The 259,231-nt window shown below is 42.5% G+C and overlaps 1 protein-coding gene, 3 long non-coding RNA genes and 1 pseudogene across 20 annotated transcripts; 2 read left to right on the top strand and 3 right to left on the bottom strand.

Annotated features, from left to right (window-relative positions):
• Positions 1 to 17,115: 17,115 nt before the first annotated feature.
• On the bottom strand, positions 17,116 to 141,407 carry LOC144308805 (uncharacterized). Its single transcript, XR_013375136.1, has 6 exons — positions 141,281 to 141,407; positions 113,415 to 113,541; positions 112,972 to 113,212; positions 81,210 to 81,255; positions 19,432 to 19,691; positions 17,116 to 18,719 (listed from the first exon to the last, which is right to left on the bottom strand). It is a non-coding gene; the product is annotated as an uncharacterized LOC144308805 (long non-coding RNA).
• On the top strand, positions 102,577 to 108,764 carry LOC144308216 (ATP synthase F(0) complex subunit f, mitochondrial pseudogene; annotated as a pseudogene).
• SLITRK2 (SLIT and NTRK like family member 2) lies at positions 136,708 to 144,709 on the top strand. 6 transcript variants are annotated; one of them, XM_077889847.1, is made up of 4 exons: positions 136,708 to 136,885; positions 138,998 to 139,069; positions 140,690 to 140,743; positions 141,265 to 144,709. In XM_077889847.1, exon 4 carries the CDS (start codon positions 141,308 to 141,310, stop codon positions 143,843 to 143,845), a length of 2,538 nt encoding a protein of 845 aa, XP_077745973.1. In that variant the 5' UTR covers positions 136,708 to 136,885; positions 138,998 to 139,069; positions 140,690 to 140,743; positions 141,265 to 141,307; the 3' UTR covers positions 143,846 to 144,709. The 6 variants fall into 6 exon arrangements, with proteins under 6 accessions (XP_077745973.1, XP_077745974.1, XP_077745976.1 ...); XM_077889848.1 differs by having other exon boundaries at positions 140,605 to 140,743; XM_077889850.1 differs by lacking the exon at positions 138,998 to 139,069.
• A 7,189-nt stretch (positions 144,710 to 151,898) lies between these two features.
• Positions 151,899 to 156,342, bottom strand: LOC144307550 (uncharacterized). Its single transcript, XR_013374396.1, has 4 exons — positions 156,273 to 156,342; positions 154,927 to 155,063; positions 153,536 to 153,746; positions 151,899 to 152,009 (listed from the first exon to the last, which is right to left on the bottom strand). It is a non-coding gene; the product is annotated as an uncharacterized LOC144307550 (long non-coding RNA).
• Positions 156,343 to 165,258: 8,916 nt separating this feature from the next.
• LOC144309147 (uncharacterized) lies at positions 165,259 to 256,258 on the bottom strand. Of its 12 annotated transcripts, XR_013375238.1 has the most exons (5): positions 244,098 to 244,261; positions 243,903 to 243,979; positions 238,703 to 238,877; positions 200,201 to 200,289; positions 193,751 to 194,730 (listed from the first exon to the last, which is right to left on the bottom strand). It is a non-coding gene; the product is annotated as an uncharacterized LOC144309147 (long non-coding RNA). The 12 variants fall into 12 exon arrangements; XR_013375234.1 differs by lacking the exons at positions 193,751 to 194,730; positions 200,201 to 200,289; positions 243,903 to 243,979; positions 244,098 to 244,261 and adding exons at positions 165,259 to 166,567; positions 181,765 to 181,924; positions 242,454 to 243,174; XR_013375241.1 differs by lacking the exons at positions 193,751 to 194,730; positions 243,903 to 243,979; positions 244,098 to 244,261 and adding exons at positions 165,259 to 166,567; positions 181,765 to 181,924 and having other exon boundaries at positions 238,703 to 242,068.
• Positions 256,259 to 259,231: the final 2,973 nt, after the last annotated feature.

Raw genomic sequence — 259,231 nt, 5'->3', positions numbered from 1 at the left:
CTTCTCCTCATCAAAGATAACTAATTATCTTAGGATCTTTAAAAAAAATCCCCAAATCTACATGCACTTTGCATATAACTTTAAAAAAATCTGTAGTAATAAAGCACCACAAATGGATACACATTTAAGTAGGAATTTATACACACTGGAAAGGACTTCAGAAGTTATGTTTAATGGCAATTTAAAATTCTCCACATAGTTTATGCCATTTTATTTTTTTATATTTTTTATTGAAGTTCGATTTGCCAACACATAGTTTAACATCCAGTGCTCATCCAGTCAAGTGCCCCCTCAGTCCCCGTCACCCAGTCACCCCATCCCCCCACCCACCTCCCCTTCCACTACCCCTTGTTCATTTCCCAGAGTCAGGAGTCTCTCATGCTTTGTCACCCTCTCTAAATTTTTCCACTCATTTTCCCCTCCTTTGCCCTATAATCCCTTTCACTATTTTATGCCATTTTAATTACCAGAGATTTTGAGGATAAGGATTTTAGTACCATGGTGAAATGTCACCCAAGAAAAAGTTAAAATAAATTGAATTCTGTCTTGCAATAGTGAGCCAAAGATGGACATGTCGATGTATAAGAACATGATTGGAGCTTAGTGCTGGGGAGCTTGCACTCATTTAGGAAAAGCATATAAACGTTATCCCATTGAATATGAGTATGTATGCAATAGATTTCTGTGTGCCTGGGCTGACCTAGAGGTTGCCTAGGATGAGGTGAAGTTTTAGAGATATCTCCCTGGTGCCTATTTTGCACCCCCCATTTAATGCTGTTCCCCCTAAATAGCTAGCTTGGTGCCTAGCACATAGTAGGTTCAATGATTTAATAATTATTTGTCAAGTAAGTGAATAAATTATAGCTATTGACATTTTTATTATTGGGTATAACAAATTCATTTCTTTCCATGGATTTAGAATAATTTAAGATTACGTATTTTGCTCTGAGTCAATGTGCCATCTCTAAATAAACATACACGAATACTGTTGAATGAACTTCTCTATTACTTTCCTATGGCTGAAGAAACATGTTACCTGGAAGTTAGTGACTTAAAACAACATAATTTCATTAACTTACAGTTCTAGGGGGCAGAAGTACCAAATGGGTATCAATGGGCTAAGATCAAGGTGTTGGTGATGCTGGATTCCCTCTGAAAGATCTAGGGGGAAATCCATTTGCTTGCTTTTTCTAGCTTCTAGAGACCACTGGCATTTTTTGGTTTATGGCCTTTTTATCTTCAAAGCCAGCAGGATATAATCTTCAAATCTCTCTCTTCGACTCTAACCTTCTGCTCCTCTTATAAGGACCCTTCTCATTACATTGGGCCTACCTAGACAATCCAGATAATCTCCTTAGATCAAAATCAGTTGATTAACAGCCTTGATTTCATATGAAACTTTAATTCTCTCTTGCCATATAATACAACCTGTTCACAAATTCTAGGGATTAAGACATGGACATTTTTAGGAGGGAGAACTATTCTTCCTATAATAACATCTCAATTCCTCTTCTTCTTCTTTTTAAAGATTCATCTACTTATTTATTTATTTACCATCATATAATGGTTTGTGGCATTGCTGAGACAAGAAGCTAGTTCTCTTGCCTTCCAGGGCAATGCTGTCTCCTCTGCACTGTAAAATGGTCAGGTAAAAATAATCATCAGTATAAGATCAATGTTATGTTTTAAACAAAAACTACCCATGTGTACTTAAATCACCAAGAAGCCAATAAAAATATTCTGAAGCAAGTTTATCTTATACTTAAAATTTGGCAGTTTTTTCAACTAAGGAATTTCTACTTCTCTCAAAAATATCCTTTAAAATGTGTCTTTCACAAGTTTCTTTTGTCAAGCAATTATTCCCTTCTTTGAAATGGCCTATTGGGTGTCTTACTCTCCCACTTCTAACCTGGAGCAGATGGCTCAATATCCCCCACTCCTGAGTGGATAAAGGGTAATTCCTGGCATTGTGGCAAGGCCCAGCAGTTTGCTTCCCAAGTCACTACCTACTTCCTAAGATGTTTATTTGATTCAGAGAAATGGCAGATTATTTACAATTTCCACTGTTTCAATAGTATTCTTAAAAACCTCAGTGTAGTGTTGTAAACTTTAAATGTCTTACAATTTTATTTGTCAACTATACTTCAGTAATGCTGAAAAAAACCTCAGTCTAGTATGCCTTCTCCATAGCCAGGGATTCTGAATGTCGAATGTGTAGGAGAACAAAAATACGTAGGAGTATAAGGAGGAAGAAAAAAATGTTGGTTTTACAATTGGTTTTGATGCACAGTGCAGTGAACCTTCTTTATACTAATCCAATGTATAGCAAGTATCCTAAAAGCCTCATATTGCCATGATTATCCACTGTATCTCTAGACTGGCTTTTCCTTTTTTTAAGATTTTATTTATTTACTCATGAGAGACACAGAGAAAGAGGCAGAGACATAGGCTCCCACGGGGAGCCAGATACAGGACTCGATCCCAGGACCCTAGGATCACTCCCTGAGCTGAAGGCGAACACTTAACCACTGAGCCACCCAGGCGTCCCTAGGTTGGCTTTTCTATAAGCACCACTTAGACTATGATGATAATCCAAATTCAAACCCAATGAAAATGTTATACAACCCTAGTAATTTACAAAAGTATGGGATGAAAATTTGATTTAGATCAGGTTCCTGCCCTGGAACAGTCTAATAGATAACACAGCCACACAAACCAATAACACAGTCTAATAGATAACACAGCCACACAAACCAATAAGACTAATTGCTAGTACATGTTCAAGTCTATAACTTGTGATATATGGGCCTAAATTTCTATCTGTAAAATGAGAGTTTTGGACTGGAAAAGTCGCTTTAAGACTGTTATGCAGATCCCTAGATATGTCTATTTGAAGTATGATGGGAGCCATGGAAAGTAGTTTGGAGAAATTGAGTCAATTGGGCTTTAATAGCTAGATGCAAGAACTCTATATGTATTCAGAACTATGGGAGCAGCAAAGATCAAAAGATCAATTCCAGATGTAGGTGTTTTTTTTTTAAGATTTTATTTATTCATTTGAGAGAGGGAGAGAGAATGGGGGAGAAGCAGAGGGAGACGTAAAAGCAGACTCCCTGCTGAGCAGGGAGCCTGATGCAGGGCTTGATCCTAGGATCCTGTGAAGGCAGACACTTAACCAACTGAGCCACCAAGACACCCCAGAGATGTAGGTATTTTTGAAGGCTTCATGCAGAAAGTATCATAGGAGTCTGGTCTTCCAAAAGGGGAATTTCAACTAAAAGAAATCGAGAAATAGAGCATTCCAAGCAAAAGGAATGGCATGAACAAAATTGAGGAGAAAGTATAGGCACATTTTGAGAATGTGAAGTTAGTCTTCTTTAAATAAATTGTAAGGGCATCAGGAACAGATACCAGGAAATGAGACTGGAAACATCAGGGACCAGGATGACCATACCTGGGTTTGGGAGATTATTTGAGAATCATTTCATCCAGACTCAAGGCTTTAGATTCCATCTAAATGCTTATGACTTAATGTATATCTCCAGTTCTACCCTCTTTCTTGACTTCTAGACTCATAGTCAACATAACCATCTTCATTAGATGTCTAGTAGGTTTCTCTAATTATAACATGTCCAAGCTCAAGAGCCTGTTCTTCCTTCAATCTTTCCTATCTTGGTAAATGGCACCTGTAAGTGCCATTGCTCAAGTAAAACACCTGAGTCATGTATGATTTCCTTAGCCCCTATATGGAATCATTTTTAACTCCTGTGAGTATTACCTTTAAATTATATCCTAAATCCATCCATTTCTCACCATTTTTACCACCACTTCCTGGTCCCAATGATCACCACCCCTCAATGCCCTCAATGGACTATATTGATAGCCTCGTACATTTCTGTGTTTCCAATCTTTCATCTTGCTTGGACTGGATTTTTGGCAAGAAACATTTTCACATCCATCCCCCTCAACTCCATAAGAAGCATGAACTTCTCCCACCCCATGTGACTTGTTTGGCCAATATGATATTAATGGATGAGACACAAGTAGAGGCTCAAAATACGTTTGTGTGTTTGATCTTGCCCTCTTTTGCTTCTGCCATTTATATGAAAGAGACATGACTTGAGTAAGCTGCTGGTTCAAAGAACATGAGAAACATGGGGCAGACCTGAATCCAGCCTATAGCCAATCCACCAATGCTTAAGGAAGATAAAATGCTAAATTTTGTGTGTCTCTGAGTTTTAGGGTAATTTTCTTCAGTATTATTGTGCCAGCAGCTGATTGATATACATCCCTACATCCTGTTAAATGCATAGCCATCTTTTAATGTGGATCAAATTATGGCACTGCCCTCAATTTTATAATAATTGCAATCATGCTTAAAATAAAATTCAATGCTTGTACCACCATCTCTAAGGTCCTACATGACTCTAGTTCCTGATGACCTCTTGCTTACTACATGGCAGGTACATGGTTTACACAAAGTAGGCTCCCACCTAAGGGAGTTACAGTTTCCTCTGTGTTGATCTCTTTTTTCCAGAGACATTTGCATCTCTTTAACTTTATTCAAATGTTGCCTCTTAAAAACACTTTATCTGAGTACCCAATCTAAGTATCCCTTAACTCACACTTCAAGGAACCACTCATCTATCCATTTACCCTGCTTCTTTTCTTTCTTCCTAGCGTTGGACATTGTTTTACGATATATGACGCAAGCAACAAAAGCAAAACTAAATAAACTGGACTGAAGAAATTTTGCATAGCAAAAGAAGTGATCAACAAAACAAAAATGCAACCTAAGGAATTGCAGAAAATATTTGGAAATCATATATCTGATAAGTGGCTAGTATCCAAAATATGTAAGGAACTCATACCATTCAATAGCAAAACCCAAATGATCTGATTAAAAATTGGACAGAGGAACTAAATAAAAAAATTTTCCAAAGAAGGCACGCGCACAAAGAGCCAACAGGTACACGGAAAGATGCACAACATCACTAATCATCAGGGAAAGGTAAACTAATATCACAATGAGATATCACCTCATACCTCTTAGAATGGCTATCGTCAAAAAGATAAGAGATAAGTGCTAGTGAAGATGTGGAGAAAAGGGAACTCTCACGCACTGTTGGTGGGAGTGTAAATTGGTATAGCTACTATAAAAATCAATATGGAGGTTCCTTGGGGTGCCTGGGTGGCTCAGTTGGTTAAGCATAGGCCTTTGGCTCAGGCTCAGGTCATGATCCCAGGGTTCTGGGATGGAGCCTTGCCTTGGGCTCCCTGCTTAGCAGAGAGTCTGCTTCTCCCTCTCCCTCTGCTCCTCCCCTCTTCCCGTGCTCTCTCTCTCTCTCTTCAATAAATAAATAAAATCTTTTTTAAAATATGGAGGTTTACCCCAAAAATTAAAAATAGAACTACCATATGATCCTGGAATCCTACTTCTGGGTATATATTCAAAGGAAAGAAAATCACTATTTTGAACAGATATAAGCACCCACATGTTCATTGCAGCATTATTTACAATAGCCAGGGCATGGAAACAATCTAAGTGTCCACTGACAGATGGATAAATTAAATTTGTGGTATAATATATACCCTGAAATATTATTCAGACATAAAAATAAGGAAACTCTGCCATTTGCAACAACATGAATAAAACTTTGGGGTGGCATTATGGTAAATGAAATAAGTCAGACAGAAAGATAAATACTGTATGATCTCACTTATACGTGGACCTAAAAAAAATGTACTTGTAGAAAGAGAATAGAATGTTAGTTGCCAGGGGTGGAAGAGTGGGAGAAATGGATAAGGTTGGTCAAATGGTATGAACTTCCAATTATAACATAAATAAGTTCTAGAGATCTAACATGCAGCATAGTGACTATAGTTAACAACCAAAAAGTGTGGATCCTTGGGTGGCTCAGTGGCTGAGCCTCTGCCTTTAGCCTAGGGCATGATCCTGGAGATCCAGGATCAAGTCCCGCATCAGGCTGCCTGCATGCAGCCTGCTTCTCCCTCTGCCTGTGTCTCTGCCTCTTTCTCTCTCTCTCTTTCATAAATAAATAAAATCTTAAAAAAAAACAAAAAGTATTTGGTAACTATGTGAAGTGAAGGATGTGCTAGCTAACCTTTTTGTGGTAATCATTTCACAATATATATATGTATGTCAAATCATCACATCTTACCTTAAACTTATCCAATGTTTATGTTAATTATGTCTCAATAAGGAGGGGAAAATAATATATATTTGAATATATATTTGACTGTTGATTACTTTTAGGTCTCTCCCAATAAAATGAAAACTCCTCAGGAAATTGTTTTGTCTTGTTTACTGTCATATTTCAGATGTCTAAAAAACTGCATGGCCAAGAGTAGTCACTCAGTGAACATCTGCTGAATAGGAGAGAAGGAAGGGGGCTTTTGTAGGATGTATTAGGGAGAAGAAATCATATTTAATCACAACATCTAAGAGGCCATCACAATAGTTTGGGTGACAGACTCTGGGTAAGGGAAGAGGGATTGGAAAGGAGGAGCCTCTGAGACATTTTAAAGGTGGAATCCATGATATTTTGTGGTTGATTGAATGTTATAATCACAGAACAGGGAGAAATCAACTATAGCTTCAAGGGGTCAAGCTAAGGAACCTGGAAGAGTAATCATGATACACATACATGAACTCATTTCAGCAAATATCAGCTCTGCGTCATATACCGTGCTAGGTCTTGGGAGCACAAAGATAAATCAGACACAGCCCATTCTAGAGGTTGTTAGCTGCTTATAGATTGTGACAGAATTTCAATAGAATGTGCTAAGTGCTATGATAGATATTTGCACAGGGGGGCAACACACTTCCACACATAAAAACGCAGATAGAAAGCACAGAAACAGAAGCAGGTTGGCAAGAAAATATGAGTATGGTTTTAATTAAGATGGGCTTGAGACTCAAAATGAAGGCAGCCAGCAGTTCACATGATCTGAAATCTGAAGGTGAGGAATAAAGTTAAAGAGATGCAAATGTCTCTGGAAAAAAGAGATCAACACAGAGGAAACTGTAACTCCCTTAGGTGGGAGCCTACTTTGTTTAACCATGTACCTGCCATGTAGTAAGCATACATGACTCTGTATGGAGTCATCAGAGCCATCAACAAGGAGCTGACTGGGTCAGAAGAGACCATCTCTGGAAGGCGTATAGAACAAAAGAATAGTGGCCAAGGAGCAGAACTCAGGGAGACTCAATAGTTAGGAGATGAGCAGAGGAAGAGAAGCCTATGAAGGGGACTAAATAAAAAAGATCAGATTTGGGAAATAGGAAAGTTTGGAAACAAAACAAGTAGTTTTAAATAGAAAGACATTGTTAAGATTGCAGGATATCTTCTAGGAGGTCACCCAAGTTTTAGTTGAACTAAGATAATTATATAGCTATCCATCCATCCATCCATCCATCCAGCAAGTATTTATTGAGCAGCTACTACTACGTGTCGAGCACTGTGCTCAGCACTGATGAACATACAGTTCTTTCCCTCAAACGGTCTTCAGTCTGGTTGGAGAGATACACATTAAACAAATAAAAATACATATATAATTACAAATTGTGATGATTTGCATAATGTAGAAAGCGCTATAAGAACCCTCCCCCCCCCCCCCCAAGAAGATAGAATACTAGCAAGTTTGTTAATCCTTCTGTCAGTGCATTTTGCTTTTGGCATTATAAACATGACTCTCTCTTCTGGCTCTGCCTCTGAGACACTGGGATAGTTTTCACAAGTACCCTGATCTCTAATAATTGTCGTGAGATATGGTTTTCTCTACCGTCAGTACTTGCATATTCTTACTTTTTTCCTTCTAGCTAGGCTTCTGACATTTCTCCTGCCCTCTTTGTACTTCCATCAGTTCAGTACTGATCCATGACTTCTTTTTTACTCTTGATCCTTAGCTCGTTGCTCGAGTTTTGTTTTATTATCATTTAAGCTCCACACAGTAGACTATGCAAACTGGAGTCCCACGAGATAGAAGCTGATGAATAGCAGATAAAGCAGCAGCAAAGTGTTGGAAAATCACCAAGCGCAAAGACAAGAGAAAGTTTGCTTAGACCATCTCTCCTTGTATCCAGATATGCAACTATAGTACCTAGAAATTCTCTGATGCTGTTAATATTTATTAAAAATCTGTATACAGGGGCACCTGGCTGGCTCAGTGAGTAGAGCATGCAACTCTTGATCTTGGGGTTGTAAGTTTAAGCCCTGCGGTGGGGGTAGAGTCTACTTAATAAATTTTTTTTAAGATTTTATTTATTTGTGATAGAGAGAGAGAGAGAGAGAGAGAGAGAGGTAGAGACACAGGCAGAGAGAGAGGCAGGCTCCATGCAGGGAGCCTGACGCGGGACTCGATCCCGGGGCTCCAGGATCGCACCCTGGGCCAAAGGCAGGCGCTAAACCACTGAGCCACCCAGGGATCCCCAATAAATTTTTTTTAAAAAAACTAAATATACATAACTTGACATCACATGGTGTTATGTTGAGTGAGATCTTTAGAGTTGAATGAGAAAGAGTTACTTGATTTCTGTAGTAGAGACTAGTCAGCTACGCACCAAAATATTTCTTCTTATTTCCACTTTTCTCTGCCTTTCATGGAGTTAAGTATAGTGATATGACTGAGCTTTAGTCAGTGGATTATCAGAGGAAGTCATATGCACTCCTTCCAGGACTGGTCCATAAAATTTTCCACAGTGGGAGTGCCTGAGTGGCTCGGTTGGTTGGGCATCCAACGTGATTTCAGCTCAGGTCATGAACTCAGGATCATGGGATTGGGCCAATCAGGCTCCACGCTGAGCATGGAGTCTTCTTGTCCCTCTCCCTCTGCTCCTCCTGGCACTGCCTTTCCATAGCGTTCTCTCTCATTCTCTCTCTCTCTCTCTCAAATAAATAAATAAATAAACAAATAAATAAATACTTTTTTAAAGATTTTATTTATTCATGAGAGACACGGGGCAGGGGGGGCGGCAGAGACACAGGCGGAACCAGGCTCCATACAGGGCGCCCAATGTGGGACTCGATCCAGGGTCTCCAGGATCAGGCTCTGGGCGGAAGGCAGGCTCTAAACCACTGAGCCACCCAGGGATCCCCAATAAATACTTTAAAATAAAATCTTCCACAGTGGATTCTTCAGATTCTTTCTTTCCTGGTGGAAGTATCATAGCCTGATGACCTTGAAAGTCATTTATTTTTTTTGAAAGTCATTTATTGAAGTTGGTGGATGCATGGGATAGAAGAATCCTAGTCCCTGAATCACTACCTGAAAAAGAACCACTTGCTAATCAGAAAGACCTGTTTTAGAATTTATGTGAGCAAGCTTCTATCAGGTTTGAGCCATTGTATATTTTGGGATATATTACAAGAACTAGTATCAATTTACTTCATAAGGTCACCAAAAACAATAGGTAATATTTGAGTCCCGAGTATAAAATTTAAAAAAATTAAAAAATAAAAATAAATTTAAAAACTTCAAAATAGGGGTGCCTGTGTGGCTCAGTCACTTAAGCATCTGCCTTCAGCTCACATCATGTGAGTCCTGGGATCGAGCCCTGCATCGAGCCCCACATCAAGCAGCACGTTGAGCCCTTAGTAGGGCTCTGCACTCAGTGGGAAGTCTGCTTCTCCCTCTCCCTCTGCATGCTCTCTCTCTCTCTCTTTCTCTCTCTCAAATAAATAAAATCTTTTTTTTTATTAAAAATAAAATAAATAAAAAGTGGTGATGGAAATTGCCCTGGCTGCTACAGCTAGTAAATAGGATAGGGATCGGGTTTCAATCCCTGATGTCTTTTCACTACACACTCACTGAAACATGCCTCCTGTAGTTTCAAAAGAGAGCACACTGTGTTTAGAACAAAAGACTGGGAATAAGAGGCCCAGGTGAATGACTTGGAAGACAAACAGTCTAAGAGACCATGAGAAAAGTTGGTTTGAGTCAGCTTTAAATCAATGTGATTTATGCCTGAGTCTGTCTCTCCCACTAATACAGAAGCCCTGTATTATTCACATTTGCATTCCCTCCTCCCCCAGTGACTTGTTCAGTATCTAGCATATAGTGAATGTCCACTGCATGACTTTACTAATGAATTGGTTCGAATACAAAGTACAAAGCTCAGGACTGCGGTAAATTGGTTTCATATCTCTGTTCCTCTCCAGATTCATCCTCCTGAAAATTGTCCTGTGTAGAAGCTCAAACCTAAAACTAGCTTTTAAGACATCTAAAAGACTTTTTAAAGTGACAGTTTGGTTTATAACACTTGTAGCTCTCTGTGCTTTTAAAACCAGATAACCATGTAAAGCTCTTAGTACAGTGTCTAGAACATGGAGAAAGTTCCCAATAAAACAGTAAGTAATATTATCATTAACCTCGAGTTTTATTGTGAGCTCTCTTTCACACTCTCCCTTGAAAGATTTTTCCTGCCTGGTGCTAGTATATTTTTTTAATTGGTGTATATTTGATATACAAAAAGTTACCATATTTAATGTACACATTTGGAAGAGTTTGGACATATGCATACACCTGTCATACCATTGCCATAAACAAGGTAATAAACATATCCAACCTTCTAGAAGATTTCATGTGGGGCAGCCCCCGGTGGCTTAGCAGCTTAGTGCCACCAGCCCAGGGCGTGATCCTGGAAACCTGGGATCGAGTCCCACATCAGGCTCCCTGCATGGAGCCTGCTTCTCACTCTGCCTGTGTCTCTACGCACCCCCCCCCTCTGTGTGTGTGTGTGTCTAATAAATAAATTAATAAAAATCTTTTTAAAAAAGATTTCACGTGTCTCCTTGGTCTTTTGTGTGTGGCAAGAACACAGTGCAAGATCTACCCTCTTGACAGGTTTCTAAGCATATAATACGGTACTGTTAACTACAGGCTTGATGTTATAGAACAGATCTCTAGAACTTACTCAACCTTGTAATGTCATACCCATTGATTAGCAATTCCTCATTTCCTCTCCCCTGGCCTCTGACAACCACCATTCTATCCTCTGTTTCTATATGTTTGACTGTTTTAGATATCTCACATAAGTGGCATCATGCAGTATTTGTCCTTCTGTGACTCACTTCATTTAACATCTTCCAGGCCCTTCCATGGATAAAGAAAATGCAGTATACCCATACAATGGGGTATTACTCAGCCTGTGCTGCTGCTTCTAATGCTATGACTGCTATTGTTTTTCTTATTATTTCTTATTTAATTCATTCACATGTTACAGATACTAGACACTATGCTAAGTACTCTACGTACATTCACTCATTATTCCTCACTTAAAATGGGGTGTTTTGTTTTGTTTACAAATGAGAAAGCCAGGACCCATAAGTTAATTACCTTGTCAAGGGTCACATATCTTCAAATGACGGAGCTGGAATTTAAAAGTGTGTCCAATATACCAGAAAGGGAGACAGAACATGAGAGACTCCTAACTCGGAAACGAACAAGGGGTGGTAGAAAGGGAGGTGGGCGGGGGGCTGGGGTGACTGGGTGATGGGCACTGAGGGGGGAACTTGATGGGATGAGCACTGGGTGTTATGCTATATGTTGGCAAATTGAACTCCAATAAAAAAAAAGAGAAAGAAAGAAAGAAAGAAAGAAAGAAAGAAAGAAAGAAAGAAGAAAGAAAGAAAGAAAGAAAGAAAGAAAGAAAGAAAGAAAGAAGAAATATGTGTCCAAAAAAAAAAAAAGTCTGTCCAAATACAGAGTTCAGGCCCTCTCCATAGCACGAATGACTGACTTTCATTTTCTTTAAAGAGGAGGTGCTACCATTATTAATTCACTAATTGCATAAAATGGAATATAGACATTTAAAGTTGGGAGGGATCTGGTCAGTCCTGAGCTGGAGCCAGTTTGTACTAACTTGAGAGAGTAGAGTGTGTGCATCACCTCTCCTCTCCACTCCACGTTCAGTGATATCACGTTGATAGCTTGAAAGGAGCCATGGTGGGTGGGATTATTTACGCCATGCAAATTGGCAAATGCTACAAACACTACAAATCAAACCTTTTTTTTTTCTTTTCACCAGCACACTATTGGACCTAGTAGTACACACTATTTGTTTTGTGTGTAAGGAAACCGAAGGCAAGAGGAGGCTAATAACTTATCTCAAGTAACAGCAAGTATGTGGCAGAGATGGAACCATAACCCAGGTTTTCTGACCTTTGATATAATGTTGAAATTGGTATCACTTCCCTTATTTAGATAGACGTGTGTGTGTGTGTGTACATGTGCATTTGTGTGAGAGAGAAAGAGACAGTGAGAATCACAAAGTGTGCAATGATAATACAAAACATTATAGACTACATTGGAAAGAGAGTTGAGCACCACCTAATCCAGTAACTTCCAACAGTAGCTGAACTTCAGAATTACCTAAGGCAATTGATAAAAATAACAATTTCGTGGATGAGGAAACCCATGGAACCTACTGAATGAGACACTCCAAGCGAATCTGCACTTCAAATATGAATCTCTGGGTGTTATGATGCAACCACAGACTGGCTTTCTGGAATTGCTCTATATAGCTCCATCTGACATCACATATGTGAAACCTCTCTACATAATGTATGCATTTATCCTTTATGGGTTTAACCTTAACCTCCAAGCTTTAAGCACTTCATTCTGTGTGTGTGTGTGTGTGTGTGTGTGTGTGTGAAGTTTTGGACATCACAATGTAGAACAAACTCCAAGAAACTAATTACTTATAGTTTGTTTTTTTTTTATGTAGCAAGTTGGTATAATAAAGAGTACTTTGCTCTTGGGGGCTTTATGTTCACTGTCTTCTTTGGGATACAGGAAAGGATTATCAGAAAATTGTGTGTGTGTGTGTATGTGTGTGTGTGTGTGTGTGCAGAATGCAAGAGGGGGTGGCCTCCAGAATGGCCTCATTTCAGGGCTCTGTGAGGAGCTTGGAGCACTCAGGGGATGCCCTGCTTTGGCACTCAGTGCAAAGGCATGGAATGTCCCACTGAAAGAAGCCAGTCGCAATCACTGGCAGGGAGAGCAATAAAAACAGAGACTTTGTTCTCAAAAGCTTGCTGAAAGCATAACATTGGGCTATTGAGACAGCTCAGTCTCTCACACACACTCCCACTCGGCTCTGCCAAGGTGCAGGACAGCCCTGCTCGGCCCAGTGCGCAGAGATTGCTTCCTCTGAAAGGAACCAAGTAACTCGCAGACAGCAATAAAGTTCTGGAAAGAATGTGCCAACGAAGTTTTCAGTCTTTAATTTGTTTACAACTAAGCCCAAGGTTTGTCTGCGAAGATGACTTGGAAGCATCAGGATTAAGGGCATTTTTTTTAAATCATGCAAGGCTCAAAGGCCATCAGCAGCTGCAAGAGCATACTTTTCTCTGGAATTCTTGTTTATTTTAAAAAGGCATCAATGGAAGAGATTAGGTTTATAAAAAAGTTGTGGCACATAGCCATGAAAGTAGGCTCCCAAAAGACTCCTGGTGGTTGGGGGGGCTATGCACACTGTTGTGGCCAACAGTACAAATGCTACTCTGGATGTCAAGGTTTCTAGATAGTCTAACACATGAATAAATAAATGGATGGTCTAACAAATGAATGGAAATCAGTCATCTACCTGTTGGTATTGCCTGAGAAACAAGCGAGGAGAAACAACACATCCCAAAATCCTCACATGAAGTAGGAAATATTGACTCATTCATTCATTCATCAAAACATTCATCAAAACCGGGTGCCTGGGTGGCTCAGTTGGTTACACATTTGCCTTCAGCTCAAGTCATGATCCCAGACTCCTGGGATAGAGCCAGTTGAGCTCCCTGCTTGGTGAAGAATCTGCTTCTCCCTCTCTCTGCCCTCCATTCCCCACCTCCACCTCCATCCCCTCCCCACTGCTTGTATGCTCTCTCATGCTCTCTCTCAAATAAATAAATAAAAATCTTAAAAATTTTACCGAGCACTTACTATGAGCTAGACCATGTAGACTACTAGAGATGCCTGTCTCAGTGGTTCTCAAACTTGGGCATGCATTAGAATTATTTGGATGGCTCATTTAAACACAGATTGCCAGGGGTGCCTGGGTCCCTCAGTTGGTGAAGCGTCTGTCTTCAGTTCAGGTCATGATCTCAGGGTTTTGGGATCGAGCCCTGTGTTAGGCTCCTTGCTCAGTGGGGAGTCTGCTTCTCCTTCTCCCTCTGCCTCTACCCCCAACTCATGCTTTCTCTCTCAAAATAAATAAATAAAATCTTTAAAATAGATAAATAAACACAGATTGCTGTGTATACCCTCAGAATCTCTGATTTCTTAGACCTGGAGTGAGACCCAAGAATATGCATTTCTAACAAGTTCCCAGGTAATGATGATGGTCCAGGGACCACATTTTGAGAACTACCCACTTAGTACATGAGACCAACAAGTAAATGAAAACACTGCACAGTGATAAGCAATAAGTGCCATGAAGGAGCCTGTGGGAGCACAGAAGAGGGATGCTTCATCTAGTCTTGGGATGAAGGGACAGGGGTATATATGGTCAGGAAAGGCTTTCCAGAAGTAGTAACATAGAATTGAATCTTAAAGGCCCAATGGGTTTTTCTTTTTTTTAAGATTTTATTTATTTATTCATGAGAGACACACAGAGAGAGGCAGAGACATAGGCTGAGGGAGAAGCAGGCTCCCTGTGGGGGGCCTGGTGCAGAACTTGGTCTCAGGACCCCGGGATCATGACCTGAGCTGAAGGCAGATCCCAGAATCATGACCTGAGCTGAAGGCAGACACTCAACCATTGAACCACCTAGATGCCCCCCCCCCCATGGACTTTTCTGTCAGGGGAAGAAGAATTGGAAAGGTATTATGGATGGAGAAAATAGCATGCGGGAAGGCAGAGAGGTGAGAGGTGAGAAATGGCATGGAGGTTTTAGGGAACTACAAGTGGTTTATGGCAAGAATCAGGTGGATGACAAGTATCTACACATAACATCTGGTTTGCCAGAGAAGAGTCACTCAATACATGGTTGTGTAGGCAGTACTCTTTGACATTGGCAGTAGCAACTTCTTACTAGATCTGTCTCCTGAGGTAAGGGAAACAAAAGCAAAAATAAACTATTGGGACTTCCTCAAAATATAAAGCTTCTGCACAGTGAAGGAAAGGATCAACAAAACCAAAAGGCAACCTATGGAATGAGAGAAGATATTAGTATATGACATTCTGATAAAGAGATAGTACCTGAAATATATAAAGAACTGATATAACCCAACACCCCAAAAAATGAATAATCCAGTTTAAAAATAGGCAGAAGACATGAATAGATATTCATCCAAAGAAGACACCCAGATGGCCAACAGACACATGAAAAGACACCCAACATCACTGATCATCAAGGAAACGCAAATCAAAACTACAGAGAGATATCACTCATACCAGTCAGAATGGCTAAAATTAACAAGACAGGAAACATGTGTTGGTGAGGATGTGGAGAAAGGGGAGCCCTCTTGCACTACTGGTGGGAATGCAAACTGGTGCAGCCACTGTGGGAAACACCCTGGAGCTTCCTCAAAAAGTTAAAAGTAGGACTACCCTACGATCCAGCAATTGCACTGCTGGGGATTTACCGAAAGGACACAACATTACAGATTTGAAGGGATACATGCACCCTGATGTTGACAGCAGCATTATCAGCAATAACCAAATTCTAGAAAGAGCTCAAATGTCCATTAAATGATGAATGGATAAAGAAGAGGTGGTAATGTGTACACACACACACACACACACACACACACACGCACACACTGGAATATTACTCAGCCATAAAAAAGAATGAAACCTTGCCATGTGCCAACAACATGGATGGAGCTAGAGAGTATTATGCTAAGTGAAATCAGTCAGAGAAAGATAAATACCATATAAGCTTAGTCATATGTGGAATTTTTAAAAAAGATTTTATTTATTTATTCATGAGAGACACAGAGGGAAAGAGAGGCAGAGACACAGGCCGAGGGAGAAGCAGGCTCCATGCAGGGAGCCCGACGTGGGACCCGATACCGCGACTCCAGGATCACGCCCTGGGCCGAAGGCAGGTGCTAAACCGCTGAGCTACCCAGGGATTCCCCATATGTGGAATTTAAGAAACAAAGCAAATGAACAGAGCAGAGGGGAAAAGAGTGGCCAACCAAGAAGCAGACTGGTAGCCATGGAGAGCAAACTGTTGGTTGCTGGAGGGGAGGTGGGTGAAGGTATGGGTTGGCTGGGTGATGGGTACCATGGAGGGCACTTGTGATGAGCCCTGGGTGTTTTATGTGGGTGGTGAATCACTGGATTCTACACCTGAAACTAGTATTGCACCGTATGTTAACTAGCTGGAATTTAAATAAAACCTTGGAGGAAAAAAAATGGTCCTGTAAATAAATGGAATTGCAGAGAACTAAACTAAGCGCCATGGGGGCTCTAGAAGGATACTATGTGGTCCTAGCCCCAGCCCTCCAAGAGCGGACAAAATTGTTTGGGAGACGAGGTGTGATGCATGCAACGGGAAGTGGCAATTCATGAGAGACCACGGGTCACTGTAGGGGACACCGACCAGTGAGGCTGCTCAGATCGCAGAGACCTCCTGTCTCCTCTGGACATGGCACACAGCCCCAGGTCCCGGGGGGGCGGGTCTACAGTGATTCTGCCCCGGTCCCTAGTCCCTACGAGATTTGTCTGCAGAGAGGCATCTGGAGCAAGCAGGCCAATTCAAGCACTCCTCTTGAATTATCTGAAGTGAACTTGAGGAGGGAACAGAAGTCATCCTCTGGTGGGAAGCCTGTGAGATGTGCAGCACAAGAACCGTTGGTCTCCGTGTTCCCCAGAATGTGGAAGAAGCTGAGAGAAAGAGAGTGTCATGCCCAGGGGCACAGGATGGGCAGCATTTGAGCCCCTGACTCCCAATGCCCCTAAGGCCCGCTGTCTTCCCACCTTTTCTTGGTCCATGAAATCCCTCAATAGCCTTCTTTATATATGTATATATGTTTTATTGGAGTTCGATTTGCCAACATATAGCATAACACCCAGTGCTCATCCCGTCAAGTGCCCCCACTCAGTGCCAGTCACCCAGTCACCCCCACCCCCCGCCCTCCTCCCCTTCCACCACCCCTAGTTCGTTTCCCAGAGTTAAGAGTCTCTCGTGTTCTGTCTCCCTCTCTGATATTTCCCACTCATTTTCTCTCCTTTCCCCTATAATCCCTTTACTATTTCTTATATTCCCTGTATGAGTGAGACCATATAATGTTTGTCCTTCTCCGATCGACTTACTTCATTCAGCATAATACCCTCCAGTTCCATCCACGTTGAAGCAAATGGTGGGTATTTGTCGTTTCTGATGGCTGAGGAATATTCCATTGTATACATAGACCACAGCTTCTTGATCCATCATCTTTCGATGGACACCGAGGCTCCTTCCACAGTGTGGCTATTGTGGACATTGCTGCTAGAAACTTCGGGGTGCAGGTGTCCCGGCGTTTCACTGCATCTGCATATTTGGGGTAAGACAGAGCTACTCCATAGGCTTCCAGGACATTTCTCTTTCCGCCTCAGCAAGGATCACGCTGAACCAGGCACTTGCTAGGAGACGGCGCTGCCTGCTGCCACCCGCTGCCCCTGAGGACCCCGGGGCGGACCGGACCCGAGTGGGGCTGCCGTGCACCTGGGCGGGGCTGCGTCACCGGAGGGACCAGTGGAGGGGAGTGCGGCGTTCCCGACCCGTGGTGGAGAAGACTCTGCTTTGGGTGACCGAGGGCCAAGCGTCAAGGATGGAGCAACTCGAATGAACCTCAGGGTCACTGGTGTGGACTTCCCGCTGGACGTCCTAGAGAACCACTGGGAAAAGAACCAGAGGAAATGGCTTTTTTTTTTTTTTAAGAGCCTCAGTCTCTTGACAGATTTTCTTTGCTTTCTCTGGTGACAGGTGTTTTTCCTTCACTCTCTGTCCCTTTCTTTTTCTTTCCAAGACCAGGTGTTTTGTTTTTTGTTTGTTTTTAAGATTGATTGATTGATTGATTGATTGATTCATGAGAGATACAGGGGGAGAGGGAGAGGGAGAGGGAGGGAGGGAGAGAGAGAGAGAAAGAGAGGCAGAGACCCAGGCAGAGGGAGAAGCAGGCTCCATGCAGGGAGCCAGCCGTGGGGCTCAATCCTAGGTCCCCAGGATCACGCCCTGAGCCAAAGGCAGACGCTCAACTGCTGAGCCACCCGGGCTGCCCCCTGGATCCCTTCTTAAAGCAGCTCCTTCTCCTTCGGGGGGTTGGGGTGCAGGGGGTGCTGCCTCACAATTGACAATATGCTTCCAGGAACCATTTGTCTCCCCCCTCCGCGTTTCTGGCATCTAGCATTCCTCCTGTTGCAGTCAGGAGGGCGCCCCGACTGCAAAGCCACGGAGCCCAGGCCTGACCCGGGAGCAGGGCCCACCTGTCCATTCCCGCCAGGACTTATGCAGAGAAGGAGCGGAAGGCTCCCAACCTCTCGAGTCCTCGGCAGTCCTTGTCAACTCCGTGATCTAGATTATGCCTCCAGGGAAGCACCTTGGAGACTCCGCTTCCTGTAACACAACGAGGCAGGAGGGCTCTCAAGTCCCAGGCTGGCTACAGCATCTCTAACTAATGGGGACGGGAGCCATCCCGTTGCTTCCACACTTCACCTCCTGAGGCCTTCTCCACGCCTCGGCATCGGCAAGGTTTCCGGCTCCCTCGTCCTTCTAAAGCTGTTCGGTGAAAGAAGAGGGATTTCAATTGTAAAGTAAAAAGGCGCTCTGTCACTTTTATCTTCACTGATTCAAGTCAGCACATGTCTAGAAACTTTTCTGTTATTGGGCCTGCATTTTAAATAGGATGATTCCGAAAAGTGCCCATTTTCCTAATTATTTCAGAATTATGTGGACAGTAATTACCATCTTCCATTAGCAGCACTAGTGGTGGTTAGGACAAATTTCAAATGCATCCAGCAAGTGCTTTACACTAATATGTCTGCTTCATTAACTTCAATCAAAAGACAGCAGTGGCTCCTCATAGCAATAAGTTTGCTTTGATACATTCTCATCAAATATTGATCTGAATAGTCTGTAGGAGTGCTTAGCTGGGCTGTGTGAAATTTATTTACTGAATACATTATTTCTATCCCCAAACTGCCAGTTGCTATCTCAGAAAATCTATTTTTTATGTTAAAACTTTATTAACATTTAGGGAATCACTGTATTTTTTGGCCATTAATCCATGTCTGTAAAAATGTTTTCACTGCAAAATCTTCAGCAGGAAAAAAAAAAAAAAAGAGGCTCCAAATTGCATCAGAGGATAGATTTTTCTTTTCTACTTGGTCTGAAAGAATCTCCCCCCCAACCCACCCCCAGAGAACCAAGTGTGCATAGGAGTGACTGGCAGGCCACCGCCCCTTCCCCCAAGCCCCCCAAGCAGGTTTACCTCAATGTGACTCATATGGCTCCAAGTTACACGCTTTGTTTAATAAGAAGCCCACTTGTCATTTTTTGGCAACTCTTTAATAGAGACACAGGCTTCCGGTATTTAAGACGTCACAGACTCAGGAAGGAGTGGATATTTCTCTTCGAAATGTGTCATGGAGCTCAGCTGCCTCTTCCACATGGGCTCTTGGGTCGCGGCTGTGAGGGTGGCTGAGCAGTGAACAGAATACAGAACAGGAGAAAGAGCCCGGCTGAGGAGTTCTGAAGGAGGACATAGGCGAGGTTTAGTAAATAGGTCCTGACAGTCCTGTAGAGCCAACAAGTGACAAAGCACGGGGCATGAAATGGGAATTAGGAGGCCATTTAGCAATCCAAAATGGCAACCTGAGAGTTGGCCAAGAAAGAAACATCTCGAAGATGCTTCCTACCTGTGTCCCTGGAGATTTGAAAGTGGGGTGGCAAGAGAGTTCAAAGGAAGGCTGTCCCTGCGGGTGGAGGGGGGTTTGGGGGTGGGAGAGGAGGAGACAAATGAGGAAAGTCATTTCCCCAGGGATGAGGCACAAGTGTCCCTTAAGCGCTGTGTGTAGTGACTGAATGGAGAATCAACAGACTCGAAGTCATGAGATGTGAAACTTGAGATGGCCCGGAATTCTCCACTGTTTACTGGTCACCTACCGTGACCACACCTACCATGTGCTAGGATTTGGTTGCCAGATGGTGATGATTGGAACGTGATTTCCAGATTGCCTCTGCTTTCCCTGAAAATTGGTGCGTTCAGCCCGGCTGCCTGTAACAGGCATCAGGAAGTCTGCCCCACGACCTTCCCCGCACCATGGCCAGTGCCCAGGAGGTCTTTTCCTGGACTCTTGGGTGAGATAGGCCTGGACACAGCCGGTAACCATGGCAAGTCGCCCCTCAAGAAACAGAATGGAGAAGCTTCATGCACACAGGACCAGAGGCTGTTGTCAGACTTTAAGTCTAAGACTGGCACAAGTATTCTCAGCCACACGCAGACAGGGCCTGCCTCTGAGATTGCTTCTCCAAAGGCAAAGGACACTACCAGGGTCTCACACCTTCATGTCCTATATACACGCAAAGAGCTTTACATACAACAACCCCTTTGCGTGTATTAGCACACCAAGTGTCGGGGGGTGGGGGGCTCATATGGCCCCCATCTTGCAGTCATAGAAACTCCAGCTCCGAAGGCTATGGGACTTTCCCAAGTTCATACAGCTAACAACGATCATAGTCAAGACTCAAACACTGATTTCCTGATTCCAAAACAGGCGCTCTTTCAATTATTCCATAGTTCACATCTGCCCAAATGTCCCTACTTTATAGTTTAGATGTGCACAATACATATAATGCTCACACTATTTGTTTGTGTCAATATGACTAATATGTCTATGTGGCTCTTGGGTGATTAATGGAATGCTTGCCCTTTACTGAGTGATCACTTTGCAGCAGGCACCATAGTAGGTATTTTAGAGCTTTAGTCTATTTAATCTTCAACAACTCGATGAGATATGTATTCTGAGTCTCATCTTACAAACAAGGAGACTGAGGCTCAGAGATTAGATGTTTGGTTCAAGGACACATAATGAATGTGCAAGTCTGCCCTTTCTATTATTAAAAAATGCCTCATTTCTCTCCCTCTCTGTTTCTCTCCCTTACTCTTTGTCCCTCTTTTTGTCTGAGTATGTGTGTCTTGCTCTCACTGCCATGTAGGCTGTACACTGTGCAATTTCACTGTCATCCAATAGAATATCAAATGTATAGGTGGTGGGATGTAGTAGACAGGCCAACAGAGGACAAGCAAAGGTAACGGTATCCTCTTTGGCCATTTTAGTGACTGAGCTGAAATCATCTTTCCTTGTTCACTCTTGGCAGTTCTGAAAGCAATCTTGAAGAAAAGAAAATTTGGGGAGGAGGCAAATATTTTGCCTGCCTGATAAAAGGTAGCTTCCTTCAGTGCAGCAGAGAACTATATTCAAAGTTGGGAAGACAAGCTAAAATTGACCATGGGAGCTATATATTTATCTAGAGAGGAGGGAATTTTTTTTAAAAGCATGCAAAACGGCTGTAATAAAAGAATACCAGTCATTCCATTTAGAATTGTGTTGTATGTTGTGGAAAATTAAATGGGAAACATTGCTTGTTACCTTGCTGTTACTTCAGAATTACACTGAGACTCTCTTGAAGGTTTATAATTATAAATCCAAAGGATCATTATCTTGCATTAGGGTGGATAATTACTGGCCTGATTTGGATCAAGGTGAATTCAGCTTCTTTTCATCAAAGTGTGATTATTCTTTATCTGAGCCCCTTCCAGGTCTAGATTCCCTTTGATAGAAGGGGAGAGCATGCATTCTTTCCAAAAAGTACATATATTTATTGAGTAGCACAGGTCCTTAATTGTAAACTGAATTTTTCTTTCCTGGGGTCACTGGAGGATTGCACTCCATAATTGAACAATGCCTTAATGAATGTAATTTCGTGGCTCCACTTGCTAATGTGACCAGTTCCTACTGTTTATTTCATTTCAAAATTGGACGCGATCAGATATGGAAACATAATTACACAGATTTCCAGACCTGACAAGAAGAAAGCTTGTGGGTATGTAATTAAGAGAGAGGGGGAAAAGTTGACCTACTTTTTCTGAGTTTCAGGGATCAACCTGTACATCCGACTGTGGATCAGTTCATCTCCTTGTCTATTCTTCTCCTAATAATCCTGACCCCATTTTCTATTGTTTGCACTAATGAATTAATTTGTAGTCTAATTCTGTTGATTTAGAAACCCAAATAAATGAGAGATTTGAAAGTGTCAATTAAGCAATCTGTGGAATTCCCATCACAAAGATTGCTTTGTTAGCCTCACTCTGCATCTAGTATGTGAAATTAATTTGGGGACAGGGGTAATGGGAGCAAACGGGTGCCAGTTACAGGGTCATTGAAAGGGATGATTCAACTTAGAAACTGTCAAATGCCACACTTGAAAACTGGAAGTCTTCTTTATTTTAAAGAACTGTCAATTTTGAGATTAATTATCTGGAAACAGTCAAAATTCTTGATGGCTCTCCTCTTCATAAAGAATACAAATGAAATTCCTTATCTCTGTGTTCAAGGCCCCAATCTAACTTCCAGGAAAGGAGCAGTTTGGTGGAAATAATGTGTCTGTGAGGCCTACGGGACATCCAAATGGAGGTGTCTGGTAGGCTCTTAGGAGCCTGAGGCCTCAGACAGATGTGTGGACTAGAGACCTGTCTGAAAGTCATTAGCATACAAAGCAACATTTTCTAACAGAACTCTCTGAAATGATAGAAATGTTCTGTATTTGCATTGGCTATGGCCATGTGTGGCTACGGAGCACTGGGAATATGGCTAGTGGGACTGACTTTTATTTCCTTTTAATTAATTTGTATTTCAATAGACACGTGGGGCTAGTGGCTACCCTAGAAGACAGCGCAACCACAGAGAGAGAGTGAAGGCCAGTGAACAAGGAAATTGCCAGGGTTTGTGCAGAAGAGAAAAGAGCACCTACAATACAATGGAGGAATAAGCAAGCATTTTGGGGATGTGCGTAGAAAGGGACCCCCAATGGGAGATAGCCGTAGAGCTGCAGTGGGAACACAGGAAGTCTGTAGACGGTGGGGAAGAGACTTGCAAACCAGAGAGACCAAGGTCAGATGCTGCTGAGAGGCCAGGCAGATTGAAGGTTTTATAAGGACCATGATTTATTCTTGCAATGGTTGCAAAGCAGGTACGCAAAGATACCCAGAAGCATGTCCTCCCCGAAGAGACGTAAAATGCTTTGGAAATTCTTGTTTGTTTTTCAAAGACGTCTCAGATTTTGTTTCTGAGAATCCTCTCCCGTTCCAGTTAAGACCCTGCTTGGTGACGGGATGCTAATGAGTAGTTTCAAAGTAACCACTTGTTTGATGAAATTTAACCATTTGGGGGTCTTTTCAAAGCAGTTTATGTGCTGTGTGGAGCTAGCTATAAACTTGTCTTGAGGATGGATGTGGAAACTGTATTCAGCAAAAAAGCCCAAAGCAATAACATGGATATTTTTTTGACCATCTATTGAAGTCCCCAAGGCCTAGGCTGTGCATCGCTGAAAGGAAAGCCCTTTGAAATCAATGCCCATGTCTTTCAAGCAGTGCCTGAACCCTCTTCGAGTTGTCCATCTGCCATTTCTTTCCTTGACTAGTTTGAACTCTTTACAACTCCACGTAAGATCCCCACGGTTCACTAACTTTTAAAGAGCAATATTTCTTCCCCACCTCATTTTGTGACGACTCACACAATGAAGCCACACAACTGAAATATCTTGTCTTGAGCTCCAGAGCTTTCAGTTGAGTAAAAAATAAGCCATATAGATCTCCCCTCAAAAGCATTCATTGTGCAACAGTCATTCAAGGGGAAACACGAATGCAGACGTTTTAATTCACTATCCAATCACTCCTAAGTGATATGTCCAGAGAGTTCTGTTTAGTAAGCACGGCTCAAAGATCTGTTTTCTCATTTCCCAAGTGTATGCACCCCAATAGCTTCCCCTGCCACTCATGGTCTTCCCTGGTGATTTATTCCAACTACTGTCTGACCCTGATGAATTCAGTCTACTGTCTTACAAACACCAGCTTCACAAAAGCACTGGGATTTGACAATTTGAAGCTCTTCTTTTAGCTGAAGTATTACCATGCCCTCTGCAGTGTAACAAACCAAAGCAAGATGTGTGAATCTTTCTGGAAAGTGGAACCTCACATTCACTTATTCCCTGGAGCCTTCCACAGCCATGCTAATGGATGTGGAAATTTAAAAATAAAAAGATGTTTCAGGGATGCCTGGGTGGCTCAGTCGGTTAAGGGTCTGCCTTTGGCTCAAGTCATGGTCCCAGGATCCTGGGATCGAGCCCTTTGGGTTCCCTGCTGAGCGGGGAGTCTGCTTCTCCCTCTCCCTCTGTCCCTCCTCCTGTTTGTTCTCTCTCTCTCTCTCTCTCTCTCTCATGAATAAATAAAATCTTATAAAAAAGATATTTCATCCCAAAGGTGCTAAAGGGACAGGACAGAAGGTCAACAAGAAGCTAACTAGTTCTTTGGAATATGCAGTGATAGAGCCATGCAAATAGTCATCTATCACTTAAGGTTTTTCAATGTTTCTCTGATGAGAATATGTCTAAAATAATATTATCAAGCTCAAGTGTAATTGGTATGAGTTTTCACCAGTGCACTTCAGGGCTAGTAACTTTTTCTTTGTTCTTTTTTAAATCAGGTAAATCTAACTTAGCCCCCATCTGTTACAACTGATAGGAAATTCAATCTCAGCAGTGCTTTGGGGGACTCCCTTTCCCATTGGGTTTAAACAGGAGACAAAAGTGTTATTCAGTCCAGAAAATGTAATGACGGGCCTCTGGTCTTTAGTCCATCGTGGACCAGCCTACTCATTCAGACACAAGTGGTTCTCTCCATTCCCTTTACATCAGGCCTAAGCATGGAAACTTGACCGTGCTTCCAAGCTGAAGCATCTATTGCCTGGCCTTCCCATCCACTCCACATAGCCATCTTCCCATTGGAGATTTGCACAGAAGCAGAGAACAAGTATCTTCCACTCAAGGAATTCATTACCAAAACTAAACCCCAAACCCACTTGCTATCCCTAGGGGAATTCACTGAGCATCACAGGACACGTCACTCATTTTTGGTCCAGGCAGCAATTTCCCTTTCCTCAAATCCAGCATGATCCCTTGAAGGATCTAACATTGAAACCTACAAAATCTGAATGCAGAGGGGAGTAGTAAGCCTAGACATCTGACATCAACCATATCAAATTTGTGTTCCCTTTTCTAAGAAATATTTTGTATTGCCCATTTTACTATGCTGAAATGAAAGTCACACATAATTAAATCTACATACTCACATACTTAAGATAAAAAAATAATGAGAGGGATCCCTGGGTGGCGCAGCGGTTTGGCGCCTGCCTTTGGCTCAGGGCGCGATCCTGGAGACCGGGGATCAAATCCCACGTCGGGCTCCTGGTGCATGGAGCCTGCTTCTCCCTCTGCCTGTGTCTCTGCCTCTCTCTCTCTCTCTCTCTCTCTCTGTGTGTGTGACTATCATAAATAAATAAAAATTAAAATATATATATAAAAAAATAATGAGAGAAATGTCTCATAAAACGGAAATTAAATAAAAGAAATTAATGAGTGAAAACAAGTTAGGATAAGTAATAACAATCTAGACAGATTCACGTATGATAAGAGAAAAAAGAGAAACCACCTTTATTGTAATGGGAGTAATATGCCAAACAAATCACACACTCCAAAGAGAAAAGGAGCAAGGATGCTCTTCTCACAAATGAGTTGGTCCTCATTTTTTTTTTTTTGGTCCTCATTTTTAAGGGTTATCAGATGGCACACTCCTACAGGGTAATGATGAAGTATCACTGAAAACACATTGTCTAATGTGAAATTCCATCACATTCCAAGGTCTATATTGTAGTCTCTCATACATGAAGAGACCTTAGAGAGCATGTCTTTCGGTAAACAACGCAGGGATAGAGAGAATACTTGAAAAGGAAGCTAATAGTGGGAATGCAAACTGGTGCAGCCACTTCCAGAAAACAGTATAGAGGGTCCTCAAAAAGTTAAAAATAGAACTACCTTATGAGCCAACGATTGCACTACTGGCTACTTACCAAAGGATACAAAAATACTGATTGAAAGGGATACATGCATCCCTATGTTTACAGCAGCATTATCAGCAACAGCCAAATTATGGAAAGACCCAAATATTTGTCGAATGATGAGTGGATAAAGAAGCTACAATGGAATATTGCTCGGCCATCTAAAAGAATGACATCTTGCCATTTGCAATGACGTGACTGGAGCTAGCAAGGATTATGCTGAGCGAAATAAGTCAGAAGAAGACAATTACCATATGATTTCACTCAGATGTGGAATATAAGAAACAAAACAGATGAACATAGGGGGCAAAATATAAGAGGCATACCAGGAAACAAACTCTTAATGATAGAGAACAAACTGATGGTTGCTGGAGGAGAGGTGGGTGGGGGATGGGCTAAATGAGTGATGAGTGTTAAGGGAGGGCACTTGTGATGAGCACTGGGTGTTGTATGTGATGAATCACTAAATGTTACACCTGAAAGGAATATTACATTGTATGCTAACTAGCTGGAATTTAAATAAAAACTTGGGGAAATAAAAGGAAGTCAAGGTGCCTGGGTGGCTCAGTCAGTGAGGTGTCCAACTCTTGCTTTCTGCTCACATCATGATCTCAAGGTTGTGAGATCAAGCCCTGCATCAGGCTTTGTGCTCAGTGGGGAGTCTGCTTGAGATACTCTCCCTCTCCCCTTTTTCCTGCTCTCGCTCACATGCTCTCTCTCTCACTTTCTCTCTCTCTCTCAAATAAATAATTTTTTAAAGGAAGCTAATAAAAGAAGCTTTAGAGAGGTTATGCTAGACCTCCAGGGACAAGATCAGAATGAGATTGAAAACCAATAGGCAACACCAATGTTAAAATTTCTATATGAAATGTTTACAACCAAGATATATGATTAGAATAATTATTGTATAGCCATAATAGTATTAATAACATACTTAAAACAACCTTTGTGGATGAAATTTAACGAAATCACTGCAATTCATATATCTACTATTTCCATTGAAAGGACTTAGAAGTAATATTGTCCTTTTACTGATTTCCGTATAGCAGTTACAATTGCAGATACTGATATATCAAATATGTCTAGCAGAATTCATATTACTATCTTACCTTGTGATGTGGTAAACGAATCTCGACAAGTTTCAAACAAAACTAAAGACAGGGTCTCCCATTTTTGTTATGGAATTTTGCATCTCTTTGAAATTTTAATGGTTATTAAAATATGAAACACACATTTTAGGTGTTTCTATACAACTGAGTTTAGTTCATCACCCTGATAAAGTTTTTACACCCACAATAATGTTCAGTGAGGACATTAGAAAATAGTGCAGAAAATAGCAAAATTTTTTGCAATGCCTGCTCTAGCTTTGCAGACATCTAGGCTGCCTGGCCGCCACTCACTGAAGGCTAGCACTGCTTCCTAATCTCCAACCAGAAGCACTCCAACCCACTTCCAAACCGCCTTCTGGTGGTGGCAGTGAGGTGGGGGAGGAGGGCTATACTACCCAGCTTAGAATAAGTGGCCTACATCTTAGAACACTAGGCTTGAGTGGGGGTGGGGCAAGATTACCTTTTGATTTTGCAAATTTCCTACAGCAAGAACAAGACAAAAATTAGTCTCTCAACACACCATGGATTGTCTCATTATACAGGTCATAGAAATAACGAAAGCAACAATACAAACACCCAGACCTTATGTCAAGTTTAGCATATCCAGGAAGAATTAAGCTGCCTTCTCTACTCCAGCTTATCTACCCATTTCCACATTCATACCATGGACTCTGTTATTACCTGAAACTGTGCTGCCACACAGAAAGCATTGATTCAAACATTCCATCCTTGAACCCTATCTCTAACTCTAAGCTGGCTTAAAGCATACCCATTGTGAGTTTTAAATTAGCCCCCACTCCTAATGTCATTCAGTCCATCAGCTTCTCTACTTTCTACCTATTGATCAGTCCTCTACTTTCTTCACTGCCCTCTTTATCCAGCTTAGATTCCACATTCTATCACATCAATAACACTACTGTCATTATCCTAATCTCCCTCGCCCATCTGTCTTTCACTGCACTTATCTGGCAAATCCCAACAAGAGCTAAATTCAAACATCCACCTTTTCTCTCCCTGCAATGAAGAATCCCAGGGCTGCAAGAGAAAATTTTAAAATAGTGCAGGTTCGTATAGCTATAAACTTATGATCACGAACCTTAAATAAATCAATCTTCAACACTGCCAAGCAGTCCTATTATATTTCTCTTCTCAACTGACTCTTCCACTCTCTCCAAGGTCTATTTCAAGCATGATCACCCTCTTCCAAAACACTGACCCCACCTCCTCTTTTCTTTCTGTAAGATGATCTTGTCTCTTCCTTCACAAAGGAAATAGAGTCCATCAGACAAAAAGTGCTTCACTTTTTGCCTATCAAATGTTACAAACTGACATGCCTCTGCACTAATCTCTGCCTTCTTCACTCTTGTTAGAGATCCCCTTCTTCTTTAGTCAAAAAAAAATCCATGCAAAAAGTGATCTCCCAATGTGCTTCCTCGGCTCCTTATCTGTATTTTCTCATGTAGGTTTACTCCTTAACCCATTCCAATCTGCCTCCCATTTGTACTACTCCACTCAAGTTATTTCTGTCCAAATCACCAATGTCCAGCCAGTAACGTTCTGGTGACATCACTTACTCTGAATGAATTAGTTAACCTGTAAGTTTTAGCTATTTCACTGATAGAATTAAAATATGATGTATCACCCAGAGTTCTTAGATTGAATGCTATAATATGAACGGACATTTTAGAGAAATATCTGGAACAGGGAATAAAAGCTCCTTAAACATCACCTACTGCTAGTAGTAGTAAGCAGCAGCAGCAGCAGTAGTAGTAGCAGCGGCACTGGTAGTAATATTAATAAATCCAATAAGCAATCATTACCTCTTCTCCTATGTGAATGCTCAGCCTCTTTGACTCAGTTAACCACACAAAATGCTGGCTTCCAGCTTTACTGATTTATAAGAGTGGCTTCATAATGCTATTATATTTTCTTTTTAGCCCAAATGATATATGCTTGCTCTGACAGACACATTCTATTTTATCTGTGTTCTCTGAGCACTGTGGGAACATAGAGGGTATCTTAAACCTTCCTTGGAAAAAGCTACGGTTCCTATTTGGGTCTTCCAGGAAACTAGATACTGAGCAGTGTCACAGTATTTGTTTGTTTGCTTGGCCCCACTGCACTCTGCATCCTCAACTCACCTTGAGCAGCTCAGAGACTTCAGGGTTTGATCATTTGATGCAAAAGACATGTGATCTGTGGATGATATATTGCAAGCTCCTTAAGGAGAGGAACCACGACTCATTCGTCTGTATGCCCCACGGCATGGGACACAGTGCTTGACATATACCAAGCCCCAATAAATGTGCTTTGAATCAAACTTAAATTGGAAAGAGCAGATTGAATATTCAACTTGACATTCGCTAACATACTTTCCATGCTTAAGATTTAAACTGATCTTTAGAAGGCCGTCTTCTGCTGATTAAGCATCCTATTTGCTAAAATGCTGTCTTTCCTTTTCTTGGAGCTAACATTGAGAGTGTTTCCCATCAGTCCTCTTTATAGAGCATCTATGCCCTGAAATAATTAGTATACTCATCAGTCTTATTTAGATGTTGCCATCCCCGGTTGGCAATTTTCATTTCGGGGCATCAGCAAAAGGCTTTAGATGCCATGACAGACTAAATAGATGTGGGGTTAGAAACTCCAAGATGCATCAAGTTCAGGCAATGGAGTAAAGGAACATATTTTTCCTTTGAGTGAGAATGAGGCACCGCTGGAAGCAGCACACCGCATAGCCTCTGAAGCCTTTCGTACGACTCTTGAATTGTCTCTACCGAGGACTCATGCACTAGAAGCAGTCAGTCTCTAAAACTTAAAATGACACCAACTCAGGCTGAGTGCAGCCATTGGACTAGGCCTGCATGTGCACATGCGCAGGTGCGTGTGTGTATATATAAATGTGAGTATGTGCAGAAAACATCTCTTACCAATGAAATATTACACAAAACCCCCAAAATATAAATCAGAAAATAGAGCTGGCCTTTACTGAAACCCAGCATAGGACCTGGAGTCTCATCAGCACAGCTATTTCCTTGATCCACCCCACAGTGGCCCCTGCAGCACCTTCACAGAAGCCAAGGACTCTGCAGACAGTTTGAAAGCTGTTGACCTTAGAGGATGAATTTTAAGAAATATGAGGTCGAATTTTTTTGTTGTTGTTGTTGGACTCCTACAATAAAAGCACTAAGGAATTCAGACTACAGTGATGCAAGATGCTCCACCTATTTATGACATCTGCTCTTACTATAAGAAGCAGCCAAACTGCAAAGACAGAGGTATCTTGAGCTTTGGGGTGAAAGTGGAGAAAAAGAATGCACCTGCCAAGAAGGCAGAGAAAGGGAATATATGAGATGAAGAAGGAAAACAAAGGAAGGGTTGTACTGAAAGAAGAAAAGAAAGAAAGAAAGAAAGAAAGAAAGAAAGAAAGAAAGAAAGAAAGAAAGAGAAAGAAGAAGAGTTGTATCATAAAAGCTTTTACTTTTTCTCAAAAAAAGAGGAATTGGTCAACAGGTTGAATGTTAATGAGAAGTCAAGTAAAAATGGATTTTCAAATATTTTTTAGATTTTTTTTTTTTTTTTTTTTTCATTTTTTTTTTTTATTGGTGTTCAATTTACTAACATACAGAATAACACCCAGTGCCCGTCACCCATTCACTCCCACCCCCCGCCCTCCTCCCCTTCCACCACCCCTAGTTCGTTTCCCAGAGTTAGCAGTCTTTATGTTCTGTCTCCCTATTTTTTAGATTTGGTAACAGAGCCCATTAATACCTTTAGCAAAAGCTGGTTTGTGACACAATGGGATGGCAGTTAGATTGTGTTGGGTTGAAGAGTGAATAGGAGGGGAGGAGGTGGAGGCAATGAGTATAAACAAACTATTTAGAAGTTTGGCTGTATTGGGGAAAAGACTGCTCAGTAAATGAGTGCTTATTTCATTTTCAATGAAAGGGAAGTAAGCATGTACAGAATCTGATAGAAATAGTCTATTTGAGGGGTGCCTGGATGGCTCAGTGGTTGAGCATCTGCCTTTGGCTCAGATCAGGATCCTGGGATCCTGAGATCAAGTCCTGCATTGGGCTCCCTGCAGGGAGCCAGCTTCTCCCATTGCCTATGTCTCTGCCTCTTTCTTTGTGTCTCTCATGAATAAACAAAGAAAATCTTTTTTAAAAATAGTCTATTTGAGAGGTTGAAAATAATAAAGAAAAAGGAGTAAACAATAATTTAAAGTTCCTGAATGTAAAGGTCCTGGGAAAATGGGAGTGATGAGATCTGAAGCTCAAGTTGACTGCCCAGCTTCAGATTCAAAGACACACAGGTCCTATATTACAACAAAATTGAAGGAAGATGAAATGGATGCAGTTCTGATATAGATCGCCCTGTATGTTTGATAGGGGAAATGCAGACATTCCCTTCTTGTACCTTCATTTTTCTTAGTAAGACAGGATAAAAGGTCATCTACAAAGAACGACTTGAGACAGGGTTCAAGTTTGAAGGAAAATTTTGAAATAATATTCATGAAGACAGAGGGAATAGATTGACCATAGAAATATAAGTTTCTTTCAGGAAGAATCAAGGGCCCACAGGAAGTTCATGATGATGAGTTCTTCTTAGAACTCACCTATTCTGTTGAATCACAGTTTTTGCAGTATTCAGCTGCCTATGGGCACAATCAGAGAAGGTGAACAGTTGGATTTATACAAGGTTGAGATTTTTCAGGTTGATGCAATGAAAAGACAATGTAAGGTGTTTGGAGTATTTACAAAGATGTTACTGAAGTGATCAATTATAAAACCAGGCTGATTAAAAAGGAAAGTGAAGAGAATGGAAAGTTGATTGGGAAAATAACAGAGGGGTTAGTGGTTTGGATGTCTTACAAAGGTAAAATAACAGTGATGACAGGTGCAAATCCAAAGCTGGAAGTAAAGGTGGTTGTGGTAATAAAATGAGATACTGGAATTAGAGCTGTGGAGGTGAAGCAGTTATGCATGATGACAAAATCCAGAGTGGTGCTATGGGGAAGGCTAAATGAGGAGGACTGGGGAAGGTCATTAGAACCAGGAGGCCAGCGTATTTGAATGGGTCATCTATGTAGGCACTGATGTCATCCTAGAATAACTGGGACTTAGAGTATAGAGGAAGACTGTGAACCAGGTGCCCAAATCTCAGATAAATGAGTAGACATATTGCCATCAATATGGAGATGGGGAGATTTCAGAGCTTAAATAATAGGACTTTCATGATAGCAAAGGGATTTAACTACAGCAGAAATGAATAATATTCTAGAAAAGGCCATGGAGAGCAATGGTGACACTATCATTCCATGTCCACAACTTGAGCAGTAACAGAGGAAGAGTAATTGATGCTCAAGTGGCAGTGTAAATGTTTGTGCCTTCCCTCCCTATTCCAAGCTAAGACTTGCCTAGGAAATAAGTTGATAGTGAAACTAGAGTATGTTTCATTATTCAATTTTTGAAAATGTCATTGATTTTAATAATCTAATTAAAATGGGCAGAAGATATGAACAGACACCTCTCCAAACAAGACATCCAGATGGCCAACAGACACATGAAAAGATGCTCAACATCACTCATCATCAGGGAAATTCAAATCAAAACCACAGTGAGATATCACCTCACACCTGTCAGAATGACTAAAATCAAAACCACAACAAACAAGTGTTGGCGAGGATGTAGAGAAAAAGGAACCCTCTTGCACTGTTGGTGGTAGTGCAAACAGGTGCGGCCACTCTGGAAAACAGTATGGAGTTTCATCAAAAAATTAAAAATAGAATTACCATATGATCCAGCAATACCACTAGTGCATATTTACCCAAAGAATACAAAAACACTAATTTGAAAAGACATAAGCACCCTTATATTTACCTCAGCATTATTTACAATAGCCAAATTATAGAAGCAACCCAAGTGTCCATTAATAAACGAATGGATATATATATATATATATATATATATATATATATATATATATATATATTCAGCCATAAAAAAATGAAATCTTGCTATTGACAACAACATAGATGGATATATAGGGTACAATGCTAAGTGAAATAACTCAGTCAAAGACAAGTACCATATGATTTCACTCATATGTGAAATTTAATAAATAAAACAACCTGTGATGAGCACTGGGTGTTGTATGTAAGTGATGAACCACTAAATTCTACATCTGCAACTAATATTACACTGCATATTAACTAACTGGAATTTAAAACGTTGAAAAAAATATGAGCAAAGAAAAAAGACAGAAAAAAAAAAGCAGGCTCTCAGCCACAGAGAACAAAATGATGGTTAGCAGAGGGGTAGTGGAGGGGGGGACAGGGAGTGACATAGATAAAGGCGATTGAGAGGACACTTATCCCAATGAGCACTGAGAAATGTGTAAAATTGTTGAATGACTATATTGTGCCCTGAAACTAATATAACATTTCATGTTAACTATAGTGGAATTAAATTTTTAAAACATTTCATTGATTTTAACTGAGTGCAAAATGGTAAAAAAAAAAAAAAAAGAAAGAAAAGAAAATTATTTGACCTATGTCTTTTTGCCATTCCCATAAACTGTATCTGGGAACATATGGTGTTTCCTTTATTTTGCCCTTTTCATTTGAGAGGGCCCGAGGAAAGTAGTGTCCTTAGGAAAGCCAGGTTTCCATCAAGACAAAGAGGTGGAGGAAGCGTTCAGAAAGAAGTCGAAGCTATAGCTAACTCATTATGGAAAAGCAAAAATCTGGACACCATCTCTTACTCTCAGGAAACCCCCACATCCAACAAAGCACCAAGTACTTTTAAATTTACTCCCTAAGTCAATCAGAGAAGGATAAACATTATATGGTCTCATTCATTTGGGGAATATAAATAATAGTGAAAGGGAATATAAGGGAAGGGAGAAGAAATGATTGGGAAATATCAGAAAGGGAGACAGAACATGAAGACTCCTAACTGTGGGAAACGAACTAGAGGTGGTGGAAGGGAAGGAGGGCGGGGGGTGGGGGTGACTGGGTGACGGGCACTGAGGGGGGCACTTGACGGGATGAGCACTGGGTGTTATTCTGTATGTTGGCAAATTGAACACCAATAAAAAATAAATTTATTATTAAAAAAAATTTTTAAATAAATTTACTCCCTAAATATAATTTTAATGAGTATATTTCATCACCCCCACTGCCACCATCCTTCTTTAAGCCACTAACCTCACTCACCTGGACTGTTGCAGTAGCCTTCCTACTAGGTTCTGTTTCTTTCTCTCTTTTTAAGATTTTATTTATTTATTCACGAGATACACAGAGAGAGGAAGAGAGAGGCAGAGACAGAAGCAGGCTCCATGCCGGGAGCCCGACGTGGGACTCGATCCCCAGTCTCCAGGATCACGCCCTGGGCCGAAGGTGGCGCAAAACCGCTGAGCCACCCGGGGATCCCCCTAGGTTCTGTTTCTATTCTAGTTTACCTGCAGTCCACTTTCCATTCTGCAGCCAGAGTGATTCTTCTGAGACAAAAGGCCGCTCCTCTCTCCCCAAAGGGTTCAGGGCAAAAGGCCTCGCCCTAGGACCCTTCCCACATACATGTGCCCCTCATGCCCCAACTGTGATGGACTACTTGCTCAAACATGCCAAATTTGTCTTATAACTGTGCTTAGATCCCTCTCTCTGCTTAGAATGCCTCTCTACAGTCCTTGCCTTCTGTGCTTGGCTACCTCATGCTCTCCTTAGAGACTCAACCAACCCCAGGTAGTCCCTCCCTCAGAAAGTCCTCCCTGGCACCTCCACTCCAAACACCAAATTAGAAGCACTAATCCTCTGTGCTTTGATAGAACCATGTGACTCCCCCTACCATAGCACTTATCAAACTCTATAATGATAATTTACTTGACTGTCTTTCCAACTAGAATGATGCTTTCCAAGTAGTAGGCACTTGACAGTTAATTGATGAATATAAAAGCATTGCAGGATCCATTTGGGCCAATTGCCGGAGATAACATTAAATACACCTAGGCTTCGTCTGAAACAATTACATGGATTTTAAATGTAGAAACGGGCTTGAAGAGAAGAAGCTACCAGTTTCAGATTCCAGTTGATAGTAACTGCATTGTTCCCCTTGGGAGAAGTGGAGCACTATAGCTTTTCCAATAGAGGATTATCCAATCATTGCATTGCCCCCAAGAGGGCTCTGTTTCTCTCCCATAGCTCTACTATGTGCAGATTATAGCTACTGGTGCATCGTCTATCACATAATGGTTAATGGCTATTAACAAAAATGTAATTTTCACAAGGTGATAAGAAGAACTTATCAAACTTACTGTGTTGCAGCAGTATAAGGAGAGAATTCGTAAAGAATGTTCTGAGGAATACACGCACACATGCGCGCGCACACACACACATTTCCTTTCAGGAATAAGGTTAGGTAGGAAAGCCATCAGTATATTTCAAAATCCTGCCTATTCAATTTTTTAAACCTTTTTAATCTGAACTAAATTTAGACATGCAGGAAAGTTGCAAAAATAGTATAGAGTTCCTTTATATCCCTTATCCAGATTTCCATGTTAACACCTTACATGGCCATAGCACAATGATCAAACCTGAGGAATTGCCATTGTTTAATTTTGAAATTACATTTTGAATTAGCTATCTCATTATCTGAAGCTTCTACTCTATTCGATTCTCTTCTGTTGGTAGGAGGGCAAAGTTTTGCAGCTCTAGTTGAAATAAGAGAGCATTGAAGTAGATGACCCTGCAGGAAAGTTCTGTCCTTCATGTTCAAAGATCAGACCTTGAACTACACTACACCTGCTTGGAAGAGGAAGAGCGAGAACACTTCCTGAAAGAAAACTAAATCTCAGCTAAAAAGAACAGAGATTTGGCTGAAATAATGCCAGGCTGGGGCGCAGGAGGCCTGTGTTCCAGGCTTGACTGGGACCATCAATTGGTTTTGTGAACTTGGTGAGTCTCAGTGCTTCCTCAGACCCCACTGAGCTCACTGAATTCTGACATCCTTCCCAACCCCAAAGTTTATGCCAGAGCATGATGTTGTTGAAAGAGAAAGATTTAAAGCCACTGTCACACTAATACCTAGAAGAAGCCCTGCACCGGAGTACACTGAACAGTAAAGTATGGAGGTCACTTGTGTATCTAATTGGAGCAGAATTGCCAGGGGGAATGACTGTATTTATTTTATGCCACTGAAGTACCATACTTCATGGTTCTCTGTTATCTTTCCTAGATATTGACTTCTGCTTTGATCTTTGCCTGGTACAGAAAAAAAAAAAAAAGATCCAAATTTCTAGTTAGGATCCACATAAAAGGCTATCCATGTAGGTCTCAATTTGGAGGCGGAGGACTGGGGAGGAAATAACCCTTAGTATTTTCAATAAAGGCAAACTGAGTTTTTTTTTTAATGAAAGAAGATGAAATGAAAGAGCTCACAAAAGTAGTCATTGCTTTACCTGATTTACTTTCATCCCCAGCAACCAATCTAATCTACAAGTGCAGTGTGGAAGACCTCCATTCTTGCAGACGGAAGCAGGGAAGGGATAGAGGGGTAGAGAGGAGAGATGACCTTAGTTGAAATCCATTCAATAGGGGCGCCTGGGTGGCTCAGCGGTTGAGCATCTGCCTTTGACTCAGGGTGTGATCCCGGGGTCCTGGGGTCGAGTCCTGCATCGGACTCCCTGCAAGGAGCCTGCTTCTCTCTCTGCCTCTCTCTGTGTCTCTCATGAATAAATGAACAAAATCTATATTAAAAAAATCCATTCAGCACATAGTACAGGTAATGGAGAAGCACTGTGCTGAAAGCAGTAGCATCTAGATGAAGGGAAAGAAGTCAGGCAAATAAATAGCCCATAATGACAACATGCCATTGAACAGTTGTCTTCCGTCGCCCGTTGGTAGCCCTCAACAGAAAAGAAGTGGGTTAGCTTGCTGGGGCTGCTGTAATTAATTTCCACGAATTGGGTGGCTTACAGCAACAGGAATCCATTGTCACACGGTTCTAGAGACTAAAGATCTGGAATCGAGGTGTCAGAAGAGCCAGGCTTTCTCTGAAGGCTTTAGGGGAGACGCTGTTCCGAGCCTTTCTCATAGTTTCTGGTGCTGCCAGCAACCCTTGGCACTTCTCGATGGCTACATGCATGGATCCCATCTCTGCCTCTGTCACCGACAGCATTCTCCCTGCGTGTCGTCTCTCCTCTTCATGGAAGGACGTCGGTCTTATTAGATTAAGACCTAGCCTATTGGGATCCCTGGGTGGCGCAGCAGTTTGGTGCCTGCCTTTGGCCCAGGGCGCGATCCTGGAGACCCAGGATCGAGTCCCACGTCAGGCTCCCGGTGCATGGAGCCTGCTTCTCCCTCTGCCTGTGTCTCTGCCTCTCTCTCTCTCTCTCTCTCTGTATGACTATCATAAATAAATAATGAAAAAAAAGACCTAGCCTATCGAGTATGAGCTCAGCCTAACTTGACTACACCTGTAAAGTCCTCTTTCCAAATCAGGTCACATTCACGGGCGTTGGGGAACAGGACTTCACCATATCTTTTTAGAGAACAGGATTCAACCCACAGCAAGAAGGTTCCAAATTTTTTTGGAGTGTGAGATCATCTTATCAACAGCTTCCTCCTCGGTTATAGTGATCTCCATGTGAGAGGCATTGTAATCTTAATGTTTGTTGATTGAAGAAAAAAATACATTTATTTTTTTTCTTTTTAAAATTTTATTATTTTAATTTTTTGGAATTTTTCCATTGAATTTTATTATAATATTAGAGATGCATTGCCATCTGAGTCATCAAATTTATTTTTTATAGGAAATGATAGATTTAACAACTTTTAATAGTTTCCTGTATTTGCTTTGGGCCTTTAACTTTTTGACTTTTAAAGAAATAAGAATATTCAGTTACACTGATTTTTATAGACTTCTTCCAGTTTAGCGATGCTTTCAAGTGCGTTTATATCTTTTATCATTTTTTTGTTAATAACAGTCCTTGCATGGAAGCCAGTCATACAATGGGGTGCGAGACAGCCCGAAGAGCTTTGGACCTGATGATCTCAAAGTCAATGACCCTGAGTCTTGACTCGGTTCCAAAGGTGCCATGTAACCATAGGCAGTTTCCTTAACCACTTTTCTGTAGGTCTTAGCTTCATCTACGCCTAAAAGAGGGCTGGATTGGTTGACCTTTAAAATGTCATCTCTGACATTCTCCTAAGTGTATATGAGAAGAAATGTTTTAGGCAAGAATGCTTCAGAGGTTGTGTTCTTGCCAGATAAGGTCATGTCCAATTTCGCAATCAAATTTCACCCCTTCTAAGATGACGGGTCAGCTTTAGGTCCTTGGTGATACGCGACAGTGCCTTTTAGAAATAACCCAATCAGGTAAATAGTTCAGGGCAGCAAATGCCTCGTATTCTTTTAAGGTTGTCCAACTGCAAAGTTACAAACCCAGACTGTCTGTAATTGATTTGTCAATAACATGGGCAGAACCGGCCAGGGACAGAGAATTAATGAATCCTCAGCTTATCGTTCTGTCTACGGTTAAGTCCTACAACTAGTGACTGCTTCAACTACAAACTTCCTGATGAACGACGGGAGTGAACATTAGCAAAAGAGCTGTCCTTTGTTGTTGTTCAGTTCCACAAGTTGGTACAATTGTATGTGTTTGGCATTTCTCACCAGAAATTTAGGCCGACTCAAAGATTTCAGATTCTGAATGCTCTAATGAAGACAGATGGCACCCTGAAACAATTACCTTCGTTGCATAAAACCTTTGAGGAGCTACCGAAAGGATCGCTAACTGCACAGACACTGGTTTCCCAAGGCATTGTGGGTAGTGGACAAAAAGTGTATCCCCACCAGATTCCTGGGCTCATCTTTGAGTCCCTCTTCTCCCCTTTCCATGCCCCATCCACTCAGTCACCAACACCAGCAGATGGGACCTCTTAATTAGTCCTCTAATGTTTCTCTCTTCTTGTACATCCTCACTATGACCCTGAAGTCCAGGCCATGGCCATTTATCATCGTCATTAATGCGAGGGTCTGGGACTCCCATCCGATGTCCTTGCTGTTCCTTGTTACACCCTCACCTCCACCACCTACGATCCATTCTCCACACACCAACCAGAACCATCGCCCTAACATAAAAAACATCTGATGGCACCATTACCATTCAATGGTTTCAATTGCTCGGAGTAAAAAATGAGTTCCCCAGCCAGGCACACGACACTCTGCATGACTGGACCCCCACCTCCCTCTCCAGCTTCATTTTCTGACCGTGCTCCTCTTCCTTCACCCAGTCACGTTCAGTCTCTTACAACCGCCCCCCCCACCCCATGCTAGTAGGCCCTTTTCTCTTTTGCCTCTAGGTTTACACTCATGATTCCTGCTTTGCTCGAAATACCTTCCTTCCTCTTTCCCCTTCTTGACTAGTTTCTATGTGAATAAGGTTCTGGCAATATCTTTCCCCTGTAGAGTTGGGCTTTTTTTTTTTTTTTAAGATTTTACTTATTTTTTCATGAGAGACACAGAGAGAGGCAGAGACATAGGCCGAGGGAGAAGCAGGCTCCCTGCAGGGAGCCTTATGCAGGACTCGATCCCAGGACCCTGGGATCACAACCTGCGGCAAAGGCAGATGCTCAGCTGCTGAACCCCCCACCCCAGTTGCCCCCATAGACTTGGCCCTCTTATAGAGAACCATCTGGAGGAGTTCGCAATGATTACTTTTCCCCTGCCGGATCCAGAAGCAATCTTTCTTGGTTCTTTTGTGTAATAACCTAGTGGGTTTCACCACAAAGGAGTGAGGCCCCACCTAAGACTGCTGCCCTGTAAGTGTCTCACTCTCAAGTTCATCTACTTTCAGCCTCTAACACTTGGCCATAATTCTCATTTAAGTCTGAGAAGCTGGCACAGTCAAGAGGAACCTAAGTAGGCATGACCAGTAAATATGATCCACTACTCTGCATAGGGTCCTGGGCTATAAAAAGAATCTGAAAGGAAACTGCAGAAAATTGAATGAAGTATGGAGTTTGGTTAATAATAATAATAATAATAATAATAATAATAATAATAATAATAAATTCATATTGGTTCATTAATTGTAACAGATGTACCATAAAAATATAAGATGTTAATAATAATAGGGGAAATTGAGTGCAGAATACATGGCAACTCTGTACCATCTTTTCAATTTTTCTGTAAACCTAGTACTAGTAGAATTTTTGTTGGCAAATTGAACGCCAATAAAAAAAAAATTTTTAAAGTAGAATTTTCTTTTTTTTCACTTTTTAAAAAGATTTTATTTATTTATGCATGAGAGACACAGAGAGCGAGGCAGACACACAGGCAGAGGGAGAAGCAGGCTCCCCGCGGGGAGCCCGATGCGGGATTCGATCCCGGGGCCTCGGGATCCCGCCCTGAGCAGAAGGCAGACGCTCAACCGCTGAGCCCCCCAGGCGCCCCCCAAGAGATAAATTTTAAAGTGGAAGTACCCTCAGGCAAAAACATCGTCCTGGCGCCGACACTAACACTTGCCAGCCCCTTGCGGGGCAGGGCCCCAGCGCCTGCCGCAGCTCATCGACGGGTCACAATCCTGGGCAGCCGTGCCAGTAACTCTGCGCTTTAGGGACGGAGCTAGAGCGGGTGAGAGGTCCCGCTCGTCGCCCAGGGGCCGCAGCTGCTCAGCTGTGGAGCACGATGGCCCGGAGTGCGACCTCAAGATCCAGATGGACCGGGTTCAAGGCTTAGCACCGGCACCTCTCACCCTGGTGACTTCGGACGCACCCCGGAGCATCTGGGAGCCCCTGTTGCTGGGTCACCCACCTGGCTGCTTTGCATGTGTCATCTAACCCTCAAAGTGCTCCAACCCTCGGGGCGCCTTCTAGCCCCAGGTGTGGGCCCTGTCCCCGCCTCCGGGTGCCCACCGCCAACCTGCCGGCCGCCCAGGCGTGCCTCCCCCTGGAGCCCACGGGCCGCCTCCACGGCAACGCTGATTCCAGAGTCGTTCTGAATAGAAATCATACGGATGTTTATTAATCAAAACTACTCGGGGTGCCCTGGGGGGCTCAGCCGTTGAGCGTCTGCCTTTGGCCCAGGGCCTGATCCCGGGGTCCTGGGATCGAGTCCCTCATTGAGCTCCCGACGTGAAGCCTGCTTCTCTCTCTCTCTCTCTCTCTCTCTCTCTCTCTCTCTCTCTCTCTCATTTTGTCTCTCTCTGGGTCTCTCACGACTAAATAAATAAAATCTTAAAAAGAAAAAAATCTACTCTTCTTCCTGGGATTTCTAAGAACAGACTGCCACGTCAGTCTCTCAGCTAATAAGAGCTACCAAGCCTACAGTGCTCCCTCTGTGTGGGGCGCTGGGTGAGGGTTGTGACTTTATATGTACAAATATATGTGATCCTCACAGTCTTGTGTAGCAAATGTTCATGCCTTCCCGTGTTGTAGTTGAGGAAACTGGATATGTCAAGCTGCCCAGGGTCATTACACAACAGGTATATGCCCATTAGGTTGCCTAGACAGCTGTTACTCTTGGCCACTATAATTTTTGAGGCTGGCTATTAGCCAAGTGATGCAACAAATTCATGGTATCGTCCTGTTATAAAGGGTCAAGAGATGCCCACCTGCATTGGCCTAAAATGGTCCCTGGGTCATTTATTTCTTCGCAGCAATGACCATCAGCTCAAGAGCCCTGTGGCACCCAAATCAAGTTCTTACACATCCAATTGCCTTAAATATGGCCCAGATGAGCATATTTGTACTGTATAGCACCCACCTACTTTGCGGAGTCTGTGAGACTAGCCTAACGTGTGCTGGCCAGAGACCTGACGAAGCTCGGGCCTCCAAAGACCCAGACCACTGCTGCCCTTCAGAGCTTTCTGACCCAGAGACTCTCCAAGTTGGTGCCGAGCAACGCCACCCAGACACCTAAGCTGTGCCCCCAATTCCCTCCCCGGGGAGTCTCTTGTTCTTTTCCTCTTCAGGGTGCAGGCCCATGCTGCTGGCTCTGGAAGGCCTCCTGCTGGGAAGGACCTCCCCCCCGCCCCCGCAGGCCTGCCCACGCACCGCCCAGGGACGCTCACGTGCCACTGCCTCCCACCGCCCTGTCTCTTCCTTGATCCGCCCAGAAAGACTCGAACTCACACTTCCCGGCAGGACTACCTCATAAGCCTTTCTTTTTTTTCTTTTTTTAAAAGATTTTATTTATTCATTTGAGGCAGAGAGATACCGAGAGAGAGAACATGAGCAGGGAGAGGGACAGAGGCAGAAGGCGAAGCACACTCCCTGCTCAGTGGGGCTCGATCCCAGGACCCCGGGATCATGCCCTGAGCCAAAGGCAGATGCTCCACCATCTGAGCCCCCCAGGGGGGCCTCAGAAGCCTTTAATAATTTACTTTATGCTTTAGACAGCTTTTCTGAGGTCCAATTTACCTACCAGGAAATGCACTCATTTTAAGTGTACAACTCAAGATTGTCGGTAGATTTTCAGCATCGCGTAACCATTACCACAATCCCGTTTCAGAACGTTCCAGAAAGAAACTCATGCCCGTTTGCAGCCACGCCTTGGTCCTTTCCCTAGCCCCAAGCAACCGCTAATCTACTCTGTGTCCCTATAGATTTGCCTGTTTATTTTCCATCACGTTGTATTTAGAAAATTAACTGAGTTGGAGCGAACGCCCGGTTAGTCATGCCTAAATGAGCTTTGAACAGGTTCACAAAGACTCAGTTGCCTGTAAGATACGTGTGCGTGCGCGTGCATCTCCTACATAACCCATAACCTCACCGAAAGAACGGGGCACTTCTGCATCCAGTCACCAACCTGAGCATAACAGTACTGCAAGGAAAGCAAAATGCTACGGTGGCGTGATTAGGGTAAGAGCTTTGCAATCAGAGCTCAAATCTGTTCAAGTTCCTTGACAACAGAGATTCTGTCCCTTATCTTCCCCCCTCTGCCCCCCAATACTCAGCAGAGTGCTTGGCACATAGTAGGTTCTCAGTGAACACTGGGACAGTAAAAGGAAGAGGAGGAGGAGGAGGAGGAGGAGGAGGAGGAGGAGGAGGAGGAGGGAACTCTAAGGCGCCACCGAGCTACATTGTGACCTTGGGAAGGGCAGTCCGGGTCACTGAAACACAGTCCCATCATCCACCATATGGGGTCAACGCCTGCCACCCCCCTCCCTGGAGCTGGGGGGATTGGCCGGGCGGTGCTCACTGCAGGACTGGCACACAGGGACAGTGCGGCTCAGCAAGGTTGAGCTGCTTGGCCGATGGTGCGATGGTGCGGGGCACCTTCGTTTTAGGGGGGCGGCTCAGAGCCGGGGCCCCCCTGCCAGAGGAAGCAAGCCACCCGCCCCCAGGATGCTTCCGGGGACAGCTTAAACAAGCCTGGGTACCCGGGCTCGTGTGCTGTGTTATTAAAGGCACAACAGTGGTGGAATTAAAAGCTGCTAAGGTGTCATTTCTCTTTTCAGTAATGGGGGGAGAGAGAAAAAAATCCCTGAGTGCCAGCGCCTGTCCCTTCAGAGCCCATCCTTTACAGGACACGCCCTGCCTCATCTATTACTTATCTACAGCCCGTTAAATGGTGTTTGATCACTTTAAATCCTCTTCTCTGCCTGGCTTTGATTGCAAAAAGTGGTCAGGTTAATTGGCACAATTAAGGTGCTCCTGGGGGATAATTACCCCTTTTACTTTCTGTGTGTGAAGAGGAAGCAGGATGGCTGGTCCCGAAAATGGGATGTCTGTGGCACCCTGGGAAGGAGAATGAAAAACACAGTGAGATGGAACTCCGAATGCATTTTCTCCTGTACTTAATATAATTAGCGATTAAAAGCATACGCTGTCTCCTGTCTCTCCGCGCCCCCCCTCCCCCATCTTAGAGGCTGCGGAAAGAAGTGATTCGGCATCGGAACCACAGGAAAGTCACGTCGGAGTCCAGGAGGCTGCGCTGGGGTGTCACCTGCCACCCGCCCTGCCCCCCCTTCCCACCTGCTCCCCACACACCGGGATGAGCACCAGGCCTCAACAACAGCCGCCCATGAGATCCCCTTTTTCTTTTAGGAAATCCGCCCAATGAGGTGTACCTAGCGGCAGGCTTGAAAGTCCACTCTGGAGAGTGGTGGAGTGCATCCTCATCTGCTTTAAAAGTCATGCACCGCAGTGTCTAGTAAATTGGATTAGGGGTGTGAAATTGGAAAACACTCTCTTCGCCCTCCAACTTGTGTAACAGGCACATTACGAAGCTGCCTCGTATTCAAGTTGAGTGACTCGGGCCTGATGTGACGTGCAGACAATTTAGGAGTCAAAGTGAATGGGGCCCATTTATACAATGGAGGCATTCCCCACAACCAGTCAATAATTGATGTTGCAAGTTAGGTGCAAGAACCATGTTGGGATTGGCAACCTTTAAAATGATATCCTGCTGTGTTATCAAGAGGAAAGAAAGCAGGGAGACTTCGCCAACGGAATGATAAGTAGATGGCTTACTGGCTTCTACCACGGCAAGCAAGAATCACCCGCCCACTGACTTCCCCAATTATGCTAAAATGCTTGGATGTAGACTGTCAAATCATGGAAGAGGTAGAGAAGCAATTGCATCTTTAAGGGTGCCTAAGTTGATGGTTAAAGAGGAAGAGGTGGAAAAGGTGGCCGAGGGCAAGTGGCTCTGGAAACAGTGTAGGGATGGCCTCTAGCGTGTGACCTTGAGAAGGCCACTTCATTCTGGAAACTTCAGTTTTCTCCACTATGAATGCAAGTGATCGGTCCTCCTCTTGAAAGTGATTATGAGGATTAAATGAGCCTCTGGTCATACAGCACCTAGGGAAGGCCTGTCTTCCATGAGGTGTGCACTGAACATCACTCCCGATGCCTGCCTCTGACAGGCCTTACCAGGATTGTTATGAAGGGCGTCATACATGGGAACTTTCCTAGAGAGAAGGTCTGTAACTTTTATCCAGTGCTCAGAGCTCCAAAAGGTTAAGACCCACCATGTTAGACCAAATCTGCAGAGTAGGAAAGCCCGGTATTCATTTCCGTATGCACAGGGCCACATTATTTTGAGGCGTGAATGGAGCATCCCTCCCGAAACCAGAGGTCAATTCACATATTGCAGAGCAGCCTGTTGGCGTGCTGATTTACGAGGGTTGATTTTGCCTCTGTTATGAGCTGTTCTGGGTGCAAATTATAGCAATGGCAGCAATAATAATAGCAGTGATAATAATAATAATAGTGTGACTAATAACAATCAATGTTTATGGAACTCCATATGTTCCAGGATTGAGCAAAGTAATTGCTAACCATTAATTTATGTAATCACCAATCTCAGGACGTGGCTGTCATTATTAGCATCTCCATGTTCCCACGTGAGGAATTGAGGAATGGAGATCATGAATCTTTCTTAGTGTTACCAACCGGCAGAACTGAGCTTTGATCTGAGCAGCCTGGTTCAGGACCTGCCCAGGCTATAAAGTTGAGAAACATCTCTATGCTGAAGGAGCTTACCACCACCTTGCTTGGATTTTTGAAATGGTAGGCTCTGGGAAATTTGCACCAGACACCAAGTGGTGTGGCCTTACGCAAGTCCTTAACATTCTCTAATTCCGTATATTCATATCTTTAAACACTCCAAGGGGAATGTAGAATTGTGCATGCCACATAGAAAACAGTGTGGCGGTTCCTCCAAAGTTAATCACAAAGTTGCCATGTAACCCAGAAGTTCCACTCCTGAATATATACTCAACAGAAATGAAAGCATATATCCACACAAAAACATGTACACTAATGTTTACAGCAGCATTATTTTATTTATGATAGCTAAAAAGTGGAAACGACCCAAATGCTCACCAACATCCATACAATGGAACATTATTCTGCAATAGACCAAAGGCAGGAGGGATGGATTATAAGGGTATGTAAGGAAAATTGTCTGGGTGATGGAAATGTTCACTATCTTTATATTTTAAAGATTTATTTATTTATTTGAGACACAGGGAGGAGGGAGAGGGGCAGAGGGAGAAAGAATCTCAAGCAGACTCCCCACAGAGTGCGGAGCCTGATATGGGGCTCCAAGCGGGGCTCGCCGTGCGACTCAACAAGGAGCTCAACCCCAGGGTCCTGAGATCATGAGCTGAGTCGAAATCAAGAGTCAGATGCTTAACAGATTGAGCCCCCCAGGTGCCCCACAAATGCCCACTATCTTGAATGTGGTCATGGTTTCACAGGTGTACACACATGTCAAAATATCAAACAGTACACCTTAAAATGTACAGCTCGTCATATGTCTCTTTGTCTCAATAAAGCTACTTTTAAAGAACGAGGATAATGCTACCTACATCCTAGGGCTGTTATGAGGCTTAAATGAGATCATCTTTGTCCAAGTGCCAAGCACAGTGCCTTTTGTAGTTGTGACTTACAAAATCATTAAAAGAAACTAACAAAAAAAAATTTTAACATACGAACAACACTGGAGAAAATAGGAGTTCTAACTTCATTTTAAAGAATGGGGAGCCATGATTTATTCTGGGTGAGAATCTCATTTAAGCCATTACAGCAGCCGCATTTTACTCCTTCCATGTGTGCCATAACAGTGAGCTAATGGTTAACTCAGTGTGCAAGTGTGTGTGTGTCTGGAGAGGGAGGGTGGGAGAGAAACAGAAAGAGAGATTATATATGGTATATACATGCGGAATATATATAAAATACATATAGTTTCTCTCTACATATATATGTACAGAGTACAGTATATAGAGTGTGTGTGTGTATATATAGTATACACAGACTGTATATATGTGTATACGGGCTCTGTGTATATAGTATAAAGTACAAATAAATATATATATAGATATTTAGAAACTGCCAAAAAGTTCTTTCTACATTATGCATTAGAAATGATCCACTTTTTCTCACTTATTTTTTTGAGGAATTTATTTATTTATTTGAGAGACAGAGAGAGAGAGAGAGAAAGCGAGCACGAGCAGGGCGAGGGGCAGAGGGAGAGAGAGAAGGAGAAAGAACCCAAAGCCGATTCCGCACTGAGCGTGGAGCCCGACGCGGGGCCCGATTCCCAAAACCACAAGATCATGACCTGAGCCGAAACCAAGAGTCGGGACGCTTAACCGACTGAGCCACCCAGGCACCCCAACGTCTTCTCAATTCGGTTGATTAAAGGATGACAAGGTTGTTTGGAATCTACATTTTTTTTTCCAATTTGCAACAAAAGTGGGAGCTTATTTCGTGGTATGCACTGGTCTATGTCCTTGATGTACATCACGCCATCTGTCCTGGGAAGAGCGAGTTATGAGCCCCGTTTCATAGATGGGGAAATGGAGGGTCACTAAGCTTAAATGACCTACTCAGAATCACACAGCTAGTAGTGGCAGGGTCAGTTCATATTCAGCACCATCTACCCGAAAATCCCATGCTATTTCAGCTCTGCCAGTCTTTCTTCCCAAATTGCTAAATCTAGTACGTGGGTACATTGCTAATACTTCCTCAGCATTCACATGTACTTACAAATTACTAAAATGAATTCAAACCTGGTCTCAAGATTAGTGTCACTTCAGCGTCGGTGAAACTAGGGCTCTGATGAAGAGAGGAAGTAGAAACAAATTCAGCAAGGCATAAAAAATAATCATTAAATGTATGATTCAAAGTGAAATTATAGATATTTTAAGTCCAAGCTTATATCCATGTGATAGGAATTAAAATGTTGAGACATTCAGAAATCTTAGAGCTATATACAGATTTCTGTATGCAGTCATTTTATTTTGAAATCTCATTTTTGTCAGTGTTCTCTGCTCTTAAACTCAAAATTTAATTTAAAGACATGCTAAAGAAGAGGTAGCTAAGTGTATCAAAGTAATTTATCAAGTGCTATAAATTGAACAGTTTAATCCTGAACAAGAAATTTTAATAATAGCGCCTTAATAAATCTTTAAGTGTATAAGGAAAAGTTACTTATAATCATTTTGCTTTAAAAGAGATTTTCATAGTCTTTTCTTTGAAGTCATAATAGACATAAGACCCCTAGGGAAATATAAAAATAAGGAATAGAAGGGTATTTTTTACAGTTATTGCTAATATTATAATAGTCTCACATCCGGTATGTTAGAGCGCGTGCTTTGAGCCCAGCCAGACTGAAGTTCGATTCCCAGCCCGGCCACTTACTGGATGCCCGGCTAGCACTAGGCAAGTGCTTACTCTCTCTGTGCCTCATTTTAGTGATCCATACCATGGTGCTGGTGACAGTGTCCACCTTTAGAGTTGTTCTGTGGATGACCTCAGGAACGATGCTCGGTGCATAGAAGTGCACTCAACACATAGGAGATGTTCTAGAATCATAATTTGGGCCCTACGGGAGTTTAACTTTTACTCTGATTCCCGGTCTTGGGCAACCAGCTCAGTGATCAGCGTATGCAGTGGCTTGAAGAAGGCATCTGGAACTGGGGGGGTGAGGGATCAGAGTCCCAGTTTTGGGTAAGCAATGCTGATTGCACCCCCTCCGGAGGCCCTTCCAGACCATCACCTTGACAATACAAAACACAGTGATGAGTCCACTTTAAAAACTCTTTGGGACACCTGGGTGGCTCAGTGGTTGAGCGTCTGCCTTTGGCTCGGGGCGTGATCCCAGGGTCCAGGGATCGAGTCCCACATTGGGCTCCCTGCATGGAGCCCGCTTCTCCCTCTGCCTGTGTCTCTGCCTGTCTCTCTGTGTGTCTCTCATGAATATATAAATAAGATCTTTAAAAAAAAAACTGCTCGGGTAACACCTCTACAATAACAATGCAAATTCACATTTTGATGGCTTCCTCCGTGCCAGGCCCCTGTGAAGCACTGCACGTGTGCTCTCACACTGCCTCCTCCAAAGTGGCCCTATGAAATAGAGACTGTGATTATCCTTAGGCCACACACGAAAAAAAACTGCGGTCTTGTCTGAAGGGAAGGTGCTGTTTTGGCCTCTCTGCTGCCATCTGCATCCCAAGAAACAAACGTGCACAAATCTAGGGATTGTTCTATGAAGAGTCCCCGATTGGGCCCTCCTCTACTTTGTGAATTTTGGCTTGTCTATGAAAGGACTGTCTTCAGCCACCCAGTGATGCCTTCTCCCCCAACCCCGTGGAAACAGCCTTTCCTTGTGAATTGACATAAGTTTGATATGAATCCTCAAACTGCGGTTTTGACAGGTAAGAAAAACAGATCAGGGCTATATTATACCCACTGCGCTGCAAAATAACCATCGTCTCACATAGAGCATCGTTGAATTTTTTCCCCGCCTTGACTTTAGCATTAGCATGCCAGCAAAGTGCCTGGCTGGTTGAGGTCAGTACTCTTTTCCCAAAGGGCAGGCCCACCATGGGGTGGCAATGCGTGGTATGACCAGCATGGTGCTGGTCAGCGGCCAGTAGGCATTCTTTTGTTGCACACAACGCTTCTCCTGGGCCTGGGAAGGTTGAGCAGTCTCTAACTCTTCAGGCACACCAGGCATGTCAAGTCCAGAAGGAGGTTCCAGGTTCTCCCCAACCTCGCCCCCACTTGAGCTTTGGCTCCTTATTTCATGAGACCAAAGATCGTGTGCCAAGCTTCCATAAGGAGGGAGATTTAGAAGTCCACGAGAATAAGAGAGAGGATGAAAGGAGCAAAAAAGGGGATCCTAGGAAGTTGGTATGCAGAGTGGACCCCAGGAATGTTTCCTAAATCAGGAACTCAACATTCCAGCTCTAAGAGGAATGGCCAAGGGTATCTTAAGGTCTAGACTGACCCAAAAGAGTAAAGCGATCACAGTTAGGTAGAGAAGGGACTAGAGCCTGGAGGTGGGTGCATGTGAATAAAGTCAGTGGAGACAGATACTGTAAAAGTAATTGTAAGGCAGGTTATAGTTGAAATGGAGAATGTCACGTGAACGTAAAACAGAGAATCCAAACCAGATAATACCACATGGTGATTGCAGCAGCAAGTATACAAATGAGGGGGAAGAAGAAGAAGGAGAAGGAGAAGGAGAAGGAGAAGAAGAAGAAGAAGAAGAAGAAGAAGAAGGAGGAGGAGGAGGAGGAGGAGGAGGAAGAAGAAGAAGAAGAAGAAGAAGAAGAAGAAGAAGAAGAAGAAGAAGGAGGAGGAGGAGGAGGAGGAGGAGAAAGAAGAAGAAGAAGAAGAAGAAGAAGAAGAAGAAGAAGAAGAAGAAGGAGGAGGAGGAGGAGGAGGAGAAGAAAGAAGAAGAAGAAGAAGAAGAAGAAGAAGAAGAAGAAGAAGAAGAAGAAGAAGAAGAAGAAGAAGGGAGGAGGAGGAGGAGAAGAAGAAGAAGAAGAAAGAAGAAGAAGAAGAAGAAGAAGAAGAAGAAGAAGAAGAAGAAGAAGAAGAAGAAGAAGAAGGAGGAGGAGGAGGAGGGGGAGGAGGAAGGGGAGGAGAAGAAGAAGAAGAAAGAAGAAGAAGAAGAAGAAGAAGAAGAAGAAGAAGAAGAAGAAGAAGAAGAAGGAGGAGGAGGAGGAGGAGGAGGAGGAGGAGGAGGAGGAGGAGGAGGAGGAGCTAGTGCCTAGGATTTAAAATGTATGTCAGGTTTGCTGATGTCCAGGCTTACTACGTGAATATAAGAAACTTCTGGAAGGGAACAAGGTGTCTGGCTTGCTCTGCTACGGGCAAAGAAGGGCCTTATTATGGAGAGAAGGCATCTTCTGAGCAACCTGTCTTTCATTGATGCCACAGACCCCCAGGGCACTTTTGATACAGGTCAGGACATTTCTTTGACACGAGAGGCCGGAGGGCTTGTCCTAAAACTGCCGTCTGAGGATGGCTTACAATTAAAACACCATGTGGATGTGAAATCAACTTGGCCCTTTTGGGAGAAACGTGGGAAGAGGGACCCTGGAGGAGGAGGCCCGTGGAGGGTTATGTTATTGTTCAAATATTCGCTGCCCATCCCTTGGGGGAGGTTACACATTCCTGCCCCTTCAGGCTTAGCCGCGCAACTCAGGCTGGCCAACTGAAAATGAGCAGAATTGGCCCTCGCCCCGTCAGGACAGCAGCCTTGAGAGCCATCATGCCCTTTCCCATTGCCTTTCTTTTCTTTCTGCCGTGAGATGAGCAGCGAGCACTGTCCTGGCTAGGGGCTGCTCTACCGGCACGGGGGAGAAGATGCGCAGCCAACCCACAGTAGGCCCGGGGTGCGAGCAAGAGCCCAATTAGCTACTTACCTAACAGAAGCCACTTAAAGTCAGGATTTTGTTGCTGTTGTTGCCACCGTCTAAACTGGTAAAAGTTTTTCTATGAGGAAACTATGGAGAGCTCAGTTTAGAAAAAAAAAATTCTCTTTTTTAAAGATTTTATTTATTTATTCATGAGACCCAGAGAGAGAGAGGCAGAGACACAGGCAGAGGGAGAAGCAGGCTCCCTGAGGGGAGCCCGATGCGGGACTCGATCTCAGGACCCCAGGATCACGCCCTGAGCCGAAGGCAGACGCTCAACCACTGAGCCACCCAGGTGCCCCTAGGGAAAAAAAAAATTCTATTGCTGTCCTGAGAACACATAATAATCGAGCACATATTTAGTCATGAGCTTCCACCAAAGCAAAACCGACAATCTGGCTCTGAGCCCGCTGATGGTTACCATCGCCTGCGTATGGCAAAGTTCCACTTAAAATAACAAGGAAGGGACGCCTGGGTGGCTCAGCGGTTGAGCGTCTGCCTTCGGCTCAGGGCGTGATCCTGGGGTCCCGGAATCGAATCCGGCATCGGGCTTCCCTCGGGGAGCCTGCTTCTCCCTCTGCCTGTGTGTCTGTGTCTCTCATGAATCAATAAATCAAATCTTTCAAAAAAAATAATAAGGAAAATGAAACTGTGCTGGTCACCATTATTTGGTTACTAGTGAGTGTCATGACAAAAAACTCCCGTGTTATCTAGCAACGAAGGAGGGCGGTTCGCTTGGCGGAGGAAACATAATGTACCCAGACAGAATCTGAATTCCCCCTAGACCTCTAAGAACGCCTCGCCTCCATCCCCTGCCTAATCACCCGGCCTAATGTCTTTATAAAGTTGGAAGTTTCAGAATAGTTTTTGTTAATGGTGACTATACAAAGGGATGAGATTTTTAAATATGAATGAAGCTGTCAGGAAGGGGGAAAAAAAGTTTCATGTACCCTGCGAGGTTCTTTTTTTTTTTTTTTTAATTTATTTTTTATTGGTGTTCAATTTACTAACATACAGAATAACACCCAGTGCCTGTCACCCATTCACTCCCACCCCCCGCCCTCCTCCCCTTCCACCACCCCTAGTTCGTTTCCCAGAGTTAGGAGTCTTTACGTTCTGTCTCCCTTTCTGATATTTCCCACACATTTCTTCTCCCTTCCCTTATATTCCCTTTCACTATTATTTATATTCCCCAAATGAATGAGAACATATAATGTTTGTCCTTCTCCGACTGACTTACTTCACTCAGCATAATACCCTCTAGTTCCATCACGTTGATGCAAATGGTGGGTATTTGTCATTTCTAATAGCTGAGTAATATTCCATTGTATACATAAACCACATCTTCTTTATCCATTCATCTTTCGTTGGACACTGAGGCTCCTTCCACAGTTTGGCTATCGTGGCCATTGCTGCTATAAACATCGGGGTGCAGGTGTCCCGGCGTTTCATTGCATTTGTATCTTTGGGGTAAATCCCCAACAGTGCAATTGCGGGGTCGTAGGGCAGGTATATTTTTAACTGTTTGAGGAACCTCCACACAGTTTTCCAGAGTGGCTGCACCAGTTCACATTCCCACCAACAGTGCAAGAGGGTTCCCTTTTCTCCGCATCCTCTCCAACATTTGTTGTTTCCTGCCTTGTTAATTTTCCCCATTCTCACTGGTGTGAGGTGGTATCTCATTGTGGTTTTGATTTGTATTTCCCTGATGGCAAGTGATGCAGAGCATTTTCTCATATGCATGTTGGCCATGTCTATGTCTTCCTCTGTGAGATTTCTGTTCATGTCTTTTGCCCATTTCATGATTGGATTGTTTGTTTCTTTGGTGTTGAGTTTAATAAGTTCTTTATAGATCTTGGAAACTAGCCCTTTATCTGATATGTCATTTCTTCTGGCTGGCCCAATAAGCAAATGGACGTGGGACGGATTAACAGGAGAAAACCAAATTCAACCAAATTCCATGAGGTACACACAGGGCCCCTAACAGTATGAGGCCCACCCACGAGCCGTCAGGCAGGTGAGGCTTCTGTGCCATCCTGCAGTAATGAGAAGTTTAGGGGTTTAGGGGTGTGGGGCTTCAAAGGGGGGTGGGGGGGAGACAGTTCACAGGGTGGGGGAAGAGCAAATGTTCGGGCAACAAATGTTTGCTCTGCCAAGCAGAGAATTCTTTCTTTTTTCCTTTTTTAAAATATTTTATTTATGTATTCATGAGAGACAGAGAGAGAGAGACAGAGAGAGAGGCAGAGACACAGGCAGAGGGAGAAGCAGGCTCCATGCAGGGAGCCCGACGTGGGACTCGATCCTGATCCCCGGGTCCTAGGATCAGGCCCTGGCCTGAAGGTGGGCGCCAAACCGCTGAGCCACCCGGGTGCCCCAGAGAATTCTTTCTAATGCAAAACAAAGTCATCTTCCGTGATGCCTCTTTTCCTAGTACAAGCTCCCCCACTAAATTTTTGGGGACAGTTGGGGGGAGGGGAGGTACAAAGAAAAAGCTCTTGAATTTTCTGTCTCTTAAAAATAATCAGCCTAAACTAATCCTCATGCCAAAGAGACACATTTTGGGGTGGCGAATTTTGCTCCTCTACAAAGCGGATGATAGGGGCCAAGGCAAACTTCTAAGGAAAGGCATTAGGATGTGAAATCCAACACACCACGTGTTCAAGGACCATATTAAGGTGCTGTTTCCAGACCCGGATTCTCAGAGCCATCAGCCTGCCACTCACATCTCCTCACCCCTTGGCCTATGCTGTTTAATCCCTTTGAGAGTTTTGGCACGATGGACAGCCACCCCAGAGCCCCTTCCTTTGGGAGAGTGTTGAAATCCTCGAATATGCTAGAAGTAAGGCTTCATTGACCCTTGAGGGGTTGGTGCGCTCTGGAGAGCGACAGCTATTGAGCCATGGACCTCTGACACAGGCGGGAATGACAGCACCGAGGACAAGCAAGGAAGGAAGAGCACTTTCCAGCTGCTGCTCAGCCCAGGATGGGGCTCGGTGAGAGGCCAAGGGGCCGAGGGGCCCTGCTCAGAAGGCCCTGGAGGGTGTTATGCTGAGTGAGCCGGAGAAGGACAAACATTATATGTTCTCATTCATTTGGGGAATATAAATAATAGTGAAAGGGAATAGAAGGGAAGGGAGAAGAAATGTGTGGGAAATATCAGATAGGGAGACAGAACATAAAGACTCCTAACTCTGGGAAACGAACTGGGGTGGTAGAAAGGGAGGCGGGCGGGGGGTGGGGGTGACTGGGTGACGGGCACTGAGGGGGGCACTTGACCCCGGATGAGCACTGGATGATATGCTATATGTTGGCAAATTGAACTCCAATAAAAAATAAAAAATAAATTAAAAAAAAATAAGGCCCTGAGCCTCAGCCGCTGAGCCACCCATGAGACACTCCTAACTCTGGGAAACAAATGAAGGGGTGCAGAAGGGGAGGGGGTGGGAGAGTTGGGGTGCCTGGGTGACGGGCGCTGAGGAGGGCTGTTGATGGGATGAGCACTGGGGGTTATGCTATATGTTGGGACATTGAATTTAAATGTTTAAAAATGTGGGGAAAAAAGGAGGCCCCGAGGCGTGGTGGGGGGTAGACGGAGCATCCAGTCTTCCTTCCCTAAATGGCACGGCCACATGCCAGGCTCTGGGGTGGGTGCTTCAGGGCCGTGGCGGCTAAAGCCCTGACCCACCTGCAGGGCCACCCCAGCCTGTGGCATTTCCCACGGGCCACGGCGAAGAGGCTGGGGTCCAGTCACCAGGTCTAAATGGGGGAAGACAGAAAGGGCAGCTTCTGCCTCTGAAAGCTCAGGGGAGCGGGAGCTGCCGGGAGGAAGGCGAGCCTCGGAGCGCTCTCCTTAGTTGACCAGTAAGTACCCAGCTGCTGAGGCTTTTTATAAGAATCCTGTGGGTGCGAGCAAGGGTGTGTGGGAGGCTCACGGCGCAGCGGAGGAGCAGAACTGACACAGGCCAGAAGCCCAGAAGCCAAGTCGGAAACATGGGCCGAGATCGGGGCAGAGAAACCAGAGCACCCCGTTGGCTACTGACCCCCGACACACTCACACTTCAAGGTGAGCGGATCCAGATGGAGTCAAGTATTCCCAAGGAGAGGCTCAGGAAGCTTCCGAGCTGCAGCACGGCTAGGAGTTAAGCAGTCGATGGAAAGGCCCCCTCGCAGGCGGCACTGGTGCAGGCCTGAAAATAGACCAGACAAGTTTTGCTTTCTAGGAGCATCCAGTGAGCAGAGACAACCAGAATGTGCAAAGGCACTTGCATACCGAATGGCTAAGAGTCGCAGGATGAAAATGCGCCATCAGCTTCCCTGGGGTGCCCTCGGGGCTTCAGATTCTCCTGGCTTCAGAAGCCCTGAGGTCCCTGAGGAGCTTTTCCTGATGGAGAAGCAAATGCTGTTGCCCTGTCTTGGGGTTTAGAAAACCAAGCTCTAACTTGGTGCCCTGACCATCCACGAGGTGGGCTGGAAGCCTGGTTCCAGGAGATGGGTGTGGGTCCCCAGACTGAGCCGAATGATCTTCTCAGCTAGACGGGCTGAGAGGGTCCCGGCAGCGGTGGCACTAAGATTCCAGAAGGGCCACCCTTAAATGCGCACACCAGGTCGGCAATATGGCCATCGACATTTATTTCCATTTTAGCTTTCACAGTTTAGAAGGTTTTATTTATTCCCAAACCGGAGTGACTCATTTTAAATTAAAGTGTTGCATACAATTAATTAATTGCCACCAGGAAGTTCTTCCCTAATCTCCAGAATCAGCAGGACTCCTTCAGGGGAATGCTTCTTAAGCACAGAATGAAATGGACTCTGACTTCCAAGCCACTGGGATGCTGTACGACGCAGTCCAGCTAGAGAGAGACCTCCTAATTATTATGGTTTCCAACAATGCTGCTTCCTTTAGGATTCTCACTCGAATCCTATGAAAGGAGCTATATAAATCACCAAGCGAACTATACTCAGCCTTGTCCCTCCTCCACACTCACACCCACATCATCACCAGATCAAAGGATCAAAGCCAACTCCCAAGTATCACCAGTATTTGCGGCACCAGAAAATTAGTTGTCAAAAAAATTTCACCGAGGGCCCTAGATAGTCACTAGATATTAACAGAGATTCCTCCTAAAAAAGCGAACGCTATTTGAAATGGTGGGTTTTGACAGAATTGAAGAGATTATGCAACTGTTGGGTGATACGCAGCCCTGTAACCTGATACGTCTAATATAATTTACACTTCATTAGCATAGGGGGTTATTTAAATATTGGAAATGTGAGGATGTCAGTACGACTTTGAATCATTAATTTTTGGTGTATCAAAAATAAGATTGGAAACTGACACTGTAGTAAGGGACTAGATTTCAAAACGAATTAAGACAGGATTCCCTACATTCTTGAAGGTTCTTTTTTTTAAAACCCAGTGATGCTGCAATTAACAAACCCTGGGAGAACAGAGCTCCTTTTATGACAAGCTCAGCTGTGGGAAAGCAACCAACAAAACACCACTTCTGAGAAAGGGGAAGCAATGTCAGGGGGTGTCATCTGCTGACGTTTGTTCCCACTCTTGCTCCCTCCCACTCACAGAACCAGGAATCTTCCTAGGCTCTGATCTCTGAACTCCAAAAACCAGGGCAGGCCCCGGTGGGGGCCGGGGCTGCCAAGAGTCCCAGGTCCCTGGAGCTCATCTGAGGAGGCTGGGCGCATGGGCTGCGGATTACACTTCCCTCCAGCACAGACGTTTGGGAGAAGGGACCTGCCTAAATCAGCGAGCCAGGCAGGGTGTCGGCGGGTGGGGGTTCTGAGACTGACATATGGACAACAGCAGAAGACACTGAGGGGGTGTGGCTGGGAGAAGACCCAAGTTGGAGGCTACCAAACACACGTCCTCAGATAAGGAGAGGGTTGTCGTGTCCGAAAGCACAGCATGTGAAGGTAGCGGCGCCGGAACGTGGCGCTGCATCTAGCCACCAGGCACCCGTCATCTGCGTGTCAGTTATCCCGGCCAATTCTGGAAAGAAGAGCTTCGTGCTAGGGATTCCAAGCACCAGCCGGCAGATGGGGGGGAAAGGGGTAGGCCAGCAAAGAACCCCTGAAGTCGCACTGCTTCCCCTGTTATTCGGAACCTCCTCACACCCCAAGTCCAGTCCCTGATTTTTCCTAAGCAAGATGAAAAAGCAGAAACAGGGGACACCTGGGTGGCTCAGCGGTTTAGCACCTGCCTTCGGCCCAGGGCGTGATCCCGGAGTCCCAGGATCGAGTCCCGCGTCGGGCTCCCTGCGTGGAGCCTGCTTCTCCCTCTGCCTGTGTCTCTGCCTCTCTCTGTGTGTCTCATGAATAAATAAAAAATAAAATCTTAAAAAAATAAAATAAAATCTTAAAAAAAGAAAAGAAAAAGCAGAAACAACACTGAACAAACAGAACTCTTAGCAGTTCATGTCACACACTTGAAGATGGGGATGGGGATGGGGATGGGGGGAGTCGTTTTGCAAGACGTGCCTGCACTGGTCAGTGTTTGGTTTGGAAGCAGAGATGCGAGCGTCTGCATCTCGCCCGGCGTTGGGGAGGGAGATCCGGTCATTCCATAGTCGGCCTCGAGCCTCGGGCCTAAAATCAACCTAATGTTACTCTGTCTCAAATAAATCATGTGTGTCTCACTTGCGGGTTTTGCAGCTAAAACCTTAATGAGCTCATACAGTTCTACTGGGAGAACTAGTCCTCGGAAGCCTAGACTCGCGGTTGCCTACACTGCGGAAAAAATAACTACCGCTTTACCTATTTTGTCTCCGATAATCCTCGGGACAATCCCCAAGCTCAGTGTTATCGCGGCTTTACAGATGAGGAAACAGAGGCTCGGCGGCCAACGACCCTGCCCGGTCACATGGATGATCAAGTACAAGGTCAACTGCAGAACAGCCACTGGGCCTGACACCACCTCCCCGCGTCCCACGGCCCCCATCCAGACTCAGGACGGTGGCATCGCCCCCAGATTACTTCGCCACAGCTGATAACAGATGGATGAAGAAAAGGGTCTGATGCCAAACACGCTGGGAAAACGGGTTTAAGGAAAACTAAACAGTTTTGTTTGTTTTACAACAGCATGTCTTCAGGTCATTAAGAGACAAAAAGACACAGGCCTAATTTTTGTCATTTGCTGTTCTTGAAGAGTGTCACCGAAGCCAGAGCAGGAAACACGCCCTGGGGAAAAAAAAAAAAACAACAAAAACAACAACAACAACAAAAAACAACAACAACAAAAAAAACCTCAAAGCGCTTTAACATCTCCCTGGTCAGCAAGCCCTGTCCCAGCGAGCAGGGGCCGGCCCTTCTGCAGCCAGGAAGCTCGGAGATGCCCTGCTTGTTTGCATCTTGGCCCCGGGCCCGAGGAGACGCAGCCTGCCCACGTCCTGCTGGGGGGGCGGGAGGGGGGGGCGAGGTAGCAGAGCTGACACCCACGAGGAGGTCCCGCTAGCAAATGCACTAAGAGCTCCGCTGCCTCTGGGACAATCGGTGACCTCCGAGACAGTAGGGCAGCTGAGCGTGATGAGGAAGGGCACTGTCTCTCTGATTCCCAAGGCCTGTCATTTCCCCGGGGCCAGGGGAGCCCAGGGATTGGAAGGCAAGAAGCCCAGCAGTAGTCTAAAGGGATGATACTGAATGGGTCCTGTGTGCTGCGCGGAGGGGAGGGGTAGCTCTCCTCGCTGGTCTCTGGCCGCTTGCCAAACCTGAAATAAGTCCTATATATGGTGAATCATTGTCAGTCCTGGCATTGCCAGATGCTGGGCAATGCATATAAAAGAGCCCGCGTTTGGAGACATCAATTTCCTCAACAGAGCTCGGCTCCCTCCTCTCCATTCCTGCCTCCGGCCTTGCCTCCCCCAACCCACTCTCCACGCAGATGTTCCAGAGAGCTTCCCGCAGCAGATATCTGGCTACGTCTTTCCTCTGTGCACAACTCCCCGGTGGCTCAGAAATGGGCGCTCGGAGAGGGTGGTTAACTCGTCCGAGGCCTCAGGGCTCCGAGGCCCCGGAATAGAGCCTTGGCCCAGATTTGGCCCATGCAAAAGCTGGTCCCGTTCACCACCACTGCTTTTACCTACAGCTGCGAGTCGGGTTCCCTTTAGCCCCGCTCTGGGACCCCGGGCTCAGAGGTACACTGCTGCTGGCATTACCCCAGCTCCAGAGATCTCTCAGCATTCCCTCCCCATCTTGCGCTCACCTTCCCCGTCTTACTCTCTCATTAGGCTGCAAGCTTGTTGAGCCAGGGACTAGATCTTACTGAGCTTGGGATCACACAGCCTGGCCTCTAGTAAATGTGTGCTGAATGGATCATATGAAACGTCCCAGGGCCCCTGTCCTGACCTCTCTGTCAAAGTCTACGCATTGGAATTCAAAGGTGCTTCACTTGGGCTAATCCAAAGCACTGCTTTCTAGCCTTTGTGGTTCTTAAGACCCATGCCAATAAAACAAAATTGATATCGAAACCAGAGCAGAAAAAGCAGGAAGGGGATTAAAATGCCTCCGAGTAGAGGTACAATATGGAATCCTCTGCCCGACTCCGAGATAAGCACGATGCAGTTTCCAGATAACAGCCTGCGTTCCACCGTACAAGGCTTTCCCACACGGTCCAGATGAAATCTGTTTTTCAGAAGATAGTGTTTTCTTCCCTCCTGTAGCGATCTTTAAAAATTGAACTTTCAGTTATTCACTATTGAGCTTCAAAGCAAGAACATTTTATTTATTTTTTTAAGATTTTTATTTATTTATGAGAGACACACAGAGAGAGAGGCAGAGACCCAGGCAGAGGGAGAAGCAGGCTCCCTGCGGGGAGCCCGACGCGGGACTCGATCCCGGGACCCCAGGATCACACCCTGGGCTGAAGGCGGCGCTAAACCGCTGAGCCACCCAGGGATTCCCAGCAAGAACGTTTTAAATATCCATTTACCTTGTTCTCTCTCTAAGTTTATGATCAGCTCTGCACTAATTATGAGCAGTCACCATAATAATGTACCAACAGACAAATACAACTGGACACACCTTTTCCTTTAAAAATGCACCTTCTATGGGGTGCCTGGCTGGCTCAGCAGTTGTGTGTCTGCCTTCGGCCCAGGTCATGATTGTGGGGTCCTGGGATCGAGTCCTGCATCAGGATCCCCACAGGAAGTCTGCTTCTCCCTCTGCCCATGTCTCCGCCTCTCTCTGTCTCTCAGGAATAAATACATAAAATCTTTTTAAAAAATAAATAAAAATAAAAATGCACCTTCTATGGGGTGCATGGTGGCTCAGTCGGTTAAGCATCTACCTTTGGCTCAGGTCATAATCCTGGGGTCCTGGGATTGGGCCCCACATTGGGCTCCCTGCTCAGTGGGGAGTCTGCTTCTCCCTCTCCCTCTGTCCCTCTGCTGCTTGTGCTCTCTCTCTCTCTCTCTCTCTCAAATAAATAAATAAAATCTTTTTTTTAAAATGTACTTTCTAATTCTCTGCTGATTCTGGTCCACACGGCTGAGGGTGAGGGAGACTGATGTTCACAAGTTTGCACAAGCAAGGCCATTGTTTTCTGAGGGCAGTAGTGCAGCCCCAGATTCTCAATGAATATGCCTGCTGTCCACTTAGATTCCTTGATTCCAGGAATGAAATGTTTCCAGTAAGAATCCCCTCCCATATAAAGGCTGAATTATTTGCCATTATCCACATGAACTGGCCAATTCCAAGGCAGGAAGGACTCAACCCAAAATCCTAGTAGTTCTGACTCATGACGGGGAGCAGAGTCTCTCTTGATTCCATCTTTCCTGGGAAGCACGTGCAGCTTGCAGCCACAGAGGAGGGACGTGGCCGGAGTCCTGGAGGGGACAGGTGCAGTGTCATTGTTTTCTCTAATCTTACGAACCGGTTAATACCCCTTCTATAGCGGACCATATTCGAACCTTGCCTCGCTTCTTTACTGTTACATCCCCAGCAACCAGCCCAGTGCTAACCACCCAGTAGGTCTCAGTAAAGATGTGGTGAATGAATAAATGCTGTTGAGTGACAGGGAACCTAGAGAAGGAGTTAACACTTGGAGAGCTAGTGTGTGTAGAAGGTAGGAGCTAGAACTCTGGAGCCAGACTTCCTAGGCTCCAATCCCAGCTCTACCCTTGACAAACTGTGTGTCTTCGGGGAAGCCCCCTAACTTGATCTGGGCTACTGTTTCCCCATCTGTAAATGATGATGTCAATCATGCCTACCTTAAAAGGTTGTTGTGAACACTTAGACTCTTAAAGACGCTTAGAACAGCGCCCTACTTATAGTGAGTGCTCAATAAGAATGCTACCAGCATTAATTCTTGCGAGGCAGTCATGGATACAGGGCAATGTGGACACCCACTGCGCACCAAAGTCTGGGCAGGCGCGTAGAATCTTCTTTTCTGTTGCTCCAGGAGCTGTGGCCTGCTTATCTCTGAATCTTTCGCTGAGTGGCTGACCAAGAGAAAGTTCTCAATAAATGAGGACTGTTGGAATGGACGGGTGCTTATTCAGCAGTCTGAGCTGATTGGCATTCTTACAAATCTATGCAATGCCACGGCTACTCTTTCCAGTTCAATAATCCTTCGAGACTCTGGCTTCAACCCTCCACTCGAAACCTCCTTGCTCTTTGCCAGTTCCCTTGGCATTGTGTTGGATTTGGAGTCACCATCTGCCTAGCCCCTTCGGCTCGATGGTTCAGTGGGACTGTCTGCCAATCTCATTTCTCCACAGGGTAGTATTTCTTAACACAAGAAACCTGCCTCCCTGGTCTCATAGACCATAGGCTAGGGACAAATGACAGCTCCTCCCAGGTTGCAGTGGTAACGGGCCCAAGCCATGTACCGTGCCCCCCTCTCCCCCTACTGCCCCGTGCCTGCTTTCCTTGGAAGGGAGATTCAGATACTAGAAGCATTATTCATAATAGTCATGGGCAAGGGCTTTATGGTCAGACCAACCAGGGTCATAGCCCCAGTCAGCCACCTTCTTGTTCTGTGACCTCAGGCATTTTTACCTCTATGACTCTGTTTCCTAATCTGTAAAATGAGAAGAATTATAGTAAACACCTCATAACTGGATGGGATAATACCTAGAACGGTGCCACATACAAAAAGTGTCAGTAAATGCTAGCTATACATTCAACCAACTCATAACACTGAATGCCAACTATATGCCAGGTCTCGTATTAGATATTAGGGATTTAGTGATGAACAAAACGTCTTGGCTACCCTCAAGAAAGTTTAAAGTCGGCTGTAGATAAAATCCAAGTAATGAACAAAACGTCTTGGCTACCCTCAAGAAAGTTTAAAGTCGGCTGTAGATAAAATCCAAGTAAACACACGGGTGCATGACTACATGAGAGATACAACATGGGGATGTTCCTATGAAAGAGAAACCTGGACCATGGACTCATATGGGCAGCTACCCAAAGATTTAAACAAGTTATGTTCATGTCTTTTGCCCATTTCATGATTGGATTATTTGTTTCTTTGCTGTTGAGTTTAATAAGTTCTTTATAGATCTTGGAAACTAGCCCTTGATCTGATATGTCATTTGCAAATATCTTCTCCCATTCTGTAGGTTGTCTTTGAGTTTTGCAGAAGACATAGACATGGCCAACAAGCACATGAGAAAATGCTCCGCATCACTGGTCATCAGGGAAATACAAATCAAAACCACCATGAGATACCCCGTCACACCAGTGACAATGGTGAATATTAACAAGACAGGAAACAACAAATGTTGGAGGGGATGTGGAGAAGGGGGAACCCTCTTGCACTGTTGGTGGGAATGTGAACTGGTGCAGCCACTCTGGAAAACTGTGTGGAGGTTCCTCAGAGTTAAAAATAGAACTGCTCTATGACCCAGCAATTGCACTGCTGGGGATTTACTCCAAAGATACAGATGCAGTGAAACGCCGGGACACCTGCACCCCGATGTGTATAGCAGCAATGTCCACAATAGCCAAACTGTGGAAGGAGACTCAGTGTCCATCGAAAGATGAATGGATAAAGAAGATGTGGTCTGTGTATACAATGGAATATTCCTCAGCCATTAGAAACGACAAATACCCACCATTTGCTTCAACGTGGATGGAACTGGAGGGTACTATGCTGAGTGAAGTAAGTCAATCGGAGAAGGACAAACATCATATGGTCTCACTCATACAGGGAATATAAGAAATAGTAAAGAGATTATAGGGGAAAGGAGAGAAAATGAGTGGGAAATATCAGAGAGGGAGACAGAACATGAGAGACTCCTAACTCTGGGAAATGAACAAGGGGTAGTGGAAGGGTAGGTGGGCGAGGGGTTGGAGTGACTGGGTGACAGGCACTGAGGGGGGCACTTGATGGGATGAGCACTGGGTGTTATGCTATATGTTGGCAAATTGAACTCCAATAAAAAAATAAAAAATTACAAAAATTAAACAAGTTATGTAAATGTGGCATATATAGATAAATCCTTATAAATTACAGATCAAGATAATAGCAAAGTCTCACTTACCAAAAGCAACGCCAAAAAAGAGTATAGACAAAGAGTTTTAAAAGTTGGTAGGCGCGGGGGGTGGGAGTGAATGGGTGACGGGTACTGGGGGTTATTCTGTATGTTGGTAAATTGAACACCAATAAAAAATAAATTAAAAAAAATAAAAAAAAGTTGGTAGGCATTTCTTTAGTCTATTTATTTATTTATTTAGAGCGGGAGAGAATGACCCCGGTGGGGGTGGTGGGCAGAGGGAGAGAGAGAGTCTGACTCTGGGGCTTTCACAACCCTGAGGTCATGACCTGAGCTGAAACCAAGAGTTGGACACTTAAATAACTGAGCCCCCCAGGCGTCCCAGTGTTCCTTTAGTCTTGATATGTGAGACCCATGTACTGGATCCATCAGTTAGGGCCCCCCTGTGGGACAGAGAGACCACAGGAACCATGCTAGGCTACTGTTGGTTGTCGCGCATGCCTTCCAAGCCAGCATTGTCCTCTGAAATGACATCTCTGCATATTTATGAATATGGTCTTAGGGGTGCAATCTGATCATCGTCTCTTACAGGCTGTGAGAAAGGTGTATCTAAGAGGGTCACCTCACACAGAGGTGGGGCAGGGAAGGAGCGGAACAAGAAACCTTTCCCTCAGCCTTAAAAGATGAGTAGAAGTGAGCCAGGGAAGAGCGTTAGGAAGGCCAGTCCAGCCAGAGGGGGCAGTCTGTGCCACGTTAGCTTAAATGGATGCATTCTGGGGTCAGGGTAATGGACAAGCCCTTAAAACTAGTGCCAGGAATCACTAAGATAATAAGGTGGGTAGCTTTCTGTCCATAGCCTAACTTCCATTCATTTGGGTAAGATTAAATCCAAGATGAAATCATAATCAGATGAGCTAGGAAAATATGGTTTATGCCAACCAAGCAATCTGCCATGGACAAATTTAACTAGTCTCAGAATTATTTATGTTTAACTGGCCTAATTTCACCTGTCACATTCCACCTTTGTGTAATATCGCCGCTGCATTGAGCTTTAGCCTATGAATCATGGAGCCCCAGAGAGCCATCTCTTCAGTGGGGTCTAATGAAGGCATAATCATAGGGCATATGAATAAGGTCTCCAGCAGCCCGAACATGCCAATTATCACCATTACTTTTGGATGTAATTTTATTTTTCCATTGGTTGTCTAGTCAGGTAATTGATGCTAAGCCTTTTTAATCCTCTTAGTGATTGATAATAAAACAACCAAGGATGTAATTTCTAGTGGGCTTTCCTTTCTATATATTTCCATCTTAACACTAAAGATTCAGTTAACATGGAAAAAACAAGAGGAGCAGAATCTTATTTTAGAAAACTTTTGGATACTTTCTTCAAGCTGAAAACAAAGAAAATGCTAGCAACAATCGCAACACATTTCCTACAATGATGATTCCATTTTCTTTTACCTCTGCCTCATTCTAGTGCCTGAGTAACTGCGTTTGAACCCATTAGAAATGTACACTAGTACACACTTCACTGCAGCTGAGTCACACCCTTACATCCCCAGAATTTTCTAACGTCTTGCCTTTAGGAGAAAGTAAGTGAACATGAGGTACTCATCTCAAAAAGCAGCTTCGCATGGATATACTGAGATGAATAGAGATATAATTGCTAATCTGTGACTCTTTCAATCATAGAGGTAAGCAATGAAAATTATGTTAACTAAGATGACCCTGAGTGCCTGGAAGGCATGAGGCACACAAAAGGTCTCTGCTGTAATCAAGGAGAAAATAGCACACACAGACCATGGTCCAAGTGATGGGGTGAGAGGCAGGTATCCAGTTGATCCTGTTCACCTCCTCTCTTGGATGGGAGCTAGGCAAAGGGTGAGTTTAGATGATCAATCCAATAGGGTTTTAAATGGGGTAAAAAGTACCTCTTGGGATGCCTGGGTGGCTCAGCGGTTGAGCGCTTGCCTTCGGCCCAGGCCATGATCCTGGAATCCCTGGGATCAAGTCCCACATGGGCTCCCTGCATGAGGCCTGCTTCTCTCTCTGCCTGTGTCTCTGCCTCTCCCCCACCCACCCACCCCCCGTCTGTCTCTCATGGATAAATAAATAAAATCTTTTCAAAAAATTAATAAATAAATGGGGTACAAGGTACCTCTTGCCCAGGGCTTCCTGGAGTCCAGCTAGGTTCAGATACTGAAATTCTTGCTCCAAAATGGTTTTGTATCAGGTTACAAGAATTCAAAATTACGCTGCTGATCCCCAGGGTGAAGTGGAGAGCAAGTGATAATACCCAGAGTCCAGATGCGAAGGTCCACAAAGAAGGATGGTCGAGAAAGTGTAATAAAAACAAGATGTAGACAGGTGGCCCGGATTCCCACTTGGGAGTCTTACTCATCTACAAATGGACTTCGGATAGTGGTAGGCCTTTACCTGCTACTGGCGTGACTTTGGTGGAATGATCCAGTCAATCACAACAAAATAAGGATTCAAGGCAATAAGAGACGGAAACACGGCAAGAGTGGTGAGAAGGGCCCCACCGAGACCATCAGACTGTGCTTTTTCACTTCGGTTTGCTTTCAACAAGTCGCATGCATGTATGTCTTCGAGACACAAACCGGAACCAGATGGCACAATGATGCGATCCACAAAAGGCAGCTCAATAAGGTAGAAAAGGGGATTGATGGGTTTTCCCATCAGGGTGAAGCAGAGACGATTTTTATCTCTAACCTTCAGTTAACTATAATGTAAACTCCATTGACTGCTCAACATTCAAGCTAGTTTAGATTCAATTCTAGTGCCACTATTTTATTCTGCTGCCTTAATTGAAAACTTCTGTTTATACACTTTACCAAGCAGAAATATTGATGCTTCCTGCAATAGCATTAGGTCCCTTGATCTGTTCTCTGTGTGAGTGCACACACCCGCCTATGTGCATGCCTGAATTTAGCTATTAAAACAGTTCAATTTGGAAAACCTGCACCATTGCATAAACGTAATTAATCCATGGGCATACCTCAGCACCTGACTATGGAGCTGAATATCAAGGACGCTGGCCAGGGATCTCAGAGTCGTCATACCACCTAGAAACAAAATCTCCTTAAAACCCACCCAAGGTAATTCAACTCCATTCTTGCCTTTTTGCCTTTGGTTAAAAAGACTTATTTTCAAGCAAACATAACATGGCACACAGGAAGCACAGAGTAGGGAGCAAAAGCAGGCTCCGGAGGAATACACATTGGCACCTGGAGCCCATATCTGCCTCTACCTGGCACAGGAGAGTCACGTGGCCACTCCCTGCACCAGGTTGTTGTTGTTGTTGTTGTTTTCTCACAGGGATCATGAGGATCCTAGGCACATCGACATGAGGATCTGGTGTGTACCAAGAGCCTGGGAGAGTACCAGGTGCACACACGTGAGTCCCCAGGAGATGTTCTTATTCTCTGTCCGAAGATTGAGGGCAGAGCTTTCTGCGATGATTCGCAGGGCTTGAAATCCGCAGGAACGGATAGTGGGATGTGAAAACCATTAGGAGGAAGGGGCGACTTCTCGTCCCCACCCCTCCGCTCTCCCGGCCATGAGCCCAGGGATGGATCGGATCACGGGTGGTGCGCCCTGGTCTCCCGTGCACTGAGGACGTGACTGCAGCGCGCAGGTGTGCAGGCTCCTCCTCTGCAGCTTACTTCTGCCCACCCAGGACTTAGAGAATCCTATTTCAGTACTTACCGCCCCGTCCGGGGCGCCCCCGGGTGGCTCAGAGGTTGAGCCTCTGCCTTCGGCCCAGGGCGTGATCCCGGGGTCTTGGGATCGAGTCCCGAATCAGGCTCCCTGCATGGAGCCTGCTTCTCCCTCTGCCTGTGTCTCTGCCTCTCTCTCTGTGTCTCTCAGGAATAAATAAATAAAATCTTTAGGGATCCCTGGGTGGCGCAGCGGTTTGGCGCCTGCCTTTGGCCCGGGGCGCGATCCTGGAGACCCGGGATCGAATCCCACATCGGGCTCCCAGCGTGGAGCCTGCTTCTCCCTCTGCCTGTGTCTCTGTCTCTCTGTCTCTCTCTGTGTGACTATCATGAATAAATAAATAAAATCTTTAAAAAAAATAAAAAAATAAAATCTTTAAAAACAGAAAAAAACAAGAAGTCCAGCAACAGAGCCTGCTCATAGGTACCCTGATGATCCTTTACAGTGGATATTTGCCAAATAAAAGATCCTTTACTATCGCTGTCCTCACCAGTCCTTTTCATACAGGAAATTGGCTAATAATTAAGATTGGGCTGAACGGGACAGGTTGGGGGGAGCCCCACGGACAGCCAGTGGTCCCACTATTCCACTACGAAATAGTCCTTAGTGTCAAGAACTATAGATGTCTGAGAAACTTCCATTGTGTTGGTCACCTTCCTTTTCCCTCGAGAACACCCTGTGTACTTATAGCCACCCAGGTGTCCCCAGGGACCACATGTTGAGTAGTACCTTTGAGTACTCACCACTTGACAGGCTCCTTCGGGATAAAGACCTGCCACATTGGAAACTCTATAAAATGTCGATGGGATTCAATGAAGAGACTTCCCAAATGTCATAAGAGCCGGGCTATTATTGCCCTACAGAATGCCTGGTTGTTGCAGGTTGCAGGTGTTACAGAAGGAGGGGAAAGAATGAGTGAGAGATTAAATTGCTGTCATGCTCTTGGTGAAGTCACACGAATACATTTATGTTTTTTTTTCCCCTTTAGAACTGATCTTTCCACTTTAAACAATCTTGAAGTGTGATCAAATGTTAACCGTATTGATTTTCAGTGATGTTTTTCTTCGTTTAGGCAAAGCCATCGGCTAATAAGAGATTGGAATGACAGCTTCCAAGTTGCATATTATTTCATGTCGCTTATCACTTAGTGGCACAGCGCAGCGTGATGAGCTTTAGTAAGAGGCCCAATGGAAAACGCAGCCATACATGTTCAGTGAATTCCAGGGTATCTGAGGACAGAAAATGCACATGTCCCCACCCACGGTGTCCTCACCCACTGTCGCAGGAGTTTGAGTCAAACAAAATCATAGTAAGTGGCTTAGGTTGAAATCGAACCTCAGCCTGAGCCACAAAGACTCACGTATGTTTTATGTAAGTGTGGAGACAGGAGAGGCAGGGCTAAACTGGCCGCATGCTCCTTCCTGTCTCAGTGGTTTGCTCTTTTGACTTAACAGGTCACACCTGCTGCTAGGGGGTGGGGGTCAGGGTGCGAGCATCTTGCCTGTCACGTGGCTCACGGTACACTCACTCCCTTTGGAGTATCTGAGTGCTCATCCTGCCCTCCTCTCCAAGGGAAACACAGAAAATACAGAGGATAGCTATCTTTCACTCCGTGTCCCAAGGAAGGTCACGAGCCCTGGGTTCAGGGACTTCTCCGGGGATGTAGCATTGTCAGCTTCCAACCTGGCAGCCCTGTTATGATGGACCAGAACCCAGGAGGCAGTGTGGTGGCCTGAGTCTAATCCTGCTTCTGCTTCTAAAAATTATTCCTGGGCAAGGAACTTGATGTCGCTGAATAGAAGTTACTCCAATGTGCCAGATGACAGCACTGGATTAGGAATTATTTTAAATGTCCCTCCCAGCTCTGATCTTGCAGAAACACATACTGTGCTTGGATTATCTTTCTTTTTCTTTCCTTCCTTCCTTCCTTCCTTCCTTTTTCTTTCTTTCTTTCTTTCTTTCTTTCTTTCTTTCTTTCTTTCTCTCTCTCTCTCTCTTTCTTTCTTTCTTGACTTCATTTATTTATTTGAGAGAGAGAGAGAGAACACACAGCAGGAGGGAGAGGGAGAAGTAGACTCCCTCACTGAGCAGGGAGGGCCAGCCTCCCCCTCCTTCTTGGTTTTTCCATTTAAATTCTCCTCAATCAAGTATTTGAAGGTGCATTTTAAACTAACCCATTTCAGGGGCACCTGGGTGGCTCAGTGGTTGAGCATCTATCTTCAGCTCAGGGCATGATCCTGGGGTCCCACATCGGGCTCCCCACTAGAAGCCTGCTTCTCCCCCTGCCTATGTCTCTGTCTCTCTCATGAATAAATAAATAAAATCTTTAAAAAAAAAAAACAAACTAACCTATTTCAAACATTAGATGGCCTACACAGATTAAGTAAGCAAAACAGCAAAAGCAATTAATATAAATATTCATTTGAGACTATTCATCATTATTGAAGTACCAGAAAAATATGGAGAAATAAAATGATAGATACTAAGAAAAAAGACACTCTGAGAGAAAGTGGTTCAGCCTCATGATGGTTGTTTTATCGTACTCTTTGCCTTCCTGCGGAACTCAGCACACAAATGTTATCTACCTACAGTTTCTTCAAGTTTAATATAGGAGAGGATTCAATATGCAAAGCCGTGATTTGTGACACCATAGCCATTCACACATTCATAACTTTAACTCCAAACCTACTGTCACACAGTAATAATGAATATCACAGCAGAGAATAATCGAGTCCTGATTTTGATCGTTAAAAGATAAGGGCATGATAATTTCTCCCTATTAGAATGTATGTAACTGTGGAAGATCTTAACATCCCTCCTGGAAGCCGAGTGTTTTATGGACTCAGAGAACAATATAGCTAAGTAAGATTAATTCAGAAAGAGGGGAGAAATTCAGTATTTGTGTACATTATAAGTAAAAGTTATACAGGGACGCCTGGCTGGCTCAATCGCTAGGGCATATGACGCTCGATCTTGGGGTCATGAGTTCAAGCCCCATGTTGGGAGCAGAGATTCCTTTAAAAAAAAGATTTTTTAGGAATGCCCGGGTGGTTCAGTCGGTTGGGCATCAGCCTTTGGCTTGGGTCGTGATCCCAGAGTCCTGGGATCGAGTCCCACATATGGCTCCCTGCTCAGCGGGGAGCCTGCTTCTCCCTCTCCCCACTCTGCCTGCCACTCCCCCCGGTGTGCTCTTGCTCTCTCTCTCTCTCTGACAAATAAATAAATAAAATTTTAGTGAAAAATTAAAAATAAAAAAATGAATTTTAGAAGAAGTTATATAAAGAAAATGTTTTAACCCAGCATATTTAACATAAAAGCATGCTGGATAAAGGATGTTTGTTTACTATGTGCTGGCACAAAGGTGGGTGGGGTGTACATTTTCTCTCGTTTACTCATCGCAACAGTGCCATGAGGTAAGTGTTGTCCCATTTTTCAGAGGTGACCGGCTGTGGCTTTTCCAACTTTACAGAGCAAGGAAGTGACAGAGATGAGACTCAAAATGATGCCTTTCTGATTCGAAATGAATGCTGTCTCTTTTATATAATGCACCCTTTTGAATGGCATAAATGTTGACAATGATGTTAATATACATCAGCTGAAGCCCACCATCCGCAGAGACTCTTTCCCACTGCTCTAACTACCTAGCCCCTTCCCCTGACATTCCCCCAAAGCTGCAAGGCAAAGATTATCTTCTTTCTGCAGGCAGGGGGTGGGGGTGGTGTGGAGAAAGGGTAAGTGGTTTTCAAACACACAAAAATAAGTCAGGCTGGAGTCAGGGACCAAACCTAAATGCTTGTCACAACAAGAGGGCTAGTTATCTGCACACCTGGATGCTCTTTAAAACCTCCTTCCCAAAAGCATCTTTGGGACTATTGTTTTGAATATACCCTTTATAAGGAAGCAGATGTTATCTGCATGGACCATCAAGCAGTAAATTGCCAATTATTAAGTGTAATTAAGTGTCCTCTAAAGTAACAGAGTTTGACAGTTTCCCAAACTTGTCTTGCTCCGACTCTCAGTCTCCTAACTCTGAAGAACTTTTCTGAACTCTCTACCAAAGCCAGAGTCAGTTGATAAATTCCTTGCGTCCATGTGGGGTCATACATGCCTCCACTTTTTTCAAGTATATGCATACTCAGTGAGCCAGAGAAAGGAAAGACAGATGTACCCTTCATCCAGGAGAGAGTTGGAGAAAGTAATTAAAAATAAAGCAAGAAATGGGGCGCCTGAGTGGCTCAGTTGGTTAAGCATCCGACTCTTGATTTCAGCTCAGGTCAGGATCTCAGAGCCGTGAGATGGAGCCCCACGCCAGGCTCTGGGCTCAGTGGGGAGTCTACTTGGGATCCTCTCCCTCTCCCTCTCTCTCTTCCTCTCCCCCTCACCCACTCTCGCTCTCTTTCTCAAGTAAATAAATAAACCTTTAAAAAATAAAGCCAGAAAAGTGCCATTGAAATATATTCCAGCCATATATTTTGGCAATCATTAAGGATGTTCACAAATATCCCAGTTTTCTGTCTCTTTCAGACAAAAGATAGGATTATACTTCCTTGCTCCCTCTGAATTAGGGATGGCCATGTGGCTCATTTTGGCCAATGAGATACAAGATGGAGTGAAGTGTAGTGGAAGTGGGGTGTACGGATGGCACTTCCACGCAGAATGTTCTCTAGACCCTGTTACAGTGATGTGGGAAGTACATGTTGAGATGAAGCCTCTCTCACCCCCGGGTCCTTGAGTGACCATGAGGAGTGAAACCACCTGCACAGATACATTCTGCACGTGGCATGAGTGAGGACTCAACTTTTGCTGTGTGACGGCACTGATATTTTTCTTAGTCACAGAATAACCTCGTCTAGCCTGACTAATCCATTTACTCATTAATCAAAGTGCTTAAATGGTTTGTGGAGAGGATCACCTTAGGAAGGAGTAAGCATGCTTATTCTCCTCAGACAAAGGGAAAAGATGGATGAGGACCTGGATAGGTTTGGAGATGCAGAGGAGAGGAGCGTTGAGGAAGCATCTGTGTGATGACCTCTATCTTTTTAATGGTGCTGGAGAGCTTGTGGGAAAAGGTCTTAAACTAACACCTGGTTCCTGCTGGGGTACAAGCTGGTGTGTGTGTTTCAGGAAGAACCAAAACTCGGGCCGGGGTGTGGATCTGGCCCTCGAGGTGCACACAGACTAAAGGAAATAGAGACATTAGAAGCTATGACACAAAGTTGAATATGATAAGAGCCATCCAGGAGGTATGCATGCAATTCGAGGGGAGGTCAGAAGAAGGGGAAGCCATAGGAGGCTGCCTGGAGGAAGGACCATTGAACTGGATCCAAAAAGTATCATTTGAAAAGAACAGAAATGAGGGGAAAGGCATCTGAATCACAGAAACAGCACAGCTAAAGTCAAAATGTTTGGGCTGTGGAATGTGTACGAGAAGCAGTAACTAGTTGAGCGCACATAAAGCAGAGGGCATGTGAAGAGGGGCCAAAGGAAAGGGGTTCTGAGTCAGATCCGGGGAGTCTAAAGGTCCAGTTGTCAAAAAAAAAACTCAGAAAAAAGACACAGATATTTAAAGTGAGTGTTTCTTAAACTTGCCTGCCCACAAAAACCACCCAGTCCGCCAATTAAACAAAAAATTTAGATTCGTGGACCACCCCCAGGCTTCTCTGCCTAATTATCTATATTTTTAGCAAGCACTCCAGGTGATTTTTATGATCAGGCAAGTTTAGGAAACATGGATCTAATTGAACACAGAGAAGACAACAGGCATGGTTGCATAAGAACCCAAAATTTGCATCCATGCCTCTGTTCTTTCATTCCAAAAACAAAATTTTCATTGAGTTTCTTGCATGCCTGGCACTTCGCTAGGAAATGCAAGAGTGAGCAAGACAAAGCACCTGCTCTCTCAAAATTTACATCCTACTAAGAGAGAGTGAAAGTAAGAATTATATAATTCTTTATAATTTATAAATTCTTTACAACTATGAGGATTGCTACTAGATGTTTTAGTGTCCCTGTGAAGGTGGATACTGGGGAGACCTGACCCCCCCTTGGGGGAGGCTGAAAGCTTACATGAGGAAATAAAATCTAAGCTGGTATTAAAATGATGAATAGGCATGAGCTAGGCAAAGAGCTAGAAAAGATCATTCCAGGCAAAGGGAAGATCACTGGCATCTGCCTGGACAGAGAGAGTCCAGAAGAATCTTAGAGAATTCCATTGAGACTTGGCTACAGAAAAGGAGTTAAACAGCCAACATGAGCTATAGCCCACACTGGTGACACAGTCGAAGTATGTGCCAACCAGACAGGACTCAGACCTTGGCATGAGTCCCAGATTACACTTCCGAACTTCCCCAGCCTTGTGACCTTTCCCATGAAACCGATATGCTTCAATACCAAGAGAACAATATTCTATTATCTTGCTCACATTTCTCATTTGAACATTTTAAGGCAGTGTAGCATTGTGGGAAAGTGTGTGGGCTTTTGAGCCAGCAGACAAATGAAATCCAGCCCTATCGCTCGCTAACTATGGTCTTAAGAAAGTCACTTCATCTTGTTGAACTTTAGTTTCTCCAACTGTAAAATGGGGTTCATGATCATCTCTGCCTCCTAGGATAGTGGCAGGATCCCCTGAGATAAGGCACATCTAGTATGGTGGATAAGAGACCTGTGTTCGACTACTGACTCCTGGGTGACACGGGGAATGTTGATTTACCTCTCTAAGGCTCATTTTCACCACCTGCAAAGTGATGATAACACGTACAAACAGGAGATGTCATGAGGAATACAGATCCAGCGTGAACACTGCCTCACTCAGTGCCAGCCACTTAGGCCGTACTCTCCAATGATTATTAATGATAGCCATCATTAATCCTTTTTGGATATCAATTCAGTGTTCTGTTTCTAATGAGTTTGGAATAAATTTTGGAGTATGATACGCAACAGATCTGAAACGAAAGCCAGGAGCCCTTGGGAAACTCACTTCCAACTCCGGATTTCAGTATCCACAGGGGTGGCTTGAGGGAGTTATGCTTCTCCAACTCTCTACAGTGAAAGACCATTTTATCTCAATTTATCAGAGACCGCCACTTCTGTAAAATACAAAAATCACACCCTCAGACCTCACTGCAATGCCAAATTGCTTCAAAAGTCCATAAATGCTTCCTCTCAGACTCTGTACTTGGTGCATTGTGGACAGATACCAGTCTGAGACCCAGGCCCAGTCCAGGGACAACATATTTTTTTAAAGATTTTATTTATTTATTTATTCATGAGAGACAGAGAGAGAGAGACAGACAGAGAGAGAGACAGACAGACAGAGAGAGAGAGAGGAGGAGGGAGAAGCAGGCTCCCTGCAGGAAGCCCAATGTGGGACTCGATCCCAAGACCCCAGGATCACACTCAACCAAAGGCAGACACTCAACCACTGAGCCACCCAGGTGTCCCCGGGGACCACATGTTGAGTAGTACCTTTGAGTATTCACCACTTGACAGGCTCCTTCGGGATAAGGACCTGCCACATTGGAAACTCTATAAAATGTTGATGGAATTCAATGAAGAGACTTCCCAAATGTCATAAGAGCCGGGCTATTATTGTCCTACATTGAATGCCTGGTTGTTGCAGGTTGCAGGTGTTGCAGAAGGAGGGGAAAGAATGAGTGAGAGAGATGGGTATAATGGCTCTGCGGACATCATATACTTGTCCTGAAAGCTTCTGAGAGCGCATGCGCTAGTGTCCTAAGCTGAGAGCACAGACCGAAGTTTTCCCATCTTGCCTTTTCATCAACAAATTATTTCTTGCCATTAGATTATAAGCTACGTCAATGCAGGAGCCCGCTGTAGGCTCAAGGGCCTAGAACAGGAGATAGTACATAGTACATAGTACATAGTAGTACATAGTAGTGCCTTGATAAATATTTGTTAAAAGGACAAATCCACAGAAAGCATTTAGCACAGTACCTGCACGTAGTAAATGGTCAGGAAATGTTAGCCACTGTTGTGATAATCATTAATGCCTTGTGTTTAGTAAGAGCTAAACAAATAGTTGAATCTTAAATTCTAAATTAGATGGTCGCCTATGCGCAGTGATTTTATGTGATCTTATTAGGAGGGCACCCCTGCTATTTTTTTGTCTTTTTAAATAAACTTTATTAAGGTTTAAATTACAGAAAATAAAATACATTCATTCTAAGTGACCAGTTCAATGTGTTTTGATATATACATGCATATACTGACCACCCAATGAAGATACAGAATATTATCCATTATCACAAAAAGTTCCAGATACCAAAATCTAAATCAAAATTAAGCAGTTTCTTTTATGGGCCTACTTTATTACTTTAGTGCCTTTAAAAAGACTGCATTTTGGGGGCACCTGGGTGGCTCATTTAAGTGTCCAACTCTTGATTTGGGCTCAGATCGTGATCTCAGGGTCATGAGATTGAGCCCTGCATTGGGCTCTGCACTCAGCGTGGAGTCTGCTTGAGATTCTCTCTCCCTCTCCCTCTGCCCCTCCTCCTGCTCACACTAGATAGATAGATAGATAGATAAATAGATAGATAAATAAAAGCTTTTTAAAAAAAACCTGCATTTTGAACAATGCCAAACCTACATAAAGGCAGCAAGAAAAAGTTGTAAAGAACTCCCATATGCCCCTTTTTCCAGAGACCCCATTCAAATTTGGCCAGTTGTCTCAGCATCTTTTCTAGCAAGAGAATATAATTCGGGACCATGAGTTGCACCCTGTTGATAGATCCTTCTAGTCCCTTAATCTAGAACCATTTCACAGTCTTTCCTTGATTTTCATGACCTTGACTTTTAAAGATTGTAGGTGTCATTTTGTAGAATATCCTTCATTATTGTCTAAGGTTTCCTCACAATTAGACCCAAGCTCTGCATTTGTGATTGAAATATCACAAGAGTGATGCTATGTTCCCATTCTGTCCTACATGGTGTTGATTTGTCAGTTTAGGGTGTTGTTAAATTTGGTCACTTGATTAATATCGTATCTGCCCTGTTTTGCTACTGTGCAGTAAAATTTTTCTTCTTCGTAAGGAGTAAGTGTTTTGGGGGGAGATATTTTGGAACTAGGTAAAATCCCATCTCTCATCCCATTTTTACTCACTAGTTTTAGCATCTGTCGTTTCTTACCTGAATTATTTCCCTTTTTAAAGTTTTTTTAAAGATTTTATTTATTTATTTATTTATTCATGAGAGACACAGAAAGAGAGAGAGGCAGAGACATAGGCAGAGGGAGAAGCAGGCTCCATGCAGGGAGCCCGACGTGGAACCTGATCCTGGGTCCCCAGGATCATGCCCTGGGCAGAAGGCAGCGCTAAACCGCTGAGCCACCCGGGCTGCCCCAAGCTTTTTTTATTTTTTTATTTTTAAATAAACTCTACACCCAACATAGGGTTCGAACTCACAACCCCAAGATCAAGAGCCACATGCTCCACCAACTAGGCCAGCCAGGTGCCCCATTTTACCTGAATTAATTATTTCTCTAATGGTTGCCAGCTGGTGATTTTCTTAGTGGGTTATAATCCACCACTATTATATATATTGATGGTGAAATTGTCCTAGATTTGGCCAATGGGATCCTCTTTAAGCTGGCATTTGTATCCTTTTTACAAATCCCCATCACTCTCAGAGAACATCCTTATCATGGGAATGATAAAAGGTTCCAGGTCCATCTGGTTCTTTTCTTGCCCAAATCCTCAATGCAGTCATTTGTCAAAGGAGCTCTGTTTTTTTCATTGGACTGTGAGTGGTATTTAGAAACCAACAGCTGGATAGTAAGTGTGCTTATTGCTACCACGGTATTACTGCTTCCAGAACTGCTCAATGAATGGAGGAAATATATGTGTGTGTGTGTGTAGGCGGGTATGTCTACACATACATATAAATACATACACACCTACATATAAATATATATTACACACATTTACATCTATTTTTTTCTACATTGTATTTACTGAATACTGACTTCACATCAATACCTCTAATCCCCACCCACCCAACATCTCAGGGTTCAGTCTAGCTTTACATATTTGTAATTCCCTTCTTGAACAGTTAAAACCAAGTGGCTCCTGTTGTTCCCAATATATTTACTTATTTTCCTCAAAATATTTACTTAGTTTATTGACTCATTTGCTTGATCTCCCTATACATATGAAATCTCCCAACCTTGCCAGGCTGCCGCACTACTTACACATCCTCCCAGAACAGGCATTCTAGCTACCACTAGACTTCTTTCCATTACATTCAGGTCTGCATAATTGCTTTCTGTCATAGAAGGTTCCATCTCCTTATGTGAAGTCACACGGCCAAGAAGGAGGAATCCTGTCCAGAATCAGTTCCTTGAGCTGCTTGGGGAACAGAAAGTCTCAGATGCATGCAGGGAAGATGAGAAGGAGCTACATTTCTGACAGCAAATGCTTGACTTTTCCACACATTGTAAGCTCCTCACTACTCAAGAAGCAGTATATCAGAGGAACTCTCTCTGAATCACAGTAATGTTAATCTTTAATATCTCTGGAAAATAGTGTGCCTGGGTTGGTGAAAAATCATGTAGGAGGCAAAAGGAAAAAAAAAAACTTAGACTTATATGGACTGATTCTTCTGGTTTTCTTCCAGAATACATAGGATAAATAAATATTGTAAATCTCTTCAGAGAAATTCTTTTTATCTTTAATGTGAAAGATTAAACGTATTCCCCATTGTGAAAAAAAATCAAAGAAGGAATGAGGATAAAAAAGAAAGGAAGGAAGAAATAGATAGGGATTTCACAAATGTAATTATAAAGTTACTTGAAAGAATCACAAAGCACAGTTACAATGAAATCACGTATCACTCAAGGACAAAGTTACAAAGTCAGTCTAAGGTGAAAGTCAAGTATAGTCAAAATCATCCTTGAAAATTTTTTAAGATGGTATCATCTTGGAGACCTAGATACCATCTCCAGCACAACCAGTTTTTACTCCAGTGTTGGAATATAGCTGTGTTTCTTTAGTTGGGCACCAGAATAGTTTGGCTTGAATGTAAGTGTTCTGTTGTCTAAAAATCACATACAGCATGGCCATATCCTCAGTCCATGTGCAAAGAATAGGAACTGCGACCAACTGAGAGTCCAGACTGCCAGTTCACACTTACTTCTGGGCATAAACTCATTAGGTGGAAACTGTGGATACGATTGTTCAAGCTATTCAGATTTTTTGGAAGATTTATCTCCCTACTTGAGAGAGAGTGTGTGTGTGTGAGAGAGAGCATGAGCAGAGGGAGGGGCAGAGGAAGAGGGAGAGAGAATCCTCCAGCAGACTCCCCGCTGAGTGTGGAACACAATGCTGGGCTCCATCCCAGGACCCTGAGATCAAGAATCCACTGCTTAACCAACTGAGCCACCCAGGAACCTCCATTCACATTTTTTCTTTATCAATCCCAGTTCTCCTGACTCCCAGTTATGGTTGTTTTAACTAATTATTCATTTACCAAACATTTGATCGGCTAATACTATGTGCCAGGCCATTTTCTAGGTGTGGGGGATATACATGTGAATAAAACAGACAAAAGTCCTTATCTACATGGAGCTTTCATTCCAGTAGAGGAGACAGACATCAGCAAACAAATTTACAGCGTGGAAGATGGTGATAAGTGCTCTGGAGAGAAATAAAGGTGATGTTATTGAGTGATTGGTTGGCTACTTTAAATTAGCTTTCCTCAATGGTGTCTCTGAGCAAGTGTCATGTTGCTCTGAAGTATGAATGACAAGATGGTGCCATTCACTTGAGAGCGATAGTGAAGAGTGCTGCAAGCAGAGGGAACAGAACAGCGAGTGTAAATTTTCTAAGGCAGGAAGGAGCTTGATGCATTCTAGAATAGGAAAAGAAACCAGTCAGGCAGAGGAGAAAGTGGTATGAGGTGATGGAGATGGGGTGGGAAGAGGTAAACACAAGAGCATCAGATGGTTGACAAGAAAATGGAAAGGGGACAAAATGCTGACTGTGCCCACTTCAATCATTCTACCTAGGGCCTGAGGCATCTGCTAAGGCAGTGGTTCTAGATGTTAGCATACATCAGATTGCCCTAGAGGGCCCGTCAAAGCACAGAATGCTGTGTTCCGACTCCAGTCTTTGATTCAGCAGGTCTAGGGTGGAGTCCATAAATATGCATTCCTAACAAGTTCCCAGTGATGTTGATGATGCCGGTCCAGGCACCACACTTTGGGAACCACTGGGCCAAGGTCTCACTCCTGAAACTGAGATGTATGGATACCTGGGGAGTCGTGGAGGACACAGGAAAAACTTGACAAAAATGTATCGCATGGCTCTTTGTATAAAGGATACTGTGTACTGTTTTCGACAATATTTGTGAGTACACTTTGATAAAAGACACAAGTGCTTTCTTCACATAGATTTTCCTCAGCCAGACCTCTATAAAAAAAAACACACAAAATAACATTAAATCATAGTGAAGGCATTCCTTTGGGGAGCTAAGATAATAGAGTCCAGATACGTTTTTCTTCTGATTATGTAAGATATGTAGTAAACAATCTACAGGACACATTTCTTGAAAAAAAAAATCAATATCCCTTGAGGACTTGAGGGAAAATCTTATTTTAAGTTAAAATAAAGATATATAATGAATAAGAATGCAAAATTTGCATAATGTTTTTAGGGAAAGTAGGAGACTTTAAAAACATTTTATGCTTGCATCAAGATGCTCCTGGCTCAGCTCCAATCCTTCTCTCTTCTTCCATTGGGGATATTTGAAAGAAGAAGTTTGAAAGGCACTGTTCTACGGCAACCCCTCTTAGACATCAGTCAATGGTGAATGCATGTTTATGGTTCAATGAAAGTACCAACTTTAGTTGATGGCAAGACCTCGAGCTGGGGTTGGTGACCGTGAACAGCGGTTGAGGAAATTCACCTCACCGGTCCTGTGAAGCAGAGGGGTGAATGGTAGACGATGCAGGCTGAGGGGCTTCTGAAACCATTGCCACCAGCCCAGGAGACGAGGAGGGGCCTGGGCCTGAGCGGTGGTGGCAGTGATGATGGACACCAGTAACTACTGCACAGCAGGAAATGCTAAGTGAAGACGAGAGACTGGGAAATGAGAGGAATAGGAAGTCGAAATTGGGGAGACATATTATTACTCAAGCAACAACAACTGCTCACTATTCTAGACAGAAAGGATGAGGCTTTGGTAGAGTGACAACTTGCAGAACTTGGTGGCTTCCATCAATACAAGTTGATTTCTCCTTCAAGCTATGTGTCCAATATATTTCACCAGGGGCGAGAACTGTACCTCTGCTCCTGGCAGTCACACCAAGAGCCATATGACAGAGGCCCCACCATATTCTAACTACTCTGTGTCAACATGAGATCTCAAGTGTTGCCACAGCCAAGGAAGAGGGCATGGAGAACCACGTGGCGCCTCTGAAATGCTTCCACATGAAAGTACCAGAACCAGAGATGTTGGTGCACCCAGGACACCCCCGGAATGCATCATCTCATTATCTGTGCCAAATCCCAGGATGGGCATTAGGTACAGAAATGAGAAAGGCCCAATCCCTAATCTTAAGGAACCCGGAGTCCATGGGAGAAGACAAGACAGGCCACATCGAGTCATGCGTATGCTAACCAAGGTAGCTTCTGTCCCCGAGCTTCAGACCAGCACGTATCAGCACCTGCACGGAGAAGCCAGAGACAATGAGGGTAAGTGTGGACGCACAGTCTAGCTCTACTAGGGGTGTGACCCTGAGCAAGTTAACCCCTACATGCCTCCGAGTCCTCATCTGTAAAAGGGAAACAAAGTTATTAGAGCTACCTCTTGGGAACCCGTGGGGATGACAAAAGATAATACATGTAAAGTGGACCACCTGGCACACAGCGAGCACCCAATGAATTGTGGCCTTTATGCAGCATCTTGACATAATTACCTTGAGCTCAAAAATTGTACTAATAATATATAATAATACACAATATACAACAGTATATCCAGTATATCATATGTAATGTTATATATAATATCGTTAGTGTAAACGATGTCATTACGTACACCATACAGTTGTAGATAGAACAATATATAATAATCCTCTCCAAACTGCTGCTTGTCCAGCCGTCTCTATTTCAACCGGTAGTGCCGTATGTTACTGTCCCCTTGCAAAGTTCACCATGCCACTTTACAGGACAAAGCCCAAATTCAAAGTCCATAAAATTTTGCCTCTTCCTAGCATCATACCTCTCTTTGCCCCTCTCCCCACATAATGCTTACGTTTCAGTCACATAGGATTAATGGAATTTCTTTGCATGTGGTATTTGTAACAAACACCAAGCGGTATCAGTCCAGGCCCTTTTCAATGTGAACTCTTTTCCCTATCCAAGGGTTCATGACCCAGCAATTCTGTTTCTGCTGCATGACCCTGACCCCTACATATAGCATACTGGTTTAGGGTTTACACACTGACCTTAGTAGGGCCAATCAAATTCTCTTTTTTCCAGGAAGTACTCTTTAAGTGAAGCTCTGAATTCAAATGGCCATATTTCACTATGGGTATGTTGAAATATTGACAGCTGGTTGAGAAAGAAAGAGATGGGCTGAGTGGCTCAGACACTTAAGAGTCTGCCTTTAGCTCAGGTCATGACCTTAGGGTCTCGGAATTGAGCCCTACATTGGGCTTCCTCACATTCTCATTCCCCACATTCTCTCTCCTTCTGCCCCCTCCTTGCACTTGTATACCCTCTCGCTGCCTCTCTAAAATAAATAAATAATTCTTTTTAAAAAGAATCCTTCTAGCATTTCAACCCTTGGTTTCAATTTCTTGTTCTTGGAATCCTTGAGACACCTTTTGAAATCTTTTAAAAAATATTTTTGTTTGGGGCACTTGGGTGGCCCAGTGGTTGAGCATCTGCCTTCGGCTCAGGATCACGAATGGGGTCTGGGGATCGAGGCTCACATCTGCTTCTCCCTCTGCCTATGCCTCTGCCTCTTTCTGTGTCTTTCCTGAATAAATAAATAAAATCTTTAAAAAATTTTTTTGCTTGCTTAAGTAAGATCAAGATCACCTCTTCAGAAAAGTCTTCCACAATTTCCCCAGGCAGACTGAGACACCTTTTTAAAATTATTTCACTACGGAGATATTTCCATTAGAGCAGCATCACACTGCAATACTTTGGGCTTTATGTTCATGTGTCTATCTTCCCTTCTGTACTGTAAGATACTTGAGAGCAAAGGTCTTGTTTTTTCATCTCTGCTTCACAGAGCGCCCAGCATACAGAGGGCACCCTAGAGGAGCATATGACTATCGCCAGAGGTCAAAGAAGACTTTCACAGTGGAGAATATTTCAACTAGATGAGGCTCTCATAGATGAGGACAGGTTTGCCAAGAAGGAAAGAGGAAGAGCCCTTATCTTCTTAAGGAAAGAAACTGGTTGCTTCTCCCCCTTGGGCATTTCTCTTGAGTGACTTATTATAATAGCGTTGCTTAATCACTTTGTATCTGACTTCTGTGGACTCTGCAGTGAGCCAGAGGGAAAGACACACATGTCCTCATATAGCATTCCTAATGTGCATGGTTTTCCCAGTTACTTATGCCACAGTTGGAGTAAATACGGGAGAAAGAAGGAGCTTGAATTAGGTATGCTCAGACCTTTGAAAGGATTTACAGAAAAGGGTGGTGTGAACATGATAGGCACCTCTAGCACTTAGTACCTACTCCCAGGAGAGGGAACAAATACGTGTTCTCTAAATATCCTGTGAACTATAATCGAGCCCCTCAGGGGAAATCTTTCAATTCCTCTTGATATTCTTCTTCATGAACACATTTGATCTGTCCTATGGCCTCACTCATCTGAAAGGTGATTCAAACTAACCTATGAGCCGGCAGCTTCATTTTCAATCACCCAGCGCTATCAAGCTGTTGCATCCCTGAATAAACATCTGGATTTAACCAATTTTACTAAACAGACCTTTACATTTCAGATTGCATTGTTTGAATTTCTCAGCAGGTTATGTGAACACAAGGAAAAAAAGATTTAGGTATTACTTTGGATAGAAAAGGTCACAGTTTGATAGAAAATATTTAAGATTGGTTGGCACTGATACATATTTTTATGTTATTGTGTTCATAAAAATGTTATGTTTGTGAGAATCAAAAAAGTCATTTGGTTTACAAAATCTCAAGCCAGCTGGGCTGGCATCAGGAAAGGAAAAAATATACTTGAAGGATTTATGCATGCAAATATGTTTTATTTTTCAATGAAAGGATTGAATGACTAAGGTCAGGACATTATGTTGATAATGTCACAGGCCATTCTTCATGACATTTTTCAGTTCTGCTGGGTCTTTTTCCATGTACTTATTCTTGTAAAATACCAAATCTTCTGTTGAGTTTTGTTGAGATTGTCCATCAGAATGTGATATTCTTGAAATGGGAAATGAGACTAAATTGATCATTTCTTAACAGCAGCTGGGGACTAGATAATCATTTTGACTGTTACCTTGGCCATGGATGTGCTCATAGTGGCCAAATATCCAACCCATGTGTTTCAGGCTAGGTCTCTGTGGGAAGCAGCAGCCACAGGTCTAGTTATTCTTTCTGATCACCATTACGGTCAAAATGTTCCACAGTCGTCCCTTTCTCCCAGAGAACAACTGGCTTGCCCATTTCTCAGCCAATCACACTGATTTGTTGCTGACTGACTCGAATAGTTTAGCATCTGAAGGGCATCAGTGAGAAAAAGCATAGCCTTTCAGCACAGGTAAAATACCAGGTATTGGGTAGGTCCAGGCAGCCTTCATTTTATTTACTCAAAACCCATTCACTGGGATGCCCGGGTGGCTTAGCAGTTGAGCATCTGCCTTCAGCCCAGGTCATGATCCTGGGGTCCTGGGATCAAGTTCCACATCGGGCTCCCCACAGGGAGCCTCCTTCTCCCTCTGCCGATGTCTCTGCCTCTCTCTGTCTCTCGTGAATAAATAAAATCTTTAAAAAACAAAACAAAAAGCCATTCACTGAATTATAGGCATTGGCTTTACACATGTCTCCAGCATTTCAGGCAGCCTAACAAGGAAGGCAGATGCATAAAGAGATCGTTTCAATACAACATTCCAAGTGCACTGAATATTTGGAAGCCCAAAGGGGAGGCTCCCAACCCTGAGTGGAGGGGCCTGGCTGAATGTGCTAATTCTAGCAGGTGGAGGTTAGCCTGATAACTCAGAGCTACTACTGCCTTGGAGAAGCCCAGTATTCATTCCACATTCAACAAACCTTTCTTATGAAACTTTATGTGCCACTATGCTGGGTGATGAAAATTGAGTGATAAATCAGACATAGTCTCTGCCCAGAAGGAAATTTTGGTCTGGAGAGAGGAGACAAATATATGAACAACTGTAATAGAAGTCAGAATGAAAAAAAAATACTATATTAGAAATGAATGCAGAGTGTTGTGGGAACGTAGCAAAAAATGTCATGAATCCTGCCCAAGAGGCACTGAGGAAGGTTTCATGAAGGAAGTAGCAATTAACCTGAGCCTGAAAAATTATAGGATTTTTGATAGGCTAAGAAGGAGGAATGTGTCCTGCAGGCAGAGGGGAAGAACATCCAAAGTTATAGTGCCTTGTAGTCCCTAGAATACTGAGAGGAAAGCGGTCAATGGGTTGACTTGGACAATGAATTGTCAAGGGTTATTAGATGGGAGATAATGATCTTAAGCAGGATAGGGTTAGCTTATGAAAATCTTTCAATGCCAAGGTTTAATTCTGTAAAGGGATCTGTGTTTCAGTAAGATGTGTGAGAGGCAGGTATGAGGTGGTATGAAAATCATGAGACTTGACCTTGCCACTGTCTAGCAGAAAGACCTAGAACAAGTTATCGAACCTCTCTGAACTTGCTTCTGCATGTATAGTATGAACTATTCCCAGTCCTCTGCTCAAACTCCCGCTGGAAGATTAAATGAACGAAAAAGGTGAAATACCTCAAACAGAGTGTGAAATGTGGAAAATGCTTGGTGCATGATATGAGAACAGGAACAGGTGGCCGAAGGGTGGATGCTAGATTCGGGAGGCAAGAGGACTAGTTAGGATGCTACTACAGTGGTTCTACTGAAAAATGCTGAGGCCCAAATGGGAACTGTGGCCATAGAAAGGAGGAAACACAAGTAGGCAACCCCGATCTTGGAAATGAATGGGGGGAGAAGCAGGGAAGAAGAAGGAATCTAAAATGCCTAAAATTGTTCACTTGGATGGATGGAAATAATGCACAAACCAAGACAGGGTAGGATAGGCACTGAGGAGGCATGGTGTGTGTGCCCGCACTTGGAGACATCTCCGATGGCTGCTCATGATATGATACCTCTGTATGCTCCTTTGGCCAGGCCCTAGAGTTAGAAGGTGACCTTATTATACCCCTGACCAACTCCTCTTTGGCAACATCTAGTCAGAGTGCTGTATTCTCTATTTCCCATGCTATGCCATCCCTTAGGTTCATCTTTAATTGTCACTTCTTGCCATCAAAAGGGTAAGGTCTTGAGAGTCTATACTGAGTGTGTGACAAAGTGGCCAAACATGGCCAGCGTTCAGTGTAGGATGAGGCCTGCCTTTAATTGAGGAAAAAGGAGGCTTCCAAAGATCACACACAGTTGTTTATAGGTCATCCTTCCTAGGGCTTGTTGGCTCTATGTAGCAAATATTTCTTAAGTGCTCTCTCTGTCAGGGCCTACACTATATATATAATCATTTTTATATAGTAAATATATATAAAATATATAAACTTATATTTTTATGGTAAATATATATGTAAAATCATTTTATATAGTAAATGTATAGAAACACACACACACACACACACACATATATATATATGTAATATTTATAATATCCCTGGAAAATAAGTACTCATAAAACCTTGGCACCTTGGCATGACTGATGATGAGTCTACAGAATTACAGATGTGGAAGAGAAAATAAAATGAGCATAGACAAGGGATATGAAGGGTTAAGAGCAAGTTGGAATGTGAGATAGATAGCCAAGGGAAGGCCTCACCAAGAAGGTGACATTCAAGGAAAGGAAGTAAAGAAGCAAGCCATGTACTATTGTAAGGAAGAGCGCTCTCAGGAGAGAAAAACACCAAGGGCAAGGCCTAAAGCCAGCCCTCCTTGGCCTGTTTGAGGAACAGCTAGAGTACCATCGTGACCCAGGTGGCACACTGGGAAGAGGCATAGAAGGTATTCCTCAGCCATTAGAAATGACGAGGGATCCCTGGGTGGCGCAACGGTTTGGCGCCTGCCTTTGGCCCAGGGCGCGATCCTGGAGACCCGGGATCGAGTCCCATGTCGGGCTCCCGGTGCGTGGAGCCTCCTTCTCCCTCTGCCTGTGTCTCTGCCTCTCTCTCTCTCTGTGTGACTATCATAAATAAATAAAAATTTAAAAAAAAAAAGAAATGATGAATACCCACCATTTGCTTCAATGTGGATGGAACTGGAGGGTATTATGCTGAGTGAAGTAAGTCAATCAGAGAAGGACAAATATATGGTTTCACTCATATGGGGAATATAAGAAATAGTGAAAGAGATTATAGGGGAAAGGAGGGAAATGAGTGGGAAAAATCAGAGAGGGTGACAACACATGAGAGACTCCTAACTCTGGGAAATGAACAAGGGTAATGGAAGGGGAGGTGGGCAGGGGGGATGGGGTGACTGGGTGACAGGCACTGAGAGGGGCACTTGATGGGGATGAGCACTGGGTGTCATACTATATGTTGGCAAATCGAATTTATATATATATATATATATATATTCTGTAAAGGGATCTGTGTGTGGTGGGAGCAGAGACAAAGGGCGGGAAAGGGGGGCCATAGGTTATATGTGATTTAAGGACGTTACCTTTCTCTCCGAGCAAGATGGGGGCCACTAGGAGTTTTTGCAAAGAGGAGCAACACAGCCTAATTTCAATGTTAATTCCCATGTTAACACGTTCATCGTGGCTGCCATATTCAAAATGCACTGGAGGAGGGGGTGAGGGGGAAAGCCAAAGGACCAAGTGCCACAAAGGTGGTGAAAGCCAAAACCCAGAGTGCCAGTTACCAATTCATTCCTTCTCAGGTCCAAATTCAGTGTTTTCTGTCTCTTGATTGGACCCTAGCCAATACACTAGGTTAAACTACATTAATTTGTTTGAAATACTAGGCCCTCTCTCCTTCCACCCACCTCCAGTCCTGAATATCCAGTCTTCTGGGGAAACCGGGAGTAACTGATGTTCAGCCCAAGATTCAGCCATCAGGGGCCCCATCCTTCCTTAATCACTTTCTATCTGGAGCTGAGCTATAGCCATTGCTTAAAGTGTTCTCCAGCTGAAACTAAATTAATTCACATTAACACATATTTAGATTAAGACATGATGGAGAAGATAACGTGGTGATAATAAAAAGTCGCTATAGAAAAATCAACTAAAATATTCATAAGTGCTAATTCCAGCTAACAGTACATAGATTTCTCTACTGCTTCTTTGGCAAAACTTCTTTCAGACCTAAGATTGTTACTCGATACGAAAATGAATGCTCATGAGAATAACTAAGAGTAATCATGTGCTTTACAAATACATAATTGAGAAAATAATAACAAAAAGGATGGAGAAAAAACATCAGTTTTGCTTTTAAAGGAAAATTCAAATGATGCTTCACGCAGCAATACTTACGTAATCAACACTTAATGAGCTGCAAAATGCAGTACTCTTCTTAATTTCCAGCAGGTATTATAAGCTCATAAAATCATGTTATTTTAAGCGAGGAAGAAACTCATAACTATTACAGAGAGGCAAACTCTGCGCTATTTTGCCATAATAAGTTTTTTCCCCTTCCTGACATTCTAAATGCCTATAATTTTAGTCACCAAGACCCTACATAAAGTTTTACTAGCAGAAAGCTGAAGTACCTTATTATCTTTTCTATTTATAGGGCACAGATTCACCTGATATCTGGGTCTCTGGCGTCCTTATTTTTAAAGCCGAGACCACAAATGCAAAGAGACAACACCCTATTTAATCAGAGTTGATAATTGACCTTTGATTGACTGAACAATGAAGCTGAATTAACTTACATCAAAATGGCTGTGTTAAAGTGAAGAAGGAAATTGCCACACAATAGGGGATAAAGCAAACTTATAATGGAAAGAATTTTAAAATGGTTAGAATTGCTGGGCAGAAATGTCCATAGGTTGCAGCTTTTAAAAAAAAATCTCACCCACAATAGATGTGGCTTGTTTCAGGTGTCTTTGAGGTGCTTACTGAAAGCCTAATGAGGAGAAGCATGTAGGGAAAGCTCAACGGATCTTACATTTAAAATTTTAAAAAAGATTTTATTTTATTTATTAATGAGAGACAGAGAGAGAGAGACATGGGCAGAGGGAGAAGCAGGCTCCCTGAGGGGAGCCCCACGCAGGTAGGACTTGATCCCAGGACCCTGGGATCATGATCTGAGCTGAAGGCCGATGCTCAACCCCTGAGCCACCCAGGTGCCTCTCAACAGATCTTAGATTAAATATGTCGTATCATAGGATAAATATATTATATGTTAAATGTGTCAACCAGGATGAGGCAGGAGTTAAGCATCAGGGTGTAACTACTATTTCCCATACCTTCGCCATTCTAGGACGCATACGGGCGATTTTCTACATCTCTGTATCACCCATATTCTTATTTACTTAACACTGTTCTTTTAAATGACCCACATTTTCCACTTCAAGAAATTGTGCTTCATCTTAGTTCATAAGACCCATGAAATTAGAGGTGTTCTTACACTGATTATTTTCGCCACACATGAAAATGAATGCATAACTTTAAAATCGAGAAGGTTCCTACACATACACCCCAAACCATCCCATACCTCACTTTTTTCTTTTTCTTTTTTAAATTTATTTATTTTTTTTTTCTTTTTTAAATTTAAATTCAATTAGCCAACATCTGGTATATCATTAGTTTCAGATGTAGAGTTCAGTGATTCTGGTCATGCCTCACTTTTAATTCTACCTCTGCCACTTCCTAGGCCTGTGACCTCAGGGAAGTTGCCTAATCTTTTGAGTTCCACCACAGAGCAAGGTGTCTTACGTGCAGGAAACGCCTCTTTCCCTTTGGGGCTACATGGTAGATGCTGGGAATGAATACAAATATGACATGGATATTGCCTTCATCGAGTTCACATTCTAGTTGGAGACTTCAACACATAAAAGCACTTGCATATACCAGTCTATAACACACAAATGGTATCTTGTTTCATTTTTTTAAGATTTTATTTATTTGAGAGACAGAGAGCGAGCTAGCACGAGGCAGGGGCAGGACAGAAGGAGAAGCAGGTCCTCCACCTCACTGAGCAGGGGGCCAGACATGGGGCTCGATCCCAGGACTTTGGGGTCATGACCTGAGTCACAGACAGAAGCTTAACCAACTGAGCCACCCAGGTGCCCTTGTTTTGTTTTGTTTTGTTTCAGTTTAGGGCTTAAGAGACAGTTTCCACCGTGAATTGAAATTTGGTCATAATATGCTACATCTCTCTATAGATCTGTTACTAAGAACTGGAACATTTTCTTCTGAGTTAGTTTATAATCGTGGCTCACATTTTTATTTTTTCAGGATTCAGTATTTGGACTACTTCCCAAAACATTAGAGACCAGGTTAGAAGCTTTAAAAAAATGCAAATCTGGACAATCAGGAGATTCAATGGAACAGGAACTATTTAGAGTCAGCAGAGACAGAAAATTCTATCGGGCAGCTGAGTCAAGTCAATGACCACAGTTTGGCAGTGAACCGGGTACCAAGATTTCTGGCAATGCAAGTCCAAAAAGGGGAAACACGGTGGATCTTTTCTGTAGTCATTGTTTGAAGAGAGAAAGCACATGGATTCGTCTACAGAAACAGGCTTTGTTGCCGCAGAGGACAAAAGTCTGATGATAATCACGTGCGTCCCTGCGTAAGAAGCACCAAGGCGCAGAGTGCACAACATTTCCCACCGTAAAGACACAGAGAACTACAAAAGACACAGAGGCACTGTTCACAAATAGGCCATGCTCGGCTAGAGCCTTTAAAGAGCCAGAGACTAGGACATTCCATCATAGCTGAAGGGAGGCACCTCTGCAGAGCACCTCTAACATTTGCTACCCCCAACCTTGCCCAGAGCCTCACGTTTGGGTCAGGCCACCAGGAAAGCTGTACGTCTCATCTCACTACTTCTCATCTCACTGACCCCAGACTCAGGCCCATAACTTGGTCTGGCCAAGGAACCGTGAACTAACGTATCAGGTGGCACATTCTAGAAGCTCTCAGGGCCATCACGGGGCATAGGATTCTTCTCTCTCACTTTGCCATCTGCCCCAAGGCTGGCAGGTCTCGGAAAGGGCCGGCTCCTTCAGCCTAGCTCTCAGAATGAAGGAGGTACGGAGCAGAAGTGCACTCGACCCGTAAAGGTTGTGAAGGGTGAGTATTTGTTGGAAGCTCCGGAGATGTGGAGGCCGTTACTGTAGGAGGACTTCACAGAAACTGTTGGAGAGGCCCAAATACACTGGAAAGAAGGCTGCTTTGCTTTCGTGGAGTCACTCTGAGCTGAGCGGGTGTTCCACCAGAACGTTCTGTGCTATCTTACGTGGAGAATGCAACTTCCATCTTACAGTTTTTAATTCAGGGAGAGCCAGTTGACTTCCTCAGTTTATGGAGCAAATAGTTTTACCAACTATCCCCGAGGAGCAGGTCAAGAATGAATGTTGTGGGCAGCCCGGGTGGCTCAGTGGATTAGCGCCGCCTTCAGGGTGTGATCTTGGAGACCCAGGATCGAGTTCCCGTCAGGCTTCCTGCATGGAGCCTGCTTCTCCCTCTGCCTGTGTCTGTCTGTCTGTCTCTCCTCTCTGTGTCTCTCATGAATAAATAAAATCTTAAAAAAAAAAAGAATGAATGTTGAGCTAGCTACAAAATGCCCAGAGGGATCCGTGGAGAAGAAAAAAGGAAGACTGACACATAGTATTTTTTTAATGCATTAGATGCTTTACATATATGATTTCATTGAATGCTCATGGGGACTCTCGTTTTGCTGCCGTCTTACAAATGCCATTCCGAGGGGCTGGAAAAAGTGGCCACAGTCGAAGAGGTACTTAGTGAGATAGCTGGGATTTGAGCCTGGATCTGACTGATTTCCAAAGTCTTCACTCCTTCCATTATCTTCTTCCTATTACAGGCTTCCCACTGCTCAAGTCAGGATGAATTGATGACACAGACACAAGGCATCATTCCAAGGACCACTAGAGAAGTCTTTGGAAGCCTAGTGTTGCATTACGTTTAAAGATAAAGGGGTCAGGTGGTAAAGGATCATCCGATATGTATATAGGCCTGTAATTTGGGTTTAAGATTAATTCCAGTATTAGCTATAGTTTAGTATTTTAATTATGAAGTAATAGCCATAGAGGATTTGGAAAATACAAAAATCACAAGTGAATATTTACCAACTCTCTTGAGGGTCAGGAATTTATAAACTTAAAAGCAGTGGGGAAATGTCAAAGCGAAAGACATATTTGACTATGTAAATGTTAAACAAATGCTGTATCTCAGGTATAGGCTCTATTCTTTTTTCCATGTATAGGCTTTAAATTGTGGCAGATACTACTTGTGACATATTCGATAGGATTCTTAGTGGGTAATCTGGTCTTTCTATTCGTTCTTGTGATAATATGGTTTTGTAGAATATATTCATTAATGTATGTTGATTGATATATGTTAATATTCATGAATATGCATTAGTAATATGGGCTATACCTCTTTCACATGTTTGGTTGTGAACTAGAACTAGAACCTTGGGGTGTGGAGCAGAGTAGACAGGGGGGGGGATACCCGAGAAAGCTAATATCAAGAGAGGTCATGACTACTGGCCTGACGTGGCACTGCAGAGAGGGCAGGCAGCATTGGGACCTAGCCATGCAGCGGGTGCACAGGGTCAAGGATGCGGGACGTTTCTCATGGACCAAATGTGACATGGGGCTGCTCTCCTGCTGTGGCGTGGAAATTTCTGATATTTGAAGAAACTAGATATCTGTGTGGCTTCCTCTTCCCTGTTCTCATAGTCTGTATTTGTCAGTGGATACTCTGTGTAGCTAATTCCCTTATCCTAATTGATAACAATAGAGAGAAAGTTTCAGTTCATATAATCAGGAAAGCTCCTTCTTAGCTTATCTAAAAGTGGCACAACTTTGGTCGGCTTCTGTAGTGTGAAGGTGAGGGTATCAGGTGGTGGTCACAGGAGCTTCACCAAGTCTCCGCTCTCCCTCCAGTCCTCTGCTTCCAGTTCTTGAGCCTAGAGGTGATGTGTACGGTGTTCTCTGACATGAAGTCTTTGCTCTTAGGCTTAAAGTGCATGGGGGCCGTGCATTCCTCCCAGCAGTAGTCGCTTCACTGCTAACCTATTTGGGCCTAGAAATGTTCCTCATCTGTAAATGTGATTTAAAACCTAAGCCATGAATATGTCTTATTAAAACAAAAGGTTTTAAAAAATGTGACGTGGGGGCCAGGTAGTAGGGCGAGCTATTCACCTGAAGCCTTTTCAAAAATCTTGCCAACGCAGACTGCCTACCAGGATAAGGTGATCCCAATAGAAGACCAAAATGCCGAATTCTCGGGACAAAAGGGAGGTACGTAGTGGGAATAGATGATCGCCATTGGGGGATCTCTAAAGAATACACATGTGTGCTCCCAAGGCAAAGAGTCAGACCTGACCATCCACCAAGCCCAAGGAAGGCCAGCTGTAGACATCTGCTGAAACCAGACACAGAAAGGGCAGATTCCTTAAGTTCTGGTCAGGATAGAACTTGCTGACCCCGGCCTCTTCTCCCAGCTGTCGTTTATCCTAGAGAGGTCAGAAACTGTAGCCACATGCTTGTGCGGAGAGGAGGGGTATGGGGAAAGGAGAAAAGGTATAATGGAGAGATGCACACATGGAGGCTAGAATTCCTCACTTTGAAGTTCGAAGTTTTGTTATTCTTACCCTAGACTACATCTATTCTCACAAAAATTGAACTATTAGAAATGAAAGCAACCAGTGGCCTTTATATCGACTGAGACTGAGTAGATAAGCTATGAAGAGTGTCTAAAATTTCATTCACAGGCTCAAAACGCTATATTCCACAAGACAGATTTAAAGTAGCAGTGGAGAAAAAGAAAAAAAAAACTTCTTATTGCTCAGTGTACTTTACACAATCGCTTTTGTCTTCCTCCATGATTTGAAAGGCAAGCACCCCCTTTTTGTACTAGGGTTCACTTAAGCATTCAGGTTTTTTTTTTGACACAGGTACTGAGCACCTACAATGTGCCAGGTTGTGTTCTAGGAACTCAGGAGATTGCAGTGAGGGACGCTCAGTGTTTGAGCATCTGCCTTCAGCTCAGGATGTGATCTCGGGGTCCAGGGATCGAGTCCCACATTGGGCTCCCCTCTCTCTGTGTCTCTCATGAATCAATACGTGAAATATTTTTAAAATAAATACATAATACATAAAATCTTTTTCAAAAAAGGAGATTGCAGTGAATAGAAGATGAAGCTTACATTCTGGGGGGGGGAGAGAAAACAAAAAAATTACTTACATATGAATAAAAATACAATATCTGATAAAGGTACTTGTATTGAAAGAGGATTAAAATACGGACATGTGGTCATGACTAAGGGGAGACTGCTGGTAAAATAAGAGTTTCAAAGGTGGTCTTGCGAGGAGGTAAGATGTAAACTGAGATCTGAAGTGAGAAGTAGACAGCTATGTACAGTTTTTGGAGAAGATTATTGGCAGAAGGAAGAACTAGAAGAGCCCCAAGGAAAGAGCTAGATTGGCTTGCTCAAGGGACAGAAAGAAGGCCTGTGACAGGAGCATACTGAGCTAAGCAGAAAGTGCTGGGGACTGATTGACGTTGGAGAGGCAGGTCCAGGTCATGTACAGTCTTGTTCTTAAGGCAGGGTAAACAGTGTGGATTGTATTCCAAGTAAAATGGCAAGCCACTGGAGGATTTTAAGCGTGGCAGTGACATGGTAAGAATTACATTTTAAAAATATCACTCTGGCTACTGTGAGTGAGGCCATGAGGAATTAGGAGCAGAGAGATAAGTTTGAAAGCCATTAAAGCCCAAGCAGGGGTGCCTGGGTGGTGCACTCAGTTAAGCAACCAACTCTTGGTTTCAACTCGGGTCGTGATCTCAGGGTCATGAGATCAAGCCCCGTGTCAGGCTCTGTGCTTGGCATGGAGTAGTCTGTTTGGGACTCTCTGCCCCTACCCCTTGCTCTCTCTCTTTCTCTCTCTAAAATAAATAAATAAATCTTTAAAAAATGTTGAAGCAGAATATAATGATGACTGAGACTAGAGTGGTGGTGGAAGAAATCAGAGGAAGTGGACATATTCAGAAGCTATTTTGGAAGGAGAGTTGAGAAGATATGTTGATGGATTGAATTCAGAAAACTGAGGAAATATCAAGGAGTATTCTGAAGTTTTTGGCTTTAGCAATTACATTAATGGTGCTACCGTTTGCTGACATCTAAAAAGACTTGGTCAGTAAATGACTACTTATTTCATTTTCAATGAAAGGGAATTGAGCATGTAAAAAAGTTGAAACAAATAGTCTATTTGAGGGACGCCGGTGTGGCTCAGTGGTTGAATGTCTGCCTTTGGCTCAAGGCGTGATCCCGGTATCCCAAGATCAAGTCCTAAAGTCCTACATCAGACTACCCATAGGAAGCCTGCTTCTCCCTCTGCCTATGTCTCTGCCTCTCTCTGTGTGTCTCATGAATAAATAAAATTTTAAAAAATAAAAATAAGAAGACTAGGAGAGCTTAGAGCGAAATCAAAAGGCCTGTTTTTCATATGCTGGATTGGAGATGCCTATTTGGCATAGGAAAAGATATTGTGTAGGATTTAATATGTCCTGATAAGTCAGAAGTAGTGATGTCACGGTAGGATACAGATTTGGGATCCTTTGAATATAGTTATTATTTAAAACCATGTAGCAAATGAAATCACTTGGGAAGTGAGTAGAGTAAGAAAAGAAAAAGTGGCCCAGGATCAAATTCTTGGGATACCATTTTCTAGAGGTCTAAGGGAAGAGAAGCCAAGAAAAGAGACTAAAAAGGATCAGCCATTGAAATTTAAGAAAAAACACTAGTGTGCAGGGTCGTGGAAGCAGATAGAAAATATTTCAACAAGAAAGGAATACTTGGGATCCCTGGGTGGCGCAGCGGTTTGGCGCCTGCCTTTGGCCCAGGGCGCGATCCTGGAGACCCGGGATTGAATCCCACATCAGGCTCCCGGTGCATGGAGCCTGCTTCTCCCTCTGCCTGTGTCTCTGCCTCTCTCTCTCTCTCTCTCTGTGACTATCATAAATAAATAAAAATTTAAAAAAAAAAAAAGAAAGGAATACTTATCCATGTGAAATGCTACTGAGCAATTAACTGAGAGGGAAATAATGAGGTGACCACAAGTCATCTCAATAGCAAAATAAGATATTTGACTTCCCTTTATGGACCTTATTAATGTCTTCTGTACTTGCAAACAGTCAACAAAAGTTATTGGAAAATGCAGTCATGTTTGTAGTTGTTTATCAACTTTGAAATTTGTTGTGCTTTCTTAGCCTAAATACATATTCACTTTCACACCTAAATTTGTTTTCTTTTTCATAAATGGGTCCCCCAAATTGTAAAAGCTTCTGGTGGCACAAATCCTGAATCTATACATGTTGAGGATAGAGATACACAAATGTACCATTTCTTTCAAACATATTCAGAAATGAATGAGAACTTGATATGTTAGCCTAATCTAAAATGTTTGACTCATACCTCTGCCGTATCGGCTCTGCAGTTGATAATCTACCCCTTTCTTCAATTTCGTATTTCGAAGACTTAGAGTAGTGATCTTGTTTCTTTATGGATGACTATTATTAGGTTAATCTGTTTGTTTCTTATTTTGGTGGACTGTAGAGACTTGACAACTAGGATTCTTTGTGACATTTAATATTTTTACCTGATGTGAATCTGTTTTTATTAATTTTTCCTAGAACCTGGTGAACACTCTTATTTTCTAAATTTAATGCCTTTCTTGAGATCAGACACATTTTTCCCATGTGTTTTCCTGCAATATTGTTTCTGTTTCATGTGTTCTCACCTGTCTTCCAGCTATCTTTATTTGTAGCCCATATCTATTGGACCCCTCCACCATATTTACTATCACCGCTTTCATTATTTTCATCTCTCCTTTCCTCTGGGTTCTAGAAGTTTCTCAGGGTTGGCTTCTTATTTACGAATTCAATTTTCTGAGGTGTCAATTCTACTCATTCCTTCCGCACAGTTATTTTTCCGCTGTGTTATTCATCTTTCAGTAATCTATCCTTTCTTTATATTTACAAAAATAGCAAGGGAAAATGTGATAGGAACTTGAATTTCATCACAAAAATATCACAGAGATGCTGGCACTGTACATTATATTCCTCCTCATCCCAATCTCCCCAAGCAGAGAGATCTTAAAAGTTATCTCTGGAATTCATTCTAGTGTTGATCATATACCAAGAAAGCACAGAAAGGGGGTACTTTTAGGAGAGTTGAGAATAGGTTTCTGACTGATGTTGCATGGAAATGTTAGGGCTAAAGAAAGACCCTGAGGCTTTGGCAGGCCTTGACACTCCATTGTTCATCTGCAAAGCCAGAGAAAAAGTTAATAGGGAGGAAGTCCAGGAAGAAGAGAGCTAAAAACATTACTTGATGCATGTTCACATTAGTACTTCAGCATTGCTTGAGAATGCAAGAAAGTTGAAGTCATCAGATCTGTTAAGTGACTCCAGCAGCAAACTGAAAGAGATGGATGTCACCAGAGAGCCCAAGAAACTTGGGACAGGTCGACTAGTGAAAGGCTTTGCCTGCTGAAGCCACTCCATAAAGACTGGATGAAGTACCTGCTTCCATAAATGCACAGACACTAACAAAAAGCCACAAGGATAATAATCAAGGAAATAGGACATTTCTAAAGGTGACTAATAAAACCCCAATTACCAGGGCACCTGGATGGTTCAGCAGTTGAGTATCTGCCTTCAGCTCAGGTTGTGATCCCGGGGTCCTGGGATAGAGTCCTGCATCAGGCTCCCTGCTCAGCAGGGAGTCTATTCTCCCCCTACCTATGTCTCTGCCTCTCTCCGTCTCTCTCATGAATAAATAAATAAAATCTTTTTTAAACCCTATCTATTGACACTAAAGAAATGGAGATCTATGAACTATGTGACAAAGAATTCAGAATAACCCTCTTAAAAAATTCAGTAAGGGGCTCTGGCCTGGCTCAGTCAGTGTAGCGTGCAACTCTTGATCTTGGGGTTCAAGCCCCATATTGGGTGTAGAGATTACTTATAATCTTTTTGAAAAAAAAAGACATCCAGTGAAGTACAAGAAAATACAGACAACTAAGTGGAATTAGGAAAACGCATGAACAAAATGAGAAATTCAACAATAAAATAGAAACGATTTTTAAAAACCCCAGAAATTCTAGGGTTAAAGAACACAATGAATGAACTGAGGAATTCAATAGAGAACTTCAACAACAGATTTCACCAGCAGAAGAAAGAATAAGTAATTGGGAAAACAGGTCATTGAAATCATCTAGTCAGAGGAGAAAAAAAAAAAGAGTAAAAAAAGTCTACATACATTACAGAATGCTCTTAACAGAAACAATCTGCATGTTATTGGAGTTTCCAGAAAGAGAAGAGAGGGAGAAAGAGGCAGGAAGCTTATTTAAAGAAATAATGGCTGACAACTTCTCAAACCTGGGGAGACATTTGGACGTCCAATTTCATGAAACTAATAGGTCATTCCAAAATTCCAACCAGAGAGGAGTTGGGTGGGGGGATGGGTGAAATAGACAAAAGGGACTGAGAGTACATTTGTCTTGATGAGCACTGAGATATGTATAGAATTGTTGCATCATTGTATTGTACACCTGAAACTAATATAACATTGTATGTTAATTATACTTTAATTTGAAAAATTCCAACAGAAAATGCTCTTCTCCAAGACACATTAAAATAAAACTATCTAAAGTCAAAAACAAAGAAAGAATTTTAAAAGAAGCAAAAGAAAACATTTTCTCACATGTAAGGGAACACCCATAAGGCTATCAGCATATTTCTTAGCAGAAATCTTGCAGGGCAGGAGAGAGTGGGATGATATATTCAAACTGCTGGAAAAACCCTGCTAACCAAGAATGCTTTACCAGGCAAAATTGTCTTTCAGAAATGAAGGCAAGATAAAGAGTTTCCCAAACAAACAAAAACTGAGGGAATTCACAACCACTAGACTTGCCTTACAAAAAGGAGTTCTTCAAGCAAAAACAAAAGAACAATGATTAGTAATATGAAAACATATGAAAAAATAAAATATACCAGCAAAGGTAAGTATATAGTCAAATTCAGAATATTCTAACACTGTAATATTGTGGTGTGTCAATCACTTAACTGACGTATAAAATATTAAGTACAAAAGAACTAAAAATAACTATATCTATGATGATTTGTTAAATTATATACAATATAAAAAGAGGTAAACTGTGACACACACAAAAAACATAAATATGGGGAGAAGTAGGAGGGTAGAATTTTTATGTGGGATCAAAGTTAAGTTATTATCAGTTTAAAAAAAGACTATTATCCATAAGATATTTTATGTATGCTCCATGGTAACCACAGAACAAAAGATTATAGCAGATACACAAAATATAAAGATAAGGGAATCAAATCATACTATTATGGAAAAGCATCAATTTACAAAGGAAGACATCAGAAAAGAAAGAAACATTGCAAAGCAGCCTGAAAACAATTAATAAGATGACATCAGTAAGTTCTTATCTGTCAATAATCACTTTAAATGCAAATGGATTACATTCTCCAATCAAAAGGCATAGAGTGACTAAAAAGGTTTTTTAAAAAGATGTAACTATATATTGCCTACGAGAGACTCACTTCAGATTTAAGGGCACCTACGTAGAAACCCAAAGTGAAGGAATAGGAAAAAAATATTCCATGAAAATAGAAACCAAAAGAGACCAAGGTAACTATGCTTCTATCAAAGCAGACTTTAAATCAAACCTGTCACAAGACAAAAGAAGGTGACTGTATAATGATAAAGGGGTCAGCTCATCAAAAGGATATAATGATTGTAAATATATGTACGCCCAACAATGGAGCACCTAAATAATATTAAGCAAATATTAACAGACCTGAAGAAAGAACTGACTGATGGATAAATAAAGAAAATGTGTGTGTGTGTGTGTGTGTGTGTGTGTGTGTGTGTGTGATGGAATATTATTCTGCCTTACAAAAGTAGGAAATCCTAGCAGCGGATTGTGCAGACATGGCCAAGATTAAGGCTCAAGACTTTCACAGCAAGAAGAAGGAACTGCTGGGCAGCACCGGTGGTGCAGCGGTTTGGCGCCGCCTGCAGCCTGGGGTGTGATCCTGGAGTCCCAGGATCGAGTCCCGTGTCAGGCTCCCTGCATGGAGCCTGCTTCTCCCTCTGCCTGTGTCTCCGCCTCTCTCTCTCTCTCTCTGTGTCTATGAATACATAAATAAAATCTTAAAACAAACTTTAAAAAAAAAAGAAGGAACTGCTTACACACCTGGAAGACCTGAATTTGGAGCTGTTCCAGCTGTGCGTCACCAAAGTGACAGGTGGCACGGCTTCCGAGTTCTCCAAGATCCATTGACCGTGTTCTCACCATCATCAACCAGACTCAGAAAGAGCAGCTCAGGAAATTGTACAGGTAAGAAAGCCAAGCCCCTGGATCTGCGGCCCCAGAAGACACGTGTCATGTGCCGCCAACTGAACAAGCGTGAGGAGAACCTGATGACCAAGAAGCAGCAGCAGATGCAGCGGCTGTACCCACTGTGGAAGTATGCAGTCCAGACCCGGGCTTCAGCATCAATAAAACAAAACAAAACAAAGTAGGATTTCTCCTTTTGCAACAGTGGGGATGGACTTTGAGGGCATCACACTAAGTGAAGTAAGGCAGATGGAGAAGAACGAACACTATGCTCTCACTCATGTGTGTTATCTAAAAAGGCCGGACTCATAGAAACAAGAAGTAGATTGGTGGCTGTCAGGGGTGGGGAGGGTGGAAATGGAGAGATGTGGATCAAAGGATACGGACCTCCAGCTATAAGATGAATAAGTTCTGGGATCTAACGTACAGCGTGGTGACCAGAACTCACAGTGCTCGGTCGTACACTTGCGAGCTGAAAGAGAGTAGACCTTAGCTGTCACCAAAAGACAATGGTAATTATGTGAGAGGATTGACCTGTTAACTAACCTTATGTGATCATCATTTCACTGTATATGTTAAATCTCTTCTCTACACACATTTCACTCTAATTATCACAATGGGCACCTAAAACTTCTATGTGCTATATTTCAATATGCCTCAGTAAAGCCGGAAAAAAGTGATAGCAAAGGAAATAGAAGTGATTCAGAGGACAGAAGAGGAGGAGGAGCAGGAAGAGAGGAAGAAAGGAAGGTGGAAGAGGAGGAGGAAGAGGAAGACGATAAGAAAAAGAGCTCCAGCAGGAGTAGCTATAGCCAGCATTTCCGTCCGTGAGGGGGCGGAAGTAGCAGCCCAAGAGCAAAGTGTTTTGCATCCACAAGAAAAAAAAAAAAAGCAAGAAGATGTTATGAAATAGGTATAATCAAAAAAAGTTCTTGAAACTTAAAAATATGGCCACTAAATGTAAAATGTAGTTAAAATATAATATGGACATCTCCTTCTAGGCAGAAGAGAACTGAAAGAAGAAGAAAACTACGAGGAAAAGTGTAAAAGAAATTCAATACAGGCTGCCTAACACCCAACAAACAGATGTTCTGGAAAGACAGAGCAGACAGGAGGAATTGAGAGAAGAAACAAAAGCAAACTTCCTGGAGCAAATGGACTTCAGTGGCCCGAGCGTAGGAGCCCAGTAGGTGCCCAGCCCAGATTCAAGGTGACAAGTTCCACATCCGGACACATCATTGTGACATTTCAGAACAGAAATTTAAAAATTAAAAAAAAAAAGGTATTTCAGGGACACCTGAGTGGCTCAGTTGGTCAACTGTCTGCCTTTGGCTCAGATCATGATCTTGGTGTCCTGGGATCGAGCCCCACATCCAGTTCCCTGCTCAGCAAGGAGTCTGCTTCTCCCTCTGCCCCTCCACCCTGCTTGTACGTGCACTCTCTCTCTCAAATAAATAAATGAAATCTTTCTTAAAAATTAAAAAATAGGGATCCCTGGGTGGCGCAGCGGTTTGGCGCCTGCCTTTGGCCCAGGGCGCGATCCTGGAGACCCGGGATTGAATCCCATATCGGGCTCCCGGTGCATGGAGCCTGCTTCTCCCTCTGCCTATGTCTCTGCCTCTCTCTCTCTCTCTCTCTCTCTGTGACTATCATAAATAAATAAAAATTAAAAAATAATAAAAAAATAATAATGAATAAATAAAAACCCCCACACAGCCAAAGTATTTCTCAATGTTGAGAAAAGGATAAGATGAATTTTCAAACGTGCTGAAATCCATGTTCCTCTCGGAAAGCTAACAGAATGTATAAGGGAGTAAGCAGACAAAGACATGCAGTCAGGAGGCAGTGTATCAACCTAAGCGAGCAGAGAAGACATGTCCCAAGCATCACAGCTGTGCGGCAGGCCCACCAAGCATCCTCTTACCACATGAGTCGTTCAGAAATACTGTCTGAAGTTGTTCGAAGGTAAGTTTGTTAATATATTACTTCGAGTTACAAAAGGAATCAACAGAGGAGCTTTTAAAAAAAAAAGCGAAAAAACCATCCTGGGAGAAGGTGGAGATGTACCATGTACAACACTAGTAAATCAAGGGACAGTGACATATATAGTTCTTTAGAAGCTTCTCAGTAACCAGAAGCAGGAGTTAAAAGAGCTAAAGGAACAGGGCTGATGGTTGAGAGACAAGGAGCAAGGGAACGTTGCTTTTCATTGTAAGCTGATGAAGCTGCTGATGAACGGAGTGGATCAGAGTCAAGGAGACCAGTCAGGGGCTACTGGAACTGTCTGGCCACGAAATGTGGAAGTCCCGAAGGAGAACACTGGCGGTGAGCACAGAAGAGAAACCTACTAGTGGGCGACCAGTGTATAGTTGAAGATGACTCCAGTGTTTCCAGATCGAGGGATTTGAGTTAAAAAGCTTTCTTAATTCAAAACAGTGTTGGGTTGTTTGCTTGGTGGTTTTTTTTTTTTTTTTCTGTTTACACACAGCCCTCTTTATGCAAATAGAAAAATTGCTACACCAGTGGAGGAGACCTCATTGGTCCATTTTCATTATTGATATTTTCCAATATATCCTTTACATGTAGTAGTGTCAGGCTGTATAACTCCAAAGTTTCAAGGGTACCCACAGCTCAATCACTCCGAGTGGAATGGGGAAATACAAAGAAAATGACTTTACAGAGTGTTGTAGAAAGAGACTTTTTTGATGGCGGGCAGAGTAGGGATTAAATCAGTGTGGCTTCATCTATATATCCAAAAATAATCACTATTGTAAGATAAAAGAGTGATTTTTTTTTCATGGGAGATTAAACTTGCCTTTAAAATCTCTCTGCTGGGGGCACCTGAGTGGCTCAGTGGTTGAATGTCTGCCTTTAGTTCAGGGCGTGATCCTGGGGTCCTGGGATCGAGTCCCGCATCAGGCTCCCCGCAGTGAGCCTGCCTCTCCCTCTGCCTGTGTGTCTCTGCCTCTCTCTGTGTGTCTCTCATGAATACATAAATAAAATCTTAAAAATAAGATAAACTAAAATCTCTCTGTTGACTTCTGTAACCAGGGATGTTCCACACCTCTGTGTTAACAGAGCAATAGTGAAGCAATGGTAGGAAAACTGAGGCTGGGGATGCCTGTGTGGCTCAGCGATTGAGCACCTGCCTTTGGCCCAGGGCATGATCCTAGAATCCCAGGATCGAGTCCTGCATCGGGCTCCCTGCATGAGCCTGCTTCTCCCTCTGCCTGTGTCTCTGCCTCTCTCTCTCTCTCTCTCTGTCTCTCATGAATAAATAAATAAAATCCTTAAAAAAAAACTGAGGCTGTTGTGACATTTTGTGGTCAAGTTCAACACCACAGCTTATCTCCGTAATTATGATATTTAGCAAGGACATCACCAAAAAGGGTGGGAACATAAACCAGCACAGGAACCTCTGGGATAGGTCTTGGGCATGAGTGAGAACAAAGTCCCCCAGAGCACCCACTGAGCTCCAAGAGAGGCTGACTGAAAGGCCACTAGCTCAGATGATGACTATGTAATCAGATAGATTAGCAGATAATCTGTGCAAAGTGCTTAGGAAGCTCCTTGAACTAGAATACTTAACAAGGTTGACTTCTTTCTGTCTGATTGATAAGGCATGAAGAACATTCCCCCTAATAGATGATTTCAAAAGGAGATAGAGACATCTGGGCTTGGAGTTTTAAAAGATGGATTGAGCACCCATCCGCCTGTCTTTCCTCTCGGGATCCTCTCGGAATTATCGAAAACGATTGCTGGGGCAGGGGGTGCGGTGGGAGAGAAAAGGCCGTTGGGGTGCCAGAGAAATCAGAAAGGCAGCGGGCAGGAGACTGAGATTTCTAAGGAATCCTGGATAGCGGGAAGATAGTAGAATGCCTGCGAGATGAAACCGAGGAAACCATGCAACACCCTAGCCCAACTAGCACAGGGCAAAGAGGTAGGAGCCATAAGGACAGTACTACAGGGACGCCTGGGGGGCTCAGCAGTTGAGCGTCTGCCTTGGGCTCAGGGCGGGATCCTGGGGTTCTGGGATCGAGTCCCACATCAGGCTCCCCGCACAGAGCTTGCTTCTCCCTCTGCCTATATCTCTGCCTCTGTGTGTGTGTGTGTGTGTCTCGTGAATAAATAAAATCTTTTTAAAAAGGGACAATTATTACAGATTCGAGGACATGTGGAATGGCTAAGCCAGCCCGCCACTGCGTCCCAGTCGCTGTCAGTCTGCCCAGCGTGGTGTCCAGGCCCCAGGGCTCAGAATCCCGACAACTGCAGACATAGGGGGTTCGCGTGGGTAGGGCCCTGGGTGCCAGTGTTAGGGACAGAGAAGGAGAGCGTGAGGTTACTCTGAATCTTTGTACAGAGCACTCCGGGACAAAAAGAAATGAAAAGACAAAACTACAGGACGTCTCGCTGGCTCAGTGGTTGAGCATCTGCCTTTGGCTCAAGTCATGATCCCAGGGTCCCGGGATCGAGTCCCGCATCGGGCTCCCCACAGGGAGCCTGCTTCTCCCTCTGACTATGTCTCTGCCTCTCTCTGTGTGTCTCTCATGCATAAATAAATACAATCTTAAAAAAAAAAGACAAAACCACATTATAAAGACCTCCGCTCAGAAGTGCAGTACACTAAGACACCCACCCCCTGCTTCCCCCAACACCCTCGGAGTGAGACCCCCTCCCTTCTTCAGACACTTGTGGCCATTCCATTTGTCAGCAGAGCCTTTGGGGGGGGGAAAGCAAGCAAAATAGATGGGTGGTTTTTTTTTTTTTTTTTTTATTGGTGTTCAATTTACTAACATAGAGAATAACACCCAGTGCCCGTCACCCATTCACTCCCACCCCCCGCCCTCCTCCCCTTCTACCACCCCTAGTTCGTTTCCCAGAGTTAGCAGTCTTTACGTTCTGTCTCCCTTTCTGATATTTCCCACACATTTCTTCTCCCTTCCCTTATTTTCCCTTTCACTATTATTTATATTCCCCAAATGAATGAGAACATATAATGTTTGTCCTTCTCTGACTGACTTACTTCACTCAGCATAATACCCTCCAGTTCCATCCACGTTGAAGCAAATGGTGGGTATTTGTCATTTCTAATAGCTGAGTAATATTCCATTGTATACATAAACCACATGGGTGGTTTTATTTTTTTTTATTATTTTTTTTAATTTATTTATGATAGGCACGCAGTGAGAGAGAGAGAGGCAGAGACACAGGCAGAGGGAGAAGCAGGCTCCATGCACCGGGAGCCCGACGCGGGATTCGATCCCGGGTCTCCAGGATCGCGCCCTGGGCCAAAGGCAAGCGCCAAACCGCTGCGCCACCCAGGGATCCCACATGGGTGTTTTTAAAAGTGCTGTAAGCATTGAGGCCCTGCAGAAAGTTCAGTGGGTAAGAGAGACCGTTGGCCACTTAACCAGCTAAGGGGAGGCTGCAAAATGGATAGGCCAGCTGAGGATTTGACGCAGAGACTCCATCACACATCACTTCTCAGTCCCGGATCCCACCCAGAACAAACAAGTATCCATTAACCTTTAGATGAGGAGGCCCCTTCTCCTTCTCTTTGCCATCCAGATGCTCAGGAGCATGGTTTTTTGTTTTGTTTTGTTTTGTTTTAAGATTTTGTTTATTCATTCATGAGAGACACAGAGAGAGAGAGAGGCAGAGATACAGGCAGAGGCAGCAGAAGCAGGCAGTCCGATGCAGGACTCGATCCCAGGAATCCAGAATCTCCAGGAGTGTGTTTTAAATGTGTGATGCTCTAAAGGAGAAATTATCATTCTTGCTCAAAAAGGTAGTTTGAAAAGCACCATGCTCAAGAATTCCTCTTACAGTCTTCTTCTGATGATGAATGTTGGCCCAGTGATCTTCCCCCCCCCTCCCCGAAGCACACTGTATTTCTGGAAATGCAGATAAAACGCAATGCAGGGAAACTCAATCCTAATTTTTTTCCCTTTAAGATAAGGAGTGCAGTAATCGGGAGCTACCTGTCATGGCACACGCAAACATTTGCAGCTTGGGGTGACAAGAGTCAGAGCAGCAAACCCCAAGGCTTTCTTCTCTCGTCTCTCTCGGCGTTCCTCTAGGGAGTGCACACTTCTCCGGGGAACACAGGGGCGGCTGGGTGTTGAGATTTGATAGATAGAAAGAGCTTGTGGTTATTTATAAAATCTACTTGTATAAAATAAGCTTCTGAAGGGTTCGAGTGTGTGCATTTCCTGTGAGTTTTGCTTCTGCAGCTGCGGCTTAGCACCCAGGCTGAACGTGAAGGTCAGCTAGCGATGATTAGCCCTGCTTCTTCTTAAGACTCTGCCCACAAATAATTAAGTGCCTTAGGAATAATGTGCAGAGCCAAGAGGGAAGTAGCACCCTGGCCATGACTGGGGACGGCTGTATGGGATGGGACTGGATTGAAACCACACCTTCCGCACTGAGCAAACTGCACTCTCCTAAACCTAGTAGGCAGCTGGAAATACCTACAGCATCCTGTATTCACAAGCATATTTGATACTCCCTGACCTTCATCCTTTGAAGGTAAATTGTCCGAAAAATCCAGATGCCATTAGAAGCAGAATTTGTTTTAAAAAGTTAATGATTAGCCTAGGTATACTCTGAGTCAAAAGCAGTATCTGGTGAGAAAAGAAGGCAATTCGTTTCAGCTGTTCCTGGAAAAGTAGTTGGGATGGGCGATTCCAAAGTGGAATGGTTCAGCCTCCCTAGAATCAATATGTGGTGTCCCCAAGGAAAACAACAGGAAGGATTGCGGGGGGGGGGGGGGGGAACGGTCCATCAGGTGCCACTCCTGAGAACAGAAATGTAGTCTAGTGCTTTATTGATCACCTGCGAGCTGGGGAGATGAACTCACCAGGGAGGAGGGCTGTGGGAATACTGGCAGGCAAGGTGGAACGTCCATGCAGCACTGGCCACAGGACAAGACTCACTCATCACAGATAAAATCCAAAAAGATTTACGGGAAACTTAGCACCATTATGAGCGGAGAATGAAGGTGGGTGAAAAAAATCAGGAAACAGTTGGGCAAAGTACAATTTCAACTACCATAAACATTAGACGTGGAAAGGCGTCTATACAGGTTTGAGAAAAAGAGATTGCCTACAAGGCTGCTGAATTTCATGAGTGCTCCCACAGTTGGACAAACTGGTGGTGGTCCCCAAATGCTTGAGAGGACTGGGCCAAAATCACTGTAATGCTAAGTGGGTGGGATCATGCACCAGAAGGAAGGGAGAAGACTGTACCCCAGAGCTAGGGAACGGAAGGCTTATACAGATGTCGCTGCCCATAAATGCCTGTGGGTATCAGGCTCTTCGGCCCTCCAATGCAGGAGAGGTGAGGTCTTTCCAGATTCTTTCAGTGGTTATTGAAATGTTCCCTCCTACCCTTAGTGAATCCTGGCGATGGAGGAAATTAAATAGATCAAGCTGTGGACATCTGGGATGAACGAAAAGCACAGAATGACAGTTCTAGTTTCTTGAATTAAAAAGTCTCATTATTGGGTTGTCATATCCAGAGAAGAAATGCCAAATGCTTAAGTGAACTTGCCTAGAGTTACACTGCAAGCCATTAAGAAGAAATTAAGTAGAGGTGCCCAGAAAATTTGCAGCTATTTTGGTTGATGTTCATTATTTTTAAATAGCACAAATACTAATGGAATTTTATTTTCAGTTCAATATTTAGAGTTTGAAAAAATGTCTTCAAATTAGATTCTCTTGATATCCACTCCTTTCTCCCTGGCTACTGTGGTAAACACTGTTGGCCTCCTACCCAATAGCCTGAACTTTCCCCTTCTTCCTTGCCAGCACAACCCAGGTTTTTGCTCAACCTCCTCTGAATTATCATTTCTTTTCCCATACTTGGGAGATGAGTTTTGATTGGACTTTCTAAACCAAACATTCCTCTCGGTAACCGTTTGGTTTGGCATGGGCAAGTGATATAATTCTGGCCAACCAGACTTTACAGGAAATCTGCTGGAGGCTTCTGGGAAGGTTTTCTTTGTTCTTAAAAAGGAGTATATGAGAGATGTACCCTCTTGTTTTGACAATTAACTGAGTGACCATCCATCGTTTAGAACATAGTCAATAATTGACTGGCACATAACAACTCAGTAATTCTTGGGTATCCATAGCGGACACCCAGGCCTCCAAGACGGTGTCATCTGTACCAGTGAATGGGAAGCAGCTCGTGGATGTGAAACTAGGAGAGCTCCCAAGCTGGATACCGATGCGGGATTTCACCCCGAAAGGCATTGCTGGTGCTTTTCAGAGAGGTCACTGTGGGTATTACAAGTATGTCAATGTGAAGAAAGGGGGCGTCGGTGGTGCTGGTGGCTTACGTGCTTTTCAACTACTGCCGTCATTACAAGGAACTCGATCATGAGAGGCTCCACCAATACCACTGAACAGGGCCCAGTGTGGACGCACATTCTGCATTCCTGACCATAACCTTAGCCTGGAACCCTGGAATCCTTTCCTATCCTAATTGAGAATTAACATCCAATCAAAGATGACTGTTAAAAAAATTGTTAGGGGGATCCCTGGGTGGCTCAGCAGTTTGGCGCCTGCCTTTGGCCCAGGGCACGATCCTGGAGTCCCGGGATCGAGTTCCACGTCAGGCTCCCGGCATGGAGCCTGCTTCTCCCTCCTCCTGTATGTCTGCCTCTCTCTGTCTATCATAAATAAATAAATAAATCTTTAAAAAAATTTGTTAGGTATTAGTGTTGTTTTCTCGCTGTTATTGTAAATGTGCAGCGTGCTGGAGTGGCCGTGATTCCTCCTAGATATGGGATTAGATGTGTACACTACATTTCTATCGATGTAGCTAAAACAAACACTAGCCCGCGATGGAGGCACATGGCCACAGAAAGTGTTTTGACAGTAGCTAGGAAAACAAAGCTTTTCAAGAATTTTTCAACTTTAGCATGCAGAAGCTGGCTCGGAGCTAACAGGACATAGATATGGAGCAGTAGTATTTATCCCACTGTAGCCATAGAGAGAGCTCAGATGCTCCCTCAGTAGGAAGAAGGAAAAATCTCATAGAACTTGTATTTATTTTTCTTCTCCATTCGCTACCTCACTCCAACCCCCCAAACCAAATCTTTCCACATCTATAATTTATGTATTATGTATTGGTCATATGGTAATAACAAGATTATGAGAGCTGAAATCACAAAATAATATATTCTGGAAAATGAAAACTTCAAATTTAATGAAGGAACATTTCAATTTCCAGATAATTTTTATTTTCATTCACTTATCTCTAATGCGAATACTAATGGAAAGGTTTAGAAATACTGGCATATACAGGACACAAATGCCATTTCCTTTTTGAACTCTTGGGCAAGACATTAAAGCATAGCAAGGATGAATATTAAATATTCTAGTTTTATATCTCATGCATATTTTTCAAAAATGCTACTTAATGTGAACAAAACTCATTAATGGGCAGAAAAAAAACTGTTTAGCACCATAAAATAAAATAATGCCATACTGGTCCATGACTGGAAAGATAAAACTTACATTAAAATACTAAGAAATTACGTATACATTTACCTTGGCATTTGTAAACTTGTACCTCCCTTCATTTTTTAACTAAAAAAAAAAAAATTTGACTTTTCATTAGAGCGATGGTAGGGGTGCTGTTAATGAGATTCCAATTTTCTGCCAAGTAGAAGTTTGGTCCAGATGATGCTAGGAAGGGTCTGAACTAATCCCAATTGCTATCTACATACTAAGTTTTAGAATACTGACGTGGCACTTTCTCTATAGTCTTGTGCAAGGCTTCCCCCATAACTGTGCCTCAGTTTCCACTTTTGTAAGATAAGATGCTAAACCTAAAAGTGGATCTAAGATCTGGAAACCCTCTTCACAAGACCACTACTATGTGCTCATCACACAATTTCACTGTTCTCCAGTGCCCACACGAAGACTACATCTTCTGGCCCACCCTTACATGTACGCGAGACCACACGACCCAGTTCTGGCCAAGGGAGTGTGGTGGAAGTGACACATACCACTTCCAGGCTGGCCCCTAAACTGCCCCCATGCAATTTCCCACATTATCCCTCTCTCTCCCATCTGCATGGGTGGGACTGAAGCAGTCCGAAATGATGGAAGAAGCCCAGTCCTCAAGTTCATGGCTGGTGGTAGGGCTGTCCAAGAGGGCTTCCGAAACAGAAACATCCACATCAGATTTTCTGCAAGTGTGAAATAAGCCCATAGTAAGTTAAGATATCACAAATTCCAGGTGGTATGCTCCCGCCAAAATGAGCATGAGCTTGACTAATACAAACACATATACACACAGAACACACAAAGTCAGATCTACTGTTACAGTGACAGCAAAAACCTGAACAAAAGTACCTCCTTTGGCAGGAATTGTAGATATTGTAAAGTCCAACAAGGCTCTGGGAAGAAATAAAAGCAAGGTGATAAGCACAAGTGGAAAACAGCATCTGGACACCTCATAATGGAGCTATCAAGAGATTTTTTTTAAAGCTTTCTACAAAAAAGAGAAAGAAAAAGAAAGAAAGAAAGAAAGAAAAAGAAAGAAAGAAAGAAAGAAAGAAAGAAAGAAAAGAAAAGAAAAGAAAGAAAAGAAAGGAAAGGAAAGGAAAGGAAAGGAAAGGAAAGGAAAGGAAAAGAAAAGAAAAGAAAAGAAAAGAAAAGAAAAGAAAAGAAAAGAAAAGAAAAGAAAAGAAAAGAAAAGAAAAGAGAAAAGGGGAACCTGAGTGGCTCAGTTGGTTAAACGTCTGCCTTCAGCTCAGGTCATGATCCCAGGGTCCTGAGATCAAGTCCTGTATCTGGCTTCCTGCTCAGTGGGGAGTCTGCTTCTCCCTCTACCCCTACTCCCTGATGGTGTTCTTGCTCTCTCATGCTTTCTCTCTCTCAAAGAAATAAATAAAATCCTTAAAAAAAATCTTTCTACATTGTGAATCTTAGAATTTTGAATGAAAATGCATACAATTAGAGTATTTTTGACTTTAAGACTATGTGTTCTTGGGTTTAATAATGTAGACTGTCAATGTCACAATATATATGTGCATCAGATCATCACTTTGTACATCTCAAACTTACATGACGTTGTATGCCAATTATATCTCAATAAAGTTGGGAAAATGTAATGTAGATTGTCTTAAAATATAAACTACAATCCAGACATGGGGTTTGTAAATAAGTTTCTAATAAACCATAGACTTTAAAATTGTAAGCCCTGGGGGATCACTGGATGGCTCAGCGGTTTAGTGCCTGCCTTCGGCCCAGGGCGTGATCCTGGAGTCCCGGGATCGAGTCCTACAACGGGCTCCCTGCATGGAGCCTGCTTCTCTCTCTGCCTATGCCTCTGCCTCTCTCTCTCTCTCTGTCTCTCATGAATAAATAAATAGAAGCTTTAAAAAATAAAATAAAATTGTAAGCTCTGAAAAATATTCCCTATAAATTTGTTTTCAGAGGTATTCTTTTGTACATGAGGATGTCACAATATTAGTTTTTTGTGTCCTTCCTACTTTTCATGGTTTTTAAATACGACATTCTGCCTTAAGGGTGTTTAGAAATACTACTTCATATCATTTATAACCACTATGAATATTAAATACAGTCTACAAAAATGTTTAAACAACTTCATAATCTCAAACTATAATGTTTATATAAGAAGAAATAGAAATAATTTAGAAATAAAGCTGACTAGCACTTATTGTAGGAAATAACATTTCAACCACTCACAGAATAACTTCAAAGGAACAAGGTCCAAGGAGTGCCTGGCTGGCTCAGTTGGTAGGGCATGTGACTCTTGATCTTGGGGTTGTGAGTTCAAGCCCCATGTTGGGCTTAGAGCTTGCTTTTAAAAAATGAACTGAGTCCAAAGCTCAGGGATGAGTAAATGGTGATTCATTATGTTTTCTCTCTATATATATTTTTGTACATATTTAAACATTTGGGGGGGGGATTTTTAAAGGGCATGGGGCAGAACATAGGTCCAGGTCCTAATTCCCAGATTCCATAAGTAGGTTGTATGGCAAAGGGAATTAAGGCTGCTGATCACCTGATCTTGAGATGAGAGCACTATCCTGCATGACCTGGGCAGATCCAATGTCAACACAAAGGTCCTAAGAAGTACAAGGCGGTAGGAGAGCAAGAGCCAAGGGAGGAGATGTGCTGCCAGAAGCAGGTTATAACACTTCAGCGTGAGAATGATTCAACCACATGTTGCTGGCTTTGCAGATGGAAGAAGGGGCCATGAGCCAAGGAACACAGATGGCCTCTAGAAGCTGGAAGAGGCAAGGAAATGGATGCTAGGCTAGCACCGCCAAAGGAATGCAGCCCTGCTGACTGACACCTTGATTTTAGCCCAGTGAAACCCATCTCAGACTTCTGACCTCCAGAACTCTAAGATAGTAACTCGGTGCTCTTTAAGCCACTAAGTTTGTTACAAATGCGCTACATCAGCAATGGAGAATGGATACAGGGAGAGCCAGTGCATCCTCCCTGCTTCCTCCCTCCCACCTGTGAAGGGGCCCTGTAACGGCCCTTGGAAGATGTCCACGTCCTAAGCCCCAGAAACTATGTTCTGTTACACAGCCAGGGGGAATTAAAGTTATTCAGTCAACTGACCTTGAGATGAGGCGATCATGCAGGATTATCTGGATGGGCCCAACGTCACTGTAAGAGTCCTCAAGGCGGAAGAGGGAGGCAGCCTCTAGAGAGGTCGTGCTGTGCTGGCTTCCAAAACGGAGCAAGGGGCCGTGAGCCAAGAAATACAGAAGTGGATCATCCCCTACGGCCATTAGAGGGAACACAGCCCAGCCGACACCTTGACTGCAGCCAGGGAGACCCATCTCGGACCTCTGACTTCCTGTAAGACATTAAACCTGTGCTGTTCCTATGTTATGGCAGCATTAGAAAACCATTACCAAAAAAAAAGAAAGAAAGAAAGAAAGAAAGAAAGAAAGAAAGAAAGAAAGAAAGAAAGAAAGAAAGAAAGAGAAAGAAAGAAAACTGATACCAAAAAAACCTCTTGTTGACCATCTGTCTGTTCTTAGCACTGTGACAGTCACCTGGAGAGATGCCAAGATGGTTCGGCCCCTGCCTTTGAGTTGTAATACAGCGGATACGGGCTCCTGGAATTCCGAGCACATAAACAGCCAACAATCCCTGGGCCTAGCTTGCCCCTGACGAGGAGATCTGTGGGTTCAGGAGGATGGCATTGGAGAGGGCTGACATCATTGGCCAATCTGTCATCGTACTGTGCCACAGGCCTCGCATGTCACCCACCCCTGGGCATCCAAAGGGAGCCGGAGGTGCTGGGTGGCTCGCATCTCCACACTGATACGCTGTCATATAGAAAAGAATCACTGAGCATGGCAGAAATAATCTATGAGCCCACCTTCCCCTGACCTCCTGAAGAAACCCTTTCAGCCCAAAAGCACCGCCTGCAGGATTCATCTCTACCACCACTCAATCCCTCCACGCAGCCCACCCCTCCTTATTTTCAAGCTGATACCCCATTCACCTTCTCCAAATCCCTGCAATTTGTTGCTGTGCGAGGGGACCTAGCGGTGGGAACTGGGGTTCCTAATCTGTAGGATGGGCGGGATAAGAGCAATATCCAGTAGGGTAGCTGACGGCGAGGATTAGCTAAGACGCTGTAAGCAAAGTGCTTAGGATGGTGACCGGTGAGTCCCCACTCAAAGCACAGTAACGTGATCCTCATTCGCTGGGGCCCAGGCGCCCCCTGATCATGAGTGGAACGATCGCACATCCAGTTTGCACAGGGCAGCCCAGGTCAAGCCTTGAGTGCCCAGGTTAGTTATTAATAGCACCTCCTTTTCATTCACCAAAATGTCCCCAAATGGCACCTTAATCATAAGGAACAAGGCAAGAAGCCACTTGTCAGAATCCAATGGTCAGATCAGCATCGGCAGAAAAGCTGGTTTGCAGCAAAACATCTGGCTCGGGCTTCTTCAGTCTTCCCTGGCTAAGCAACAGGCTTGGTGCTAGGACCAGAGATGACACGGCGTCCCTGGACCGGCCTAAGGCTATGGAAAAGGCTACGGACGGAAGACTTCAGAGAGACGTTCTATTTCTCTTCTCCTTGAACAATTTCTTCTTCATCCTCCCTTATCCGGGGAGAAAGCAGGGATTAGAAAGAGCCAACTCCGCTGCCATTTGATTATTTCAAGCAGGCATTTTTGTCTGTCTCCCTAGAAAGAACAAAGTCAAATCCTTTTGATATCGAATTGCCGCGATGCTTTAAAGCTCCGGAGCTGTGATTATGGTCTGAAAATAGCTCTTGACATAAAACAAAGATTAAAGATTCAGGTGAGTTTAAAGATGGTCTCTCCTTAGTTCTGAGGAGGCTAAAGCCAGGGTTAGACCAAACAACAATTTATTACAAGGATAGGATAAGGAGCTTGTATGCGAGCATTTCTTCTCTGCAATAGCTTATCCTTTAGAACGACCCCTTACGATCTTTACATTCATGATTTTGTATGGCTATGGATATATATAGTTAAATTTATATATAAACATACACACATGTGAATGTAATATGTGAAAGAGGACTGTCTGTAGGTATTGACACGGAGGAATGCCTATATCCATGCTGAATTGCAGAAAATAAGCATAAAATTTTAAAATAAAGGGGCACCTGGGTGGCTCAGTGGTTGAGCGTCTGTCTTTGGCTCAGGGTGTGATCCAGGGGTGTTAGGATCAAGTCCCGCGTCAGGCTCCCCACAGGAAGCCTGCTTCTCCCTCTGCCTATATCTCTGCCTCTCTCTCTGTGTCTCTCATGAATAAATAAAATCTTCAATAAATAAATAAAAATCAAAATATAGAATGTGCTTCTGTATATACTCAATAAAGAATCTGAAAGAATATTTCTGGGGAGTGAGAAAGGGGTGGTTGGTGGGAGGTGGGTCAATTTTACTCTGTAGTCAATGTGCTTCTCTCTTGTTTTACTTTTTTTAACTAGAGGCATGTGTTCCTTTTGTACTTAAAAAATGAATGCCCAACTTACCATTTTGATTTTTAAGTATAATTAGGTTTCAAAAGCATGAAAACATCCATTTTAAGACTATGCATTAATAGCCAAGATGGTAAGACCAGAAGGTCAAGGTTTCCTTTCTTTTTATTTCAGTGTAGTTGACACACAATGTTACATTAGTTTCAGGTGCACAACATAATGGTGCAACAAGTGTATACATTATGCTGAGCTCTCCTCAAGTGTAGCTACCATCTGTCACCATACAACCCTATCACAATACCACTGATTATATTCCCTATGCTCTGCCTTCCATCCCAATGACTTATTCATTCCAGAATTGGAAGCCTGTATCTCCCACTTCCTTTCACTCATCTCAGAAGGCCAAGGTTTTATTTATTTTTTTTAACATTTATTTATTCATTTGGGAGAGAGAGAGCGAGAGAGAGCAAGAGCAAGCACATGGGAGCAGGGGGAGGAGCAGAGGGGGAAGGAGAGAGACAAGCAAACTCTATGCTGAGCACGAAGCTTGATGTGGGGCTTGATGAGATCATGACCTAAGTTGAAACCAAGAGTCTGATGCTTAACCAACCGAGCCACCCAGGTGCCCAAGAAGACCAATGTTTTAATTGGACATTATGTCAACTGGAGACCAAATAACTGGAGAGGGAATAAACAGCCTATTGAAAGCATAACAGTCTCATCTTCCCACCTTGTAACTATCATAGTCAGAAAACCCACTCCTTTCTTAAAACATACAGAATTGTGGCAGATGGAATGCTAAAACACCCCTTTGGTGTATAAACCCTGCATAATCCTCCCCCCTTGAGTGTGGCCAGGACCTGTAAATAGGATGGGATTTCACTCATATGAATAGGAGTATGCTATGACATGGCAAACGTGAAGAAATTTTGCTGACGTTATTAAAGTCTCTATTCAGTTGCTTTTAAGTTAATCAAAAGGGAAGTTTTTCCTAGGTGGGCCTGACCTAATCAGTTGAGCCCTTTATAACTGGAACTAGAGGGGTGACTGGGTGGCTCAGTCTGTTGGGCATCAGATTCCTGGTTTTGGCTCCAGTTGTGGTGTCAGGGTGGCGGGATCCAGCCCCATGTCTGGCGCCATGCTCAGTGGGGAATCTGCTTGTCCCTCTCCCTCTGTTCTTTCCCTGCTCATGCACACGCACTCTCTCTCTCTCTCTCTCAAATAAATAAGTAAATAAAATCTTTGAAATAACTAATGAACTAAATACATAAATAAAACTGGGACTAGAGTTCAGAGCCCAGAGGGGCAGCAGCAGACACTCTCCAGCAAAGAAGCAAACTGCCATGTTACGTAGAGGGTTGTGTGGCAGGGAATGGAAGGCCGACTAAAAAGCAGGCCGACTGGGGCTGAGGACCTCAGTTCCAGAGCTTCAAGAAACTGAATTCTCCAATAACCAACAAGTCCGAAAGAGGATCTCAAGCCTCGGATGAGGCTGAAGTCCTGGCCAATACCTTGATTGCTCTCTGGTGACACTGCACAGAGGACTCAGCTAAGTCGTGCCTGGACTTCTGACCCATGTGGACTGTGAGTTGTTAATTTTGGCAGCTTGCTTCATAGCAATAGGAAACCAATATAGGGACTAAGCCCAGTTCCCTGCCTGGCATTCAAAACTCGCCTCCACTTTTTGCTTTTGTGAAACTTCTTCTAGTATTCTTTGCTGTAGCCCCAAACAATTTTCTGTGCAAGGGCTTAGGAGCATGTAATCACCCCCATGCTTATTTACATCATTACTGCAGCAAGGGATAGCACAAAGGAATGGTGAACTATATGGACAGTAGACCAGCGCTGTGCACCCAAAAGTTCTGTGATGATGGAAGTGTTCTATCTGTGTTACCCACTCTGGTAGCCCCCAGCTGCCTCTGGCTATTGAACACTTGAAATATGGTTAGTGCAACTGTGAAAGCGAAATTTGATTTGTTTAACTTTAATGCATTTAATTTGCAATAGTCGCCAGTGGCTACCAGATTGGCCAGTGCATTTCTATTTACTTTTAAAGATTTTCTTTCTTTCTTTATTTGACACAGAGAGAAAGTACAAACAATAGGGAGGGGGGTGTAGAGGGAGAGAGAGATGCAGGCTCCACTCCAGGACCCAGATATCATGACCTGAATGAAGGCAGACACTTAACTGACTGAGCCACCCAGGTGTCCCATTTATTTGTTAAACTCTGAAGATTTCCCCCTCCTACTCGAAACCCTTGGGGCAACTGTAAAACCACGCCATACTTATGGGCTGTCCAATTAATTTGGCACCTGCTTGTATATTGCCTTGAATTATTCTTGAAATATTTGTGGCTGTATTTTCCATCTTTTTCCAAGATGGAATGGTCCCCAATGGAAATTGCTATATCACATGTGCCTTTTTGTATCCCTTATAGTGTTGAATACACATCAAGGTTTTTTTTTTAATAGTTTATTTATTTATTCATGAGAGATACAGAGAGAGAGGGAGAGACATAGCCAGAGGGAGAAGCAGGCTCCTTGCAGGGAGCCCGACGTGGGACTCGATCCCAGGACCCCAGGATCACGCCCTGAGCCAAAGGCAGATGCTCAACCGCTGAGCCACCCAAGCGCCCGAATACATATCAGTTTCTCTAAAAGACACTCAATAACTCTTTGTTGACATTTGTAGAAGTCCTCGAATTCAAGATGGAGAAGGCAGAGACACTGACCAGAGATACTGGTAATGCATTTCTTATGTGGCTCAAGGGTCACAGGGCTCAAGTAACAGCATCTTAAAAAACATACTGCCAAAAAAGAAGAGCCCAACTGCCAAGATTCTAGCTGTCAAGATCTGAGAGAGAGGAGGAAGTTAGAATCCTGGGTAGAGAAGTTGGTAAAGGAGAGGATGGCAGTGATCCTGGGAGAAGCTCCCCCAGACCAAGTGCAGTCTGTACTTAACACATCCAGAGAGTGGACTATCATCACACGCAACGGGCACCGGGGGATCCCAAAGGAAAGAGGTCCAGCCTCCTTCGCTGAAGATTAGGTGCAGGAGGTCCAAAGAGGCTTTGACCCTTTCCATTCCAGGATGCTGACCGCTGCAAGCTCGGCAAGCAGCCACAATACTCACTAGAAACTAGTCGTGCTGAAATGTAGACCCTAATCCCAAAGTCCAACCCCCAGCCTGCTTCATTCCTGCCTTATGCACAGGCTGCCAGTCTCTGGTCTGCTGACCCTGCTCAGACTTACCCAGGGACTCTTGCCCTAATCTGCCAAATCATTTGAAACTGCTTGGCTTCCTGCCTAAGAACAAGATTTTGGTTTGATTTCGATCAGGACCCGTGCCCCTATTGGCTCTACATGTGACTGCACCTCCAGATTAAGCTCGGTCCACATTGACTCACCTTGTCTCGAGGCAGCCTGACTACCTCTCTCTCCCATTTGAATCCTCATCGACCTGACAGGCTGCAGTGTTGCCCTACACTGTACATACAACTTGGGGGGCTTCCTAAGAAACTATTTAATGGGGGGAGTGCCTGGGTGGCTCAGTCGGTTAAGTGTCTGCCTTCGGCTCAGGTCATGATCCCAGAGTCTTGGGATGGAGCCCCTTGTTGGGCTTCCTGCTCAGCAGAGAGCCTGCTTCTCCCTCTCCCTCTCCCTCTGCCCCTCACCCTGCTTATGCTCTCTCTCTCTCTCTCTGTGTCAAATAAATAAATAAAATCTTTAGAAAAAAAGAAACTATTTAATGGAGAGTTAGGAGGTAGTGATAAGGAGGAGCAGGAGAGTGATAAGAATACTATAGCATCCCTTTCTCAAATCATACCAAGTGATTAGCTCGATTCCATGCTACCATACATATGACAAAGTGACGAAAAGGTCCCTCAAGGAGCTTGTGTAAGCTCCCACTCTACTCTTTGTAGTCAACCAATTCTGTTTTTTGAATGGCTATAAATATTTCTCCTATTTTAAAAAAGGCCAATCGACTTTTACTGCCAGGCATTTCCACTTACACTTGAGTGCATTTCTGCATATAATCTTTAACCATCTAGTTGGTGAAAGAAGAAAAAAAAGGAGAAATATGTTAAGCCCTCCATAGTAAAACAGTAGTAAACCAGTAAAAAATATATATATATGTTTTAAGAAAAGCAACAGACTCAGCAACTGTAATACGGCTCACCATTAAGAGCTTCTCTGATTTTATTATCCATTGCTAACACAGCCTTTTATTTTATTTTTTGTAGCCTTTTACTTTTGCTGCATTTTTTCATTAGTAAATCTGCAGACAGTAAATCTGCAGCAACACTCGACTCATTGCAGAGCACGGCAATAACTTCGGAATCATGGAGCTCATTAGTAAATACCACTCACTTTTAGCCATTTAATACTAGAACATTAGACACAATAGTCTCATTCTTATTCTGCAGCTGATTCAAAACGAAGTACGGCTGACCCTTGACGAACATGGGTGCTGAGGTGTCAACACCCCCCAACCACAGTCGAAACTCCACATGTAACTTGTCTCTTCCACAAAACCTAATTAGCCCACTGCTGACCAGAGCCTTACTGATAACATAAATAGTTAACCCATATTTTGTATGTTAGATGTATTACATACTGTACTCTTAAGAGAAGGGAAGCTAGACAAAGAAAATGTTATTAAGAAAATCATATGAAAGAGGAAATGCATTTACAGTACTTTACTGTATTGATTGAAGAAAACTATGCAAGTCGTCATGCAGTTCAAATCCGTGTTGTTCGAGGGTCAACTGCATATGATCATAAAAAACTAAGTTTAGTTTAACTCCAAGCTGAAAAGACTCTTCCATTTCATACTTTTGGCATAATTATTTTTTAAAGACTCTGACATTGCAGAAATATTGCCATGTTCTTCCCAGAACTGAACCCTATTGATCAGCAATTCTGACAAAGTTGTGTTGTAATCTACCAAACTGTCACCAATTCATATGTACTGGAAGGAAGTGCAGTATGAACTAGTGAGAAAAGGTAAAGACAAATTTCCCTCAATATTTCTAAGCTTTTGCCTTTTCTGATAAAAAGAATACGCTACCTTTCAGGTGTTATGAGCAATAAACCAGATCATGTATATCAAGTGTCTTTTACTTAGGAACTGGCATAGAGTGGGCAGTGAAGAGAAAGAACAGCTGTATTATTGGGGAACCCTGGTGCCCCATTTTTTAGCCTTCCAGGAATCACCTTTCTTGAATATTTAAATAAAATAACTTGAGGTGTCAAGGTGCCTGGGTGGCTCAGTGGTTGAGTGTCTGCCTTTGGCTCAGGTCATGATCCCGGGATCAAATCCTGCATCAGGCTCCCCTTCTCCCTCTGCTTGTGTCTGTCTCTTTGACTCTCTCATGAATAAATAAATAACATCTTTAAAAAAAATAACTTGGGGGGATTCCTGGGTGGCTCAGCGGTTTAGCACCTGCCTTCCGGCCAGGGTGTGATCCTGGAGTCCCGGGATGGAGTCGCATGTCAGGCTCCTTGCATGGAGCCTGCTTCTCCCTCTGCCTGTGTCTCTGCCCGCCACCACCCCCTCCCCCCGCCGCCCCGTGTGTGTGTGTGTGTGTGTGTGTGTGTGTGTGTGTGTGTGTCTGTCTCTCATGAATAAATAAATAAAATCTTTAAAAAAGAATAACTTGAGGTGTCATCCTAGGTAACTGCTAGTTAATCCTCCCGTGTATTTCAGATGATTACTGGGGACTATCTATCTCTCCTGCTTGTTCCTTGTGACATATGGCTCCAAACTGCTGCTTCCTTCTTTGGACCATGCTGACTTTGGTCCATCTAGTTACCATTAACCCAAACCACTCCAGTTTACAAAAACCTCTGTTTGAGGGGTGCCTGCCTGGCTCAGTCGGAAGACCACATGACCCTCGATCTTGGGGTCTTGAGTTCAAGCCCCACGTTGGGTGTCGAGATTACTTAAATAAATGACTATATTAAAAACAACAACAATCATCACATGGTTTCTTTCACTCATGGAATATAAGAATATTAGTGGATATATAAGAAATATTAGTGGAATATAAGAAATAGTGAAAGGGATTATAAGGGAAAGGAGGAGGACTGAGTGGAAAAAATTAAGACAGGGAGACAAACCATGAGAGACTCCTCACTCTGGGAAATGAACAAGGGGTAGTGGAAGGGGAGGTGGGCGGGGGGATGGGGTAACTGGGTGACGGGCACTGAGGGGGGCACTTGATGGGATGAGCACTGGGGGTTATACTGTATGTTGGCAAGTTGAATTTAAATAAAAGCAAATGTAAAAAAAAAAACCTAAAAGAACAATAACATCCACAAACCTCTGTCTGAATACAGAAGCAGAGCCCTTTCCTCCTCTCCCTGAGGTAGCCTGCCCACACAAATGGAAACCCAAGTTGGAGTGGTTGATACATTGTGCTGGGAATGAGAATTTCATAAGATTCTTACAATGCAGAAAAGGAAATGAGCTCACTATCAGACATTGCTCCCCAAATCCAGAGGACACACCCTGATATGGAGGGTGATATGGTGATATGTGTGATATGTGTGATATGGTGTGTCTCCCAGGTCAGCTGCCAGGGTTTCTTCTCCCATCATCTCTCTCTCCCCTCGGTTCCCAGGTTCTGTTCCAGGGCATGCCAGAGGAAGTGGAAGTCCCCAGACACCCGTGAGGGTTTACAGTGCCATCCCTCCATCCTCCACCAAAAGTAAATGTTTGCATTATTAGAATAAGTTAGCATTCCACTCCAAAATTATTTACACTTAGATAACTTCCAATATCAGAGGACAGAGAGTAGTACTTGGCTTTTCTGCATGTCAGTAGGGCTCCCAATTAATCCCTTCCAGAACCAAGAGAAAGACCACCTACTCCAAATCCAAAGAGACATTCCTGCTTGTACTCTTCCAGCCCCAAGAAGCAATTCTTGCAATTTTTGAAAAGCAGCTTTATCCATGCTGCCAGTCTTTAGAAAATAAAAAATACTGAGGTTCAGTCAAAGGTAGTCAGTGGACCATCTCACTGCAATATGAACATTAAAAATATCTTGTCAGACTCTTTAAGGTTTTGTTTTTACGTAATCTCTACACCCAATGTGGGGCTCGAACTCACAACCCTGAGATCAAGAATTGTATGATCCACTGACTGAGCCAGCCAGGCACCCCCCTGTCAGACTGTTTCAGTAAACAGATTTTTAAAAATAATTTAAAGTTAGTACATTAACTGTTTCTATGCAAATAGGAAGCTGCCAACTTTCAATTAGAAAGCAGTTGGTTTCTAAAGTAAGCCGACAATTACCCTACAGATTTGTTTAGGGATTTTTTTTTTTTTTAGATAGTACAAAGATAAACTTCAGCCTAGCCTGCATTCAGACGATCAAAAAAAAAAAAATCCAATTAATGAGCTTTTGCCAAACTGTAAAGACAGGCTTCATTTCTTACTAATGCTAGCTTCACAATCCAGCACGATTGTATTTAGATACGGTCACAGGATTCTCTAGCAGACAAAGATCTTAGTCTTAAGCTTATCCTGTTGTTTTGTAGAGGAAAAAAATTTTGGTCCTGAAAGTCAGCTGCTCAGGTTTACACAGCTATTACGACATGGCCTGTACCAGGGGATCTAGATTTTTACTCTTAAATGGCAAGATTGTTAGGATGAAATTGCTTTCACTAGATATATCTGTTTGGATTCGGGTCACCTGACTCTAGAAGTTTAATTCTCACATTAAAAAAAAAAGCCCATAGATAAACAATTGAGGGCTGTTATGATGGTTGCACTTGGTCCGTAGGGACCGAAGTACCTTCTGGGAATCTGTTCCTCCACCCTAGAGAACCTTAGTTTTTATGGTCCATGGGGACTATAGGAACACAATCAAAATGTAGAGGTGCTTTTAGGCAAACAGGCTTGAGCAATGGAAAGTAGAAAGGGCCTGTGAGCCCCTAGCTGAATACTGACAGGCCCATCAGGGACCCACCTCAAAATACCCACAGACCCTAACTGACCAATGGGCTACTTAAAACCATGCAAAGTTACCAAAAAAAAGGGAGTTCCATATGTTGCCATACTTCCTCATATTCCCTGTTTACATATTTTTTAAAGATTTTATTTATTTATTCATGAGAGACCCAGAGAGAGAGAAGCAGAGACACAGGCAGAGAAGCAGGCTCCCTTTGGGGAGCCCTATATGGGACTCGATCCCTGGACCCTGGGATCACACCCTGAGCCAAAGGCAGATACTCAACCACTGAGCCCTCCAGGCGCCCCTGATCTTCCCCCTTCAAAAACAGCCCCCAGGGCAGCCTGGGTGGCTCAGCGGTTTAAGTGCCTGCCTTCCGCCCAGGGCGTGATCCTGGAGTCCCAGGATTGAGTCCCACGTCAGACTCCCTGTATGGAGCCTGCTCCTCCCTCTGCCTGTGTCTCTGCCTCTGTGTGTGTGTGTGTGTGTGTGTGTGTATCATGAATAAATAAATAAATAAAATCTTAAAAAAATAAAAACAGCCCCCACCCACTGCCCCCCCCCCCCCAGGTGAATCCTTTTGCCGCCGGCACCACTGGCCTCCACCTGGTCATCACCCCACACTTGGGGGCCCCCATCCCGATTGGGCTGACAGCACCCACACTGCACAAAGTAGGGCAGAATGAGGGGGCTCCACCGCCCCTTTTCAGGAGCCCTCCCAGAACTCCTAAATGACACTTCCTCTCTCATTAGCCAGGACTCAGTGACAGAGTCATGTTGAGCTACAATGAAGTTTGGTAACGATCGTCTTCAATCTGGCACACGATGAGCTGGAATGGAAGTCTGGCTTCCTTGACTAAGCAAGCACTGGAGAACAGGCACTGAAAGGCTGCTAGCAGTATCTGCTGCAGTAGCTTTTGCTTGTCTTAAGGTCTGCCTTAAAGACTTCCGGGGACAACTTTATATTTAAAAAGAATGACAGCCACTTCTATCACCAGTGACTCTAGGAGTCAGGGAAATGACATGCCCATCTGGGGTCTAGCTTCTTGGTATTTTATACCACATCTAGCCGGATTCTGAGCTTAAACCTGAGCCACATTTACCATGGGGAACCAGACAGGTCTGGGTATTTTTAGCTAACCCATGGCACAGACTTGCCAGAGGCCTATCCGTGTGAAGGACGGAGGAGATTCCTGGCCGAGAATTCACCTTAAAGAAAGTCACTGATCGTTGCTTTCGTTTCATTCGTTTACTCAACAAGCATTACTGAGTAGAGGCTATATTCCAGTCCCTGAACATGCGCACCTTGGGGAGCAACAGGAACAGCAAACAGCCCCTGGATGGAGACCATCGGTCAGTGGGGAGGGAGGCGCTCCTACAAAGTAAGCAATAGGGGGCTCTTGATCTCAGGGTCCTGATTGCAGCCCTGCTTTCAGCCTAGAGCTTACCTTAGGAAAAGTAAACAAGGAATACAATAACTAGATACATTATTACAAATAGCAGAAGATACGGTGTTACAAGTAGTGGGGGATGCCAGGAGAAAAATAAATAGGAGTGGGCCACCATGGAAGAAAAATCGGCACCTACTCAGAGCACTAAAGACAAAGTGACAGGGAAAGGTGTTTATCACAAGGGTGTGGCTTGTTCATATTGGTAAAAAAAACAACAAAACCAAAAACCAAACCAAAACAAAACAAAACCCAAAAACAACTCAGATGTCTATCAATCGGGGAATTGATAAATCTAATTTGATATAGTTATATGATGACTGTTACTTAGTAGTTAAGCGGAATCAAAGGATTCTTATGCATCAATATGGGAAGGTTTAAAAAATGTTAAATCAGGGACCCTAGGTGGCTCAGCGGTTGAGTGTCTGCCTTCGACTCAGGTCATGATCCCAGAGTCCCGGGATCAAGTCCTGCATCGAGCTCCTCACGTGGAGCCTGCTTCTCCCTCTGCCTGTATCTCTGCCTCTCTAGATCTCTCATAAATAAATAAATAAATAAAATCTTAAAAAAAATAAAAATGTTAAATCAGAAACATGAAGAATAACATGTATGGTGTTTTCTCACAAAACAAATCTATATATTGTTCATGGATAAATATATAAATATAAAGATATGCAAGGGACCAGAACTATATACATCAAGGTGGTACCTTTGGGGAGAGATGAAAGAGATGAGACTTCACATATTTATTTTTATATTAACAATATTGTTAGGAATTGCTTTAGGTCTTTTTTACATCATCAATTTGGGTGGTAGGAATAAAGGCATTTGCTGTGCTATTCTCTGTATGACCCTGCTCTTGTCTCTCTGTGTCTGTGTCTCTGTCTCTGTCTCCATCTCCCTCTCTCCCTCTCTCTTTCTCACAAACCAGGTGAAGCTACATTGGGAGCACTGGTTTCGCTATGATAAAGATTATCACCTCTTAATACTTCCAAACCCAGTTACTTTTGATACATCAGACATTTTCCAAGTTTAAAGGGAGTACGTATAATGTATGCCCAAGCAGAATTGACCTTGAGGCAGTACCAAACACAGTATTTCTTCTTGCTTTGAAGTTGTAGAAAGAATGCCCATTTTGACAAAATATGAACCAATTCATGCTACTCACTTAAAGATAGCAATGAGAATTTTTTTTCTCCCAATTAATTAAGAAAGAACTAAGAGTATGTGGTAGTGTCCCATAAACAGTGCACTGGCTTAGAGATATTTGGTATTGTGAGATCAAATTACTATAGAAAGCATGGGGGTGCATAAGAATAGCTATAATTTATGGATTGTCTATTATTGGGGATTTAGGAGTGATAGCTGTTTCTTCCTTTATTTCTTTTTAAGAATTTTTAAAAATGTTTTTAAAGATTGCTTTATTTATTTGCGGGATACTGGGGGGAGGGGCAGAGGCAGAGAATCTCAAGCAGACTCCCCAGTGAGCACGGAGCCCAGGCAGGGCTCAATCCCATGACCCTGAGATCTTGACCTGAGCCAAATACTTAACCACCCAAGAATTTTTTTATTTTAAGTAATCTCTACACCCAACGTGGGGCTAGAATTTACGACCCTGAGATCAAGAGTCACATGGTGAACCGAGTGAGCCATCCAGGTGCCCCACTGTGGATTCCTTCAAATCCACTATGGGTTCACAGCTACTAAGAAGCAAACGAAAGGATCGGATACATAAAGATCAAACTATCAGCTTCATACTATTAACTTTGAATTCAATAAGTTGGGTAGGTCTGTGGCCACCATCGAACTTCCCGGAAAGATTTCTGAATTGAATTTAGCCACCCACTTCCAGGCAGTTCTAGCCATATTCTGAGGGTGAGTGGCCCTGAAAGAAAGAACACAAAAGGCACTGAGTGAAGCTTATTCAGATTCTTCATTCAAAGTCACTAGCAAGGTCACTTCTCTTTTGGGGGCTGGGACAGAGAGAGAGAGAGCACACACGAGTGCCCACAAGTCCTCTCTTCTTATTATGGGCAAAAAGGATGGTATTCCTTACCCTAAGCACCAAGCTAAGGACACTGGAAGGAGAATATGGTTCCCCTTTCACCTCCTAAATGACAGGCATGGTATAAAAACTTTTATGTCTGTTTCTTTTTTTTTTTTAATTTATTTTTTATTGGTGTTCAATTTACTAACATACAGAATAACCCCCAGTGCCGTTACCCATTCACTCCCACCCCCCGCCCTCCTCCCCTTCTACTACCCCTAGTTCGTTTCCCAGAGTTAGCAGTCTTTACGTTCTGTCTCCCTTTCTGATATTTCCCACACATTTCTTCTCCCTTCCCTTATATTCCCTTTCACTATTATTTATATTTATGTCTGTTTCTAACAACACTCACAAAATCAGCAGAATTGCCCAGACTTTACAAAAGAGTTGAGGGATGCCTGGGTGGCTCAGCAGTTGAGCATCTGCCTTTGACTCAGGGCGTGATCCCGGATAGAGTCCCATATCGGGCTCCCCGCTGGGAGCCTGCTTCTCCCTCTGCCTGTGTCTCTGCGGCTCTCGGCTCTCGTGAATAAATAAATAAAAATTTTAAAAAGGAAGTGGGGGAATCCGTGGGTGGCTCAGCGGTTTAGCACCTGCCTTCGGCCCAGGGCGTGATCCTGGAGTCCAGGGATCCAGTCCCGCATAGGGCTCCCTGCTTCTCCTTCTGCCTCTCTCTCTCTCTCTGTCATGAATGAATAAATAAAAATCTTTTTAAAAAATTAAAAATAAATAAAAAAGGAGGTAAGTGAGACTCAAAGAATTTAAGTAACTTGTCCATCCATACTCATACTTTTGGTTAGATGGCTGAGCTGGGATTCAAATCTAGTTTTTTTTTGTTTTTTTTTTCTTCTTTTTTTCAAATCTAGTTTTGTATGACTCCAAAGCTCATACAGTTTCTACTACTCACATTTTGTACCCATGAAATCACCTGATTTCTCTTGAAAATATTTGTAGTAATATAGATGAAGCCCGAAATGCCACTAGTCCTTTCAACTTTCTTGGATAATTGGTGCTTGTCAGTCATATGCACTACTTGATGCAGTATTAGATGGTTCCAAATGAAATGTCCCTTCATAAAAATTTATTGTTTAATTTTAAGTTAATTCACCTTTGGAACTCTGAGAGGTTAAGTCCTATTCTGCCTTGGGTGTGTACACACAGTACCTATTAGCAATTAAAATGAGTTACAAATGTGTCAAGAAGAGATCCTGCTGCTGAAATCCAGGTCAGGTTACTTGAAATGGATATATATCTTCCTCTTCTAAATGTTAATTAGATGTTCTATTTTATCTTCAAAGTCTCGAGCAGAAATTTTCTTGAAGTTGACACTTATAGGTCAAGAGAGTTTCGAGCCCTCACGTAGCGTCCTTAGCCTCCACACTTACGAAGTCTTTTCTGAAGGGTTTATATAACTTTACTAAAAATTTTGAAATGAAGAAGAAAGCAAAAGACAAGAGAAAAAATGATTATGGACTATGGTCTCCCTACAATATCTTCATAACGATTTGGCAGACCCAGTAAATGATAACATGAAAACTCAGATTCCATTGAATTTGAGATTTTTATCATCTACACGCTGATAATAAGGAAAATCTTTTCCAGCTCAACACCAAGGTCTGTGTTCTTTTTTTAATTCAATAAGTATTTATCAAGCATTTTATTTACTTTATATAGTTTATCACCTAGAGCACAAATAAATAGTAATAAACTTGTAGTCAAAAGAATTTGAGATAAAATGTTATCACGTCATGTAACTGACCAACAAGCGCTTTTTTATGGGCATATTGTAACATGGTTCATAAGCAAAGTGTATTTGCTGCATTAAATTTTAATGCTGACTGTCACTGAAAAAAATACAAGTTTAAAACTCAAGTATCAAAACATCGAACAACCAAGCAGAGGCATTTACATGACAGTTGAGAGACCTGACCCTTGGCTCTGCCTGGGCGACTTTGAATAAGCCACTTCCCCTCTGGGAACCTCAGTTTCTCCATTCATAAAATGAAAGTGTTGGACTAGAATTGGCCCTGCAATTTGCATCAGAGTCCCTTGAGAGTCTCATAAAAATAACATTCCCTGACTCCACCTTCAGAGAGGTCCATTCAGTGAGTCAGTCTGAGGTCAGGCCTAGAAATCTGCCTGTTTACCCAGAGCCCAGGGGATGAAGATGCAGGTGGTATACACAAACCCAGAGCAAAGTACATTAAATCTCCCATCCAAATCTCCACCCAGCACAACTCAAGTTAAAATAGCAATCATAATGGCACCATTCTTAGAGAAACTTCTACACAGTGTTGGCCCATTCCAAGTAAACGTTTTCCTAGGATATGAACTGCTGCCTGAGGTGTTTATACTTTTCTTTGACAAAAACATCTAATCGTGGAGGAATTCCCAGACCAACTTTAAGCGGAAAAAGGAGAGAGGAGAAGAAGGCAGGCAGGCAGACAGGTGGATAAAACACAAATTCTTAGGCTATAAAGTGCTTTTAGTTAACATCTAGACCCAAAATAATCACTGACATTTTACAAGTAGAAATTTCTTTTTTTTTAAGATTTTATTTATTTATTCATAGAGACAGAGACAGAGAGAGGCAGAGACACAGGCAGAGGGAGAAGCAGGCATCATACAGAGAGCCTGATGTGGGACTTGATCCAGGGTCTCCAGGATCACGCCCAGGGTTGCAGGTAGCCACCTGCTGTGCCACCGGGGCTGCCCTACAAGTAGAAATTTCTTAAAGATGACTAATTATTTTGGTATTTCAGTGAAAGATAACAATTGAACATGCATGAAAGCAGCTTTGTAAATCTGCAAAGTTTAATTGTAGATCACCTGCCCTACTCCCCTGTATTTTGAGATCTTTCTGCCTAGAATATTTGTTATATCATAGTAGTTGTAAAAAAATTATTTAAGGTGTTACTGAATGTTAAATACTGAAAACGGGTCAAGAATTTGGATAATTCTGGGCAGCCCCAGTGGCGCAGTGGTTTAGCGCCTGCCTTCAGCCCCGGGGTGTGATCCTGGAGACCTGGGATCGAGTCCCACGTCAGGCTCCCTGCATGGAGCCTGCTTCTCCTTCTGCCTGTGTCTCTGCTTCTCTCCCTCTCTCTTTCTGTGTGTGTGTGTGTGTGTCATTAATAAATAAAATCATAAAAAAAAGTTTTAAAAAAGAATTTGGATAATTCAAGTCCACATTGGTAGTATGGCTCATTCGTGTTCCAGGACTTTATTTTATTTTTTTTTTTCAGGACTTTATTTTAGATAAGCCACTTATGTAAAAACCAGTGGAGAAACACAATGTGATGAAACCACGTGGCCTGTGATCAATATCATTACTATAGCTCAAGACTGAACTTGGCTAATGGCCATAAAAAGGGGTAATAAATGAACAATTTCGCTGTTGCCTCATACTCCCCAATGTTAGCAATGTAAATCATAGCAGAGCTGTTCAGACCCTTGAGTAAATCACGTATTTGAATTCCAAGCAACTGGAACTTTAGAGCAGGGACTCGTGTTTACCTAATATAGTTATCTACTGTTTCTTTGTATTCAAGAGATAGAACTTGGGGGCATCTGGGTGGCTCAGTCAGTTCAGCGTCTTCCTCAGGCTCAGGTCATGATCCCAGGGTCCTGGGATCAAGTCCTGTAATCAGGCTTCCTGCTCAGCAGGGGGCCTGCTTCTCCCTCTCCCTTCCTCCACTTGTGCTTTCTCTCTCTCAAATAAATAAATAAATAAAATATTTTTTATAAAAAAGAGAGAGAAGTTATCTGAGGTGGACTGATTATATTTCACAAAATCTGTAAGCAGAGGGGCTCTGGGCTGGCTCAGTCAGAAGAGCATGCAACTCTTGATCTCAAGGTCATGAGTTTGAGCTCCACGTTGGGGGTAAAGAGTACATAAATAGTTTTTTGTTTTTTTTTTAAATTGTGAGCAGAACATGAATTCATTCTCTTGACAATTGTCCTTCCTGGCTACAAACAATAACCAGCACTCATCATTTAGTAATACTGTATACATCTTCTTAAAATAGGAGTATTTCTATGGAAAATGCATTAAAATAAAACAATCTGATATATTCAAATGAGGGCAAATAAGTTATCTAGTTCAAATAGTGCCATTTCCTGACCTATGCCAACTAAGAGCTAAGGGATCAGCACACTGAGTTCATTATTCTGAAGCACTGATGTGTAGCAAGAAATGAGCTCGCTTTGCCTTCTTTCAAAATATTAATAGAGTGACACTGACCCTACTACTGTACTTTAGTTGCTGTGGTGATGCCCAGGCTGGGGGATAAATCCGTTGATGATTATGTCTCTAGGTTTGTCATCATTGCCTGGAGTTGCTCCAAAGTGCTTACAAGAAACTCCGTATGGTTCCTGTGCTCCAGAGACACTTTGGGCTATTTTTCTGAGAGAGCCTCAGGGATATATAATGTCATGGAACCTGGAGCTTTTCTTTTTTTTCAATTTGCCCAGGAACCACAGTATGGCCACAGACAGATGCAAAAGTTGTTGGACATAAGTCCCGGCGCCATTACATCTGACTTAGAGGTGACCCCACCTGCAATAATCAGGTGAATAAGAGCCTGTGCCAGGTGTCATTGTAATGTCATTTAGGAAACCTTCTGGGAGAAGAAAAATGGAAGGAAGAAAAAAAGAACTGATATCAATTTGGGTAATAACTCATCAAGATTTGAGGCAAAAAAAAATCCATTCTCCTCTCATTGATTTGCAATGATGATTGAATGCTGCACTCAGCTATTACTTGGAAAAGATTTTATTTACTTTCTAGATCTCACTCACCTCCTCTCCAAACCCACAATTTCTAGACCTTGCTTCATTTTGTGCAAATCACGACTTCAGGGTAGATCTGGAGTGTGCTATCCTTGCTATTTTTGAATATTAATAGCCTGGTCCTCTTCACAAATGACGACTTTTTAAAAAATCAGAAATACTTAATGCAAATCCTTAGTAGCTGCTCTCTTCTGGCTGTAACTCTTTAGAACTGGGCATCTTGCGTGCAGACATTTTTTAATGTTCCAGCAGAGTCAGCATTAAACTCTCTACCACAGCACATACTTTACCATATATTTATACTAGTCAAACATAAATACATAAATAAAATCAACAGAACTTAGTACAGAGGCTCAACTGCATTATATCGTTCCAATAATGTGCGATGTCAAACCCAATAAATTTGGTTTCCTTCTGAACGCATTAGGTTGTAACTCCAGACCAAAATAAAACTTCCAGCTGCAGTGAGATTAATAGGATGAAATGTGTCAGGATAAATGAAATACCTGCTAATGCTGTCCTAAGCCTTATCTGTAAAATCTGTGGCTTTTGCCATGTATATTCATTCCCTAGTCCAGCAAGCTTAAATATGGTTCTTACTGATTATCACTCTACTCCATCAATAAGAATGGAGATCTAGAACCCTCAGGGAGCAGGTGCCATCGCTAGTCAACACTTGATACAATTGGTTGAGCACTGTAAGTTTTTCTATGAGTTTGCACCACATGCACTTTTCCCCCTCTCTCTGTCCCCCACCCATTTTATTTTACTACCCCGTTGTCTGTTTTGTCCCATTTTTCCTTCCTCCCCTTCCTGATTCAGTATGTCAGTGTTCTTCAACCCCTGAGATCCAACCTAATAGTCACGAAGTCAATTTAGCAAAAAATTGGCCAGCAATTTTTTAAATAAACAGCAACGGAGTATTTCAGGGTGCATGGCTATGACAATGGTAATATGGTTTCAGAAACTCTTGCTTCAAAAAAAAAAAAAAAGAAACTCTTGCTTCTACCCACAATCGTGTCCTGGGTCATGAAGGAAAATCTATTTCTTTGTAAAGAGCAGCACCAATGTGCAGTGCCTGCCTTCACTGATGGTACCGGGGACATAAGAGGTGGCAGGCTGCAGGGTGTAGCGGGTCACGAAGGTGGACATTGGGGAGCCTGGGAGCTTGCTCTCGCTCTGTTGCTAGGTCATAGTGCATATCATGTTCCTTCCATTTGTTTGTTTAAAAAGTATAAGCTGTTTATACACACATACATGCACACATTATATATACATCAAATGTATATTTATACATGTAATAGAATATATATGTGTGTATATAGACACACAAATATACACACACACACATACACATGGCATACTGGTGCTACTGGAGAATGGTGGAAGCCAAGGATGCTTTTAAACCTCCCACGTTACATGTGACAGCCCCTGCCCATACACACACCAAATAATTATCTGGTCCAAAATGTCAATAGGGTCGAGGTGGAGAAACCCTGATACATACATATACCCCAGTCTTTGGAACAATCTAGGGAAAAGATGGAATGTTTTTAAGTTTCCATTCGAATGTTGGACATCATATAGTTCCAACCAGAATCACAAATAACTTTCTAATCCTGATTCTATTATCCAATTTATTTTTTTAAAGATTTTATTTATTTATTCATGAGAGACACAGAGAGAGAGGCAGAGACACACGCAGAGGGAGAAGCAGGTTCCATGCAGGGAGCCTGACATGGGATTCAATCCCGGGTCTCCAAGATCATGCCCTGGACTGAAGGTGGTGCTAAACTGCTGACCCACCGGGGCTGCCCTCTATTATCCAATTTAAATTAAAATGTTGCTTTCTCACTAAAATCACTGTTTTGTATAATTTAGTTATTTTAAGAAGCGAGTTTAGGAGTCCCTCATTTCAAGATCTCCCCTCATGTATATGTACATGTACCACTTGACAATTTTCAAGGGCTTTTGCACAAATCCTGTCCTTACTGACTCCACATGGCAGGTTCTAGTACCCAGTTTTATACATGGGGAAACTGACAGGTGCCTGCTTAGGTCCCCCTGCAAGTAGGAAGCAGAAGTGCGATTTGAACCCAGGTCTCTAAAGGCTTGGATGTGTCCTCAATTAAAAGACAAACTACTCGGGTCCTGGCCCAGCACTATTCCAATCAAGCCAACGTGCCTGCCAAAATAATCAAAATAATGGAATTGAATTTAAAAATATCCACACTTTCAATAGCATCACAGAACCAAAGTCTACAATATCCTCTAAACTATAATTACTGGTATTAATGGCATGTCCTCTGTGTTGCATTTCTTTATTTAGGAATTTGTCTCTGTCTGAAATCTTCTTTGAAACCTTTGATTCAAAAGAGACAGTATTCTCTGAGAACATCTCACATCTGTCTTAGAATTACTGATTCTGCATGAAGTTCCTACTTTGTCCTTTTTTTTAAAGAGCTTTCTAGCTCTGGATAGACACAGAGAAGGTGGAGAGGTGACATTCTCAAACACAGTAATTGGGCAACATTTGCATCATCTTAGAAATGCATGCACGTGTTTGTTTTTTCATTCATCCTATGTGAAGTTTCTGGTTTTCCCCAATCTTAGAATGAAATGATAAAAACCCAAGCAAAATTTGATTTTCTTTCTCTATTTCCCTACTGGCATTGCAATCAGGGATCTCTAAACCCACGGGTAATAGGAGCTGATCAGCAGAGAACAGCACACAGAGAGAGACCTTTATCATGCCACCACACCAAAAACTTAACAATGTCACTGTTATTCATAACAAAAGTGCGTTAACACGCTGGTCTTTGATATTCAAGTGTATCTGGGAATCTTCCCCAACACAGAAACTTTTTAAAAACTCAGTATAAAGAAACTTTCAAATAAATTGGCACTTTTGAAACTCACACACTTCAAGTTCTCTCCTACCGTAATTATCTATGCAACAACCCTCACAGAAAGTTTTGTGTTGCTCATCATTTTGTCTGTGTGTGCATTCACGACACCCTTGAAACAGCTACCCACCTACTCGAAAATTTTATGCTGACGAAAAGAAAAGCCTGCTCTTTCTTATTTTATCTTACCATCGGTGTGGTCCCGTGTGGAAAGGCAGGCTGCTGAACGCTTTTCTGGGGGCTGGTAAACATGATAGCCTTGCTTCCAAGGCTACTTAAAATTGATGCATGCCACATTTTACGTGTTTCTACCGGATCAAAATGAAATGTCGGTTTTTGTCATTGATACTGTGTTCCCCATCTAATCTGTGTACAAGTTACTGCTTTTGTGTATGTGTTCCCTTTGGCTAGAGACACACCACCCTTCTCAGTAAACTGTCTCCTTTCTCCAGCATGACTGTCTCATTATTTCTGCCTTTGAATAGCCTCTTAGCTCTGTGTTTTGTGGTTGTTTATAGCACCCATTAAATAACTACAAGAAAAGATGACAGAGTCAGAAATGAGATAAAGACACAGAGGAAACAGCATTAACTTTTCCTAGTTTGTAATAATATGATGTGCCCAGACCACTGCTATTAGCAAACTGCACAGTTAGTATTTTGCACAAATAAAGACATTAATAAAACAGGGTAATGTTTCTGTTTCTGAGTACGTAACCGTAAACAGTCTGCCCCTGTGCACATATGAGAACTGTGCTATTCTGAAATTGCTTATCTGAATGGGAGGGAGATCTCCAAAAGTCTTTTTCAGGAATGAAGCGAAAGGAGCAGCAATGATCCTTAAAATCTCGGAGATAATGACTATAAAAGATAATCCTTTGGACTATTCTGGAAGTAAACTTTGCATATATTCACAGCATAAGATTATCAGTAATTTTCTTTTAAAAAGGCCCAGCATGGTCTCCTTAGAAAACCAATATGAAAAGAAAGCCAAGAAAAGGAAGAGCACAAAAGATTCCCCCCGGGGAAGGGCAAGAATGAGGTGGGAGTCAGTGCTGTGAGAACCTGGCTCCACTGTAGAGGAAATAACCTTGAAAACACACAAACCCCAATGCAAATTCATTAGTAGGAGAGCTAATGTTTGCTCTAACTTGGGGCCTCTCATCGTCCAGCCCACCCCCCACCCCCCACTCCTCCATCATCAAACTGGTGCAGATTCTGAACTGGGGGTTTTACAGACTCTGGAGTGGCGGTGTGAATCAAGGCCCCTCTCCTCCGGGATCCAGGGGGAAATGCCTTAGTGCCAACCAAATAAACTAACTCCCTACTCCTGGCTGAAATGTTCATGAACACAACTGCAACTGGATGCCCGGCACCCTGGGAGGGTGGCCAGGCCCTGGGGAAAGCAGGTCTTGAGGGGGACGGCAACGCTCTTGGCGAAAACCGCACCTCCCCTCTTGAACTACAGGGACTCTTTCACTGAGCGCCTTCCTGTAGTCGAATCACAACCACCTGGACTACTAATAAGAGGGAAAAGAAAGGAGAAAGGGGAAGGGGGTGCGGGCGGTAGTGGCCAAAAGTATGCTCTGGTCGATCCAGGCAACGTGGCGAAGAATTAAAAAGAACCGAATGAAAACGGGGACTGGCACGCTGCTAAGGGCTCGCTTTTGTTAACACGGTTGCCCGAGTCTAGCTCAGCTCCATATTATATGGAAATTCCTTGTTTACCATTCTCGTAGGAGGTCCTTAAATATCGGCCTGCGAACTCCCGTGATTGGGCGCTTACTAGTTAGGGGAGGCAGCCGTCCCGGAGGGCGTCCAGCTCGGAGGGCTGGCTGCCGCTTCACTTGTCCGGGAACTTCCACCCGGTGGTCTTGGTCTCCCCTTGGGATTTGGTACCGACCGGGTGCCATCCTCATCTCACTGCACCGAGTCCGAGCTGCAGCCCACGGTCGGAGCTGCAAGGGCTGGGCAGAGTTCCAGGCGAGAGGGGCCGAGAGGCGTGAGCAGCGCTCCGCCGCGCTCGTCAGAGAAATGGAGCGGCGGCTTCTTTGTGGGCTGCTACATCCCCCTCCCGGGCGCACGGCGGGGACATTTGATCTGCAGGGTGATTGATAAGTGCGGAGAGGGGCGGCCGTCCCTGCCTCTCCCCCCCCTCCCCGCCCCCGTTCTTCTTCCCTCCTCCCTCTCGGCTCCCTCCCCGCTTCCTGCCAGAAGCGCTGCCCGGTGGCGAGCCGCTCCAGTGGGGATCTGCCTGCCCTTGGGGGCGCCGCCCGCGCTCGCCGCCGTGCCCCCGCTCCCGGGCCGTGCCGGCCGAGGCTGTGCCGGCTCCCACGGCTCCCACGGCTCCCGCGCCTCCCGGCTGGCCGATGCTGCGGGCGCCTCCGGGGGAAGCCGCGGGTGGCGCGCTCGCCGGGTAAGTTCACGGCAGCACTCGGGAACGCTGGCGCTCAGCCCCTCTGCCTCTCCCGGCCGCCTGCCCTCGCGGGGGGCGATCGGGCGCCGGAAGCCCGGGCGCGACCCGCCGGGGACCGCGCCGGAGGAGGCCGCCCTCGGTTGCCGCCCCCGCCCGGGCTCGCTGGCTCCGAGACCGCCCGCGCGGGCGTGGTCGGGCTCGGGGCGTCGCGCAGCCCCGGGGCCCCGCCGGCCGGCTGCGAGCCGCCGGTCCCGAGATGAACGCTCGCCCGGGCAGGGGCAGCGCGAGTGGCCGTCGCGGATGCGGACCCCGGCAGCCAGCGGGGAGCGCCCGGGGGGCTGAGCTAGCGGTCGGTGCCGGGTGCCCAGAGACCCGGGCATCGCCCAACCCCCCGGCCGCCGGAGGCGCCCTCCGGGACGGGAACGGGTACCTGCCGCCTGGGGAGGTGGGCGGGCGGGGGAGAAGGTCGGGCGGGCGGCTGACAACCCTCCCCAGCGGGCCCGCCGGACCCCCGTGGACCCCCTCGGGGCCTGGCGGGCGGCCGGGCGAGCGGGCTGTGGAGGCACTGGCGCCCCGAGCCGGGCTCTGCTCAGTCGGATGCCAGAGAGACCGAGGCGACGGAGTCTCCGCTCCTGCCTCCCTCGCCCGGCGAGGAGACGGAGCGTTTGCCTTATTTTAGCGGCCGCCTCTGCCTCCCTTAGGCTCCCAGCTCCCCCAGAACCTTTCCGCCACCCCAAAAGCCGGCTCTCGCTAGCGGGGTGTCGCGGCGGGTCTTCTCGAGACGCCAGGCCAAATGAAACTTACTTAAAGTGCTTTTTCCGGGTCGGGGCTGATTCGGTTCCAGGAACTGTGTTGGGGAAAGCGGCTGTAGAAGCTCGGGGACAGGCAGGAGGCCGAGGAGTGGGGCGAGGGCGGGGGGGGGGGGGGGGGGTAGTCCACCGACCCGTGTCGGAAGCTAACCATGGAATATCTGTCACACCATCTCTGCGCTCCCAGTGTCGCCCCCCACTCCAGCCAGCTTACCACCGCATTTCCTTCACTCTGTCATGTTCACGGATTTCAAGCCCCCCAGCTGCTCCCCACCTATCTACCCCTTCCCTCCCTCCCCCACCCTTGAAATTCTTAAGAAAATAGTCTCCCTCTTCAAGGAGTATTGACAGCGTCATCATTGTCTTGGAGGAAATTGCTCTATTTGCCAACTAAAACTAATATTTCATATTTCACTTTCAGATACTTATTTTTTTTTTAAGAAAGCACACGTTTAGGTAAGACACCATCACCACTGTTTAAGTTTAGGCAGATAGTTCTTCTCGAATTCACACTGAGCAGTAGTGAGCTTTTGGGAAAGCTCCTGGACCAGGGCTCAGAATCCCTGGGTTCTGCCTCTCATTTTATAGATTCTTGAACTTAAGCAAGTCAGCACTTCTCCTGGTTGAGGAATGCCCTCATCTAGAAAATGAATCTGATTGCAAAGGTCTTGCCCAGCTCTCATATTGGCTTCTGCTTCGACGAAATATTAACCTAATTAATAAATGTTTGGTAAATGAATGACAACGAATAAGCCATATCTCTCTAGGAACTATGTCTGTTTAGCGTTTAGAAATATGGAGGAACAAATGCCCCTTTGCTGTGAAAGGAAGCTTAATCGTGCACTGCATCACTCCGCATCTAATGATGCAATTGCAATAGAGAGTGGGAGGCCATTGGCCGGCTGCCCCTCCCCCTCGGAGGACAGCTCAGCTCGGGAGCCCTTTGGCACCGAGAAGGGAACTTGGAGGCCCCAGAAGGAAAGGATCTTGCCCAAGACCACGCAAGAATTACAGGATGGGGAGGGGGCTCACGATGTCTGGTCCAAGGCTCTTCCCCAAAGGGACAGGAGAGGGGAAAGGTGAAAGCCTGAGAAACATTCTGGAGGAAACTGCCAGAGCCACAGGTTGCCTTAGCGTCCAAGTCTATAAACTATCAGAGCCCTTCTGGGGGAGGAAGGAGCCAAGAGCTGGTGTGGACGTGAGCCTAACCTGGAGGCAGGAAGGGGAGAAGCGGGGGCGGGGGGGGGGTGCTCTCCATCCTCAGGCGGCTCCTTTTGCCAGTGGGATTGTCTCTATTCCAAAGCTGGCCCTGCAAGGGGACCTGTGTCAACTCTGTCTGAAGCAGGCTGGGACTGAAGAGGCGGGGAAAGCAAGTGTAAGTATGTTATGGGACAGGCGCATCCCCGGCCAATTCTTTCACCCCCTCTCTTCCACTGCCTCCTTTTCCTGCCTCACAAGAGGCTGCCCCTGGCCCTTCCAGGTAACAGCAGACATTCACATCTTGCAAATGGACTCCACACAGGGGACACACCTGGTTCCAGGGGACCTTAACCTAATGCAGGAGAAGGGAGATAATGAAGGCCATAACCCAACACCTGGCAGTTACTAAGGCTCTGAAAAGGTTATCTGAATCCAATTGAATGTCAGAGCTGGAAGGGCCCATACAGCCCATCCCCTTTTGCCAACAGCGATGGGAAGATCCAGAAAGAAGGGACATACCTGGCAGCAGAGCTAGATCAGAACCCAGGTCTACTGGATGTCAGGCCAAGACCTCTTCCATCTCTCGTCTTTCTCGGGAGCCAGTCTTCCTGCCTTCTGTGCTAGCTCCCCTGCCCTTGCTGCCTGGAGGCTTAGGCCCCCTCCGTGTGCTCCCACTCCTGGGCACCCACACCCAGCCAAGTGAGGCTCCGCCTGGCAGTGCCTCTCTGACACCCACTCCTCCTTCTTGCAGGCAAAAAGCACACGTTCAAACTTCATCATCCCGCTATCAACCTTAGGGAGAGAAGGGTTTTGTTGTCGTTTCCCTCTAACGTTGAGCTGGCTTTTCAGAATCCAAGCAGATATCTGTTTGGCCAGTCACCACCGGGAAAGTAATTTTCTCAGTACTGAAACAAAGCTCTGTATGTAAAGCACAAATCCCCTCTTCGACCTCCTACACAGACACTCCGGAGCGGGCACACACCCTACCCAGCACCCAGAGCATCAGAGCCCAGAGCTAGGAGGCTGGCAGGCGGGCCCCAGTCCTGTAGCAAAGAGGCACATCTCCTACACACACACACACACACACACACCCCTCGCACTGGGGAGATCTGGATCTCTGCTTGGGCATGTGGAATGAGACCCCACTGGAAGGGCCAGGAGGGAGTGGCAGGTGGGAGACACCACTAGAAGGGGCCAGAGGCCCAGGAGTCCCAGCGGTCCCGGCCCCTCAGCGGGGCCCCTCCTGGAGAATCCCTCTCCAGGAGCTTCGCCAGCCGCTCACCGCCCGCCGGGTTGGAGGTGGAGTAGTTCAGAATCAACTGACGCAGCCCGGATTTGTGCTTTGCGAAGCCACTCGCGGGGAAGGGAAGCATCTGCCCCTCCCTCCCCCACCGCGCGCCCTCGATCCACCGCCTGCCCCCTCCCCGCGTGACGTCACCCTAGCCCTGTCCGGGGGAGCCTACAAAACCTCTCAAATTCAAACTGCTAGGCGCACTGCCGCCGCCGCCACCGGATTGGAAGCGCGCGCCCAGGCTCGGCCGCCGCCGCCGCTGCCGCTGCCTCCGCCGCCCGCCGCCCGGGCCGGCCGGCTCCCCGACCTCCCTACGCAATCGCACCCCCGGGTCCCCATCGACTCAGCCCCCCGCCGCTCCGGCCCTCCTCTCCTCCCCTGCGGCCTGCCAGATTTCCAATTTCTGCGCACTCCCCCAGCCAAATTAGATCCGGCGGCAGAAAGCAGGGCAGCCCCCCGGGAAGCGGCGTCTTCTTTTACCTTGCTCTTCTTCTCTTTCCGAAGATGCTAAACTACTGGCGGACTGCGGAGGAGAGGGGTCCCGTCTTCTCCTGATGTGTGAGTAACCCCCACCCCGCTCTGTCTTTGCTCTTCCATCCTCTCTCCCTCCCCCACCGCCAGTCCCCTGATTTTCCCACCCCCTTTTTGCGCAGTTAAAAAAAAAAAAAAGTAAAGCGATTTCTGCTGCGAGCCTAAGACGGGCGAGCCGCCCGAGATCTCTTCAAGATACCCCAGGGGAGGAGGTGATGGGCTGGATTTAGTAGGACAACTCGATTACTAATGACTCCGCGGCTGGCTGCGACCCGCCGGGAAATCAGGTGCAAGCATGTGTGCTCTGGGACGCGCGTGTGGGTGGGCCGGCGGGGGCCGGCGGCGGGGGTGGGGGGCGTGGGGGGTGGGAGGTGGAGGGCGAGGAGAGGAGAAACCGCTTGGAGAAATGCAGTGATTTCATTGTGCCGTGTTGCCCACTCCCCGCATTCTCCGTGCCTCCCACTCCGCCCCCTGGCTTTGCCATTTTAATCGGGCTTCCTTGTTTCTTTCTCCCCCGCATCCTGCTCTCTCCGGCACCCTTCCCCAAGGTTTGCCTGTAGGTACCTGAACTGACACCGACGGTGCCTAAAGATGCTGAGCGGCGTTTGGTTCCTCAGTGTGTTAACCGTGGCCGGGATCTTACAGACGGAGAGCCGCAAAACTGCCAAAGACATTTGCAAGATCCGCTGCCTGTGCGAAGAGAAGGAAAACGTACTGAATATTAACTGCGAAAACAAAGGATTTACAACTGTCAGCCTGCTCCAGCCCCCCCAGTATCGAATCTACCAGCTTTTCCTCAATGGAAACCTCCTGACCAGACTGTACCCTAACGAGTTCGTCAATTACTCCAACGCGGTGACTCTCCACCTGGGCAACAACGGGCTGCAGGAGATCCGCACCGGGGCGTTCAGCGGCCTCAAAACCCTCAAGAGACTGCACCTCAACAACAACAAGCTCGAGGTGCTGAGGGAAGACACCTTCCTCGGCCTGGAGAACCTCGAGTACCTCCAGGCCGACTACAATTACATCAGTGCCATCGAGGCAGGGGCGTTCAGCAAACTGAATAAGCTCAAAGTGCTCATCCTGAATGACAACCTTCTGCTGTCGCTGCCCAGCAATGTGTTCCGCTTCGTCCTGCTGACCCACTTAGACCTGAGAGGGAACAGGCTGAAAGTGATGCCTTTCGCGGGCGTCCTGGAGCATATCGGAGGGATCATGGAGATTCAGCTGGAGGAAAACCCATGGAATTGCACCTGTGACTTGCTTCCTCTCAAAGCCTGGCTGGACACCATAACTGTTTTTGTCGGGGAGATTGTCTGTGAAACTCCCTTTAGATTGCATGGGAAAGATGTGACCCAACTGACCAGGCAAGATCTCTGTCCCAGAAAAAGCACTGGTGACTCCAGTCAGAGGGGCGGCCACGCTGACACGCATGTCCAGAGGCTGTCGCCTACAATGAATCCTGCTCTCAACCCAACCAGGGCTCCCAAAGCCAGCCGGCCACCCAAAATGAGAAATCGCCCAACTCCCCGGGTCACCGTGTCAAAGGACAGGCAGAGCTTTGGACCGATCATGGTGTACCAGACCAAGTCCCCTGTACCCCTCACCTGCCCCAGTAGCTGTGTCTGCACCTCTCAGAGCTCAGACAATGGTCTAAATGTAAATTGTCAAGAAAGGAAGTTCACGAACATCTCCGACCTGCAGCCCAAACCCACCAGTCCAAAGAAGCTCTACCTGACAGGGAACTATCTCCAAACTGTCTACAGGAACGACCTCTTAGAATACAGTTCTTTGGATTTGTTGCATCTAGGAAACAACAGGATTGCAGTCATTCAGGAAGGTGCCTTCACAAACCTGACCAGCCTACGCAGACTTTATCTGAATGGCAATTACCTTGAAGTGCTGTATCCTTCCATGTTTGATGGACTGCAGAGCTTGCAGTATCTCTATTTAGAGTATAATGTCATTAAGGAAATTAAACCACTGACCTTCGATGCTTTGATTAACCTACAGCTACTGTTTCTCAATAACAACCTGCTGCGGTCCCTGCCCGATAATATATTTGGGGGAACAGCCCTGACCAGGCTGAACCTGAGAAACAACCATTTTTCTCACCTGCCTGTGAAAGGGGTTCTGGACCAGCTTCCAGCTTTTATTCAGATAGATCTGCAAGAGAACCCCTGGGACTGCACCTGCGACATCATGGGCCTCAAGGACTGGACAGAACATGCCAACTCCCCCGTCATCATCAATGAGGTGACCTGTGAATCTCCCGCGAAGCATGCAGGGGAGATACTGAAGTTTCTGGGGAGGGAAGCAATTTGTCCAGACAGCCCGAACTTGTCAGACGGAACCGTTCTGTCCATGAATCACAACACAGACACCCCTCGGTCGCTTACCGTGTCTCCCAGTTCCTACCCAGAACTACACACTGAAGTTCCTCTTTCTGTCTTAATTTTAGGATTGCTTGTCGTCTTTATCTTATCAGTCTGTTTCGGGGCTGGCTTATTTGTCTTTGTCCTGAAACGCAGAAAGGGGGTGCCAAGCGTTCCGAGGAGTGCCAACAACTTAGACGTAAGTTCCTTCCAGTTACAGTATGGGTCTTACAACACTGAGACTCAGGACAAGACAGATGGCCACGTCTATAACTATATCCCCCCGCCTGTGGGGCAGATGTGCCAAAACCCCATCTACATGCAGAAGGAAGGAGACCCAGTAGCCTATTACCGAAACCTGCAAGAATTCAGCTACGGCAACCTGGAGGAGAAGAAAGAAGAGCCAGCCACGCTCGCTTACACTATAAGTGCCTCCGAGTTGCTCGAAAAGCAAGCCACGCCGAGAGAGCCCGAGCTGCTGTATCAGAATATTGCTGAGCGAGTCAAGGAACTTCCCAGTGCAGGACTGGTCCACTATAACTTTTGTACCTTACCTAAAAGGCAGTTCGCCCCTTCCTATGAATCTCGACGCCAAAACCAGGACAGAATCAATAAAACCGTTTTATACGGAACTCCCAGGAAATGCTTTGTGGGGCAGTCAAAACCCGACCACCCTTTACTGCAAGCTAAGCCGCAATCAGAACCAGACTACCTCGAAGTTCTGGAGAAACAAACTGCAATCAGTCAGCTGTGAAGGGAAACCACTTACAACCCTATGGCATCCAAGGATGCTGCTCCAAACTGTTGGAGGCACTACATTTGCTTTTGTGTGTGTTTGTGTTCTCCCTCTCTCAGCATCAATGGGGGACTTTGAAAATGTTTGGGGGATGGGGTGAAGCAATGATACTGCTTTTCCAAGTTTTCCTTTAAGTTATTTCTCTCTTGCTCCCCCCCCACCTTCCCCCCCCTTCTCTCCTTAGGAGTCATCATTGAACATGAATGTTTCTACAGTGCATTTTTTTCATATATTTTGTTTATGGTTTTGTTCCTTTTTTCCTCTTTTATTTTTCCAGTGTGGGAATGGGAAGAGGCGATTATAGTGAATGAAGAAAGAGTAAGCAAACTTTTCACGTAAAAATGGATATTTAGTGTATTTTGTAGAAGATCTCCAAAGATCTTTTGAGACTATAAATTCTTTTGTAAATAATGATATATGGTATTTCTGTCTTCAGTTACCAAGTATAGCCACTAGGCATCACTTCTTTGTGTTAAAGTGCCTTTGCACTTTAAGTACATTACTTAAATGTTGCTTTTAGCTTTGATAAATTGAACATATTTTAATGTGTTGTATTTTTGAAATTAAAAACACTGTAAAATAGATAAAAATGTCAGCTATATTAAGTCAACGTACAGTTTGCTTGAGTTATAGAAACCAGCCTGTCATCAAATGATTCTAGTTGTAGGACTTTAGAGATTTAACTGTAAAATATTTCCTTTCCTCTGGGTTTGTTCTAAGTGATTTTATTTAAGTCAACTAAGGGGATTTAACAGTGGACTAGAGGTAAGAAACTGCCTCCGTCGGGATTAGTAATTCATTAATAAAATATATTTAACCCAATATCAGAGTGAATTGAACAATTAATGCCCTTCCGTAAATCATTATTTTACACTAACATGGTCAGTGTTTTAGATTATTTTCCTAATTAAGAATGCATTACACAACTTGTAATATATTTTTTCTGCATTAAATTAGATATTTTTATATATTTAAATGAAAGAGTCTGTATTTCTAACTTTTTAATTGAAATTAATATTTTTTCTGCCTACTGAAACATTTTCTATAAACTCACACCAGTAGAGGCCGCCACACACCTCATTTAATAAAGACATATGAGCCATTAAATACCTTGAAGGAACACTTCAAAGGTGAGATTAAAACATCCCAAGTAAGTTCTCTGCAAATTCAAGGCAACAGAGACAAATGTGTACATCACTTTCTATTTCTTTTAGCATTAAAGATTAGATTCAGAATCCTCAATTTTCACATTTTCAAAGAAAGCAGCATTTTCCTCTTACATTTATTGAAGCGTTAATGGGGTGCTATCAGATCATGTACTATTTGCATCTCCAAATCAATTGAAAAGTACCTAAACCAAGAAAGTAAGCATCTTTTCTCTTCTGCCTTCTTGAGGCATGTGCTACTTAGATTTTTCCTTGTCAGCTCAAGCAAGCCTTTCGTTTTGGTCTTAGTATTAGAATGATTTTAACTAAACAAGTCTATATAACATTTATGAAGCCTTATTAGCCTGTAAAGAATTTTTAGATGCAAACATTATTGTGCAATTTAAACAAACAGCCCTTCTTTACAACAAAAAATAGTTTTGTTTTGTCTATTGTAAATCCTTATGCAACTGGGATGGTGATCTGCATATAAAGTAGTCCAGCTTTTCAATTCCTTATTAAAGCAATTGATGGCGTCTGAAAGAAGCACACTGTTTCCTTTTCATAAATAGGTTACTGCACATAATAATCCTTTATTATCATGTGGAGATTGAAGTGGATCCTGATAACTTACTTTTAAAGCTTTAAAATGACTAATAGTACATTGTCTGTGACTATAAACAATTCATGTGATAGGCTCTCAATTAGAAATTACTTAAGTCCAAATTATTTGGATTAATAACTACTGGTGCAAAATAGTTTTTTTAACAATAGAAGTCAATTATGTATATTTCAATGTAAAGGGCATTCAGGAAAAAAAAAATGCCTTTACCAACCCCAAATCTCTGAATATCTACAGTGACAAGCTAACATGTTCACTCTTTGATTAGAGATCATAATTCTTATCCAAATCCATTAGATCAAAATAAAAAATGGTGGCCTGAAATGATCTACAGGAAAGTTAATGTAGTGAGATTTTTACATTTCCTAGAAGAGAAGAGAGAGTATTATGTTAACTCAACTTGGAGATAGCTCCTGGCAAAGCCACCTCCTTTTTGAGTGAAGTATATACATACACATATGTGTATGTGCGTATATGTATGTACGTGTATATATATACATATACATATATACACACACACATATATATACACACACCTACACACACACACACCTACACACACACACATAAGAGTTTCAAAAATCCTCTTGTGGCTGCTCTCATTTTGTGCAATGATAAATACAGAATACAGAGTACAGAGGTAGGTATTTTGGGAAGTGATTATAAAGGCAAATTAGTATACATATTGCGTTAAGATAGTTTTTAGGTTTCAACTATATATCTAACTAGAACTACTGATGTAGTGATTCCACTTCAGTGTTTGTTCTTATTCACCTGAAAGGAAAGTCATTCCATTATCCATAGAAAATTCAATTCATTGATCTTTTTTTTTTTAATATTTTTTTTTCAATTTTTATTTATTTATGATAGTCACAGAGAGAGAGAGAGAGAGGCAGAGACACAGGCAGAGGGAGAAGCAGGCTCCATGCACCGGGAGCCCGACGTGGGATTCGATCCCGGGTCTCCAGGATCGCGCCCTGGGCCAAAGGCAGGCGCCAAACCGCCGCGCCACCCAGGGATCCCCTCAATTCATTGATCTTAAATAGAGATAGCTTAATATTCATTTAGTTACATTATTTTAAAGAGGCCTCCTGGAAGAACTCAGATTCATAAACTCTCTCGCTTAATCGTTAGGATGTAAATCTAGATTCTCATGCTCCTTAGATTTTTACTTCATTTGTATTAGGTTTTAAGATGAAATTGTTTGAATGTGGTTCAGACTATTTCATTTAAAGGCATCATACACCATATACTTTGAAGCTTTATTTTCTAATGCAATCACAAACACGTTTACGTTTATTAACTTATTAGCATCCCCACTGACTATATTGTTTTGCTTTATCCACTCCAGTGCTATTTTATTTTAGGATTTTGTTTTTATCTCCTACAGCTGGATTTTGCTATTTCTCTTTTATTTCCTATGCAACCTATAATGGGTATGAGCATCAGCACAGCGAAATGGTTCCAGCCAACAGAATGTGATCTCCCCTGGGCCTGCCTGGAACAGATCTATATGTCTGGCCCTACAAATGGCAAATGGTAATTTCCTTCGATTCTAGCTCTTAATTGCTTTCACTGTTTCTGAATATACCTGTGACTAAGTTCGTATTGAAACACTCAAAAGAACTGCTTCTCAGTCTGGACACAATTGCCAAGAGTTTGATTTGGTTCTGGACTTTGGTCAACCTGTGTGCCTTTTTCATTCCCGCCAGCAGCTGGTGAGTAAGGAAATGATGCTTCAATTTCCTCTGCTTTGTCCTCTGACCTCTAAGGTTATTTAATTTTTCTAAATATTTCCATTTCATCAAGGGCTCCATATTTTAATGCATTCTACCAAACAAACAAACAAACAAACAAACCCATATAGGGAACAAGAGAGGTTCTGTGATTTTTCAGATCCTAGAAATTCATTTTGATTGCACACATTCCAGAAACATACTGGATTGGATGCTAGAGTGAAGAAAGTTTTCCAGACGATTCTCCCGATTCAATCATTTCTTCATTCATTCATTCATTCGTTCAATACATATTTATTGAGTGCTTGCTTCCTAGGTGCCAGGCTCTATGCTGTGTGCTGAAGGGGCACAGAGTTACTGTAGACAGGATCTCTGCCCCACCCCCTCGACCCTTACCCCACCCTCACCCCTCACCCCCTGCAGGGAACTTACAGCTAATAGAGGAGAACCTTATTTGAATGACAATCACCCAGAGTCAACAGTGGGAACAGTAATGAAATGCAGGAAGTTGGATTTTTAAAGGTGATTCTGTGCAATGAAGTATGAGTGATAAGTCATAAATAGACTAGCTACAGTGTAACCACCATTAACATCTCTTGAAAATCATACAGCTAAAAAGGCGGGGAAACCCACAAAAATAGAACCAACTTCTGCAGGATAGGGCCCAATATTACGGCCTGAAGATAGCTACATCCTCGTGCTATCTAAAGATCTACATTATAAAGATGAGTCCCAAAACTGTAAATACAAAATCATAAACGTAGTAAACATTTTCTGGAACATCCATGTCTTAGAGGCAGTATTTGCTCTATATTTCGGTGGCTTTAAAAGATAACATTTTGGCTTAAGTGTCGTTTGCCAATACAATGATAACATGACACTTACCGGAATCCTGAGAGACAAAATTAAGTACTGTATATAGGCGTACTTTGCTTCTCACAATGGTTGTGCAAAAAGTCACGTGTAAATTGAAGTTTTGTAAATCAAATTGTATTTTAAATGCATTAGGGGAGCTGCCACTTAGAGAACACTTGTGAATCCTTTTATAAAGCAGAAAACCATTTTATAGTACAAGTAATCACTCTAATTCATCTGTTTTGTATGTTGGGATTTTCAATATCGACTTTGCTTAAAACAGAGCCTACCTGCATAATAAGAGTGTGTTTTGCTAGTGCTGCTTGTGTTACCACTCTCTTGGTTGCTAAGGGCTCATACTTGAAAATTTGCTGCTGTGTTGTGTGAATTGAGCTATCGAGCGATTCTGTGATGGCACAGTAGCATTCCTGAACAGCCCAAGTAGCCAGCCCGTTTCAACTCAATTGAACACAGGACTCTTGTCAGCAGCATCTCCTCTTTCAGATGTGGCCATGTTTTCTTAGAGGGTAGTGACTCCTGAATTCACATCCTATAAAGTGCTTAGAGTCACAGGTTTTATAATAAATATGGTATTATGTAAATACATTGAACTGCATGTGCGTTTGGAATTTTTTAGCAGTATTTTAGCTTGAAAGTACTTGTACGAATACTGTTAGATTTAGTTGCAAATAATTGTTGTCAAGTTACTGGAATAAATGGCAAATGAAACAAGCTCTCGTGTAGACTTCTGTGCCAAATAGTGACACTGTTTCAAAACTTGAATGTCAAAATTTGGACTGTTAATTGGCCAACTGAAATACTGAAAAAGTGACCAATTACATTGTGTTCTATTGGATAAACTGTTTATACAGGCATTTTATGCTAGACTTAGCATTCAGTTAATAAATATTCACTAGAAAAGCACATTTGAATTAGTTAGAAAAGTTCTTTACAATTTTAAGAGGAATTAATGACAAAGTATTTTGAATTAGAAAAATTCTTTAGAATCTTAAGTGGAATTAATGACAAAGTATTACTGGAACTTTGATATAAACTGTTCAAATGTTTACAAATTAAGGTCTTCTAGTCCTTATATGATTATAATTTACATATTAAGGGTAAAATGAGTTTCTTTAAAACATATTAATACTTTTCCATGAATGTCCATTAGTATCAGACTTAAAAATTAAAAGTAAAAAGAGTAACAAAAACCAGTTCAAACAGAGATGTCTCTCCAGGAATTGAAAGTCTACTGATTTTCCCCACACACCCACCACACACACACACCCACTCCACAGCCAACTGGTTTTCATGATAAAAATTCCAATACCAGGGGCACCTGGGTCGCTCAGTGGTTGACCGTCTGCCTTAGGCTCAAGTCATGGTCCCGGGGTCCTGGGATTGAGTCTCGCATCAGGCTCCCCACAGGGAGCCAGGAGCCTACTTCTCCTTCTGCCTGTGTGTCTCTGCCTCTCTCGCTCTCTCTGTCTCTCATGAATAAATAAATAAAATCCTTTAAAAATTCTAATACCAAAAGTAATCTGATAAATTTATATTTTATAAAATAAGACAGATTGACTTGCAAATCCAAGGAATAGAAACTATGAATTCACTCATGGAGATGTTATCACTATGTTTGCAAAGACTAGAGTTAAAATGAGAGAGAGAGAGAGAGAGAGAAAGATGCATTTGTTGCTCTAATTGTGTGTGTGTATATATATATATATATATATACACATAGCAAAGTGGCTTCTTTGGCTATTTGTATTTGGTTGAACATCAGAATATATTGCCAGGTACACTCCATTCACAAATGTATAGCCTAACAAAGGATTTGAGATTCCTGTGGTGAACAGGAAGGTATTGAGAACAAAGCATCCCCTTCTTGAGATTATTAAGTCGCTATATGCAGAATATATCCAGCATATTCGTGTAGCCTTCACAAGATGGCTAAAACAATTAGACTAGCCTCATTTTGAATTGTTTTGTTGAAGAATGAGAGCTGGTGTTTGATACACTAGATTATCTGGTCATTTAAAAAGATTGCCTGGGTGGCGCAGTCGGTTGAGCACCCAACTTTTGGTTTTAGCTCAGGTCCTGGTCTCAGGGTTGTGGGATCAAGCCTCCCATCAGACTTAGTGCTCAGCATGGATTCGGCTTGGGACTCTCTCTCCTTCTGCCCCTCCCACCTTTCTCTCTCTCTGAAATCAATCAATCAATCAATCAATCTTTTAAATCAATCAATCTTTTAAAAAAAGATTACTTGAAAGGGAATGGGAACAAAAGCAATGCATAGCTCCCTATTCTGAATGCTGGTCATCAGCAAGTCAGATGTGTCCATTGATACTGAAAAAAGATCATCAAGATAGATGTTGTCATTCCAGAAGGGGTCTGGAAATGCACCTGGATCCATGTTTCCCTGGGCAACCACTTGGTAATTAGTATACATCATTTTTATTAATTTAATTTTCAAACATTATTTTCTATTTGCTATTTTCTATTTAGGCAAAAAATGTTCCTTTTTGCCTAAAAAGGAATATTTGAGCGAATTATCTGTCAAATCCAGTTACCTGGCATTTTTGGACAGATATGACCTTGACAGAATGTTGGCTTCAACATGAAATATCGGGTACTTTCCAGATCATGAGTGACTGTTGGGCAGACAGGATGGGTGAATGGATAATCCTTGGCCAAGTCCCTCGCTTCTCAACCCCCTTTCATCTTCACATCATTAACACCTGACACAGTGTTTCAGAACATAGTAACTCTCCAGTAAATATTTCCTTGATAAATAAATGAATAAGACTCTGGCTTTCATGTGAACAATGAAGAAAAGGTTGAAAACTGGAGGATATAAGTTCAAAGCATAATTACAATGGATTTCTAGCTATTCCAGGAAGTCTGAAACAAATGTTCACTTGGAACATTTTCAGAACTCATTTTCAGAGGCATACACACACACACATACACACACATACAAGACACACCCTATGAGGATGGCAGAGAAGTTATGGTAACACATAGCCAAGATCCCAAGTTTATTACATGCAAACAGGCCCAATTTTAAGTGATACTTGAGTCTGTCTATTGAACCCAATGATCTCATTCTAGATTTAAAAGTAGCTTTACTGCTGAGCTGTGAGATTGCCTTGTTATTGGCTTTTGGAATTGGGAGATTCTGAGTTGAGAGAAAGTGCACTCCCTGACAAGCTTGAATGATGAATTCTTCTAGAGCTTATCACATAGTTCTTCCTATGGCTCTGTAGATTTAATTGGTTTGTTTCTTAAGTGTTCCAGATAAGAGAGAAATTCTTTGGGTTCAAGACCATATTAAACCACATTCTTGTCAGAACATGGTTGTCTCATAAAGTCTGATTTATACAGAGTAAGAACTTACAGGTAGTGTTTCATAATGAGGAGTCCTAGGATCTGAGCTTCTGATCTTCAAAAAGCCAAAAAGCTGTAAGGAGAACAAGTCATAGCTCCCCCTGGGTTCCAGTTTCTCCAACTGGGAGCCGTGGTGGACCAGATGAACTCAATGGACATATCTAACTTTTACATTCTAGGATTCTAAGCTATTTTGGGAGCGGTGGTTATACACAAAACAAACATTGAGACAATTACTCAGGTGATTCAACATGAAGATCTCTTACCCCACTTCCTCTTTCAAGTCGCTAATTCAGACATAGCTTGACCCTAATTTCATTTTTACAGGATTCAAATGCACTATTTTCCTTGGATCAATTTCTCTTCTCAAACTTGACCTAAAAAATGTTCAAGCCACTTTTTAAAATTTATTTGTAATTTGCAACGTCTTACTGTTTTGTTTTGTTTTTTGGTGGAGGTGGAGCAGGGGAGGTGATGGGCTTTTCATGTAGCTGTTTTGCAGGGGAGTACTCTGTGGGGTTGAAATGTTTATTTTTCTGTGCTATAATTAAAGAAGTTAAACTTTATCTAGGGAGATCCTATTATCACATTTCAGGCATAGAGCATTTTCCCACTCACTTGTTCCTCATCCCATCCTTTTAGCCAACCCTGGCAAGTTTCTTATCATCAGGGAAACCAATGAACCCTTGGACAACCCAGTTGAGCTTCAGAAATGCAATGATTCATTCCAGTGAGCAAAGCTCTTAGCTGACAAGTGGCGTTTGGCCTCTTTCTGATCATAAACTTCAGCCACAGTTTTATTGCTGGGCCAATGTGTCTCTATCTGGTCAAATAGATTTTAACTGGAAACAAAAACATAAAGGCCCCTCAGTCTTGTAATATTCAGCTGACTTGATCTTTGTAAGAGTGGAAAAGAGAAAAACATCCATTCAAAGACTTCCTCTGCTTTCCAGAGGTTTCTGAGGGGCTTATTAAAAACATTAGTGAATGAAAGGAAAATCCAGCTATACTTTGCTATGTGTTTCCTGTCATGTTACAGAAGGTTAGGAAAAAGGAAATGTAGGTTATTCCAGTCCAAGCTATCGTCTTTTTTAAGGCTGTATATTTTAAGTAATCTTTCCCCCCAACATGGGTCTCAAACTCACAACCTAAAATCAAGAGTTGCATGCTCCACTGACTGAGCCAGCCAGGTGCCCCCCCACCCCTGCCAGTTGTCATCTTAAAAAAAAAAAAAGAGAGATTCCACTGAGATACTAAGGACTTAGAGTATGATTACATTTCAAGTGTTTAACTTGAAATTTTGGAACAAAATATTTTTTATCTACTAAATTGATGTCTAAAAAACAAGTACATGTTAAGCAATCATCTGGGTAATTGGAGAGAGGGACTTGTTAAAGGAATCTTATTAGTTTGAAACTGTATTTATTCAGATTTTGCATTGTGCAAATTCATCAGAAAGTTGTTCAGTTCTGCTATGCAAACAGATCAAATGTTCTGAAATTTCAAAACTAAGCTAATTTTTTTGCTTTTACAGATTAAAATGGGGGGAGTCTCTGCCTGTGTTGATGCAGTTCATTGTTTTTGAATTGGACTTGTAGAGTTTCTCTCTAAAACAAAGTCAAATATCCAAGGATGGATATATGTACAAAGATAAGGTGAAATCTTAGGAGGAGGGTAAATATATATTTCCCCCAAGTACTCATTTAAGAGATTATTTATTTATTTATTTATTTGAGAGAGCGTGCATGAGCGGGGGTGGGGAGCAGATGCACAGGGAGAGGGAGGACCCCCAGTCATGACCTGAGCCAAAGGCAAAAATGCTGACTGAACCACCCAGGTGCCCCTCCCCGAATCATTTATAACAGAGGGACACAAAATACAGAGTTTCACAAAATCCTCTTACCTTGCCTGTCCAAGAGAAATCTTTCCCAAGTCTTGATCCCTGATCAGGAAACAAACATTTTCCTGTGTGAGTAAGACTTTATATTTTCTTGAGTTCTACTTTGTTTTGGTCTTTAAGCACACTGATTCTTTCTGATTTGCTGACTGAGGAGGGTCTGAGGACAGGACCATTCACCAAAAAAACAAGAAGCCCTAGGATTTAGCATCCATGTCTGTGAAAGAGAATGTAGGTAGACTTAGCCTTCCCAGTCAAGAAAGCAATTGAATTAAAATGAGCTTATTTCTGGGGAAACCTGGAATCCACTTCAATTCATAAAAAATAGTAAATCATTTGCAAACTTGACACATTAACTATTATTAATAACAAATTATTTTCAACAAACCTCACACCTGTTCTGTGGCACACCAGGGAAAACATTTGGACTAGAAATTCTATTGTTCCTTTTGGCTTAAAAAAAAGTCTCATGATTTTCTTTCCCTCATCTTTATTTCAGCTCCTAAACATTATAATTGTATAAATCCATTTACACAAAGAGTATGAGTAATTTCTGGTAGTCCTTATGTGGTAACAGATTGTCTCTAAAAATACAATCTATGGAGTGCTCATTGTGTGCCGAACGCTCGAACAGATGCTATGCACATCTAAGACAAATCCACAAGTGTTCATGAAGGCCCAGCATGTGCCCAGCACGAGGCCGAGACTCCAGGGGAAAGGAAAAAAAATTGCTAGCCACTGCCTGTGTGTGTCAGGGACCTCCTGTATGTGCCGGGGAGACATAACATATGCACTCAAAATAAGACATGGCTCCTGCCCTCAAGGAATTTATCACCAAGTGGGGAACATGAGCTACTTATCCTTGAAAGGGATATGAGAGGTCAGGGTCAGAGAAGAAAAAGATCAATGCACACTACACTGGCATTATCTGAGAAGGCTGCTTTGAGGAGGCAGGACACAGAAAGAGCCTGGAATTGAGGAGAGGCTTGGGGAATCAGCAAACTTGAACATATAAAGACAGAAATAAGCCTGTGAAGAACAGGGAAGAGCATGGAAGGGCTGGCTCAACTTACCTTTTGATGGCTTTGAAAGCCAGAATAAAAAATTTGGACTCAATTCTATAAATAATGGAAAGCCCTTCAAGCAAAGTAAAAGTCGTGGAACTGTTAATATTTATATAGGGCCTAAGGAAGTCTTTCGTAGGCATTTCTAATGTGAGTCCCTGTAATCACGCTTGAGATGATCAGAGCTAGGTTACCAGGAGGAAACGTTCAGGGTGTTCCAATGTTTGCCCTGGTGGGTACAGGGAGATGCCACCTCATTCAGCATGGAAGCATCTGAGAGCAGGCCCTGCAGAGCTCGCTTGCCAAGCTTTGAGGCCCAGCTGTGCCACTCACCAACTGTGTGATCTTGGGCAAGTCACTTAATCTCTATGGGCCTCAGTTTCTTCATCTGCAATGAGGTGACAGTGGTCATATTTGTCCTCACAGGATGGTTATGATTGATGAGTTAACGTTTCCAGACTCAAATGTACCTGTTAAACAAAAAGTGGCAAAGGTGTCACTTGAAACCTGTTCTGACTTGCCTTCAAACCCATGTCCTGTCTGCTCCATCACCGGATCTCACAGGCTCAACAAGGAAGCAACGAGCCCGCAGGCAGAAAGAATGATCTGAGCATCTGGGCAGAGAGGAAACTGGGGTCCAGAAGCTGCTGTGGCACCCTGGGCTCAGGGAAGTGACCCCTCGTGATCAAGGAAATGGGGGAGAAGATGAGGCCAAGTGGCCCTGCTCTTATATCTAACCACAGACGGTCCACAGCCGGAAGTACAGATTGGTCTTCTAGAGAGCCATATGTCGTAAGCCTTGCCCTGTTATCACCAGCAGATTCTTAGGTAAATAATCTTCACATTCTCTAAGCGAAAAGCAGAAGGCAAAATGGGTAAAGAAAATGAGGAGCATCTTCTTTGTGGATGCTGAAGGGAGAGAAACTCGCAGAGTCGGTCACGAGGGCAGAAACCAGGGGTCACAGGCTGAGGCGTGCCAGGGCCCCTGGGCCTCAGACCTGTGTGCAGGGCCTACGTCGTGGGCACGATGCCTGTACGGTCAGTCACACGGGAACTCAAGGGAACCTGAGTTTGGTTTCATGCTCCGCTGCTCTAGTGCCTCTTAAAATTTTTAATAATGTTGGAACAAGGGACCCTCCACCTTCACCTCGCCGGGGGCCCCATAGAGGATGTAACCTGTCCTGGGCCTATGACACCAGTGACTCAATGAACTTGGCCCAAATTCCTCTCGCCCAAGGAAGAGCTCTTTCCACAAGGATCACTTTTGATAAACCTCTGGCAACCTCTTGTCTGGCTGGCTACTGGTCTCTCACGCCACTGTCCTCTCCTGTGGGGTCTCACACGAAGTGAGAGGGTGGGGTGCTTCTCCTGGTACACACGCTGCGTTTACATTTTTACAGTGTTTTTACCTCATTCCAAAAGTGTGCGTGCATGTGTGCGTGCCTGCGTGTGCTCAGGACGAGGGCCAGTGCCACAGCAGTCTTGGGGGGAGGGCACAGTGTCTTTGCTCTGCTGTTAGCTCCACAGCCAAGAGCTGGGGAGAGCAGCCCAGTGATTTCGCAATGTGAGAGGAGCAATTTGGCTTTTGCAGGGCAGGTAAAGAAAATGGCTTGGCTTGGCAGGATTTGGGTAAGCTCTGTGGGAAAGAAATTGTGTCCTTTTTTAAACTCTCCATTTACCTCTGTCATCTAAGCTGTGACCACAAGAATCACTTCCAATGGGCCCAGGTTTCATTCATCAGAAGAGCCTTGAGAAGAAAGGAAAAAGAAGGGAGAATTCTCTCCATTTAAGCACATAAAAAACAGAGGGTGCCCGGGTGGCTCAGGGGGTTGAGTGTCCAACTCTTGATCTCGGCTCAGGTCTTGACCTCACTGTTGTGAGTTCGAGCTCTGCACTGGGCATGGATAAAACAACACCAACAAAAACAAAAACAGAAGCATTTTGAAGGGAAGGGAACTTGGAAAAGTTGACATGGTGAGTTAGAGATTCACAGGAGCCGGATATTTTTATTGCATTCTATCACTTCATTGTAAATGAAATTGTTTCAGAAGCCTTTGAGGATTTCCATTAAATGGCACCCGGGTAAATTTTAACAGTTATTCATAGCAAAACTCTTTAAATAGTAAATGAGAAAGGTCACATCATGACAGCACTGTACAAGCAAAAACTCCCCCGACGCCCATGCAAAGATTTCTGTCAAGCATTTGTCAGGCACAGAGGAGGAGCTCAGAGGCAAAGCTCACAGCTGCCTTTGAAGCCTGGAGCTTTCAGAAGCCTGAGATGTTGGGCCACATACAGGTCTTGTTTACATCTGACCCACCCACCATGGGTCTTAGAATGCAAATGAATGAGATTTAGGGGCAACAGTATCTTTGAGGGGTGTCTTTGGTCTTTCTCACCTGAAAGCCCATCAGTTACTGACAGGCCATGTGGGCATTGATGTAACGTAGGAAGTCCAGACTCACATTGGGCTCCAAGCTTAGGCTTACATTCCTCCTCCTCCTCCTCTTCTTCTTCCTCTTCTTCTTCTTTTCAAAAGAAAAACACTCAGCACATTGCCTATTGATTCCTCAGGCTGACAAAATCTTCCAGTAGTTCCAAACGGTGCAGAGGCCCTGAGCCCTGAGCCCAGAGCCCAGAGGAGAGGTTCCCCTCTGGGCTGGCTGCCTGGCTTCCTCAAGCATGGAAGTGTGGATTCAGGCACCTGAAGCCTCTCTCTCTTCGAGCTCTGAAACCAGTCAGATGGCTACAGATTTTTTTGCTCTGCAATTGCTACAAGTTGCTGAATCACAGCAGAGAGGTAGCTTGTGACTTAGAAAACTTCTAGCACTATTCATTTGGTTTTATCTGGATAACCCTAATATTACTAAAATTGCTATAAACAATTGAATTAAGTAAATTTGATAGAAACAAAACTTAAAGGCTGATTTGGTAAATAAGTGCATAGGTCTCTGACTTGATTCTTCCTCTCCCCTTTTTTCTTTTTTGAGAGAGAGAGAGACAGAGAGAGCAGGAGCATGGGCTGGAGGGTGGAGGAAGATAGGAGTGGGAGGAGCAGAGGAGAGAATCTTAAGCAGGCTCCATGCTTAGTGTAGAGTTCCATGCCAGGCTTGATCTCACAACCCAGAGATCATGACCCTGAGATCGTGACCTGAGTTGAAATCAAGTGTTGGACACCCAACTGCCTGAGCCACCCAGGTGCCCCAGCTTAATTCTTAAATAGACAAATCAAGATTTTTTAAATATGTATTTTGGTTATCCCCAGAACTGGTAAATTAAAAACTGTGTGTGGCTTTTTTATGACATAGCACCTATTATATTGCCAATGGTTATTTCTTTTTCTCTAAGTAGTAATGACCTCAAAGTCTCCTCAAATCTGTCATCTACAATGCAAAAAAAATGGTCTTAAGACCTCTTTCGATCTAAAAAAAAAAAAAAAAAAAAAAAAAAAAAAGCACACACCTCTTAGGTGCCTGGCTGGCTCAGGCAGTGCAGCATATGACTCTTGATCTCAGGGTTGTGAGATCAATAAAAAATTTATAAGTTTGTTTATTTGTTTAGTACTCTCTACACCCACGTGGGGCTCAAACTCACAACCCCGAGATTAAGAGTTGTGTGTTCTTTCTACTGAGCCAGCCAGGTATGCCAAAAATAAAATCTTTATTTTTAAAAGATTTTATTTCTTTATTCATGAAAGACACACACAGAGAGAGAGAGAGAGACAGAGAGAGAAAGAGAGAGAGAGACAGAGAGAGAGAGAGAGAGGCAGAGACACAGGCAGAGGGAGAAGCAGGCTTCTTGCAGGGAGCCTGATGTGGAACTCGATCCCGGGACTCCAGCTTCACATCCTGGGCCGAAGGCAGGCGCTAAACCTCTGAGCCACCCAGGGATTCCCCAAAATAAAATCTTTAAATAAAATAAAAAATGCACATTGTGCCATGAATCGAATTATACCAAAGTAAACCTGTAAATTAAGTTTTGGATGAAGAAATTTCCAGTTTTGTAAGCCGAACAAATAATTTTTACCTACAGCAAACAAGTTATTTTTAAACCATGCTACCACATTTTTAAATCTCACCTGATCTTCATAAGATTATGAAAATCAAGAACAATGAATATGAAAATATGTCCTTTGTACTTTTCAGAGACCAGAGGTCTGGATGAAACCACCTGGTGACTCTTTTCCATGAAGCAAACACACCGGCAAAAGCAGGTGAAGGGAGGTGATTGAAATACAGGTTATCACTTTATCATTCCCAGGGTTAAGAAAACTCTTTGGGGCACCTGCCTGGCTCATTCCGTAGAGCATGGACTCTTGACTTTAAGATCGTGAGTTCGAGCCCCACGTTGGGTCTAGAGCTTAAAGAAAAAAAAAAAAAGAAAAGAACTTTTCACCCCTAGCTACTATGCAACAGACTTTTTTTTTTAAGACTTTATTTATTCATGAGAGACACAGAGGCAGAGATATAGACAGAGGGAGAAGCAGGCTCCTCGCAGGGTGCCCGATGTGGGACTCGATCCCTAGATCCAGATCACGCTAAGCCAAAGGCAGATGCTCAACCACTGAGCCACCCAGGCATCCCAACAAACCATTTTTTTTTAGTGCCTTTTGCTTCTTCATCCAGCAGGTATAAACTGCATATTCTTTTTTTGTGTGTGTGTATTTTTATATAAACTTATTTTTTATTGGTGTTCAATTTGCCAACATATAGAATAACACCCAGTGCTCATCCCATCAAGTGCCCCCCTCAGTGCCCATCACCCAGTCACCCCCACCCCCCGCCCACCTCCCCTTCCACCACCCCTACTTCGTTTCCCAGAGTGAAGAGTCTCTCACGTTATGTCTCCCTCCGTGTTATTTCCCACTCATTTTTTCTCCTTTCCCCTTTATTCCCTTTCACTATTTTTTTATATTCCCCAAATGAATGAGACCATATAACGTTTGTCCTTCTCCGATTAACTTACTTCACTCAGCATAATACCCTCCAGTTCCATCCACGTCGAAGCAAATGGTGGGTATTTGTCGTTTCTAATGGCCGAGGAATATTCCATTGTATACATAGACCACAGCTTCTTGATCCATTCATCTTCCAATGGACACCGAGGCTCCTTTCACAGTTTGGCTATTGTGGACATTGCTGCTAGAAACATCGGGGTGCAGGTGTCCCGGCGTTTCACTGCATCTGTATCTTTGGGGTAAATCCCCAACAGTGCAATTGCTGGATCATAGGGCAGGTCTATTTTTAACTCTTTGAGGAACCTCCACACAGTTTTCCAGAGTGGTTGCACCAGTTCACATTCCCACCAACAGTGCAAGAGGGTTCCCCTTTCTCCACATCCTCTCCAACATTTGTTGTTTCCTGTCTTGTTAATTTTCCCCATTCTCACTGGTGTGAGGTGGTATCTCATTGTGGTTTTGATTTGTATTTCCCTGATGACAAGTGATGCGGAGCATTTTCTCATGTGCTTGTTGGCCATGTCTATGTCTTCCTCTGTGAGATTTCTCTTCATGTCTTTTGCCCATTTCATGATTGGACTGTTTGTTTCTTTGGTGTTGAGTTTAGTAAGTTCTTTATAGATCTTGGAAACTAGCCCTTTATCTGATACGTATTGTAAATATCTGCTCCCACTCTGTAGGTTGTCTTTTAGTTTTGTTGATTCTATCTCTTGCTGTGCAAAAGCTTCTTATCTTGAAGTCCCAATAGTTCATTTTTGCTTTTGTTTCTCTTGCCTTTGGGGATGTATCTTGCAAGAAGTTACTGTGGCCAAGTTCAAAAAGGGTGTTGCCTGTGTTCTCCTCTAGGATTTTGATGGAATCTTGTCTCACATTTAGATCTTTCATCCATTTTGAGTTTATCTTTGTGTATGGTGCAAGAGAGTGGTCTAGTTTCATTCTTCTGCACGTGGCTGTCCAATTTTCTCAGCACCATTTATTGAAGAGACTGTCTTTTTTTCCAGTGGAGAGTCTTTCCTCCTCTGTCAAATATTAGTTGACCATAAAGTTGAGGGTCCACTTCTGGGTTCTCTATTCTGTTCCATTGATCTGTGTGTCTGTTTTTGTGCCAGTACCACACTGTCTTGATGACCACAGCTTCCAACAAACCATTTTTTCACATTCTCATTCATAATGTTTTTTTCTTTTTAAAGATTCTATTTATTTATTCATGAGAGACACAGAGAGAGAGAGAGAGAGAGAGAGACAGAGGCAGAGACACAGGCAAAGGGAGAAGCAGGCTCCATGCAGGGAGCCTGATGTGGGACTTGATCACGGGTCTCCAGGATCACGCCCTGGGCCAAAGGCAGGCGCTTAACTGCTGAGCCACCCAGGGATTCCCCATAATGTTTTTCTGGAGTATAACTTCTGTCTTTAAAAGGTTTAAAGTAATGCACACACATGCCTATTTAAAAATACCTTCCCATTTATTACATTTCCTTTCCCCAGACCTCTGCTAAACTTAAGAGGCCTCATTACACTATATGGAAATAAAAGGATTCCCAAGTGGAAACAGACTGTTTTGAATGCTGACTAATGTCCATGGCGGGGGGTGGGGGGGATAATTAACTCATTAACTCATTCATTCATGTAACAAACATTTATTAAACACTATGCGAAACTCCAGCTCTAATCCTCCAGGAGTTCACAATCAAGTGGTGCATAAAACAAATGCTAATGGAGAGTTGGAAATGCCATGCTAGAAGGGTACACACAGCGCATGTGTTGAGACTAGATAGAGGGGAGGCAGCCACTAACTGCGTCTGGGCAGGAGAACCTAGCAAAATGTATCTTTGAGCCGGACCTAGAAGGGTGAGGGGAACTGTGTTGGCTGCAGAAGGTGGGAAGGGAAGAGCAGGTGCGAAGGCACAGAGCTGGGCAAGTGCTGGACATCTTGTGGTCATGGTGAGACTTCTCATGGGGTCAAAGGGGAGAATGGCAGGATGTAGCCGATCAGGTCGGCAGCAGTGACATCCAGGAGGACCTCGCATGGCATGCTAAGGAGACTGAAGGCCTTGTGGGTTTCAGCAAGGTAGTAACATGATCAAATTTATATTTAGAAAAATCACCTGGGGGGCCCTGGAGAGTGGACTAGGGTAGGGAGAATCCAGAGGTGTGAAAAATAATGTGGAAGTCAAAGTGGGAGCCGGGGCAGCTGAAACTAGGGGCGATGGAGATCCTAATGAGAAAAGGGGGTAAGGAACTGGAGGCGGTCAAATCTTTCTAGAACGTTGTATCTTTATATCATATGGGATGTTCACATATACTTAACCAAAGCTTTGTGTGATTCAAGTCTGGGCCTAAAAAGCGTTTAGGAAACCCATGTCCCCATTTATATGGAATCCCAAAGTACCTATGAGAAGCATACTTTCACTTCTTCATATGCACTGAAGGCTTTTGTAGATAAATGACTTGCTTCAAATGTATGGCTGTACTTCCAAAAGGAACATCTATAAATGCCCTAATGAATGAATGTGTTAACATTTCCTCCATATCCTGAACATTAGCTGGCATCTATTCTTTAGTATGGACATGTGGTGACTGCATGAGCATGTAAATTCTGTATGGGATATGAGAGCCCTGTGGTATGTGAATCTATTATAAATCCAGGATTACTTTTAGGTGGAAGGTCAATATAATGTGGATGTCAGTCAGGTCTTACACACACCAACAGCTGGAAAGCATTCAATTAGAGAAGCATCACTGAGTTATGACTCACATTTGATCCTTCCTTGATTTTGTTTCTTAAAAGGGCTGTGTTATTTTATGCTGAAAGGAGTCACCCTAAAACCTCTAGGTCTACTCCGGTTGCTTTACTAAGTGGTTTCTGTAACATATTCATTATGTCTTTACACCAATATTCAAGTGGCTACAGCATGCTAGGCACCAGAAGCCCGAATGGATGAGGCAGACAGGCAATGACCCTTATAAAGGTCAAGGGGGTGGGACACCTGGCTGGCTCAGGTGGTAGAGCGTGCCTCTCTTGATCTCAGGATCCTGAGTTCAAGCCCCACATTGGGCATGAGGTCCTACTCACAAAATAAGTAAAGAAATAAAGGCCGGGGGTGGGTGGGAGGATACTCCTAGGAATATAACCTAATCAGTTTCATTTGAAATCACAGCCATCTAGCTCTCCAAAGAACTGGTGCCACAATCATTCATTCATTCAGGCTGCCTGGGCACCTCCTCCATCCTGGGCTGTACGACTGGTGCTGTACACACAGTGGCAAATAACACAGACCAGGTTTCCATGCCCCTAGAGCTTACTGTGTCCCAGGGAGCACTCGCAGTACAAGGCAATGAGGGCTCATGTGGGGTTCACTAGGGGCCAAAAGTTCCTAGGCGGCAGTGGGCACTTGAGACTTAGATGCATGGATGCAGGAGAGTATGAAGATATACTCATCCCAATTTTGCCTCAATATAACCCCATTCTCTAGGTCACATGTGAAAGGAAGCAAGACGGAATGAAACAGGAAGAGGGGAGAAGAGATACCAAAGTTGCACCTCCTCTTGTAAAGCCTTGGCTGCTCCTTCGGAACCGACGTGACTCCTCAATAACTATGGTTCCCTGTTCTGGCCCATTTCCTCCAATGTCTGGGCATATCCTTTGTGGCCTAAAAATAAAGAGACTCTCTCACAATATCCTTAGTTCCCATTCCTACTGTCAACAAATCTGGAAAGAAAGCATCTTTACCGTTTGTTCCTCTGAAAATGCTCTTCCAAGAAAGATTTAGCACAATGCTGAGCGGAAAGACCAAAAGAAAGATGAGGACCATAACCTGTTCTAGCCTCGTGTTGTGTGATTATTTATGCTCCCTTTTCCTCACCTCTGCCTTCCCTGTAATCAGCCTCGTCCCGGAGTCCGCTGGAAAGATGCTGATTATATACAAGTCACAGGGTAATTTACCCTTTTGACCTTCCTTGAGCTCTTATAAATCTCCCGACTGCTGGGAGGCCGGGGTTTTGTTCTTCCCTCTGCAACAAAGGGCTGTTGCTTTATAAGCCTGCCTCACACAGCCGCAGAAAGGAAACAGTGAAAACTGTGTGTGAGGCTGGCTGGGGGACAAGGGGGGGGATGCTGTGACCTTGGCCTCTCTCTGAGAATGTGGGGAAGAGGAGCATGTCCCATTTTCCCAGTGCTGGCAGCCCTGATCACGCCAGGAGCGATGTGGATGACAAATTGGAATGCAGCTATCAGCTGTGGGTGTAAAATGAGGAGGTTGGACTAGTTGATCTCGATGGCCCCTTCTGGCTCTCACGTTCCAGGATTCTAACTATGTCTCAAGTGTGATGGCTTGAGGAGAAAATTGACAGGGCGATGAATTAGGCTTATGTGTGAGAAGCACCCTGGTGGATGCGGCCATTCACAAATCACAGCCCCAGACAGCATCTCCCGAACCCAGATGGCGAACAGGGAAGGTTCAGTCTAAGTTGGGTTGAATAAACACAGACAGCCTGACTACCATACTAACTAAAACGGAGGCGGGGGGTGTCAGGGGGAGCGTCTGACCTCCCCTAGAAGGTAAGCAGATAGGGAAAGAATTGCATAATTTGGTTTCTAGAAACCTGTGGCCCTTTGAGCTCTGCAAAGACATGGCTGGTCCCCAGACTCTTAAGATTTCCAGATTTGGTGGGGGGGTTGGGGGGGTTTCTAAAAAGGTTCTCTGAAGTCTGTCTGGTGATATGATTCGCTCAAACGAGAGCGGCTGCTCCCTGATGAGGGATTCTGCTTAGGACATGCTAGAATCCTCTGTGTCTCCTGTACTTGGTTAGTGGGGATTCTAATTGCTGCCGCGTGTCCCTTCATCGCTCTTTCCCTATTGGTTTCCATGTGCCAAGGTGAGTGGCCTCCCAACACCCTGATCTATTCTTGTCAAGGCTTGATGGAAGCCAACACCTCGAGCAACTCGGCGTGTTTTGTTCCTTCGAGGGATCCAATACGGACGTGGGCCCGTCTTCATCTAAGTAATAGTAATACCGATTCTCTAGCACTTAATTCGTGTCCTGCAGCATTTGACATGCTCTGCGTGTAGTGATTCACGTCACGTTCACAACCTCCCTCTCGTAGTGCGTGTGTGTGTGGCTGTGGGTGTTTTCCCCCTGTGCTGGTTTGTATTTGGAGTAGTTCAGAGTGTCCTCTGTTTTATTTTTAGTTCAGGGTTCTGAGAAAAGGAAAGAGAAATTCCCTTCACTGGTGCATTTCTCTCCTCTCTTACCGTGGCACTCAGCCCTGGCCTGGCAGCCTTTGATGCCCAAGAAATATTTTGGCAGTGCCAAGAGCCCACGCAGCAGCAGCAGCAGCAGCGAGCACCACGTGCCTCCCAGAGCACCAGTTTGCCCCCATGTGCAGGACCCAGTGGGCTTCAACTGGCACACAGCACCTGCTGCTGTTTCCATTGCACTCAGGGAGATGTACAACCGTGGGAGAGACTCCTTTCACAGGCAACACGAGAGTTCTTCTCCCCCAAGTGCCCGAGATCAGGCCGCCCCTGAAAGCCCCGCTGCAGTCGAGATGCTGACCGAGTGTCAGAAGGCAACACCGCAGTGACACAGTGCTTCGGAGCAGCCAGAGAGCGCAGCTCCCGTACGATTCTGGAAGGATGCACCACATTTTTTTTTCTCATCTTCTGAGAAGGGTTTTTGTAGCAACCTGCATATTGCCCTTGCTGTGGTCTTACCAAGCACTCTTTTACGGCACGTGTATCAATGCAACGCTTATAAAAGCCACATGCTCGATGATGTTTGCAAGCCGTGAACAGAATATTAAAACCATGCCTGAAGAGTCACTAGGAAGGTGAGAGAAAAACTCAACATCATTCTGTGAGACACCAGTGATCCCTTATCTGCTCGGGCTTTAGTGAGAGCTTCAGAAGAACTACTGGACTCTCAAATTTATTCCAGCAAACAGAGCATGCAGGGCTTCCTCCTTCCACCAGGGAATAGCATGAAATGGTAGTGGTTGTTTGTTCTAATGAACTTTTGGATGATCTTGATTGCATCCCACTCACCCTACCCCCTGCCTCACATGAATTACTTTGGGGGAGATGGCAAGCTTCACATATGCCACTGCTCCCCAAAGTCAACAGTGTAGTATCGACCACAGATGTCACAAGATGGGGTCTGTCTTCATTTGGGTCCGAATGTCTTGGGAGCTACGCTGTGCATCTGAGCATGTTTTATTCTAAAAAGCTTCTCATTCAGTGGCTACTAAATTTTGTTGGTAAGTCACACTGGAGAGGGAAGCTGGCACGCAAGTGGTAGCATCTTGCAGGCAGCATCGTGACATTTACTTTTCCCTCGCAGTACCCATAAAAATCCCAAGATTAAATTTGGTTTGCCTTTTATTTCTTCTGACACCCTACGCTGGCTTCTCCTTGCAGAGGCTTTCATGAGCACGTTGGACGTGGGAATGGGCTGCCAACAGATCAAATAAAAATACTTCCATCATTCTTCCTACCACCTTCAGGAAGTAGATGAAAATGCTTGCAGGCCAGGGCTCCAATCCACATAGTATGTACATAGTACATAGTATGTCAACTGGTGTGCTTTCCTTTCGATCTTCAACGCAGCCCAAACAGACAGGCACAGTGTAGTCTGAAATTTTGGTTACTTTAGAAGAAAGTAAATACATATTTTAGCTTTCAACAACAAAAGAGCAGAAATGTATTCAACACTGTCTTGCTAATTTCGAACCATTGTGGAGAATGTTTGTGCTTGCTAATGTTCAGTATAGACAGAAACACAGCATGCATGGAACTGGTTCCATGGGAGTCATTAAAAGGCGTGCTGAGAATATGTGCTAAGAATAAGACACAATTCTTTGTGCCTGTTCTCTGGCAAAACTCATTACAGGAAGTGATTTCAAAATCCTCAGAGATGACATGTTCATACCTCCTGGAAGACAGAGGGTTGAATGGCAAGAGTCTTCCTTCTTTCTGCCTTTCACAACAGCACCTGTGGCTGGCATGGCAGGAAGATGTGCTAGAAACAGGCGGGGGAGACCAGAGAGAACAGAATCAGGGTGGGGAAGAGACTGGTCTAACATGTTATTGATCAACATCTTCACAATTTTTTTTTATTTTTTAAAAGATATTATGTATTTTTTTGAGAGAGAGCAAATAAGCACACATGAGCAGGGGGAGGGGCAGAGGGAGAGAGAGGGGGAGAGGTAGATCCCTCTCCCTGCTGAGCAGGGAGCCCGGATGTGGGGTTCAGTCCCAGGACCCCGGGATCATGACCTGAGCTGAGGGCAGCCACCCAGGCACTCCAATGTCCTGACAATTTGCACGACACGGGTCTGACAGTGTATCTGTTGATCTTATAAAAGGGCTTTTCCTTTGTAACATGATGTGGTGGAAAAGGGTCCTGGAGTCAGAAGGCATAACTTGAAATCTTGCTTTGGCTACTTCCTCTGTAATCCTGAGCAAGTTCATTAGCTTGAGTCTCAGTTTCCTCTGCTGAAACACGGGCATAATAACAGCACCTACCTCACAAGGATATCAGGATCTAACTCACTCATCCGTGGAAGTTCCTAGGCTAGCATAATGCTTGGCACCAACAGGTGCCTCAGAAATTCAAAAGAAACCTTTCAGCATAAGGAATGAGAGTGGACCCTTGTACCCTGCAGCGTGGCTGGACCAGCTCCTGAGTGGCTAAGCTGTGAGCTCTAGTTATATATATTTTGGTCATTCCTGGAACTTTTTAAAAGATTTTATTTATTTATTCATGAGAGACACACACAGAAAGAGAGAGGTAGAGACACAGGCAGAGGGAGAAGCAGGCTCCATGCAAGGAGCCCAATGTGGGACTTGAACGCGGGAATCCAGGATCACGCCCTGAGCCAAAGGCAGACTCTCAACCACTAAGCCACCCAGGAGTCCCTGGAGCTTTTTCTAAAACCGGTAACAGCAATGCCCTGCTAAGCCTTAGCATCGTACATGAGCACCGTCCTTTCTATACTCTGACCACTGCTAGGACATGTGCTTAGAGTAGTGGTTACTAACCTACCCGGCATATTGCAACCACCTGGGGCCACCACTCGAGCCCGGGCCCTACTGCAGAGATTCTTACTCGGCTTTCCAGGGTGGGTCCCTAAACATTTTTGGTGCTAGCATTTTTAGAAGATTCCGAGGTAATTGCAGTGTGCAGCCAAAGTTAAGCCCTGCTGCTCCCCCATCCCCAACTCCTTCCAGCAAGAGTGGAGATGGGGTTGTCTGGGCCAAGAGCGACCTCCTGCTTGGAGGAGGAGGTTTTCTCGCCCTTGGACTCCACACACTGCTTGGCACAATCAACAACTGCTCAATACATATCTCTTGAATAAATCAATGCATCAGTGAGTCACCAGTGGTACCTGCTTGCAAGGCTGTACGCTGATAGTGAGAAGGTAAACATGGACTTAAAAAAAAGTCAGAGAACATGGGCTTTTATTCTGCTGCAGTCATAAGCCTGGTGGCTTTTCATGGTTAAACCACTTATCTCTCTGGAGCCTCAGTTTCCCCAAGTGTAAAATGAAAGGAATAGGCTAAACAATGCCTTGGGGCCTTGATAGCTCTAGCATTATTATTCTACAAGTCTATGAAACCCATGGCACTAATAGCTATATTTCTGCCACCCTCATAAAATGACACATACACGGGGAAAGGGAGTTTAATGAATCTTGTAAAAAGCACTTTCTGGAACCAGAGAAGCCATTTTCATAATGGAGAGGATTTAATGGACTTAGCTTGTAAAGAAGCAATTTAGTAGCTTCTGTCCATTTGGAGCTGTTGTCCATGCTAGGCAGAAGGAGGGGAGAGGGCAGTGAGGCAGAGCATGGCCTCTGGAATCCCACTGACTGGATCCACGCTGGCCGACTGCTTGCTAGCTGGGTGACATGTTGTCTGGGGTTTGGTCGAGATGAAATAAAATAAACACATGTCAAGCACTTACAATAACACCTGGCAAGGAGAAGGCACACAATAAATGCTAATGAAAACACCACACAACGAATCTAGAGTAAAGCCCCATGAGTCCACTACTCTGTCTCCATATCCCAGTTGCAGAAATTGAAGCTCGGGGAAGTCAAATAAATGTGCCCAGGGTGACATAGCTGGGAAATGACAAATCCGGGATTTCAAGCAAGTACACGAGCCTGTAGTCAGTGGCCTTGCCCTTATTCCTCACTGCTTTATTGGGATTCCTAACATGGCTAGGTCTGCTTGCAAACTCCCTGCTGCTATTCAGGCTTTGCTCACTCTAGTAGTCAATGCTGGGGGTTTGCTCACTTCAGCAGCCCGTCCTAGGCCCTTATAAGTTTGGTTTGGCCACCGATCCTTAGTGGCTTTTCCCCGTGGCCCACTTCCAAGTGTCCTTTACCATGAAAGAGTGACAAGTATTGCTGCTTTTATAGATGTAGCTGGATTCAGACATGCACTCTTAGCTTTTAACACAACAAAACCTTCTGCCTAGGCAAAACTGTTTCTTTTTTTTAAGATTTTATTTATTTATTTATTCATGAGAGACACAGAGAGGCAGAAGCACAGGCAGAGGGAGAAGCAGGCTCCCCGTGGGGAGCCTGAGGCAGGACTCGATCCCAGGACCCAGGGATCACGCCCTGAGCCAAAGGCAGACACTCAACGGAGCCACCCAGGTGCCCCAACAGAACTGTTTCTTTATGTACCGTCCTTAAAGACCTTTGCAAGGGAGAAGCTAGCCTTGAAAAGTTAACTCTATATCCTCCACACCACGTAGGCCACTGTGGGTGCTCAGCGAGTTTGGGGCAGGGCCTGGAGCAATGGGCTGGGAAAGTTTCCCAGGTGATACTACCATGCTCCCCTGGTTAAGATCCCACCATTTGAGGTCAAAACCCTCATTGTGCTGTTGGGGAAACTGAGCCACATTCACTCAAGGTTGCATCAGAAGGACTCAAATCGAGGTCACCTGATTTCAACTGTAGAACTGTTTCCCTGCTGGCCAGGCAACAGTGGCCCAGGTCTTTGGGAGTGCCCACACTGTTCTACTTGCTGCTGAGGTCAACAGCACAGCTGAGTTGTCGTTATGAAATGCTTTGTAGTTTCTTGGCCTTCTGGTCCTTTTGTGTGTGTGTGTGGGGGGGGGCGGGTAATGAGAAAAGCTCTCCCATGAGGAGGTGGTTAAAAATGTGGAACCTGGAGCACTAACCAGCTGGTTATAAATCCTGGCTTCGTCACTTTCTAGTTGTGTGATACTAGGTAAACTCCTTAGCTTCTCTGCCCTTCAAATCTCTCCATATGGAAAATGGGTATAATATTGGTTGACGTGACAATTAAATGAGCTTGTGCATATAAAGTACCATAAACAGGGACGCCTGGGTGGCTCAGTAGTTAAGCATCTGACTTCGGCTCAGGTCGTGATCCCGGGGTCCTGGGATTGAGTCCTGCATTGGCCTCCCCGTGGGGAGCCTGCTTCTCCCTCTGCCTGTGTCTCTGCCTCTCTCTCTCTGTGTCTCTCATGAATAAATAAAACCTTAAAAAAATAATAAAGTACCATAAACAATGCCCGACAAAAGTAAATATTAGTCCGTTCATCTTTACTTATTATTACTTTTTGTTTTATAACTTTCCTCAACTGAGCTTGTACCTTGCCATCCTCCGGTTTCAAGATACAGAAAGCAGCAGAGCTCTAACAGTTTACCAGGAGAACAATCCCAGCTCTCTGTCACTCAATCTTTGTCAAAAGCTGAGTTCAAAAGAACAGCTTCTTAAATGCGAGCGCTGCTAGGAGAAGACAAGATCTGTCCTCCTCTTCTAATACATCCCTAGATTCAGGCATGTCGGCAGAGGGTTAGGCACATAGATTTCATCAGATTGGCCTTCCAGCAGAATGACTTTTCCTAAATTACGCTTTGGTATGATACTAAGCCATTAACTTCTATTTTTTACTGTTTGTTTTTTTTAGGATTTTATTTTTTTTAAGTAATCTCTACACCCACCGTGGGGCTTGAATTTATAACCCCAAGGTGAAGAATTGCATGCTCCACCGACTGAGCCAGCCAGGTGCCCCCCCATACCATTAACTTCTATTAAGGGCCATGTTAAACCATAGCTCATGGAATTCAGTATTACATATAAAGACAGTGTTAGAGACCTTAGTTATTATACTATCAGTAGCACTGTTTATGTGGCTGCCTGGGGAAACTTCCTGGCCTCTCAACCAAGAACAATTATACATCCATTGTGTAATTGATATTTTTGACTTCACAGACATGGTGGCTTTTTCAGCATACAGATTCTTTCTTTTCCTAGCGGCTGCTGGGCCTCTTGGAAACAATTTTGGGACCATATCCTTAGCAGATGTGTAGAATACCATGATCTGTCATTTTTGTTCAGACCTAGATGGCTTTGTTTTTATACTTTTTCCCTTTTATCTTTGATCCCTTCTTTTAAGCTACCAAGTCGTATTTTATGAATTTTTGTTTCTCTTCCAATATTTAGTATCTGACTATGTAAGAGCAGGAGGAGAAAAGGAAAGGAATTCTAACAAAAAATAAATGTTAAAAAAAGGCTTTCTTGGGGCACCTAGCTGGCTCAATCAGTGGAATGAGTGACTCTTGATCTCGGGGTTGAGTTTGAGCCCCAAAATGGCTGTAGAGATTACTTAAAAATAAAAAAAAGACTTTCTCAAACCTCCAAAACGCAGCTCAGAGGCTTTACATACATCAGGATTTACCCACAAGCCTAAATCCCACAAGACGAAAACCCATTTTCAAAATGTTCATATGGGCATTAAAATTTAAAAGTCAAGAACAATATTATGACTTATAAGAAAGATCAATCAGGCATTTATTGTGTCACTTCAGACTCATGGGACAGACTCATTTTACAGTGTTTTCTTTCCTAGGCAGTGGTGCCCTTTGAAGACCACAAAGAAAGAGCTATATACCATCGTGACAATTTGCTTTTCCAGTGTCTGGAGCTTTCTATACTTCCCAGTTTCTGTGATGAATGGAAGTTTGAGGACGAGATGACTTAGCACAGCCCACATTTCATTGCATTTTATTTGTTTAATGGTGCTTATGCTCAGAGATATTCTGAAAATAAAATCGGAGGCATGACATGTCTTCCCAAATCAATAGTTTAATATCTTGGTTACAGATACTCCTACCATTAATCTTGGTCTGCTTATAAAGCCATGGGTCATACTTGATGTAGCAAGTAAATAAGCAGACCTTTTCATTGGCTTGGGTTCAGAAAGACATATTTTTAGATGTGCTTTATTTTAGGGAGTTGAGTACCATCATTAGCCATTTAAGTAAAGCTTTTTTGTGTGTATGCTCAGGAATATAATTTCCATGTCACTCTTTAAAAGCACATGAAACATTCAAAGCTAGCTTTATGGTGTGCTCAATACATACAGACATATGACAAATTCAAATTTAAGTACATGAGCTATTCAATTCACTTGTATTTTACCTTTAAGATATTCATCTGTACAACAGAAATCTAACCTTTTAATGGGATTCTCTAGGCTAGGTATGAGAACTTATCAATGTGGAGTGGATCTTGTAAATGGCCATAAATGTTAACCACTAATTTCCTTATCACAATGATAATCCTCAATTTGGCAACTTGGCAAGCAAATTGCTTCTTTAAAAGCTAGGTGCATGAAATCATATTCATTATGAAAATGGCTCGTCTCATTTCCAGGAAGTGATTTTTACAGCATTCATCAAACTCTCTTTTCCAGAGTACAGGTCATTTTAAAAGGGAAGTAGCAATGTCGATATTAGTGTCATGTTTATTCATAGGCTTTGAAACAAAGAATGTTAGGGCAGGACAGGATCTCAGAGATCATTCAGTCTTCCTCATTTTACAGAGAAAGTGAGGTCAAGAGAGAAGAAAGAGCCTAAGTGGAAGGAAGCCCATGTGTGTGTTGGGAGGGCAGAGGGCATGAGACAGAGGCAGTGAGAGACATAATGTAGAGAGATACAGAGATTAAACCAGAGGTAGTTCGTTCTTTCATCTGAGCAGCTTAGTATTTTGGTGACTTAGGACCTCAATGAATATAGCCAAATTTGCTTGGCTATAACCACATTCTGCTACAACAACAAAGGGGAAATGCTGTCATGTTATTTACATTAATTTTCACATCATTATCAGCACAGATGCAGAATGATCCAAATGCTGGTATAGACTGCAATTAAGATCATGGAGAAATCCAAAGATCCAGGAGGTTCAAGGAGGAAAACAACCCGAGGAAAATCCTCACTGAAAACATTTGCCTTTTCAGATATATCTCTGTAATAGGGTGAAATTTTTATGGCCACTAAGTGTTTACATTATTTAAAATAGTAAATGCCTTAAAAATCCAAACCAGTAATTAACCTTAAGAACAAAATAATTATCTGAAATTTGCTTTTATTGGCAGAACATTCCATCTGTGTGTCCTTTGTCTACAATACTTCACTGTAAATATGTTTCAGGGCAATTCTGATGTATATATTTGCATAGGCGAGGGAGTGTAAGCATCTTTCAGCTAGATGTCACAATGCACTAGCATCTGTTCTTTCTCTCAGACCCATCAGCGGGGCTGAGTAATGGTTGGAAGGACACCTAGAGGTCCAGGGCAGGCTGAAGTATGGGTAAGGCTAAGGAACGGGTGAGCAAGGAAGAGGAAAAAGGGGGAAAATTGATTTTGAAAGGAGAGTGAGATATACAGATGAGAGGGGCACCTGGGTGGTTCAGTAGGTTTAGTCCAACTCTTGGTTTCAGCTCAGGTCATGATCTCAGGGTTATGAGAACGAGCCCCACGTCGGGCTCTGCACTCAGCATGGAATCTGCTTGGGACTCTTCTCTCTCTCCCTCTCTCCCTGCTCCTCCCCCTGTGCATGCTCTCTCTCTCAAATAAATAAATAAAATCTTTAAGAACAAAAAGAAATATAGATGAAAGAGAAAATAACAAGGAGATTAAGAAAGGGCATCAAATGCCAGGACATGATGTTACAGCAAGCTGCAAATTCTTCCTCTAGCCTGCTGTGAACTTTTTTGGGCTATTTCCAAAGTTTCTAAAAGATCATTTTACAAAAATGAATGTTATATTTTAAAACATAAGCTATTTTGAAAACTATGAAATATTCATTGTAATGCTACTAAAGCACCACTTTTCACACATAATATACCAAAAGCCTACAGAATTTTATACATCTTTACAAGGTAAACTTCCACGTGACCTTATAGAATTTACATCCTCAAAAGTTGAAGTTATTAAGTGTCTAAGGGGTTTTAAGAGAGAACCTGTGCTGCTGGAATTTTATTTATTTTAAACTAATGGTTATCACTATGGTAAAAAATAATAATAAAAAAGATAATCATCAAAATGACAAGCACCCAAGAAAATGCATTAAAAGAGGTCTGTATTCTTGCTTCCAACCAAACAGCAATTATGTCACTTGGCTTTTCTTGTCCCTTTTCTTATTTGCTCAGGAAGCTAAACTGTCATGAGTAGGACCTTCCTGGTATCCCAGACACTTTTCTCTAGCACAGTTTGGGCAACCTAGTTCCAGAGAGTGCCTGGGAATCATCTGGTTTTAATTCAGAAAGATGCCATTATATCCCAAGTGCCCATCCATGGGGGAATGGATAAGCAGAATATAGTATTTCATAGAAGGAGACATTATTCCACCTTGAGAAGGAAGGCAATTTTGACACATGCTACAATAATGAAGCCTGACGATGTTCTGCTAGGGAAATGACCCAATCACAGAAAGACAAATATTGTGTCACCCCGCTTATATGAAGTGCCTAGAGTAGTCAAATTCATAGATGCAAAAAGTAGAACAGAGGTTCCCTGGGGTTAGGGAGTGGGGAAATGGGGGAACTATTTGATGGGGACAGTTACACAAAAAGAGGAGTTCTGTGATGGATGGTGTTGATGGCTATACAACAATGTGAATGTACTTGATGCTATTGAACTGGGCACTTTGAAATGATTGAGATGGGGGAGGGGAGCCGGGCACCTAGCTGGCTCAGTTGGTAGAGCCTGAGACTCGTGATCTTGGAGTTGTGAGTTCAAGCCCCATGCTGGGTGTAGAGCCCACTAAATTTTTTTAAATTAGAAATTTAAAAAAGGATTAAGATGGTAAATCTATTTTACGATGATTGTTTTGAAAAATGAAATAGGTCACCGCAGCACCTCCCAGACTCATGACCTTCACATCTGTTCTCTTCCCCATAAAATGTTGGGAATCTTAAGGAACAGCCCCTGAACTCATCAGTAATGGGTATGCCCCCGCTGCTGCCTCTAGAGTTTTCCTTGCAGGATATGTTTTTCCCTGGAGGATAATTATTAAACTCTAGCTAGCCTATGAGAGCCTTCCTCAAGTTAGAGGTCACTCAATTAGCAGCCTCCTTAAAATTACAAATTCTCTCAGGTTAGAGAACTTCCCTGCTGAGGGGCTGGGGCATTAATGGATGGGGTAGGTGGAATGGAAGTTTTCCCAAGGAACGTAAGGAACAGTATGACTCTGAGTCATCAGGTATTTGATTGCTTAATGGAGTTCAATGGATGGCATCTAACCTTTGGGAATAGTTGTTCATCTGCTTCATTTCTGTGTGTAGAAAGCATTAGTCATTGTCCCCAGTTGGATGGATCAAGCCCCTTGAAATTTTGCCTTTAAAGAAATAGTCAATTTGCCTGCCTCCTGTTCTGATCCTCTGGGCCATGCACAGATGACTGCCTTGATATTGGACCTGTCCACTGCTAAGCTATCATGGCACACGATGCAGAGCCGGTTCTACTCAGGGACCTGAAGGGGTTACAGAAGCTGAGTACCCAAAGAGTTCCCATTTATCAGCCCTGTCATTCAATTATTTCCTATTTATTCAGGCCTATATGAAATCCTTGAATTTTTTATGAAAAATCCCATTAGCACAGAAGGATAGAAGTGTTATTAAGCTAATAAAACAGATTTCCAATGAAATTAACTGGGAAAGTGAGAGAAATTAACATAAGAAATATAAAACTAATTAATTCCTTGCTTGACACAGTTAAGGAGTGTTTAGATGAGGCACAGCAAAATGGGAGGTATCCGGGTTGTTTTTTTTTTTAATAATAAACGAAGCCTACATACCAATATGCATTTTAAACAAACCTGACAGAATGAGGGCATTATGATTTAGAGACTTTGAGCATACTTGGAACGATAAATTTAGTAGACTTGAATAAATGGCCAGAAGATCTCCCAGTGAGTGTCATATGGAAGAGACAACAGGGGGCACCTGGCTTCTGGAACTATGAGTGAAACAACAACATAACTGGACCCAAGAAAGACCTGCAATCTTTCCTCCTAAGACTTTGCTCCCTGCCCATGTCCTGGGAGAAGGCTTCTGGATTTCAGTTGGCCAGAATGGGAGGTGAGAATGATTATATAACTGTTGTCCACCACTATTTTTGAGGCCTTCCGTAATTTTAAATAAGGAGAATAGATCAGAGAGCTCTGTGAGTTTGCACTGAAGCTGAGTGAAGTGTCTTGTCCTATGTTCATAGAAGCAACCGCCCTATATAAACACTAGTTTTAATGGGGGAACAAGAGGGGCCTGATATTTGAGTGCCAAGTACGGTGGCACAAAGAGGTGGCGGTCTTCCGTGTTGCTGAGAACATTGCTTAAGAGTTTGAAGCAATGTAGTGACTTTCCCACTGATCTGAAGGAAAAGGTGTGGCTTTGCAAACTGCCAGATAGCTCCTTAAGGCAGCTTTGGACTGCAACTCAGTCACTACCATAAAATAATCCAGAACTGAGAACCTCGCACTTCTAGATGTTAGCATCCTTCACTCCGTGGAGTACACAGAGCCCAACACAGCCGGCTGGAAATCAGATCTCTTATTTACACATAAAATCAGGTCATTTTGCCAAAGGTAAAAAAAGAAAATCACAAAATATATGGAAAATATTTGGCAAAGGAGGGCTAGGATGGTGTCGGCTCTGCACCCCCAGATACTGCAGGGGTGTCAAAGCAACAATTCTCCTCAGCGGAATGAACCCTTGCTGCCGACCACAAAATCAGACCTTTGCATCTCTACCAAGAACACGTATTCTTCTTCATTTCTCATGCTGGATTTCTTAACGTTCAGTGGAGTCACAGAAATGTTGGACCTGTGAATCACACATCCTCACAGAGTGAAGGCCCTCATTCTGCAGATAGCAAAATATCTATTAGACAAACTGACTTGCCTCAGGTTGTATGAGCAGCTAGTAGCAGCTCACGATAGCATACTCCATCAAGACATGCTAAGGCACTACCATGTAACACACTCAACCCTCTTCAAAATCACCTATGAAGGCTGCTTTCTTTCTTTTTTTTTTTTTTTGAAGGCTGCTTTCTAATGGAAAATGAATTTGCAAGGTTCAACAGAAGTTCCTGCTGCAGGTTTTGTGGATGTTTCAATTTTTAAAATACTAGAACTACGGGATCCCTGGGTGGCACAGCGGTTTGGCGCCTGCCTCTGGCCCAGGGTGCGATCCTGGAGACCCGGGATCGAATCCCATGTCGGGCTCCCGGTGCATGGAGCCTGCTTCTCCCTCTGCCTGTGTCTCTGCCTCTCTCTCTCTCTCTCTGTGTGACTATCATAAATAAATAAAAATTAAAAAAAAAATACTAGAACTACATGGGCCTGGCTGCAAGAAAATTAAAATCACCCAGGGGCACCTGGGTGGCTCAGTCAGTTAAGCGTTCAACTCTTGGTTTGGGCTCAGGTCATGATCCCAGAGTCGTGAGATTGAGCCCCACATGGGGCTCTGCACTGGCCGTGGAGGCTGCTTAAGATTCTCTCTCCCTCTCCCTCTGCCCCTCCCCACTCGTGCTCTCTCTCTCTCACTCTCAAATAAATACATAAATCTTTAAACAATTTAAAATTATGCAGAAAGATTCTCCCACCCCAAATTAAACCACTTAACTGTTTTAGTCTGCTGTTTCTAAGGTTAATATGTATATACCCAAATTGTGTGTATTTAAGATTGTACTTATTTGGTTAAAATTAGTTTAAAGCTATATAGTGTGTGTGTCAACTATACTTCAATAAAAAGAACACATATGGTATGGAAAAGGGGACTTCCATTTACAAATAAGATGCATGGCCAGAAACTTTGGGATTCTGAAAAGAAAAGTTAAGGTCAATTATATCCTTTTGTTGTTGTTGTTAAAGATTTTATTTATTTATTTGAAAGAGAGAGCATAAGCAGAGGGAGGGGGAGAAGCCAGCTCCCCACTGAGCAGGGAACCTGATGCAGGGGCTCGATCCCAGGACTCTGGGATCATGATCTGAGCTAAAGGCAGACACTTAACTAACTGAGCCCCCCCAGGCACCCCAACTATATTCTATTTGCAATGAGATAAGCTGGAGAGGTTGAGCTTACTGAAGCTCTTTTGTTTGTTTGCTTTTAAAGATTACATAATATATGTTTGTTTTAGAAAATAGAAAATGCAGATTATCAATGATGGAACAAGGAATAAAACCACCCCTAATCCAGCAGTCCAGAGATAATATTCTTTTGGATGACTCTATGTCTTTAGCTCTATGTATTTTTTAAAGATTTTATTTATTTGAGAGAGCGAGTGAGAGAGAGAGCATGAGGGGGGAGTAGAGGGAAAGAGAGATGCAGGCTCCCCGATGAGCAGGGAGCTGGACATGGCACTCAATCCCAGGACCCTGACATCACGACCTGAACCGAAGGCAGATGCCCAACCCACTGAGGCACCCATGCACCCCCCTAGCTCTATATTTTTGTAAACCCATATGTACATGTGCAGTAAGGTAGTAAAGTCAAACACTCAAAAAGCCAACAGTAAAGATTTTTTAAAGAAAATAACTGTATTCAATTAGGTAAATACCTTGATAAGCATTTGGGGATGCAAAAGATGAGGTCCCATGCATGCGACTGGAAGAAGGAAGTGAAATAAACTTACCAAACTCTTCTGGAAAGATAAAAAATTAAATAAAAAAGAAGAACAGGGATTCAATGAGAGGGCGAGAGTGAGAGAGCTAATTCAAAGTTGAGCAGCCTGTAGGAGGCTGGTGCCCATGAGGAGAAGTGGTGGCACAGTGTTTACCTAATGGTGGAGCCAGAAAGCCAGGAAGAAAGATGGCCGCCGGCCGCCCCTGCATTCACTCACTTGGTCGGGAACACAGCTACACATGCCTCGAAGCAGAATGTAAGCTCCACGCAAGTGAAGGAGCCTCCTCCTTCACCACAATAAACTCCGTGTCTATATAACAGGATTTGTGGAATGGTTAGGGAAGTGCTTGGGGAGAATAAAGGAGCAGGGGCTGAGTCTGGGCCAGAGGAGGTGAAGACCAAGAGTTAAAAAGAACCGAGAACTGAGGGGCTTACATGACAGAATCAATCTCTCCTCCTGTAGAGCAGGCAAAAAAAAAAAAAAAAAAAAAAAAAGAACCAAGAACTCAGAATCAGAAGTAAGCATGGGAACATAAATTGTCAGGAGTCTACAAAAATATTGGAGGAGATACAGGACTTCCCATGGGACATGGGATGGGAGATCAAAAAATTTTCTTCACATGGCGAATGTTAGAATGACTTCCTCTGACATCAAGATTATTTTGTCTTTCTCTGTTTACATATGATTTTTAAAAATTTTTAATAGTCATGATGCTGTGCTGTAAATACTGGAAGATGCTTCTCACACTTAGAAATACATACAGGTTTGCATTCATCCAAATGGCCTCATATTTAACAGATAGAAATAATTTAGTTAACCATGTATTAGTTTCCAACTTTTCACTATGAAAAGCAATGCTGCACTAGACATTCTTCTTATATAAAGACATGCTAACACAAATCATAAATGTAACAATAGGAAAAGCATATACGATTGCTGGAAAACAGAAGGCAAGAAACTGGGGACATTCTGAAAGGTGTGGGTAGTATGGTTAGGACAAGGTCAAGGAAATACTCTCCTGTTCTTCTTCCACACATGAATGAAAACCCCAGTTAAGCAGTAAGTGGAAGGGATCCATGCACAGAAGCTCCTCAAACTCCCACATCCAGTGTGGAAGTGTAGGTAAAGTCCTGGACCTGGGGGCAGTGATGGGGAAGGAGACAGTGAAGTCCAACAACTGCCACACAGCTGAGACCACGGAGTGGCAGGCCAGCATGCTCCCTTGCCTGCTTTCTTTTTTTATTTTTTAAAAGATTTTATTTATTCATGGGAGACACAGAGAGAGAGAGAGGCAGAGACACAGGCCTCCCACCTTGCCTGCCTTTTTCTCTCAGCACTGATTAGGATGCTTGGAGAGGGGAGAGTGGGGTAACGGGCTCAGAAAGGACGATCAAGACAATTCAGGAAGGGGGTAAGACCTCTGGCTAACTTCATGCTACCATCACAAACAGAAAAACTGCTGAGCCTAGCACTGTCCATAGGAACCCCTCACTGTAGGAAAATAAAAGTATACAAATGGGAAACTCTGCTTTTCTTGCCAGAAATAAACTATTTGTACAGACACCCATCCCAACTAGTAGAACTTAGTAGAGCCCACTCTGGGACTATGTGAAAACAAAACAACTTCCCAGGGGCACCGCTCTGGCTCAGTCAGAAGAGCATGAGACTCTTGATCTCAAGTTGTGGGATGAGCCCCATGATGGGCATAGAGTCTACTTAAACACACACACACACACACACACACACACACACACACACGGGGCACCTTGGTGGCTCAGTGGTTGAGTGTCTGCCTTCGGCTCAGGTCGTGATCCTGGAGTCCTGGGATTGAGTCCCACATCAGGCTCCCTCTGCCTACATCTCTGCCTCTCTGTGTCTCTCATGAATAGATAAATAAAATCTTTAAACACACACACACACACACACACACACACACACACACTGAATGGGAAGTCATCAGAGAGGTAAACAAACCATGAGAGACTCTTAACTTTAGGGGTGGGGAGATGGGGTAACTGGGTGATGGGCATTAAGGAGGGCATGTGATTTGATGAGTTGGGTTTTCTATGCAACTTATAAATTACTAAACTCTACTTCTGATACTAATGACATATGGATATGTTAGCTAACTGAATTTAAATAAAACACACACACACACACACACACAACTTCCCAGACATCTGAAGAGTTAGTAGTCCCAAAGAAAGGAATAAGAACAGGTTTTTCCCAATTAAAGAGACTTACTCCATAGAACTGGAGAAAACATTAAAACATTTCTATTTTGTATTCCCCAAGAGTTTTGAGAAAACATTTCATAGGTGAAGACAAAGCAATATAAAATCAGGCAAGATTGCATTCAGATGAGAAACACAAGTATAGAATGAAAAACACTACCATGGAGGCAGTGAACAGTAGGTTATTGCAGAAAAACCAAATCTGTAAAGTGGAAGAATTCAGAAAATTCTCCCAGAACTGAGAAAAAAAAAAAAGAGTTGGAGAGAAACATGATATGCAAAGATATAAAGGCCTGGGATTGTAACTACATAGGATTGGGATTCTTGGAAGATAAAAAGGAACAAATGAAGGAGAAGAAATAGGGAAATAATGGGAAAAAAGTCTCTCAGCTTAGGCTAATTAAGTTTTAGCTAGTTAAATCTTCTCCTTATTGGGGGAAAAATACAGGATGTTCATTCATGCTGCTGAAAGGAATACATAGTGTAGCCAGTCTTTTTCTTTTGACATTTGCCAAATAGCAAAGAGGAAATCAGCATTTTTCCCTTGGTCAAAGAGACAGGAAGCTGCAAGTATCAGCTGGCACTCCAAAGGACAATTATAGTGATGCCTTGGATGAGGTGTAAGAAGCAAGATAAAGAAAGATCTGAAAGTAGGAAGGAAGCCTGAATGGAAGCTTGCTGGTCTCCTGCCAAAGGTAAACATGTCTGAGGATTGCCGTTCACCTCCAGGCAGACCACTGGGATTGGAGGCTTCTCCACAGGAGTAAGCAGTCCCATGATGCTTTCTTGGTCAAACCAAACCAGCAAAACCGAATGACACCAGATGCGACAGTTTTTTTTTTGCCATGTGTGCATAATGATGCACAGACGTGCACACGTTCTCATGTACACGATGATCACGTGTGATAAGCCACACTCTCCTGTATCAGTGCCCAACTTAGTATATGACCCGCAAAGGCCTGTGGCCTATTTATTATGTGATAACGTCTCAATTCCAATTGAATTTAATTCAACACACATTACCGGTGTACTTACCCTAGGCCAACCACATGTTGGAGTTCTGTGAATCATATTCTTTTTCCACGTGCAAGCCAATGGCAGGCTGGTGTGAGGAAAACAGAACCTCATCCAGTGTCCGAGTGAAATGCAGTCATTCAGCTGTAATGTCGCAAGGGTAGCAGGATGGTTCTCGTTCCTGTGAAAGAGATTTCAGTAGTGACTCTTGATTCTCCTTTACGAAAATGAAAAAGCATTCTGAAATACTGTTTCCAAGGGTCATTTGCAGAAAACCATATATACACCTGAGATGTCCATCTGAGTTCTCTTCACTCCAAGGTCAAAGCAGACCTGAAACCCCTCTCTAGATCCTGCCAACGTCCAAGATTTCCCCACCAATGTGATGATTTTCGGGCTTCCCAAATCCCCATGGTACCCACATTTTCCCAGGCCCTGCTCTATTTGCCTAGCTGACAGGCTGTCTCACTCTCCTCAGGAGACCATCACTGCTCCCACAGTATAACACACGTGGGCAGCTGAGTCTTTTCCTTCAAAAAGAGAGAGAGAAAAAAGACCTTGTCACACAAAGCTTCCTGCAGCATCTCTCTTCCAAATGAAGGACAAGGAAAGCGGGAGTGAGGAGGCCGGCAGGTTGAGAGCGTTGCTCAGGAGTGGGAAAGAAGCGTTCCCCTTGCAAAGCCAGAGGGAGGGCTGGGTTTCCTCGATGTCCATGAAACACCTCTCAGTTTCAAAGGTAACTTTCACGTGGCTTTTAACACTTAGCATCATCCTCCTCTCATGTGGGTCTTTTCCCCAGGATAGCGACTGAGGCCCTGAATTTTGAAGTTTTACCAAGCCTTCTGGCTTTTCAGTAGACCTGGAGCCAATGAATGGCATACTTGTGGAGCCATGAAGGACCACCCCATTTTATCTCGATTTTTTAATTGTCTTGAAGGTCCATTTAAAATTACTCTTCTTGCCCTCCCTCTCCCCGATGTGGGGCCTCTGTCAAATATTCAGCTAAGCATTAGCTACGTGCTGATAGTGTTCAATAGGATTTAAAACCATTATGCCTGCTGTATGGAATATGGAAGCAGGAATACGGAATCTCCATAGCTACTGTTTCATTCTTTCCAAGCTCTGCTAGGTTAATGATCTTCAGGTGCAGCTGGGATGACACTTGAGTCCATATCTTGGGCACACCAGGTGTTTCACCAAGGAGCCCCACAACTCCTGCTCCCCATAACTACCACTCCTGCTGTCCTTGTTGCCTTCATCTGCCAATCACTGCCATGGCTCCTTCAAGGTCCACAGACGTACCTCACATCCTTCTTTGCAGAGTCCAGATGGCTTGGCCTCCACTTCAGTTTTCATTATATCATAGTTTCCTCATTTATTTGGGGCTCCATCGTGAATCCACAACCACTGAAAACCTCAAAGGACTGCAGAGCTCTAACTGGACTACTTTGTCCAGAGGCTGGTGCTGCCCTTGAGCAACAACCAGCTACCTAGCGCTGTCCTCCAGCTCTCTCTACTCAGCTAAAAGCACCCCAGGGGGCTCGAAGCATTCTGCCCCAACCTCTGAGGGCCTGCTTGCTTGGACAACCTCACTGATGATCTCAAAGGCTGAACGTTTCACACATTCCATCAGCTCACAGCAATTCTCAGACCACATGTCATAGTCATATTTCAAAGATAGACAATTTACTCAGCCAATAATAGTCCCCCAAACTAATCTCAACTTTATTATTTTTTTTAAAGATTTTATTTATTTATTCGTGAGAGACACAGAGAGAGGCAGAGACACAGGCAGAGGGATAAGCAGGCTCCCCGCGGGATAGATTCCCAGGGCTCTTCCCAGGACCCCAGGATCACGCCCTGAGCCAAAGGCAGACGCTCAACCACTGAGCCACCCAGGTGCCCCTAATCTCAACTTTAAATAATGGTTTCTCCTACAGGTGGGAAATTATCTCAAACCTCGGCCCCTTGGTACACTCTTCACACCTTACTTCCACAAATGCAAACAGCTTATTAAATGCACTGAAACGGGGACGCTTGGGTGGCTCAGTGGTTGAGCATCTGCCTTTGGTTCAGGGCGTGATCCTGGGGTCCTGGGACCGAGTCCTACATCGGGCTCCCTGTGGGGAGCCTGCTTCTCCCTCTGCCTGTGTCTCTGCCTCTCTCTGTGTGTCTCTCATGAATAAATAATAAAAAAAATCTTTAAAAACGAAATCTTCCATGACTTACTTCCAGGGACTTGAAAATCCAGCCCAGTTCACACTAAAACTTCAATCTCACACTCAATATAAAGCTTCTCCCGACTCCTGCCTCATAGCTCTCTCCAAGGTCAGGCCTGACCACTGGCTTGGGTTCCTGCAGTTGAGGATAAGTGGCTCGTGTGGTTCTGCTTTCCCTCTATTGTTCTTCATTTTTCTTCCAGCATCAGAGTGCAAAGGTGGTTGAGAAAGGAGAGAAAGACTATTTAGCTGGTGGGAATTTGTTTTCTCTTAGTCATAAATGACCTGTGCAGCTGGTGACCAAATGCTAGCTCATTTGTGGGGACATGTAGGCTTTTCAGATGAATTTGTTTCCCTTTATCAGGTCTTGAGAAATATGCAACACAATAAGATTCTTAAAATTTTTTTTTGTCAGGAACGGCACTGTCCTCTGTGCACATATGCACACACACACACACACACATTATTTCTTTTTCTCTGGAAAAACTTACATAATAGGATTCCTAATGGCAAGCCAATTAATTCATCTAATCAACTGAAGAAACAATGGGTGTCAACACTGAGGGAAAAACTGGCTATGCTGAACTTACATAGATATATTCTGAACTGTACATTTGGGGGCAACTTACAGGATTTCTAAGGGTACCTTTATTTTAAGCTTACTTACAAACCTTTCCTCAAATGGTAAAGTTTATCCATTTGTAAAATTTTTACCGTATCTCTGCGAGAGCACATGTGTACACGTTTCTAGAAAAGAGTGGAGATGGACAGGAGGAATGAGGAGGTTGTGCTTTAGGCATTATAACCTGAGCCGGAGAATACAAGTGGAGTTAAAGAGAATCAAGAACTAAGTGGCAGGCCTCACAAGTCAGTGCTAGCGGTTTCCCCAGTTGATTTATGTCACTCCAGCTATTGTTTTGCTAAAGTGGAACAACAGCAGTTAGTTCAGGCATTTATCTGTGTCACTCCGGTTGATTAGCAGTTGTAACTGCTCAACAGCACCTGCTTTTCCCTACACCTGTGAACTGAAGAAAGCCTTGATTAAGTCCTCTGAATAGTTTTTTGAAGTTTTTATTTGTTTACTTGAGAGAGAGAGAGAAGAGAGAGAGAGAAGGTGGGGAGGGGCAGAGGCAGAGGGAGAAGCAGGCTCCCGGATGTGGGGCTCCATCCCAGGACCCTGGGATCATGACCTGAGCCAAGGCAGACACTTCACTGGCTGTGGCACCCAGACACCCTAAGTCCTCTGAATATTTTAAAGAGAAAATAGGGGTATGAACACGACTTTTCCCCTTTTGTCTTGACATGGGAAGAATACCTAATCGAATCTTCTGACTGTATGCCATATAGACATGTAGGATGATCAGTGAAGCTCAATGACTGATCAGATTAGTTTACGAAGGTTAAGGCTGTGGTTGCAGAAATTCAGTCGCAAAACCAAGTATAGCCCCAAAGATTCACTTTCAGTTCTGCTGGCCAACAGTATGATGCCAAGATAAAGACTACAAACTCTGGAGCCTGACGACCTAGAATCCTGGAATCCCTTGGAATCCTGGCATTGCCTGTTCAACCTGTGTAACCTTGGAAGAGTTACTTCGCTTCTGGTCCTCAGTTCCATCTGTAAAATGGGGACAATCATCACACCTACATTTAGGTTTCTGCAAGGATTAGAGGAGTTAAAATACATATGGAAATGCTTAAAACAGTACCTAGCAAATAGTGCTGTTATCCAGGAGGGCGTTAGCTAACAGAGTGAAGTCCTGGGAACTAATGGCTTTGACGTAGCATCACTGCCAAAGTATTTTGCCACTGTCTGTCTCATGGTATACACTAGAATATTTGAGTAAGGGTCTAGATCACTTAATAGACGTGTGATTTTGGATAAAGCACATAATCATCAGTTCCATGTTTTGTACAACCGTGATAATAACAGTTCTTGCATTGCAGGGTGGTTATGATTTAATAAGATAATGAATATATGAACGTTTTACAAATCTTAGATATGATTGACATTAGCTGCCACTTTTGAGAATCCACAAAGAAATTGAGAGGATATGTTAGGATTGAAAAAATACACGGTGTAAGTTGTGATTTGAAGGACTGAAGTTTAAATAATGAAAAGGTGTAATAACGAGGATCATTAGACACTGAAATAGAATCTTCTCAAAATTGGTAAATTGATTTTCTTAGGGCTGACATAATTGTTAAAGGCCTCTTACAAGACAACAAGTTTGACAGCTTTAAGATTATATGAAAGCATTTTCTGTGATATGCCTAATTTCTTAGAACTAAAAGTTCAATCGCATGACCAGTGAAGTCAGTTTTTACCAAAAAGCTTTAGTAATTTCTGTACCCTACTTCTGGGTCCCTTTCTCTTTACCCTGGACCTTGAAAATTCATTTGGAAGGTATTTTTTAAAGCTTTGATACTGGGTATATGTTCTTTCCAATATAACGCAGAGCTGAGATTTGTAATTTCAATATTATGAGACTTTAGGGATTTTCAGCAAACATTTTATAAGGGCTCTATTCGACCACCTGATGTGATTATTCAGTTCAAATCCTGGGAGATCTTACCCAATAAATGCTGAATATTTTGAGTCTGTTGTGCAGCTAGGCAATTTTTGCATAGATTCTTTGGTTATAATGGGAAAGTAAAGAAACCCAATGCAGATGGCTTTCAATCATCCACGATAATAGAGGTAGTCAAGAGTGAATGAGGCGATGTTGGAATTTACCCACACCCCCCACTGACTGAGGGAAAAGAAAAAGCGATCCATGGTTAAAGGCATCTTATTACTGGTATTCCTCTAGATTGTTATGCCCCTACTCACCCATTATATTATTATTCTGTCCCTTGATCTTCTCAGGAATCCAAGCCCTTGGCTTCGTACTGTATCCCCCTAAAACCATCTTCAGATTTCCTCAATTTGCCAAACAAGAGCAAATACTTCCTTCACTCTGTAGAACTCATTCAGGCCTCTGCACTCTCAACTTGGCTACCTCTTTAAGCTTAATGCTCCAAAAGCTGCAGATAGGAGATGCTAGTGACACTTGCACCAGTGCTCCAGAAGGGAGAAAGGCTGGGCCAGGTAAAATATAATTTTGCACATTATGAGAAGCAACTTATGTCACCTTAGTTACTTATTTCTAAAAGTTAGCAAAATTTATTTTCACTGTGTCCAATATTTAGAGCTACTTGAATTTGTTGATTATTTGAAGGGAATACAGGTGCGGGGACACACACACACACATACCTTGACACATATACAGAAGTTCTATAAACAGCAAAATACTTAAAGAGTACCTAAGATATAACTTTGTACAGTTAGTTCACTGAGTACCAATTATTAAAAGAGCATGGATAACTAAGTAACTATATAACTATTATATATTTATTTACACATATGTAAGTAAAACTTCTGGGCAAGAGGATAAAGCCCTCAGCTCAACAAATACCTCCTATACCGTTATTTCCCATTAGTAATCCACCAGAATACTTAGTTGTCATCAGAAATCCAAACTGCTCATCTTTTCTGTTAGTCTCCTGATGGAGAGTAGGTGAAGTAGGTGTGTGTGTGTGTGTGTGTGTGTGTGTACTCAGAGTCTTACTTCAAGCATAACTTTTCTCCTTGAAATAAATTCAGAGCAGGCCATTAACTGTCCTTTTTACTATCCTCAATTAAAATGTTCTTTGGTTATACTGATCTAAGATAATGTGTACTTTTTATATATCCATAAAAAGATTTGTCAAGTCAAACCTACATGTCACTTGAAGAACTGATTTTCTGAATCTCCCTAGTATGTAAGTCACTTCTCGTCGAGTAACCACTATCCCGACTCTACAAAACTTCCCAGTCCATTACTGAACAATCATTTATTTGAAAAAAAAATCAGCTAGTAAATTTTTCAAATATGGCACAGTTTTTTAATCAGCTCCTGAGGAAAGAGGCAAATTAATCAGGGATTTCTTAGTGAATATTGTAAGCTCTAGAAAATTCAGCTCCTTAGACTTGTTTATATTTGTTATAAAGATATCCATTTGGGGCAGCCCAGGTGGCTCATCAGTTTAGCGCCGCCTTCAGCCCAGGGTGTGATCCTGGAGTCCCACGTCGGGCTCCCTGCATGAAGACTGCTTCTCCCTCTGCCTGTGTCTCTGCCTGCCTCTCTCTCTCTCTCTCTTTCTCTCTTGAGTAAATAAATAAAATCTTAAAAAAAATATATCCATTTGGCTGGTCTCAGTGTAAGGAGTATGGATGATGTAATTTTAGCTCAATTCAAGTTAATTCAACTATCTGCTAAAATTAAAATACAGTAATGAGGGGCACCTGGGTGGCTCAGTCGGTGAAGCATCTGATTCTTGATTTTGGCTCAGGTCATGATCTCAGGGTCGTGAAATAGAGCCCAGCATCGGGATCAGGGCTGGGTGTAGCGTCTACTTAGGATTGTCTCTCTCCCCCTGCTTGTGTTTTCTGTCTCTCAAATATATAAATAAAATATTTTTAAAAACCTAAAAAATAAAATACAGTAAGATACAGTAACCACTTGTAATGCATTTCTTTCAGCGTTTGCATTAGTTTTTTTCCAAGTTGTCAGACAAAATGTGAACATCTATTATTCAGCCTCAATTATTCTCAAGTCTAGAGTAACATTCAAGTGGCCCTTCCAGCCATTAAAAACACCCAGCTGCAGAATTACTTTCAAATCAGCACTATTGACTTTTGTATAAAAGCTTTGAAAATACAATGGATAAAAAAGCGAAATGGTGAAGTTTTGCTCTGGATCCTGAACTGCCTGCCCCCTGGGAATACCTCGTTTCAAAAGCTCTCCTACAAGAAGTCGTGAATCTTTGCACAAGGCCACCTGTTGTCTGCTTCCTGGTGAAGAATGCTAGTTACAAATTCTAAGGTTAATATGTGGGGATGAATAAGACATAAGCTGGTTTTATTTGTCCAACTTAGGCTGTTGCTATGAACTAAAGTGGTGATAAGAGGTTGCCTAAATGAGATGAATGACTGCAGAGGAGTCCGAGCTGTGCAAATGAAAATACTACCTCAGATGAAAACAGTACCTCTGATGGAAAGAGGAAAGTTGCCTAGTATGTCCAGGAAAAGTTTATTTGGTAGATTACTTTTTTCCTTTTAGTTATAAAAACTTATTTTGAAGACACTTATGCCAATAGTTCCTAAGATGTGCCCAGAAGCTGTCATTGACAACTTCACGAGGAGAGGAGCCCTGGAGACTGGGGACAAACTCTTCCTTAGGTCCCAAAATAGCTTTCTACCTTTTCTACACAGTGATATTTTTAAAAAATATTTTTAAAAATATTTTAGAGAGAGAAAGAGAGGAAGCACAGAGAAAAAGAGAGGAAGCACGTGCAGGGGGTTGGGAGGGGGAGAGGAAAGGGAGCCTGATGTGGGGCTTGATCCCAGGACCCCAGCATCATGACCTGAGCTGAAGGCAGACACAATCAATTAAGCCACCCAGGTGCCCCACACAGTGATGCTCTGTAGAATATTTTAATGAAGTCCATTACTCAGAACATGGAAACCATCTTGCTGAATAACTTCCCTTGCTCGGACCCATGATTTTAATTTACGCAAAGTTCTCTTAGTTGTGAATCATTTGTTCTCATTATGGGCTGCGTGTAATTAGTGAGCATAATTAGGATGCCCGCTCTACAAAGAAGCTATTGCTTTTCTGCAAAGATGAGACTCGAATTCAGACTCAAGTTATTGCTTTTGGCATTGTGCATCATCTGTCTGAAAAGCCTCTTCTTTTTTCCTTAAATTCTGGGAAGGCATTTCTAAATGACTGGACTGCCTCAAAAGAAATTTTAGATAGAAAATATCACCTGGGTTTCCTGTACCAATAAAACTACCAGACAGTTGAAGATGTGTGCCTTGAATAACCTGCTATTTAATCCTAATGCTGACAAGTTTGCCCACGTACAAGCCTTGCTGATAATCTACTTGATAAGCTTTTAATTTGTCACGACCTTAGTTTACTAAAACTCAAAGTCCTTTGTTCTTTTTAAAAGACTTTATTTATTCATGAGAGACACAGAGAGAGAAAAGAGGCAGACAGAAAGGCAAAGGGAGAAGGTGGCTCCCCTCAGGGAGCCCGATGTGGGACTGGATCCCTGACATCCAGGATCACGTCCTGAGATGAAAGCAGAGCTTAACCACTGAGCCATCCAGGCGTCCCAGTCCTTTATTCTTAATTTTGAAAGTTTCCATAAACCAACACACTGGAGGGCATTTGGTACTAGAAATTATATTAATCCCTGGATCCAAATGTGCTCCTTATTCATTTAAGGATGAGGTAACTTAAAGTGGACATTATCTGGTTCCTGTGCATTGGGTTGGGCAAGTCCTATGGGAACATTGCTCACAGGGTTGACTCTAAGGTAGATGGATTCATCTGTAGGAATTTTTTGCCCCATCAATTTGCGAAGATATAGTTTTGGTAAGGAACCAGAATCGCTGTTAGGAGAAGTCAAGGTAAAAGACAAGAAAATGCTGCAAAGTATAAACCTGAAAAGAAGACAGAAGCAGGAGACCAGATTAAGGAACATAGTGGAAAAGGTTAGAAGGACTGTAAAGTGTGGGTAATTGGTACAGTTCAGATGTTATGCGGACTTTATGAAGAAGGAAGCCACATGGCCTCTTGCAAAATCATGGCTCAAAGGTACTACTAATGTTGTGGCTTTGGTTTATGTCGGTGACTCTTCTATGCATTGGCTTTCACATCTTCAAGATCCGGATACCGATGCCTACCATACAGTGTTGTAAGGAGTCAACGTGTCAAAATCATCACCACAGTGTAGGTACATAAGGGACACTCAGTAAACAGCCACTATTAGGTCTTTGTTTGTGTTTGAAGCACTTTGTACGAAGGGAGTCCTAGATGTAAAGAGGCAGGAACAAAGCCATGTGAAAGCGGAGTATAGTCCTTAAGAAAGTGAAATAAGGTTTACCAAGAATAACCACTAACATTTATTTGGTGCTTCCCTAAACCAAGTGCTGTGCTAATAAAGCACCGTGTGCGTTACCTCATGGAATCCTCACAACCACTAGTAAGATTGGTGGCTAGCTGACCCCACTTTACAATAAAGAGATCCACCCTCAGAGAGGTTACAACTGTCCATGGCCCAAATCAAGTGGAAGGATTTGGAACTCAATTCCAAGTATGTAGGATCCCAGAACCTATGCTCATTTTATCACAGGACACTGCCTCTCTATGATCTGCGTGCCTAAAACCAAAGGTTTGTCTTGTCTTAGAGGTTTCAGGCATGCCATTTACTTGGTCTTGAATACTCAGCTCTTTCCATGTCCACTATTCACTGAAATGTCACCATTGCTTGGCTCTACCAACTGCCCAAATTGGGTCTCCGGAGCTAGTTATTTCATCACACACCTTTCTTGCTTTTACATTACTCTTTAACAACTAACTGATAGCCAGACCTCTAACTGCATATCATTTAATTATGTGTCCCCAAGATACTGCCAAGTCCATAAGAGCAGGGGATGTACCGGTTTCCTTAACCACATTTTGCCCAGCACCCAGCACAGTGGCTGGCACACAACGAAAGCAAGTTTCCAGAAGTCAGGAAATAGTGTCCATTATTTGTTGCGTGATTAGTGATGGCTAATGTTAATGGACACTCACAGAAGACCTAGGGGAATTTCCTGGGGGAGGGAAGTCATATGGATAATAATAGCGTTTATGTATCATCCATGTCAGATTGCCAGGAACATGCAATGGACCTTGTGTATGTTATTTAATTTCAAACTCTACACAAACCCAATAATATTATTATATTCCCCACTTTACAGATACAGCAAGTGAGGCAAGTGCAATTAAGTGTCCATATTACACAAACTAGTAAGTGACCTCCCCACTTGCAAACAACAGAAGAAACTGTAAAGTGCAGAGTCAAATACCAAGATCAGACTGGGGCTTGTATGAAGAAATCTAGAAATCTTTCCTGATGGATACATATCAATTTCTGGATAGGATGATTCAATATTATACAGATGCTTTTTCTAGTTAATTTCTAATTATGATAATTGTATTAAAATCTGAATGTTACTTTAAAAATTCCTTTTTAACAAAGTGACATTATAGTTCAGGAGAAAGGTAAAAAAAAGGAAGTGAAATGAGGGCATATTTGCCATACCAGATATCAACTGGGTGCTAGAAAGCTAAACTAATTCAAATATTGTGGTAGTGGCTTAAGGATAGACCAAAAGAACAGTCGAGCAAGACAGATGAAATGTGGCTGGTTAAGTTGAATATATTGGGGGACAGAGAGTCACATTTTCACTGTATCCCTACACACCCAAATGAATTTCAAATGGGCTAAAGAAGGAAATGTTAACACATGGAATCATTAAAAAAGAAGTAGGAGGCAATATTGATTACTATTTTAAAGATTTGACAGCAGAGGCTTACTAAGCCTGAACATATTTTATAAAAAAGTCATTATACTTGACTAAATAAAAATTTAAATCTTCCATAAATAAAGAAGCATTGCACTGAGAAGCTAATATTTTTGGGAGAAAAAAAACAGAACAAGCCTTATGTATGGGAAAACAATATACAAATGGGAGAGATTATTAATTTGCCCTGGTGGGAAGACACAATTTTCTTTTAATTAAAATAATTTAAAGACTATGAACAAGAATGATGAATAACAGACCAGGAAAATGGCTTTACAATATGCTTAGATAGAGGGGTAAAGATAAAGACCTATTAATGATCAAGTGCTGAATTTCTAACACCCTGCTTCAGGAAACGATTCTGACGTGGGAATTTCATGTAGTAAGTATATTGGGACCAAACCCCGTAGTGTGTGAAGACAGTGTAAACAGAGGGAGGGGTCCCACTGCTTCCCCCTCCTCCCCAGAGAGCTTGAAACTGGAATAGCTCTTTGGAGGTGACCATCTTTAGGGCAGGAAGCCAAGCCTTTACCCCTCCATTGACGAGTCAATGGAAGAGGGTTAGCCTTCTGGAGGAGGTTTGACCTTGGCAAGGGATTCAGCTCAGAGACCTCAGACCTCAACATCCTTCCTATCTCAGGGACAGAGTGCCCCAGTCCTGAAAGGGGGATGTGGGTAGCACAACCATGGCATCTGCTACGTATCTCAGTGGGAAAATGGGTGAATGCTAGGAGTAAGACTAATACCCCTATGAAAAAAATAAGTGGCAATTTCACCATTACCAAGAGGCATATAAATGAAGGTAGCAAGAGACCTTTATTTATTTATTTATTTGACCACCAAATCAGCAATTATTTTCAATTAATATATTCCAAGCCAGAGAATATACTGACCTGGACAGAGCAATACTCTTTAAAGTAGGTATAGTCCTGAGAGTCCACTGTCATCAGCACAATTCTGAACTACCAATAAAGAAAACAAACATCCACACAAAAAATAAGGTAGGTATAAATTGGCACAATTAGAAAGCAACTTTGATATATATGCTGTAAGAGGCCTGCTCACAAATTATAACACATTTTAGTGGCAAAACGAAAGGAAAACATAGGTGAGGCTGTGGCATTTTCCTGCTAAAAATCCATGGACAGGGATCCCTGGGTGGCGCAGCGGTTTAGCGCCTGCCTTTGGCCCAGGGCGCGATCCTGGAGACCCGGGATCGAATCCCACGTCGGGCTCCCGGTGCATGGAGCCTGCTTCTCCCTCTGCCTGTGTCTCTGCCTGTGTCTCTGCCTCTCTCTCTCTCTCTCTGTGACTATCATAAATAAATAAAAAAAATTAAAAAAAAAAATCCATGGACAGTCTGCCAGGGCATCTGGAATAATGCCCAATCTCCTTATCATGATCCATGAGGCCCCAGATGCTCGAGTCCCAGCAGTCTCCTGTTTTTCAGATTTCCAAGTTGCAAGTGTGGCCCCACCTCAGACTCTTGGCACTGACTTGAATTCATCCTTTGGTTGCTTGAAACATTCTGCATCCCCAGCAGAGCAAGGCTGGCTTCTTCCTGTCACTCAGCTGTTCATTCACACAGGGCCTTCCCCAAGAGGCCAGCCTTGACCACACAATCTAAGGTGGGGCTCCCATCCCCAGTCCTGCCTACTTTCCAGGACAGCACTCTGTTTCATTTCTTCACGCTGCTTATTATAAGACAGACAAACTTGTCTTGATCTATTTACTTGTTCAAGTCCTACATTTCCCACTCCAACCTATCCCCAGAGTATGAGCTCTGGGAGCACAGGCTTTTGCCAAACTTGTTCACTGCAGTGTCCCCAGCATCCAGCCAAGTGCCCCCCACACGGCGGCCATTCAGTAAATGCCTGGTGAATGAACAAGGAAGGGAGAAATAACCCACAGTGGCAAGATATACTAGGACTGCCCAGAAGTCACCTTCACAGAAAGTGAGACATCAAAATCTTGACTTACAGAATGATATAAAAGCACTTGAGAAATGTAAGTGAAAACACAATTAGCATTTGAAAATAGGTAAATTCTTAAGACCCCAAAACTTAGAAAATAATGAACTCATCATAAATATAATGTAAGAAAACAAAAGGACAGAAGGAGAGAAATGATTTTGTAACAAGAATTAAGTTCCATGGGTGCCTGGGTGGCTCAGTTGGTCAAGCATCAACTTTTGATTTCGGCTCAGGTCAAGATCAGGGTCCTGGGATAGAGTCCCACACTGGGCTCCATGCTCAGCAGGCAGTCTGCTGGAGATTCTCACTCTCCTTCTGGCCGTCCCCCTGCACTCTCTCTCTGGAATAAATAAATCTTTTAAAGAAAGAATATCCAGATTATTCTAGGATGCCTTATAAATTAGTAGATACAGAACTATTAACTTTCCCAAGGAGTTATGACAAAACAACACCATGTTTCAATGAGTGGTGAGAATAATGAATAATAATGGTAGTTAATATTCACTGGGCGCTTACTAGGTGTCAGGTTCTATTTTAGGTATTTTACGTGTATAAAATCACCTAATAATCACAAAAATCTTATGAGGTATTATTGTTAGTCCCCTTTCATAGTTTAAGGAGACAGAGGAAGGCAAGGAGAAGACCATCGTTGGCAGTAATATTTAAGGGGCATTCTAGGGGCACCTAGGTGGCTCAGTCGGTTAAGCATCTGACTTCAGTTCAGGTCATGGTCCCAGGGTCCTGGGATCAAGCCCCACGTGGCGGGGGCGGGGGGGGGGGGTGTTCCCTTCTCAGCGGGGAGTCTGATTCTCCTTCTGCACCCCCCACCCTGCTCGTGCGCTCTCTCTCAAATAAGTATATAAATCTTTTTTTTTTTCACAGCACATTCTAGCTTGACCTGGTGTGCTACAGTTAAAAACAAAACAAAACAAAACAGAATGTGTTGCTTCTATAATGAAAAACTCAAATCCTAAATAGCGAAGTATTGCCAACTGCCACCATTGTAACTCCACATTGTTTTGGATGTTGTTTAATGAAATTACAAAAGAAAATTAAGTAATTAGAATAGTATTAGAAAGGAAAAAATTCTGTTTGCTTACAATATGGCCATATAACTAGAAGACAGCAGAGCAGGAAAAAAGCCTAACTAGAATTTATATGAGAATTTGATATGGTTGTTTTACACTAAATAAACGCACTTAACAACTCTTCTTTGTATCATTGAGAGCCATTTATTAATATAGGATGTAGAGTTAATCTTATCCAATAACACACAATAAAAATTATAAACACATAAGGAAAAAATTTTCCAGAAAGGATCTATGTGCGAAATTTACAAAATTTAATGTAGAATGTAAAACAAAATATGAAAATATGGAGATTATATACTAGTTTCCTGGACAGAAAGAATGAATGTAAAAATCTCAGTCCTGGGGCACCTGGGTTCAGGTGGTTAAGCATCTGCCTTTGGCTCAGGTCATGATCAAGCCTTCCACCAGACTTCCGGCTCAGCAGGGAGTCTGCTTCTCCCTCTTCCTCTGCCCTTTCCCACTGCTCCTTCTCTCTCTTAAATAAATGAATAAAATCTTAAAAAAAAAACCGTCGGTTCTCACAAAATTAATAAATAAGTGAGATAATGCATCAGAATTCCAATGGATTATGGGCTGGATATACTCTGCTGCTCTAAATGCACCTTCCACCCTTCTCCATCCTGACCTGTGCTCCAAGGTGGCTGCCCTGGATGGAGTGCATCAACCCTGTCTCTTACTCTCTGGTACCTGGTTGGGTTTGGCTAATAGGAAGTGCTGGCAGGAGTTCTGGAGGTAGGTGAAGAGGAAGATCACAACTTCTTCCAAGCCAGGTGACATGGGTAAGTTATAGCTTCTACAGAAGGCTACAACTTCTGTTGGTAACTCTCTCCAATGTAGATATTCTCTCAGGATCTGGTAACTTCTACCGTCCTTTCACCCTTCAGACCCAGAGGTGGTAATGGCTGCTTGCCATAGCTAGCCCCATAGTACACCACCATCCCCTTCCAAGACCCGTCCTCTCATTCACACATATACCTTCATTAAACTCTAACTATCTAGGTGAATGTGTCACTTGTTTCCTGCCAGGGCCCTGATTGATACAGATTTACTTTCAAACCTTGATGTAATTTTTTTAATTAATGTTTGCTGAAAAGAATGATTTTCCAAGAATAGCTAAAACCTTTCTGAAAAAGAATGGCAAAGAGAGATTTGCATAACCAGATAAAGAAAACTTACATTAAAACTAAAATACTGCCATAGAAATAAAAAATAGGTGACTACAAGAGAATTGAAAGTTGAACAAAAGGATCAGGAATATACAGGAACAAGTTTTTAAAACAGTGAGGAAAAGAAGATTTATTAATTATCTGGAAATAGTTATAATGAGGTAGACAACTAATGTGGAATCTTTGAACAAGTAAAACATAAATTCCATACAGATTAAGAATCTAAGTATAAAAAGTAAAATAAACTATCAGTGAAATTTGCAATAATATTTGTGTGAATATGGAGTGGGGTAAACTGTCCTGAGCAAGGCAAAACAAAAACCCACCAATACATTAAAAACTTTATTATATAGAAATTAAAATTAGTTTATGTATATATGACACCAGAAAGACAAATGACGAGAAAAATATTTGTGGCACATGTGACACATAAAACATAATAACCACAGTATAGAATGTGCTTCCACAAATTGTTGTAAAACGACAATAGAAAAAAAAGTCAACGAAAATTACCAATAGGGATTAGGATAATAGCCAAATAGCTAATAAATAAATGAAATGCTGCTCAAGCTTAATGATAATTAGGTAAATGCAAATTAAGGTAAAATGAGACATCATTTTTTGACACAAGTGGCTGCCTAAAATTACAGAAGATTGATAACAGCCAGTTCCTAGAGAGAATGCTGAGGAAATGACACTCATTTATTAATGATGGAGTATGAATCATTACATATAACTTGAAAAGTAATACAGAAAACTATTAAAAATTTAAAACAGTGGCCCAGCAGTCTCTCATTAGAGAATATATCCAAAAGAAAGAAAATTAACATGTCAAGGTCTATGAATAAGAATCTCTACTGCAGCGTTATCTGTTTTGGCAAAACCTGGAAACTGCTAAATTGACTCATCACTGAGAGAACTGAGTAAATTGCAGTTTGTCAACATTATGTAATATTTTACAACTATTTAAATAAAGACTTAGCTACAGCTCTACTGACCTACAACAGGATTGCTCGACCTTGGCACTACTGAAATTTTGGGTGAGAGAGAATTCTTTGTTGAGATGGGGGGGTGACTGTCCTATACTGGTAAACAGCATCCTTGACATCTATGAACAAAATGCCAGCAGCATCAGTTAGGTAAATATTACCATCTATTACCCTGGGGTTGGGGTGGGATGAGCAAGTTCTCCCTCTGTTGAAAACCATGGACTTAGAAGAGGTGTCTTAAAATATTGTGGCAATATTGTTTGTTATGAAACAAACAAGTTGCAGAGTAATTAATGCATTTAGGATTAAAAATTTTGTACAAGTTGGGGCACCTGGGTGGCTCAATAGGTAAAGCATCGGACTTTTGATTTTGGCTCAGGTCATGATCTCAGGGTTGTGGGATCAAGCCCCTTATGTGTGGAGTGGGGGGGGGGTCCTGCACTCAGCAGGGAGTCTGCTTGAGATTCTCTCTCTGCCCCTCCACCCTACATACTCTCTAAAACAATAAATCCATCTTTAAAAAAATTTTGTAAAAGCCAATGATAATAATGAATATCTCACATATGCATGTACAGGTTTGTGTTTGAGCTGAAGGAAAGAAACAAGTACAATATGCACCAAGATGCTGGCATTTCACCATCTCATGAGGGTGGAAATAGAAAGGGTAAGAAGAAAAATTAGCAACTCCTTCATGTTTTATCTGCCTTATTCCACCAGTTACAATGTGAAAGTATTACAGTTGTGAATACACGCAATTTAAGAAAGAAAAGTAATTTTGTAATTTAAGAAAGAAAAGCCCAGGCCACTCATGTGTTATGCCAACTATAAGAAACCACTTAAGGTTTCAAGGCTTCAAATTATTACATTTGTAAAAATAGATAATAAAATCACTCAAGTAATTGCTAAGAGACTTTTATAAGAATAATACCATTTAATCCTCATGAGAACACTAGTACTACATTAGACTCACAAGTTTCTCATAAGGTTCAATTGAAAAAAAATGGAGGGACGCCTGGGTGGCTCAGGGGTTGAGTGTCTGCCTAGGCTCAGGGCGTGATCCCAGGATCCAGGATTGAGTCCCATATCAGGCTCCCTGCAAGGAGCTTAATTCTCCCTCTTCCTATGTCTCTATCTCTGTCTCTCATGAATAAATAAATAAAATCTTTAAGAAAAAAGAAAGAAAACATGGAAAAATATTTTTGGTGAAAGTCAACATAGATGCAAATGATATAATTTCTGTAACAGATTATATTCAACAAAGCATATTTATTAGAAAAAGGTGGTTTCCTATTTAGAATCGATGCACCTAACTACCAAAGATGTGAATAATGTGTATAATCTGGATACTAGACAACTTCAATCTTCACTGTTGGATTGCATTCTTAAGAGTTACTTACCATTAACATGTATTTCGTACATTCTGTGTGGCAGGCACTATTCTATTAACTCTCATAATCCCCAGTATGAGTTTGATCCTCATTTTATAGAGAAACAAACTGAGGCATGAAGAGTTAAGCAAAAGCAAATTGCAAGATTACACACAGCTAGGGAGAGGCAACATTGGGATAGCACTCCAATCTAGGTAATCAGGCTACCCTCTCTCTGTTAAAAAAAGATTTGCTTGTAAGCTTATACTTCGCATGGTTACCCATCCTCTACTCTGTCCCTCTACCTAGACTCATGGGCTTCACCGGGGTCCTCGCCTGTGTCCTCTTAAGCTACAAAAAACTGACTGGAGATGCCACTGTCTTCTTTCCAAGTCAATTCCAGATGCTGTTGCTCTCGTCCACAGAACTGCTTCCCAACTAAGCACTGTTCTTCTATCAACATTCTCCTACCTTTTAAATGCCTTTCTAACATTTTCGTCTTGATAAAAGGAAGCCTGCTGGTGACGGCTTTCCTGCCTGTCTTCCTGTTTTCTGTCTTTCTTTCCGGTTACCATTTTGCTTCTAAATTAGGATGATACCTCTTAAAATTTCAAACACAAAACTATGTAAAATACTAACCACTCTTCCAGTCTCTCAAAAGATAATGGCAACAAATGCTGTACTTTACAAACCTCTCACTAGACCAAGAGGGCTCTGGCTGCATTTCAGCTTGTTAGATCTCTCCAGGAAGTCCCAAGTTGTGTTAGCAAGTTAGCTAAGACTACTCCAAAGATGTGATTATCTGTCAGGGCTCTACAGAAATGGAAGTGGGATAGATTGATATATAGATAAAATAGGTACAGACAGAAGAGATATAGTCTATCTGAGAGTTTCATTTTAAGGAATTGGCTTATTAGCTTGTGGGGCTGGCATGTCTGCAATCTGAGGCCAGTCAGGAGGCTCAGGCAGCTGATGATGCAATCCTGAAGTAGAATTTTTCTCTGGAAACTTTCGGTTTTTGCTTTTAAGGCTTTCAACTGTTTAGATGAGGTCCACACACAATAGTGAGGATGATCTACTCTATTTAAGGATATGTGATTATAGATGTAAAGTACATCTACTGGGGTATGATGGTAAAAACAAGGGTCAGTAAACCATGTCATCAAGATGAGAGCAGGCAGTTAGGAAGGAGGAGACTTGGACAACACATACCACTTACTGATGACATTCAGCCTGTGGCTTGGTTTTAACATTACAATGGATCCATGACACAGATGACATGACCATCATTCTAGAATCAACTGAAAAACAATGAGAACCAGTAAGATAGTTCAGTTTGGTGTGTTAGGCAGAAATAAAATATACTGATATCAATACCTTTCCTATAAAACAGCAGTAAGAAATTAGTGCGGTGGAAAAATAATTTGCAAATAAAGACAATTTGTAAAATATCTAGAAACAAACTTAACAATACTTTCAGAGCTATGTAAAAAACATTGATGGATTTGCATAACTCTAAAAAATTGGATTGGCTCGGCTACTTACCGATTTCTATCCTGCATTTTTAATTCATTATAACTTTATAATGCAGTTTATTATGATACTTTACATAGCCCTCATTTCTCTCCTATTTTGTATTTTTAAACATCCTCAGCCATTTAGTCTTACCAATGAACTTTAATATCACTTTGACAAATTTCCAGAGACATAATGGAATGTTAAACTGAAATTGCTGCAATAATGTAGATGTATTTGAGAAAAGGTAACATCAATATGACATTGAGTTCTGCTATCCAGAACCACTTGTATATACCTTTTAAATATTAGGGCTGTGGCACAGAAGAGACGTGAGAGGATTATGAACTTCTTCAGTTTATACCTTTATAATCTTTCACAAACTGAAAATGTAACTTTCACTATTAAATAATTCAGGCATCTTTGTGATTAAAACAAGAACGTCTCCAATCTCATTTTCTATTCTGTAGAGAGGAGAAAATGAGTTCCTAGTACTAGTACTAATAATATTGACAATTATTAACATTTACTGATCACTTATTTTCTCAGGCAGTTATGTTAACTGAATTTACATGGATTATCTCAATCTTTATAAAAATTTATGCCAGAAACTCCATTTTCACCTCTATCTTATGATTTCAGGGTTCAATAAAGCAAAACATGGAATACTTTTTAAAATGAAAAATCAATATGGAAATATTAGAAAATATTATTTAAACACTTGATTCCATCTCTAGTGAAACACATTTGTAGATATTTGCTTTCTTCCTTAGAATATATATTGTTACCTGCCACTGATATAACTACTCTGAATAAACTTTCCTTCTAGCTGAAATAAAGCTCTACTGTTTTTTAAAAGATTTTACTTTATTTATTTAGAGAGAGTGAGTGAGTGGGGGGGGGGCAGAAGGTCAGGGAGAGAATCTTTTTTTTTTAAGATTTTATTTATTTATTCATGAAGGAGGGAGAGACATAGGCAGAGGGAGAAACAGGCTCCCCACAGGGAGCTGGATGCAGGACTTGATCCCAAACCTGGGATCACGCCCTGCGCCAAAGGCAGACACAACGGATTGAACCACCCAGGTGCCCCTGAATAATGTATTCCAAAAAACATCTAGTGAAAAATGATGAAAGCTCATGTCTTTTTTTTAAGATTTTATTTATTTATTCATGAGAATTTATCATGAGACACAGAGAGAGAGAGGGGCAAAGACACAGGCAGAGGCAGAAGCAGGCTCCAAGCAGGGAGTCCGAGGTGGGACTCGATCCTGGGACTCCAGGATTAGGCCCTGGCCCAAAGGCAGGTGCCAAACCGCTGAGCCACCCAAACATCCCTGAAAGCTCATATCTTAAGTGGGCAGCCAAAACAATATAATATTCAGGGTCCTAAATGAAAAGAACATGCAACCAAGAATACTTTATCCAGCAAGGCTCTCATTCAAAATGGAAGGAGAGATAAAGAGCTTCCAAGACAGGCAGCAACTAAAAGAATATGTGACCTCCAAACCAGCTCTGCAAGAAATTTTAAGGGGGCCTCTTAAAATTCCCCTTTAAGAAGAAGTTCAGTGGAACAGTCCACAAAAACAAAGACTGAATAGATATCATGATGACACTAAACTCATATCTCTCAATAGTAACTCTGAATGTGAACGGGCTTAATGACCCCATCAAAAGGCGCAGGGTTTCAGACTGGATAAAAAAGCAGGACCCATCTATTTGCTGTCTACAAGAGACTCATTTTAGACAGAAGGACACCTACAGCCTGAAAATAAAAGGTTGGAGAACCATTTACCATTCGAATGGTCCTCAAAAGAAAGCAGGGGTAGCCATCCTTATATCAGATAAACTAAAATTTACCCCAAAGACTGTAGTGAGAGATGAAGAGGGACACTATATCATACTTAAAGGATCTATTCAACAAGAGGACTTAACAATCCTCAATATATATGCTCCGAATGTGGGAGCTGCCAAATATATAAATCAATTATTAACCAAAGTGAAGAAATACTTAGATAATAATACACTTATACTTGGTGACTTCAATCTAGCTCTTTCTATACTCGATAGGTCTTCTAAGCAAAACATCTCCAAAGAAACGAGAGCTTTAAATGATACACTGGACCAGATGGATTTCACAGATATCTACAGAACTTTACATCCAAACTCAACTGAATACACATTCTTCTCAAGCGCACATGGAACTTTCTCCAGAATAGACCACATATTGGGTCACAAATCGGGTCTGAACCGATACCAAAAGATTGGGATTGTCCCCTGCATATTCTCGGACCATAATGCCTTGAAATTAGAACTAAATCACAACAAGAAGTTTGGAAGGACCTCAAACACATGGAGGTTAAGGACCATCCTGCTAAAAGATAAAAGGGTCAACCAGGAAATTAAGGAAGAATTAAAAAGATTCATGGAAACTAATGAGAATGAAGATACAACCGTTCAAAATCTTTGGGATGCAGCAAAAGCAGTCCTAAGGGGGAAATACATCGCAATACAAGCATCCATTCAAAAACTGGAAAGAACTCAAATACAAAAGCTAACCTTACACATAAAGGAGCTAGAGAAAAAACAGCAAATAGATCCTACACCCAAGAGAAGAAGGGAGCTAATAAAGATTCGAGCAGAACTCAAGGAAATCGAGACCAGAAGAACTGTGGAACAGATCAACAGAACCAGGAGTTGGTTCTTTGAAAGAATTAATCAGATAGATAAACCATTAGCCAGCCTTATTAAAAAGAAGAGAGAGAAGACTCAAATTAATAAAATCATGAATGAGAAAGGAGAGATCACTACCAACACCAAGGAAATACAAACGATTTTAAAAACCTATTATGAACAGCTATACGCCAATAAATTAGGCAATCTAGAAGAAATGGACGCATTCCTGGAAAGCCACAAACTACCAAAACTGGAACAGGAAGAAATAGAAAACCTGAACAGGCCAATAACCAGGGAGGAAATTGAAGCAGTCATCAAAAACCTCCCAAGACACAAGAGTCCAGGGCCAGATGGCTTCCCAGGAGAATTTTATCAAACGTTTAAAGAAGAAATCATACCTATTCTCCTAAAGCTGTTTGGAAAGATAGAAAGAGATGGAGTACTTCCAAATTCGTTCTATGAAGCCAGCATCACCTTAATTCCAAAGCCAGACAAAGACCCCGCCAAAAAGGAGAATTACAGACCAATATCCCTGATGAACATGGATGCAAAAATTCTCAACAAGATACTGGCCAATAGGATCCAACAGTACATTAAGAAAATTATTCACCATGACCAAGTAGGATTTATCCCTGGGACACAAGGCTGGTTCAACACCCGTAAAACAATCAATGTGATTCATCATATCAGCAAGAGAAAAACCAAGAACCATATGATCCTCTCATTGGATGCAGAGAAAGCATTTGACAAAATACAGCATCCATTCCTGATCAAAACTCTTCAGAGTGTAGGGATAGAGGGAACATTCCTCGACATCTTAAAAGCCATCTATGAAAAGCCCACAGCAAATATCATTCTCAATGGGGAAGCACTGGGAGCCTTTCCCCTAAGATCAGGAACAAGACAGGGATGTCCACTCTCACCACTGCTATTCAACATAGTACTGGAAGTCCTAGCCTCGGCAATCAGACAACAAAAAGACATTAAAGGCATTCAAATTGGCAAAGAAGAAGTCAAACTCTCCCTCTTCGCCGATGACATGATACTCTACATAGAAAACCCAAAAGTCTCCACCCCAAGATTGCTAGAACTCATACAGCAATTCGGTAGCGTGGCAGGATACAAAATCAATGCCCAGAAGTCAGTGGCATTTCTATACACTAACAATGAGACTGAAGAAAGAGAAATTAAGGAGTCAATCCCATTTACAATTGCACCCAAAAGCATAAGATACCTAGGAATAAACCTCACCAAAGATGTAAAGGATCTATACCCTCAAAACTATAGAACACTTCTGAAAGAAATTGAGGAAGACACAAAGAGATGGAAAAATATTCCATGCTCATGGATTGGCAGAATTAATATTGTGAAAATGTCAATGTTACCCAGGGCAATATACACGTTTAATGCAATCCCTATCAAAATACCATGGACTTTCTTCAGAGAGTTAGAACAAATTATTTTAAGATTTGTGTGGAATCAGAAAAGACCCCGAATAGCCAGGGGAATTTTAAAAAAGAAAACCATATCTGGGGGCATCACAATGCCAGATTTCAGGTTGTACTACAAAGCTGTGGTCATCAAGACAGTGTGGTACTGGCACAAAAACAGACACATAGATCAGTGGAACAGAATAGAGAATCCAGAAGTGGACCCTGAACTTTATGGGCAACTAATATTCGATAAAGGAGGAAAGACTATCCATTGGAAGAAAGACAGTCTCTTCAATAAATGGTGCTGGGAAAATTGGACATCCACATGCAGAAGAATGAAACTAGACCACTCTCTTTCACCATACACAAAGATAAACTCAAAATGGATGAAAGATCTAAATGTGAGACAAGATTCCATCAAAATCCTAGAGAAGAACACAGGCAACACCCTTTTTGAACTCGGCCATAGTAACTTCTTGCAAGATACATCCACGAAGGCAAAAGAAACAAAAGCAAAAATGAACTATTGGGACTTCATCAAGATAAGAAGCTTTTGCACAGCAAAGGATACAGTCAACAAAACTCAAAGACAACCTACAGGATGGGAGAAGATATTTGCAAATGACATATCAGATAAAGGGCTAGTTTCCAAGATCTATAAAGAACTTATTAAACTCAACACCAAAGAAACAAACAATCCAATCATGAAATGGGCAAAAGACATGAACAGAAATCTCACAGAAGAAGACATAGACATGGCCAACATGCACATGAGAAAATGCTCTGCATCACTTGCCATCAGGGAAATACAAATCAAAACCACAATGAGATACCACCTCACACCAGTGAGAATGGGAAAAATTAACAAGGCAGGAAACAACAAATGTTGGAGAGGATGTGGAGAAAAGGGAACCCTCTTACACTGTTGGTGGGAATGTGAACTGGTGCAGCCACTGTGGAAAACTGTGTGGAGGTTCCTCAAACAGTTAAAAATATACCTGCCCTACGACCCAGCAATTGCACTGTTGGGGATTTACCCCAAAGATACAAATGCAATGAAACGCTGGGACACCTGCACCCCGATGTTTCTAGCAGCAATGGCCACGATAGCCAAACTGTGGAAGGAGCCTCGGTGTCCAACGAAAGATGAATGGATAAAGAAGATGTGGTTTATGTATACAATGGAATATTACTCAGCTATTAGAAATGACAAATACCCACCATTTGCTTCAACGTGGATGGAACTGGAGGGTATTATGCTGAGTGAAGTAAGTCAGTCGGAGAAGGACAAACATTATATGTTCCCATTCATTTGGGGAATATAAATAATAGTGAAAGGGAAAATAAGGGAAGGGAGAAGAAATGTGTGGGAAATATCAGAAAGGGAGACAGAACATAAAGACTGCTAACTCTGGGAAACGAACTAGGGGTGGTAGAAGGGGAGGAGGGCGGGGGGTGGGAGTGAATGGGTGACGGGCACTGGGTGTTATTCTGTATGTTAGTAAATTGAACACCAATAAAAAAAATAATAATAAAAAAAACAAAACAAAACAAAACAAAACAATATAATAGCTTGTCTTAGCAACAATATTCCAAAAAGAAAATTAGTAGAAATCATTTAGATAACACATAAACTTGGTGAGTCACTGTTATACACTTTAATATAACATTGTATATCAACTATACTCAAAAATGTATTTCTTTATTTATTTATGATTTTATTTATTTAGTCATGAGAGATACACAGAGAGAGGCAGAGATACAGGCAGAGGGAGAAGCAGGCTCCATGCGGGGAGCCTGATGTGGGATTCAATCCCCGGACTCCAGGATCATGCCCTGGGCCAAAGGTAGTCGCTAAACTGCTGAGCCAACCCAGGGGTCTCCTATACTCAAAATTTTTTTTAAAAAAGGAAACAAAATCCATTCACGTAACATTGGTGTGTCAACTATACTAAAAAAAAAAAAAGAAAGAAATGCATTCATGTAAAACTGTGTGTTAATTATATTTGAGTTGAAAAAAAATGAGGTGTAGAGGCAGTCAGTAGAGCATATGACATTTCATCTTGGGGTCGTGAGTTTGAGCCCTACATTGGGGGTAGAGTTTATGCTTAAAAAAAAAAAAAAAGGAAAAGGTCACTTCACATGAGTAGAAAATTTTTAAATGAAAATAACTAGGAAACAAGTTAGCAAGGATTGGTCAGGATTCCTTAAAAAAGAAATTCAAAATTATTATTAATATAAAAACCATCAGCTATATATACTTATGATTCTAAGGGAACCAATATTGTAAAGCTAATTATATTAAATGTTCCAAAGTGATTTTACTGTTTTTAAATAAAAAATGACATTAATTTCATTTGAATAACCAAAAAAGATAAAATAATTAAAGGAAGCTCTTCGAAACTTGGAGGATTTTGTCTTCAAATTTTGTTCTAAAGCTATAATAAATAAAACAACTATGGCAGCAAGAATTGATAAGAGAAAAATGTAATTGAATCAACAGCTCAAATGCTATAGGGAAACATTATAGTTGTAGGGAATAATGTTAAAACCTCATTTACCGTATACATGCAAATCCTTCCCACATAGCTAAAGAATTTTAAAATCTAAAACTTTAACCTGTAAGAATGTCTATGTTTTGTGAGCAAAGGATAGTATGATGTAGAATGCTTTCAAGAATACATCAAATATAATTCCATTTTAATACTAAATACCATATAGTATATAGTGAAAGGATGTAACTCAGTTCCTCTACATGAATAAATTGCTGAGAATTTTTAAACAAAAAGCTTCAGGAACCACAGGGGAAAAAAACTACAGGCTGGTATCTCTGAAGATCATAGATGCCAAAAATCCTCAAAATATTAGTAAACTGAATTCAACATCAGAAAGATTATACACAACAGTTTAGGATTTATACATGGGATGCAAGATTGGTGCAGCATATGCAAATCAATTAATGTGATACACCACACAACAGAATGAGAGCTAAATATCACAAGATCATCTCAAAAGATTCAGAAAATGCCTTTGGCAAAGTTCAACATCCACTCATATCAAGAACTATAAACAAACTAAGTATAAAAGGAAATTTCGGGCAGCCCCGGTGGCGCAGCAGTTTAGTGCCGCCTGCAGCCTGGGGCGTGATCCTGGAGACCCTGGATCGAGTCCCACGTCAGGCTCTCTCTGCATGGAACCTGCTTCTCCCTCTGCCTGTGTCTTTGCCTCTCATTCTCTCTCTGTGTCTCTATGAATAAATAAATAAAATCTTAAAAAAAAAGAAATTTCCTCAGCATGATAAAGGCAATTTAAGAAGCCCATAGCTAACATCATAATCGATGGGGAAAAAGTGAAAAGTTTCCTCTAAAATCCAGTATGAGACATAGATGCCCACTCTTGCCACTTACACCCAACATAGTACTGGAAGTACTAGCAAGAAAAATGAGACAAGAAAAAGAAATGAAAGGTATCCATACTGGAAAGAAAGACAAAGTTATTCCCAAATGTCATGATTCTATATGTAGAAAACCCTAAAGTCTACACACACACAAACACAATACCCAAATTCAGTAAAGTTGCAAGATGCAAAATCAACATACAAGTATCAGCTGCATTTCTTTACATCAACAAGGATCTATCAGAACAAGAAATCAAGAAAGCAATCCCATTTACAATAGCACCAAAAAGAAGAAAACACTTAGGAGTAATTTTAACCAGAAAAGTGAAAGATCAGTACACTGAAAACTGTAAGTCACTGATGAAAGAAATTGAAGAAGACACAAATGAATGGAAAGATACATTAGGTTCACGCATTAAAGAATATTGTTAAAATGACTATACTACTTACAAGTGGTCTACAGCTTATTGCAATCCTTATCAAAATTCCAATGGCATTTTTCACAGATATAGGGGAAAAAATCCTACAATTGGTATGAAACCACAAAAGACTCCAAAGAGCCAAAGCATTCTTGAGCAAGAAAAGTAAAGCTTGAGGCATCACATTTCCTGATTTCAAATTATATCACAAATCTATAGTAATCAAAACTGAATAGTGCAGCAGAAAAAAAGACAAAGACCAATGAACAGAATGCAGAACCCAGTATTCAGCTAAAGCATACAAAGGCACCAAGAACACACAATAAGGAAATCTCAGTCTCTTTAATTACTGGTTTGGAAAACTGAGTATCTGCTAATAAAAAATGAAATTGGATACTTACCTTACACCATACACAAAGATCAACTCAAAATGGATCAAAGCCTAACTCTAAGACCCGAAATTTGGAAGGACCATAAAAACTAAAAGAAAATAGGAAAAAGCTTTTTTTTTTTTTTGAAAAAGCTTTTTGACATTTTCCTTGACCATGATTTTTAAATTTTTTTATTTATTTATGATAAGTCACACACACACACAGAGAGAGAGAGAGAGAGAGAGAGAGGCAGACACATAGGCAGAGGGAGAAGCAGGCTCCAGGCACCGGGAGCCCGACGTGGGATTCGATCCCGTGTCTCCAGGATCGCGCCCTGAGCCAAAGGCAGGCGCTAAACCGCTGCGCCACCCAGGGATCCCCTTGACCATGATTTTTAGAGCATGACATTAAAAGCTCAGGCAATAAAAGCAAAATTAAGTAAGTAGGACTATGTTAAACTAAAAAGCATCTGTACACAGATGAAATAACAAAATGGAAAGGCAATCTGCAGACTCAGGGAAAATATTTACAAACCATAGGTCTAAGTGGTTAATATCCAAAAATATAAGGAACTCCTATAAATCAATAGCAAAACCCCAAATAATCAGTTTTTTAAAATTGGCAAAAGACCTGGACATTTCTCCAAAGAAACAAAGAGCTATACAAGTACATGAAAAGATGCTCAACATCACCAATCTTTAGAGAAATGCAAATCAAAACTATAATTAGATAGGATCTCACAGCCTGTGAGGATAACCATTATGAGAAAGATAAAACATGGGCATGGCAAGGATGTGGAGAAAAGGGAACACTATAGTACAATGTTGGTTGGAATATAAATTGGTACAGGCATTATGGAAAACAATGGAGTTTCCTCAAAAAACGAAAACCAGAGCCATAAGATCCAGTAATTTTCACTTTGAAGTATATATCCAAAGGAAATGAAATCAATACCTTGAAGAGATATCTCCAATCCCATTTTCACTGCAGCATTATTTACAATAGCAAAGATATGGAAACAAATGTCCAGAGATGGATGAAAGGGTAAAGAAATTACAGTATACATAGACAAATGGTATAAAATACACCTTAAAAAAGCAGATCCAAGGGCAACCTGGGTGGCTCAGCGGTTTAGTGTTGCCTTCAGCCCAGGGTGTGACCCTGGAGACACGCATCAGGTTTCCTGCATGGAGCCTGCTTCTCCCTCTGCCTATGTCTCTGCCTCTCTCTCTATGTCACTCATGAGTAAATAAAATATTTTTTTAAAAAGGAGATCCTATTTTTTGTAACAATATGAATGAACCTGGAGAACACAGTGCTTGGTGAAATAATCCAGACATTAAGAAAAAAAAATCTTCACAATCTCACTTATATATGGAATCTAAAAATGTCATATACATGGAAACAGAATAGAATGGTAATAAGCAGGGGTGGGAAAGTGAAGAAAATGGGGGAAATGTTGGTCAAAAAATACAAAGTTGTGTTTATATTGGGAAAACAAGTCTAGTGATCTTCTGCACAGCATGGTGACTATAGTTAATAGTACCATACCGAATACTGGAAATTTGCTGAGAGATTTTAGGTGCTCTCACCCCAAAACAATAGAAAGGTAACTATGGGAAGACATGGGTATGTTATTAGCTTGAGTGTAGTAATTATTTCACTATGCACATCAAGTTATCATGTTGCATACCTTAAATATATACAATTTTATTTCAAAAATAAAATAAAAGCTTTTGGAGGAGAGGAGGATATTTGTCATGGTACAAAGTATTATGTTAATCAAACAATGAAAATTTAAACCACATCTGAACAAGTATTCAAGAAACATAATTACTGACATGAATTAGTCAAAACATTGTGTAAAATGTACAAGTTATTTAGTTACATCCCATATTGTACTACTATGATGTTAACTAAAAGATTAATATTAAAGCATAAACCATGAAGTTGTGGATATTGATATGTGTATTTATCTACACTGAAAAAGGACAGGTGAAACGTAACTATTTGCACTGGGCAAAAGACAGTAGAAATGTAAACAGGAAGATTCCATGTGTTTTTGTTTAAAAATGAAAATCACCATCTCCATCATATGTGTTCATGTATCTATACATGCTTCACTGTGTACAGAAAACGGTACATCAGGCATTTGTTAGAAATTAAAATAAGAATAAAGAATGGAAAATATATACTTTTTTTTATAAACTTTTAAAATTTACCTTTGCAGGATTTCCCAATTTAGCATGACAAAATACTGCTTTGATATTTTAAGATCTTAATGAGGACCATGAAATTAACACTCGGAGTGGCTTACATTGTGTTTTTCTTGAAGAAATCCCTGAACATTCTCAATTCTGAAGTTCCCACGCATATCATAAATGATCAGGCATGATATGAGCAATAACATACAGAATAATAATAAAAAATGCTGAGTGTTTAGTAATTTATCAGGCATTTTGCTAAATAATTTCCTGTGATTTCTTTTTTTTTTCCTGTGATTTATTTCATCGGGCTTCACTCCATTCCTACCAAACAGATACTTATTCCTTCTGCCTCAAAATATTTCCCTTGAGGATCAATCAAAGCAATGTAATAAAACAATTCTTTGTACACTTTAAGGCTCAAAAGACACCGTATTACTATGAATTGATGTCCAAGAAATCATGATCAGAGAGAAAATATTTGCATCCTACTTTGAATGTAGAAGCCTACATCCAGAATTTTTTAAGATTTTATTTATTTATTCATGAGAGACACAGAGAGAGAGAGGGGCAGAGACACAGGTAGAGGGGGAAGCAGGCTCCACACAGGGAGCCCGATGTGGGACTTGATCCCGGGACCCCAGGATCATGACCTGGGCTGAAGGCAGGCACTCAACCGCTGAGCCACACAGGCGTTCCCCTACATCCAGAATTCTGATTCTATGAGCAATTCTGCCCAATAAGTAAGTTTACCATTCTCCTCCTCCAATCAAATAAAACCCCACTATTTTTATATCCAAAGGTTAATACTGAATTTGAGTTTCATCCATTTCTGGTGAAGCTTATCCCTTTATATTTTCTCCTAGACGGCCCAAATCCCACATGACAGGCAAATAGGATATCCAGGTGAGGCAAGGTAGGAACAGAAACGAAAGAAGGCCAACTGTTCCACCTGATTAGTTCTCATTGGCAGTGCATGCTACTAATCAATGAGAATGCTGATGTGTTTTTACCTTTCATTTTAATGGTGCATCAAACATAGTTAAGATGATTAAAGCACATGTATTAACATAGTTAAGGAGGTGTGTATTCAGAAAAAGTACACACAAGTGAGGTTTCCTGCTATACCAGTGATAATCCATTGGAAGACAGCAAGAATAAACATAACGTATCTATAAACAAATGACCTGGAGTTATTCTACATGAAGTACTCTACAAAACTGTTTGTAAATGTTCTCAAAGGATTGAATATTGAAACCACAAATAACCTATCCTATCAGTAAGTGACTACTTTTATGAGCATCATCCCATTTAACCCAACAAAAAAACCCTTGGCTGCTCCAGGATGTTCTTCTATCTGCCTCCAGATTTGTTCTGGGGGTCAAATAAGCCAATTCTGTTTCCAAATTATGTTTGGCAAGTCAAGCTTTCAGAGCAATATAGGCATTTATATCGAAAAATTCAATTTCATGTTAAAGGATACACATTGACTCATAGTGTTAACTTCCTGTTTGAAAACTAATGGTCAATGTTAGGATGTAAGACCTTTAAGTATATTCCTTTTAGCCAAGATTAAACTCCAACTTGTATATTGTAATTTTTTCACAACAACTGATTCAATGATTGTGACTTTTATGTTGCTTCCAGGGCCAACTGTGGAGGAACTGGTCACAAAATCACTGCAGATCTGTTTTCTTTACAGACCAAGCCAAAAAATAGATTTTGAAATCCTGTTTCCACCACTATAATGGTTGAGGTAGGAGTCTGCTACTCAAAATGTGGTCCCAGGATTAGCATCACAGGAATTCCCTGAGAACTTGTTAAAATTGAGTCTTGGGCTCAACAGAAGATGTACTTAATTAGAATCTGCATTTTTACCAACATCACCAGGCAATTCATATTCAAATTAAAGTCTGAGAATCACTGGTGTAGATCCTATAGACTCTTCTCTTATAAACTTAAGAAATATGAGGAAAATACAACAAAAATCTTTTTTAAAAGATTTTACTTATTTGTTTATTTTAGAGAGCGACTGAGAGCAAGAATGGAGGAGGAGGGGCAGAGAGAGAGAGAATCTCAAACAGACTCCTTGCTCAACATGGGACTTGATGCCACGAACCCAAAATCATGACCCGAGCTGAAATCAAGAGTCAGACACTCAACCAACTGATCCACCCAGGCACCCAAACAAAAATTTTTTTGAATGTAGAGAAGAGCTCCTCATAGAGTAGGGGTCCAAATCCACAAAGGGAAAATAACCAGAAGGGTAAATGAAGATGTGAATGGTGGCAAGGCCCATGCCACACGCAGTGACCTTAAAGCCTTGGGTTTTTCTAATAGCGAGCAGGAGAGGGGTTCGGCTGTGAACCTTGGCAAGGTAGGAAATTAGAATGTAACTCTTTTAATAAAGGCATCCAATAAGTATAAAGATTTATTCCTAATAGCACTCTTAGAAACTAGAAGAAAACTCACTGAATAACATACCTGCAAAATAAGCCCTACAACAAACATGTTTTGATGGTGAGATATTCCTTCTTGATATTAATAAGAAAAATTATGAAGAGCTATTCTACATCATTATTAATCAGAGACCTGCAAATCAAGACCAAGACCACCAGGGGTACCTTCTACCTCCATCTTAGTGGCAAAAATTTAAAGGACTGACGACACCTAGTGTTGGGCTGAATGTTAATTCACAACATCTCATCACTGCTGCTGGGAGTTAATTTGGGAAATTATTTAGCATTGCCACTTAAAGTCGAACATTTACTTAACCCATAGGCCACCAAATTCCCTCCTACGGAAGGAATTCATTAGAACAGGCAACATTTACAAGGCTGTTCACAGCAGCACTTCTTACAATAGCAAAAACCTGGATGTTCATCACCTGGCGCTTAAGTGAAAAAACTGGTAAATAGACAACACCGAATGTTCCAGAGTGGTCAAGTGTAATAAACTACAGAAGCACACAAAAATAAGGATAAAACTTCTAACAAAGTGAAAAAAGTAAAGCGCCAAGTAAGATTACATATAGCCAGAGCCAAGGAAGCAGGTGCTGAAGAGTAATCAGGGTGAGAATAACCCCTACTGGGGAGAGGCAGGGATAAGAGTTGCTAGTGTGGCTAGAGTTAGAGTCTCTGATTTTCAGCAACAGACTTGTGTTACTGACATTATTAAAAATGAATAAATAAAAGGAGGACAGACATGGATGAATATTGAGAGCATGTCATGGATGAAGAATTATGACAAATTTAATTCCTTGCACCAAAGGTGCATTTAACACTATTTTTTTTTACTTAAAATGATAAAGACTATTAGCACTTAATGAATTTTTATTTAAAGGGCAATCAGTGTGTTAACTGCTATTATGGGGGTTAGGTCGTTTAATCCTCACAATAAATGTCTCACATGCATGACATTAATTCTCAGGTGTTTTCACCAGGCACACAAAATGGCAACTATGTGAGGCAATGGACATGTTAATTTGCTAGAAAGTGGTATTCACCTCACAATGTGTTATGTATACAAAAAAACAAAACGATGGACTCCTTAAATATACACAGTGCTATTTGCAAAACAATCTCTATAAAGCTGGAAGAAAGGGAAAAAAAGATCAGTCCAATTAGGAAACTTGAGAATACAGAATATATTCTTTAGAAAACTGCCCAAAAGTATAAATTTTAAAATATCGATATAGCCCTTATATTACAGAAATAGAAAGCAGAAAAAAAAATGCAGAAGACAAAATGCAAACTGCTAATTACCTATTTAGAAAACTTCAGAATTGGGATCCCTGGGTGGCGCAGCGGTTTAGCGCCTGCCTTCGGCCCAGGGCGCGATCCTGGAGACCCGGGATCGAATCCCACGTCGGGCTCCCGGTGCATGGAGCCTGCTTCTCCCTCTGCCTATGTCTCTGCCTCTCTCTCTCTCTGTGTGTGACTATCATAAATAAATAAAATTAAAAAAAAAACTTCAGAATCTACAATTGATATGAAACTTTATTATATAATATAAAGGACTTAAATAGACACATAGGTATGCTCCCAAATATGAAGTTGATATTTTCGAGATACTAAATTTTTTCAATCTCATTTGTATTTTTGAAGTAATCAGATTAAAATCCCCATGGGAAGTTTTTGGTAACTTGACAAACGTCTGTTAAAACTTCATCTGTAACTATTAGTGAGAGGGCCTCCAGGATGGCTCAGTGAGTTAAGCGGCAGACGGTTGATTTCAGCTCAGCTCATGATCAGGGTTGTTGGGATGGAGCCCAGTGTCAGCTCACATTCAGCACAGACTCTGCACTCAACCTGCCTCATACACACACATTAGCGCTCTCTTTAAAATAAATAAATATTTACCTCTTTGGTTAGATTTATTCCTAGGTATCTTGTGCTTTTGGGTGCAATTGTAAATGGGATTGACTCCTTAAATTTCTCTTTCTTCAGTCTCATTGTTAGTGTATACAAAAGTATCTATACCCTAAAAACTACAGAACACTTCTGAAAAAAATTGAGGAAGACATAAAGAAATGGAAAAATATTCCATGCTCGTGGATTGGAAGAATTAATATTGCGAAAATGTCTATGCCACCCAAGAGCAATTTACACATTCAATGCAATCCCTATCAAAATGCCATGGACTTGGGCAGCCCCAGTGGCCCAGCGGTTTAGCGCTGCCTTCAGCCCAGGGTGTGATCCTGGGGGCCTGGGATCGAGTCCCATGTCGGGCTCCCTGCATGGAGCCTACTTCTCCCCCTGCCTGTCTCTGCCTCTCTATGTCTCTCATGAATAATAAAATCTTTAAAAAATACATATAATAAATATTTAAGTATTCATTTATCTATATATGATATATATGTTAGCAAGAATTAACAACATAAGCAAAATACTGAAGGCCACCATATTATTTTCCTAGGGCTACCAAAGTAACCACAAACTCGCATGGCTTTAAATAACAGAAATTTATTCTTTCACGGTTCTGGATGGCATGAACCCCAAACAAAGGTGTTGGCAGGGCCGGGCTCCCTCTGAAGGCTCTATAGGAAAGGATCACTCCTTGCCTCTACCCGATTCTGGTGGCCCAGGAATTCCTTGTCTTCTGGGAGTAGGACTCCAATTTCTGCCTCTATCTCCCCTCTACTTCGGTGTCAAAAAATCTCCCTCTTTTGTAAGCACACCAGTCAAATTGGATAAGGATCCACCTTAATCCATTATAACCTCATCTTAACCAATTACATCTACAATGACTGAATTTCCAAACAAGGCCACATTCTGAGATGGGGTAGAAGGGATTTTATTTATTTATTTGACAGAGAGAGAGTGTGTGTGTATGTGTGTGTGCAGGCTGGCAGGCACACAAGCAGGGGGAGGGGCAGAGGGAGAGGGAGAAGCAGGCTCCCCACTGAGCAGGGAGCCACAATGAGGGACTCCATCTCAGGACCCTGGGATCATGGCCTGAAGAGAAGGCAGACTAACCAACTGAGCTACCCAAGTGCTCCTCAACACCTCTTTTGTAAGGACAAATTAAATTTATAACAGCTGGTCAGGGTAAAAGTAACGAAAAGGCAGTATCAAGTTAGAAAAATGCCAACAATGTGGTATTGACTTTAAAAACTAAAACAATTAAGGAAATAAAATGACCTTCTTAAAAAATCCTTATGTACATTGGGTCTTTTTGGGGAAAAAAAATTTTTAGGGAAATCTTATCACCTAATGAATCCCATTTGGGTTTGACTTGAATTTAAAACCTAAAGCAATAAAAGTATTTGATGACCTAGAGGGATTCCTATGAAAATACATCCAAATAGAAAACCAATTTCCAGGGAAATGTGTAGGATAATATTACTACAGTTTTTAGAAAATGATCCTGTTCTTGTAAAATGAATAAAAAATGAGGAAATAGGGCAGCCCAGGTGGCTCAGCGGTTTAGCACTTGCCTTCAGCCCAGGGTGTGATCCTAGGAACCTGGGATCAAGTCCCACATCGGGCTCCCTGCATGGAGCCTCCTTCTCCCTCTGCCTGTGTCTCTGCCTCTGTGTGTGTGTGTGTCTTTCTCATGAATAAATAAAATCTTTTTAAAAATGAGGCAATATAGTGTCTGTTATTGTCTCTTCTTGTGCATAGAGGGAGATGGAGCACAAGTTTAATATAGATAATGGAAAAGGTACGGAATGTATTAGTTTTTGGTGTACATTATAACATTTGTCAATTTATATCCCTAAGTTGTTTCTGTAGGTAAACTGACAAAGGACAACTTTTAATATTAAGAACAGTCATAATTTTAAAAATGAAAAGACAGCCACTCTATTGGCTCTGTGTGTTTAAGCACAACATTTATCCTCTCTGAGCACACACTTCTCGTGTGGAGGAAAGAATGAAATAACTGCTTTTAATAACGATGATAGCTGCAATGTTAAGAATGATTTACAAAATCATTAACATTCACTGGAGGCCTGCTCCCAGGTCAGGAAGTGTGGAAATGGCTTTGTATATACTATCTCTTAACAGACCTATGGGTCATATATCATGGTTAATCCTGTAACATAGGATTGATGTTCAGGTTTTTATAAAGATTATTTAATTGAGAGAGAAAGAGAGTAGGAGCATGGAGAGGAGCAGTGGGAGACGGAGAATCTCAAGCAAGCTCCCCAATGAGCACAGAGCCTGGTGCGGGTCTTGCTCGATTTCATGACCCTGAGATCGTGACCTGAGCCAAACACAAGAGTTGGATGGCTACCCAAGCGCCCCTTGATATTCAGGGTTTTTTTTTTAATTCATGAGAGAGACACAAAGAGAGGCAGAGATATATGCAAAGGGAGAAGCAGGCTCTCCATGTGGAGCCCAATGTGAGACTTGATCCCAGAACCTGGGATCACAATCTGCGCAAAAGGCAGATGCTCAACCACTGAGCCACCCAGGTACCCCTGATATTCAGTTTTAATCATGATTTAACATATGGGAAAATACTTCTATAAAGTTAAAAAGCTACTCAGAAGCATAAAAGATGTTATCTTGACAACCGATCCCATGTGTATAACAGTATCTAAAAATTAACACATAATTTTCTTATTTAGTATCTACATGCTCACTAATCAGTAGGTCAATACCCTGTGTAACCTTTCTCACTAGCTAAGTTTGCTTCTACTGTTAGAGTATTCATTATTTTTTTTCACTCAGCAATTATTTAATTAGCATCTACTATGTGCCAGCAGTAATTCATGGCACATAGTTCTTATCTGTGAAAAAAATAGAAGAGAATACCTCTCTATTGGACTTTCAGGTGTATGTTGTATAGGGGGAGGATACAATAAAGAAGAAAACCAAATAAAGAAACGATAAAATTAGGTTAGAACATATTACATATGCAAAAAAGACTAAAGAGTCAATTAGAATAAAAATTACAAGATTAGAGTGAGGTTGATGGGCAGGTTGCTCTTCAAAGGAACCATCAGAAAGGATGTATTTGATGAACTTGAAGAGAATGAAGAAACTATCAACAACACAAAATTAATTCCTACAACTTTGCTCTGTATATTAGCTATTTAGGAGGAAAATACCAGGTTTGACTTTATTTGAAAAAATAAACTAATGAATGGGTTAGAGGGCTGTATTCTAGTCCCACTCCACCATATTTCTGATGGAGTTTCATTCCATAGAGGTCACCACAAATATGCCTTTGAACAGACCAAATGATCTGAATTCTGCTGCTTATATATTTCAGGCTTAATGAAGTGTGTTTATTCTGCTAAGCTTTTGACTTATTCTTTGCCATTCCCAATTTGCTTTTAATTCCACATTTATAAATACAGATAATTAAGAATGATACTTCCTATTGCTTTATCCAGAAATCCAGTACCCTAACCTAAGTCACAGTAGTCAAGATCTACACAGCAACACAAGATAAATGAAGGTAAATTTAGATCTGTGTATATATAAATAAAAATGATAATTAAAAAAGGATGATGTATGTATTCATTTTGATGTATTTATTTTAAAAAAATTTAAATAGGGGCACCTGGGTGGCTTGGTGGTTGAACACCTGCCTTTGGCTCAGGTTGTAATTCCAGGGTCCTAGGATTGAGGCGCATCAGGCTCCCCACAGGAATCCTCTGCCTAAGTTTCTGCCTTTCCTGTGTATCTCTCATGAATAAATAAAAATCTTTAAATTTTAAAAAATAAGCTCTGCATCTAATGTGGGGCTTCAACTCATGACTCCGAGATCCAGAGTCACATGCTCTACTGACTAGGCCAGCAGGGCACCCTTGTATGTGTTTTAAAGGCATGTAACATATTTTATATGTGTGTATATATATATATTATCTTTTCTCAATACACATGGGGATCTGAAGAAATCTATGGTCTATCTATTCCAAAAATATATTTACGATCATACACATAATTTTTAAAGGGTCCACATCCACTAACAGAGACTCTAACACTTGTGAATGATGTGGAAAATTTGCACATCTAGACAATAGGAAATGATGCTTAATTTTCATTTTCCTACAGACACATGAATATTTTTTATGTCCCTAAATCACATGTGAAAATAAACCCTCCAAAACTCTAAACGGTGTCAAACATATTAGTAAATTAACCACTAAGAAATAAAGAATAACTGCTGTCACAATATACCAACATTTTATAAAGGTAATCAAATTCAGAATGAATTCACAATAGCAAGAAGTCACTCACCACTACACTTGTGAAGACTTATTGAGGCTCTATTAAAAAAAAAAAACAACTTCTATAAGGGATTTAAAATTACAGCTTTGTAGGACAACCCCCAGACAGACAGGCACAAAAGGGAGACAAACTGTTATCAAGTATTTTCTCAAAAATACTTTCATGTAATAGCAAGTAAACTAAAAAGCCAAATGTTATTAGAAATTCAAAAAGCAAAGTTAAATTTTAGCTATAAGTCTTCCATAGGTGAGATTACACAAAGAAACCTTCAAAAAAGAAGGGTAATGAAGGATACATGTGATTGTAGATATTTAATGGTTCATTAATTAAAAGTGTAGTATTGGAACATTAATTTGAAAAGATAACACTACAGCAAAATTGATTACTTAATGGTGCTGAGCCAATCCGGCATCTCTGAAGTGTGAGGCAGATTGGGGAAATGAATGAACACTTCACTACATACAATGCAAATGTATACAAACAAAATATATACAGTATGTCCAATTGCTTTGTATAATAAGTATACCTCAAAGTAGGATAAAATTTTTTTAAAAAGTAGGAGAAAATAAGTAAAACGAGTAATCTTTCTTTGGTTGCATTTAAATTGACCAAATTGGGAAAAAAAAAAAAACTTTAAATGCATTAGCATCAGCCATTCACTTGTTTTGCAACTTTATACAAGTCATCAATCTTCTCTAAGACTCAAACTTCCCATTCTAAGAAAAAAGGAGAATGACTATCAGCAAAAATCAAATTAACAATGGGAGCAATCATAATGAAGATAGGAACATTCATGCGGAATGGTAAACTCCAGTGTTGGGAGTGTATATATACCCTTATGGGAAGAACTTTTTATGTTCACGAACATTGGAGGCCATAGATATTATTCTTTCTATGCTGTAGGACTGCAATGAAGATTACATGAGGCAAGATCTGGGAAATAATAACGTATGTGAACTAAAAAGGGACTTAGAAACTTTAGTCATTATATTCTTAGTATATTTCAAATCTGCACTCTGAAAATAACCTATAGCAGGTCCATTTAGAATCTACATGCCTAGCTACCAGGATGGAAGCACTGTAATTCTTATTCTTTCTTTTTTCCTTCCTTCATTCAGCAAAGATTTATTAACTGCCTACTATGTGTGAGGCACTGTTGTTGATGTGTGGGATAAATCACTGGACAAAACGGAGATTTGCACAATTGTGAAGGTTTCATTCTGCTGGGAGGAGAAAGACAAGGAAGGAAGGTGGCCAATTCATCTCTGTTTGCCTGGGAAAAGTCCCACACCCCGGGAATCTCCCCAAGGCCAGGCATACTGGGACAGTTGTGCACTCGAGAGAAGGCAGTGAGCAAATGATAAACTATGCTAAAATGTGACAAGTGGCATGAAATAAAGACAATGTGGGGCAGGGTAAGGGGCGTGGGAGAGCCCAGGACAGGGACCAGGATGGCGAATTAAGCAAGAGGTTAATGCAGGACTGTTAGAGGTGGTGACATTTGAGAAAAGATTTGCAGTTTAAGGAGTAAACCCAACCGATACTGACACCAAGGATGAGAACTCAGGCAGAAGGAACAGACAGTGCAAAGACCTGAGGTTGACTTTGCTGGGAGCATCTGAGGAGTCCATAGCAGCTAGAGGTCTAAAGAACTCTCATGAGTTTGGTTTTAGACATCCTACTACAAATCTGGAGCAGGTGGAAAAAGTCTATCCCCACAGTTCAAGTGAAAGTAGGGATTCCATAGCAGAGTTCCAGCAGAGTGTGAAGAGCCATAATGCAATTCAGGGCGATTATCCGCCTTGCTTTTAATGGCTGCCTGTTGAGACAATGCGAAGGCAAACTCAGGAGTATGTGATTTTTGAAAGTTAGGGGCACATAGGTGGCTCAGTCACTTAAGTGTCCAGACTCTTGATCTCAGCTCAGGTCTTGCTCTCAGGGTCATGAGTCCAAGCTGAGCCATGGGTTCCATGCTGGGCATGGAGCCTACTTTGAAAAGGTTGAGGTGCCTGAGTGGCTCAGTGGGTTGAATGTCCAACTCCTGGTTTTGGCTGGGGTGGTGATCTTGGGGTTCTGAGACCAAGCTCCACCCCCAGTCCCAGAGAGGTTGGGCTCAGTGCTCAGTGGGGAGTTTGCCTGAGATTCTTCCCCTCTCCCTCTCCCCTTCAGCCCACTCACTAGCTCTAAAATAAATAAAATCTTATTAAAAATTTATAAGTTTTTAAAAAGTTAAATGAGGACAACTGGCTGGCTCAGTCGGTAGAGTGGGCAAGTTGTGGTCTCAGGGAAGTGGGAAGAGGGAGAGATCCTTAACAAAATGCTATTGAGGGGGTGTTTTTAAAGAGAGAAGACATGAGGGAACAAATTATCTCATTTGGATGTGAAAAACAACTATGGATTAATAGTTGTTCATTTAAGTATAAATATGCTGTTAAATCTTATGAATGAGGCACTTAATATGGGTTAAAAATTGGATATGGAGAACTTTCAGGAAGACACTGATTTTTCATTTTCCATTGTATATCATTCCCCCATATTATGCATGAGGTTGAAAAATGTTATGTTATTATCAAATAGAAAACAAATTACACTTAAAACATGAAAACATATTCAGGATACTTTCTTGTTATGGGATGCATAATGAGTGATCTCACAGGTAACGACTTTCTAGCTTTCCTATCTTCTTAAGATTTTATTTATTTATTCATGAGAGACAGAGAGAGAGAGAGAGAGAGAGAGAAAGAGAGGCAGAGACACAGGCAGAGGGAGAAGCAGGCTCCATGCAGGAAGCCTGAAGTGGGACTTGATCCAGGGACTCCAGGATCACACCCTGGGCTGAAGGCAGGTGCTAAACCGCTGAGCCACCCCGGGATCCCCTAGCTTTCCCATCTTGAAGAACAGTTTCTCCTTCTCTGACCTCTAACAATTGTGATTCACAGCAACTTAATGCTTACTTAAGTGGCAGCTGGAATACATACAGCATGTGGATCACCATATTAATCCATTACAAGATATCTGAGCTGTGGACACTTATTCCATACCGCGAATCTGTCATGAGAATTCAACAAATGGGTGTACACAGAAATACTTCCAGAAACTCAAGAGCCACAGAGAAAGGAAAGGCTGTATTTCCACAATACTCTTTCAGACAATGTTCCTTTACTAATTAAAAGCCATATGCCTACCTACCAGCATGTAAGTACTTTGACAGTAATGTCATATATATTTACATTAACACTCACCATTAAACTATCAATCTGTTACATGATATATACGCTGTGCTTATATTTTAGTAGTTTAATAAAAATGGAAGATGACATAAAAAATCCTGGCGTTTATATATATGTATGTATGTGTTTATATATATATACACAAATATTTAGAAAGGTGCTCAAAATAATAAATATAAACTTAATAGCTTCCATATACTACAAAGATAATCCACTAGAACATAAAATGGCAAAACACCTCACAGACCAAATAAAATAAAAAAAAAAAATTACCAAGCAATAAAATTATCAAAAATACTTTAGGGCCCATATGATGTAAACGAAAACTTTATACCAAATATACATTGCGATATTCATGTATGGAAAGATCTGATGCTGCCAAAAATGCTCATTCTCTTGAAAACGTTTTACAATTTTAGCTCAAGAATATAGGGGGAGGAAAAAAGTCAGTTTAACTCTCTTGGTATTACACCAAGTGTTATTCCAGGTTAAGACCAAATACAAATTGGTGAGATTAACCAAGCTGACCTCAAAACTTAAATAAAATGTAAAAATTTCTATGCCATCATCAAGTGATAAAGTCACTTTGTCATAGTGGAAGAGAGAATTTAAAAAGATGGATCAAGAATCAAACATATCAGAAAAATTCAGTTGGGAAAATTTTATATAGGAGGATATAACAAAATTAAATATTAGTTTACCTTATAGGAACAAAATTTGACCTAGAAGAATATAAATGGGTAATGTCTTTGAGCAGAGAGACTATTTACTGAAGAGTATGTATACTGTAATTGTGTTTCTCTGAGGTGAGCAAAAATGCAAACAAATTCACTGTATGACTGGGCAGCCCAGGTGGCTCAGTGGTTTAGCGCCGCCTTCAGCCCAGGGCATGATCCTAGAGACCCAGGATCGAGTCCCGCGTCGGGCTCCCTGCATGGAGCTTGCTTCTCCCTCTGCCTGTGTCTCTGCCTCTCTCTCTCTCTCTCTCTCTCTCTCTCTCTCATGAATAAAAAAAATCACTGTAGGTCTACATAAGAGTACACTATATGAAATGCAGGGTTAATAACAGGTATGGGTTAGCTTGAACAAATACAAGGATGTGGACACTGCTCACGATGGATAACTGGTGAGTGAGGCTGGGGTGTGAACAAAGGACAATGGTGACTGAAAATAATCACTTCTGTGTATCTATTTTCATATCAATAATTGTATTTTCCTTTAAAAAATTTAAACAAGATATATTCAAAAATGTGAAACATACTTGCATTTTTGGAGGACATTAACAAATGGTATTTAATCAAACCAATGTCAAGTACACCTCTGAGATAGGAATGAACACCTATTAACAGTAATAACAATAGCAGCAGAACACAATTATACATTGTTTCTAGAAGGTCAAACACTCTGCTCTGTTTATTTGCCTGTGTTTTTCAATTTTGTATTCACAAAAGTGATAAAAAATAGTTACCACAGATGTCGCCACATCAGAGAGGTCATGCACAGATGAGGCAGCTGATAGAATACTTATAACGAAAAATAACAGACAAATAAATTCAAAGGACTGTTAAGAGAATAGCTTAAATTATAAAAACGTGCACTACTGGGTAACATGTTTGGCTCCTCCTTGGAACCCAAATGTTCACTGAGCAGAAACTGGACATTAGGTTTCACCCTAATAAAGAACATATCTTCACATATGGCTGAAAATTTTTCTAACACAATAAAACCTTTTTAAAAAGTTCATACTTCGACTATAAGCACAACAGTGAAAGATCTGACCCAATGTACACACCAACATGTTTATCTACGTGCCAGATGTCAGACACAGTATTGAAGACATTGCTGTTTGACTTCTGTAATATGACAAAAAAAAAAAAAACAGCACTTCTAAGATAAACTGGGACTGACATTTCTAAATATCACAATGCGTCAAACATATTTTAATACTCTATAAAAACCTAGAGAAAAAAAAAAAACCTAGAGAGGTGGAGAAAGTTAGGTTAATGTTCAACTCGAGGAATATTAGGTAAGGTTAATAAACACATTCCCAGAAAAATGAGAGCAATGCAGAAGTTTCAATTCTAGGATGGCGGCATGAGCAGCTTTGCAAACTCAGTGGCCAGAAAAAGGAACACTAGTGAAAAAAAAAAAAAAACATTTTAAAGATAATCTCTGGGGGAGCCTGGATGGCTAAGTGGTTGACAATCTCCCTTTGGCACAGGTCATGATCCTGGAGTTTGGGATAGAGTCCTGCATCAGGCTACCTACAGGGAGCTTGCTTTTCCCTCTGCCTCTCTTTCTCTTTCTCTCTCTCTCATGAATAAATAAATAAAATCTTGAAAAAGAAAGATCATCTCTGGACCTTGTCCTAACTGTATCCGTAAATGAAGACATAGTTATGCGAGTGCAATCTACTAAAACATATGAAGAATGGCAAGAGTCTCTGCCACTTGAGCCACAATGCACTTCCTTACTTTTCCCCCCTCTGAGGTGAATGGAGCCTCAGTTCCCACTGAATGGGACTAAGTTAGACTCTCTCTCCTCTCAGATACTCATCAGGTAATAACATATTTAAAGAGAAGTGCAGGTTGTCTGCATTTGACACCCATTCCCATTCCAAGTTGAAAGGATTAGGGTCTTCATGAGTGTTGTCACAGATTAGAGGCTCCATTCCTATGACCATCCCACACTATAATGATGTAGGTTCCACTCTAGGAATAGCTGTATGAGAATATTGGGACCCTAAACTTCCCATGCCCTAGACTGTCCAGTAGGGTGCATTCCAAACTGGAAGAGGTAAGCTGAGAAAACCAGAATTTAACACCCTCCCCCCCAGTTCCCAGATTAGTGTGGCTCAGGCATGATGCAGAGAGAGAGAGAGGCAGTTGATAAGAAAACAGAAATCCAAAGCCCTTCCCATAGGAACTGACTTTTAAAAAATGGGAGTATGGGGAAATAAATTCAACACTATAGGTCCTATTGAAAACCATTGCAATTTTGGTAGTAAGAGAAAAGGAGGCAAAAAGTTCCTCTTAATTAAGAGCAACAAAATAACCCATAGACCAGCTAGCTTAATAAAGAGAATGAAGTCAAAGGGACAGGTAAGAAAAGTCTTCTTGGCATCAGAACAACCTCAAGGATAGGACTCAAAAATTATCCCTGCCTGAATTTAACTGGGTCAGACTTCAGAGCATTTTATGCTCAGGGGCATTGTTAAAAATCATAGTGCAATCAGCTGGCAATTAGTGAAGCCTAATGAATGGGTGTGATACCAAATGAGGCAGATAACAGGGAAATCTGGGAAAGAGAAAAACAATGAGAATCTAGCTAAAACCACTATCATTCCAAGGTAACTTTGTGCATTCAAAAATTTTCATCCTTTTGACACAACAAGGGCTTTACATTGAAGGGGAAATGGAATTCACAGAGACAGGTCACCTAGGTCACTAAGATGATTTTTTAAAAAAGCAAACAACAAAAACAATGTATGGGGTGGAAATCCAAAGTTCAGTTTTTCTCAAAAAAAAAAAATTGCAAGACATACAAAGAAACAAGAAAGCATGACAGGTACACGAAAATGAAAGTAGACAACAAACTGCTGGTGAGAGAGCCCATATATTAGATTTAAAAGACAAAGACCTCAAGGAAGACATAAATTATGTTCAAAGCAATAAAAACAATCAGACTTAATGAGGTAAAGGAAACTATAATGATGATGTCTCATCGAATACAGCAAACAGAAATTATTTTTTAAAAAGTCAAATAGAAAGAATTGAAAATTACAGAAACTGAAATTTTCACCACAGGGAATTAACAGAATTGAACTGAACCAGAAGGACTGAACATGACGGAAGATGGATAGAGAAGATCCAACATGTCAAACAAAACAAAGAAACCAAAAAAAGAAAAAAAAAGTAAACTAATGGAGTTTCAGAGCAATGTTGGACATCATTAAGACCATCAATATAGGTATACTGGGAATATAAGAAGAGGAAAGAAAAGAGCAGAAAAAATGTTCAAAGAAGTAACAAGTTAAAAGTTTTCCAAATTTGATGAAAAATGTAAATTTAAACATCAAAAAAATCTTAAATGAACTCTAGATAATATACAAAGAGACACTTTATCCAGTCATCACTATAAAAATACTGAATTACAAAGACAATAGCATGAAATCAGCAAGAGAAAAATCATGTGTCATGGGTGAAAGAATGCCACTAAGAATAATGGCTGACTTCTCAACAGAAAACAAATGAAACCAGAGGCAGTGCATGACAAGTTCAAATCACTGAAAGATGATTTGAACTTTCTAATAAGTAACTGCTTATTAGAAATTTTATATCCATCAAAACTCTTTCAAAAAAATGAAGGAAAAATAAAGTCATTCCCTGATGCACAGAAACTGAATAATGCTACTAGTGAAGCCACCTTACAGGAAATACTAAAAGAAGCTTTTCAACCTGAAATAAGGGGATTCCAAATACTAATTCAAATCTACATTTAAAAAAAGGTAATGATAAAAGTATTTAATTAGAAAGGATACTATAAATACATGTCTTCTCCCTCTAATTTAAAAAAACAAATGCATAAAACAAAATATACACCGATGCCTGTCAATTATTTAAAAAACTGAAAAAACAATATACATTCTATTTTAGGGCATATAAAATGTACAAAAGTAATATATTTAAAAGTAAGAGCAAAAAAGAGGTGAGTGGAAGCAAAGTTGTATTAGAGTAACTCAATTGTGCCATGTGGTGACTCAAAATGCACACTAACAAAGAGAACCAGAAACGATATATAATGTTAATGTAACAAACTCTGTAAACACACACTTCCTCTCATTTTTTTCTAAGCTTCTTCAATACATCTTCAATTAGATTAATAATCACAGCAATATATTGTTGGGACGTGACATATACACAAGTAATAAGCATAACTATAGTAATCAAAAAGGAAAAAGAGAAAATACATGAGTAATATTTTGGTATCTCACAATATTAATTTAACAATCAAAAGTCAATCAATGAGAATGCCTGGGTGGCTGCTAACGGTTGATCACGCCTTCAGCTCAGGGTGTGATCCCAGTTTCCGGGGATTAGGGATCAAGTGCTACATAGGGTTCCCTTTGAGGAACCTGCTTCTCCCTCTGCCTAGGTCTCTGCCTCTCATGAATAAATAAAGAAAATCCATAAAAAGTTTAAAAATCAATGTAATACGTAATATGAAATTAAAGAATAATGTAATTTCTAATAGATCCTGAAAAAGCAGTTGGCAAAATTGCATGCTCTTACAATTAAAAAATAAACTCTTAGAAAACTATAGTCTAATTATGTACATTTACGATAAAACATACAGCTAATAATATAGTAATAGCGAAAGATTCAATTCTAACCTAAGGAAGGTAACACGTTTAAGATACTAGTTTTTAGTGCCATTTATTTATCATTGTACTAAAGTTCCTAGTAAGTACAATAGGAGAAGAAAAAGAAATAAAAGGAATACATAATTGGAAAAAAAAGTAAAACTGTATTTGCAGATGACATAATCATATATTTTTAAAACACGGAGGGAGACGCCTGGGTGGCTTAGTCAGTTAAGCATCTGCCTTTGGCCCAGGTCATGATCCCAGGGTCCTGGGATGGAGCCCCACGTCAGGCTCCCTGCTCAATGGGGAGCCTGATTCTCCCTCTTCTTCTTACTCATGCTCTCTCGCTATTCTCTCTCTACCAAATAAATAAATAAATAAAATCTTAAAAAAAAACTATTGAGGAATGTACCTAAAAGCTACTACAATTAATAAAAGAATATAAGTGGTTTACAGGGTACAGTTCTACTATATAAAAAGCAATTTGTATACCTATATAATAGCAACTAACAATTGGAACAAGAAATTAAATAAACTTCATTGACAAAAACATAAAGATATTTGAGAATAAATTAAATAAAAATGTGAAAAATGCATATGCAGAACACTACAGAACATTGTAAAGGAAACAAGTACTAAATACATGGAGGGGTTTTTCACATTCCTGGATTGGTAGAGACTCAATGTTTGTAAGGTGTTAACTCATCCCCAATAACTATATAGATTCAGTCAAACACCGATAAAATTCAAACAAGCTTTTCTGAATAAATTAGCAGCTTCAATTTATAAATAATTAGGAAGACAAAGAACCTATACTACCTAAACAATTTCAAAAATGCACAAAGATGATGTATAACTATCTGATATAGAGAACTATTATACAGCCACAGAATTCAAGACAATGTAGTATTATTTTATGGTCAAACATATACAACAATGGGTTGAAGAGAAGCATCCAGAAAAAGACTCACAAAAAGTAGATAAACTATCTTTCACAAATTTGCTAGCAAAATCCAATGGAAATAAGATAAACTTTTCATCTAACGGCACTTCAAAAATTAGTTATCGGTATAGGCAAAAGAAATGAATTTCTACCTTTACCTCATGTCATACTCAAAAGTGAATTCAAAATGGATCATGGTACTAACAGTAATTAGAAATATTATTAAATTTATATTAAGAAAATATAGAATAAAATCTTTGAGACAGAAGCACCTGGGTAGCTCACTGGTTGAGTGTCTGCCTCTGGCTCAGAGTGTGATCCTGGAGTCCCGGGATCGAGTCCCACATCAGGCTCCCAGGGAGCCTGCTCTCCCTCTGCCTGTGTGTCTCTGCGCCTCTCTCTCTCTCTGTTTCTCATGAATTAATAAGTAAAATCTTAAACTTTGAGATATTAAGTCAAATATTCATTAAACAGTACACCAAAACACAAAAAATAAAGGAACTATTTAATGAAATGGACTTCAAGATAAAAAATTTGCTATCCGAAGACATAGTTAATAAAAATACAACACGACAAACTGAGCGAAATGTACCAAAACACATACACAACCAGATGACTATATCCAGAATGTACAAAGAACTTATACAACTCAATAAGAAAAACAACTCAATAAACAAAATCTGTACACTTAACAAAAGATATACATACGATCCATAAACTTATTAAAAAAAAAGATGTTCAACATCAATAGTCATCAGATAAATGCAGGTTAAAACAAAAATGTAATCACTGCACAGACACATGAAAGGGTAAAAGTTAAAAAAGACCGACAGAAAGACAAATACTGGATGAGTTAACCTATACATAGAATCTAAAAAACAAAACCAATGATCAAACAAAGAACAGAAACAGACCCATAAATACAGAATACAAAGGGGCGCTTGCCTGATGGGTGGGGTAGAGGGGGAGGCAAAATAGGAAAAGGACATTAGGAAGAAGAAACTTCAGATATAAAATTAGTAAGTCACAAAGATGCAAAGTATAGCATAGGGAACATAGTCCATAATATTCCAATAACGTTGTAAGGTGCCAGAGGGTAACGACATTAACTGTGGTGAGCACGGAGTCATGTGTAGAATTGTCAAATCAATGTTGTACACCAGAAACTGATACCAACATTTTATCCCAATAATACTTCAATAATATAAAAATAAATAAAAAATAAAAAACACTGAATAGTTTAAGCAGTTTGGAAAAAACAGTATGGTAGTACTTTCTAAAATTAAAAATGTATGTATTATATAACCCAGCAATTCTACTACTAAATGTTTACCCAAGAGAAATGAGAATATATGTCCATGCAAAAATGTATACAAGGGGCTCCTGGGGGGTTCAGTGGTTGAGCATCTGCCTTCGGCTCGGGTCATGATTCCAGGGTCATGGGATCGAGTCCTACATCAAGCTCCTCACAGGGAGACTGCTTCTCCCTCTGCCTATGTCTCTGCTTCTCTCTGTGTGCCTCTCATGAATAAATAAATAAAATGTTTAAAAAATGTATACAGAAATCTTCACGGCAAATTATTCATAATAGTCCCCAAACGAAGCAGGTCAAACGTCCAAAACCTGTAAATAAGTAAATCAATTATGGAACATAACATCATGGAATGCAATACAGCAACAGAAGAGAACCAACAATTGATACATTCAATAACACAGATGAATCTCAAATGTCTTATGCCTAGTGAAAAAGGCAAAATGAAAAGCATTTCATTTATACCCATGTCATGAAAGGCAGACCTATTGTGTGAGAAATCATTTTAATGCTTGTGTAGAATACAAGATAACCAAGGAATTTTTTTTAGCAGGCAGCATTGTTCTAGATCTTGACTATGTATATATAATTATATATTACCAAGAGCCATCAAAATTTGACTTCATATTTGATTTTGTCTAACATAAAATGACACATTAGAAAATAAAGAGGGAAAAGTTGATAGGTAAATAGCATCAGGAAAAGGCAAACTCAAACCTCCAGATAATACTATATGCCCCCTAAATGGCTACAAAAAGACTTGACAACTACCATGGTTTGTGAAAATGCTGACCAGTCAGATAATTGTCATCCATTGTTGGAGGTAAACATTTATAACACTTTTGACAAAGGCCTGTCAACTTTTCAGAAAACTAAAAATAGCCCGCTCCCTATAAATCAGCATTTGCATGCTTAAATGTTTGCTTAAGAGAAATGAAAATATAATTCCACACACTTGAACATGAATGTTAATAAAAGCTTTATTTGTCATGGCCCCAAAATAGAAAAATAATCCCCTCATGTGTCTGTAGAATAGGAAAACAAAGTAGAATATATATTCATAAGCTGGAATACAACTTAGCAATTAAAGAGTAGTGAAATAAATTTAAAAAGTAGTAAAATATTGATACATATATCAAACAGACAAATCTCAAAAGCAGTTTGTTTGTGAAAGCAAAAGGCCAAGTACCAAAGAATGCTCATTATACTATCCCATTTACCCGAACTTCAAAAATATGTAAAATTAATACGTGGTAGAAAAAATTGGAAATACGGATTACCTCTAGTGTTGGATTGAGAAAGGGCATAAGAATACTTTGGACAGGACGGTAGTATTTTATAACTTGATAGGAGTTTATGTTACACTGCAAACTACACTTAAGAGTTATGAATGTTGGGGTGCCTGCGTGGCTCAGTTCATTAAGCATCTGACTCTTGACTTCAGCTCAGGTCATGATCCCAGGGTCGTGGGATCAAGCCTTGAATCAGGCTCCATGCTTAAGCCTGCATAAGATTCTCTCTCTACCCTCTCCCTCTCCTGCGAGCTCTCTTGCTTGAAAGAAAAATCATGAATGTTATCTCAAGAGAAATAAAACAGTCAATAATTAACTCCAACTAAAAATGATAGGTAAATATGATAAATTTGCTCTTCTACCAATAAATTTCAGTGAATGGAATACAAAATTAAGAGAGAATTGCTTATGTTTTGAACTTCAGCAGTGACGTTCAGATTTTCTTAATGTGACCCCCTACACAAAATGTATTGTCCATATATGCAAGTGTAAATATATGACAAGGATGTGAAAAAGATCAAGTTCTAAAATATACGTAAGGAATATCTTCAGAAGAAATGGTTTGTGTAAAGATGTTATTTTTCAATATTCAGTTTTATTGATTTTTTTCTAGTTAGGTTGAGACAACATTGTAGTTCTCAAAAAAAAAAATCAATGTAGAAAATCAATACCAAAGAACTCAAAGATAATATTATTATAATCAACATGGAGAATACAATGAAAACTTTTGAAAAATGATAAAGTAGTCCAGAAATTTTTAAGGAGATAAAATTATTCTCTAGGTTAAATTCATTCTCTAGGTTAAAGCTGTCATTATGGAAATGGTGTGGAATAGGTTCAAAGAGTCAGAGTTAACTGGAAGAAAATGGATACCTAAAATAGTGTTTAGTTAATTCCTATTTGAAAAGGAAAATAATCAAAATCCTCACTGTGTTGCCCCCATATCACACATTCTGCATTGATTAAAGTGTAGGAATTTACAACAAACTTTAATAAAACGTATTTATGAGTGGAGCTATCCATGGTATGTTGAATAATATAATTCTATTTTTGTAAACACAGTATATATACACACACACCCCTATAGCTACATTCTAAACAGGTAGCTTTCCTGTTTAAATTGAACTTCATCTCAGTAATATAGTCTACTAGTACCAGTTATGGTTATTATTACTAGAGTAGTTGTAAAAGTGGTATGTATCATTTGGTGAATAATTATGTACTTGGGAAACAAGGTACCTCAATCATTTCTGTGGTAAGGCACTTACAACAACCCAAAAGTGAATAAACTTTTAATTACTCTATAGTCCTAATTTGTATTGAGACAACATGTGAAAATACTGTTGGAAATTGAAAGCAAAAGCATTTTTATCATCACAAGATTAGATCCATATGTGCAAAAACCCATTTAATTAGGACACATGGATTTTCTACTTGCAAACTTACTTATTACCAAGAATGAACTCTTTTCAACAACTTCTCTAATGAGATAAAAAGTAACCTATATAATAAAGTGCCCTGTTTTTCAAACCAAAAAGTCTCCAGATGGCAGGGACTCAGGAAGACACAGTGGGTGATACAGAATGTGCTGTAAACCTAGTCCTTCAAAACTACAGACGTTACTATCGACTTCTCAAAAGGAAAAGGAATCCATAAAAAGAAAGCCCGAGCAAGAGTTAGAAAGATGAAATTTAAAAAGTTAGCAATGAAGGTGCTATCCTCCTATTTTGCTATTCCAGTGTAAACCAGTTCATCAGAGGTAATGTGTTTGGAAAGTTTATTTACTTCTACTTCCTGAAACCTTTAAATGAAATTATCCAACTAACTAAGAACTGATAGGTTACTTGAGTTGGCAAAACTACCATGTTACCTGTCTACCACCAACCATCAGACAGTAAACAGGATGGGCAGGAGAATGTGATCCACATAAAAACAAAAAGAAATAAAAGTGCTAGGAATAAACTTGTAACAACCATTAAATCTATCTATGAAGGCTGCAACATGACTTTCCTGAAGGACCTGAAAGAAACAAAATCTATACCACATATACCTACACCAGGGGATGAACAAGTTCTATTACGTAAAGATTTTCATCTTGCTTAACTCCCATCATTGCAAAACCAACGTGAGAAGGCTAAAAGTTACAGAGACATTTGACAAAGTGATGCTGTTTTTTAATGTCTATATAAAAATGAATCGGATTTTCGACCAAATCCTCCAACAGGAAGAATGAGGAGGATCATTTCACATGCAATATCCTACACCGTGATGTACAAGTTACAGAAATTAACACGCTGAAGTTACTCACCCAGGTAATTACCAGAGACTGTGCTAAAAGAGAATTCTGTGTTACAACATATGGAAAAACACATAAAAAGTTAAAAATAAACTGCATCCTTAGTTTTACATCACTAACCCTAAAGTAGATACCATTAAATAATTACATTTTAAAAAAATTTTTATTTGAGATAGAGCAAGACAGAGAGAGTGAGCATGAGTAGGGGGAGGGGCAGAAGGAGAGGCAGAAGCAGACTCCCCACTGAGGAGGGGAACCCCCCCCCCCACTCAAGGCAGGACTCTGAGATCATGACCTGAGTGGAAGGCAGCCACTTAACCAACTGAGCCACCCAGGTGCCCTGAATAATTACATTTTAAAACTTAAACCAGAAAACACATTTGATATAGAAAAATATCAATCTGTTCACTTTCACAGTTTGACCAGGTTACACAAAGCTCACTATGTGATCCCATTTGCTAAAAATGCAGCCACATCACAAATACAGTAAGACATATGAGCATCTTGGGATGCCTGGGTGGCTCAGCGGTTGAGTGCCTGCCTTTGGCTCAAGATGTGATCGCAGAGTCCAGGGATCGAGTCCCACATCGGGCTCCCTGCAAGGTGCCTGTTTCTCACAGAGCCTGTGTCTCTGCCTCTCTCTCTGTGACTCTCATGAATAAATAAATATCTTTAAAAAATTTTTTTTAAAGATTTAAAAGAAAAAGACACACAAGCATCCTTTAAAGAGACACAAATATATATTAGTATTCAGGGTTCTTCAGAGTATTAGAACCAATCAGATTTACACACACACACACACACACACACACACACACTAAAGGGCAGGAGTAAAAACAAGAATGAACTATTTATATTAAGGATCCAATTCACACAATTGGTGTGGTTGCCAAACCTGAGATATGCATGGCAGAGAGGCATGGTGAAGGCCCAGGGTAGAGGTGATATTCCATCTTGAGTTCTAAAAGCAGAATTACCTTCTCTCATCCTTGAAGGACCAGGTTTTCAACTAACTGATCAAATGAGGCTCACCCATTATAGAAGGTAATCAGCTATCTTTAAAGACCATGGATTCAAATGTTAATCTCATCTGAAAAAATACCTTTATGGCAACATCTATGTCGCTGTTTGATCAAAAACTGAGTACCACTGCCTAACTAACAGGACATTTTTTTTTATTGAGAGAGAGAGCAAGCACGCGTAGAGGGAGGAACAGAGGGAGACAGAATCCTAAGCAGACTCCCCACTGAGTGCAGAGCCTCATGCTGGGCCTGATCCCAAGACCAAGAGATGGAGACCTGAGCTGAAAATCAAGAGTCAGATGCCTAATTAACTGAGCCCCCCAGGTGCCCCAAAGATGACATTTAAAATTAAACATCTATGTTTCACAGGAAAAAATGAATTTAAACATTAAGGTACCAGAGTGGAAACTGTTAAAGATCTATATAGGGTACATAAATCTGTCTGTATATATACCCTAGATTCACTAGTCTTGGTGAATAACAACATTTACCATTAAAAAATAATACAAATAACTTGAAAGGAGTATTCAACTGTCATGATCATAGGAGAAATAAAATTACCAGTCTCCTCTAACAATTTTCTCAATGATTCCTACCTGTATGAAAATGATAAAGTTTAATGTTAATAAAGCCATAATTATTAAACATTAATAATGATCATTCTTAACACTGGCTTGATACTAACTTATATGCCATGCCAATCTGGATGCTTAGATTTTATTCGAATTAAATTCATCATCACCACACCTCATCATATAAAATTATAATTATAGAATGTTAAAATGGGTATGAAGGGCAGCCTTTGTGGCCTATCGGTTTAGTGCCACCTTCAGCCCAGGGCATGATCCTGGAGACCCGGGATCGAGTCCCACGTCAGGCTCCCTGCATGGAGCCTGCTTCTCCCTCTGCCTGTGTCTCTGCCTCTCTCTCTCTGTCATGAATAAATAAATAATCTTTAAAAAAAATAAATAAAATGGGTAGGAAAATACCTAATTGGGGGATCCCTGGTTGGCGCAGCGGTTTAGCACCTGCCTTTGGCCCAGGGCGTGATCCTGGAGACCCGGGATCGAATCCCACGTCAGGCTCCCGGTGCATGGAGCCTGCTTCTCCCTCTGCCTATGTCTCTGCCTCTCTCTCTCTCTCTCTCTGTGACTATCATAAATAAAAAAAATTAAAAAAAAAGAAAAGAAAATACCTAATTGTTTTGTAACCTAGTGACAGATACAACAGTGACTGTTATCATGATACCATTTGTTTCCATAAAAAAGCAAATTTCTTACAAAGAAACTCCATTTAAGTGAAGATGAATTTCACCAAGCCCCTCCCTACCCATCATCCAGACTAATTCCCCAGGTATCAGGATTCTCTGTGGCTAGGAAAACCAACTGCATCAAATGGAAGCAATCTTACTGCAGGTGACACAGACAGAACTTTGAAGGTAGCAAGGCCTAACCTAGTGAAAGTCAGCATTGTGACCCAAACAAAGGACATAAAGAGATCTGAAAATAGCAACAGATGGTATAATCCAAATAAAATGCAATCATTCAAAGGGCATCATCATGGACCAAGAAGAAAAGCTGAGTTTAAAACAGATGCATTGATAAAGCCCTATTGTGTCAATTCAAACTGTGACTTGATAAAATCAAGGGTTCTTGTCATTTTCAGCCATTAAATCATGCAATCATGCCCTCCCCAATGTGTTCCCTAAGTTATCAAGGCTTGAATTGAGTGAAAATGATTATGTATCTATGTTGGCATGAATATACCTAATATTAAAAAAAATAAACACATTGAAAAACAGGTGTACCAAAAAATATATGCAACAGAATAGAACCGTATACCTTTGAAATTACAGGGTTTTTTTGTGGGGGGAGGGGAATCTAAAAACAGGTTCCATGCCCAGTATGGAGCCCAAGGTGGGGCTCCAACTCATGACCTTGAGATCATGACCTGAGTGGAAATCAAAAGTTGGACACATAACTGACTGAGCCACCGGGGCATCCCCCGAAATGGGTATCTGTGTTTCTTGCCACATAAAGAAAAAAGACACCTACATGTTAATCACCAAGTATACGGAATTGATTTCTTTCTTTTTTTGGGGAATTGATTAAAAATATGCTTTAGACAAGCATGTTTCTTATGTGGTGTTAATAAATTATCAAGATTATTTCATTTGACTCAATTTGCTAAGAATTTTTATATCTAAATATACACAGAACAGTATATTTAACAAAAATAGGTCCTACATCATATACCCCAGCCCTGTGGTCGTTACAGTTTCCAGGGCTACCATCCAGTTCAAAGGTGATGACGTAATGGGTTCTCTGTCCAGCTAATAAATGGACTGGGGGTAGTGCCACCAATTAGCACAAATCGCTTCCTGAAGGACTGCTTAATTGGGAGGGAATATACTTTGTTTCAACACATGTATTGAGATCTTCTTACTATAAAAATGACTGAATAAAAAAATGACTGAATATATTTAATGTGTACAACAGGATGAGTGTGAGGCACATACAAACATCACTGAAACCATGACTACAATCAAGGGGACAAACATGTCTAGCAGGAAGGTGATGTACTTTAGAATTTCCATGTAGATTTTCTCATTTGACTGTCACAAATAACATCTCCTTAAAAAATTATCCTTAACATTAGTTAAAACCACATTTTTTTTTAAGATTTTACTTATTTATTCATTAGAGACAGACAGAGACAGAGACAGAGACAGAGACACAACGGAGAAAGAAGCAGGCTCCATGCAGGGAGCCCCATGTGGGACTCGATCCCAGGACTCCAAGATCACACACTGGGCCGATGGCAGGTGCTAAACTCCTGAGCTACCCAGGGATCCCCTAAAACCACAACTGTTGGGACACGTGGGTGGCTCAGTGGGTTAAGCATCTGCCTATGCCTCAGGTCATGATCCCAGGGTCCTGAGATCGAGCCCCGCGTCGGGCTCCCTGCTCTACTAGGAGTCTGCTTCTCACTCTCCCCCATGCTCATGCACTCTCCTCCTCTTTCTCCATCTCTCTCTCTCAAAAAAATAAAATCTTTGAAAATACCACACAATTGTTTGCTTTACTCTGTATTAGTGGATGACCAAAATCTCTTAAAAGACCCCATCCTTATCAGTTGGGATAAGACTCGCTGGCCCAATGGCCATACTTAAAGCATAAACATCTTGAAAATAATGTATCTCCAGCTTAATTCTGGAAAGGGACCTCAAATGACACCTGCCAACTCCACCCCATTAGTAGTCAAAAGGCCACAAGAAATATCCTTGTTGAGCATTACTCTAGCCAAAAGGGCATCAACCACACATAGTGAAAGGGAGTGGCACCTTTCTGGGCCAGACATCGCACACAACAAGACTGTATGTGGAGTGTATGCCAAGTCCATCTCCCATTCTCAATGTAGCCTTCATCGCTCTGCCTACCACATGTCATGATGACTGTACCCAGGATTTCCCCATGAACCCAGGGAATGACATACACTGTGCCTCAACTTGCATCCTTCCCTCAGAAAGGGTTCCCACATGTTCTCTATGTTTACCTGGATGATTCTGAGGACACAGACAACATCGTTCCTCTGTTCTCTTCTTCTGACAAGAAGTGTCCACATCTTCTCTCCCTCACAGGTTTTCACATAGGAGTGAAACCCTGATATCACCTTGAAGATGCAGCAGAAGATTGGGGTGCCTGCTAAAGGCCTCCTGAGGGTGGGGTAGCTAGAAAATAATACAATGAAAGCTTCATCAATGGTCTGAAGGCCACCATAAATGTTCCTGTTTCAATTTACCCCACAGAGATAGGTACCGATCACACAGTCTATGTGATCACATGATGTCTGGACAGGGCACTGCACATAACATGGCTTCAACATATAGGGCCTGCCCAGTCTCCCACACATGTGAAACGTACCTTTACTCTATCTCCTCACTACATCATGGTGACTGTACTCAGGTTTTTTCCACAACCCTAGGGGATGCCAACATGTTGCCCTCCAACTCTCAAACCTCCACTCAGTGGGGATATATTCACTTATGATACATTTACCTGGATATTTATGAGGATACAGAATGAAAACGATTATTACCGGTTTGTCTATATGCTTAAAATTAAAAAAAAAAAAACCTCTTCCTCGTCTTTTACACTTATTTGTTTCAACTGTTAGAAATATACCATTGTGGGATGTCTGGGTGGGTCAGAGGTTGAGTGTCTGCCTGTGGCTCAGGGTGTAATCCTGGGGTGCAGAGATCAAGTCCCACATAGGCCCCCTGATAAGAGCTGCTTCTCCCTCTGTCTAGGTGTCTGTCTCTCTCAGTCTCTCGTGAATAAATAAATAAAATTTTAAAACAAAAACTATGCCATTCAACTCATCCTGAAAATTCTTGCCATCAGACCCAGGGAGCTACTGTTCATATCTGAACCCAAAAATCACATGGACTGTGACCAGTGCTTTCACAGAACGGGACAGAATGCCCACATAATGCACAGATATGCAAATCTTCATCAATGGTGATCCACATAGAATCCGCCTGGATGATTTTGAAGACCCCCCAAAAACATTTTCTGCATAATCTCAAACAACCTGGTGTTCATAATGAGAAAAGCGCCACTGCCAATAAAAATCCGAGGTGAGACTGACTGGGGAAGTAGGACACCCTAAGTCCAGGAATGGAGTGCAAGAACTGCGGCAGCTCTTCTATCGCTAGCTGAAAGTCGCTGCAAACGACGATCGCTCCAGAAGTCACAACCACCCAAGACATGAATGATCAGCATCTTACACACTGAGCGACTGGCCGGCCTTTTGTCGTAGCTGGGCTTTAGTGAGGATCCCTTGTTTCCTCTAGGATTACCTGATAGATTAGGAGGACCCAGAGAAAATAACTTATTTTGCACATTCTTCTCTAAACCTAAGGTGTTAAAGTTATTAGGAATGGAACACAGAGGGCACCAGGATGGCTCAGTCCATTAAGTGTCTGCCTTTGGCTCAGGTCATGGTCCTGGGGCCCCGGGATCGAACCCCCCTTCGGGTTCCCTGCTGAGCAGGGGGCCTCTTTCTCTCTATGCCCTCTGGCTGCTGCTCAACCTGCTTGTGTCTCTCTCTGTCAAGTAAATAAGTAAGATCCTAAACAAAAAAGAAAAAAACAAAAAAGAATGGAACACTGAATCATCTTATGCTCGTCATCAAAACCGGCTGGCCCTACCAGAGCCATTCCGGGGTTCAAGGAAGAATTTTCAAGAACACACACACCTCTGGCCCCTTCACCGACCTGAAAGCCATCAAAAGCCTTCCTCTTGGTGAGCATTTCTCTTCTCACCCTGGTATGGCGAACACTTAAATTACCTCATGAGCACCTCTTGACGTAGGGCACGACACATACCATACTTTGAGACCTATGCATTAGCCACTCGCACTCACTCTGATACACAGATTTCATCTCACCCCCTCTACGTCATGAGGACTATACAAAAACGATGTTCTCATGCCTTAAAACAATGCAGACCCAGTGGCTACACGTACATAATTCTTGCAGTGAGGCACGCTCAACTGCTCCTCTGTAGACATGACCATGAGGACAGAGAAATCAAGGTTGTCTCTGTATTCCCTCCATCTATTAGGGATTATCCTCCTCATCTCCCATCTGTGCCAATTCGCATTGTAAGGAACAGACAGACCCCTGAGGCCATCATGAGGATGCCAAAGACACAAGTGACTGACCAAGCCCTCCCTTCCTGGGTTCAAGACAGGCACCTTGAAGACAAATGCACCCCCATTCCCATGGAGCAGGGGTGGCTGGGGCAACACAAACGGTGGTTCTTAGTGAGCATCACTCGGCCCAGGCAGATGCTAATCACTCCTAGAGTATGTAATCAGCGCCATCCTGAGCAGGGCACTGCACACATCATGGCTCAAACAGATCCTGTGCAGGGCCCTGTTCACTCTCATGCGAAGCTTTTGCCCTACCCCAGCCACAACATTAACACTGTACCCACCATTTTCCCTTAATGCTGGACGATTCTAACCGATTGCCCTCTAACGTGCATCTTTCTTCACGAAGGAATCCCTTACCTTCTCTGGGATTACCTGGACGATGATGAGGACACAAACACCAACCCTATCGCTGTGTTTTCCCCCCTCTGCTTCAAATGTCAACTATTGCTTACCTTGTAGAAACTTAGGCTCTTGCATCGTTAGAATAGACAAGTGGAATCATTCTGATGACGCCGAAGGCAGAAGTGCCTGCCAGGACTAACAAGAGTTCGAGGCAGTAAGCTCAATACCACATGCACCTCGACCCAGCTTCCCGGACCGAGGACACCACCAGTATTTCTCTTGAGCAGCCGATACTCACAAAGCCATGGGTTTCACCAAGGATAACTGGTTGGTACTTTTCTTACAAAAGGCTCTGACCACAGCTTTGCCTCAATGTGGAGCACGTTTCCAATACAACAGTCGCTCACAAATGCAACATTCTGGTCTCCCCACACGTCATGAGGATTTTACTCAAGATAATACAGACACGAAGCAATCCAACAGACCTTCCTCTCTCTATGGGGATCCCCTAATTACTTGCTCCCCATCTCCATACATGACTAAGGACAGAGTGAGTAAAATATTTCCTCTGTTCTCTTCTCCTACGAAGAAGTGTGTTCATCTTCTATAAACTCCAGGACTTCACCCCATTAGGAACCAACCACTGAAATTATCTCGTTGCTGCCTGAGGCCCAACACAGTGGATGCCAGGACCTTCCCGGGTTCAAGGCACCGACCTCAAGGACACCGGAACCTGCATCCCCATTAAGACACAGGGCCCACTGGAAAGATGTTCTTGTGGAGCATTACTCTACCCAGGCAGGCACTGTTACACATCATACTGGTAATCAGGACCTTCCTATGCAGGGCACTACACACAGCACAGAACCCGGTGTGGCCTGCCCAGCACCCCCCCCCCCCCCCGCCCAAGCAGCACTCTCAGCCCTGGGGCCACATGACAAAGAACAGACTCAATGGGCAACAGGACAGCCACAAACGGCTGACAACTGCCTCGCGACAGGCTCCCTCCCTCACCGGGGCCAGCATAGACACCCCAACATTTATCGAGAACACTATGAGACCTCAGAGAGCTCAGATTCTTCGGCATTCTCCTCTTCTAGGAGGGATCGTCATTCTATCCATCTGTGGGAATTCATACTCTTAGGAATGGACCAGTGAAAGCTCTCTGAGGAAACGTTGAGACCTGACCCAGAGCGTTCTCAGCACACTGTGGGTTCAACACAGGCAGCACAAGGAATCTTACCCGCACGCCATCAGCCACCGAGGACACCACACACGCTGTCCTGTGGAGCTTTACCACACCCAGAATGATGCTGTTACGCTTAGTCTCTGGAACCAGCACCGGTCTGGGTGGGGCACAACTCCCAGTGTGCTCAGGCAGCCGCCAGGCCCGGGCTCACTCGCAGGCTGGCCCATCCCATTCCTCTCCCTCCCTGAGAACCAGGGTGATGGTACACAAGACTGCTTCACAATCACACAAAATGCTGCTGTGGGCACGTCCGCACTGCAAGAGACACTCACATGTGATCAGCAGCTCTTCCAATTTACACCAATGACGTATATGCCTCCCAAGAAACAGCCTGTTCCTGCCTTCTTCCATTACAAAGTATCTTCCTCTTAACAGTTTGTGCTCACATTCTCAGGGATGGGACGCCTAGAATTATCTTGAACCCACCAGATAGGAGGTACAAGTACTTCCCAAGGCTGCCTGTGCTCAAGGCAACCAAAGACACTTGTGTCGACAATCCCATCGGGGGTCTGAACAACACCGCACACTCGTTTCTGTTACACGGTCAATCACCCTGAGTGTTCTAGTATCGACAGTCCAAGCGACCAACACGTTTTTGAGAAAAACGCTTCACTGAGCCTGGATCATGGAAGAGGACCTGCCTCGTCACCCTCTTTTTCTGAAATGTAGCTTGCAGCTCTCTCCCACCTCACCAAGAGAATATTGTGGATTTTAACTTGCCCAGGGATGACGTCCATTTCCTACCTTCCATCCTGAAAACAGGCTTCAGTGTGGATCCTTCTCCCGCTGTATGGTCACGCCCAGATGATTAAACCAACCAGACAACCTCCATGTTTCTGTGTTCTCTTCTACAGATGGTATCTGCGCGTTCTCTCACCTCCAGGGGTTCAAAGGAGCTCAGAAGGCCTGACCACAGTCATCTGGGGGAGGTCTATGACACAGCAGCCCCTTGGGAAGGCCTTCTTCTGTTCTCCTCTCCTTTTATGAAGCACCCTCCTGTTAACTAATTTCTAGGTGTTCACCAGGATAGGACTAAAACCTGAGAAGATCCCGGGGAGGACTTAGAAACCCCCAGGCGTCTGCCAGGGCCCACTGCACTTCGAGGCGAGGCAGTCTACTCGATGGCAAATGGTACCTCGGGGCCAATCCCTGTGTCTACTGCCACTGCAAAAGCCGTTCTTTGTGAGCATTCCTGTATCCAGGCAGGAACTAATCACTCTAAGGTGACGTCATTAGCACCTCCCTGAATAAAGCACTGCACACAGCATCGTTCATGGCGGACAGGCCCTGTTCCTCTTCCGCTCCCTCGTGCAGCTTGCAGGTCTCTCTGCACCAAGCCATGCTGTCTGTCTGCGAGGTGCTCCCCAACATAAACCAGTCTGATGCACATCCCTCTGACTTCCATACCCATCACTGCGGTTCCCCTCATTTTCTACCATTTACCAGGAGGAGGAGGAGGATCCATCGGGAACAGGCCAATTCCCGTTATCTCATCTTCTAGCACGAAGTATTTTCATCTCCTGTAACAGAAACGCATTCACCATGTCAGGACCGAATCACAGAATTCATCTTCTGGGTACCTGACAGCATGACCACGTGGCTGACAAAGAAGCCTGTGTTCTAGGTAGGCTGCCGTACCTCAAGCCCTCTCTTCATCAGCAGGCGACTACCGGTTGGTACTGGTTCCTCTATCCAGGCTGGCAGTCACTATGTATTAGTCCACGTGATGGCCACCTTTAGGGTAGGACATTGCACACACTGTGGATGCAGGAACTGACAAACCCTATCACCCCCCCTCTTTAGTGGAACTTTTGTTTTCTCTGCCCGGCAAATTCATAAAAGCTAGAGTCCACATTTTCCCATCATTCTATACAATTCCGATTGACTGACCTCCTACTTGCATTTCTACCTCCATGGGGATGTCCTCACTTGGACTATATTTAGCTGGTTGGTTCGGAGGATTCACAGAGAACCAACTTTGTCCGAATTCATTCTTTTTTCCAAAGTTCCTTAGGAGTTCACGGTGAACACTAGAACACAGATCTTAACAACATTTAATCTCCATGTATGGGAATAGATGATAAAAGCCACACTTGTGAACACAGCATAATGATAAAGCTTAAGCCATATGCCTAAAGTAGGTGTAATTCTATGCGTCATCTACACTCTAATAAAAAAATATCTGTGGGACACCTGGGTGACTCAGTGGTTGAGCGTCTACCCTCGGCTCAGGGCGTGATCCTGGATGTGGCATCGAGTCCCACATCGGGCCCCCTGTGAGGAGCCCGCTTCGCCCTCTGTGTATTTCTCTGCCTCTCTGTATTTCTAATGCATACGTAAAATCTGTTTAAAAAAATCTTTAAAGATTTTCTGTATTTGAGAGTGAGTGAACAGGAGAGAGCACACAGGAGCAGGGAGGGGGCAGAGTGGGAAGGGGAAGTCGGTGCCGCACTGAGCAGGGATCCCAATGCGGCCCTCCTTCCCAGGACCCCAGGATCCTGACCCGAGCCAGAGGCAGAATTATAACGGACTCTTCTGCCTCATCAACCCCCATATCCTAAGAAACACTGTTTTAATGTCATCTGAGATCTGGTCTGGGTGGCTGCCAATAGGCTGCTGGCTTTAAGTACAGAACATCGAGGACAGAAGCACTCCCAGGGCCTCCACCACTGAGCTGAAGGACACCACGGGCAGTTATGTTACTGATTGGGACCCCACTCAGTCAGGCACTAATAATCCGTATCCTGCTTCATCAGCACTTTTCTGGGTAGGACCCCAAACTCAGTGTGGCCCGCAGGAGAGGGTCTGGCCAGACCCGGCAACTCAGCAAAGTCCAAGTTTCCTTCTCCCTCTCTGGCACAGCGTGAGCAGTGTCACTAGAGGCTCCTGGACTCCTGCCACATGCTGCGGGCCTTTCCTCCAGGGGGCCCCTCTCCCTGTTCCATCTACTGAGACAAGAGGTGGCCTGACAGCAGCACCCTGTCCCAGTGTCCTCTTCTTCCCCTACAAGCATCATTATCTGCCCCAGTAGGTATGCAACACTGAGCTCTCCGTGACGGTAACAAATCCAGGGGTGCTGGGAGCCCCTCCTTACAAGGCGGGCACCCCAGGGACCACTGCGGCTCCGAAGGCCACCCCGACATTCTTATAGAACATCGCACTACCCAAATAGGCATCCACAGCACATAGGCTCCCAGATCAGCACCGTTCTGGCTAGGGAGCGGCCCACAGTCTAACTGGGGGCGGGGGGCAGGAGGGAGACCCCACCCAGTCCCCCTGCCCTGTCAAATGTACCTTCCTCCTCACTCTTCCTCTCATCAGGATGAGTGTGTCCATTACTGACCGCTGATCCTAAGTATCAATCACTTCCAACGGGCACTGTTCCCTCTGGGAGGATCCACTCACACACTCTAGGGTTAGGGGAGCCCTGCTATGGAGTGTGACCCAGCATGAACAAGGCTTGTGTCTGTACAAGAGTCTTTGTGTTTCTTTCTTCAACGATGGGAATGGACTGCTGACAGCTGGATGATGCCCGAGACCTCACAGAGTTACCTGCCAGGGCCCTCCCGTTTTCCCGGCAGGGAGTGCAAGGACACATACTCCGGTATCCCCGTCACTGCTCCAGAAGACACCACAGACGTCCTTCAGGTGAGCATTACTGCCCTCAGGGAGGTCCTAATTACTCTTATGAATGAATGCAACTAGCACCTTCCTCAGCAGAGCACTGCATACATTATGCACTAAGACGATGCTGTACAGGGCCTGTTCCTCACCCATATCCCACCCATCTCACCCTCACCACATTGTGATGACCTGTCCCATGATTCTTTAATTTTTGACAATGCCAACATAATATTGTCTAATTTACATCTTTCTCAATTAGGAATCCCTTTTTCCATATTTACCTGGATGACTAGGAGTACTCAGTTCAAGCTTGCTTACGTGTTTCTTCTTTAATTGGAAACGATCATTATTTCTCCAATATGTAGCTGTTCACATTCTTATGGACTACCCATGGTAATAACTGATAGTAGGACTATGTTGCAGGTGACTTCCAGGGCCCTCAGAAGTTCAAGGCAGGCAGTTCAATAGCAAATGTGTGATGCGCAACTACATCATTACAGTCACTTCCTTTTGGAGTTCCCTATAACCCTGAAATTCATTGATTAGATATAAGATAATAATTCACTCTGGAAGGGATTACTCACAGCTTGGCTTTAAGGTGGATGACCTACCTCTTCCATGTCATACGCTCAAATCCAGCTTTCATCTTTCATTCCACACTACCATGAAGACCGTATCCTTTTTCATGAACATACACACTGTTCTTCCACTTTCACACCTTCTTCAGTGTGCATCCTCTCAGTTTTAGGATAATGAGGACACAGAAAAAACAAAATTTTTCCTATGTCTCTTCTTCTATAAGGAATTATCTATGCTTTCCCTAAGCTTTATCATATACCCTATTAGAAATATGCCATTGAAATGGTCATAAAAATCTGTGCAATAAGACACAGGGGGTTTCTGGGGCCCTAAACTTTATTAAAGCAATCATCTTCAAGACATATGACATCTCCAAATCCATCATGGGACAGAAGGTCACCACCAATGTTGTAACTGATTATTCCTCTACCAAGGCAATCCAGGTGGCTAGGTCACTTCAAAATACATGGTGCTTAAGAGAGACCCTGCAAAGCCCAACATGACTAGAAGAAAGTAGTTTTCTATCCCCTTGATACAGTGTGAAGACTATACAAAATATATTCCCCTAACACAGGAAAATTGTCGATCCCTGTCCTCAAAACCGCAAAACTCCCTCAGTCACAATGGCCTCATGTGGACTACCATTACCTAGATGGTTAGCAGGTTCCACAGAGTAAAATCTTGCTTTTGGTTTTCCTTCTTGCATGAGGAAATATATCCTTTCTTCCCCCTAATCTACAGGTCATCACAACGTTGTACGGAATCAACTACAGAAATAGTTTTGGACTTCCCAGAGATTACACTTGGTTCCCAGGGCCCTACTTTGTTCAAGGCAGGCAGCTCAGGGAGACACACGTGCCTCCATCCCCATCACAGTTTTGAAGACCACCAGAAACCTTGTTCTTGTTGAGCTTTACCCTACCCAGAGGGGCGCCAATTACCATTAGTCAAAGTAAGTGGTGCCTTTCCAGGCAGGGCAGGGCACAGCATACAGAATGGCTTCAAGGTGAAGGACATGTCCAGATGCTCACCTCCTCACAAACCCAATTTTCATCTCTCTCTCCAATGCGTCATGATGGCTGAACCCAGTATTTTCCTGAAACTCTAGACGAGAGACAGCTCTGCTGCCCTTTGACTTGTATTCCTCCTTCTGCGGGGATCTACCTATTCCATTTACTTAAGATTTCCAAGATTAGAGCAGTCCTGGTGGCCCAGCGGTTTAGCACTGCCTTCAGCCCAGGGTGTGATCCTGGAGTCCTGGGATCGAGTCCCACATGGGGCTCCCTGCATGCAGCCTGCTTCTCCCTCTGCCTGTGTCTCTGCCTCTCTGTGTATCTCTCATGAATAAATAAATAAATAAAATCTTTTTTAAAAAAGTATTCTACCCAGACAGATGCTAATAACACATCCAGTAAGTTGTCAACATATTTTTCAATAGTACTCTACACACAGCATGGCTCAGAAGAAAGGACCTGTCTAGCCCCCCCTCATACTCTGAAATGTAGCTTTCAACTCTCCTGTCACATGATGAGAACAGTTAACTCTTTCTCTATAATAGTGCAAAATGAAGAATTATTACCCTTCAACTTCTATTACTTTTTAAGTCTTATTTTAAATTTTTTAGGAAAAACACAATGGTTTGTTTCTTAGTAATGGCATCTTATTGGGGAAGAACAAAGGGGGTTATAAGAAATCACATCCCTCTGGGACAGGAGCCTCACTGTCCACAATCCCTTGTCCATCCCCACCTAGGGGTGGGGGCGGTGGAATGAAAGGCAAAAGGAGAATATGACTGATAAAGCTAATGAGCAGACAAGAGGCATTGGTGGGTAAGACATTTGGGACATGAGTGGGAGAGGACGAGTCCAGACTCCTTGGCATCCAGACCTGGGAGCTAGTCCTTAACCTTCCCTTTCCTGGCTATGGTCACTGAGTGCAGGGCTTGTCACATGGATGGTCTCCTAGCACTGGGCGTTGTACCATGCCATATGAAGGGTGCCTTGGTGGGCTCTGGTGCCCAAGTCCCTGTCATAAGCCCCCCCACCCCCCACAGCTATGAATCTCTGTCAGCTCCAAACTCCTTCTTCCAATTGCAGGGCACCCTACACCAGATGGATGGAGTTGGGCCCCACAGGTACCTTCATGAAATCCAATGCCACAGTCCTTGCTGCTGGGGGTGTGAGGCCCACAGGCCCAGCTCTGCACATCCGCTTCCCTGCCGGCCCTTCTTCACTTTAACTTTCTTTTTGGCCACCATGGTAGTGAGCGCCAGCAGGGGGAGGAGGGGGAGGAGGGGAGGAGGAAGAAGCCTCAGTGCTATTTCCTGGTGCTATTTCCCTTGGAAGCCCGAGTTACTACACTCTCGCCCCTGCCGGGCCAGACATGCCCACCAACTTTTTCTTTTAAAAAAATTTTTACTTATATTCAATTAATTAACATATAATATATTATTTGGTATCAGCAGTAAAGATCTGTGATTCATCAGTCTTATATAACCCCCAGGACTCACTCCATCACATGCCCTCCTTAACATCCTTCACCCAGTTATGCCATCCTGCCCCCCTCTCTCCTCCAGCCACCCTCAGTTTGTGTCCTATAATTAGAGTCTGTTATGGTTTGTTCCCCTCTCTGCCCACCCACTTTTAACCTCTCTCACCTGTGCTACCTTTTCCTGGATAATTCTGAGGATCCAGAAAGTACAAGCTTATTTGTGTTCTCTTCTAATAGGAAGTATCAGGACGTCTGGGTGGCTCAGCAGTTGAGCATCTGCCTTTGGCCCAGTGTGATCCCAGGGCCCCGGGATCAAGTTCCACATCGGGCTCCCTGCATGGAGCCTGCTTCTCCCTCTGCCTATGTCTCCGCCTCTCTCTGTGTCTTTCATGAATAAATAAATAAAATCTAAAAAAAAAATAATAGGAAGCATCTTCATGTTCCTTACTCTGTACGTGTTCGTATTTGTGGAATATCATACATTTCAAAATCATTTTGAAGACATACAGGAAAAGGGTGGCAGCCTGGGGTCTTTGGGGTTAAAGGCATCAAGTCAAGGACAGATGAACTTCTATCTTCATTCAGTGATCTGCGTTACTCTACCCAAATAGGTACCCATAACACGATATCTATAGGAACAGAACCATTCTGAGTAGAAGACTCCACACATTATAGGTCAACGCCATCGATCAGCCCAGTGTTCCCAGCATTGTTGCATGTACCTTCCATTCTCCCCACATCTTGAGGCTCATGCTGAGCATTCAGCGATATGCTTAATTAAGTAAGGCCCAAATACTGCCCCCTCCAAATTACAGCCTTTCATCAGAGAGGATCCCCTCAACTGCTCTATGCTGAACCTTCCATCAGAGAGAATCCCCTCAACTGCTCTATGCTAAAATAGATGAGAAAGTCCAGAGAAAAAGAGCTTGTTCGCAAGTTCTCTTCAACCATGAAAAAGTATTTTAATCTTCTCTAAACTGTACTTTCTCACACTGTGAGGAAAAGACCATTGAAGTATGCCTGAGATCAAACCATGGGTCCACCAGGGCACTCCTCATCCAAGGCATGCAGGTTAGGACACATGCTATCTCATCCCTATCACAGGACTGAAGGCCAACAGTGTCCCTACAGAATGTTCCCATACAGACCCAGGTGCTGATTATATAGAGTCTGAGTGACCAACATTTTCAGAGAAAGGCCTCATCACATGGCAAGGTTACATGGAATAGGACTTATCAGGTCCCCTGTACAATCTCAGATGTAGCTTTCATCTCTCACCCTATGACAGAGTACCATACAGAAGATTTTTCTATTTCCCCAGACAATGCTAATAAACTGCCCTGAGACCTGCATCATTCCACCAGTGATACGCCCTATTTTACTGTGTTTACCTGGATGTTTATGAGGACCAAGAAAGAAGAAAGTTCTTGCTCTGTTCTCTCGCTGTATTACAAAATATTGCTACTTTCTTAAACTTCTAAGTATTCATACCATTAGCAAGAAACCACTGAATCAGGATACCTAGGTGGCTCGGTGGTTGAGCGTCTGCCTTCCAGTCCAGGGCGTAATCCTGGGGTCCCGGGATCAGGTTCCCTGCATGGAGCCTGCTTCTCCCTCTGTCTGTGTCTCTGCCTCTCTCTCTCTATCTCTCATAACAAATAAAATCTTTAGAAAGAAAAAAGAAACCACTGAATCATACTCTTGGCTGTCAGGACCTTCCTTAATTATTACAAGGAAACAACTCAAGAACAGATGAATCTCCATCCTATCACTGGTCTGAAGGCCAAGACAACACTGTTACGGTGGAGATCAACATTGGTCCTGAGATGGGGACCAATACACCTAGTAGAGGTCGTTGGCAGCTTTCTGGATAGAGCACAGTACACAGCCAGAGCTAAACATGGAGGACATTCTCAGGACCCCAGAACAGTCACATATGTAGTTCATCCCTCCCCACCACATCACACTGACTGTACCACACAGTTTCCCCTAAACCTCATCTACACTAAACACACTGCTCTGCAATTTGCAAGCCTCCCTTCATTGGGGATATCACCACAGAGAGAACGAGCTTCTTCTTCTATAAGGTCATCTCCTAAAATGGATGCATGTACATTGTTACAATTGGACCAAGAAAATGGCATTGAGAATTAGTGAGATGGTTCTCTGCAAGAGCCATCCAGAGTTCAATGCAGGTATAACTTGAGACATATACATTTCCACTGCCAATCGTGTTGTCTGTACTGAGGGCGATCACAAACTTGGCTCTTTTTGAGCACTGCTCTACCCAGAGATGCTCAAATTACATGTAGTCTATTTGATCAAAATCTGAGTAGAGCACCGCACACAGCACAGATTATTATTTATGACCTGGCCTGTCTCCCTTAGACATCTCGAATATAACTTGTGCATCTCTCTCCACAAAATCTTGAGCATCTCAAGTATCTTGCCATCAACCTAGATAATCCCAAAGCACTGACCTGCAACATGTACCCCAACCCATCTGGGGGATGCCCTCAGTGCTTTACCTTTAAACTAGGTGATGAGGACAAAGAGAGAATAAGACGTTTACAATATTCTCTTCTATTAGAATGTTACTCCATCCTCTCTAATATATGTTAAGTGTTCACATTATTAGCAATGGACCACTGAAACTACCCTGAAGATGCCTGACATCAAAGTGGTCACCTGGCCCCTCAAGAGTTCAAGCAGGCAGCTAACATGCAACCATTTCCATCCGCATCATGGGACCAAAGGTTATGAAAGTTTTTCTTCATGTCTGTACTCCATCCAGACAGGCACTAAACTACACATAGTCTAGGGTAGGCACAACACACAGCATGGCTTCAATCTACATCTGCCTGGTAATTTTCAACTATCAAATGAAGCTAATATCTCAACATCTAAATATCATGATGACTGAACCCATCATTTTTTTCTTATAACTCTAATAAAGTTCAACTGAACTGCTATACAAATGCAAAACTCCCTACTGGAGATGCCCTCACATACTCCACATTTTCCTGGAGGATGATGAGAATGATGATGATGATGATGATGATGATGATAATGTCCTAGTAATAAAGCCAACAAGACTGATTCTGTTTTCTTCATCTAGTAGAAACTTATCTGCGTCTTCTCTATATCTTAGGTGTTCAGGTTGTAGGAAGGGATCACTGAAACCTTCTTGAGTTGGCCTGAGATGAGAGGCCCAGGTGGTTGGAAAGGCTCTAAAGATTCAAGGCAGGAATGTCTAGGACACATAAATTTCCATCACCATTACTTCTCTCAAGGCAACCACAGACATTTTTCTTGTAGACCATTTCTCTCCCAAGACAGGCACTAAATACCTAGTCTAGGCAATCAATACCTTCCCCACACAGAGAACTGCACAAAGCTTAACTCACATTAACTAATCTGCGCAGTAAAACTGGCATTAACGGATGTCCCTTTCTCATCAATACCCACTGTATCACCATTTCTCGACCAAAGAGGTTTCCAAGATTCTAGGAAAATCCAACCCAAGACTCTCCAAACTGCAAGCTTTGCTCAGGTGTCACCCCCTCACTTGCTCTACATGGTCCTGGAGAATTTCAAGGACTCTTAAGATCATGCTTGCTTTTCTTACTTTTTATATTGAGAAGTATCTTCATATTCTCTTCCCTAAGTGTCCACTTTACTAGGAAAGGAGGACTATACTCCTCTGGAGAATGCTTGACATACAGCTAACTGCTAGGCAATTTCTGATTTCAACTTAGGCAGCTAACAGATGCCTATAGCCCCAACATCAATGCTGCCCAAAGACTGTAACAAACATTGTTTTTACTGAGCATCACTCCACCATAAGAGGCACCATGTAAAGATGGGATAAAAGACCCACAACTTGCAGACAAGGACAGTAATCACATGGTGGTGGATGTGTAGGACTTTATCTGAAAGGGAGCGAGAGAGCATGGGGGCGGCACAGAAAGAGAGGGAGGTAGAAGCAGACCCTCGGCTGAGCAGGGAGTCTGACAAGGAAGTCCATCTCATGGTCCTGAGATCATGACCTGAGCTGAAGTCAGAAGCTTAAACGTTGGAGCCACCCAGGTACCCCTGAGAAGTAGCCTTCATCTCTCTGCCTACCACATCTTGATGCTTATACCCAATGCAGTTCCTTAAACCTAGACAAGGTCAACCCACTGCCCTCCAACTTTTTTTGTTCCCTTTGTGATGATCTTAAACATCTCTATTTTCATCTAGATAATTCTGAGGACCCAGGGAAAACAAGCTTGGTCCTATATTCATTCTCCTACACACTATATTCCTCTTCCCTAAACTTTATCACATTAGGAGGAATCAATTACTGAAATGAACTTGAGGATGTCTGAGATCATGGTGACTGCCAGGGATCCCGCAGCTCAAGACAAACTCAGGGACACTGGCACATACCCCCCCATCATTGTTCTGAATTCTATGAAAAACAATTATTCCACTTGAGCATCACTCTACCTACATGGGTATATGAAGCCAAGTAACTGGCATCTTTCTGAGCGGAGCACTATACATGAAGTCGACCTGTAGGACCTGCCGAATACACCCTGTACTCATCCTGTACTCATCGTACTTCATCGTACTTCAAACCACCTAACAAATACTTTAACAGAGATCTTCTCATAAGCCTCTAAAGGCCAAACAGAGCCCTCCAACTTGAAAACCTCCAATATTTGAAATACATCTTCACCTATCCTACCACTTACCTGCATGATTATGAGGAACCAGGGAGAAAAGGCTGATTTTCATGTTCTCTTATTTTAGGAAGACACATCTCCTACATTCTGAAAATGGACACACAGGAATAGAACACTAAAATAATCTGGAGGTCGCTCTCAAAGACCTCTTGAATTCAAGGTTGGCATTCCAAAGTCCAACAGCTCCAATGCCATTCATGGATACAAATGCCACCAGAAACAGTTTTCCTGAGCATTACTCTACATACAGAAGCAACGTTAACATGTGCACTATGTGACTGGCACGTTGTTGGCAGTGCTCTAGATACAGCATGGCTTCAAGGTGAAATATCTGTCCAGTCCACCAAGAACTTGGACATGTAGCTCTCTCGTCACTCTACCCAACGCATCATGACGACTTTACCAAATATTTTTCATAACCCAAGATAAAGCCAATCAACAGCACTCCAGTTAATTACCTCATGAGTGGGAAATCCCTTGTCAGGTCTAACTTTATCTGCTCTATCATGCAAACGAGAGAGAACAAGGTTTTTCTGTGTGCTTTTCATGAATCACAATATATTTTCATGGTATATATCTACAGATATAAACATTGTTAGAAATGCAACACTTAAATGAACTTGTGGGGGCCTGAGATCCAGGTGTGTTCCAGGGTCCACTTAATTCAAAGCATGAGGATCAAGGACACGAGTGTCTTCATTCTCAACACTGTTCCAAGGACCACTGCCACCATTTATCTTCTCCAACATTACCCGTCTCAGTCATTTGTTACACATATGTGATGGGCACCTTTCTGGGCAGGGGAACTGGATGCAACATGATTTCAGGGCAGATGACCTACCTTCAATGTCCTACTTCCATACTCAAATGTCATTTTCATCTACCATTCCCTGTATCTCAGTAACTGTACCCAACATTTTCCACAACACTAGCCAATGTTGACCAGTATACTCTGACTTGCACTGTTCACACAGTAAAAATACTGTCAAAAACAAATAAACATATGAACAAAATAAAACAATATACTCTCAGCTTGTCAATCTTAACCTAGATGATGAAGAGGATCCAGGAAGACCAAGCATGTTGTTCCTGTGTTTTCTTCTATTAAGCAATATCTCCATCTTCTGTTCTGAAGGTGATCACACAGATTAGAATGGAACTCGGAGGTCATAGTGTGGATGACCTACCATCAGACCCAGCTGATGGACATGGCCTTCCGGGATTCAATGCAGGCAGTTCTACTCAAGATCCATCTCCATAACCATATACAAGAAGTGTTCTTCTACCCAAATATTAAAAACAGAGTCTAACTAATCAAAAATACTAAGTAAGTCACAGGGCACATCAAAACACAGAGTAAAAAACCTATCTAGTCCTTTCTCATTCTCAGATATACTTTTTTTTCTCTCAACCAAACACACAATGACTCCAGCAAAGATTTTTTATAACCCTGAAGAATGCCAATGGAACTGAATGCCCTCCAATATGCATCCTCCTCTTTGTATCACACCTGCTGTATGGTTCCTCAAAGATTAGGGTAACACAAAGTAAACTAGCATGTTCTTCTCTGCCTTCACTACAAAATAGCTTTATCTTCTGCAAATGAAGGAGTTCACAACATTAGAAATTGGCCATTCAAATCATCTTACAAATGGCTAAAATTACACCCAGGTGGCTGCAGAAGCACTCTCAGGATTGCAAAGTAGGCAGATCAAGGTCACATACACTTCCAAACCTATCACCTACGGAAGTACACAACTCATGTTGCCCTTACTGGACATTACTCAATCCAGAAAGGTACTCGTTACACTTAGAATCCATAACGAGCGCCTTTCTGGATAGGGCACTGCACAGAGTAGAGATGAATATACTAGACTTATCTTAATTGCCCTTGCGTTATCAAAAGTAGCTTTCTTGGGATGCCTGGGTGGCTCAGTTAGTTGGGCGTCTGCCTTCAGCTCAGGTCATGATCCTGGGGTCCCGGGATTGAGGTGCATGTCAGACTTCTTGCTCAACAAGGAGCTTGCTTCTTCTTCTGCCTGCCACTCACCCTGCTTTATGCTCTGACAAATAAAATCTTTTTTAAAAAAAAGTAGCTTTCTCTATCATATCACCTTCACAACTATATAGTTTTTTCCATAACCCTACAAAATTCCAATATATTCCCTTCAACTTATATCTTTCCTCAATGAGGCTCTTCTCAAGTACTATGTCTTTCTAGACTAACAGGGATAACAAAGAAAAACAAGTACATTTCTGTGTACTTTTCTTACCTTAGAAAAGATCTTTATCTTCTATAACATCATCACTTGGTTTTCCAATTACCAGGTTTGGACCACTGAAGACATTATGAAGTTGTCAGATACCATAACCAAATGACTTAGCAGGGAGCTGTGAAATTCAAGCCACACAAGAAGAAGATCAATACAGCATCACCATTACCAATAGGCTAAAGGCTACCACTAAAAATCTTACAGAGCACCACTCTATTTAGACAAACCAACAATACAAACGCTAAGTGATTGGCACATAACTAGGTAGGGCTCTACACACAGCACAACTCAAGGAGTAGAACAGCTCACTGACCTTCACAAGATCAAATGCAGCTTTTATCTGTAACTCTCCTGATTATCATGACTGTGCAGAAGATTTTTCCTAACCCTAGACAATGGAGACCCACTTCCCTCCAGCATAGTAGCTTCACTCAATTGTTGATCACCTCACCTACTTTACCTTGACCAAGAGGTGCCAAAAATACAAGATACTTCCTATGCTCACAAATTCATTTAGCCAATCTTTATGTTCTCCAACCTCTAGGGGTCTGTTCTTTTAAAAATGGATGACTAAATAATCTTAAATGAAACCTCTGATACAGGTGGCTCCACAGGCCTCCACAGTTCAAGGAAAGCAGCACAAGGACACTTATAGATCTCTCACCAACATTTCTCTGAAAACCATCCCCAACATTGTTCTTCTTCAGCATCACTCTACAAAGAGAAAAACCATTTATACATAGCAGAAGTGTCACCACACCTCTAAGTAGGGCAAGAGATATAGAATACCTCTAGTGAGCAGGCTTACAAAATCCCCATGGAACTCTGAATTCTGATTTTTACAAAAACAGGATCTAACCAAGATTTTTCCATAATCCTCAGGGTGCCGGGGGGGGGGGGGCTCAGTTCGTGAAGTGTCTGCCTTTGGCTTAGATCATGATCCCAGGGTTCTGAGACAGAATCCCGCACTAGGCTCTCTGCTCTGCAGAGTCTGTCCCTCCCCTTCTGCCCCTCTCCCAACTCCAGTTCTGTCACTTCCAAATAAAGGAATAAAATCTTTAGATTGTTCCATAATTGAAGACACTCCTAAACTACAGCCCTCTAATTTCTTTTTTTTAATAAAATAATTTTTATTGGTATTCAATTTACCAACATACAGAATAACACCCAGTGCTCATCCCGTCAAGTGTTCCCCTCAGTGCCCGTCACCCACTCACCCCCACCCCCCTCCTCCCCTTCCACCACCCCTAGTTCGTTTCCCAGAGTTAGGAGTCTTTATGTTCTGTCTCCCTTTCTGATATTTCCCACACATTTCTTCTCCCTTCCCTTATATTCCCTTTCACTATTATTTATATTCCGCAAATGAACAGTGCTCTAATTTCTATACTTCCCTCACTAAGGACACCCAAATATCCTTTAAGGTTACCTGTTTGATGATGAGGACACAGACAGAACATCCTTGTTCCCAAGTCTCTTCTACTGGGAGAATTCTTCATCTTCTCTAAACATTACATGTCTACATTGCTAGAAATCACCTAATGTTGCCTCCAATCAAAACTACCAGTCTTTCAGGATCCTTGTCACTTTAAGACATCACAAGGACAAATGCACATCACATCTCTCCCCATAAATGATCTAAGGGCCATCAAAAAAAAAAGTCCTGACTGAACACTGCTCTACATAAACTTGGGCTAGACAATGGTTCCTTGGTATGAGGGAGGATCGTTCTGGATAGGGCATTACATACAAACTGTTTCAACAAGATAAGTATTACTCACTCCCACTCATCCCTAACTTGTAGCATCCTATTTTGCCCGGCACAATGGGAGAACTGTACCAAAGACTTTCTTATACTCCAAAACAATACCTACCCTAAGTCCTGGAACCTGCAATAGTTCCAATACTGCAAACCCTCAAATGCTTATTCATTCTGTGAATGATTAAGACAAGGCAGAAGAAAACAGAATCTGGGTACTCTCTTCTGATATTAGGAAGTATCTTCAAATTCTTGAATGCATAGGTCTCCACACTATTAGGAATAGATGGAGAAAGATATCTAGAGACTCAAGGGGCTACCCAAGTGCTTCTGGGTTCAAGACAGGAAGCTAAAGGAGAAATACACAACCATCCCCATCAACATGCGGGGGGGGGGGGCGGGCAACACAAATGTTGTTCTTCGTGAGCATTCCTCTGCCCAGGCAGATGCTAATCACTTGTCGACTACGTAATGAGCGCCATCCTGGGCAGGGCACTGCACACATCATGACTCAACTCAGATGCCTTCCAGAGCCCTGTTCACTCTACCGTGTAGTTTTCATCCCATTCCAGCACATTAAAATGACCCAAACCAAGAACTTTCCGTATCCTGGACAGTGTAAACCTACTCTTCTCCAACTTGTATGAAACTTCTTCAAAATATCACATTGTCAGGGGCACCTGGGTGGCTCACTCTATTAAGTGTCCAACTCTGAATTGTACCTCAGGCCACTATCTCAGGATGCTGAAATCAAGCCTCACATGTGGGCTACAAGCTCAGTAGGAAGTCCATATCTCATTCAATAGATCTACTTCTTTGTCCCACCCCCTGCTCTTATCCCTCTCTCTTTAAAATTTATAAATGAATCATTAAAAGGAAATCCCTTCCCTTTTCTCCGTTTACCTAGATGATTATGAGGGCATAAAGTAATCACATTTGATGAGGAAGTATCCTCATCTTCTCAAATTAGTTAAGCATTACCATTAATAGGAAAAACACATTAGAATCAATGCAAGGAGGCTTACATATCCCTGACTAGGACCCAAAATATTAAAGTCAGTGAAGGCAGACTGTGCTGTAACATGTCTCCATCCACATTACTTCACTGAAGGACACCACCAATGTTCTTCGGACCATCGCTATGCCTAGGAAGCTACTGACTAAAACTGCCCTAGGTGACTGCAAACATCCTAGAAATGCTACTGCAACAGAGCGTTCTCAGCACACTGTGGGTTCAACACAGGCAGCACAAGGAATCTTACCCGCACGCCATCAGCCACCGAGGACACCACACACGCTGTCCTGTGGAGCTTTACCACA

The sequence above is a fragment of the Canis aureus genome, chromosome X (genome assembly GCF_053574225.1).
Source record: "Canis aureus isolate CA01 chromosome X, VMU_Caureus_v.1.0, whole genome shotgun sequence".
Lineage (NCBI taxonomy): Eukaryota > Metazoa > Chordata > Mammalia > Carnivora > Canidae > Canis > Canis aureus.
Note: the sequence above shows the minus strand (reverse complement) of the source record. Positions and strands in the feature narration are given on the sequence as shown.

Excerpts from the sequence above, each read along its gene's own strand:
- SLITRK2 (XM_077889850.1), top strand. The coding sequence starts at position 141,308 with ATGCTGAGCGGCGTTTGGTTCCTCAGTGTGTTAACCGTGGCCGGGATC.